The sequence below is a fragment of the Strigops habroptila genome, chromosome 2, assembly GCF_004027225.2.
Source record: "Strigops habroptila isolate Jane chromosome 2, bStrHab1.2.pri, whole genome shotgun sequence".
In the NCBI taxonomy this organism is placed as follows: domain Eukaryota; kingdom Metazoa; phylum Chordata; class Aves; order Psittaciformes; family Psittacidae; genus Strigops; species Strigops habroptila.
Window position 1 is genome coordinate 112,442,862 of NC_044278.2, and position 260,936 is coordinate 112,703,797.

At 41.6% G+C, this 260,936-nt stretch overlaps 7 protein-coding genes, 2 long non-coding RNA genes and 9 other non-coding genes across 26 annotated transcripts in view; 13 read left to right on the top strand and 5 right to left on the bottom strand.

Annotated features, from left to right (window-relative positions):
• The window catches only part of LOC115604459 (high affinity choline transporter 1-like), a 7,491-nt gene extending 6,286 nt beyond the window's left edge, over positions 1 to 1,205 (top strand). Inside the window, exons 7-8 of the mRNA XM_030477583.1 lie at positions 41 to 258; positions 684 to 1,205. Coding sequence (XP_030333443.1) covers positions 41 to 258; positions 684 to 1,205 — 740 coding nt within the window. The remainder of the gene's footprint in view (positions 1 to 40; positions 259 to 683) is intronic.
• Positions 1,206 to 14,247: 13,042 nt separating this feature from the next.
• VSTM5 (V-set and transmembrane domain containing 5) lies at positions 14,248 to 21,722 on the top strand. Its single transcript, XM_030477042.1, has 4 exons — positions 14,248 to 15,629; positions 18,373 to 18,702; positions 18,803 to 18,943; positions 20,534 to 21,722. The coding sequence occupies exons 1-4, from the start codon at positions 15,545 to 15,547 to the stop codon at positions 20,575 to 20,577; spliced, it is 600 nt and encodes a 199-aa protein (XP_030332902.1). The 5' UTR covers positions 14,248 to 15,544; the 3' UTR covers positions 20,578 to 21,722.
• A 2,723-nt stretch (positions 21,723 to 24,445) lies between these two features.
• On the bottom strand, positions 24,446 to 37,699 carry MED17 (mediator complex subunit 17). Its single transcript, XM_030472133.1, has 12 exons — positions 37,398 to 37,699; positions 36,953 to 37,119; positions 36,022 to 36,241; positions 34,472 to 34,608; positions 34,287 to 34,371; positions 33,050 to 33,202; positions 32,020 to 32,150; positions 30,809 to 30,993; positions 30,078 to 30,215; positions 28,956 to 29,073; positions 27,520 to 27,679; positions 24,446 to 25,680 (listed from the first exon to the last, which is right to left on the bottom strand). The coding sequence occupies exons 1-12, from the start codon at positions 37,627 to 37,629 to the stop codon at positions 25,475 to 25,477; spliced, it is 1,932 nt and encodes a 643-aa protein (XP_030327993.1). The 5' UTR covers positions 37,630 to 37,699; the 3' UTR covers positions 24,446 to 25,474.
• A 435-nt stretch (positions 37,700 to 38,134) lies between these two features.
• Positions 38,135 to 49,303, bottom strand: C2H11orf54 (chromosome 2 C11orf54 homolog). Its single transcript, XM_030472144.1, has 9 exons — positions 49,215 to 49,303; positions 46,409 to 46,532; positions 44,220 to 44,318; positions 43,187 to 43,260; positions 42,285 to 42,386; positions 41,171 to 41,347; positions 40,276 to 40,425; positions 39,316 to 39,432; positions 38,135 to 38,407 (listed from the first exon to the last, which is right to left on the bottom strand). The coding sequence occupies exons 2-9, from the start codon at positions 46,464 to 46,466 to the stop codon at positions 38,234 to 38,236; spliced, it is 951 nt and encodes a 316-aa protein (XP_030328004.1). The 5' UTR covers positions 46,467 to 46,532; positions 49,215 to 49,303; the 3' UTR covers positions 38,135 to 38,233.
• Positions 49,304 to 49,399: 96 nt separating this feature from the next.
• On the top strand, positions 49,400 to 64,388 carry TAF1D (TATA-box binding protein associated factor, RNA polymerase I subunit D). 5 transcript variants are annotated; one of them, XM_030472203.1, is made up of 15 exons: positions 49,400 to 49,418; positions 49,837 to 49,906; positions 51,597 to 51,848; positions 51,953 to 52,424; positions 52,655 to 52,830; positions 54,970 to 55,027; positions 55,335 to 55,541; positions 57,421 to 57,472; positions 58,230 to 58,343; positions 58,686 to 58,732; positions 59,793 to 59,830; positions 60,344 to 61,173; positions 62,111 to 62,185; positions 63,154 to 63,212; positions 64,006 to 64,387. In XM_030472203.1, exons 3-7 carry the CDS (start codon positions 51,610 to 51,612, stop codon positions 55,419 to 55,421), a joined length of 1,032 nt encoding a protein of 343 aa, XP_030328063.1. In that variant the 5' UTR covers positions 49,400 to 49,418; positions 49,837 to 49,906; positions 51,597 to 51,609; the 3' UTR covers positions 55,422 to 55,541; positions 57,421 to 57,472; positions 58,230 to 58,343; positions 58,686 to 58,732; positions 59,793 to 59,830; positions 60,344 to 61,173; positions 62,111 to 62,185; positions 63,154 to 63,212; positions 64,006 to 64,387. The 5 variants fall into 5 exon arrangements, with proteins under 5 accessions (XP_030328063.1, XP_030328064.1, XP_030328074.1 ...); XM_030472204.1 differs by lacking the exon at positions 49,400 to 49,418 and having other exon boundaries at positions 49,538 to 49,906; positions 60,344 to 60,421; positions 61,119 to 61,173; positions 64,006 to 64,388; XM_030472214.1 differs by lacking the exon at positions 49,400 to 49,418 and having other exon boundaries at positions 49,538 to 49,906; positions 60,344 to 60,421; positions 64,006 to 64,388.
• Positions 57,214 to 57,285, top strand: LOC115604640. The gene has a single exon (XR_003990363.1). It is a non-coding gene; the product is annotated as a small nucleolar RNA SNORD5 (small nucleolar RNA).
• LOC115604636 lies at positions 57,993 to 58,119 on the top strand. Its single transcript, XR_003990359.1, has one exon. It is a non-coding gene; the product is annotated as a small nucleolar RNA SNORA40 (small nucleolar RNA).
• On the top strand, positions 58,435 to 58,573 carry LOC115604626. The gene has a single exon (XR_003990350.1). It is a non-coding gene; the product is annotated as a small nucleolar RNA SNORA8 (small nucleolar RNA).
• Positions 58,955 to 59,086, top strand: LOC115604630. The gene has a single exon (XR_003990353.1). It is a non-coding gene; the product is annotated as a small nucleolar RNA SNORA1 (small nucleolar RNA).
• LOC115604625 lies at positions 59,987 to 60,059 on the top strand. The gene has a single exon (XR_003990349.1). It is a non-coding gene; the product is annotated as a small nucleolar RNA Z40 (small nucleolar RNA).
• LOC115604633 lies at positions 60,937 to 61,068 on the top strand. Its single transcript, XR_003990356.1, has one exon. It is a non-coding gene; the product is annotated as a small nucleolar RNA SNORA18 (small nucleolar RNA).
• On the top strand, positions 61,861 to 61,997 carry LOC115604627. The gene has a single exon (XR_003990351.1). It is a non-coding gene; the product is annotated as a small nucleolar RNA SNORA8 (small nucleolar RNA).
• Positions 63,253 to 63,382, top strand: LOC115604629. The gene has a single exon (XR_003990352.1). It is a non-coding gene; the product is annotated as a small nucleolar RNA SNORA25 (small nucleolar RNA).
• A 643-nt stretch (positions 64,389 to 65,031) lies between the features above and the next one.
• On the bottom strand, positions 65,032 to 106,624 carry CEP295 (centrosomal protein 295). 5 transcript variants are annotated; one of them, XM_030472167.1, is made up of 29 exons: positions 106,508 to 106,624; positions 104,265 to 104,398; positions 102,312 to 102,512; positions 100,982 to 101,106; positions 100,008 to 100,101; positions 96,572 to 96,685; positions 95,078 to 95,218; positions 94,543 to 94,726; positions 93,498 to 93,647; positions 92,337 to 92,561; positions 90,633 to 90,736; positions 88,845 to 89,057; positions 87,930 to 88,027; positions 86,762 to 87,803; positions 85,597 to 85,768; positions 85,315 to 85,467; positions 83,556 to 83,753; positions 79,854 to 79,960; positions 78,243 to 78,381; positions 76,443 to 76,667; positions 74,954 to 75,108; positions 74,536 to 74,698; positions 71,510 to 72,141; positions 70,577 to 70,750; positions 69,366 to 69,483; positions 67,836 to 68,039; positions 66,763 to 66,871; positions 66,174 to 66,273; positions 65,032 to 65,399 (listed from the first exon to the last, which is right to left on the bottom strand). In XM_030472167.1, exons 2-29 carry the CDS (start codon positions 104,370 to 104,372, stop codon positions 65,352 to 65,354), a joined length of 5,496 nt encoding a protein of 1,831 aa, XP_030328027.1. In that variant the 5' UTR covers positions 104,373 to 104,398; positions 106,508 to 106,624; the 3' UTR covers positions 65,032 to 65,351. The 5 variants fall into 5 exon arrangements, with proteins under 5 accessions (XP_030328027.1, XP_030328018.1, XP_030328024.1 ...); XM_030472158.1 differs by having other exon boundaries at positions 83,556 to 83,762; XM_030472164.1 differs by having other exon boundaries at positions 83,556 to 83,762; positions 104,265 to 104,395; positions 106,508 to 106,555.
• On the top strand, positions 66,989 to 69,142 carry LOC115601813. The gene is made up of 3 exons (XR_003989521.1): positions 66,989 to 67,002; positions 68,089 to 68,090; positions 68,899 to 69,142. It is a non-coding gene; the product is annotated as an uncharacterized LOC115601813 (long non-coding RNA).
• LOC115604635 lies at positions 78,632 to 78,715 on the bottom strand. Its single transcript, XR_003990358.1, has one exon. It is a non-coding gene; the product is annotated as a small nucleolar RNA U2-19 (small nucleolar RNA).
• A 26,891-nt stretch (positions 106,625 to 133,515) lies between the features above and the next one.
• On the top strand, positions 133,516 to 161,489 carry LOC115604362. The gene is made up of 2 exons (XR_003990237.1): positions 133,516 to 133,659; positions 160,405 to 161,489. It is a non-coding gene; the product is annotated as an uncharacterized LOC115604362 (long non-coding RNA).
• A 7,032-nt stretch (positions 161,490 to 168,521) lies between these two features.
• Positions 168,522 to 216,142, bottom strand: DEUP1 (deuterosome assembly protein 1). The gene is made up of 14 exons (XM_030476361.1): positions 216,077 to 216,142; positions 215,131 to 215,195; positions 207,378 to 207,549; positions 205,916 to 206,011; positions 199,810 to 199,944; positions 195,469 to 195,582; positions 192,949 to 193,161; positions 188,290 to 188,426; positions 187,568 to 187,673; positions 185,807 to 186,004; positions 184,714 to 184,782; positions 181,503 to 181,702; positions 174,671 to 174,890; positions 168,522 to 168,730 (listed from the first exon to the last, which is right to left on the bottom strand). The coding sequence occupies exons 2-14, from the start codon at positions 215,172 to 215,174 to the stop codon at positions 168,560 to 168,562; spliced, it is 1,875 nt and encodes a 624-aa protein (XP_030332221.1). The 5' UTR covers positions 215,175 to 215,195; positions 216,077 to 216,142; the 3' UTR covers positions 168,522 to 168,559.
• Between the last annotated feature and the right edge of the window lie 44,794 nt (positions 216,143 to 260,936).

Consider the following 260,936-nt stretch of genomic DNA (forward strand, 5'->3'; position numbering starts at 1 on the left):
CATGAAGGATTTGTTGTGTTTTCCTTGTTCTGTTTTACAGACTGGAACCAGACAAGCTATGGTCTTCCAAGTCCACTTGAGAGAGGGGAATCAGCGATGGTACTGCCACTTGTTTTACACTATCTCTGCCCAGCATACATCTCCATTGTGGGTTTGGGAGCCATCGCTGCTGCTGCAATGTCTTCTGCAGATTCTGCTCTTCTCTCTGCCAGCTCCATGTTTGCTCACAATATCTACAGAAAAATCCTGAGGAAAAAGGTACTTGGTTACAGCATTCAGTAGGTTTGGTGTCGGGAATGATGCCTTGTTACGAGAGTATTATAAATCCAGTCTGTGTGGTCTGCAATTTGAGCCGCTGAAACGAGTACTGGAGCCAGCACTTCAAACATAGGTCAGGGGCGTTCATATCCATGGTAGGGATACAAACACCCACACTGGTGAGCTTTGCTCTTTATAAAAGACTGGTACAAAATTTGGGCTAGGATATTCATGGAGACAGCATAAAAACATGATCCTTGAAATTACAAAGGGCAGCCTTGTCTCCAGGGTGGCTTCTTTGGGTGGCTGCTGGTGGCAAGTGCTGAATGAAAGCAGCAAGGGCTTGGTGAGAATGAGCCCGGAGCTGTGCTAGTTACCCCACCAGTAAACGCCGTGTCTGTAACATTACAATCTTTGTTTTACAGGCTACAGACACGGAGGTCTTATGGGCCATGAGAACTTCCATGCTGGCATTTGGGGCTGGGGCTGCAGGTCTAGCTTTTTACTCCAGCTCTGTCTACGACCTCTGGTTCCTCAGCGGGGAGCTGGTGTATGCCCTGCTCTTCCCCCAGCTCTGCTGTGCCCTCTTCATTCCCAGGACCAACACCTATGGCTCTGCTGCTGGCTTCTTGGTTGGGCTCCTCCTGAGGCTGCTGGCAGGGGAGCCTGCCCTGAGCATCCACCCCATCATCTGCTACCCAGCCTGTGCCCTGGTGAATGGGACCTACAGTCAGCTCTTCCCCTTTAAAACATTCACCATGCTTCTCACCTTGGGGACAATTGTTGCTGTTTCCTACCTGGCTACAGTCTTGTTTCAGAGAAACCTCCTTCCCCGCAAGTGGGATGTTTGCAACATCATGGGGGGAACCAGCAACCTCATCCCCCTGCAGCAGATGGAGAAACAGATGGGTTCACTGGTGGTTGCACTAGAAGAGAATCGGGCTTAAATGTGGGGCCTCGTTTGAAAGCACACAGTGCATTTAGCAATTAGACTATGGCACAAACAGCATCGCTTTTCCCTTTGCTTTTCCAGCAATGAATAATTTAAAGTCCTCAGAGTCATAAAGATGCACTCTGTGCAAGGAGAATGTGTGAGCTTGAAGTCTGCAGTGATTAAAGGTGTGTGCTGATGGAGTACGATCTTGTGGTGGTGACCACGGGGCACCTTGGGCCCCAGCAGTGTTTGCTTTGGGATGCCCCTTGTACCCCACCCAAAAGCAGGACTATAAGTCACTCTCAAACATTTATGGCATTCTCAAGTCACATACTTTGCTCACCACAAAGGAGACAAATTAATGTTTAATAGATTGGGTATTCTTGATTAAAAAACAGTTGAGCAAACCTGTTCCCATTACAACAGCTGGAGTTTTAGCATAATCATCCCTGGGGAGAGCATGAGACCTATGAAAACACAGATTACTGAATGCAGTGCAACCACTACAGCAGTTCAGCAGTAATATCAGTTCTGCACCATTCCTTATATGCTTTACAAAGCTTTCCTTGATACCACAAAAGCTTTTGCATACACCTCTCCCCAGCCATGGTCTCAGGTCACAGAGCCAGTCTGCTGCCACGTGGCTGAGGAGAGGACATCCCCTCTCAGATGACCTGGTAGGGCAAAAATAGATGAACAAGATGAAGCAACAGCCCTTAATTACCAGATAAGAAAGTTTTACATAGCCATTTATATTTATTATAATATTTATAAAAACTCAAACGTTTGCAAAAATGGAGGTGCTAGAGAGACTCCTTAGAATGAGCCTCCTCTAAAACACCTGGTTAAATCACTTGTGTGAAGGTGTTACCCAAGCACAGCTGTGGGATGGAGTGGGGCACATACACAAACCTGGGTGTGAGAACTCAGAGGATGGTGATGACAGAAAGGTGCTGGAAACTGATCCTGAACCTGCCTGCAGGGACATGAAATCCTGAGGGCAAGATCCCAAAGGATTCAATCCACCAGGTCTGTACAGAAAGCCCCTCATACCTTGTGTGCATAAATTCTCAACGAGTCAGAAGCAACCCAGCTAACTAGTGAGTTTGGCCTCTAGCCTGAAGTCTGATGGACCACGACCATTCCACAGTGGGATGGGTCGTTAAGATGAGAGCTGAAATAAAGACTCAGAAGGAAGATGCAGTGATGGCTTATGAATGGCTGTTGTTTAAACATTGTCTCACCAGGGGTCAGTTGCAAGCTACTCAAACAGCAGGAGCCATGCTCTGGGCAGCCCCTCACCACAGAACCTTTACGAAGTGCTTGTGGGAGTTGCTGTGTGTAGAAATAGCTGGCACTGTTGGAGGGAGAATAATTACTGACATATCCAAAATACCGCTCAGCAGAGCAACCCTGACAGCCAGCCGAGCTGCTGATAGTGAAAACAATCTGCTGCTTGGTAAACTGCTTCCAGCATGTGCTGAACACCCACTGTGCATGCACAAGGTGAGAAACTCTGCCAGTGCCACCATGCATGGCCACAGCAAGCTCAGCGAGGAGCCACATGTCACTCTGAACTGTACCAAGGCAGCCCTAAGCTCTAGATATGGCTTTGATGATGCTCCTGTATCTCTAGAGACTGTCATGAATTATTAATTATAACATGTGTTTAGAAAAGGGAAAAAAGTGGTTTTAAAATTAAAAGCATTACCATTAACTATGGCCCTGGGCAGTCACCCACTCAAGTCTTTCACCCCAGTGATTTGAGTGGGAGCATGTGAGGTCGTGCTCAGCTAAGGGAGACACCAAAGCTATCATTACCATAGCACCAGAAGCATACACCCCTGCAAGATTTAGGGATGACCTAGTTTGGGGACCTGTACAGCCCTCTGTGAGGACCAGTCCAAAGCTGACATGCTGCACTTGCACAAGAGCACAGACCCACTGCATGGCCCAGATGAGAGTGAAACTCCAACGTCCTCATGTCGAGGTCAGCATCCCACTCATTGACCATCCCACCCAGCAAATCTGAAAGGCAAATGGCAACATCTGGAGATATCTTTTCTCTACACCGTCATGCCCAACTTCTGCTGTTTCCCTGAAGACTGCCAAAGTTTGACATTAAAGCCCTTCCATGCTTGCACACTTGGCCTGGTGGGCAATAGATTCACAACTTCCTAAGACAGTGCTCTGTGGTAGGACCCTGCAGAAAAGCATCACCACCACCACCATGTCACCACCCAGCATCACCACAGAAAACTCCCTGCGACTTCAAATAGGAAAGTCTTAGCGTTCCAAGGGGTATCTGGCATACTCAGCAGAGACACTTGCCCTTACAAAGCTTCTCTGGATTTCATACCACTAACACATACTCTGCTTTGCGTGGAGAGATGAAAATGGCAAAGACACAATTACTGTAACTCTTTCGAATGTTTACCATTTTCCATCCTTATATGACTCCCTCCTCAGAACATCCCCCAGCAAGCTTAAAAAGAAAACATTCATCAAGGTCAGACAAAGTTTTGAAAGCAATTAGCTGCAAGTAAAATAAATATAAAAGCAATTCTAGCCTATACTTAATGACAAAATGCCTAGTTGTTCCAGTCCAGCACACCCAAAGTCCTTGAGGCATTGCCAGCATGGGGAATAATGACCCAGCTCCCACGAAATCATTCCTCTCACAGGTTACTGCCTCCAGTTCAGTATTCCTTTCTTTTCCTTGCCCCCTCTTTATAAAGAATTCGCTCACTTGAGGGCCCCAATTTACCTCTCCATTTGTGGATTTACCTTCTTTGCCCCTTAGATGTGTCTATGCCAATGACTCTTTACAGTTCCAGTTTTCATTAACTTTTTCTCAGCCTAGGCAGCTGCTACCTGTTTCTGGCATTTTTGAGGTTAATAATACCCTATCTGTCATGTCTAATTAAAAGTAAAAAGAAAAGGTCTGCAATTTGGGAAGCAAATGGTTCGCAGTGAGTTCTCAGCATCTTTGGATGCCTGGTTTATGCACATGAGAAAAAATAGGAACATAACAACTTTGAAGGGAAATCTGCACCTCTTCCCCTTTTCACTTATACTCATTTTAAAGATTTCCTAAGTGTGTCCTCATTGGAATAACACCTGAAGTCCAGCAAGAAAGCAAAGACACACTTCCAGGTTTGCCAGACATTTCTAGCATTGGCAGGAAATATTTCCACATGAGCTATGAGCTGCGTGGGGCCAGGATGATCCTTTCATTGCGTCCATGCAAATACCATGCTCTCTGGCTTTACCCCTCATGCTGCACACCAATCTTCCCTTCCAGTTCTCAGACTTCACTACAACCTCTGCTGGAGAATACATCAGCCCAGCTAGCAGAGCTTTTTCATCTTCTGATAACTTCTCCTGCTCTAGACCACCACTGACTTTTGTGCTCCTATATCAAGGGAATAATCGAATGGCATTAATCCCTCACAGCAGGACATTTGTAAATCCAGGAAAAAAGCCATCTTGCTTTGCTGATCCTTAAAACTTTGAGGCAATCCCTCCTCTCCAGGGATGGGAAGGCTGCTGCATGGCTTTCTCTGCACCACAGTTAGGGGCCAGGATCATCTTTGTGACTGGAATTTGGGCTGACCGTAATAATCAAAAGAAGGAGAATAATGTGAACTGGAGTAATGTTTCCATTATCAGACACAAAAGCATGAACATCACAAATGATGTATAGCTAAAGTTTTCCTTAAGTCTGCTCGGAAATGTCTGTCTTCACCATTAAGCAACCCCAAGAACGGACAGTATTTTGTTTCTGTTCTTTGGCCAAATGGTTGTTTTGTGGGTTTTGATTGTTTTGGTTTTGTGTTTGTTTGTTTGTTTGATTATTTGTTTGTTTAATCTTTTGCCAAGTCTCTTTATGTTATATACGATCTGCCTTGGAAGAGATGTTCATTTTCCTCCTCCCTACCTCAGTTTCCCTCCACCAGCTCTCTTACCTGACCCTGGAGGTGTTGCTGCACAAGTTAGACTTTGCAAACCTACCTTAGGCAACAACTCTGACGCACTCATGCTTCACTTACCCAGTACCCAAAGAGGGACAGCATTTTAGTTGACTCCAGGAAGGATTTTGAGATCTTTGGAAGAATGTTCTGTTATACCTAACATTCTTTTTTCAGGAGTTGAGAAAACTCATGCTAAAGCAGCAAACACCAGCATCTGGACAGCACTCTACTGTTGCCTGGGCTGGCAGTATCCACTGAGATACCCTGAAGCTTCCATTGTCTTGGTTTTCCTCTACATTTTTAGACTTCATCTCCTGTGGAGCATCTGAGATGTATCAGACAGAAATTTGATTAAGAAACAAGAACAATACAAAATCAATGCATGTACATTAGGTGGATTCACAACTGGCTTACTGACAGGTCTTGAAATGTAATTATGAGTAGGAAATTATCATCCAGTCTCTGAATCTCTAATGAGGCTGATTTTTAACATCATGCTATTGAACTGCACTTATCAGTGACTGGGTAGGCAATGAGGAGCAGTCCGCATCGTGTGCTCAGCTAGTCAAATGAGATGCACTTCAGTATGGCCTAATGGACAATCTAACACGCAGGTCTCTATAGACAGATCAGGTGAATCACAGACTAAAAACAACTGTTGGCTGTGCTGTCCTGAAAGGAAGCCCAGAGTGATGTCATGCACTATAGTGTTGAAATTTAGATGAGATGAATCATGCCCTGAGCATGTTCCTGCTGTTTTGATAATGTCTCATTTCTCTCACAGGCTGGGCTATGAAAACATCCAGAAGTCTAAGTTAAAGTTAAAACTAGACAAACTCAGACTATGGAAGAGGCTCAGCATTTTTAATGTAAAGGTCCATTAAACGTTAGAACAATTTGCCAAGGGTTGAGGTGGATTCTTCATCACTGAAAATGCTACAGTGAAACTGGAAGCTTTTCTGGCAGTTCTGTTTTAAGCAGATCATTCAGGGGAGCCCAAGGTGATGTGGTGTCCAGCCCAGAGTTCAGACAGGCAAACTCCCGTGATGTCTTCTGTTCCTTACTTCTCCCAACCCTGCCAGAGGTGGGCAATCAGGTTCCATTCAGGCAACCACTACCACCTTTAGCTTAATGCTGCCAAATACTCATAGCCCTGCTTGTTACCCTTGAGCTCTAACAATGAAGAAGTCAAGACTATAGTGTGACTTGGATTTCCCAATCTAAACTGTGTCCTACATCAGCAAACTCTTTGTACTGGACCCCAGGTTGTCTATGTGAAGACAAAGGAAGAGATGTGATTATTAAAGAAGAGGAAAGCAGAATTCAACAATTAAGCATATTTACAACTCTGGAATTCTTGGTGTGCAACTGCAATCTCTGACACTTGCACTGTATTGCAGCAAGGGCATGATGGGGTTTTCTTTAATACAAACATGGGATTTATTTTCTCCCAGAGTTCAGTTGTGCTCCTAATTCTGGAATAACAGACCTTGAATAATTACAGGATTGGAGAGAAATTTTACGCTATGGGAGTAAACCAAATGGACCAACTTCCCACTTTTCCACAATTGCTACAACTTTGGTGAACAGGGCAATGCTGTGCACATGTGCACACCAGGTAACACACGTCTGGCCACAGCTTTTACACATCTTTTAAGTCTCTCATGTTCTGCCAGTGAGGAGGGACACGGGAAGCTGGGAGGAAGCAGAGACAGGACACTGGACCCAAAGTACCCAAAGGGATATTCCATACCACAGCATGTCATGCCCAGTATAGAAACTGGGGGGAATTAACCAGAAGGGGCCGATCGCTGCTCAGGTTGGGCTGGGTATCGATCAGCGGGTGGTGAGCGACTGTGTTGTGCATCACTGCTGTTTATTGGGGTTTTTGTTTTACCTTTTTCCCTCTTTTGGATACTTCCCTTTTCAGTATCAGTGTTATGTCATGCCTTATTTAAATTATAAAACTGTTCTTAACCAGTGGGTTTTACCATTTTTCTCCTCCCCATCCCACTGGCACGGGAAGGGCTGTGAGGGAACAGCTACGTGGCATTCAGTTGCCAACTGGGGTTAAACCACGACACTGTGAATTTTTATTTGTACTGTATCACTCTAAATATCCCTCTGGTAGGTCAAGCAAGGAGCTTGTCACTGGATAAAACTGGAGGGTCTCCTGTTCTTCAAGTTTTGAGAAAGTACTAAAATGCTAAGACAATTTAAGATTCCTTTTGCTTACACATTGCAGGCCTGGCATGTCCTGTGAGATGTGCCTTATTGGGCATCACTAAGTCCACACGATCACCATTCTTCACAAGATGTTTTAGGGACAAATGTCACCGAACTCCCCATCCCGACACCCAAATTGCAGAGAGGTTTTAAATATTTACTCTCTAGCACCATCTAAGTGCAGCCCCGAGTAACACAAACCAGCGCTTTCCTTTCAGAGCACACCCTTCCCTCGGCCCTGAATGGGGTTCTTCCTGTATCACCAGAAGTGTCCTCACCAGGAGATGCAGCCTGTCACCAAGCACCATCGTCTGCCACTTGTCAGCCAGATATACACCTCCCAACGTGGTCTTTGGCCCTGGCAAGACACCCACAGCCTGTCCCAGGTCATCATGCGCTGGGTGCCTCTGTTAAGGTAGTTGGGAGGTCTGCTGCTGTCAGCGATGGTGCTGCAGGACCTCCTCCACCAGCCACTTACCCACATTACACTTCTGCAAATTGCAGGCAAAAATAAATGAGGTTTCCATCTCTGATATGTTTGGAACGGTTGCTAGGTCCTCTACACACATAGACTAAGGTGGGAAGTGGGGCCAAGGCTGTGATTGATGTTGTGACATCTGTGTTGCTCCAGGTGGAAACCACCCATGTGCTAGGGTCTGAGCTGTGAGTGCCCTGAGTCACCCGTAGTTGTTTCCGTGGGAGACACCGTAATTACTCCAGCATTGCTCAATCACAGTTATTATTTGAAAGGCAACATGCCTGACATGCTTCAGCAGTCATTCCACAGGGCTGGATGGGCTTGACTTGGTTTACTTCGGCGCTGTGTATTCCCAGCTGCCCCGCAGGCACTGTGTCCAGACATGGGAGCAACACGGGCAGTGACGCTGCCTGCAGTGAGGAGACCCAGCCTGGCTCTGGGGAGAGACCCTGTGGGCAGCCCCTGCTCAGCCCTTCTGCAAACCCAGAGCGAGCCTAAATCAGTGGTAGAAAAAGAGGGTTCTGGATTCAGCAGCTCAGTTAGACCATGTGAGGACGTGGCTGCGCTGACAGGGCAGGCCAGAGTAAATTATTTGTACCAAATTTACACCAAATGAAATGGAGAGATGCACAGGTGATCCACATAAAAAGAGCTGTTGAGACTAAAGTGTAGATATTTAAATGGTCCATTTCAACTAGACCAGCTTAATCATGCTTAATTATTACTTTGCTTAATTATTACTTCTGCTTAATTCTATTGAAGTCCTCACCCAATCTGTACATATCACTACTCCTGCATCTTAGGACAGTGACCGCATCGGAGAAGGGAGACAGGCTGAAATGTGTGGAGCAACCCAACATCTGAGACAGCAAAAGCTTGTGCTATTCTGGTAATGGAGCAGATAGAACTGAAACTCACAGGGAAAAAAGGGAAGACACAAGGGTCCCTTTGTATTTGCCCCTTTCTGAGATTGTTTTCATTCTGCACACAGTGGAGAATAGATGTGCCATTTGCTTTGCTGATTTCTGCAATTGAAAATATTCACTCTGCTATGATCAACAGTCAAAAGTACCATGGGTCAGCAAAGTAGGATTAGTGTACCTTGGAAAACAGTCAGATGATTCTTACATGTGATAAAAGCTCCTTTTATATTTTCTTTGTATGGTGTAACACGAACTAAGCCCTTTTCTAGACAATAACTTTGGACACTGATGTAAGGTGAAGGGTTATAAATCTTCTGGTGTCCTGGCAAAACTGGAACATAAATATTTTTATTTAATCAGAAGTGCATTATTATTTTGCTGTTATTTTTGCCACAACATGTTGCAGAAGAAAGAGACTTCAGGGCCTTGGGATGGTTGGTAAAGGAATCTGGAGCACAGGTTATTTTTACCTCTCTTTCCAGTTGCAGACAGCAACATTGGAAGAAACTGACAGACCCAGTTTCTTAACACGTGGGTCCATGTCTTGTGTCACTACCACAATTTTGGGGTTTTCAGTCTACATGGTCCCCCAGTGGTCTGTATTGAGACCAGTAAGTACTGATTAGTATCTTCATCAGTGACATAGACAGTGGGATCAAGTGCACCCTCAGCAAGTTTGCAGAAAATACCAAGCTGAGTGGTGCAGTTGACATCCCTGAGGGAAGAGATGCCATCCAGACAGATCTGGACAAGCTCAAGAAGTGGGCCCATGTGAACTTCACGAGGTTCATCAAGGGAAACTGCAAGCTCCTGCATTTGAGTCAGTGTCAGTACAGGCTGAGGGATGAAGGGCTGGAGAAGAGCCCTGATGACAAGGATTTGGGGCTACTGGTGGATGAAAATCTGGACATGACCTGCCAGTGTGCGCTTGCAGCCCAGAAAGCCAACTGTATCCTGAGCTGTATCCAAAGAAGCATGACCAGTAGGACAAGGGATGTGGTCCTGCCCCTCTACTCCACTCTCTCCACCTGCAGTTGTGCATCCAGCTCTGAGACCTCTGACACAAGAGAGATGTGTACCTGTTGGAGCCAGTCCAAAGGAGTCCACAAAGATGCTCAGAGAGCTGGAGCACCTCTGCTATGGAAACAGGCTGAGAGATTGTTCAGCCTGAAGAAGACAAGGCTCTGGGGAGACCTTAGAGCAGCTTCCAGGGCCTGAAGGGGCTACAAGAAATCTGGAGAGGGGCTTTTTACAAGGGCATGTAGGGACAGGACAAGGGGGGAATGGTCTTAAGCGGAAAGAGGGGAGATTTAAACTACCACAGAACCACAGAATCACTGGGGTTGGAAAAGACCTTTTAGATCATCAAATCCAACCATAAACCCAGCACTGCCAAGTCCACCACTAAGCCATATGAGGAATAAATTTTTTACAGTGAGGGTGATGAAACACTGGCACAACCACCTCAGGTTGCCCAGAGAGGTGGTAGATGCCTCATCCCTGGAAACATTCAATGTAATGGATGGACGGGGCTCTGAGCAACCCGGTCTAGTTGAAGATGTCCCTGCTCATTGCAGGGGGGTTGGACTAGATGATGTTTGAAGGTCCTTTCCAACCCAAACCATTCTATGATTCCATTACTTAGTCTTTGTTTTCTGAAATTAAAGCCTACTTTGTGCTGTGGGGTTAACATTTCAGGTTAAAAGAAATGGGCATCCAGTTATTCTTCTCCATCCCGCCTCCCCAGAAGTGTACGCACTTGACCTGGGTCTCCCATTTCTTGGGTGGAGCGTCTACCCTTGAGCTGTTGAATAGCTGGCAAGAGAAGAAAGACAGTGCACACTTCGGATGGGCTTTTGGATGCTAGCCTGGGAAAAGAATCCTGAAAATATTCAGCAAACAGGATTCAAATTCTTGAGCAGCTTTAGGTGTATCAAAGCAAGTTCTTGATAATAGATTTACCTACTGGGTGATGCCTGGCATTCTTTAAGCCTCTTTAATTTATAGAGCTGGGCTATAAAATCTGAGAAACAAGCCTTCGAGTGACACATCTACAGCTTTCTGGGAGGCCCCTGGAGACACGCACCAACTGTGCCAGGGTGGATATCCCAACCCAGTAGTTGTAGTACATTGAGGCATGGATGCTGCCATTGCCTTCCTTTGGTCTCTGGGAAGGTACTGATGGCATGGTCATACCAGACAGCCTTTGTAGACAACTCCTACAAGATTTACTTCCAATTTTGCAGGATTTAAATATGTTTTCATGGCTGTCACACATGCCCTGACTGGTGCCATAGCTGCTTCTCTAGGTCAAGCTGCTTTTCTTGGCCTTGCTCGTGGTGCAAGAATTTCAGCAAGAACTGCAGCTAGTGTTGATGATCAATGCCCCAATGTCTTAGGCATCATTCACAGGCAGGTGCATTGAGCATGGTAAACTGGACAAAGAAGGAGGAAGGAAGAAAGAGGGACACAAATGCTAGTCAAGAGCTCAATGAATTGCAGTGGTCATACAATGCGTCCTGCTACCACAGTACAAGCCTGCAGCCACTGTCCCTGTGCTGGCTGTGCTCTTGTCACACCATCTGGAAGGGATAAAGGCCACCTCAAAGACTCAAGAAAGAGAGGAATTTTTTGCTCTGTTTTGCCAAAAGCTTCCTAGAAAAAAACTACTTTGTGCTTTGCTTCCTATTGGAAGAAAACAGGGATATTGCACTCTCTGTAAATACCAAAGAAGGAGGTAACATCTTGGAAGAGTTTTAATGCCACATAGCAAAAGCCTGTCTCATTTCTGACACTGAGTGGGAACAGCCAGGTGATTGCATTCACCCACGAGGCAGCTGTGATTTCAGTACCTGCCATTTGATAAAAGATGTTCCCAAATGTCTGCTTTCTACTGAGCATCTCTGCATCCTCTGATATACATTTCTGCATCATCACTTCATCCTAACCCCCAAACCCACAGGCCAAAACCACAAGGAGACTCAGGCAGTCTGGGCAGCTTAGAAAGTGGAGGAATGCTGACAGACCAGGACTGGCCATGGTCTCTCCTCTTACAGCCATTGATTGATTTGGAATAAGAGAAGGGATTTTTGCACTGTGCCTCTGACAAAAAGAAATAAAGGGCAAAAAGAAACCACTGACAAAGTGCAGGTTTGGCCAGGTTCTACTTCAGATGCTGAAAATGATGGAAGGAATGTTTTTACACACTGTGGCCTCCCAGCGCATGCTCTTTTCACTTCCAGAAGACCAGCATAAGGTAAGCCAGGTAAGGTTGGACCACCAACTTCATGTGAAAGAGAGAGGTCTAGCAGGATGGTACCTATTTTCTTCTATCCCTGTGCACATTTCTGTTGCCATTCAGAAGCCTGCAGCATTCTGCTCTCTGCCAGCTGTTTGCCAGCTCACTGCATCAACCAGAAGCCTCTCAAGGTTGTGGTGAGCAGCATCCACAGCCCCCTGACCCTGCAGGTGCAAGTACCTCCAGTCCCTGTTAAAGTTCCTTTGCTGAATATTCTCCCGTGGTTTCTCACAGGATGAAAATGCCTTCAAAGGTCTATTGCAGGTCTGGAATCTCTGTGAATTTTTAACTCTGGTGGTTTTCATCTCTTCTTCAGCAAAAGACAAGGTCAAGCATCTTGTTGAGTCCAAAAAGACATCAAAGGAAAACAGCAAGGGGGAAAAAAAAAGCAAACCCTCTGTGTAAAGCATTTCAGAGTACACATGCAGCATATTAGAGAGCAAAAGGAGCTTTCTGGCTCCTATCTGGCTGTTGTTGCAATTGTTAATGTGGTTTTGTTCCATTATTAATGACACCAGAAAGAGAAATCCGACCTTCCAGGCAAACTTGAGAGACTCTCAGATAGCAACGAGAAGGGAGGGAAAGAAAACAAATTAAAACAATAGAAATAAGCAAAGGGAAGGGGAAGGGAAACTTAATGTACTGAGCAGGCAGCAATAAAAACCTGCAGATGACTATAGCAGTGTAGGGATGGTGAACTGAATCTCTTACAAAGCTTGTAAATCATTCCCAGAGTCTACTACTTTAAGGGCACTTTGTAATTAAGCAAGGAAAAACTGATATCTTACAGCCCGTATTGTATTGCTTGATAAATTCATGTTTCCTAGAACTGCTGTTTGACAAGCAGAGAAAAATAAAACCAGGAAACAGCAGTAATGGATGAAACGTCTGTAGCCCTGAGCAGTGTTATCATTATCTTCATCTGAATGTGGTTGGACAGGATTTCAATAAAAAGCTTTGTTAGGAAAACACATCATGAATACGCCAAGGTAAGGAATCTCGTGGTTAACACTCCAATCCGGCTTTCCTATTAAGTTACCCTGAGTTAGCTTCCAAATCACTATCCCTGCAGAAGAGCCTTTTTGCTGCCACTCAGCAGAAACAGCTCCACTGCTGAAGCCCCGCACCAAGTGCCACAGCTCAGGACCCACCACCAGCAGCATCCTCTTTAAACCGCATCCCAACAGCAGGAGACATCTGTGGAAGCTCATCCCCTGTTGCATCGGGGTGCTGGGAGGCAGGCAGGTGCTGGGGGTACACAGAGGCGCCAAGCATCATGGTTAGATCCAGTTAGACTGGCTGCTAATCAGTAGTACAGCTATCATCAGTACCGCGTGAAGTCAAGTGATTCGCTCTGCAGCCACGTGTTGATGGGGCTGCACTCCATGGTCCTTAACACCGGCCCCTATGGTGCTGCTCCCCACAGCCACACTCCTCCACAGGCTGATAGCACAGAGCCTGCCCCCAAAATCCCCCCCGCTGCTCACTGCCTGCCAAGGGGCTCCCACACTGCCCAAAGCACTCATCCAGTGCTGCCCATTTCATACCCCAGCGCGTTTCTGCTCCAGAGAAATCTCCTCCCTTGCAGAGGAATGTTTGCAGCACAACAGGAGAAAGCTTTGCTTGCAATGGGCTGTCAGGGAAAGAGGAAGCAGCTCCTCTCAGATAAACAGGGTTTGTAAAAATCTAATTAAATGCTTTCCTAATATTGGGTATTTTGTCAGATGTGTCGCTGCATTTCTTGAGGTGCAGATTTTCTATAAAATCAAACAATCCTCTAGACATTTTACAATTTTCCCTTTAAAGAGAAGGAATCTGAAAGTTCTTTGCTGTTAATTATTGATGCTGAAAACAAACACTCATTTCTTATTCCAGGACTGACCATTTGACCTATACTGCAAAGCCAAAACAGCCAATATTTGGGAAGAGCTCCAGACTTGGATTTCAGTTTCATGACTAACATCTGTCTTTCCAATAGGCTGGATTAACTCAGTGCAACCAGTGTGATACATCTGAAATCAGTCAAAGCTCAATTCATTTCATGAGAGCATATACCCCATATGTTTTTCTGCCAAAACAGGTCACTGGGCCAAGAGCTCAAAAACAATCTAAATAAAGGTTGAAAGAAATTTAAAAAGGAAATAACATAAAGTCACATCACTGTAACACCTTTAATGCTTTGAGGAATAAAACTGCCATGAAGTGATGGAATCAGGAAGAAACTTTCCTAGTGGGGATCTCCCCTAGGAGAAGGGCCCCACTGCTTTTTCCTGTAATCTCATGTTCTTCAGGGCCACCCAGGCACCCGATGCAGCAGAGGGTATTTGCCAAGCACAGGATCAGCTTGGATAGATGGGGTAAAGGGGAAGCACTTCATAGGCAGCCTCTGCAGATGAAGTGTAGCCTTGTTTTCAGTCACCCCCAGCACCATGGCAGGCTGCAAAGCCTTCATGAGATCAACTATTTGGGCAGTATGTCCTCACTGACCCCTCTCCCACTGTTTCTTCCCCTGACTCCCATTGCTGAGGCTTCAAGAGATGCCCCAGAAGTCAGAGAAGCTGGAGATTTTATTGCACCCTGAACAAAAGATGGGCCCTGGACTCCAAGCAGATTGCACCCTTTCTTGCCAAGGCCTGACCAAGTCCTAGAAGTCTCCTCTGAGGTGAGAAAGTAGGAAACCCTAATGTGAAGCAGAGGCTTTGACCTGACTGCACATGACAGTGTCACACTTGTAAAGCCCCAGTGCTGAACCCCCAGCAAGCCTAGCCCCTCTTCTGCTGGGCCCCCTGCCCAGGGCCATGCTTCAGCCACCCAGACCCATGTGGGACCCCCCTGTCATCGTCACAGACAGGCAGCACTGAGGGAACCAGCACCACTCCATGCAGGGCAGCAGGAGATGGGGCTCTGGCAGACCCCATCCGTCCCTCCTCACATGGGTCATCGGCTCGTTTTCCAGCGTGGTCATGAGGGATGGCCCCTGGAACCACAGAGCTTCTGCCCATCGCCGCCACCTCGCCCGCAGCATCACCAGACTCCCCGGGGCAATGAAGTCATTTCTAACACCCTGAAGGGACATTTCCCTCGCGGGTGCGTGTTTCCCCAGCAATCACACACAAAAGGGCATCCTCGGCCGAGTGCCCCAGCGCTGGGCTCGTCCCCCGCGGCCGCCCATCCCCGCTCATTTCCTGGCTGGGCGATGGCAGGCGGCCGGGCAGCACTTTCTCTTCCTCAGCCAATTGCATCTTCAATCCATATCGGAGGATCGCGGGGTGTGAGGCGTGGGAGAGCCCGGGGCCGGTGCGGCAGGCACCGGGGAGGAACCGGGAGCAGGAGCAGGAGGAAGAGGAGGGAGAGGAGCGAGGAAGAGGCCTGGGGCGGGCAGCCCCCGGGGTCGGGCCGCGTTGGCCGGCCCAGCCGCTTAAATGCAACCCCTGGGGCACCGGCTTCTGTCTGATGAGACCGCTCCAGGGCTGCCGGGGAAGGGGCGTCGTCGTGGGGACCGTCACCCTCTGCCTGGCCGCCGGGTGGGCTCTGCAGAGTAAGTGTCCATCTCCTGCCCTTTCTCCCCTCCGCTTCCCCCCCCGGCCCTTCCCTCCTCTTCCTCTTCCTCCTCCTCTCCGCGCTACTGCCAGCTCAGCCCCAGCGCTGGCGCGGGGCAGTGCAGAGCCCGGCGAGGTCTCTTCCCACCCCGGCCGGGGGTGCCTGGGAATATCTACTTGGGAAAGGGGATGTGGACGGGATACGGGGTGTCAGCCTGGCAGCGCTGCTCTTCGCATGCTCGAAGTGGTCGGGGAAGGCTCGCTCCTGCTGCTCGGAGGTGCCAGCCCGGAGCCGGGGAGCGGGGCGAGATCCCGGCGGCCGGCCCCGAGCAGCCGCCACCCTCCCGGTTTTCCAAGAGCTGAGTGGATGAGGAATGGAGGAGGAAGCACATCCCGATTAACCAGCCCAAACGGCTTCGGGTGGCGCCGGGAAAGGCGGCGGGGAGGTGGATTTCAACCCTGCACCCCAGGAGGCTGAGCGGGGCCGGGGCAGCTCTCAGAGAGGGCCAGGGGAGGACCGGGGTGGGCAGTGCCACCGGTGGGTCTGGTTTGACAGCGCGTCCCCTTCATCATCAAGGTGACACAGAAGCAGGACACCAAAGGGTGGAGGAACAGTCCCCAGGGTCCCAGAGCTCCATTTTAGCGCTGTCCCCCCATGCTCGGGCTCCTGCACAGAGCTGCCGGCTCTCCCCCCGCGCTCCCCGCAGGCACACGGAGTCGCGCTTCCCGCTCCGGCTCTGCGCCAGGCCGGTGCTCTGGAGCGCAGGAGCAGCGTGCAGAGACTCCAAACTCACCGCGCTCGGAGCGGGTCCGGTACCCGCTTCTCCTCGGTGTGTGATTTACCGGGTGAGATGGGGCTGGTTGTGCAAGCCAGGGCGCTGCCGGGGGGGGTGTTTGCTCTCCAGGCTGTGAAGCTCGGTTTGGATCAGACCGGTTCAGGTGATCCAGGCAGACTGTGTATTAAAAACTTTTTTGAATGGTTAGATATTGCACTGCCTTGTTTGGCTGCGTGTGCTGGAGAAGGGTGGAAGGATTTTCATTTGTACCTTTTTTTGCTTTTACCTTGCGATCACCTGTACAAAACAAAGCCGTGCCTTTATCAAAACACAAAAAGGTCGCTGTGGTGAGACACTCAGCTCTGGCTGGTCAGGAACAGTGCAAAAGGCCTTCAAACAAATACATGGAGCAGAAAACAATTGGAACAGTTTGCAGCGATTACCAGAAGTTCCCATCTGTTCTGTTTCTGTGGCTGGCACAGGCCCTTTGTCAGGGCTTTGGGGAGCCTCTCCTGCACACAGGCAGCTTAGGTGAGGATGCTCTGGGCTTCCTGGAAAGCATCATGTCCCTGCAAGAGGCCTGGGCAGCATGAGCACGACAAGATGCCCATGAAGGGTAAATCCTAGGAGCGTTACCTTGGAAAAAAGCCTAGATCCTCTCCAGTTACAAAAACACAGAGTGGCTGTGGCTTTCTCCTGGACTGGTCCCGTAGGTGAGGACCTGGGAATCAAACTGGCTTCTCCAGCTTCCCTGCCTCGCCTTGACCAGCAGAGCTTCTGAATTCTGCTACAGATCCCAAATAGAGCGAAGTCAGCTTGTAGTTCATGTATCCATCTCTGCCCAGTTGTGGCTGGTTTGGGGTTTTGGACGTGAGGGTGTCTTATTTTTGGATAAGATTTTTAAAAACTATTTCTTCCCATTTGAGATTTTTCTTTCATTGCCTTTTTTAACCATTCTTTTCCCTGAAGACTCTGCAGAATCTCCAGGACCATCCCCAGGGGTCCCTTCAGCACAGCTGAGGATCTCATCCTCTCTCCCCACTGGGTCCCAGACATTTGCATTACTTTCCCAGTTCTGCTCTTGCCATCAGGCAGTCCCCACAGCACAAGAGGAGAGTGAGTGAGCTGCTCCAACACAAACCAGGAAAAGGCATCCAGCACTGAAGCTTACTCTGTGCTTTATCAGCCCTTTGTCTGGTTTGATTTCTGCAGGCAGATAACAGGGGTTCAGTCTCTAGCCAAGTGTCTCAAACAGGCCACTATTTATTAAAAAATATATATATATTCATGCCAATTGGCACTCAGATGTTTGGTGTTGATCCTAATCTTCATGGAGAAATACCCCCACACAGGCAGAAGTTATTGCAGTTACACATTAAACTAAATGGTCAGTTGAGTTTCACAGTGTTATGAATGGCTCCATAATCACATCAGTAGGAACTGGGAAAGAATGAAATATTCTTTCTGACTGGAAATCATCAGGAACCCGAAGTCCTTGACTTCACATGAAATGTGTACCTTTGATTACATGTGATTCATCTGCACTGGTATGTAACTGGCTGCCTTTATGAAGGTTGGTGATTAAACTTTACATTTAGATGCAGGATTTTAAAGGAAAGCCAGTTACTGATAAATACAAAAGCATTGCTCAATTTTCAGAAAATGTTATGTTCCCTTAACCAAAAACATTCTTCCAAACACTTTCTGCTTGGGTATTCAAACACCGGAACACATGCAATTACTTGTCCTGTATAATGGAAACATTTCTCCTGAGTATCACTGATTAAAATCTGTATTTAGTCTTTAATTTAATTATGTATCTTCCTTTTATAGTCAGCAGAAAGGGAATCTGTAACGCATAATCCATCCTCTCTTAAAACAGCCACCAAGATAGGTAGGTCCCATCCTGCCCTGGATGGTTGGTGCAGCATCACCTCCACACTCATCACCCTTCTTTCTCTTTCAGCTCCTGGAGGAGTATCGTTAGTTGTCCCACAACCCAGCATCAACGCAACAGTGGCACAGAACATCCTCCTCTCAGTTGAATACTCTTGCAGAGGTGTTGCCACCATTGAGTGGAAGCATGTGTCAAGCTGGGGCACCACCAAAATTGTTGAGTGGAAAAGTGGGAATTATGTCAACATATCCACGGTCTACAAGGACAGAGTGACTACTTTTGAAAATGGCTCTATACAGCTTCTGAACGTGGGCATGAGAGATGCTGGCTACTATTTTATCACTGTGACAGAGGAGCATGGAGCTAACACCTACGGCACCATCGTAGTCAATGTTTACGGTACAAACTAGATGGGAGTTCTTGACTTTACCCTGTGTTTAAACATTAATCTGCTCGTAATCAATTTTATAATATTACTTTTTTTCTCTCCTCCCTGCAGAGATTATCTATGAAGATTTACATTTTGTAGCAGTTCTCTTTACATTTCTTGCTGCTGTATCTGCCATTTTGGTCTGCTTCATGTGGCTGTGTAATAAATCTCTGCATCTATTTCAGAAGAAGATGACACACAAACTAACAGGTATCTCTCTAAGAATGCAGTCAAGGTATAGGGGTTTGAAGTCTGAATTTTAAGCCTAAAGTTCACTGGTGATTTGAGCCATAAAGGTCCTAAGCAGGGACACTGAGAAACAAGCCTGGAAGGGCTCAGTTCAATCACCCTGCTCAATTCTTTACTAGCTGAGGCAACTGAATTCTAGTATCTAGAATTGCAGAACAATTCTAGTATCTAGTTGCAGAACAACCCACAGGACACCCACCTTATACATTTTACATTAGAAACTATAAAACACTTCCGAATATTACTAGCTGCAAAACTTAGGGAGAGAAGTCCAGAGCTGCAATAACCCCCCATTACAGGGCAGGAGGCAAAGTCAAGAGCATCAGCAGCACTCTCAGGGTCTGCACTGAAGGGTATCTCTAGGCCCTTCGGGGTGGCCCCACCTCACTTCATGGAGGACTGCACCCCTCCCGCTCCTCTCAAACCTCCCCTTTTATCTGTCCTCACGTTTGATCCAGTTGCAGACTCCAACGAGAACTGATTAGTATCAAACCCAGACTCTTTAACGCACACCAAAGACACCAGTCATGAAAAGCAGATCAAGGGAACACAAGGGCTGCGTGGAAAGGAAGATTCACATATTAGGAAGACATTTCCAAGCCGCAACCAGGGATATTTGGCCCAGGCAGCAAGACTAGGTGCCATGCTATGGGCCTGGGCTCAAGCTCTGGGTGCACCCTTGGAACGGGAGGTTTCTTTTACCACTTCAAAACATTTCAGGCGTTCACCTCCCTTCTTTGTAAGTGCAGCTCCACTAGTGGTTTCTTGCCCTGTAGGTAAAAGGTCTGTATTTCTTCTCTAATAAGTGCTGTTTAAGCTGTTACATTACAACAAGCAGCCTAAGCATCAGTATTTTACTGGACCAACGCAGATACTCAAGAGTCTTAAGCCTCATGGCCCAGACTTTGTGTCAACTCTGCAAAGCCTGATCGAGAAGAGATGAATTCGTCTCGAGCTGTCTGTTTCCTTCTGCTGCTCTCTCACAGCTGTAAGGGCTGCTGCTGTTTTCACAGCGCACATGCTGCTCACAAGCTTCTGTAGCTACTGAAAATTTTCCTATCGTGCCAGAATACACCAGCTTTTTTTGGATAAAGCCTCTTCTTCCTCCAGTTTAAAGCCAATGTTCCTACACAGCTCAATCAAATACAGTTATTTGGCAGAGTTCAGGAAAACCACAGTTCTGGAGACTTGCTCTGTCATCTCCCAGAACATAATCTGAAGCAGGGACCCAGCTTTTGCCCCAATTCCACCTTATAAGAGCCCTCCTTTCAGAAGTCATGAAGAGAGGTATAAGGACAGGCCCTATGGACTTTTTCACAGTGCCTTTAGTTTTGTATGAGAAGAAATCAGTGTCACTTTAAAGATTGTGAGGGACTCTTCGTGCAGTTGATATTTTGAAACGATACATTTAAAATCTAATTGGAGATGAGTAAGCTTGAGCTAATATTAAAAAGTTCAAAATGTTTCAGCTCTTAACACAGCGTTGTTAATTTTGGAACGCTGGCCTTCCAATGGATTTGCCAATCAATAATAATATCCTTTTATTTGCAGCAAGTACAACTGAAGAGATTGAATTGGAAACCATTGAGTGTTAGCCAAGGACTGTCTCATAACAAAAATAACAATTCTACCTCAGGAAAAAGCACTGGCAAAGAAAGGGAGAAGAAACCTTAAAGGTAACATGTTTGTGACTGCTGCAGAAACATCCTGACTTGCAAACTAATTAGACTTTAAATCAGCAGCGTCTGATGGAGCTGTTTTGACCTGTTTTGACCTGTTAAGTTTTCAGCTCTGCTAACCAAGGTTGAAGTAAAAAAGAGTATGCTTTCATGCTGAGCACGAACACATTTTTGTGGCTCATTAATAAAATCTACAGCCTCTACCACTCTTAAAACCAACCAACTAAGCCTCTAAGAGCAACCCAGAAAGGAAATGATCATGGTCTTGAAAGACACCTGTATTTTGGCTATAGCAAGTCTCCTATTACAGACAGAGCAGCCATTAGCATCCTTCAACATAATAAATTTAATGTCTAATTACAGTATCATATTAAAAAACTAATTGCAAGGACTGAATCCTGTTTATTGCGCCTCTGCTGCTAGTTTTGGGCGTAAAGAATTTCCTGAAGCTCTAAACACAAACTGCAATTCTTCATGAGATAAAACTGCCTTTGAAACAATGCCGAGCTGGTCAAAGTTCCCCACTTACGTTTCCCAGTGTTTGCACTGCCCCAGGATATTAACACACATTTTATGACATTACTACAGCAGGTTGTTAAACAATGAACCATGCACAGGCACTGAAGAAGACGCTGCCTATAGTAATTAGAGGGGTCAGATAAAATACTGACACATCACACCACAGGGGTGGTAAAACACTAAACAGTTCATTGTGAAAGATGTCAAGTCCTTTGCAAACTTACTAATAGTCTATCTGTGAAGAAAAATTGAAACAGCATTACTCAGAAATCCAGTATTTACAAATACAGTTTGAAGTTGCTCTTGTTGAGAAGCCGCCTTTGCTTTCCTACGTTGTAAGAAAACATGAAGTGATTGAACTAATGTCTTCTTGAACCCGCATATTGCACTTATATTCTCCACCTGCAGATCTGCTGGGTGGAATAACATTTGTTTTTGTGAGTGAGGAAGCACTGACCTGACTGAGCTCCAAATTACCCTGGTTTGCTTTTGTAATGAGAAGAACTTTGCAGTGTGAAATAAACTTTGAAAACTTACTTATATAAGAGACCATGGACTGGTCTGTGTCTGCAGATGGCCAATGGCTTCTTGAGCCAAACTGCTGCTACTGCATGTCACACTTAGCTCACTTGCCTGCAAAAAACCTTCCACAGGGCAGGCTGACACAGCTTCCCCTCTAGGCAGGGACTGTAGTGCAGAGGTGCTACCAGTTAGATATGGAAAACCAGAGAATTTCTCACCAAGTGCATAACGATGCAGAGAGGCACCAAACAGGCTTTTTCCAAAGCACCCTGTACACAATACCTTTAAAAAGTCATCCCTGGATTAACTGGCCTTATGCAGTACAAAGGGCCTCTCACCCGCTCACAAATTCAGGTACCAGATTCAGCTGGTTGCTGCTTCCTGCATTCTTCTTGTTTGAGAACAAGTCACAAAAGATGAGAAAGTAAAGAACAGAAATAAAAATCCTAACTACAGCACAGCTTGGCAAAGTAACAGATTGTTCTAATTCTTCACTTTATGTGTATATTACCAATCTTCTGTATCTTTGAACTCAGCTTTGGCAACACAGAAGTTGCAAGTGCATCTGTTTAAATCACTAAGCTTTAAGTACTTGCAAAGTATCCATGTAGCATATGGAAAACATTAATAGTATTTTTTCTTTTTATGTGGATTTTTTTTCTAAATCACTAAATGTTAGCACTTGAATATGAAGTTATTCATTATGCTGAGGATATAGCAGGTGCTCTGCCAGACTTATTTAGAAAGCATGAGAAGTACAGCTTACATGTAACACCATTACTACGCTAATGCTGAGTTGAATACTGTAATTGCCAAAGGGAAAGTCAGGAAATGTATACGGGCACGAATGACCATTTGAATGTGTTGCTGTAAGTGGAGAGATCACTTTTAATCTACAGAATTTGAAAGCTGGGATCAAAGTAGGAAATGTCCATTTAAAAATCTTCAATTGAAGATGCACTGTAAGAGCAGTGAGAGGTTTCCCACTACCACAGTTGTTCTACCTCTCTCAGCTTAGCTAAGGATACAACTTCAGATATAACTTCAGGTCAGGATACAACTTGGCTATTGACATTGGTGCCAACCTCACTTTTACGTAGTATTACCCTAGATGAACAACGGGCATTTAAGTAATATTCAGTGAGGACATACAGTACAGTTAGCCTATGTACTGCTTTCCTATAGACAATTCCTCACCCACAGATTTTACCCAGAATTTAGATGCTTACTCTATGTACGTAGAGTCACTTATAAAATACTCCCATTTTCTGAAACTGATGTTGGCCAATAAGCATTACTGTCAGTAATATTTAATATACAGAACACGAGGCTAAGCTGACTGTACCAGTTTCTTGCTATGCTGGAGGTAGCTGAAGTATTGAAAATCTTATGGCAAGCTGCTAAAGTGGAAGTTTAGAAACTAACAGCTGTTCTTACTCCAGTTGTAAACTCCATGCAGAACAGCAGCAAATTTAATATTTAGACCATTCCAAGTGATCAAAGGGACTAAGGCATTTTGTTTTTAAACTTTAATTAAAGAGATGTTGAAGTTCACAAGATTGCTTTGGCAATCAATTTTAAAGCTCTTAATCATCCACTAATGTCATTTCATATTCCAAGATGCACTACCAAGAATTTCAAGACTGTCCCTCTGGTAGAAGCCTAATCAGTCCGTTTTCCATTCCAAAATTGGGAATCCCTGTGTACTCAACACTAAAAGACAGGCTCTGCAGGTCCCCAACACTTCTTTTTTTATTACTCATTTATTGTTCACCTAGGCCTGAAAGTCTTGACAATTGTCTTCCCTGTTCATGTTCAGAGCCTGCACTTCTGCAACACAAGTCCTCTTGCATCCATTGCTTCTTTTCAGAAGGGGCCAAATCCTGCAAGTATGAGAACCTAATAGCCCCAGTAATCCTATTACTTGGTAATGAAGAGCTTGTTTGAAGAAAAGTCTATCACTACATGCAGACCTGCCAATTATGTTAAGAACAGTGAAGTGTAAAGACACGTTTAAGTTTCATACGCTCATCTTCTAATTATTAGTAAGAGATATATCGTATTGCCGAGAGTCCAAACAGCCTCATATAATCAGATGCACGAACAGATGCATCAGGCTGTTAGCTGAACTGTTCACCAAGGAACAGAACCCCTCTCCACCTGTAATCATAGGCTAGTCAAGCAATATGAGACCTGGCATCACAGGGGTTGCATAAGATTCACCCATCTTTCAAGATGACGAAGAGACTGTTTTCAACCAGTACGTTTTCATTTTCTGTAAGATGTCTTGGTAAACTCATCAAAACCTGAAAGGAAAACCCTTTCTCTCTCATAGCTCAGTCACACAGAAGCAAGTACTTCAAGGAACTGAAATAATAAGATGCTCCACAGTGGCAAACACCAATAGTAGTACAATAGCTGCTTTGAATACAGACTGAGTAGCAGCTTGCCACAAGCAGTTGCTTAATATATTATTTCCTGCAACTATTCTTTATTGCTCAAGAATACAGCAAAATAACAACTGTCACAAGTATGATGTTCAATACAAACATGTTCTATGTGCAAAACGTTCTCATATATATATATTTACACACACTTCATAACATAATATAGACATAAGTCTGAACCAGCTCATACAGACAGGTTTCGAAAAGACCTTTAGCAATTAATCACGAAACAAAAGAAAACCTTTGTGCAACACCTTACTAGAAGCTTCAAGGCGGCTACATGCACAACCAAGAGAGACAAAAACATGACTACTTTTATTTTTAAAGAACTCAGAAGAGCCTATCTTCAGGATATTATTTTTTCCTTGAATGATAATCAATGACAGCGCAGGAAAAAACCTCAAACAAGCAAAACAACGAACCTGTGGAGATGCAAGGTCTACTGCATGAGTTACCTGCTGCTATCCAGACATGAGGTTACACAAGTCACCCCCAAACTCAAATTGCCAGAATTTTGCAAGCAGAGGAAGACCCTTTCCTCTACATGCTTGCAAAAAACAAGGACAGAAGACACAAGCAAAGAAACCAACAACCACACAGGCTCACCTATAGCCATCAGAAAGGAAAGATGTTTGCCACAAGCTGTGACTTTGTAGCACTCTCAACTTTTAGAATTGCCACCAAATTTCTCTCTCTCAAAAAAAAAAAAAAATGGATCACCCAGAAGCCACATCCATGTACAAACTCCAGCTCAAGAATGTCCCGCAGTGAAGACTGTTCCTTAAGCTTTCTTTAGCTTTAATTCTTGACAAGAGAGCTCTGCTTCTCCTCTGCTGTCCCCCTTCTCATCAAACGAGCACATTAGCTTCCCCCAAGATAGCCAGTCTCCATGGTCTAAGCCACTAAAAGGCTTAGCAATAGCACAATTCCATTCTGGTAATTTTCATCTCTCAGAAATCCTTACAAAGATCTATTGAGAAAAGTAAGAGCATGAGAGGGAAGGGAATGACTCAGCAGACACCTTTCATATAGCAAAGAACTACTGAATTAATTTTATAAAAGAAAAATACATCAGTGACACCCATGCTACTCTAGATAGAGCAAGCTGCAAAGAAACAGCTGAAAGGAACCTTCCCAGAAGTTTATTTTAGATGTTGTTGAAAAAAGTTTTATTAGAAACACAACAATGGACATATCTGTACAGGAAATACATTTGGGTTTGCTTTCTTGCATTGTGTCATAGCTTCCACTTCCCTCTGCTGCTCAGCAGTGATTGTATGCAGCTCAGTGATGATTCCAACCCCCAGGGAGAGGCAGATGGATTATTAACATGGAGTTAGGGCAGCCATGAGGAGTTCCATTTTATAGACAAAGTTCCGCCCTTCCATTTTATTCCACTGTACTTCCTTGAAGGGCCCTCGAAGGTGATTCCACTTGTTGTCCTGCAGCACATCGCCTTTGGGAAGATCCTTGCACTGACTCCGTGGAAACTGAACCATAACTTTGCTGCCACTTTCTGGGCCGTTACGTACTGTGATGAACAGAGATTTTATGAGCATTTTTACACTGTAAGAATTCCCCATATTAAATATCCTTCCTCATGTATGCTATACTTTACTCCTACTCAATTCCAAACATGCTGAAAGCAAATAAGAGATATTACCTTTTTTTTTAAATTATTATTAAGGTTTTCTCTTTGAATTTTCTCTTTCTGCTCTCCCATTTCTCTATGATTTTGCTGCTTTAGCACTGAATGTTCTTGGTTAGAGCACAGCAGAGAAACATTTGACAAAACCCCCCACACATATAGCTTACAAATGCATTTATTTTTCCCTAATGATGCCAGGAAGGGTATTCCCACCATTCTGCTGAAAAACGTGATCAAAAAGATATTGTTTCTAGTGGATTTACATCAAACAGAGAGGAATGGAGTCACTCAGGATAGTTATTGCTTTTAATCACAAAATTCTGCAAGACTGGTGGAGGGTGGTGGTGTTCTCTTGGCTTGGATGGGTTTTTGTGCTGTGATGTTGGGTGGTGGTAGCGTGTGTATGTGTTTGTGGTTTAAATAAGCAGTTAGGGAGATAACCCTTAGCTCTTCCCTCACTTACCAAGCTAGCCTTCCCCAAAGAGATGACTATCAGGCTGACTGAACATAATTTCTCCTTCATAAATCAATGCTGATTACTCCCCATCATCATCATCATCTTCTCCCTAATACGTTTGGAAACTGCTTCTGGGATTGGTTTTTGCCACATCTCCCCAGTAATTGCAGTGAGGCTGACCGGACTAGTTCCCCAGATTCTCCTTCTTGAATACAGGATATGACATTTGCCTTCTTCCAGTCCACGGGAATCCTTCCTGATCACCATGACCTTTCAAACATCATCAAGAGTGGCCTTACAGTGACATCAGTTGGCTCCCTCAGCACTTATGGATACATCCCACCTGGTCCCATGATCTTGTCTCATGTCTTCTTTGCTCCAAAATTTCCCATGGGTCTCAGGGACCTGGGATTCCTGAAGGCCAGTCTTAAGAAGAAAGCAAAGAAGGCACTGTGTACCTCAGCCTTCTCCATGCCCTGTGCCACCAGGTCCTCTCCCCATTTACCAGCAGGCCTATGTTTCCCCTAAACTTCCTTTTGCTGTTGACCTACCTGTTGAAGTTGTTCTTGTTACCCTGAATGTCCCTTACCAGATTCAACTCCAGATGGATTTTAGCTTTCCTATCCCCATCAGTGCATGCTTGGACAGGTCAACTCTCCCAGGCCAACTGGTCCTGCTTATAATCACTTGCAGCTTCCTTTTTATGTCATAAATTTAGTCATGAGCTCCCTGTTCATACACACAGACCTTTGGTCACCTTTGCACAACTTCCTGCACAAAGGAATGGCTATTCTTGAGCGTGAAAGATGTGATAATTAGGAAAAAAAAAAAAAGAACCAACTCTTTTGGACCCCTTTTCTCTCTGTCCCATAGGATGCTATTCCATAGGATTCTTCCAAGAAGATCCCTGAAGAGACCAAAACTTGTTCTCATTAAGCCCACAGTTGTGAAGGTGGTGTTTGCCTTGTTCCCTTCTCTCAGGATCTTGATGGTTTCTGTAATCTAGCTTTTCAATGCTAATTCTAAGGAATAGTTTCAAGCCTTTGTAAACTAGATCAGGTTTATATTACATGGCTTACTGAGCAAAGTATTGATTCTATTTAGGCGTCAACTGCAAACACGGAAGAGATTGTTCCTAGAATATTTTGCTACAAATTTACCTTATTCTATGAAAGTCTGGAGACTATCTCAGAAGGAGACATACAAAACCTGTAGAATTCACTTAATGGTAAGACTTTCCATACGTTTGCAAGAGAAGACACTACCTGAAATGGCATAGTCTCCATTTGGTGACGCTACCGTTATTGCAGATGCATTGCCAATGCTCTCCACCGGCCCCAGACCAACGTGATTACTGAAACTCAGCACGTGCCATCCCATAACTTTTGCAAGCTGCTGAACTGCATGGACTTGGTGCTGCGACATCTGAAAAGTAACAAGAGGTTCATCTTCTGCTCAATATTTGCACACCACAGAAATAATTGCTTCCTGGTTTTACCAGACTTTTCTTCTGCTGTACAGGAGTTATTTATAAAAGTGACTTCGTCCAATAAGTTCTCTAGTTTCAGAGGAACTTTTTTAAACATATATAAGTGTTAGGAGAGCTTTGTGTTACTTGAATTTAGACTAGTTCCCTTGCACACAGAGAAGACCACTGGATTAAGCACACTATGCAGTTAGATGAATCTTTCACAGCTATACGGGCTTCTGCAATTTATTTAAGTGTTGCTTTCAAAAACCTTTACTTAGGTCTCAAGAACTAATTCAAGTGATACAAACAGGATTTGGAAATAATTCTCTCTTTGAATGGAAATGAGACTTCTGCTGGAAAAATACATAAAATCTGTGAGATTATTCTCATAGCAAACTCTGGGGAAAAAAGCTGAGGTTCTCAGGTGCATGATTATTCCCACTAATGCTCAAGTGCAAGCGCTGAGCTTTAACAGCTTGGAAGTTTAAATGCTAATGTTTTTCTGTATCATGACTTAATGCTTGTAACAAAGAAATATCTAGCACTGTTCAGCAGTTCTCTGTGAACAAGTCTGAAAACACTTGACCAAAAAGATACCCTCAGCAGAATCTGTTTCAACTTGTTTTCTCTGTCGTGGAGGTTCATGTAACTGCAACAGGCCAACCACTGTTATTAAAGACATATACTTTGACTATTTATAATGCATAGTAGGGAGACTGTCACTTCTGACTAAAACCAGCAGCTTGCTCTAAGCAATTAAGAAAACACAGTTCATTCAAATATCAGCTGATTTAGTAATGGCTGATGCAAAGTGAACATTAACAAGACAATGTTGAAACAACACTAATTGTGGGCTCATTAAGATCTCTAGACAGGCCTTGGTTGCAGTAAGTTTCATATATTGAGTACCTTATTGTCTGTTATGACTCTCACTGACTTGTTCTGAAGTAAGCAAAAATCTTAGTGTTCCCATGATGAGTAGCATAAAGAAATGTATTTTAAAAGGGAGGGAAAAAATTATTATTACAACTGACCTTAGTAAAAACTGGCATTATATTTTAGTTACAGGTGCTAAAGACACTCTACAAACATACTGAAAAATTCAGTCATTCACCTTCCTACTTCCACTATCTTTAAATAAGTTTTCTAACATTTTCTACACAGATGGGATTCTAACTTACGGTTTGCCAAACATTACAAGAAAGGGAAGAAGAATGTATATGAACCTACCTGAGACAAAAGGAAATCCTGCAGTTCTTGCTCTTGATGGGACAGTGTAATAACTCTTCCATCTCTATGCACAACTCTGATCTGTTCAACGCCAATGTTCAGCTGTAGTTGAATGGATCTTTGAAGACAAGATGCAGGTTTGTTCAAAATGCATTAAGAAAACAGGAAACTAAGAGCACAGAATTCCTCCCATTCACTGACAACAACTCTAAGATGAGGATGGTGCAACGCCTATGGAAAACAAGACAGCAACTCCAAACATTTTAGTTTCACCCCTCACAACAGCTCCCCCTATACTGCAGGGAACATCATCTGTGGCATGTTCTCAGACCTGGTCCACTGCTTGCTCAGGTCAAGGAACCTCCTGAGGTGCCTCACAGCTCCCTGCCTGCACTGTGCCCAAGTTTGCTTGCAGAGGGGCAGAGGAAAATGGTGTGTACTTGGGGCTTGTTCCATCCTACAGCTAAGACTTGGGCAGGACATGTACTCTGGAAGTGAGACTGCAAATTGCACCAATGATCACAGTCTGCTCCACACTGTGGACCCAGTCAGAGAGGACTGCCCAAAATATCAAAACCAGCTTGGTCATCCACTGTGAACACATCAGTTTGTTCACTGCTGGTCAGCATGCAGATATTCGTTTCTGGCATATGAAACCTCTTATTTTGAAGACAATGTGTGTAACTAACAGCATGAATTATGTGAGTTCAACATTTTAGTACCTATGCAATGGAGCCAGGACTGAGCACTGACTAGCTGCCCATGACCAGACTGGAAGTTTAGAATCCAGCACATAGAAAAAGATACTGTACATTCATCTATCTCTATCCAAAGCAACCCCCACCTTAAATGGCCACTTTCACCTTTCAATTCCTTCTTTGAAAGGAAACTGTGCTAGTTAATGACTTACTAAGTTTCTTCATTGAAGTGTAAAGTGGGTGAAGAGCTTTCTTAGGGAGGCTGCTCTCCCTCTACCTCCAACTCAAAACCAAACACACACACAAATAAGGGACTCCCACTTGTCTGCCTGAAGAGAATCTAAACCTGTAGAACATAACTTGAATACACTGCCACTGCTGCATGCTTCTACAACTAGAAAGACACAGGCGCTTTCATACTTACTTGCATATTTGTTCATATCCTTGAGAAGTTATTAGAACTTTAACACTGGATTCATAAACATCATTTATATTGGACCAGTGGGCCTGAATCTGAGGATCCTCAATACGACTGGCCAGACTGTCAATGGTTCGAGCAGTTCTAGAAGATAAAGACATATTCCATCTGCAATAATCTAGACAGCTTGTGCTTTTAGCATGTTTAAAGGAAGTGAGGAGGTTATTAATTTGTTGGGGACTTTCTTCCTTCTTTTGGTGGCACACCAAAAAGAAAAAAAGGTAAATTTAATAAACCATGTGAATCAAAGTTCTATTTCAGCACCATTTTGGTGCTAATGGAGCACTTGTTTACTCTGCACATGTCACATATACTCTGCAGCAGTATTAAAGTGGTATTACTTAGAATGAGCTACTGCACAGGAAAGACTACTAAAAATGATCTATGCAGCTTCAGAAAAGTAGGGACAATTATCAGCAGCCTGTGTCAGAGCTGTCACAGAGATCTCAGAGCTGTCACAGAGATCTCTAAGAAACCCCATTTCTTTTCTTTTTTACTAGCCAACTGCTTATTGCTTCTATTTCCTGGTATGTTATTGGTCCTTAGTACTTAAAAATAGACTATTTTAACAGTGAAAGAAGTAGCTGCTAGTTCTAAGAACACTGAAAAAAGATCAATTGTACTCTACATAATGGTACATTTTATTGTAACTTTACCAAGAACAGCTTGTGACCTACCTGCGCCTCAGGAAGATGTGCTTTGCCTGCTTTATTATCTTTTCCAGAAGGCCTTCATTTGACTGCAAAGAACTGATATCATTTTTATCAAAAGCTTGGGGTCCTGCAAGTCTCATTCTCTTATGGCCAAAAGGTGCACTAGCTGGATGTGGCATCACTGTTGAGCTCAGGGTTTGCTTGTGACACTGCAACAAACAACAGACCTTATAAAAGGAAGTGACAGGACAATGTATGTGCAAGAAGTAACATGTATACTGTAACATGCTGCTTCACATCAGGTGCTTTAAGTCTACATACTTTCCAAAAGTGCAACTTTTTTACTTGATAAGTTTGACAGCACGTTAAAGCAGCTTTCCACTCATACTTTGCCTCCCCTGTTTATGCAGCTCTTTCAAACCTTATGGGAAGTGATTTCTAAAACCATGTGCTAGCTAACAAAGATTTGGTAGTATGGCAGTAGCTCCTACTAGTAAGTCTGCCTCATACACATCTCTGGAGACAGACAGAACGGTCAAACAAAAATAAAGGAAGTATTTTAGAAATAAAGAGGGGTACAAAAAAATTAGCATCTGGTTCAAAGTTAAGAAAGGAAATTCACAGAGCTGGGCACTGGGCTCAGGAAACCCAGTTCAGTGTTTAAAACACTGGACTATTCCACATGACTGCATGACTTGTACCTCTAAGGAGATGAGCACTCACTGGCACATGGTTTCACAACTGATCAGGCATCTAAGATTGTGCTCCCTTCCTGAACAGATGCAAGCTCAACCTCCTACCCCACGTCCTTCTGAATCTAAGACACTGAAGCAGAGAAGTGGACCTCAAAAGAAGTGAAGTTATTATGGTAATTGATTGTTCTTCCTTCATGGAAGTACGGGCTCAACAGATGCTCACTTAAAGTACTCAACAAGCACTAATTAGACACAAAGGAAAAAGGGAAACTGATGAGCTGTACTGGAAAAACCTTGCACAGCTTTTCTGAAGGGAACGCCGGGCCTGAGGTTAAGTAAGGAACTAGCATTCCATGAAAGCATTAACTGGAACTCCCTAACCACCTCTACACACTGAAACCGAACAGAATGTCGCCTCACACCAATGGATAGAAAGCGACTGGCCTCTAGTGGCACTCTATTGTTATAACAGTGCTGCATTCCATGTAAAACACTATAAAAGCCCAAAACCTCTTCAGTACTTGACCATAAATGCATTACCTCTCTGATAAGCTGATGCAAATTATGTTCCAGAACATAAAGATGATCATCTGGATTCTGTTTCTCAGAAGCAGACTTTTGTGACTTTTTGTCATTGGACGAGTGACACAGAGAAATAGACAACTGTAAACCTGTACAAAGCAGATTAAAAAAACACAACACCAATAAGAACACTGACAATTTTCAAGGAGACTACTGAGAACTGCTTTTCTTCACATATTATAGTCAGTATTTTTACAACCAGTATTTACCATATCAGAAAATCAAAGAATGATGTTGGAGAGCACAGCGACAAAGGCAAGTAACACCTGCTACTGACTGAAGTGTTGACAGGCCGACTATTAACTCACTAGGCACATTTCATGCCAATTTCTATGACTCAATCCCAAACAAAAAGAAGAGTCCCCAGGACCCCATTCCTTCCCCAAAGGAGGAATAATTTACCATCTTATAAATTTTAAGCAATCCAGAAACATATTCTTTACATGATATAATCAGTTGTGTACCCCTGGTAAGAACAGAGGATTCACCAGCCAACTCTGAGCCACCTTTGTGCTGTTTACACTAGCCTCACTGAAAAGTGTTGCCCTCTCTTCTTCTAAGACCCATTAACTCAAGTCTTAAATTCTACCTGCACCCAAGCCAGCAGCACTGATTTATGCAGAGCTCCAAACTGCTGGGTGCACATGTTGTGGTTTAAACCCAGCACCACATAGCCACCTGCTCACCCCCTCCACTTGACAGCTTTAAGTGCTACCGACAAAAACCAATCCCAAAGTAAAACAATCCAAACTCCACACAATAAAATGTGAGTGAATTAGAAACCAAGGTGCACTCACTGAATGTTTCTATAATTAGCAAGCAAAATTCCTTAAATTCTGTGAAATTCTGGTTTTTCAAAACCTTTGAAAAATGAGGTTCCTTTTTCTGTTGTCATTAACTACAGAGTGTTTAAAAAGGTCTCATCAATCAGAGTTTCAGTTCATGTTTAAGCAAATAATAGGTTAAGAAGTCTTACAAAGTTTCCTACCTGGGAAAGGCTGGGAGATGATCTGATTTTTCACAACAATGTGAGGAATCTGGGATTTAATTTGAACAGCTTCTCGTGACAGCTGGGCAAAGATTTCTTTACATAAAAGAACGTTCTGTGCAGCCTCCAACTTTGTCTGCCAGTGGGGAGAGCCTGAAAAATACAAACCAATGGTTGCAGAAGGGACGAGTAAGAAAAAGCTACCTTTTTGTTCAGATACCAGACACTGCAGTAGCTATGAGTAATGGCTAAGGTAACGTAGTCAGTATCTTCTGTCCAAATGGAGTAATAAAATGTATTAGTGTTACCTTACATATACGTATCCTGTGAACTGCAGCTCCCAACTGGAACTGCCCATTACATTCCCAGACCTTTTATGAGCTCTGCTTATGAACCTCTGCCTAATTTGCAATTTACTTTCAATGATACTTCTAACTTTATTAAATTCACTCTACAGTGAACCACCAAATAATGGTAAGTGCATGTACGTGCTTTCACAGGAGTTATAGGGCCCAAATTCCTGGAAGATTCTGGTCTGAGTAAGCACATAAGCTCTGTGCTGTACCCTCAATACCATATGAAACATCTATATAGCCCAGCATCCTGTCTATGGTCAAGACAGCACAAGTATTTGTGTCACAGACCATTGTGAAATAAAATCCTGTCAGTTCTTCTTAATCCTAAAGAGTAAAGGATGAAATTTTAATCCCAAAAATGTACAGCTTCACATAAGGGCACACAGCAAATGACTCAATCTACTACCTGCCAGGTGAGCCATTGGTCACGAATGCACACACTGCCAGCAGAGTTTCAGATCCAGAGAAAACAAATGGGGCACGGAAGCAAATTCTACAGTTTGGGCAAAGTTAAGAGTGAACAGTCAGACATTGAGTTCTGCTGAACTAATGGGATGTAACTGGCTGAAACACAATACCGTGGTTTGCTTTTGGTTACATGCTCTAATAGCTAACAAAGGGTGCTCCAGAATACTTAAAATACAATCCTAGTAATTTTGTTTCAGAAACTGAGTAAACACACATGAAAACCTCAAGGAGCATGCTTTGAAAGCTTCGTGTTCCCAAAGCCCAAGCAGCACCTACACAGGAAATTGCAGTTTAAGTACGAATGATCTTGTTCACTGTTCTTTCAAGCTATATGCTAAGATTTTCAAATAAATGTCATACACAAACCCATTTCTTGAGAACATGTTCAAAAAACAACATACAGGCAGTTATACCTGGTTTTGATTTTAGCATGGGTCTTTTAAAGAGGTTGACTGTCCCGAGGTCACCAATGTCTGGAGCTTGCTTTTGAATAGAAACCTAGGTGAAAGAGAATGTTATTTGATGTTTGTTCCTTGTTGCAACCACATAAATACCAAAGCAAACCCCACACTCCATTATTAAAGACTCTCTGGCAAACCTTGATATATGCTGATCCCTCTAAATCACTTGGAATTTGAACATCCAAAGGACAGTAATCCTCAGGTATCTTTTTATCCAGGTCAATGTCAGTGTTCTTTATCACCTCAAACGTGCCATGATGAAGAAAAAGGGAGCCTAAGAAGGAAAGACAAAAACATACATACTATGTATAAAGCATCTTCTGCAAATAATGAAGCTCCTACCTCTGTTTTGGAAGACTACATATTTTCTTTGTCTCCAGAACTCCATAGTTGTGCTTCAGAGACATGGATTTGATGGATGGAGCACTCCATGGATAAAGCTGGATGGTCATACTCGAAAAGAGTTGTGGTCAACAGCTTGATGTCCCAGTGGAGATCAGTGACAAGCAGCATTCTGCAGGGCTTGGTATTGGAACCAGTGCTGTTTAACATCTTTGTTGATGACATGGACAGTTGGATTGAGTGTGCCCTCAGCCTAAGCTGTGTGGTTTGGCTGATACACTGGAGGGAAGGGATGCCATCCAGAGGGACCTCGACAGGCTTGAGAGGTGGGCCAATGCCAGCCTCAGGAAGTTCAACAAGGTAAAGGTCCTGCACCTGGGCTGGAGCAATCCCAAGCACAAACACAGGCTGGGCAGAGAATGGACTGAGAGCAGCCCTGAGGAGGACTTGGGAGCGTTGGTTGACGAGAAGCTCAACACCAGCCGGCAGCGTGTGCTCACAGCCCAGAAAGACAACCACACGCTGGGCTGCATCGTGACCAGCAGGTCCAGGGAAGTGCTTCTACCCCTCTACTCAGTTCATGAGACCCCACCTGCAGCCCTGCATCCTCTGGGGCCCCCAAAATAAGGATGTGGACCTGTTGAAGCAAGTCCAGAGGCCACAAAGATGCTCAGAGGGCTGCAGCATCTGCTCTGGAGACAGGCTGAAGAGAACTGGGCTTGTTCAGCCTGGAGAAGGCTCTGGGGAGACCTTAGAGCAGCTTCCAGTGCCTAAAGGGGACTACAAGAAAGCTGGACTTTTGACAAGGGCCTGTAGGAATAGGATAAGAGGGAATGGTTTTAAAATGAAAGAAGGCAGATTTCAATTACTACCTTCGACAACACACTTTAGTCATATGGTTTAGTCTTAAGTAGTCCCAGCAGAGAATTAGACATGATGATCCTTATGAGTCCCTTCCAACTTGACATATTCTATGATTCTATGATCTTTGTTCAAAGGAAAATGCAACATAACTCATTTCTTTTAAATGTTTTACAAGCCAAATGTAGGTAAAAGCCAGATTACAAGGTCTACCTGTCAACGGATCAACTACATTGTCAATACAGACTTGTTTCTGCAAAGCAATCTTCACTAGAAACCTACAGAGCCTGTGAAATCACCTTCTAGCTTGAGGATGGCATGAGATTTTTCCTGATAATGAAACAAGTTTCCTCCTCTTACAATCTCATCTCATAATTACAATAAACTTGTGTTAAATTATATAATTATTACAGATATTCCATTTCATTTTCCAGTTAAAAAAATCCATTCTGGAGCAAACCAAAAGACCCTTCTGCTTGTTTACCTGCGCTTCTGTAGCTCAGATCACCAAGAATTTTGTCTCCCACTTTCCTCAGCTTCCAGTGTTGTCTCAGTCTCAGCAGCTCAGAGTTGAAGTCTCTTTGTCGCTTATTTTCCTGGTTTTCTGCTACTGATTTGGATAATCTTTCTGCTCCTTTCAACAGGATTTGAGCTGCTCCAGCTAATGACTTCTTTTTTGAAATCAACTGGAGAAACTGAGGATTCTAGTCACAATAAAAAAAACAGGGTGAAAAAGCCATTTGCATCTCAATTCTCAAAAAACTACTGCTACTGAAAGCTCATTGACAGTGACCTCAGAGCAGCCTTCCAGGATCTGAAGGGGGCCTACAAGGATACCAGAGAGGGACTATTCATCAAAGACTATAGTAACAGGACAAGGGGTAACAGGTTCAAACTTCAACAAGGGAGACTTAGGTTAGATATAAGGAAGGAATTCTTTACTATGAGGGTGGTGAGGCACTGGAAAAGGTTGCCCAAGTAGTAGATGCTCCATCCCTGGCAGTGTTCAAGGCCAGGCTGGACAGAGCCTTGAGCAACCTGGTCTAGTGGAAGGTGTCCCTGCCCATGGCAGGGATCTTTAAGGTCCATTCCAACAGAAACCATTCAATGATTCTACGACTAATAACTTTTTTTGCTGGATGTTCAGATACTTATTTAGTTCAGATACTTATTGGGATACTTATTTACTTTCACACCCCCATTATACACCCACAAGTCGCATTCGGACTTATACTTTCAGCAAAGAGGCCTTTGAAATCAGCCTCCCCTCCCATTCTCAGCCTCACCCCGACCCATACAGCACTGTGCCAGCACAACACAGGGAATACTTGACTAAACCGTGTATGCACCATACATGAAAAAACCCGATGAAATAAACCCTTTAGTATCAAGCTATACAACTAGGTACAACATACCTGCTTTGGAGGAAGGGGATCTTGCACAACTGGATCTAGAGTCATGAATTTTTTATCCTTCACAATGCTCAGAACATCATACAACACACACATCTCGGTCAAGGCGCTTCTCAAGTTGTTCCTCACCGAATCCCAAGGCCAGAGGGATGGTTGAAACTTCACCAACCCTGAAAAACAGAAGAAGAGTAAAAAGGCACAGTGCAAAGCTTGTTCTTAGGGGATCATAAGAGAGATCGTGAGGGGATGAAATACAACTTAACAGCACGATACCCGCAGCTGCCCTTTTCTGCTCTACCGCAGTGACTTACTGGGACTCGGTTACGAACACCCTGACCCACGGGCAGACACCAGGCCCAGGGGCCGGCGGGCTGCAGGCCGGGCATCAGCCTCACTCCGGCCGAGCTAAGGCCGCCTGACGGGGAGCCCTGGGCCCGCCGCCCCTCACCTTCCTCATCCTCCGCCTCGCCCGGCTCGGCCCAGGCGCGGCCCGCCGAACCCGGCTCGTCCTCCTCGGAGCCAGAGCCCTGGCTGAAGTCGATGCGCTGCGCCAGGCGCGCCAGGTTCTGGGACATGGAGAGCGGCTGCAGGTAGGTCTCGCTGCCATCCAGCCCCACCTCCTGCACCTGCTTCTCGCACGCCGACTCGATGCTGATGCGCACGGCCGGCACGCCCGCCATCTTGCCGCGACCTCCGACCGCGCCGCCCGCCCGACCCCTGCGACGGCTACGGGTGCCGGGCGGGGGCGGGACGATGAAGGGGCGGGGACAGCGCCGGGAGGGCTCGGCTGCCTCCGGAGAGCGCTCGGGAGGGGACGGGGCCAGCGCCGGGCGGGCTCGGCTGTCTCCGGAGAACGCTCGGGAGGGGACAGGGCCAGCACCGAGTGGGTTCGGCTGTCTCCGGAGACCGCTCGGGACGGGACGACGCCAGCGCCGGGTGGGTTCGGCTGTCTCCGGAGAGCGCTCGGGAGGGGACGGGACCGGCCCCTAGGGGACGGTGGCGATCGGCGCCGGCACCCGCGGAGTCGTGCCGCTCTGTCGAGAGTCATTAACAAGAGCGGCCGCCTTCCCGCCTTCCTCCAGACCCACGGTAACAGGTCCACGTCCTTCTTGTGGCTATAACAGTCATCATTTCAACGACACGTACACTCTGAATTCCTCCCTTTCACCAAATTAAGAAGTCACCTCTTTCCTGCTGTCATTTATTCTTGACTCTGATAAACGTGCATAATTAAAAGCGTTAGAAAAATCAGCATTTTAGCAAGACTCAGTTGTCACCGCAGCTTCAGTCTCTCCCGACGAGGTGGGTCTCCAGGGGCCTGTCGATGCGGAAGAGCAGCTCGGCGGGCAGGAAGTACCCCAGGTACTGCACGCTGTCGGGGCTGGTGTCGTGGTGGTAGTGCCCTCCTTCCCCGTGGTGGCTGAAGCAGTGGGTGTGCTCCACACGCAGGTCAAAGCCCTGTCACCAAAGAAAGGCCCGTGAACGGACATCCATGGGAGCAGTATTGAAAATGTCCTGGGATGCTCTCTCCCAGACGTGGATTTCCACAGTTCTCAGATCCTGCTCCAATTATTAAGCACTGAACGTTTGCAATGCTTGTAAAACTAATGAGACAAAAGAAGAGGAGCTGGACAAAGCTTTACCATAGGACATCAGAGAGAAAAGAATTTAGAAACCCCAACAGTCCCCAACTTTTGGTGTCGATCTTGCGGAGATTTCCTTTTTTCATCATACAATGGTTTGGGTTGGAAGGGTCCTTAAAGCTCATCCAGTTCCAACCCCCTGCCACGGGCAGGGACACCTTCCACCAGAGCAGGTTGCTCCAAGCCACATCCAACCTGGCCTTGAACACTGCCAGGGATGGGGCAGCCACAGCTTCTCTGGGCACCCTGTGCCAGCGCCTCAGCACCCTCACAGGGAAGAACAACTTCTTAATATCTAATCTAAATCTCCCCTCTGTCAGTTTAAAGCCATTCCCCTTTGCCCTATCCCCGTCTGCCCTTGAAAAATGCTGCTCTCCAGCTTTCCTATAGGCTTCCTTTAGGTATTGGGAGACTGCTCTAAGGTCTCCCCAGAGCCTTCTCTTCTCCAGGCTGAACAAGCCCAGCTCTCTCAGCCTGTCTTCATGGCAGTGCTTCAGCCCTCTAGTCCATTTTAATGGCTCTCTCCAGTGACAGAAATGAGAAGCTTTTGTTTCGTTACACCACCTCTGGAAAAGGTGGTATAGACAATATATACAATGGATATATATAATGTGTATACAATATATACACAATATATATACACACTCCTGTTCTTAAAAGGAAAATCATATCCAAGACAAAATTACAAGTCTCAGTTTACACTCAGAAATGAGAAAGACTCACTGGGTCTCTGGAAACTATTACTGGCTGACAAATCAGTGGAGCCTTCATTTCAAAGAATTTGAGCCAGTTGTTCACATCTTCATCAGTATTCAGAGGACAGGCAGAAAATTCTGGAGGCTACAGCAAAATAAAAGTTCATAAGTGAAAGGAAGACACTTGCATCAAGATACCTTTTCTCTAACAACTTTCCTTCACTTTTCTACTCCCCACAATTCTGCTCACATTCATTCTTGTAGAAACACAGACTGGTTTGGGTTGGAAAGGACCTTAAGATCATCCAGTTCCAACCCCCTGCCATGGGCAGGGACCCCACACACTAGATCATGTTGCCCAAGGCTCCGTCCAACGTGGCCTTGAACACTGCCAGGGATGGTGCATTTACCACTTCTTTGTGCAACCTGCGCCAGTGCCTCACCACCCTCACAGTAAAAACTTCTTCCTTATATCCAACCTGAACTTCCCCTGTTCAAGTTCAAACCCATTACTCCTTGTCCTATTGCTACAGTCCCTGATTCTTGACTAAAAGCAGCTCACCAGTGCCTGTTACTGTGTTTCTGCCAGAAAGAGAAGTCACCAGAATATTGCTTCTTTCATTGCACAGGTAGTGGGAGAACTACTGAAGTGAGGATTCTCCTCCTGGTACATTTTAGAAGCTTGGTTACTGTAAAATAAGTCTATTGTTTCTTATAAGTATCATTTCAGTTCGTGTATTTCATTTCAGTTCATTTTACAGTAGTTCTACAGTTCTTTAGGTGCCCACAGATTTCAAAAGAAAAGATGATGGTATTAAGGCTGAGTAATAGTTTTGCAACATCAACTCCTTAATGCACTGCTTTTCCTAACAGTTATGCATCCATTTAAAAATAGAAAACAAAGTCAAGGCACTAAGATGTTATACCCCGATTTACACTTCTGTTTTCTGATGGAGGAAGAAAGTTATCTGAATAGAGAACAACGTACCATAATGTGAATCTTGGCTTTCCCCTTCTGAATGATAAACGTTCCACCCATCCCAACTGGCTTTTCTCCATACTGTTTCTCTAAAATTTGTCTCAGACAAGACACAAAGTTCAGTTCCCCAGTTCTTCCGTTGGCTTTCACTTCGATAACCTGGAAAATAAAGTTAAGTTGTCACTCTGCCTCATGGTGCAACAGTCTGCAAAGGTCTGCGAAAGCTGCTCTGAAATTCTCCCAAGCTTATAAACCAAGGGGACCTGTTGAGAACGTGCTTCCCTGCAAGTGCTGCTCCACTTGCATCCTTCCAGCACCTGACCCACTCTCCTTCCTGTCTGTCTGTTTAATGCTAGCTTTGCCTGTGTTTGAGTAAATGACTTGCTGCCCAGCACCCCTATGTAAGACAATGATATAAGCAATCCCTTTCTGTCCACCAGCTGGCTTCCACTCTGTTCCCGAGTTGTAAAGAAACTTTGGGGAACAGAGAACTCTGCTCAGTTTCCATGCAGCTGCCAGGTTTTTGACTCTCTGCCAACACGTCTTTGCACTAGCTGTGTTGGGGGAAACACTTCTCCAAAAAACTAGACAAGTGCTCAGAGCTGATTTACACAAGTGCATTGTACAACCATTACCTTAAATCATTGCTACTTTGGACTGGATTTGCATGGATGATTTATGATGGAAGAGTTCAGTAAACCAATACTTATAAAAAATTCAAACACCTCTCTGTCTCCACCAATTCTTCCCCTTGTTCACTGACATCGGTTCCTTATATTTGGATATTTCCTTCATGAAATTACTACTTTATTATTATCACAGAAAACCAATAGGCGAACATTGAATCATGAGTTTGCCTTCAGCCACAAAGCTCCACAAAGTCACCTTTGACCCAAGTACGCACCTTACCAGGTTGGCCCTCACTGGCATAAAGGTTGGCCAACAGCCCAAACTCACAGTCAGTGTATTTACTGCTGTACTTCTCAAGCAGGCACCCTTTATCTGCAGGATTTATCTGAGCAACATAGCTCCCATTTACGGCAGGCTTTTTTTCACTCTTAGTTTGAACAATAGGGATAAGCTGGAGAAAAAAAGAGACCATGTAAAAGTAAGTCAATAAGAACACGTAAAGAGCCAGTCAAATGAACAGAACTCACACAAACGCAATGTAAGCTTTGGACCATGATCCCAAGAAATAAGCTCCTTTGTCACCAAGATCTGGCACTCAGGATGAGGTCTGTACTGGTAAGAAAACTGCACTAATATTATAATTGAAAACTCCAGAAAACAGTCTTACCTTTTCTGGACAGTTAAATTTAATGTTATGTGAAGATTAATGGTACTGGTAAAGAAAAGAAAAAAGAAAGCGTAACCATTGAGATGTGAGGCCTGCATGCAAGTATTGGAATTCTATGTAGTACTTTCTCAGTGTACAGTAACAACCACTATTATAATGGCAAATTTAATGCTCAGATGGATTATCTCATCCACCAATAAATGCACCACAAGGAGATCGCAAGACCAGAGGTTTATGTTTGAAAAGACTCTGGCAGCAGGAGTTTCTGTCTCCCACCTCTCCTGCAGGTGACCATTTTCTTTGTAGCATCTTTAAAATTTACAAGGTAGAACAAAGGCATCCAAGAGGGCAAAAATCAGAGAGTTTTTCGAAGGCATTTACTAGCAACTGTGACAAAGCATTTCTAAATCTCGTCTTTAAAACCTCTGGTCAGGTCTTTGTCAATCAGTTTCAAAAAATCATGTTTCTTGCACTTTTCAAAGCAATCACATGCTTCCTGGGGAATTACAAGTTAAAAATTAAGCTTTACTATCTCAATAGTATGCACCTCATTGGATGGCCCTCGTCTAATGGCCTTCCTGCTAATGTGTTTTGTGTGCTTTTGGCATGAATGCTGCTTATTAAATGTTTTGTTGCAGTTGGGAAATACCCATCATGGTACTGCTCTACTATTATGATACTTCCATGAATTCATTGAGAACCATCACACTTATTTACTGACCTCAGCATTTACTCCAAGAATCTTAGATGAAGCAGCTCCAGCCCCCAGAATGAAAGCTCCAGGCAGCTCTATGTCCTTTGCAACTGTATTTAGATCATACACCTGCAAAAGAGAAACACTCCTTTGATTTTGGTGCGGTGTTCTGATTAGGAATTGTCATTCTGTTCACTGTAACCTCTGGATGCATTTCATTCACAAGGCCCTCATTAGTATTTTGGCTAATTAGGTTGAACACAGTTTCTGTTTCTATTCAACTAAAAGAGACAGTTTCTGAACAACACAACATTCGGTAGTAACAAATCAGGTACATGTCCATGTGTTTTCTGAAAGGTGGAGTCTGCCTGTTTGTTCCACTGCCATTTCACCCCAAACCTGAATTATTGTTCTTATGGAAATGTGTATTTGTGTAAAATAAATCAAATGGAAGGCAATATCATACAGAGACAGATGGGATGAGGTGTCAGAAAGGAGACATGATATTCTTGGAAAAGGACAGTAATGTCAGTGTTGGCCTGAAAATGCAAATACAGCCAGTTTTTACAGGGAAGTTTGGCTGTGACTTGAGATCACAGCCATGCAGCAAACCATATGTAAACATGCAGACAAGCCTCTTGTTTAGTAGTTCCTTCCATGGCTCCTGTCACAGGCGGTATATTTCCAAAACCATCTTGTATTTGAGGGCAGGACAAGATGAACCATCAACCACAATATGTTATTTTTGCTATGATGTGTAAGATTTTGTGACAAAGTCTATGTTTAACACACAACAGAATCGATCTCAAACACCATTGAAAAGTAAATCTTATCATACCCATTAGTCCTTAGTTTTGTTTATATTTCAACAAAATATTGCTTTGCTTTTGACAAACGTATTGAACCACACAGCCACAGGAAAAACTCACTTTTTCTTTCCGTACAAGAGGTATGAGGTAAGGAACACCTCCCACATCTGCTATCCTAGGTTTTCCGCAGATTCCTGGAAGGATACTGCCAGTTAGCATGGTGAAAATACTTTTCCTAATGATCTTAAATGAGCATGCAGTCTAACCCACCAAAGAACTGCTTCCTCAGGCTTCTAAAACCCTTTGAGAACACTATTTCCATAGCATGCTTACATAAAGTGTTACACTATTAAGAAGTCCAACGACAGTAAGTCCTAAAATGCTTCACAGTAGGATTCAATTTAATACCTGTTATTAAATTAACCTTCTGTTAAGCACAAAAAAATTATTACAGTGGGCAAAAACTGCTCTTCACCAGTTCTCCATTAAGATGCCCTCACCACACGATGGATATCCCCACTGACACTCCACCTGCAAAACTCCAGCAAAGCTGGATGCCCAAGTCTCGGGACAATTCATCCCACTTATTTGGACGTGTATTTTAAGAAGTGATGAATCACCTTCCGGAGGTGTTTCTTTCAATACATTGGTGACAGAGGGAACTCAGATGAGTAGCACAGATGACATGTCTGTCTTCTAGGCAGCTAATGTCAAAGAAGATGAATTCCACTCAGAACAAGATGGTTTTACTTCATTGACATACATGAATGACAGGGATTTAAAAATGAATGGAAGTGTAACTCCTTAGATTCAGACAGTGATTGGCATGGACCTAAAGAATTTCTCCATCTGGAGGATAACAACTTAATTTCAAAACCTTTTCAGTATGCTAAATAAAGCTTATGAAATCCATGAGTATTGCAATCATAGGTTAAGAAAATAAAATTATGACAAGTAGTTGGTAATGACTTGTCCTTGTTCATACATCAACTAGGAATCAAATCCAGAAATAAAATGTAGCTCTCCTCTCATGCATGTTCTTTACCTGAAAAACAATTTAAGCTCTCCCAACATCTTTAGAAGATCAAAACCAAGTAGGATCAGGTAGAAAGAACTGGAAAAGTCTTTGTGGAAGACAGGAATGCGTGGTTACCTTTGGCAGGAAAGTTGAAGGGTTCCTGAGTCAGATCAGGACAGTCTACAACAGAGACTTGAGCATCGGCAAAGTTTTCTTTGAGCCCTTTCTGCAAAACTATAATAAAGGATAATGGCAAAGTTATTGACAATGAAAAACTACCAAGAGTTTGACAAGTTGCTAACAACAATAAGTAGACCTGTTTAGGGATTATTTCAGCAAGATACATTAAAGGACTTACACTTACCCTAAGTAACCCCATTGATTTAAGTGTTACTGTCCGTAGGCACTTGTTGCCTGAATCAAAGCTTCAGAGAAGAGCAGAAGCTCATTCAGATAATTGTGTAGCTACCACATTAATTCATTTGAAGAATTTTAAAGACCTTTTAATTGAAATACAATAACTGACTACTCCTAGTAGCACTAGGAACACCACAATGTGAAGTAACATGGGTAAATTTAAACCACATTCAGCAGTGGTTTTGCTTCACAGAAGCAGACAATTGTAACCACAGTCAAATATCATGCAAGAGCAAAGGAGGCAGTAAGTTTTAGCTGAAGTGATAATCAGTTCTTTAAATATATTAACTACACTGTTTGCAATAGCTTGTTTGTAATCTCAGGCTGTCTCTGCTGTCTGGAAACTTCTGCTGTCACAGGACCTTGTCAGTCACATTTATGTCCATGTGGAGATTTTCCTGGCAAGTGCCACTGTCTGGACAAGACAGATAACAAATGGTGCTGATGATAACGAACACCTTCAAATCTGAACTTTTGGGTTTGCTTCGTATCAATGTTTTTAGGCTCACAACCTGCAAAGTCACTCAAGCAACACGGAGGATTCTGACTTAGGCAAGTGCACTGTTTGGAAACAACTTCCAAACCTTAGTTGAGTGTGGGATTGCCTTCACATCCACTGCTTCAAACCTCGTGTCAAAAGGACCGAGCTCTTTCATGCCTGAGGGTCTGTTTTGACAGATGTCTCAAACTAAGGAACACAAAATCCAGCCTGTGGTCTCAAATCAGGCAGTTCCTTATTTGCTCAGGACTCTGCTGTGATTTTGATTCCTCTAATCAGAATTTCAGCCATACTTTACTTCTTGGGAGCAGATTTACCCAGTTGTTGACCACAAGGGTCAGTAGAAGGTACTTGGCAGGTCTCTTAAATACACCTCAGTACCTTCTGGTAAGTGAAAAAGGGCAATAAAAGGGCACTCCTCAAATGCTCCTCAGGAGCTGGACAGCAACAAAATTCACAGCTTACAGGAGGTCCTCAGGTCAGACACAGGGCAAAAAAGGAAAATTCTACTTTGTGACTCATTTTTTCCTACTACTGTTTTAAGCTGTTCTACTACAAGTACCTGCTGTTAGCTGCAGAGCCCACAGGTCTATAGCAACCCTGGCCTATTGGCCCAGCCTGATTGCTGCTGGGTGAGAAAAGCACCGAGAACCACCCAGGGTACTGCTGGGACCACACTTTCTCAAAGCATGGAAATGTCAAACTGACACAGAGTTGGGAGAGCGGCACACTGAACTTGAGGACCAATCCTGAAAGAAGAAAATCCTTTAGTACATCCACTACAAGAGACAGACTTCCAGAGGAACAATGCCTTTCTGCTGGGGCAAGGAAAGAAGTTCATGAGCAGGTGGGTTGGACCAAGTGACCTCCAGAGATCCCTTCCAACCTCAACCATTCTATTATTCTGAGCACATTTTGTGAAGGTTTTGGAAAGAAACAAACTGAATAAAATGTTTCGTGCAGCCTGGTTCTAAGGCAATCTGCTAAAGAGGAATCGACTAGGTTCAAGCAAGAGGACCTGCTGTGCTATACTGCATCCTGTCAGCTGTGTTTTGGGTAGTCCTGAAAAAGAAAGAAATACCGGAGGGTAGAGGAGGACAGATGATCCCATAGGTGTAAATAAGTTCAGTCTGTAATTGTTAAACTTCCACAAATCTGCAAACACACAGTTTTAAAGGGTTCGAAACGCTGTTTGTGTGCTTGAAAATCATTTAGGTCTGGGGGAGGAGTCAATGTCTGCTTTAAGGAAATAATAGCATATACAAACATAGTGCTTTTTACACCTCAGTATGCTAAGAGCAGGAACATTCTGCATGTACTAGCTGTGCAGAGGTTTTGATAAGAGCTTTAAGATAAGTTTGAAGAGTACATTAGATGTTTGTTAAAAGTTACACGCTGCATGACTTACCCCCCGCAAGCTCCTCCAGACTTGGAACGTGAAAAGCAAACCTTTCGACTTTGGCCATTTCCTAATGGGTGCTGATTTCTTCAGGAAAGAAATTACAATCTACCACACTGCAGGAGCAGCTGATCTGCAACAAGGATAATAGTTTAATGATTAAAACACGCTGGTTGCAATGTTACTTATTTTTCAGTTTCACACAAGAATAGACAACAATAGAATTGTAGTTCTGCTGCCAAAGGAAAGACAAACAGCTTCAATATTAATGTTAATTTTCTTATGTGCTTTGGAAGAAGAGTGTCAGCTATAGAGCATTACGCATGCTAGCCCTCAAGCTTACAACTGGGCGTAGGCAAAACATAGCTTGTGCTGAATCCAGTTCACAAGACAGGTCAGATTCATCTGTGTCTTTTGCAAGCCTAGAGTCAGTTTGGTTTTGAAAGAAAAACGGGCTTTTGAGAGCACATTGGCTGCCTCCTCAGGTCTTCCCTATGTTAATGTTTACTTTCCCAGCATTGGCTATGGTGAACTTTCAACCTTAGCTGTGCCATGGTCTCCAGTTGGTCCTAGGCATGTTTCTCCCTCTGGAGGGAACAGGCTAGCAGCAAAATAGAAAACAACAGCAGCAAGTTCTGCACTATCAGGCTATGTACAGCTACAGAGCCTGTAACAGAAAGTTTTGTTTGAATATAACTTTAGGAACCTCTTTACAGATGAACTGTATTTCAGTCAGCCTTGCAGCAGTAAAGTCAGCTACTAGGGCAAACCACTAGCTTAGGGCAGAAACAGATGATTATAAGCTACCTATAAACCAGCCACAGCAATCATTAACTCCTTAGGCACATGCTTGCTGCACACAGCAGAAAAATAAAATGGGTCCCACTTATCCAGATCTCAGGCCTCGGAGGAAAAAGCCACAACCCTAATTACAATCCCAGACCTGACAGAGGTTTTGTTAGAAAGGACTGTGACACGAGATAGCTGTTCCTGTATATTTTTAGCTTCTGTTCTAAGAGAAAACCTAGTTAGGTTAGGTAAAAGGAAGAAGTTCTTCACTGTGAGGGTGGTGAGGCACTGGAACAGGCTGCCCAAGGAAGTTGTGAATGCTCCATCCCTGGCAGTGTTCAAGGCCAGGTTGGACAGAGCCTTGGGTGACATGGTTTAGTGCAAGGTGTCCCTGCCCATGGCAGGGGGGCTGGAACTGCCCTGATCTTAAGGTCCTTTCCAACCCAAACCATTCTATGATTCTATGTTATGGCTGTCAAAAATCATAACTGTCCTTATACCATTGGCCTCTCAAGTCTGCATAAAGGACAAAAACCCAGCTGAAAAAAAAGAAACAGAGGTGGGAGATCAGAGCAGTCACTTAAATGAAGTCTTTAAGCGCTAAGTTCAGCCACCCCAGTTACTGCTGTAGCAAGCAGCAGAGAAAGGGAGAAACACAGCTTTCTGTGTATAGTAACTCCCATCTCAGTTGGTCTTATCCATCTCCACAGGTCCCACCCTTCTCTGGCTGTGGAAGAGAAAGTAATAGGCTGGACTGGTGCTTCTGGTAGAAGCCCACCATCAGAAGGAGTGAACCCTACCGAAGACTTGAAGTGTGCACACAAGAACACAAGAAAGGGAGCAATTAGTCAGAGAAAGGAAGTGAGAAGATGGCTTTGGCAGTACTGTTTTAGGTGATCCTCATTCCCTCAATAACTTTTTGCCATGTCTGGAAGGAGGCTGTGCAGGCATTCAAGATACCAGCTGAAAAAGCCTGAAACAGACTGAAATGACAGGCTAGAACTGCTGTGGTGCAACAGGCAGAGGCAAGACTTGAATGCACTTCACATAAGTAGGCTCAGATATAACACCTAGACCATCACCTGCTGTTCAAAGGACAGTAGTAAGCTCACAACAATCAAGAAAGGAGGGAAAGACTGTGGGAAAAGCTTGAAGTACCCTAATAAACCTGATCTGATTGCTAGACATTGGTCCTTACCGGGAAGGACACAGAACAGAAGTGGATCCACCAGTCACCACCACAAGCAAGCATTCACAAGGGAGTTTGTGTGGTGTGGGAGACAGACAACCTGAAAGGAGACAACAACTACGATCCATCTTGGAGGGGTGGAGTGACATTGAATTGCTATATAAAACCTTCATAGAAAGAGCACAAATGATAAATGGACAGTAAGATTATTAGATGGGGGATGGTGCAACAAGAATGGAGAGGACAAGCGTCTAAAAAGACTTTAAAAGTCTATCTTTTTGAGGAAGGAAGAAGACATCAGAGAGGGTAGTCAAGGGCTGGGAAAGCGCAGATGAAATGGGAACCATGATATTAAGGGGGAAAAGGATATCAAAACCTGAATTAAAACTAGTTCGGAGCGTAGAAGCCAGAAAGGAGAAGTCATATTCAGGCTGCAGATGAGTCAAGGTGGGAAGGGAAAGAAACAGCAGGGGAAAATGTGAAGATGACAGTCAATGAGAGAAGGCATCCCGTTCGCGGCAGGACAGTAGGGGTATCAAGCGTCGGGGATCTGGGGAAGGGATGGGTCACGGCAGGGCAAGAACAGGCAAGACCGGGACCCTTGGAGGGTGCGCCCAGGCAGTCAGAGGCAGCACTGGAGCAAGGGAACGCAGCAGCAGCAAGGAAAGGCAGACCAGCGCAGCGGTCCCACCCGAGCGGGAACTGACGGGGAGCCCGGACCCCCCTGGGCTAGGCGGGGAGCTACTGAGCGGGGAGACAACCGGAGCAGCCCCACGCTGCTCAAGCCTGTAAAAGCACAAGCCGAGGATCCCCAGGCCCGCACCCGGTTGCACGTACCTGCCCCGCCGCCCGGGCTGCTCGGTGCCTCTGCCCGCCCCGAGCGGGGGGGACGGACGGACCGCCCGTCCTGCCACCCCCAGCATGGCGGCGCCCCGCCTCCATTCCCTTCCTCCCGCCAGCCCGCGCGGCTCTCGCGAGCGCCCGGCGCTATTTAAGCTGCGGGGCGGCCATTTCGCGCTCTTTGTGGCGGTGGGACGTGAGGTAAGGGGAGGCAGGCCGGGGGTCGTTCAGCATCCGCCGCCATCCGCGGCGCCGGGGCGGCGGGAGCGGGGGATACGGATGTTATGGGTGATGCGGATGAGGGCGAAGAGCGGCTGCAGTGGTATCGAGCCGAGCCCGCTCGCCCACCGCCTCGTCTGCGGGGCCGGGCCGGGCGCGGCCTGCCCCGGCGGGGTTACCGTCGGGAGCGAGCGGTGTGGCGGCTTTGGTGGCGGTGTCCCTGCCCTGTGGTAACCGGGCGGGTGCTCACCTACCAAGTACCTGCTGCGGGCAGCCATGGTGGGCGACGGGGGAAGCGAGCGATGTGGCCAGCGCCTTTCAACCTGAGGTACTGGGGAGGTAATCGGTGGCTCTTTTGGGAGAGAAGTTCGTGTGACATATGTTGTTTTTCTTTGCTAAGGGAGCTGTGTGCTGTGCCAGATGTTAACAGAGCTGCAATAGAGGCGGTGGATGATGCTGAGCTGCTGACTGTAAGTACCTGCCACAGTCTGGGTAACCAGAGTGCTGTTGCTGCTCGTGTACTGCTCTTGCTGCTCGTGTACCTGCTTTGATGTTAAGCTGTTATGTTTCTGGATGTTGTGTTTGTCAGGCCTTGAATGGACCAGTGCTATTAGTTGCCTGTATTTTGTTTAGGTAGGAAAAGACCTTTAAGATCATTGTGTCCTGCTGTTGACTAGTGCCATGCACGAACAGCACTAACAAGTCCACCACTGAACCATGTCCTTAAATGCCCCATCTGCATGTCATAAATACTTCCAGAGGTGATGAATCCATCAATTCCCTGAACAGCCTGTGTCAGTGCTTCACAACCCTTTCAGCGAAGAGATTTTTCCCAATATCCAATCTAAACCTTCCCTGGTGCAACTTGAGGCCTTGCCTCTTGTCCTGTTGCTTGTTACTTGGCAGAAGAGACCTGCCCCTGTGTTGCTGCAACCTCCTTTCAGGTAGCTGTAGAGAGCAATAAAAGCTCCCCAGAGCCTCTTTCTCCAGGCTAAACAGCCCCGACTCCCTCAGCTGTTCCTGGTAAGACTTGTGCTCCAGACCCTTCATCACTTTTGATGCCTTTCTTGCAACATGCTCCAGCAACTCAATACCCCTCTTGTAATGAGGGGCCCAGAACTGAACATCCGAGTGCGGCCTCACCAGTGCTGAGTGCAAGGGGATGATCTCTACCCTGGTCCTGTTGGCCACACTATATCTGATACAGGCCAGGATGCTGTTGGCCGCTTTGGCTACCTGGGCACAAGTTGGCTCATGTTCAGCTGCTGTTGACAAACACCCCAGGTCCTTTTGCACTGAGCAGCTTTCCAGCCACTGTAGCATTGTATGGGGTTGCCGTGACCCAAGGGCAGGACCCAGCACTGAACTGTGCGATCCTTTCTAGAAGAAAATGGGCATGCTTATATGGAAATGGAGTAGGTCCTGTGCAAGAGTCATGTACTTGACAGAAGTCACATAGGCCCGACACTAAAGACACTTGAGGACATGGAATGAGGAAGATAAGCAACGAAGCAAGAACAAAACCAGGATGGACAATTGCGATAAGCAGGAGCTGGGCGGTAATGCAGTATAGCTGGCCAACCAATCATGTGTTAGCTTAGAGCACGTGAATGGCGCGTGGAAAGCAAATGTAACCAATCAGCTGTGCTGAAGGCGTGTGAGAATAGGGCTTAAGGATATATATGGGAGCAGATGATTCAAATAAAGGTCTTCAACTATAACTCTTATAGAGTTGCTTGTAGTCCGATATTGTCCGTCTTGTCACTGAACCTTGTTGAACCTCATACAGTTGGCCTTGGCCCATTGATCCAGCCTGTCCAGATCCCTTTGCAGAGCCTTCCTACCCTCCAGCAGATCAACACTCCCACCCAACTTGGTGTTTCTGCAAACTCACTGAGGGTGCACTCGATCCCCGTATCCAAATCATTGATAAAGATATTAAACAGAACCGGCCCCAGTACTGAGCCCTGGGGAACACCACTTGTGACTGGCCACCAACTGGGTTTAACTCCATTCTCCACCACTCTTTGGGCTCAGCCATCCAGCCAGTTTTTTACCTAGTGAAGAGTGCATCCATCCAAGCCATGGGCAGCCAGTTTCCCTGGGAGAATGTTGTGGGAATGCTATTCTTTAATGTCTTGGGTTTTCCTTGGTTTTTAGGGCAAACTGAAGCATGACTGATACAGATGGATCCCAGACTTCTGGCTCCAATTACTCTGATGCAGAAGAGCTAATCAGCAGTTGGCAGGAAGAACCTCATAAGATACATGCATGTGAACCAAACACACAGATGGAGTGTTCACGTTCAAGGCAAAAGAATGATTCTTCTGAGGAATCTTCAGATGAGCTTAACATATGTAAATCATCAGCTGCTTCAGCTGAGATTTTACTGGACAGCAGTGATTCAGAAATGTGAGTTTTTATCTGTAGTTTACAATTTTTTACATGAAGAACCTGTGTCATAGGTCACAAAAGTATACATTCTAGTGAAACTAAATGTTTTTTCTTCTTCTCAGTGATGTCTCTGCTGCTGGTGGCAGCGGGTACCATCCCAAGGGTTCCACTGCTCCTGCAAAACAAAAAAGGAAATCCGAGTCTTCAAGGCAACAAGCTGAAGCTGTTACAGGAGTGTCTGGCAATGAAAGCTCCTCAGATTCTTCTCTGTCTCCTCAGAGTCCCCCAAAACCGTCAGAAACTTCAAATTCAAAGAGGCCCAAGTCAAAATTCAATTTGAAAGCCATTTTTGACTACCACTTCAGGGGGAAAAAGTTTAAGGCTGCTGCACGCCGAAAATACCTGGATGGCTTAGAGAAGAAGAGGAAGAAGACGAAGTATGTGAGCACACAGATGCCTGTGGGGAGGCCACCACTGACTGCCTCACCTCAAGAGCAAAAGAGGCGGCTTCAGGACAGAGGTGTTCAATTCCCTTTTGTTCAGAAACATTATGGGAAGAAACATATTCCCCTAAAGATGGTTCTTGGCTATGAGGTGAGTCCTCTTTATTTTGTGGGATAAATGTATTATTTCTTTCTTTAGTCTAAAACCAGCAAGTTTAAATTGGCAATCATAGAATCACAAAATGGTTTGGGTTGGAAAGGACCTTAAGATCATGTAGTTCCAAACCCCTGCCGTGGGCAGGGATACCTTCCACCAGACCAACGTGCCCAATAGTGGTATTTTTTGAGATCTTGCCTGATGTGTTTGTTTCTTTTCTTCAGCAAGCAGCTCTAAACGGATATTTCCGGTACATTGAAATGCTTAAATATGAAGAACATCTTAAGAAAGCTTTGAAAGCCCTTCAGGCTAGTGAAGACTTGGAAAGAGAATGTCTGACAGAACGGAAACACAAATACTTGGATGATGAAGGCCCCATTTCCCCTATTCAGGAGACAAAGTAAGTTTAGCTTTATGCTTTAGGTGGTATATAACTTCTGGGGTTTTATACTTAAATGTAAGTCTGTGTGTATACAGGTAGGTGCCTGATGCTCCAGCCCACCCCCTGGATCTTGGTCACCCCCTTTTTGCTGGTGTGGGAGAGGCATCAATACCGCTTTAGTTGCATATCCAGAACGGCACCCTGGAGCTAACTGTCCCACCCAGGCCAGGACAACCCACTGCTACTACTATAGTTGAGGAGTTCAGGAGGTAGTACAGCTGCTTGCAGTAGCATCTGGTTTTGTGACAGTTGTAGGTATATCAAGTTCAGTTCCTACTATGGGAGTTAACTAGGTTGCAAAAGACCTTTAAGATCATCAAGTCCCAGCACTGCCAAGGCCACCACTAAACCATGTCACTGAGGGCCTCATCTACGTGGTTTTTTTGAACACTTCCAGGGATGGTGATTCCAACACTGCCCTGGGCAGCCTGTTCCAATGCCTGAGCACCCTCTCTGTGAAGAAATTGTTCCTCATATCCAATCTAAACCTCCCCTGCTGCAACTTGAGGCCATTTCCTCTCATCCTGTCACCTGTTACCTGGGAGAAGAGACTGGAGACTGACCCCTGCCTCACTACATCCTCCTTTCAGGTAGTTGTAGAGAGCGATAAGGTCCCCCCTGAGCCTCCTTTTCTCCAGACTAGACCTCCTCAGCCGTTCCTCATCGCACGTGTGCTCCAGACCCTTCACCAGCTCTGTTGCCCTTCTCTGGACCTACTCCAGCACCTCAATGTCTCTCTTGCAGTGAGGGCCCCATAACTGAACATGGGATTTGAAGCGTGGCCTGGCTAGTGCAGGGGGATGATCACTTCTCTTGTCCTGCTGGCCACACTATTTCTCATGCAGGCCAGGATGCCGTTGGTTGTCTTAGCCACCTGGGCACAAGCTGGCTCGTGTTCAGCCATGATCAACACTAATCTAAATGTGAATATCTGCTTATGAAAGCAGCATTGATTTTTGCGAACAAAATGCTCTGCACCTTGGGGCTCTGTGCTTGTACATGTGACTTAGAACTTCTCACAGAATGAGCTGGTTTTGATCTGAAGACTATTCATTGTTTCATGTGGTGATTTGTGCTGTCTCATTAAAGTGATGTGGTAGAATTAAAGAAAAAGGATTTCCTGAAATTAGTTCCTCTGTAGTTATCCCAAATAAATAAGTAGAGTGTTTTATGGCAAAGACTAAAGCTTGTTTTTTAACTTCTTTTTTACTTTATTAAGCATTAAGTATCATCTTAGGTCAGTCTTTGTGGTCAAACAGCTCACTTGCATGCAAGTTAAGAACACTTAATATTGTAAAATACACTCAGCACCTTAAAACTAGAAAGCCTAAAACCAGTGTGAAGTACAAAGCTGTCTTTCTTCTATCTTAATCATCACTTAACATTGCTGATTTGTGTGAGTTGGAGTATTGGAGCCTGTAAAATGAGTAACAATAATTAGTTTTCTTCTTACAAAAGAGCAGAGGAAAAGTTCTGTAGAATAAATGCAAATCAGCTCATCGAGACACTGAATTCTTTACATGAGTTCTGGTGAACTGTGTACGTTTTGGAACCAGTCCTTCCTGTGCCACTTGTTGAAACCATTGTACTGAAATGGTTTTATCTCCAGGGACTGCTCTCTATCTTGAGAGAAGCCTGTGCGTGACGGGGGAATTTAATTTCCTTCTTGTTTCATGGCAATACGGAGATAATATTTCTCAGAGGCAATATCATTAAGCTGTGTAGTGGTGTTATGTTAGCTGAGGCCTGTCCTCTTGTTTTCCTGATTGTATTTTGCTTGTTTTCTGGCTTGCTGACTTTCTAGCCTGTTTGCCAGTGCAATCCTAGTATCTCAGTATACTGTGATGTTTGCTACTGACTCTTTGCTGTGCTGCTAAGCACTGCTGCTGTCCTGCCAGTGCTGCTGGTGAGGCTGCAATTCTGCTGCCAGAAACTGTCATTTGAGAACAGTCTTATGTAGAAGTAGTAGTGTTGTATACCTACATGCTGCAGCACTGCCATACACATTAAGAGGAACCAGGGGTTGTGACAGGAAAATAGTTGACAGATTTTAGACCTCTGTGAAAGTCCAGAGCTTGATTTGGATTTTTATTTCAGTGACAATGATGACAGCTTGACTTCTGATAATCAAGAAGACTTCGATGCCAGAGTAGTGGTGAGTAAATATGCCTTCACTTCAGAAACTCTAGCCTTATTTTTCAGAGATTAAAGAACTAGTAGATGATGTTATGAGTACTTAAATCCAGAGTTAACTGTGTGATCCCTCTGAATCTTGATCTGTAATTCAGAAGGAAGTTGTTTTGAGAGCCCACACTCCCTCCTCTTGGAAATAATGCTGGAATGTGTAGGAAATCCAGAATTCTCTGAAGAGTTCTTAAAGTTTGCAAAGTTACTACCAAAATCTTACCTTTTAAGTATCTCAGAACTAGACTTATGAATCCTTCTGTCTTCTGTGTTCCTAGGAGAACAGCTCTTTTATTCTAAGCAGCAAAATTCCCAGTAAGAAAAAAGCAAAGCCAGAAAAGAAACGTGCAAAATTAAGAGATTGAAGTAGAGGAGGAATATGATGGCTCCTGAGAGCGTTGGGCTTCTGCAGGTTCACCTTGGTAACCGGAAGACTAGCAAGTGAGATGGAAGTGGTCACTCAACCCAGTCACATTCAGTTTCAGGTGAGTATATTGGGCTTCTGTCTGAGACAGTTAGAAAACAAATAAAAGCTTAGCAAAAGCCAGGTTATAAGTTTCTTCTGTGCTATCCTGTGTCAAGTGTATAATATCCTTGATTCAGTGGCTGCTGATCTTGCTGAAATGCTTCTGCAACTCAACTTCTGTTAACTGGGGATTCACAGGACTTGTGTACAGGTTGCCCAGAGAAGTGGTGAATGCTCCATCCCTGGCAGTGTTCAAGGCCAGATTGGACAGAGCCTTGGGCGACATGGTCTAGTGTGAGGTGTCCCTGCCCATGGCAGGGGGTTGGAACTGGATGAGTTTAAGGTCCTTTCCAACCCAAACCATTCTGTGATTCTATGAAAAGAAGTTCCAAATATTGTACACAGCAGCAGCACAGTATAGAAAAGTACATTTAAAAAACTGTAGGTGAGGCCCTCAAGTGCCATGGTTCAGTGGTGGTCTTGGCACTCTTGGGGTAATGGCTGGACTTGATGATCTTAAAGGTCTTTTCCAAACTAGTTGATTCTATGGTTCTGTGTTTGCATGCACACATATATTTGCTCAGGTTACAAGGGGCACTTTGGACCCTTTCATAGCTGACTTGTGAGTGGTACTTAAGGTTATTTTTCTGTCTTGAGGAAATGCAGGTTATGCTGTGAAATACTTGAAGAGCTAAGTCAAGGTCGAAGATGAAGCTTAATGCAGGGCAAGTGCCAACAGTAAAAATGCAAAGTGGTTAGTCAATTTGGACAAAAGTCTATTGTAGCATATGGTTCATGCATTCAAATGATGGTAAAATATGGTTGAGGTTGTCTGTTCCATGTGGAATAACTTCTCAGAAAACTGATTCTCTGCTCCCAAATCTAATCCAATAATCTTGAATTACAAGTTGCCTAAAAATACCTGTAGCAGCGCAGTGAATCTTGGATTAGAAGATTCTTCCCCTACCCTCGCCCTCTGTCCTGAATGAGTTCTGATGTGAACATGACTAAGCACAAGATGGAAACTAAAATGACCATACTTAACAAGCATTGCCCCAGTTGCAAATACTCTCTCAGGGGTGTTTTAGATAGTTGGGAACATGACTAGTGAATGTTCAGGAATGTCTGAGGATGGCTGACTGGATGTTGGGAGCAGTGTCAATAAAGTGTTTAAGAAGTTTACTTGTGAATCAGCGAGATTTAAAAACCAAAGCTGATCTGCCTCACTCTGAATAGCAAATCATTGTCAGCAATAAAGCTGTGCAGCAGGTAAAAATAGCCTGTGCCCAACAGGGATGTTGTCAGAAAAACACTTCATATCTACTGGTTTCATTTCCTTCAAAACACAGTTGGCAGTCAGAGGACAGTTACAGTAGGTGCTCAGTGGGATTAGAGCAGGTCAAACTGCATTCCCTGTGTGCTTCAGTTAAGGTCCCAAATCTTTGTAGAGGAAGTTTGGAGTTTTCCAGTTGCAACTTGGTAGCTCTAGGGAGTAAGACTGCAAAAATTTACTCTTCAGTTGTTGAAGATGACATTTCATACTGGTCCAAAATTAATGGCTAAATGTAACTCTTTTAGGGATCTACCTGAGAGATACTCTATGGCTTGAAAGACTCATCCTGGATCTAGGAGAGGGGTTCTTGCAGGGTAAGGTGTAGCGAGGTGTTATGTGGGGTCCTGCTCATTCCCTAGTTCACGTGATGAATTTTTCTGTTCAACTGCTGAGTGACTCAGAAATGAACTAAATTTCAATTCTGATTAGAACTGGATACATCATATGAAAATTGGACTTATCACAGCTGTTACATTGCTTGCTGAAATGCAGCTTTTGGCTTTAGGAATCTTAGTTACTTCACCATATCTGATAGTTCTTATTCCTTTGCTTTGCTTTCTTCTAGTTTATGGTGCTTTTGGAAGAGGAAATGCCACTTGGTTTTCCTGATGTAAAAGGTAAGCTGTTAATTGATTAACAGGGGGACAGCAGAGAGAAGCTCTCAGTCTTGCACTTAAGTATAGCTAAAGCTGTCTAAATGTGTCAAACATCTTCCTGTAGGACATTACCATGTCTGTGTGGCTCCAGGACAGTCTAGGAAATGGCATGGAAGAAAATGCTGTGTAAGGTTTACTGGACAGGAAAACATCTTTAACATGGGAATCCCTGAGCTAAAGCTGGGCAAGGAGTGAAACCTTACAAGAACATTGTATCTTCTTTGGCTGATGCTGTAGTATGGGTGCCGGACTACATAACACACCAGCTTGACACAGCATAAGTTGTTCTTACAATAGAGTATCTGATACAGAACTCCTTGCTACAGTTACCTTGGTCCAAACTGTACCTGTCTCAAAATAGGAAACATGGTAGTGAAAGGTGACAGTTACTAATGGTCTCTGTATAGGAAACTGAGCCATAGCTTCAAATGCTGTTTCCAGAGTAGTGCAAAACTGAAAGCTGCTGTGTTCAATCTGTTCCAGCACGTGTTCAGTTTTTGTCTGTTGCTGTAGACAAAAACCTGGAACCTAGTGCTTAGAAAAAACCCTTCTTTTGCAACCCACAGCTGATGAACGTATTGGTTGTGTTACTTATACGAAGGGACAATATTTGCATGTGTTCAAACAGCAATTCATTCAAATACTGATGAACCCGGGGCATGGGTTCCATGTCACAGATCTGCAGAAATGTAGTGCAGTTACATCTGTTTCTTTCCAGGCTTTGCAGATGAGCACAGCAGCTTTTGAGTGCTTCAGTTATGGCTGTTAGCTGGTTTGTGATGCACAGCTCTGTTACTTGAGTGGACTTCTGTGGAGCACGTTGGTGAAAGAGGTGAGATTTGTGTTTCTGCTGAACTTCAGCATAAGGGTTCAGATTTCTTGAGACAAGTACTATTTCCACAGTGAGTAACCAGACTGACTTGTGCACTGGATGGTATCTGCACCCAGCAGTGTCTCCCTGGTGGGCTGTTCAAAAAGCAGTGCTACAGTATTTCAGCAGCTGGCATCGTTGGTTTCCATGCAGATGTGCTGGTTAAACTTGGTATTTCTGTTGAAACAAATAGATTGAAAGTTTCTTATTGGAAAGCTTGTCAAATGCAACATCAAAGAACTATTATAGGATAAAAGTGTAGTTAAATCATTGATGTTATTCCAAAATACTTCTTTTTAAAAGGGCATTCCTGCGATGTCTGGAACACAGTGGAAAGCTGCTACTTGGGGGTAAGTATTGAGGAAATAGTTGGGTTTTTCCCTAGGTGGAGGTAGTTAGATGAGGATCATAAAAGCTTAAGTCTTAGATTTTGGTTGCCTTTTCAGAAGAAAGCAGGATTTGATTTTGCAACACAAATCCAAGCACCAGAGCTCGTGAGATGTTTCTTCTGAAGTTAACTGGCTGCGCTTCCAAAGCAGAAGCTGCTCTGCAGCCATTGTGAAGAGTTGTTCTGCCACGTTATTCACCAAATAGACACAACTCACTGTGTGTCTGCATTGAAAAACGTGGCTAGAAAAGGAACAGGTTGTGCTTTCCTCACTGTATAGTTCATTGCAGTGGTGACAATGAGACCTGTAACAGGTTCACTTAGTGAGACAGCTATGCAAATGTCACTGAAGATGCAGCTCCTGCAGAATCCCGAGGATAAGCTTGTTTAGATTCTGCATCCTGCCTACTAGAGGAAGTAGAATTAGCAGGTGGAGGAAGAGCACTTGCAGTGCTGAATTCTTGTAGCTGGTTTATTAGAGCATATTTGTAAGCTTTCAAATGTGATGTTATAGGTGTTTTCTTTGTCAGGTATCTCCCTCAGCTGTGCCTCTGTGCCATAGCACTCCAGTTTCTCACATAGCAGATAGATCCTCTTGGCAGTTGTGTTACAGTCTGGGCCGTGGCTCTGATTTCAAAAGAAACTTTGTTTTGGCATCAACATTCAGGCAGCATAAGGGACCACAGTCTGTCTGCTTCATACTGACGGGAAGTTCAGGTTAGATCTAAGAAAGAAGTTCTTTCCTGTGAGGGTGGTGAGGCACTGGAACAGGCTGCCCAGAGGAGTGGTGAATGCTCCATCCCTGGCAGTTTCCAAGGCCAGGTTGCACAGAGCCTTGGGTGACATGGTCTAGCGTGAGGTGTCCCTGCCCATGGCAGGGGGTTGGAACTAGATGATCTTAAGATCCTTTCCAACCCAAACCATTCTGTGAGTCTATGATAGAAGTACTTAAGTCTTAATAAGTTACTAAAATACTGAAGAAACTTGGAACTGTTACTCAGATGCAACAATTTACTTTTTAGGGAGTCCACCTGGTAGTCCAGCCTGAAGTAGCATCTTGGTAAGTTGCTTTTGAACCCTTGCCTGTTGCAGGCTAGCTGGCTGTAACTTGGTGAGCCTGTTAAATTGCTGTTTTCTTCTTACTGAGAAGATGCTGTGTTGCTTTAGAAAAACATAAGACCTTCTCTCCCCCTAAACTTGGGAATGCCATGAGTAAACTTGTTGTGATGATTGGCAAAATGTTCAACTGCTCTGAAGAGAGTGAGTGAGAATGGCCTTTCTGAACAAACCCACCCCATCAGTGTCCTTTTCATGGCACTTGTTCTGGGCATCTTGAGTATTTAACATGCAGCGTTTTGTGTGAGCAAAGATGGTGACTTCATTTAAAATAAACAGAAATGAAGAAGAGCTGTCAGATGAAACAGGATAATATTCAGACATGAAGTGTGATTCCAGATAGAGGCTATCAGGAATGCTTGTGATGGTTAGAACTGCTTGAGTACCAATCCCTGCTCCAGGTTCTCCTGGTTTGTGTGCACATGTGTCAGTTTGTGACCTAATCTTGCCTTTACAGGTGTTTTGTGATTAGAGAAGATGACAGAAGAAATGCAGGATGCCATTTCATGGGAATCTGAAGGCTCTTCTGGGGTTGGTTAGTATGACATCTGAGGTTCTCAGTATTCCTTAATGGTGGAAGGGCTCTGCTTTTCACTGGTGGGAAGTCTGTGTGACTTTTGGGGGGTTTCAGGGACTTGTTTCTACACTGTGTTACTGTGTTGTAATGTAGCATTTACTCTGCTTAGAATCGATTTTAACTTTGATTTGTCCAAAGTCATTCATACAAATGTCTCAGTCAAAAAGGAGGCGATCAGCTCAACTTCTTACACTGATAGCTTTGTTTCTACAAGCAAGTTATGCTTAGCTGGAAAGTTAAAGAGAGGATTCTGTTTGAGTGCAATTTTGTAGTTCATTCCCTTTGTTTGCCTTTCAGGTAACATTAACTTTTAATGCTATGAAGGAGTTACACTAACAAATGGGGAGGATGAAGTATCATTTACCCTCTTCCTTCTCCCAAATGTCTCAAAACAAGACAGTAGGATCTGTATGAGATGATATTTTCAGTCTGCTTGATTTTTACCTGTTGCAATAGGTTACAGTAGCAGGAATGCTGAGGTCTATCCCGATAGGATCTCTGCTGTAGGTTCGTGTCGTTGGAAATGCCTCACAGAATAAACTTGTGGTTTCGCTTTACCCATTGAACTGCCCCTTAGTTCTGTGGGATAAAACTGCAAGACAAATCTTGATGTAGCATCCAGGGAGCTGTAATAACACATCATGTTCTCCTTTAGGTACTGACTTGTGCTTTGATACAAATAGCAAAGATGATTCAAGTGGAAAAGCTTGGTAAGAGTCAAGAGATTGTGTGTTGTGGGTCTTGAGGTGTAACAAACATGCTGAGTTGCATGGGGTTTCTGTGTGGGTACCTGACACTTCTTGTGGTTAGAGTTTTCTGAATGGCTTGGAACAGTCTATTCCCCCTTACATTGTGAAGGCATGAGAATTGTTTTGGTGGCTGGAGGTAGAGGCAGCACTATGGCACCTGTCTGAACTTCAGGTAACTTCATAAACATGCTGCATCCTCCTGCATCAAGAATCACAGAATCAGCTGGGTTGGAAAAGACCTTTAAGATCATCAAGTCCAACCATTACCCCAGGATTGCCAAGACCACCACTAAAACATATCTCTGGTAGTTTCATACTCAGCAGCAATATTTGGGTTGTGTTTTTAAGTTTGGGGTTTAAATTTTGGAGTTAATTTCCAAGCAGCTCAGCCAGTTTACTGTTATGCAGTTAAAATTTGTGGCTTCTGTTTGGTAGAAATCCTTCACAATAGGAAGGATTCTACTTCGATGCTAAAAACTTGGAAGAATTCTGAAGCTGCTCTTTCCATCAGGTGAAATCCACAGTCTGTTTTCCCTCATAGTCGCGTGGCAGCTACATCAGTGTAGTCTGTCAGCAGACACTAACTGGTGCATACAACAAGCTTGACTGTTACACAAGCAGTTGTGGAGGAAGCAGCACTGAGGGTGTTGCACTGAATGGTATCTGCACCCAGCAGCATTCTCTGCTGGGATGTTCAAAGGACAGTGCTACAGGAGGTCAGCGTTGGCATCGTTGGTTTTCATTCTGCTGTGTGTGTTAAACCTGGTATTATTGCTGATACAGTCCTTGTCCTGCTCAGGGATTTGAGTGTGCTCCCTTTCTAGTTGCATGTTCAGTGGGAGAACTGGACCTGGCCTCTGGAACTCTGCAAGTGCGTTCTGTCTCTTCTTTCTAACAGGTGCTTTAGGATACAGAATCAAGTGGCTGTTGCTGCACTGAAGGGATGAGCTGCAGAAGATAACCTGCGTGACAGGTAAGCACCAAGATACTGGTCAGTTCAGATGCTTTCATGCTACTTCACAGTTTGTGTGTTAACTCGTGTGACTCTGGAACATGGAAACCTCAGTAAACTGTTCCTGAGAAGTGTGGAAGTGGTTGTCTCGTAGTAGAGATAACTGGGCAGTCATCAGCCCAGATTTTGGCAGTATTCAGCAGGCTGCTTATCTGCAAGTCATTGTGTGTGCATTACATACTTTAAATGGATGTCACAGTTGTGCAGCAGTTTGTACTTGTTTCTGAATTGGACTGCTGTTGGTTGTGAGGAGTTCCTCTGTACCTGGAGCTTTTAACAGGTTAACACCAGGTTGGATGGGGCTTGGAGCAACCTGCTCTAGTGGAAAGTGTCCCTGCCCGTGGCAGGGGGTTGGAACTGGATGATCTTTAAGGTCCTTTCCAACCCAAACCATCCTGTGATTATAGGCTTGTTGGTACACAACTTGGCTGGCATATTGTCAGGGTTGATTGGTCCTAATGAGAAGGGATGGGTGACTGGAATATTGTAAGCCCCAGATTTAGGTTGGTGATAACCTAACAGCAGTGAGAGGAGAGCATCTGGTCATTACCAAGGCTGCTGGGATGTTGCTGTTTCTGGTGAGCTGTGGACATGACCGTAAAGCAAAGCCATCAGACTCCTGAACTGCCACATGACGTGGCACCGAGTCTGCTGGGAATAAAGCTTTACTAGAGATAACAGACACGCTGCTCCCCTCTGCGGTTAAGATAAGAACAAGTTCCTGCTGAGGTGCAGGTATGTGGCTGTATCCTTGGGCACCTCCAACACTGAAGCTACATAGAAACAAAAGCTCTAGTTAGAAAGGTTGTAACTTGGGCTCCAGAAGCTGCTGGTTGTGCACACAGGAGCAAAACAGCTGCTCCATGCAGTTTATACCCAACTTGTGTTGTAAACTTTTCACTAACCAAATCTAACTCCTTAACCCACAGTGTCCGCATGTGGGAGGCCTGAGAAAGCCCCCCTGAGTGCCACCAAAGTGAGTCTGAAGGTGAGTGCTTAGCAGAATGCTGGTGCTACAGAGAAACTTGAGGTCACTTCAAAGAGGGTTTGCATGGCTGAGAAACCAGCAGCTCTTAACGCGGTGACCGCACATTGAAATCCTCTGCAGGATGCCGTGGACACGTGGTGTGTGCTATGGTCTATTTATGAGGAGATACACCTGATGTAGTTGGACCTCTTGGAGTATAAAAGGATGTTTATCTACTGCCCTTGGGGGTTTTGAGATGTTGATGTAGGAAGAGGCTGATCAGTTTAATTCTGAAACCAGCTGACTTCTGCAGCATGGAAAATTGAAGAAGAGGTTGATGCAGTTGTGGCACGAGCAGTCTTGTAACTTCATTGCTGCTTATGTGTCCATGGAAGGGCAGTGGAGCTGGTGAAGGGTCTGGAGCACAATCTTATGGGGAGTAGCTGAGGGAACTGAGGTTGTTTAGCCTGGAGAAAAGGAGGTTCAGGGGAGACCTTACTGCTCCCTACAACTACCTGAAAGGAGGTTGTAGTGAGGTTCGTGTTGGTCTTTTCTCCCAAGTACCAAGTGATATGCCTCAAGTTGTGCCAGGGGAGGTTTAGATTAGATTTGGATACTGGAAAAAAATTCCTTCCTCAAAAAGGTTATGAAGCATTGGAACAGGCTGCCCAGGGGAGTTCTGGAGCTGCCATCCCTGGAGGTATTTAATAGATGTGGTGCTTTGGGGCATGGTTTAGTGGTGGATTTGGCAGTGCTGGGTTAATACTTGGACTCAGTGATCTGAAAGTGCTGATAGATGCTTTTCCTCTCTCAGGTCCTGGAGGTGTTGCTGCAAGTCCACTACAAAGAACCGTGTGGCTGTTCCACGTGGAGAACCTTATCCAGGGTGTTATTAAACAGTCTGCCTTCACTCGTACCCTGCAGCAGTGTGCAGTGGTTGGAAACCAGCTCAGAAGCACAGGAGCCTTTCTTCTTACCATCCTGTCATGTCTTGCCTGCATTGGCCTTGTGGGAGATGTGAAGCTGCCACCTTGGTGTTGCAGAAGACCCAACTAAGCCGAGTATAGATCAAGTTGTTATTTGACTGGAAAAGGCTTTATCAGCTGCTTTCCCTCTGTTCCCTGTCCTAAACCTCAGGAGAGAATGTGTAGAATGTTAAAGCATTTAAATAAAACTGCTGAGAGAGCTGCTGCCCAGGCTGTTGCCTGTTGCTGTAGTGTAAACAGATGGGGGTATGTGTGAAGAAATCATGGCAGCTGATCCCCAGTGCTTGCAGGTAGCAAAGTGTAGGCTCAGCCTCTTCCCCTGAGAATGGAGCAAGAGGATTTGTGCATGAAAACCTGAGCAGCCTTTTTACAGCACCACTACAGCCAAAATGAGAGACTAGGTACTGTACTGCTAATCTTTGTGCTGCAAACAGCCTCCATGTCTCCTCACCAGGGAATGACAAGCTGGTTTTGGGTTATGCTCTTAAATTGCTTCAGCAACTGCACTGCATGCAACTGCACCAGGGACTGGAAAGCTCAGTGAAAACAAGCCTAAAGTGTAGTTGATGGCTCATCAAAAGTAAGCTCAGGCTGTTCAGTGCTGTATTTTAAACATGCAGTGAAGTGGCCCTGCTTTGTATTTGTCCTCATGATATCGTTACTTGGCTCTGAATGGGAGCTCAGGAGCTGTGGATAGAAAGACTGCACTTGGAAGTAGTAAGGGGGTTATTCTTCCATGTGCTTTAAGATGTACCTCTTGACTGCAGGGGCTCATATGTCCTCATCTTAAATGGCATAGGGCAAAGAACAGATAACTTCAGCTTTACAGAGGAACTGTCTTGCATCCTGAGGAGTCAAGTCATCTTAAAAAGCTTTATTAGAAAATGGTTTATACATGTATATTACAACCGTTAGTAAGCTCGCTCTTTAAAATACAGATGCCCCTCAAGAAACGCTTTTCAGTGTCTGCTCGATCGGAGACAAACCATGGTTACAGCAGTAGTCAGTCTGCTGCTGGAGGGAGCTTGGGAAAAGGTGAGGGGTTGTTGACACACAGTCCTCCTACAGCTTAAAGCTGAGGATTCCTCATGGCTCCACAATGAACTTAATGTAAGTGCAGTACTCAGTAGGCTCCTGGACCATACCAGGACAGCAGTGTTAAGTGTTCAGCCGGTCACGGTGCTTTCCCAGGCTTCTTGGCTCGTAGTTTTTCCAGCATTTTCTGCAAATAAAAGCAAACCATGATAGTACAGTAGTGTAGCTTCAGTGACAGCACTCAAACACGTAACCTGGGCATGAGTAACAGCAGGGCAGTGAGCCCAGCTACTGCTCCAGAACTCCTACGGATGTCGGGGAGAGGGTGTGCTTGTTGCTCTTCTCCCCTGTTAATGACAGAATCTGTAAAACAATATAAAAAGAGCACTGATGTGTTCTCCCACAGAGAAGTTGAGGTGGTCAGTGCCAGAGGCAGGATGTGCGCCTGGAGCCTCAGCCTGTCAGGGCTATAAAGCATTTCCTTCCTCTCCAGCCATGTGAGGCTCAGCAAGGGTACAGTGAGAACCAACAGCTCAAGGCCTCTGGTTCAGTCCCTGGTGTAAGGCAGCTACAGGCAAACCCCGAGGGGATCCTGCAGCCCTTGGCTCAGGTGTGCTCAGCTCAGCCACTCGGAATAGCCAAATCCCCCAAAATTGCCTTTTAATGGAAATTCAGTTGCAGTTGGGCTAATAACCTCCTGTTCTTCTGTCAGATAGGCTTTCTAGCTGCTGGAGGCCCTAACAGCCTTTTTTTGCTCAACCTCAAGCGACCAGCAAACCAGCCTGAGGCTGGTCACAGCACTGACAGGGAAATTCTGAGCTGGGATATCCCTTAAAATCCAGGCTGGTTTGATGGTCACTGTTCTGTACTCCCACCACAGAACCATGTCCAGCTACTCTGATTAGAAGCCTGGTGAAATGAGAACTAACCAGGTGGGCCGATGTTGTACAGACTGTATTACCTTTTGAAACTCTTTAGCCTTTTCTCTGTTCTTAGCATAAGTTTCTTGCCTTGTTTTTTCTTCCTTTCTCATTTTTACTTCTGCAAGTTGATTATAAAGCCTGTGCAAACAGTAGGAAAAAGAACTGGGTTTTGTCAGAAGCAAGTGGCAATGTTAACATGTTTCAAGGTTTATATTGTCTCAGTTGCTAGAAATTAAGAAAGGAAATTCTGACTTCACTCTCCCATAATCCAGAGTCACATCAAATTCCTCTTTGGCTGCACCTAACATACCCCCCATTCAGGCATGCAGTTGCTGCACGCTGCCCTTAGTGCCGAGGTGCAATTGTGACCTTGGCTTCAGCTTTAGCATAGTTCCACACCTGAGCTGCCTCAGCAGGACAGAGGTAGCAGGTTTCTTGGAGCCAGCGCTGCAAGAGGGTTTCCCAGCAGGAAAACACTCGGCCTCACTCCCAGCTGTGGTGTTACACAGCACGGGGCACAACTGGGACATCACAGACCGCCCTGGCTGCGCGGTCACCTTCACAACATGCAGGTGAACCACTGCTGGGTTTTAGTCCAAGCTTCTCCCGCTTGTGTTCATGCAATACCTGGAAGTACGCTGGTGCATTTCAGTTTCTTCAGACTTCCTGTCCCCTGGAGAAGACACTTTCCCTTCTCTTCCTTTCTTCAACTGACTAGCAACTGCACCTTTTTTTCCTACCAAAAAAGCCAAACATAGCTTAAATTTACACCTTTAGTCCAGCTACCTCAAAAGCTGAGTGGTTTTCCAGGGGTTTTAAATGACATTATGAAACAAGAAATAAGCTTGCAGAATGGACCTGCTGGAGGTGGTGTCTTGTGTTAAATATAAACCTTCAGTCTCCCTCATGGGGCTGCTGCCTGCAGTTCAAGCCAGCCGTGCTGCCCACCAGCTGCCTTCCAGCTCCCGCTCACGGAGATGCATCATCGAATCAACGAGGTTCGAAAAAACCTTTAAGATCATCAAGTCCAACCATTACCCCAGCACGGCCAAGGCCACCACTGAACCCCTGAGGGCCTCATCTACATGGTTTGTGAACACTTCCAGGGATGGTGACTCCAGCACTGCCCTGGGCAGCCTGTTCCAATGCTTGAGCACCCTTTTGGGAGGAAATTTTCCCTAATATCCAATCTAAACCTCCCCTGGTGCAGCTTGAGGCTGTTACCTCTCATCCTATCGCTTGTTACTTGGGAAAAGAGACCAACCCCCACCTCACTACAACCTCCTTTCAGGCAGCTGCAGAGCGATAAGGTCCCCCCTGAGCCTTCTATTCTCCAGACTAACCCCCCCCCCAGTCCCTCAGCTGCTCCTCATCACACTTGTGCTCCAGACCCTTCATCAGCTCCATGGCCCATCAGTTCCCTTAAGGTGGTCGTTCTTTGATAAACTGGGATTTCCAGGGACACGGCTACAAACATGCAGGCAGAAGGTGAGAACAGGATGAGGACCCATAAGGGCCTCTGTGATGCTGAGGAGGTGGCCAGGCAGTGGGGAAAAGGCTCCCCCCATCCCTGCGAAAACAAAGCAAAGAACATCCCCGTCTGCAGTAGTAAAGATGCAACAACTGTGAAATCTGTTCTTTGATGCAAAACAGCAACTGAAAGGATACCCAACGCTGCGTTTGTCCCCAGATAAACCTACCAGGGATAGGAGAAGACTCCTTTTGCCTGCTTAACTTCTCAGGTTTCCCTCTTTGGAACCGCCTGGCTTCTGCTTTCTCATTTGTTCTCTCTTTATTTTTGATTCCTTCTACTCTTTTCAGGGATTTCTGGATGAAGCTCTGCTTCCGTTTTAAGAAAGATTCTTGCAGACTTCCAGGTGTAGCCGCAAACTCCAGCACCATCACTGTGAGAGAAAGTGAACAGGCTGAGTGTCCCTCACTTCGAGCCATGAGCAGTATCACCTATAGTAAGTTGTGCAAGTCAATGTATTTCTCCTAAAATGCTGAGCTTGACTACTTTGGTAAATCACACTTGGAGAATCACATTGTTAGTGCTGAGCAGCAGTTCAGGCCTATGGAATCCAATAACCATAAGTGGGTTTATCAGGACAAAAACTGCATTGAAAGCATCAAAACATAATCAAGGATGTGAGAAGTCCCTGACACAGTTAAGTTCTGTCCATTCCTGTCTTTCATGTTACTGCTGTTGATCCGGGACAAAAAGTACTTCAGTGTTTTACTGATGTTCCACACTATCATCAGAAAAGGAAAACTAGACATTCTTTGGCTACGGAGCTTGGGACTGGCAGGAAATAAAAACCAAGTGACAAAATATGACAGCAAGTGACAAAATATGACAGCAACTGACAAAACACAACAGAACTTTTCAAAATTCAGTAGTTACAACACAAAAACCCCAGTGTATTGTAGATGTCATCAACTTTCAAAGACAGCCTGGTGTAGGAAGAGAGGAGTCAATACTTCCTTATCAGTAAGATACATATTAAACCTGGGGCAAATGTACTACAGACCAAGCCTGAGCAGTGAGAGGCACTTGCCTAAGTAAAAGATGCTCCACATTTCCCAAAGGAAAGGTGTAATTTATTATTGCTTTTAATAATATGAAGACCACCTCTATCTCAACTTCAGTGTAGTGAACTATAACAAAGTGTATATTCTGTATATTGAATATACTTCAGATTATTAAGTATATTGTGTTCAGCTTTGGAGCCCCAACACAAGAAGGACGTGGACGTGCTCAAGAGTCCCGAGGAAGCCATGAAGATGCATGCGAGGGCTGGAGCACCTCTCCTATGAGACAGGCTGAGAGAGTTGGGCTTGTTCAGCCTGGAGAAGAGAAGGCTCTGGGGAGACCTTAGAGCAGCTCCCAGTGTCTAAAGGGGCCTGCAAGAAATCCAGAGAGCAGCTTTTGACAAGGGCGTGCAGGGATAGGACAAGGGGGACTGGCTTTAAACTGAAAGGGGGGAGATTTAGATTAGATCTTAGGCAGAAGTTCTTCCCTGCGAGGGTGCTGAGGCGCTGGCACAGGGTGCCCAGAGAAGCTGTGGCTGCCCCATCCCTGGCAGTGTTCAAGGCCAGGTTGGACACAGGAGCTTGGAGCAACCTGCTCTAGTGGAAGGTGTCCCTGCCCGTGGCAGGGGGTTGGAACTGGATGAGCTTTAAGGTCCCTTCCACCCAAACCATTCCATGATTCTATGACTGACACTTACCTGCAGTCTGACGTGATGGGAGGTGACGGTCACCAGGACTTTGGGCTTTGGAAGAACTCTCAGGCCTTGCAAACACCGAATAATCTGCATCTGGAACTAGTGGTACAAATTCTCTCTCCTGTTTCAGAAGGAACCAGTGATGGAAATGTTTAATATACACGACAAATTTGAGTGAAGCAGTAGTGCTGCACCACTAGCACAGACCCGCTGCAGATCAAAGATGTACTCTTTTGCCCTGATAGCAGATGCAAGAACACCAGAAAGGGATCCTGATAGTAAGCATTAAAAAGCTACTTTCTAAAAACATTTTAAAACTTAAAAATAATCCATTAAAGACCCTTTTCCCACCAGATTTCACCAGAACAAGCCCACCTGCTTGTTTTTAACACAGGGCTGTGGAATTCCATCCCAACAGATATGTTTTCCTTCCCTCCTGTTCTCTCCAGGTCTCCCCACCGCTCTCACTGCTCTGTTCCACTGCCCCATTCTCAGCTGACGGAGACTGCCCAAATACAGCCCCCAGGCACCCACCTCCCCCTTGCCCACACTTTGGTTACTTTATAAAATACATATTTGAGCACTTTCAGATCTGTTCTAGATGCCTCCTGCAATTGAAACGTGATTTCATCTGCCAGACGCAGATTACTTGGTTCTATGTTATTGCTTCAGCACCCAAACCACTCTCATTACAAACCAGCCTCACTACAATTTGCTGCCTTTGCTTCACATAAGCACAAGCATGCCACAGGCACATGAAGCATGGCAGGATGATGAGCTGACCATATTTCCCCCATAGACCTCAAACTGCTGTGTGGGCCTGGTTAGCTCCATCCACAGGGAAGGGATTTGTCCTTTTTTCCCCTGTTTAGTTTGTAGCTTTTGTCCCACTCTCACCTCTCATTCAAGCCTTCAACTAATGGGATACAACTTAGTCTTGCCAGCAAGATGGTTCTGTTTCTCAGCAGAAGTCTTCCCAAACTCTAACTGCACTGACATGACAAGGCAGTGATTTTAAGGAATAGCCCAAATTTAAGATCTATTAGATCTGTCTGGAAAACATGGCATCAAACCAAGATGATTTAAGCAATTACTAAGCACAGATAACCCTAACATCAGTTTGCAACAGTGGATTAACTGCTGCAGTGGGGCCTCTCCTTATTAGGATTAAGCCTAAGTTAAACTCATAATTACATTAGATAATAAAGACTCACCTCAGTAAAAACATGAAATTCAGACTGATCCACAGCTGCTGGGCTACTCCTTTCATCCTCCTTAATCTTCCCTCGGTTACTGTGTTCAATGTCTGATTCTGCCATACTGATGTCATTTGAGCTTATCAGAGTGAGCTCAGGCTCTTCCATAATACCACAACCTGACTCAGTCTCCTGGAAAATAAATTATACAAGACATCAGGGTAACAAAAAAAGATATAAAATCACTGTTTCCAGCAACAGCAGCAGCTGTTATCTCATCAGAAAAAGGAGGCTCATTCAACGTGTAGAATGAAGCAAATCTGCCCCCAAGCAGGAAGTGAAATGCAGATAGAGCACTTTGCCTGAGGTTTTGACATGTGCAAACCCTGGAAACTAAGTCCAATGCAAAGCATTTTATAGACCAGTGTTAAAAAAACCCTAAACAAATAACCCAAACAATAACTAAACCTCCCCCTCTCCCCTGCTCACCTCCAGCTTAAATTACTCAGCTCTAGGGCAAACTTCTTATCTTCTTTTAAACCTACATCAAAGCTGTTTCCTTAAGTTTGCTTTGCTCTGACTCTTTACCTCCTTCAGGCTTCTAAATGGGGGTAGGGGCCGCTCAGTGAGGTAACTGTGCCATGCAGTGCAGATACATACGCTGTACAACTGGTGCCAGGAGGAGATGCAGTAGAGATGAAGCTTCCCCAACAATCATGAGACCTCCAGCTCATTTTTGGTACTGCTAATGATTGCAGTGCCATGAGTGAAAGCAGGAGTAGGGCAGAAGTCCAGAAAACACACGGGTCTTAGACTAGAACCATAAAATCAACCTTTGCCAAGCTTTCAGATATTAAAGGTCTAGAATAAGTTGGTGCAACAACACACAAAGAAAAAAGCCAACAAGAAAGCCTGCACAAATTACTGCGTTTGGAAATCTGCTCCACTCACCCAGACCGGGATACAGCAAGAGCTTCTGGGCACAGAATGAGAGCGTTTCTCATGGCTTTCTAGGAGAGAACCACTCTGTTGTATGACAGCCTGGAAATGGATGTCTGAGTCTTCCAAGTTGCTTTCTCTGGGAATCCTCAAACATTTTTGTTCGTCTGGAAAGCTTTGATCCTTTATACTTCTATTGCACTGAGAATCCATCTCCACAGCTTTATTTGCTTCATGTACATGGACTGATCTTTCAGGAAGCTTAACAAACTTCTTATCCAGTGCCTCCACAGGTGATTTTTCAGCAGACACAGTCTCTTTTAGTAAGTGCTGAGGTAAAGCTTCATCCACTGTACCTGGTGTGGTATTTAGCTGGTAAAGTTCTTGCTCTTGCAGTGGATTCAGCCTTTCATTTTGCAGATCCTCCATTGAACACTGGAGGTCAATACATTCCATATTTCTTACCAGCTCTTCGTATTCTCTGGCAGATGAAATACAGTTCTCATTGCCCCGCTTTCTCCTTGCAGGGCTTTGCTCAGAAGATCTCTGTAACGCAGCACTAAGGTCCCCTGGCTGATCAGTGTTCTGACAGTGATTGCTCAGAGTACATTCTAATGGCAGTGGGTGAAAAGATTCCTCAGATCCTGTTTCAAAAATTATCAAGAGTCAAAATTCCAGCCATGACAACAGAATTTCCACTTCAGAAGTCCCTCCCTAGTGTGGCTTTTCAGTAATGTACAATAAAAGTCTAGTAAATAGGAAGAAACACTTTGTTTAAAACCAGTCTGCTTATGTTTCTTCAAACATAACGCTGTTCACATTACATAAAATGATTCCTTCACTGTACACAAAGCAACTTCAAGAAACACTTTCTGCTGCTTCTTAGAGTATGTTTAGATGTTAGGAAGAAGTTGTTCCCTGTGAGGGTGCTGAGGCGCTGGCACAGGGTGCCCAGAGAAGCTGTGGCTGCCCCATCCCTGGCAGTGTTCAAGGCCGGGTTGGACACAGGGGCTTGGAGCAAGCTGCTCTAGTGGAAGGTGTCCCTGCCCATGGCAGGGGTTGGAACTGGATGAGCTTTAAGGTCCCTTCCAAACCAGTCTGTGATTCTATGATTCTGTTTTTAGGGACAAGCTTTGTGATGGTGCTGATGTAATTACATTGAAAGTCGATGGATTTTACAATTTATACTATGTAAATGGAAGTCCTTCGAGTCCTTTTTCTGCCTCCAACAACGTATAAAACAGGAAGAAACCGAACCAAAACACCATTACTTGGGTGGAAACTCTTCAGAGTAGAAGAAAACATCCAAATTGGAACAATGACTGCTGTTCCTACAGATTACAATATTGCACCCTAAATTACCTTCCCTTAGGTTCTGCACGTACAAATTGAGATACTATCTCTATTCCAGAAGAGGCTGGAAAAGAGGAAGACAGGTATCAGCATTTTCATTACTGGGGAGGCATTTCAGCAGTACAGCGTATGCCAAACAACAGGATTGTTTCATAGAATCCCAGACTGGTTTGGGTTGGAAGGGACCTTAAAGCTCATCCAGTTCCAACCCCCTGCCACGGGCAGGGACACCTTCCACTAGAGCAGGTTGCTCCAAGCCCCTGTGTCCAACCTGGCCTTGAACACTGCCAGGGATGGGGCAGCCACAGCTTCTCTGGGCACCCTGTGCCAGCGCCTCAGCACCCTCACAGGGAAGAGCTTCTTTACATGTATTCCTGTCTGCCCCAAGTTTGATCACACTGGTTACACACACTCCAGCACCATACTAGCAATAGGCTTTTTACACACACAGGAATACACCACATGAACCTTTAACAATTTGCTTTAAGGATCTTTTTGCACTCTTTGACACCTTCAAAATACCAAAGTTCTACATATATAAAGAATATTGTCTCCTGATAATAGCTGTTCACAGGGAGCGAGGAATTACACTGCAACATCAGCCATCAAGAGACAATTTTCCCAGTGATGGACCTTGGTATCAACCTACCTTGAACTGACAACCCAAAATGGTTTAGCCTGTTGCTTATGTTATTTTCCACCCTGTTTTGAAGCACAACAATAATTGGTTTGGGATTATAAAACCACTTAAGAGATGGGGAGATATTGCAGTTAAATTTAAAGCACAAAGATTGTTTCTATAAGCAATTTAGAAACAGAATATTTTGAAGTTCTGAATGTTTTGTTCTGAAAAGAGCTTCAGAAATATTCAGATTACTGCTAGCTGCATTTGGAATTTTAGATTGGTTCTTATCTGTAGGATACATAAGGTTAACTTGAATTCAACATTAAAAAGTATTTTTCCTGTTATGAGCTGCAGTTAATGCTGCTGTAGAATCATAAACTTTTAATCTACTAAATAAATTACTACATTGTAATTTAAAAGTCATTTCCTTCCTTTCTCTCCCCCTTTATTTTGTAGATAGTTAAAGCAACTGCATCATCAGACCACGCACCACAGCGTGCAGTACATAATGACTCCTTCTGTGACTTGAGAGTGGAGAAGGAAACGCAGTGGTTTCTTGAAGGATGCAACCGATAAAAGACAAATGAGTCAGGTGATTTTAACACATATTCCTCAGAATTTTAATCAATTTTTGGAACTTCCTTATTTTCCTCAAGCTTGAACAATGATGGATATGCATGAATCAATATTTGGAAAAGTACTTGAACTGACAGTGTCAGCCAGAGTTGATATTTCTTCACTAACATCATAATTACTGCACAAGTAATAAGTAACACAACATCCATTACAGTGACTTGAATACGCAGGTCTGCTTTTGTATTAAAGTCACAACTACTGAGGACGTAAAACTTCACAAGATTTAGGAGTTCTGCCCATTAAAGGTGGTGGAGAAGACAATGTGAGAGAGCAGCAGCAGAGTTGAGACGTTTCAAAGCAGGACTGACAGACAAGTGAAGAGTTCCTTCCCAGTTTCAACACAGCAAACCTACCTCGAGGGTTCTATCTACATACTGGCAACAGGCTGGTTCTGTAAGCACTGATCTGACCCTGCTGCACATACCTGGAGTAATGGTTTCTTCAACAGACTGTTCTTCTGGTGTAATGTTGGTTGGCCTGGTTGTTTCCAGACTAGAAGGCAAACTGCTTCTTTGTGCAGTCAAACTGGAGTTTCTCACTTCCAGAGATGTAGAAGTATCTTGACTTTTAGTTGAAAATTTTGAAGTCTAGTGGCAGGAAAACAAAAATCATCTTGATTTAAGATTAATTTTCTCAGAAATAGGAAAGATGAAAAGCTAAAGGTAGTATTTGATTTTTGGATCACATTTCTGCTACAACCAGCAAAAATGCTTTCAGTTCTACATGTCCCAAAAATCATTGCTGTGTTTCTTCTAAGTAGAAGACAGTATAGGGATTATACATTTAAATCCTACAGAAATCTTAAGATAAAGTATTTCCTCCACAGAGACTTTCTGTAGTACCTTGCTAAATTCTCTCCTGGCTTGTGGAATTCTGTGTTGAGAACAGGATGAGGAAGTATCAAAGTCAAGACTTGGTTCCAAAGGCTGAAAGAACTGGTGATGGAAGTTTGGAAAAGGTCTCTCCATTTCAGGAAAATCAAGTTCAGCTGTTAGAGCTGTAGGAAAAGAGGTTGTTATAAAAACAAGCACACACCAGCACTCCCAACACCCCTCTCAAAAAGCCCATGGACACATCACACCTTGCTTCTATATGCAATAAGCATATAGAATTCTGCAGGTATACGAATAAGCTTGTGGTAAAAATAAATCTTTACAGCACCCAATTCTTTCCCTCTGATACAACACAGGTACAAAAAGCAGCAGAGAAGTGCTACACTGATGCAATTTGTTTTAAAGTGAAAAGCTGAAGTCTGTAAGCTTTCTGTTCAGCACTTGGGAGACTGCAGCAGAAGCGCTATAGGCTTCCCAGTACAAAACCCAGGGTGATGCAGAGGAGCAAGTCCAGTGAGGAGCCACATGGATGATTCCAGAAAGGAAAGATGAAGCAAATGATGTACAAAGAGAAGCTAAAAAATTGAGTTTGTTCAATCTTAAGAAAAGGATTTGGGGTGTGGGGGAAAGGGCAGAGAAATCTCTGCTGTCTTCTACATCCTAAGAGACAGTATAGGGGAGATGCAGTCAGGCTCTTGAACATACTCAGTGAAAGAAGAGAGCTAATGGACACAAGATGGAACACAGGAAATTCTGGCTGGAAGAGAGGGAACAGAGAGGAGGGAGAAAGAAAGTTCTTAAAATACTGCACAGGGTGTGCAGGATCTCTGTCTCCAGAGACATTCAGAACCTGTCTGGGCAAGGCCTTAAGCAACCCGTTCTCAGCTGGCTCTGCTGTGAGCAGGAAGAATTTGGACCACATAAGCAGAAGTCCTTGCTGGTCTAGATTAATCTATCATTTTATGATTCTAGGTATTCAAACATGCCAGGAGGAAGCAGTTCAAATTCAAATACTAGCATTATCTTTGTGATAACCAAGAAAGATGTTCTTATTTTCATGAATTGTCACATTGTTCTAGAGAGCACAGAACTCTCACCTGTCTGATGATCAGTTTCATCAATTCTGTGGCCCTACATGAATAATAAAGTATTAGATATGATTGTCCCTACCTTCCTGAAGGGAAAGTTATGCATAAACAAGTGGTAGGATTGCCACAGGTAACAAACAGCCTGGCCATGGTAGCAGGAAGCTGCACAGAACTAAACTATCTTCAAACAGACACTAATCAGACTACCTTTTGGGTTTTTTCCACCACTACACTATGTGGACATAAAGCAAAGCACAAAGAACATTGAAGTTCTCACATGCAGAATCCTTACGGACTTTAAAAAGTAAGCTGAATAGAAATGCTACAGACTAACACATAACATTGAGTAAACTCCTCCTCATTCTATATGATGAGCGTGCAACACAAAAGTGCTTTACAACGGTGAATACCTTGGAAACGTGTATTGTCCTCTAAGCAGGAGCTCAAGTCTCCAGTAGATTTCTCCAAGATCTGACTTTCTCTATCAGGGTACATCTCTCCTTCAGGCAGCTGAGTTTCAGATGCCCCAGACAAATTCTCTTGCCTGTGCCACAAGGTAAAAGGCACTGAGGGCTTCCATGGGTGCTTTGCTGTTTCTCTCGAAATCCCATCTTCCGTACTATCAGAAGACAATCCTGAAACAGAAAGCTAGATGTTCATGGGTTGCATATAAACCACTTACTTCAGTCATCTGAAAAGACACTGCTTAATATCCTGAAATATTCCTAAGGAGCTCTGGGGTTTTGTTTCTTTAACTGTCTCCTGTCAATGCTGCCATAAACCTTAGCACAGATTTCCACAAATTCAAGCCGACACTATCTAAACAGGTACTAGTCAGCCCAGCTTAGCACTTTTAGGCTATGTAGGCTTAGGGGGTACTGAAACAATAAAATCAGAAAATAATTCATACTGGGTTTTTATGCTAGCTGGCATATTCTTACCTCATATTGCCTATAAATATGATGATATGTAATGTGATCTTCACCATCATTATGGCATCGTGCAGCAGTTTTATTCATGCTTAAATAGAAATTGCCTAATACCAACACAAGAAATTGGAGGGAATCAAGGCAACCAAAATGGTGTTCCTGGTTAGCGCACCCACCTCTCTCTGCCTCTCAAAAGCTGCTCAAAGTTCTCAGGAAAGGTATTGTCAAACACAGGGTGGAGGGTGAAGACACAGCCAGACTTGAAAAATTCATTCATGCAACTGAGTATGAAACCTTTGGTGTTTTAATTCCATAATTAAACAACAACAGAAAAAAACCCCTACAAACAAATGATCTTAGGATTTGCTTTACCTTTCTTATGTCAATAAAGCCCAGATTTGTCATGTGAGTTATGAAGTTCAATACTCAAAATAACACCAGTTTAGAACATAAAGGTTAAGATGAGCTTCTCAAATCTCATGCTGTAAAAACTGTAGTCTTTGAAAATTGATGTATAAACATGCAATAGCACACACACTGTTTATAAGATCAGGTACCTGTCAGATTAACACACTATTAAGCCTTAAAGTAAATAAACTCACAGGTCACTATCATTTTCAAACTCATTTCCCATGTTCACAAGTGATAATGGCAGTATATAGAGGAACTATATATGAGCAACTATGTATATAGAGCAACTATATATGTATTATAAAGGAATTGTTTTTAGTGTTATGAAAAGCTAACAAGATGAAGAGGCAGCCTGCAAGCAAAAGAGGATGTGAACACACATTTCCCAGAAAACCATTACAAGTCAATATGGCATTCAAAGAACATTTTCATGAGTAAGTTATGAAGAATTCCTGCTGTGACAAGCAGATATTGAAACAATTCTCTTGACAGCAAGACAACACTCACAGCTCTGTAACACTGACATATTGATTAGAAAACTTTCATCAGTGTATCATTTGGGGATCAGGTTGTTTAAAAAAGTTGCCACTTCAAAACTGCTGGTGTTACAGTTGCTTCATGAAACCCCAAATATCCTTTGCCAAAGCAGATGTCGTAAGGTGAAGTTATTATAGAAGTGAAAAAATCATGAGCACAGAATGGAACCTTCTAGTTACACTCAACTGGGAGACATATTAACCATTCTTAAGTGAAGCTCCATGTTAGCTTATTTCAGAAGAACTTTTATGCCCAGTGAGTTAGAGCCATTCTGCTCTAAAACAAAGACAACACTTAGATTTCCTTCTAGAAGAACAAAACCCAAATGCTTACCAGGGTCAATAGGGTTTACATCCAACACTTCACTAGTCAAAAAGCTTCCAGTGGAAATGGTTGATGACAAGTCACAGGGTATTTCTTGCAACAATGCCTCTGAACCTAAGTTTGTGGATCCTGCTTTAGAAAGTGTTTCCTAGGATGAACAAACACACCTATTACCAGGAGTTCAGATGTCCATAATCAAAGCTTTTAAACCAGATGTTTTACCCTGAGCTCAGTTCAAGTGTAGAAGCCCTCATGTTTTACGCAGTCAGGCAAATACAGGTTCATCATTGCTCAGTACAAACCATTCACACCCCATGCCCCAGACACATCACTCCCAACAGCCCCCTCCCCTCAACACACACACACACACACACACACACACACACGGTTGTAAAGCCTCTCAGAGCTCCATACAAATCATAACACCTGGAAGATTGTTTTATCTTCTGGTGGTCAGATTTGGCTATTTCTCATCACAGACCCACTTCAGTAGAAGACAGTAGATCTCAGAGGGACAATATGCAATACATGAGAAACTCAAGAGCTTCACATGTACTTGCAATACTGAGCTTTCTGCAGGCAGGAGACTGACTTTAAAATATAATTCTAAGAAAGTAAACTAAAAATATACAAAATATCCTAGAACATTCTCTTCCTCAATTTTGAGGTAAGCTCCACAAAGTCACAGAGAATGAGGGTTAGATGTGAGTAATTCTTCCCAAACTCTGAATTAAAATCTGCACTAACAAAAGACAAAAATCTAAGAAACTCTTCCCCTACATTTTTCATTATATACCACCTTATATAAATATATTTACCATACACATACAAAACATGTACATTTAAAACTAATTTCATATCTATGCAGCATTTTTTAATACTGTTTTTATCTCCTGACAAAACAATGTGATCTCTGGGGGAGGGAAGAGCAAGGGGTATCATTGACATTGATTTTGGCAAGGCTTTTGACACTGTCTCTCACAACATTCTTTTGTCCATTTGGATGTCACAAGCTGGATGGATGGTCAGGCTCAGAGGCCAGTGCGTTACACTCCACCTGGAGGTGGGGAACAAGAGGAGTACCACAGGGCTCTGTCCTAGGACCTGTCCTCTTTGGACATGACCCAGAGAAGGAACAAGCAGCTTTTATCCAGTTTGCAGATAACACTACGTTGGGACGACCATCTGACACACTAAATGGCAGGGATGACATCGAGAAGGACCTCATGAGGCTGGCCCTGCAGGAATGTTCTGAAACCCAGTGAGAGCAATGCAAAGTCCAGCAGCTGGGAAGGAAGAACCCCGTGCATCAGGCCAAGCTGGGGCCTGCCTGGAGAGCAGCCCTTGAAACAGGACCCAGAAATCTTGGCAGACAGCGAGCTCATCATAAGCCCATGGTGTGCCCTGGCAGCAGAGCGGGTAACAGCATCCTGCGCTGTATGAACAGGAATACAGTCGGCAGCAGATCCATTGCAGTCCTCACCTCTCTTCACTTGGTGCTTTCTTATTCTGGCTGCACCTACAATACTGCACCCACTCTTAACTCCCCAATACGAGACAAAGATTTCATCACAAAGTAAGGAGTAAGTTATGTTATATGATTATTTTGATATGACTAACCGTCTTATCAAGTCTGAACGATGGTCCAGAACGTGCTGTAACTCCCTCTCCAACTTCAGCAGCAACAACTGGTGAATCTTGAGTCACTTGAGAATCCTGGGACTGGGCTGAACACAAATGTAACAGAAGCAATAAGGAATGGAAAGTTCATAGTTGGCAATTTTCATTTGAGCACCAGATGGCAGCAATACTCTACTGCCGCTGTCCTCACTACCAGGGCACTGATTTTGCTCATCCTTACCACTTTCTTCTCACCTACAACATACTTCCTGCTCCACCAATTTAATTGGCAACCAGTGGTTCTCCTTGACCAGCCTTCCTAAAATTTCGAACTAGCACGACTGCTCGCTGCAGAGCATGCAGGAAGAGCTAGAAACTGGTGCTTTGGCTTTGCAGAATGAAACACGGCTTTGGTAGTATCACTGCAATCATCTAACTGGGCTGGGGGGAATCTTTTGCCCTTTACCATTACAGTGATTACAAAGAAGAGCAGACATTCTAAGTGCATCAGAAACAATGAACTACTTAACTATAACGTGACTGTGAGGGTGCTGAGGCGCTGGCACAGGGTGCCCAGAGAAGCTGTGGCTGCCCCATCCCTGGCAGTGTTCAAGGCCAGGTTGGACACAGGGGCTTGGAGCAACCTGGTCTAGTGGAAGGTGCCCCTGCCCATGGCAGGGGGTTGGAACTGGGTGAGCTTTAAGGTCCCCTCCAACCCAAACCATCCCATGATTCTATGACACGGATCTGAATCACCTTTGCCATAATGCTCTTACTTTTATGTGTAAGATCAGTATCTCTGTGCAAAAGCAGCACCATACCAGCACCAGAAAAATGGAATTGTTGAAAAATCTAGTTGTGCCATTTTTCCTACTATACACAAAAAGGGGGAGAGTTTTCCTCTGAGACACCACCAGTAGTATCTATCTATATGATGCGATACTTACATATATCAATAAACATGAAACATTTTCAAACTCATTTGGGGTAGGCAAGAGGGGGAAATCTAAGGTTTCCTATAGCCACTATTATCTAGTAGACTTCTAGGAGAAAGTACAAGACATGAAAGGAAACACACCTAAAATATATTAGGATTAAAAGACAAGTTAACTTACTCTTAATTCATTTACTATGTTATTACATTGAATGCTACTGACCTATCTCAAAACAAAGGGTGAAGAAATTCTCAAACAGCTGCTTTTCCTCCCAAGCTCACAATTGCTCTATAAAGCTCTAGCAGGCTTGATGCTGAGAATTTCTGACATTTTGGGCAGTAACCAAACAGAGCTGTTGGCAACAGAATTTGCAAATTATATGAAGAGTGGAAGAATGGTAAAGAAACACAGTAGCACTGCGGCAGTAAAAATCACCTCAACCTCCTGCAAAGCTGTATCTGTTGAACACTGTGGCAGTAGAGGTAGAATTATAAATCTAAGAGCCCAGAATACTTAGACTGTGCTCTCAGATTTATAAGACTACGACTATAGTCTTCAGGTTCACAGGAAAGAACTCTTAAGGTTTAGGTAGAACCAGGTAGCAAGAAGCTCCCTGGCTGGATGCAGCAGTAGTGGCTGAGCCTATACACACTGCAGGTCTGCTCCTCCTCTTTGGAGCAGGATACAGGAGACAGAGGATCCTGAAAATGAGCAAGGTCTTGAAGAAAATGCCTTGAATCAGCATGAAAACTGCCCCCATATCCCCACCTGGTATGTAAATATCTCCACAGGAGACAAGCCACACAGTACAAATGATTTCTAAACTCAAAGTAATAACAAGCAGCAGCAGGTAGAACTGGCTGTCAGACATTTATTTTATAGTTTGATAAAAAACTTAAATGCTGGAACAAGCTTCCAAAGACTCCTGCATTTCCTGATACCTTTCCATCAAGATTAGATATAGTTCTGAAAGAAAAGATATTCTTTTCTAAAGGATATCAGTGTGACAGGTAGTAATTTAGGATACATATATGAGATTCAATCCTCTCTTGTATATAAATTCTGTGGAGAGCCACGCTATGAATGTTTCATTACTACACTGTAATAACCTGCATTGTTCGTGTGATGTTAATATAAGGGATGAACAGGAGCAATTTCATGCTATAAACCAAACTATTTAATTAAAAATACAACATGCTCATATCTCATGACTTTATTACATTAATATCCTTAAAAAGCTGTATTTAGTGGCTCATAAAAGAAGGTTTGTCAATCTTTTCCCTCCAAAATAACAGTGCAAGGCTCTTGTTCCTCCCAGCTTCCTGACATCCACATGGGACTTTCATGTTTTAACCTGCTGGCCACCACACTGTGACAAAGAACTGGTATTTAAGAACTGAGCCTGTAATAACCAGAATGCATTTCTTTTTCCAACAGAAAGTGCAATAAAATAGCAGCAATTATTTTAGGGTGCAATTTGAAAGACAAAAGACTGAACAAACCACTCAGTAAAGATGACATAAAACCAGGGATTAGTCCAAATGCAACCATGCAGACAAACAAAAAGTTGTAGTTTGCTCATTTGGTGATGGGTAAGACAATCTATCAAAATCATGAACTATGGACAAATATTTGGGATTACTAAAAATGAATGGAAATCTTGGGTTAGGTTGGATCACAAAAAATAATAATGCTTGGAATAACATCTCTGTATAGGGCAGCAATGCATGAAGATAATCACATCTGGAACATGGCTCAAGAGCACCACTGAAGATGAATAAAGAGATACAAGCCTGTTGATGTGTAACGAAGGAGACCTGTGAAAGAGATGCATGTCTCAAATCTAGTCACTATTTTCAGGCTGACTTCCTAAGGAAACTAGGTTTATGCCATCAAAGTGCCTGTCTCATCTGGAGGGTTACTCTGCAATTCCATATTAACCGTTTGCATTCTATTAGCCCATTTTAACCAAATTGCATTGAGAGGAATAAATACTGAGTGTCTGAAGTTCCTAACTCATCTTGTCACACATTAGTGGCATGGTAAGAGAGATCAATCAGAGCCTCCCTGGTGGCACTGAGCTGCAGCATCGCTTTAGCACTGGTAATCTCTCAATGCTGAGCATAGGGCTTCATGCTCCCCTAACCAGCAGCAGTATATTTTATGTTCAGACATGCCTGCCTCTAAATTTGAGAGGGTTCAAGTTATTTTTCTTCTAAAAATTGCAACATTTGCAAACCACTTAATAACAAAACCATCTTTTTTCCTTTTGAAACCAAACCAGCTTGGTTTAATTTACAGATTCAGACTTTGTCCCGTATGGACACAGTCTATCCTCAAAGGTGTGACTCTCAGGAGGAAGACACACACGTGGCTTTCCACAGCACTTTGCTCCCTATGCGTGCACGGGATTCTGGTGGTAAGGGCAGAGCAACCAGGTAATATAAAAGAAGTTTTTTAACAGACAATTCTGCAAAGCACGTACGTTGGATGAGAAACTGCTGACCGGCAATAAAGTTTACTGCTGCATGGACTTCTCTTACTACAATAGTAATGGATCACAAAGAAAGGATAAGAACTCAATCATTCTGAGACACGTGCTTATTACACCCATGCTTAAAACACCCTTTTTTGTACTTAAAATTGAACAGTATTTAAATAGCTCTGCATGTTTTTTAACAAGTCATATGCTACAAATAAATAGCAGTAAAATTAGCAGTGCTGAATGGCATTCACATAATTCCTTGAAGAAAGAGGATTTCCTCACCTGAATCATATGAACTTTCAGCATTCAGGAGCAGCACCTCTTGTAATAATCTACTGTGCCTTGGACTTCCACTGGAGATTTGTTCCTCAGAGTTTGTTATGCTCAAAGGTAACCTCCTGCCTTCTTTGTGACTGTAACATTTCACATATGAAAACTCCCCAGTGGTCGAAATGGGAGAAGATTCTCCAGCAAGAGAATCTGTTTTACCTGAATTAAAAACATTTGTAATCGGTTTAGGAATAGAAATGCAGTGGTTTGCACTATGTGAAAAACATTAAGATGCACATTCTATCCTACGAAATAACCTGCTGAATCTGTACCCTGCTCCATTTTAACAGCTGTACCAGCTCAGTAATAACATCTGCATTACAGCCTATGGATTATACGAGTTGAAAGATTACCCAGGTCACAGACCTCCCAAAAATAATTCTGAGCTCAACTAGAATATTTGTTTAAAAAAAAAATACTCAAACTTATTTTTCCACACTGCAAACCCACCAAAACTGAGTGTTTTTCCCAAATCCAGAGGCAACAGAACTCCTCTGCTCTGGCTTCATGATTTCTCCCCAACCTGCCGCACACAACAGCCCTTTTTTGCCACTCAATCCAATAAAAAACTCCAGTTCAACTTTCTAATACCTTCCACAGGAATAAATCACCTGTGGATCATCATGGGATTATCCAGAAAATGAGTATTCCCTTTAGAATTCCACAGGATGTATTTCAGAAAACTTTTTGGGGATGTAGTTTGCTTTTAATCTCTTTTTTAATTAAGGTGTGTAACACTAAGCCAAGTGCTTTTGAGAATATTCTTCAATCAAAACCTTCACCACCAAAACTTGTCTAATCAAGATACCAAGTTGGTCCAACAAGAATTAATGTGTAGAAAGTGATGCTGACCAGCATTAATTACTTTGCTTTAATTAAAAAATCCCCCATATCAGCTGTTCCATTATTTTACTCCAGATGAACGGCAGCCTGACAGGCCTATAATTACTCACATTGTTCTGCTTTGCCCTTTTCAAAACACTGGCACAATATTAAAACTTCTGTAAAATATGCATTAAATTTTAGGTATGAAGAGATTTAAATTCAAATGCTTGCATTTAGAAAGCATCCATTTGCTGGAGCTGTTTAATTAATGTGCCTTACAATGAATTAGAAAGCATTTCATGCAGACCGTAACAAACATACTTACAAAACAACAACTGCTTTGTGTAGCTGCTCTCCAAAACTTTTACAAGGAGCGTTTTGTAATGGGGAAAAAACCTTAAAAAGTTCATCTAAAAATTTCTGTAGAAACTTGATACTAACTCCTTTAAAAGATTTCACACTCACTTTCATAGTACGCTCAAAAGCTAAACCTTTAACCACCGTCCACCAACTCTGATGGTTCTCTGCCCAATTATTGTACAATTGTCTATTAACACACTGTGCACAACAGAGAAATCAAGAGGGAACTTAAGTCATGAAATTACTTTCTGTTCTTGGCAAGATTTTGTTCTGATTATGTTTTTCTAGCCAGACATTAATAGGATGAGCTCTTCTCAGCTATAACTCGCTTTGCTAGTATAAAAATTACACCTTAGAAAAGGCAACAGTATCAGCTATTATTTCATAATCAATCATCTCAATTACTCTTCAGAAAAGAAAATTGCCTCCAAGCTTTATTTGTCAGGAACAGCAGCATTTGTTATATTTATATTATATATTTATTATGTACTTTATGTACCATATTATATACTATTATATATTTTACCTGCAAAAGAAATGCTGCAACTCTTCGGTGTGTCTACTTCTGGTATAACACTAAGTTCATGTGGTTCCAAATCAAGCCCTAACTTGACTGTTGCCACAGGTGGTTTGGAAGATCTCCATTTCTGTTCTTTAAATAGAACTTTTCCGGTCTGTTCTGTAAAACAAAGTTTTGCAAGTTGCAATAATGTATAGATCTCAAATGAACTTGGGGAGAGGGAAGAGAAATCCATCTGAACTGCACAAAATGAGAAGTATTATAATGAATAATACTATCCAGCCTTACCAGTCTGCTCAGCTGGACCGATGTGCTGTGAGATCATTTCACTTCCATGAAATCTACTCCTGCCACAATTCTCTTGCTGGTAGTTTTCTGAGACTTCGACAAAGTCAGTCCTATTCATCCAGTCAGGTTTTTGTGCCTCTGTCATTTCTTCACTCGTGCGGGTATGTCTCACCTTAGAAAGGTACGAAGGGGAAGCAACTGCATATAAGACCATATTTATACTTATTTATCAAACCAACATTTTCTTGTGTGTGCATTCCATGAAGGACAATATTGAGCACTTTGAGAAAGTAGTTCAAGTATGCAAGACACTGGATGGACTTGCTTAGCTTACAAAACCATTTGGACATACAGGTATTTCATTTAGCTCCACAAACCTCAGGTGCTACAACAGAATTATGTACATTTTCAAGGTCTTTGTTAGATTAGATCTGAACAGTCAGCATTTTTAAGAGGAAAAATGCCTGAAAAATCTGCTTTTAGTGTTTCAGCTCCTGAATTCAGGAATTTTAGCTGCTTGGAGGCTGTAAAAGCATGAGACAGGGACTCTGGGCAGCAGCTGTTTTTCTAAGATGGCTTCTGTTTAACCCCCCCCACCCCAAAAAAAACCCAACCCAAAATTAAAACAGGAAGGGAGCAAAAGAAGCTTCTTTAGAGACTCAAAATATATCTGGATTTTATTTCTGTTACCCAGAAACAAGCAAGGTTACAAGTAAAGATTGCAGCTGCCAAACCACTTTCCTAACAGGTACACAGCACAAGAGAAACGTTAAAAAAGCATCTACTCAAAATGCTTCCGGTATCCTTCAAGTTATTATTAAGTATTTTTAATACAAGAGCTGTTTTCCACATAAAGCTGCATTTCTAGAGCTGAAGAAAACTCTACCTGCAGATACTTCAGCCAACATAACCATTTCAACAGGCATTATGTTCAGAGACCAAGCACAGAAGTTCATTCTCTTTCTGTCAGACTGAACAGAATGGCGCTCTGGGGGCTTGCAGAAGAGAACTACTGATTGCAAATTGCAAGTCCTAATTAAAATTTTCATTATGGTAAATCACCTAAAACTGTCAACACTCCATGGGGTACTTTGCTAATTGGTAGCATTCACAAGTTTGATCACCTACTAGATGATTCACCATGCAAAACGTTCATAAAGCTCACCTGCTTGTTCAGTAGTTCTTTCAAAGCCTCTTGCTGTCTCTGCATCTGTTCCTTCAGTTTATCTTGCTTCTGTAAAAGTAGTTGTTCTTGTATTTTCTGTCTCGAAAGAAGAGCTTCTCTTTGTGCATCTAGCTGCTCTTGCAATTCTTTCAAATACTTTTGCTGAGCTTGGATGCTTTCTGATGAGGCCAACACTCTGTCCCTTAAATTCAGGATACCACAATAATTTAACAAAGATGCATCTCCTGGTTTTGATACCAAGAATTCCCCAATACTCTGAGCTTTAGATTTGTCACAAGATAAAGTCATGGGTTCAGAATGACTGAGGGGTTGTTCAAGGCTTGTTCTGATGGTGCTGTCTGCAGATCCCTGCTGATATGCCAAAGAATCAGTTGGGGCTGCCTGAACTACATGAGACTCTCCTCCAGCTTCTGTCTCTGTTTGATGGTCAGACATCTTCTGAGGTGACTCTTTGAAGCGCGCTGCTTCTGAGGGTTCAGAGGAATCTTCTGCAGGCAACATAAATCTAACATGTTGTACTTGTGCTTCTGATTGTGTTCTTACTGCAGTGACATCTTTTATGACTAACTCCGATGGTGACTGGAACTGAGGTGGTTCTCTGACACGACTGTTGGAGGTTTCCAATGTTCCCACTCCTTCTTGTGAAGGACGGCCACAAGGCAAGTGAAACTCTCCATGCTTCAATTTCAATGCTTCTGAAAACTGCACGTGTCTGCCAGGACAAATGTTATGCATTTGCTCTTCATGCTGCTGTGAAGATGAGTTTTCTGACACACACGATGTTCCTGAAAACACAGGTAGCAACCGTGCATGCTCCTGTGCACGAACTTGTTCAGGTGACTGGCACTGTGTGGGTTGCACTCCTTGCCTCTGTAGAAGTGGTTCTGGGACAGGCTTTAAAGGAATTGATTTTGTGTCCACAGAGCATGGAGGTGTTGCAGCAGACAAGTGTCTTTGCTTCAGTTTGTTCTGATACTCCTGTAGATGCTTTCTACCTTCTTCAATGGTCTGTCTGTGCAGCCTGAACAGAACGAAAACATGAATCTTTTTAGAGTGGTGCAAAGATAAACAGCTATTTCAATAATCAAAGCAATTCAGATTATTTTGAAACAGGCAACTCAGACCTCCATTTCCTATAGGAATGTACCTATTTTGCTGCAGAAGGCGTTGTTGGTAATTACGGATCACCTGTAAATGGCTGTCTTCTCCAGCACTCCTGGGTTCTGACACCGAAGTGTTTCCAGTCTAATCAAAATAGAACAATTTTCAGTGCACACATAAAACAACTCACAGAAAACTATTAAAGCAACAACCTTAAGCCGTATGTTCTTTCTCCTAAGTTTACAGAAGTCACTCTGTACAACTCTGATGTCTGTGAGCTTTCAGCCTGAGGCAATGAAGCTAAAGCAGTTTCTGGAACAGATGGCCTTCAGCTACAGTCTCTCTTGGCAAGTGGAGCGTGCACCATCAAAGTCAATGGTGCTTACAGCAGCTTAGCTCAAAGATGGAAATGTACCCAGTAGCAAACTTGGAGCAATGATCCAACAGAGCTGTATTTTCAAGGCAATCAGATTCTCAGATGAGTACAGGTTGTGCAAATGATTCAAGATTTAAAAGCACGATTACTTTCCTTAAACGTCCTCAATAAATTCATCTCCTTTAAGTAGCTGTTTGAGATTTCGACAGACAAAACCACAGAGGTGGGTTTTTTTGTTCTTCTCCCCGTGCCCCCATTATTTTCCTTCTTGAGAAAGGATAGATGGACATGCATCGACATTATATGACTCTAAGCACATTTTACTAACAGGTATTTTAAACAGACACGCTGCCTCTGGGACTATGCAAAGACAATCCAAAATTGAAAGTCCAGTGATACCATGTGAAATAGAAGCTTCTACAGTAAACAAAAGGAAGCTTTTATACGTATGAACTTTTCTGACTCACAGCCCAAGAAATAAAACCTGATTTTCCCAGTTGCTGCAATTTAGAACTGGCAAATGGCTCTTGATTCTTATAATAAGGATAATTAAAAAGCTACACACAATTTTCTGTAATTCTTCACCTCATGTTCTGCTTTGTTCTGCTGCTCTGCAGAAGGAACACTGTGGCTTTGCACCAGCTGACCTTGCTCTTCCTCCTCTTTCTTTTTCTTAGCCTTCTCCAAACAGGTTTGCATTTGGATCTTAAGAAGATCAGCCTCCAAACGTGCTCTCTCTTCTTCAATTTGCTGAAGCAAGGCCAGTTGTTCCTGCTTCTGTTTCTCTATTTGCTCGTTCTATTGAGAAGAAAAAGGAGGGTCAATGTCTAGAATGGAATGACAAAGAAATAAAAGACCCCTCACACACACACACCCCACCACACACAAAACTTTGCTCCAGCTTACAGCAGAAATCCTCTTGCTTATGACAGGCATTTCAGAATTGTCAGAGGCCTTTAAAAGTAGTTCCAAAGTTTACCAGAATAATTTTGTTTTACTGGCTAGATATTGCTGATAGTTCCCGAATCTATTTACCATCACACTATCATCTGTTCTCAAATTAACAGAATGGATAACATCAGAATCTAACTATTCGAGGTACATCATAATTTTCCACAGACTGCAAAAGAAGTCCTCTTCTTAAAGTGAATTCAGAAATCTACTTCGCATTTTATAGAGCTTTTCATCAAGAGTTCAACACATTTAAATGTTAATTCAAGCCTTCCAAAACTCCTGAAACAGCTAATGTACAACCACTCTGAGAGCACTCCGTAAACCTCTGAAGTGGTTTGTTTATTTTTATTCTCTTCCCATGTACCTATCAGCTACAAATCACTTAGACCCATGTGTTGCAACAGCACATATACTTTGAGAATGGAAACAAAGGAAAATGTCCAAGTACTGGCAAAGACAAAGTGGACAACAGCCTTTAATGAGACAGCCTGAATAGGGATGTCAGGAAAAGCAACTAGAGACAAAGCCAAGCTGAGAACAGTTAATGTGGACACAGCAATGCAGAACCCTGGGCAGGTGTGAAGTGGGAGCAGATGAATGAGAAAGAAGGTAACTGCACTTTCACAGAGGATCTGCTGCCTTTATCTTTTTCCTAAAACAATACTGTTTTGTCCAATCTGTATTTCCTGAATTTCTGAACTTTAACTCTACACTTCAAAGCTGCACCAAGACCTGAATTTCAACTTCCTTTTTCTTTTGTTAATTGATAAACCACCACATCAGAGCCCATAGGTCTCTAAGGATACAACAAAACCTGTAAATATCATGAAACACATACTGAAATGACATATACATATAGAAAAATAATACACAAAGTTATTATTTTCTAAATAGATGTAGCATTCACACAGACACAAAAGACTTTGGGTTTCTTAAAATTAACTAGGAAAATGCAGAAACAAAAAACCCCAGCAATAAACCACACAAAATACTCAAGGTTTGTAAACTTCTCCTCTCACTCCAAGCACAATCCCACAGACCCTCCTACGTTATTACACAGGGTTAGTAAAGTTTTCACAGAGTTGTGTACTCTTGACTACATCCTCCCAAAAGCAAAGATATTCATTTACAATTGGGATTCTCATTTAACCATAGGGTGGCATCCCTTGCCCATAGCACTTGTTAGATAGGAAGAAATGTTTCTTTCCACTCTATTCTAAATTCCAGCTACAGCTCTGTCATTTACAAATAGTTAATACACAGAAGATAAGTACAGAAAATGTTACAGTAAAAGTTTTAAGTGTCACAAGCACGTGAAAAGGGTCTACAGCTGCTGTACAGCCTGAAGCATTTTTAGACTTCTGGAAATCACTATTTTTACACCATAACTGACATAGGAGTGAGTACGCACACACTTACCCACTTTTGTCTCTCTTGCATTCTGATTTTAGCTGCTTGTTCTTGAGGATGGATTAGAACTGAATTTTCAGCAGCAACTGTCTTATCCAACGTTTTCACAGAGTCTAAAATACACGTTATTTAACTGTAATTGCAATCAGAAAGGGCCTTGGATCTTCTTTACATCTTGCTTTATGGTTTACCAGCCCCTCTAAACAAAACACAAGCTGCTCTTGAAAAGATTACCACCTCCAACCCACTACTCTGCCTGTCTCCGTAAGCTGGAAAATCAGGTTTTGGTATTATCCAAGCCTTTAATGGCCCTTTATCATGTGGCTTTCTTGAATACACAGTCATGGCCTAGCTCCAAGGGGCTGAAGATTGCTTCTACCCAGATTACTTAATAGCCTAATAGCAACATAGTGAGGAATGAAAAGGCACACATTAACCTCTTTGAACAAAGAGGGTCTAAACCTGCTGCTCTCTGGGCAAATGTTTGGTTATTGCACAAAAAGCAAGTCTGCACCCCATGCTATCAGCTTCAAAATAGCAGCACAAATTGTCTCAGACCTATGTTTTCACTCATGCTTCACTTTCCAATCCCCAGGCATTATGCTGGTGGATCCATGGAAATGACTGAACTAAATCACCTGATCTGTTTAATAAAAGCCCAACAAGCACCCTATGAAAGCAAACAAAAAACCCCAAACAAACAACAAAATGCCACAACTTGATCACTTTAACACTTCAGAAATCCCACTTGCCATAGAGGTTCAACAACTTCAGCACATAACCAAATAGCATGAAGGATAGAAATGGGAAGTAACCTCAAAACGATCTGGCTAGCAAACAAAATAGAACATCTAATTGCTATAAATTCCAGACTTTTCACAATGGTGCCTAGAAGCAGAACCCACCTCCCTGTGATTTCAGACACATCGGCTCATGATTATCTTGTGCATTTCTAGCTGTGAATCTCCAAAGCATCTGGCTTTTCCAGTTCAACAGGTACAGAACTTCAATGACCAATTTCCCCCCCAGAGAATTCTACTCCTGGAGGCAACACCAAGTGTGACAACAATTCAGGTGAGATTTAAAAGACACAAAAGTATTTTGGACATCTTTTCTCCACAAGACCTTACCAGGCAAGTTGGACATAAGAGCAAAACCCTCTCCTGTTTGTGGCTTCAACAAATCCACAATGCATTGTGAGCCAAGACAGAACTGTACTTTCTGGCAACCTAACACCACCACTTCATTAAGCAGTTTTGTTACAGTCCACTCTTCCAAGCATTTTTGCTCCTACACAACAAATTTTGCTGCAAGTCTGTATTACCTTCTCAGCCTGGAGAAGAGAAGGCTGCGTGGAGACCTCATAGCAGCCTTCCAGTATCTGAAGGGGGGCTACAAAGATGCTGGGGAGGGACTCTTCCTTAGGGACTGTAGTGGTAGGACAAGGGGTAATGGGTTCAAACTTCAACAGGGGAAGTTTAGATTAGATATAAGGAGGAAGTTCTTTACAGTGAGGGTGGTGAAGCACTGGAATGGGTTGCCCAGGGAGGTTGTGGATGCTCCATCCCTGGCGGTGTTCAAGGCCACGTTGGACAGAGCCTTGGGTGACATGGTCTAGTGTGAGGTGCCCCTGCCCATGGCAGGGGGGTTGGAACTAGATGACCTTAAGGTCCTTTCCAACCCAAACTATTCTATGATTCTATGATTACCTACCTTTGGCTTCACAAACTATATTTTTCTGTTGCTCAAAGTTCAGTTCTGAATCGCACAGTGGTCTCTCTTCACTAGCAATTGTGCCTGATTCAATAGTCTCAACTTCACTTTGAGTATCTTTCTCACTTTTTGACGTCCACTCCTCTTTTTGGCTTCTAATCTTGTTCAGCAATTTCTTTAAGGCAAGTTTTGACTGAAGTTGGCGAGTTTTTGCTTCTTCATGATCTAGAAAGGATACATACTGGTGAGACCTTTGGGTAATGCATATCTTTACATCATAAAAACAAAAAACCTTTCTTTTTTTTGTTTTTAATTGCTTGCACAATTGGACAAAGAGCTTCATATTATGAAGTTCAAAAGCTTAACAGTGTTTTCTCTTACCTGCAAGAGAGAAGCAGTACTTTGTCTCTGCATGCTATAAAAGGAGGGTTAAGCTAGTTCTAGTGTTCCACAGCCAGACTACTAAACATAGTGTTGCAGAAATAAGTATTACCATTCCCCTGCCCCCACCACCTGGAGCTCGCTGCCCTCTCTATTGTATTGGCACAATGCAACACAGACCAAAAAATGGCCTGGGCCACCAAAGGGATGTGGTAAAAATGCTCGGCCAAGCAGCAAAGTTCACCACCGCATTTTGGGTTCGCATCATGTGACCCTGTACATGTTACAAGGGTTCACACACACATGTACCCGCTGCAGCCTACTCACAACATGGAGCAACTCAACCACAAACCTGGATATAAAGGACATACAATAAACTGACTTGCTTACACAGTCAAGCTTTAACTTTGAAATATTTCAAAGCACAAAATGAAAACTGCTGAAGTTCACACACCATCGTCCAATGATTTACACTAGTTCTATAGGAATAATTCTGGCTAACAGTGTAGTTCTTACAATTAAGTTATTCTCAGTATACTAATAAACTGAAGACTATTTAAAAAACAAGTCACATTAATTTTTAAATTCACAATCATTAAAGCATTATCATCCGTGATAAACACCATAAACCACTGAACACTGAAACACTTCACACGCATCAAGGAATGTGCTAAAGACATGTTAGTTCATATTAAAGTTCATTTACTGGATATATTAAAGTAAATCTCTTCTACTATAAAACCAGAAGTTTAAGTTAAATCTAAAGTTTAAAAGGTTTACCTTCTGATTCACTGGGGACCTTCTCTTCTGGTTGAGCATCACAAGCAGATTCTTGCTCCAAAGAGATATCAAGATCATTATCGTGAGGTCTATCAGAAGGGCCTGGCAGAGGTTGTGGTTCAAACTGCAAAATGAGATCTTCTTTCATTTCTAATGAAAAGATCACAACATAAAACAATCAATTAGAACAAAATGCAAACAACATTGCAAATCCCTACATGTTCAAATAACAGTTAGCTTCTTTCACAACAGATTTAATCCAATTTTTTTCTTTTTTTTTCCAAAATAGAGGATTCCAGATTGTTTAGATCCTTGGCTACCTGTTAATTCACAAATTCTACAGGCTTTTCCACCGGAATATACTACGTCTTTCAAAAGAAAGGCTCTTGTGTTAAAAGGATAATCTTTACACAGAAAGCAGCACACAGGAACAATTACACACAGGAGGATCCCAACAGCTTTGTCAGGGAAAAGGTGCCCCCTGACCTGGCTGCTCACAGGGCTGTTGCAGCGTGGTCTGGGTGTGAAACCCTAAAAGACCAGTCAACAGGAGTTCTCCCATGATCACCTTACTGCCAGAGGGGGTTACTGCCTACAGGGGGTGTGGGACACACGGGAAGATCATCTTGAGATTATATGCTTATTATAAATATTTAGGGGAGGAACCAAAAGCAGGGAAAGGATCAAGTTAGCCTGAGGAGGAACAAGTGTGACGAAAAATATAAGAATAAGGGAATAAAAGGGCCTGGTCAGTACATGTGTCCCTGCACTGTGCCTGACAGTCTGCCCCATCTTCTCACTAAATTCCATTTCTAGCTGTTTGCCAGGGTGAGGAGTCCTCTATTTTCTATGCATATGGATATACAAGGGCCTGTGTGGCCAGCTGGGTGTATGTGTACTGAAAGCCTGTTTGTGTGTGTGCCTACTGTGAATACACACGCAGCCTTGCTCCCAGCTGGGAACCGGCCAGCCTGGGAACTGGCAGCCGCAGCAGCCTCTCCTCTACTGGGCTACTGGATTCAGCAGCCTCTAACAAATTACTCACTCCTGTCTTCACTGTACATATCTTCGAATGCAAACTCCAACTCTCTCTGCCATTCTTCTTTTATTTCCATACGTTTGTATGGAGGCACAAAAAGCTGAGGTGGCATCTGCGCGACAATCTGTCTTCTGCGCATCCGATCCATGTTCTGCAGTTGCTCAAGTTCTTTCAGTAGCCTTTCCCTGTCCTTCAAGTATAAAGATAGCAAACATTCAGTGTTCAGACAGCCATATGTCAGGACTGATAAAACAGATGATCTTCAGGTCCTTTACAACCCCAACTATTCTATGATTACTACCAACTGGCTAATAGCTGGTTAAACATTAAGATAACAAAAATTAAAGCATGTTCTTTCATTCTGCCTCTTTCCAGACAGCCAAACTAAGCAGTTTGATGGGGTTTTTAACACATTCTGAAAACTCCACGTAGCCCATCAATTTTTCTCATGTAATGGTAACTCCTCTACTCATCACCTACATACAGTATACTTCACACTGGTCATTCTGACATCAAAAACAGGCACAACTACTTCACCTACCTGAGCCAAATGGACCTTCTTCAAGGCATGACTCCCTCGGAGATGTGCCTTTTCAAGCTGCTCTCTTCTCTCCCTTTCTGTCTCCCTATGCAGTTCCTCCAAACGTTTTCCTTCTTCTTCAGCAGCTGACCGAGCATCTGGCTGGCAGTCAATCAATAGTTTAGTGCATGAAGGTCTTTGTAGTAGTTTTAAAGCATATGTAACAATAAATAAATGAGTAATTCTGCAACAAAAGCACTTTAAAAAACACACAGAATGTCACAGAAACACTTTGGAAGGTTTGTAGTTCTTGGTTGCAAGCAGGACCAAACTAGCTTTTTCACCTTTGGACACCTATTTACACAAGTGTAGCTGTCAAAGTGCTCTAGTTTCAAGCTGTACTAGGGACAATCATTTGTATGATCTGTTATAGCAGAGTGGTTATTTTTCCTACATTACAAGGTAAAATGAATAAGATGGTTGATATGGTTGATATTACAGATTGGCTACTTCTATCCTCATGGATTTGTTTTAAACAAGGTGGGGAGGGAGCAGGAACCCAGAAGCATTTGAATTCTCTTCTGGGAAACCAGAAACATCTGAAAATTTTTAAATAAGAAAAACCTCACTAACACATGACAATTAAATTTACTTACTAAAAAAAAAAAGTCATTGCACATAAACAAGGCTACAAAAATTAACATTTTAGATTTTTCCATGACAAAGCTGAGCAAACTACAGTGTCTCTTCTTACTCTTTGCAGCTAGTCCTTCAAATGCTAGGTAAACCTAAAACTGCATGAATGCACTGAAGAAAATAATCACAAAACTAAATTTATTGAGAGTGCTGATCCAGAACAGGAACTCAGATTGTGGTCTCACAGCACCAATAAGCCAAACTGTTGCTTGGTTCACTTTTAAATACCATTGTCTTAATTCAAAAATCGCCTCTAAAAGCAAAGCCGTTGCTCCATCTCTTGCTTTTCCAGGTCCTCCCCTTCTTCTGATCTGATTTTGGCCTTTCTTTGAGTCTACTGTAAACTTCAGTAAACTTTCCCACTTGGCATCGTTCTTTTTCCCAAATTAGACTTCTGCCAGTTTGGCAAGCCAAAACCATTAACTGCATGAACAGATGAACACAAATACAGCATAAAACTGGGAGTACATAGCTAAAAAGGGGGAAAGAGAAAAAGCAAGGCTACTGTAGCTATTAATTTAGCCACAAAGCAGAAGATTTAGATGTCCTAATGTTATGCCAGTCTGGTGAACTCTCCTCCTTACAGAGGTCCGTTCATGTGGGACTGTCAGGTGTGATCCCACAAGTGACAGCACACAAAAGGTCTTACAAAGTCTCCCCATCTCAGATGCTGATTAGTAAGTTGTGACAAGGTTGCTTTATACAAGCTCATATTTTTCAACCTGTTCTAGAAGACTGAGCTGCTGGTATCCAGACACTGTGTGCAATATAAAGGTTGATTTATGGAAGCATGTATCACAAGCACTTGGAGTTAATCACCTGCTCTCCATCCACTTCTCTGTCCACATAAGGTTCAGAAATATGGTAACGTGTAACAGAAAAGTTGTCAGCACTATAGAGCTTCACTGCAGGAGCCTTTTTCACTTCAAACTTCTAGGAAGAAAAGTACAAGTACAGCTGTATCAGAGAACAGTATCACTAGCAAAGCAACTAAACACAACATAAAGGATCTGTACCCTTAAATCAGTATTAAAAGAAAGCCACCCCCCCAAAATTCTTTCCTGAATTCTCTCCTGAAAATATTTGTGTTTAAAACTTTACATACATTTAATAACTAACAAAAGAGGACAGCACAAGGCGGATCCAGAGGGCTTAACAACTGAGCATTTAACTGCCTAATGCAAGCTGCTCCACAAAAATTGACATTTGAGAGCTCTATCTTCATGTTTCAAACACATTACCTTCCTTTAAAAGCACTTGTGTTTGATGCACTAATACAAAGCCCACTTACAAGAGCTGTCACTCACCCCAAAGCAGGGCAACCACAGATCCACAATATCATTACACCTAACAGCAAAACAACACTTCTCAAATACTGACTCCCTTTATAAAACTCAGAACCATTCTGTCCAATTTATTAGTTGACCAAAGAAGCATTCCCATAACTTCACCGGAAAGTGTCTCTTCATATAATACAAAGTTTTATTGTATTGGTTTTGTTTGGTTTTTAAAGCTCTGGGTCCACTACCACATTGCAACTCTTGTCCTAAAGAGTTTGAATACTGAGCAACCAGACGCTCCCTCTTGTTTGGCTCAGCCTGAAGCTCTCTGGTGAGGTAGCTGGGTTAGGAAGCAGTGTTCTGTAGGAGCTGCCTTTGTGCTTCTAACATCATTTATTTTCTCTCAACTTCCTCTTCCCTGGACTTTCTCCTAAAAAAGCATTCTTACATTAACTAAACCAGCAAGCTCCACAACCTGAAGGGCTTAAAACCAACGTGACTGTAAACAAATGCACGCATACAAAGAGCGGCATTAAGTCTCAGGAATATCTTAAACTTCTTTCTATGTAAGATGAGACATTCCAAATGTCAGTATTGATTATCTCTGGTTATTTTAGAAAGACTGTAGAGAGTCAAGTCTTTAAATTAAAAATTCTATGACATGCCACTAGTTTTAGCCTTACCAACAGAACATCAGTAGCTTATTTTATGGTTCTTAAGTAAATGCATGTAATTCTAGTGGGAAGGGGAAAAAAAGCTATGCACAAATAAAAGCACGCCATCAAGATTTTAACATCCATTTGTACAAAATGCTGTTTAAGAATTGCTAACTTTCTTAATCAATATATCATAGTCATTGTAACAGATCAACATTAACATAAATGCTTGTAGATACTGATTACAGCTCTGAAAACAGCCAAGTCCCATGCCTAAACCTCATTAGCCAGATCACTGACTGCTTGACCTACACTGTGTTACTTTCAGAAGGTGTAATTAAACCTCAGCCTTCCGAACTATTAAAAAAAAAAGTCACACTAACAGATCAGTAATTAATAATTACATGTAATCAATCACGTCTCCAGAATTCTATTCAAGAGCTGAGAAGATGCAAGAATTACATTGGAGGCTGAAAAAATACTTGTAACCTCAAGTTAATAACCTTGTATTACACCTCATGGCAGAACTACTGCAGTTAAGAAGTCATCCACCCTTCTAGCAAGAGGTTTGTAAGTCTCCCCTCCTCCAAAAGAAGTAAATCATTCTGTGCTGAAATCTGGCAAAACTGGAGCAGCAATGTATCATGAAATGAAAAAACATGAATACTTACGAAGAGTACAGTAACATTTTGGGGTTGCATTTCCAATACATAAAAATGTTATAGATCATCAAAACAGGAAGTTCATAAAAAGTCTGTGACACTTGTCAAGAAATTGGTGTTTACAGTTTAACTTCAATTAAGTAACTTAACAGTTGGTCTAACTAAATGAGGCCTCAATTCCTAAAAGCCATTCTTCTGAGAATGAAACTTATGACAAGATATCTAGAGGAAAAGACTTCTTTTGTAAGGTAACAATAATAGCGGTATCTTCAGCAAATGTTTCTTATGTTGTAAGTAACAACACTGCCTGAGCTCTATTTTATGGAATTTTATTCAATTGTTATTGCAACAGAGCATCAGATTATGATTATAACTATGTTTAATAACCTCTTTATGCAAATCGATTCAAGAAAATAAGCATGCTTATGTAGATGACCTTGTAATTTGCTGTAATTCACAGGATTTAAAGTTAAGCAATTCAAATTCAGTGCCTTTTGAGTCATGCATTTGCAAGACAAAGCCCCAGATTCCGACTCCCTCCCCCCGAAATTGACAGTTAACATCTTTTGTTTTCTCTCTCTATATAGAGCTGGGAATAAGCCACAGCTCTAATCATCTCTGATCTTTCAATTACTTCGCATTTACCCCATGCAGTACATGACACCCAGTTACTCTTCCAAGAAAATAACTTTATTCTTCACCCTGTGCCCTCCCAGCAACATATGCCTATGACAAAAGGATTAAAATCCTTACAGATATGAAAACTAGGAAAAAGGCTCAAAGCCAGCTAGTCTTTTACATGGATCAAACTGACATGCTGTGCTATATTTAAACAATGCGATCTCTTTCCTCAACAAAAATCCAACCTGTCTGCAGAACTGTTGATTCAATTTGCCATTATCAGAGCATGAGTTCATTCAAAGAAAGCAAGCCCAGGTACTGCAGAAAAATCCAGCTGTTTGCAAACTCTGCTAAAACCAGCTAAAATCATGTTTGCTGAGAAGGCGAGGAAAGGACATTTGTTCATGGGTGGAGATGTACATTAAACCGGAGACTTTCAGGAAAGGAAGATAGGATTCTGCAACACTTAAACCAGGTACTGACCCAGACCTGTCATCCAACACAATCACAAATGCACCAGAAGCCGGAGAAACCTGAACAAAGCCTTCTTGCTCGCCCTGCTCAAAAAAAAAAGACTGAGGAGGAAATTCTGCATTTGTAAGATTGAAAGAGAGATGCATGACTGAAGTTGTTAGATGAAAAGTATTATATAGTACTGTGACTTTTTAGCTGTTACATCATCGAGAATGCTGAGGTGGGTATGTCCATGCTGAGAAAGATCATTGTAGAGTTTAGCACTACTGTGGCTATTAAATAAAAATGAAATCATGATAAAGTTTAAACGATGTATTAACAAAAATAGGATCTCGGATGACAAGAAATAAAATCCACACATAACAAGAGACCAGAGGTAAACTAATACCAAAGCTTAATAGTAAGAAGTTTGCTAATACCTAAGTTAGTAATTTTCTTGGGTTTTGCTGAACCACTCATGCATATATACGCAAATAGCAATTCTGGATATCAAAGCAATAAATAATCATTACATTCTATGGTATCCTGAAATTGTGATCACTATGGAATCATGGACACATACCTCAAGAGGATGTGGTGGAGGAGGTGGCAGGCTTGCAATTTTGGCTGCTCTTTGTCTTTCTACTTCGAGAGCATGTTTACGTGCATTTGTTCGTCTTGCAGGGGAAAAAAAATAAGAACACACACATCCCCACCCAAAGAGAGAGAAAAGAGAGAAGGAAAATTATTCAAGCAACAATGACAGCAAAGGACTGTGCAAAATAAAAGGCAAACCTAAAACTAAATAGACTGAGCTGTACTTGAATTAAATGCTTGGGAGATAGGAATGGGCAAGCACACTGGAAAGTCAACAGAACTTGTGCTGAAAGGCAGCACTGGAAAATTAATCTATTGTAGCAATGCAAAAATGCTAATACACACAAGCTTCTAAAGAACAAAGATAAATCCCTGCCTTTCACTGTGGTTTTCAGGAAGCACTGCGGCACTTCGACATATATTAATTATTCAAGTGTGGACAAAATAAAGTATTTAGTCCATAGGTCTCAGCTCTTACTCAAGCAGAACTGTCCCCAAGACTACACAGTTCATTTTCCATGCCAGCACAAGTTTGGTCCAATCTGCTCAAACCCAAGCAAACTAAAAAACCCCAACCTTCCCAAAACTAACCATGCTAAGAAGGAAGACCATGACAAATGCAGTGAGTCCCTTTTTCAGGCAGGTAACTCTGCATCAGGCACTGGCCTGAGAACATTGCATTTTGTATGCCACTGAATAGCTGTCAGCCAACAATCTCGACTGAAAACAGCAACAGAGAGATGAAAGGAGCTCTCTCTGCTCCTTGAGAAGCTGTAAGGCCAGCTTGTTCTTAAAACTAGTTCTTATCAAAATCCACAAGCTTTGGCCACCAGCATTAATTCTCTAACCCATAAAATCTCAAGATTAAAAAAGCTCAAAGCAAGAAGCATTTCTGCCTTTCACCTTGGGACATTGTAAAATGCTCTCTGTGCTTAATCAAACCAGGGAGTTACTGCGTACCGGGCTTGCTCGCGAAGTAAGTTTTCTTTTTGGTACTTCTGCTCTTTCAAGGCTTTCCTATGCCTCTTCTCTGCTCGTTGTTTCCTTTCCTCTGCTTGTTTTGCCAGAGCTTCTAAGTCAGGTTCCTTAACAATAAAATATCACAAACACTTCATACAGGGTTTTACTCCTCATACTATCAGTGTGATATTTCAAAGTTGGTTCTGCTGTAAGAATCACAAGTTCAAAATCACTTTTTACAGTATTAGAGCAAAAATACTCTAAATAATTTTTCCTTCTCTCCCATCTTTATTCTCTTCTCTACCACCAACAGCAGCAAATTTGCCACATTCCTCAGCCAATGTAACCAAATATCAACGTGGAAACCTCAGCTTCTCTCTGCATTTCTAATGAAGAGGGTGATATTAGTACACTTACCCATTTTAGCAAATGCTGCACAAGAGAAAGCATGTTACTACCTTTCAGTCATAAACAACAACAATCATGTCTCAACAGAAAAACATTTCTTTATGATTAGTTCTCTGTTCCTATGGCATTGGTACCACAGTTTTGCACAAACTCATCCCTTCTAGCATCGGAAAGAACTTTTCAAAGAAGTTGATTTAGAGACACTGAGATATGGAAAGGTATAATGCTATTTTACTTGGGTTAGAAGCCTGATTAGTTCAACAAGTGAGCTAGCCTGCAAAATCCATGCAAGAAATCTGCAGTACCGATTTCTATAAACTTGGTTCAGTGTCAAATCCGTGGCAAATTTCTACCTACCAACCTCAATGATCTCTCAAAGACAGCCTACACAAGTTACAGGATTTTAAAGGAAGTGTAAATATCTTATAGGTGCAGAATTAAGAAGTGAACCAGTTGACAGTCCAGGCAAAGGCTGGAAGCCCTTACCAAAGGCTTTCCAAGTCACTTGAGCAGGGAAGAAAAAAAGTGTATTTTCCCAACCACAGAAAAGATACTGTTACATGGTAGAGAAAAAAAGTTACTATATGGCTGGCATGCTTGAGACAATGATTCACCATGTGCAATTTAGTCAAGTACACATATACACTATCATATATGTGTACAATCTAACATACATAAAGTAACTTGAAGAGTTTGCCTAGCAAAAGCCTCTGCACATGGGCCTGCCAGAGCATTTAAATCCTGGTCTTGTGCAATGATATCTGCAAAAAAGAACATAAGCATTTCCAAGAAGTTTCCATTCTTAAAAACTGCTGGTTTGGGTATTCGGGCTGCAAGATAAAGAATATAAAAAACCAGCAATCTTGGTATTTCTAGAACATCCAGAATTTCTCTGACAATAATATCAAGCTGTTTCACTTACGTTCTCCTTGGCTTGTCGGTGACCCTCACCAATTGCTCTTAGGCTTGATAAATAAAATTCTTCTAAGGCTTTCATCTTTTCATCCTGTGCTTTCTGCCACTCAGCTCTCAGTGCCTCCTCTAACCGATGCAGTTGTTCTTCTCTCCTCTGCTTTACCTTCTGTCTTATCTGCAAGGCAATATACTTCTGTTGCTCCCTAACCTGCAGAAGCAGAATTTACGTTTTGTCAGCAACTTAAAGTATATTTTACAGCAAATCTTTACACAACATACTCTGCCTTTCAGCTTTCCATCTCATCTACTATTCCATTGACAATTTGTCCAGAAAATACTTTAAAGTTGCTGTTACCTTTTCCCAAACTATATATTAAATAATACATTTAATCTTTGTTAAATGTTTCAGTCAAAGTCCAAAGAGCAACATACAACTGATAAATATAATGCAAAAACTGCTTGAAATATCCTTCTCCTCAAAAATACAACAAAATAATTTAGTAAGACTTCTATCACAATGCAACATATAAAAAAGCTCAAGAGGAGTGAAAGATTAGTACATAGTGAACACCTTTAAGATGTATCTTTTGAGAACATGAAATCTGAACAGCTTGTGTGGGACAAAGCAGAGGAAGGCTAAGAAAAGAGTAAGACAAATGGAGAAATAGCCCTGGGGCATAACAGCAGGACAGCAGAATAGGAATGGAAGAAAAATGAGATGAAGAACAGGCATGTTCTTCAGAACATAAAGGTACTCTGCTCAGTCATCCTAAAAGTAGCTGCACCTAAAGCATTTTGAGCTATGACATTGAAGCAATTCAGTTCATCTAGAGGAAAGCTCTGAAGTTCTGTATTAGCAGTTGTTGTCTTACTGCTTCTATGTGATCACTGTGAAAACTCCTGGAACACTGTAGGAGGTATGAACCCTTACACAAGTGACACACCGGCAGAAGAGAGACAATTGCATGTTCACAGCCAAATAAAAATGGTGGATACCCAGAAGTTGGCAAGGAAGAAGAAATTCTGGAACATCTGTTCCAGCAAATCTAACAAACAGATGTTCCACGAGCAAAATATGAACTTAATAGTAAATAAACATGATAAAAATGAAAATAATTCACAAACTAAATAGAAACCTAATATACAATATTGGGGGTGGGGCTTGTGGAAGAGTGCCTGGAAAGCTGTCCCAGAGGAAAAGTTCCTGGGGATGTTGGCCAGGTGTGTGCCCAGGCAGCCAAGAAGGCCAAGGGCATCCTGGCTTGTATCAGATATAGTGTGGGCAGCAGGACTAGGGCAGTGATTGTCCCCATGTACTTGGCACTGGTGAGGCTGCACCTTGAATCCTGTGTTCACTTCAGGGTCCCTCACTACAAGAGAAATATTGAAGTGCTGGAGTGGGTCCAGAGAAGGGCAACAGAGCTGGTGAAGGGTCTGGAGCATAAGTGTGATGAGGAGCAGCTGAGGAAACGTGGGTTGTTCAGTCTGGAGAAAAGGAGGTTGGAGGGGACCTTATCGCTCTCTACAGCTACCTGAAAGGAGGTTGTAGTGAAGTAGGGATCAGGTTCTTCTCCCAAGTGACAAGTGATAGCACAAAAGGAAATGGCCTCAGACAGTGCCAGGTGGTTTAGACTGGAGATCAGGAAAAGTTTCTTCACTGAAAGGGTTGTCAAGCATTGGAACAGGCTGCCCAGGGAAGCAGTGGTGTTACCATCCCTGGAGGTATTTAAAAGACATGTAGATGAGGCACTTAGGAACATGATTTAGTGGTGGACTTGGTAGTGCTGGGTTAACGGTTGGACTGGATGATCATAAAGGTCTTTTCCAACCTAAATGATTCCACGATTCTTGAATATTACAGCCCTCAGATGTAGTTTACATGAAATAAAATTTTCAATTCATTTTCCTAAATTATTAGTTAAATCATTAAATGAAACAACATGCAAAAACACAGACACACCTGCTGCAGCCTCAGCTTTCTTCTCCTTTCATATTCTTCTTTCAGCAGCATGGTTTCTTCATTAGGACTAAGTCTCAATTGCCCAGCTTTTACAACTTTCCTCTTCATCTTTGGAAAGGCTGAATAATCAACTTCTGAGAGAACAACATGAAAATCAGAAACTGTATTAATTATATTGTTCTTATATTATTGTATTATTTATTGTTATTATATTATTGTATGAATTGCATAAATTATATAGGTAAACCATGTAAAAAAAACCCCAATATTGCAATCATCTTACAAATCCATCACAGTGTCTAAGAGCGTGAGCTACAACTGTTCAAGTCTGCTTCAAGTGTACTCAACAACACTGGCACTGTCTTTGTCACAGGCACAAATGTACTGCCTTTGATTATTATGCGTTATAGCAAACTGCAACAGCTTTACATTCTCAGTCTACACTGTGGACCTGACAGGTAGAACTGCAAAGTGAACAGTGAACACCATTCCACACCTGGGAAGATTAAACAAAACAAGAAAAAACCCCAACAAAAAGCTGCCGCCCAGGAAAGCAGGCTGGGCACGGAGGGGGTTTGTGCTGAAATGTTCTCATAGCACTTATAAGATACTGTGTTTGTTGACATTTTTGACTGCAGTCCAAGGTTTTCTGCCTTGAAGACTGTGGAACTCCACCAATAGTCTGCATGCCAAGCATTTCACTAGAACACTAAAAACCATAACTGAAGTTTTTTTAAGCAGCTGTTTCAAACATTGTTTCCCTGCAAATTTTGCTGTGGAACCAGGATCTACTGGTTCAAGGAGGAAGAAAAAAGGCTTTTTCAGCCTGATAAGCAGCCTAGGCCAAATTGCCTCCCTTCCCTCAAGAATCTATTTCATGTTTAAATATGCATATCCCTGAAAATACTGTCCCAAAACCAAGCAGCAAAACTTTCAAAAGCCACTGTTCAGCTCTGAAAATCAAAAGCTTATGAACAAAAATGAACAATCCACGTAGCACCAACAATTTAACCAACATGTTACACCTGGAAAGATTTCTCTTCAGTATCATAAATTTAAACAAACAAACAAATCCCACAAACATCAAAACAACATCATTCTAAAGAAATGAGGTCAGTTGTAAAAACAAAATAATTATCACAGAATGGTTTGGGTTGAAGGGACCTTAAAGCTTACCCAGTTCCAACCCCCTGCCACGGGCAGGGACACCTTCCTCTAGACCAGGCTGCTCCAAGCCCCTGTGTCCAACCTGGCCTTGAACACTGCCAGGGATGGGGCAGCCACAGCTTCTCTGGGCACCCTGTGCCAGCGCCTCAGCACCCTCGCAGGGAAGAGCTTCTGCCTAAGAGCTCAGCTCAATCTCCCCTCTGGCAGGTTAAAGTCATTCTCCCTTGTCCTGTCCCTACAGGCCCTTGTCCAAAGCCCCTCTCCAGATTTCTTGTGGCCCCTTCAGGCACTGGAGCTGCTCTAACGTCTCCCCTTAAGGAGCCTTCTCTTCTCCAGGCTGAACAAGCCCAGCTCTCTCAGTCTGTCTCCATAAGAGTGCTCCAGCCCTTGGAGCATCTTCTGATTATCCAGAAGATACTTTTAGTAGAGGATTATAAAGCCAGCGAATCCCAAGTTCATTACAGGATAAACAGGGACAGAAGATCATGTTTCCTACTGGCTTTCCCTTATTTAGCTAATTAGGTAGAAAACAAAAGTTTGTCAATACACAAGGAGCAAGTGACTACCTCCCTCCCCCTTCCCATTAAGAAAGGGACAATTTAGAGGATGAACTATACAAAGCCTAGATTTAACATAGGACAAAAGCAAAAGCAGGTAACACAAACGCCACAGTAAAGCAGCCAACACTTGCACAGATACAGCTGCAGTACAAAGCGATCCGTAACGGCACAACAGGTACCCCCAAGCCAGCCTTTCCCGGGAACTAGAGAAGTTCCTGCGAGCACCCTTAACACCTCTCACATCCCTGCCCAGGCCGGCTCCCCAGAGCCGGGAGAGGCAGCCCCCGCCGGGGCTCAGCCCTGAGGCGGACGCCTCAAGGCTAGTGACCGGGACGGAGCCCCCACGGCCAGCAGGAGGCCCGAGCACCAGGAGCCGCGGCCGCCGGACCAGACCGAGCTGAGGAGGGACTACGCGGAGAGAAGAGAAGGGCAGGTACGGCCTCACCCAGCCCCGGTAGCAGGGCAGGGGAAGGGAAGGGAAGGGAGCGACCGCGCCGCGGACCCGCCCGCACCTACCCGCGCTCCTCACGGCCGCCACCAACGGCCGCCCCCCACCGCCGCCGCGTCACCTGCGGCAGCCAATGGCTGCGGGCGCGGCGGGAAACCGAGCGCCGCGGCGGGACCGGCCTCTGCGCATGCGCAGTGCTCCCCGCCCCACACGCTGAGAGCCACCCGTCCACCAAGCTGAGAGCAGCGCGCGTGCGCGCCACGCCGTCCTTCCCAAGGTGGCCGAGCCCCGCCCCTGCCCTCTGGTGACCAATGGGAACTGGGAAAGCTGACACAGGAGACCAATGGGAACTGGGAGAAGCCCCCACGGGCGGAACGCGGCGGGTATAAAAGGGGCGCTTGTGGGCGCTATGGCGTTTGGACGCAGTCGCCTTCCTGTCAGGATTCTCCTCTTGCTCAGCCGCTAAGTGCTGGTTTAAATGGAGTTAATGTTTTGCACGCTTGATAGGGCAATTTACACATGTGCTTAAAGGGGCTTATCTCTATGAGTTTCTCACTAGTGCATCCACAGCCCTTGGGCAGGGTTTCTAAGTGCCGAAGATTCTATGGCAAGGCTCTGAGCTAAACTGGACATAGTGAGGGAGCAGAATAAAGCTCACCACTGCATTACCTCACTGGTTCTACCTCTGTGCAAGTTCCTTATTCAACATGTCTATGTGCTCTATGAGTGGAAGGAGTAAATTTAGATAAATGAGCGTATCTGTGCTTCTGCCTTAACCTTGTAACCAGTGCTGACGTTTCTTTTATAAACCTCTTTTTTAAACTAATGTCTGCTTCTCTGCTTTATCCTCATGTTTTAGTTTTCTTTCTAAATAGGACCATTTATCATGTGTGCCAGACCTGCACCAGCTGGGGTTTGAAAGTGGGGTCATGGTATCCTTGATTTATGAGGAACATAACGCTGAGCAAAAACTTGCTGTGTTCATGTGGGGAGAAACAATTCTGCCCTTCTGGATGAAGCAACAGAGGCTGTGCTAGATGGTTTCTTTGCATTGAGTATGTTCCCATTTGCTGCTGCAAAATGGAAGAAACACTTGTGACTTGGAATGGGTCAGGCACAAAGGAGATGAGCGGTTGTCTCAAGCAGAAACGTGAGTGTGAAGCATAGCTACTTTCTATGGCAGTTTCTTCTAGAAAAGGGAAAAAAGAATCTTGTACTAGGAGCTAACTGCTGTAGAAACCCACTATATTGTGCCCCAAGGGATGGAAACCAGGAGGGCTGAGATCACTTGGTAAAACTCGGTGGTGTGGCGTATGCGGATGCATCAAATGATAATGAAATACACTGAAAAAACACAGAACTGCAAAATGAAAGACATGAGCGCAGGAAGAAGAGGTAACATAGCAGCTGAATGGGCTTTCTTCCCCGCGTTCCGCATTTTCATGCTAAACTGCTGCCTTATTCACAGACTTATCCTGTCTGTCAAGTGCTTGCAACTTGCTGGTACCAAGTTAATACCAGATTGTACATTAAAGACACCCAGATGTTTCACAGTATGCATGCTGCATAAATTAAACTTGAGCACTGCACTTCCAAATGGGTTTTCCAGTCCCTTTATTGGATTTTTTTGTCCTTCAGCATTTTCATTATGGCAGTGCTCTCCACAATAACGTCTCTTCTAAATAGCTTTATCCTGCAGGTCAACAAGTAAAAACAAACCTGAAGACAGTCTATTAAGAGAGTAATTGAGATTATAGATTTTGAGAATCCTCTACTTATAAAATGTGAAAGAGGTCAAATATATGCTCCTCAATTATACTATTGAAAAAAGGGATGTTACGAAACCTACATGTGCAGAGTAAGAATTTTAAGGGTGTTTACTAGTCAATGTATTGCAGAATTACTTCTGCTACCACTTAATTTACATATACTGAAAAAAAAAAAGAGGATTTAGCAGTCATTTTAATACTGGAATGTTTTCTACTCTTTATGACACCTGTTTGAATTACAGTGTCACAGGCCTGAATTAATTCTTTCCCCTTGTGAAGAAGATGGTATTCCTTTTATAAAAGGTGAATAGCGATGCTGCAGTATCGGTGCATCTAGGCAGGCATATATAAAACTCGAGATAATGGCTCCCCTGCGCTTCAGTTCCCGGTAACATTTCTCCTGGGGGACAAGAATGATACATGGAGGACTTATCTACAAATTCCCAAGAGAGCTGTGGGGAAATCTGAATTTCTTTTCAGGAGCAGAACACTTCCCATACATAAAAAATGGCTTGCAGTGTGAATCTGCGTGAAAACCCAGATTTAAAAGAAAACATTTCCATTTCATGTGTTTGAAGTTGCAGAGGGCTTGTATGACTGTGAAGTCTGCTGCTGAGGTGGCCTGCAGTGTGCTGTCAGGAGCAAAAATCACAGTACCAGCCTTCTGCTGTCCCAGGTAATGGCTTTTCAGAGTGGGACTGTCTGTACTTGCCCATCACACAGGATGTTTATTCTATCAGCTGATGAACCACTAGCAGGAACAGGCACACTGCCTCGGTGTGCTCTGTGGGAATGTTTAGTCTGAGTGTAAGATTAGCAAGACTGGAGTCGCCTTTGTGTGCCCTGAGAGAAAAGATTCCCTGTCTCACAGGCAGGTCGAGTAGACCAGCATATGCAACCTATACCTCTTCCTGCCACTTCTTTCTTCATTAGAAATTCATTCATGTCTCACTCTCACAAGGGAAGGACGACCTTGCAGGCTTTTCTGCATCTTCAGCAGGGAGGCACTGGTTTTATAGGTTTCCTGAGATCCAGTAATGGAACAGTACAACCACCTGACAGCTCAGCCTGGTGCAGGACTTGGCACCCTGTGTGAATTAAGTATTCTCCTTGAAAACCTCTGAAGGGAGAGCTTTAAAGAAAGTGTCATGTTCAGATGCTAAAGCCCCCGCCCCAAGTCCTCTAACATCTCATCAGACACTAAAGCAGTTTTCAGTTTCTTGTCTCCTTCTTGCTGATTACTGACGTAACGAAATGAGAACTTCTCTCAGTTTGAACTGGTCTTTCTCTGCATTCTGTATATTCCTCCACGTCACATACCACATTACCACATGGGCTTAAATTTTTCCCTATGGTTCATTTTGGTTTGATCTGTGATTACTTCTCCCATGCTGTTTTATCTCTTTCAGCACCTGATACCGGATGTCTAATTATTATGACCACTGGGAACTAAGAGGATGTGGTTTTACAAAGGTTTGTAATCCTCCAGTTCATAGAGTCTCAAACCTGCAAAGTGCTTTTGTTAAATAGTTTGCATTAATTAATATTTTGTTAAATAGTTTGCATTTTTTTATGCGTGAGCTTTGCAAACATAGATGGAGTTTCCTAACAAGGAAAAAGGGCTAATCTTTATTTTTGAGACTGACTAATCTACTATGGTCAGCCTGTGCGAGCACAGCCTGTAATACTCTCTGCCTGAGACTGATTTGGAGATAAATTTTCTTGACAGATGTGGAAGGGTATATTATTATACTCTGTGTCATGTAATGGAAATCTATGCCTTCCAGGACCAAAGCGACTGTATCCACAGCTGTGCTTGGATAAATTCTCAATGTACAGATTCTATTCAGAAAAAAAGATGTTACAGTTAAACAAGAAAAATGAAATAAAATACAAGGCATGAAAGGTAAGGAGCTAGTAAAAGGATAATTACATGTAATTAAATTAAATACAAAATCACTGTCATGTAAAGACAAAGAAATAGCTGTAAATTCAGATCTGGTTTAAGATATAAATGGTGGTGTCTTACAGAAAAAAAAAATTGCATGCTTTCTTATTACATTGGTCCAGAAATTGTTATTAGGGAGCCAAGAGCAACCTCAAGCAATGCCCATTCTCTGTCAGGAATGCCCCTGGGACTCCACTCAGTGTTCTTAACCCAGCTTAATGGCTTGGATCTCCGGAAAACAACCAGCCTTGAGATTGAGCAGCACCAAGTGCTTAACAGCTTCTTATGCATTCATGAACCATGGTGCTGCATAAGGTCATTTTAAAATGGGCTCTCAAACTCTCAAACAAATGAACTCCCAAAGCTTAAAGCAACAGAACTGACCTGGGTTTGGGTTTTTACAAACAAAAGGAGCCCTGTATAGCTATAGTGCTGCATGTCCTCAGAACCACTCTGCCTAATTACCCAGTGTATGCACGATTCTACAACACAAACTTCGGGTGTGTACATTCATTTAGTAGAATTCTTGTTCAGCTTTGGAGCCATACATAGAATTTTCTCCAATTGTTGTAATATGCACAGTAACTATGTGCACAGATAGGCCAATTATGCTCAGCCCAGTGAATTTACAGCTGACTTTTGCCAGCTTTTCTGAGCTACTGTGCCATATCTCCTTTGGCTAACCTTGCTTCGTTTCTTCTTGTAATACCTACTTTTATTCAATTTCAGAAACGATACTGAACATTACTTGCTTTATTGCAGGTAGTTTCAAGCAGAAAATAGACTTTTCTGGTGGGTTTTCTGGTATTTCCTTTAAATAACAGATTCTACTCCAGCAAGATCTCTCAAATGGCTTAATATTTCACCGTGTAGAAAAAGACCTCCTTATGTGATTAAAAATGCCTTTTTAGTTTAGTCCTACATTAGCAGTAAGCATCGTGTTTTCAGCATGTGGTACAAATGAAACTGGGAGAAAACAACTGTTTTCCTCGATTTTAAAACGGTTACTTTTTCACCAATCTAAATTGACTTGTTTTGTATTGTTTGCCTCCTTTTGATCGCTTATGTTTATTACATTGTATACGGGAGGTGCTGGGGTTTTCACAAGCTTCAATTTCCCTCAGATGTACATCCAAATGCTGTGCTATAAGCAATAAAATTAATGTAAGAACATCCTGAAGAATAGCTTAGGGCTTTAAGTCTACAAAATTGCCACAGAAGAGGTTAAAGGTTCTGGATGAAATCATAAAGAAGTAGTAAATGGTCAGGTCCTGCCAATCGAATGACCGATTCAATCATAGAATCTCAGAATCCCTTTTGATGTCTTAATAGTTATTTATACATAGAATCATAGAATGGTTAGGGTTGGAAGGGACCTTAAAGATTGTCTCATTCCAGCCTTCCACAAGATTAGGGTGCTCAAAGCCCCATTGAACCTGGCCTTGAAATAAAGAAACTAAAAATGTGTGCTAGGTCCTCCCTTACTGCTTCTGCTGTCTCTGATGACTTCTACAGTGGGGGACATGGAGGGTAAGATACAGATGCAGGTCTCTCGGGAAAGCACGTGTCATTATCCTTGGATATCTGTTATAGTATCTGAATATTGTTTATGAAATGCCAGCAAAATGTTCCCAGTGTAAAAAGAGTGGATCCTGGTTTGATCAAGACCTCCACAGTCTAAATCAAACAGACTGTATGATCAGACAGACCTGTGATATACCTGATTACACTTCTACCACAAATTAACTTTGATGTTTTCTTTAGTAGAAAGAAACTGATTAGATAGATGGAGTCATTAAAAAGCTTTATGGAGGAAATATGTTTCCAAGAGAGCCTTACAAAAGGAACGGATGGTAAAGAAAAATTTACAAGGAAGGAGAATGAATTTGCACCAAAGGGAGGAACTTGGAAAAGCTCCAAAGTGAACAACTGTGTTTAGAAGAAAGCAGTGAACATGGAGCAGTGATATACTGGTTCTTACTGCTCCCATTTTACTCTTTTTAACAGAAACCAGTCTCTCTACAGACCTGGAGATATTTTCTATCAGAATTTTGCTAAATATTATAGAAACTAAGGTGCGGTGAAAAAACCAAAGGGTCTTTAGTGATTAGGGAAGAGGTAAACTGGAGTCAAGCCTGAGAGAAGAAAATGGAAGGGAAGCTGGTCAACAACTTGGTGCTAGTTCGGTAAACGGGAGCCTGAGCTTCAGGTTTTTGCAAGACCATAGATTTTGTGTGTGAGATCTTGGCTTAGTCTCATTGCAACTGATCTGACAAATAGAACTAAGTCCCAGTTCCTGATCCTGAAAAACCTTGCTAAGCTACTAAAGTCTAGAGGAAGTTAGCATTTTTCAATCCTAAGGATCCCTGAGCCTTTAGATTTGCTGGCCTTTCCGTGCTCAAGTTGTTCTATTGTTGACAGGACTGAATGGCTCAGAATCTAAACCTGAACCAAGGTTCAGGAATTACATTTTTTTTAATACATGTCAACATCCAGTGTACTCCAAGTACATCCAACACATCAACTGCACAGGAGAATGCCCAAAACACGCTACTCCTTTCTTTTGTGATTGGAGACAAGAGGCACTTGGAGACCAGAGCTCCTGTTTGCCATTTTTCTGTCTGAACAGCCTGACAGTCATCTGCTCATTCTCTCTGTGGCCAAATGAATAGTGAATTACATTTCACACAGTGGCATGACTTCAGAGGAAGAGGCAGATGATCCCATCTTCCTAGGAAGACTTATACCTGGGGGTTGAATCTGACCCTTTGCTTCAGGTATTAAAGTAATACTGAAGTCAGTAAAGGGGACAGCAGCCATAGTGAAGGAAGACATGGACATCATTTGCCCCAGTAATGTCCTTGGTAATGCAAAAACATTATTTTCCCACTGGCTTGATAAATTTGCCTCCCATCTGCTTCCTTGGGTGATCAACGCTCATCTGGAATTTTATCACTGTCCTTTGTTGAGGATAATTTCATTGTTTCACATTTATATAGAGGCAAGGTAATAAACTCAGATTTACATAGAGCTAATTTCTTTCTTTGTGAGTGGGTTCTACAGGATGTGAGCAATTAAGCTTCTGTGGGAGGATACAGGAAACATGATTAATGGATCAAAGAGACACCAGCTAAGGGAAATGGGTATAATACCAAGGGAGATAATGCTCCATTTCATAATAGTTATGCAAATATGCCAAATGTTGGAGAATTCAATTAATATTTGACAAATGGTTTTGCTGTGATGCAGAGTAAACACATACTGGGGACAAAAAAGAGCTCTACTGCACATTATCTCTTAGCTTCCTCTCACGCAGGCTGGGATGGCTGGTTGGGCATCTCATTCCACTGCAGGTGGCAAAGAACAGCTAGGCACGAATCACTGCCAGACAGTGGTATTGTTGGGATGAAAAAGACTGCCCAAGGTTGAATTCTATGCACGCAAGGCCAGTCAGTGCTCACCAGAGTGCTCAGGTCTATTGCTCAGTCCTATGCTAAATGTTACATTTTATTCCATGTCAATGAAAAGTGGGTTAAGAATAAAGGAGACAGAATTAGACAAGGTTTATGTGTTTGATTTTCTTTTTAATTTCTTTTCTTATCTATAAAAGCAACAGTAGTAGAAAAAATAGTAAGAGCAGAATGCCTGAGCTAGTGGAAGACACTCAAAAAACCTGAGCAGCAGTTACCCAAATATAAACTGAGGTTAATACTAATCGTGTATAAAGGGAATGACTCATTCAGATATTGTAGTGATGGGATTGTACAGGTCTCTAGGTTTACTTGAAAACATATGTTTCTTTTTTGTTTGCTAGCTTTCATACTAGATATGGTATTTTAATCTCTAATACTCGGTTTCTTTACTAAAGATTTAATATGAGGTTTTGTTCTGAGAAATCCTGATCCAGAGAAGGAAGGCATTTGAGCAGCATATTGAAGAGTTTCTGACCATACCGCTTGGGCACTGGGCTGATGAAATGTGGCAAGAGTTACGGAGCTGAAGTTTCAAGTATGAAACGCAGGTTTGTCCTTCAGTTGCTACTGTGCTGTAGCTGGGTATCAGGGCTGTTCCTGTATGCATGCCCAGAACCCTTCAGTCATGAGCTCCCCGGGAGCTCCCCAGCTAGTCATCTACCTCAGTGATTTAGACAGATTTGAAACAATGGACTGACTTGAGACAAGGTGATTGACTGGACTTCCAGCCACCTTCACAGTTAAAATCTGGCTTCCACAGAAGGTCTCCAGGTAGGTATTTTGGCCAGTTCTAGAGATTTCCCCAGACAGCTCCTGCTGTCCCTAAATCAGTTTATATGCCTATGTGTGTTGATTAACATTCTGAGTGGAGAACGTGGTTAAGAGGCTCCCTTACATGGTTCCTGCTGCAGAACTGACCAAACTTTACATAGACATTCGTACACAGGCCGTCGAAACTGTTCTTACACATGCAAAACAAGTCACGTAGGACCTTTGTAATACGACAGTTAGGAGATGTTTTGTATGGAGTTTAAGATTGCCTATAGGAGATGTTTTGTATGGAGTTTAAGATTGCCTTTAGGAATGGATCATATACCAGTGGTCACATAGCACCACTGGCCAATTAGATTATCTAAGAATTGAGCAAAATAGTGGTTTAAGAAGCTGGATCACATGATCCAGTTAAGATGTTGTTGCAAGGACCCCTTGCAATGGTCACTCCATTGCCATCTCAACAACCAACCATTCTGTTTGAGAGAGCTAATTCTCCACGCAAGCATTACCCTGTGCCAAGGTCTCAAGAAACCATTTCTTTTTAGCCAACTCTCTAAGTGTGCAAACACATTCTGGGCTGTTAGCACATTCCATGCCTTGCAGCCAGGAGGAGTTCTAGGGACATTGCTTCATTGCCTAGAGATAACAAGTTGGGAAGGACTTAAGAACTTATTCTTCAAAATCCTGTGTTCCTCAGAAAATCTGCTCTTGGAAACGGCATGCTCCTATTTGACTTGGAAGCTCTCCCAGTGCTCCAAATGAGACTTCTGTTTATTGCTGTTTTCTGTGAGAGTAGGTGCCTTCTCTGTGCAAACAGACGTGCAAGCTGATGCAACCAGAAATGACTGAGCTATAAACTTATATATATATATCACACAAGGACTGTATTTTTCCAGTGTAAAGCATGATAGCCAAGTTACCCTATTTAAAAGTGATACTACTGTTGCTTCTTCGGTGCTGTTGCTTAGTGGTCAAAGCAGTTACCCAGGGCAGTGGAGGCTTGGGGTTGATCCTTAGCCTGCAAATGCCCCGCGTAAGACTAGGAAAGTCTCTTTGAGGCACATCCTGTGCTATCTGGGCTGCTATGCATCCAGGAATGAGACTGGAAGGAAAGCAGACATGGCAGTGCCAGGCTCCAGAGGAAAGGTGGGGCGACCTGGAAGTCAGGCAGAGATTGAATTCTTCTCTGCTGTGCTCTGAACTATCACTAGTATCACTAACACATTTTACATTAGGTAATCATGAGATGAACATCCAAAGCTAATGGGGGAGTCGAGACACCAAGTTAGGCTTGTCCTTCAGCCATTACACTCCTCCAGAAAGAATGAGCCATGCTCGGTTAGGCCACTACAGTGGGGATAAGGCTCTGTGCTGTGTATCCTGAGTGGACAGAAGCTCCAAAGTCCAGGAAAAGAGAAGTGCTCAGACACTTGTTATCCTCAGGATCTCATACTGGCCAGCCACCAAGCCCTTGTGTGGCACTCTCGGCTACCCTGGGAAGTGTCTGATTCTTTTCTTTGAGAACACAGACCTTACACACATAGTTTCAGTTCTTTGATTCACCCTGCTGAGCCCAGGCTCTGTGATGCCTGCAAGTGCATGAACAGGCACTCTGGATCTCATCCTTGCAGCATTTAAGTGTGCATCTTCCCTCTGCTTTTGACTATGAGCCCTATTTTCTACCTGTAAGGCACGTGCTCATTCGTTTTGATTCACTACGGTCAAGTTACAAGATCTTAAGAAAATCCTCATCTCTTCTACAAAGCCATGTATTTAAATCAGAGCTAGTAAGTGTTAATAAACACTGGTATTTTCCAGAGTTTATGATTTCTTTTAACAAGGAATTTTGCTGTGATCTTGAGTTATTGCCTATAATAGATGACTTCCTTGTTGTCAGGGCTGATTCTATCTCAAAATGTATTAATCTAACCCACATGTACACTTTAGTTAAATGTATCTTGGCAGACATCCACCACTGGAATCAGTGTATCTTTCTAATTGGACATAAAATTTATAGGTTTATCATATGATTCTTTGCTGTACAGTGTGTCCAATTAGATTTAATGAGCTCAGTTTCAGGACAAGTTGGCCAAATCAGTGCTACTGCTGATTTACAGAGGCTACCCAAAAAGCCACTTTATTAATTTCCTTCCTAAATCAAAACTTTCCAGGAAATATTGTTGCTTCTTTTCCTTTTAGCATGTGAATATACAAAAGCCTTATTTTGGAACTAAAATGTCTCCCTAGTGTGTAATTTCCAATGACTGTTGTAATATCTTTGTTTTTTCTTGCAAATGTTTTGGCAACAAAGATAAGCCTAGTATATTCTTATATCATGTTAATAAAACCAAGGTAAGTAGCATAATGACTGAGGAGTCAGTAGCAATGTAGCTATCATAGCATGAATTGAACAAGCCAGCTTGAAATCCCATGTAAATACTTGGCAGCTGGTGCCCAAGCTACTCTAGCAACACTGCCAGCTCAAGAGTTCAGTGTAAAAACATTCTTGGTTAATACAGAACTGGTTTAACATGCTTTTCTCTGGAACACAGTCATGCTGGCTAGGACAGAAGGAAGCTTTAACCACTACTATCTGAATGTACTAGACCTTGCAAGCTACACAAACCTGAGCTGGTCCACGCTGGAAAGCTGTGTACTACAGATGTAATTCAACAGAACATAGCTGACCTCCTGGAAAGACTAGAGCAAGGAGAACAACACAGAAGAAGGATTTCATTTGGCCTCCTCATCGCTGCAGCACTAGCAGAGGGGATAACAAAGCAAACTGGTAAATTGTCAGTTAGAGGTGCAATGCAAAATGTCAGTGTTGACACACAGTTGACAAAAGTGGTATTTGGGAAAAAGAAAGGAGATCCAAACACGAGACAGTCATTCACAAGGAAGGGTTCTCTAACAAGCTGAAGCTATTTTACTTGGTATCCTTCTGTTTTCTACCTTTCATCTAATGTCAGTGGATGGCTGACGGGAGGTGGTAGACCAAGGTTCTCTTTCCAATTGCAAGAGCAGGGTTGGGAGCAACTGGAAATGGCAGCCTCACTCCCACCTTCTTCCCTTCGCTCAGCTGCATGACTTCCTTCTACCTTGTCACCTGCTGATGTGTTTAGACAAGGCACTTTTCCTAGTGGGATCACTTTCACAGCTGCAAAATGGGAATAATGAACCCATTTTGGAAAAATGCATTTAGAACTATCACCATAAGCCTCAGGAGCGGAAATTACTGTTATTGCAGTTTTACCAGCCTCTACTTGCTTTGTGATAGTGTCCCACGCCATGATCACTTCATAAATTGCTAGTTCTGATTTACTAAGGATTAAACAGTTACATTCGTGTTTGCATTGGACAGACATGTACCAAGGCTTTCCTGCCTGCTACCCTTGCTGCTTCTTACAGAGACGTTTCTCATTTATATACAGAAATAATGAGACAGAAAAATGTTAAAAGGATTGTTTGAAAGCTGCAGATCACTTCTGCCAATAGTTATTTATCTGTCCACCATTTTGTCTGTGCGTATTTGATTTTCTTTCAGGGCATATGTAACAACAAATTACTTGGCAGAATCAAAGCCGCTCATTTTACACTTGCAATGCTCCCTTTTGACCTGTCCACAAACAGGCAGCATAGTGGAGGACATAGGCGCATTTTACACTTAGTAATCTTTCGGTGTTAATTTATTTACATGCATCTGGTTGCTTTCCTAATAGAACAGACCAGGTTTCCTTACCTAATGAAAGTAGTAATGGGAAAATTGTTTGAGATGTTATAATGAAAGCCAATATATTATGATGAGTCTTTGGCAGAGTGTGTTAAGCATGAGTACCTTGTGTGTTAACTGTTTCTTTCACCTGTACAGAACAAATTTTGGACTAACAATAACAACGCATTAGCATTCTATGGAGTGAAGTCAACATTAACTAAATATTCTTGCCAGATCCCCTGAGAGAGAAGCAGCTCATTAACTTCTTTTACAGATGAGGAAACAACATCGGATTAGCATTGAAACTCCACTGACATCTGTGGAGTTACTCCAGATTTACACCAGACAAAATAAGACTAATATTAGTCCTCAAAAGAATAAGCCATTTGCTCCTGCTTATCCAGTCAAAAAGCTGCACACTCAGGATTAGAAACCGAAGACATCCTCATTTCCTTTGCTGTTATAAGAAGACTTTCTACTGAAATAGCATCTATAAACCTTTAGCTAGGGTAATGTAAAAAAAAATGCCACACCACCACAGAATCTTACATTGTTCTCCCACTTGTGTCTAGGAATAATTGCCCTGTCTAGAAAGGTCTGTATCCAACGGAAATAAATGAATGAGAATAAATTATTTTTATGAACTTCAACTTGTCCAGAAATGTGAATGTTTTTCTGGGTAAAATTTAATAGCAGAAAAGAATAATGAGCTTCCAGAGATTGCCAATGAGCAAAGAATGTGAGTTAAAAGCCCTTTTATATGCAAATTCTTCATTATGTTTGGGGGTTTTCTTCTCTTTTTTTCCTCAATTTTTTTTTTGAATGCAAAAGCACAATGGGACATCAGTTCTTTCAATTTACATATGAATACCCAGAATTCAATTTCCACTTACAATTATTCCAAAGTCCTGGTGGTTCCTGTCAGCATTTAGGGTCTGGAGTAAAGTGGGATTCTGCTGACTTCTCTAGACAGAGAGCTCTGCAGAAATTAGGGGTCTACACTATTTCTGCAAAACAGAAAATCTTCTGCAAGGTATGTGTTCATTCCCAGGTAAGTGGTGGCAACAGCATTATTTCTGAAGCAGTATGACTTGAAAACACAAATACAACTATCATGTGTTGAATGCCTTATGAAATACTCATTGCAGTGATAAAGCTGTGTCAGTTATAAAATACTCATTGCAAGCCTGGCAACTAGAGCTGAAATTTGGCCTTACACAGAGGATCAGTATGAAGTGTCCTGTATAAGCCCCACAACCTCAAACAAGGTTGAAGTCCTACTCAGTAACTCCTTGCTCTGAGTGGCCCTTATGCACTGGCCAGTGTCCCCTTCCCACGGCTGAGCAGTACCCTAAGAATGCAAACTCCTTGAAATCAGGTTAGAAGGTAACTGTAACTAAATCTTGAGTATTCCAGATGAAATAATACCAGATCTGCTGACTGAAAAACTGCTTCCTGGGTCAGAGACCAACACGGAGGCCAAAACTCACGAACCAGTTCGGTGATATCACTGACACTACACAGATGCAAGCTCATACAGAATCTGGTCTGCTGAAATTAAAACTAATATTCCAATGGGGTTTGATAGTCTTCTGAAGATATAAAATACTTAAATATTTAAAATCTGAAAATCTAAATAGGAAATAAAAGATTTATTTCTTCCAAAATTGTTTTTCACATGCAACTCCTTCCAACGCTGAGTGTATAAGAAAACCAATTATGTAAGTCTTTGCAAGACCTATTTTGAGCCAGCAAATTAAACCCATTTGGATGTTAGCAGAACACTGGAGATTGTAGTCCATTTCCAAAAATTTGCAGAGATAAGAATGAGAGATTGAGAAAACCCCACTAAATCAAAGGCAGCATTTTAAAAACTATGGAGATGCCTCAGAGATGCCTCTTTCCTAATACCGTTTATCATCAGGTGGGATTTTTCTCTGTCTCATATGGCAGCACTTGAATGCATGAGAGATGCTGGCAAGTCTAACAGATTTTGTGTGGGAAACTTTTCCTTTGTCAACAGTAATAACAACCTTCCTGTACAATAAATTAGAAAGCCTATGGATTTCCTGGTTCTTGAACTGTATTACCAAACAGCCATGAAGGTGAATTATTTCACTGGCTGATGTTTCATTATTTAAGGCATATATTCACCTTTATTTTTAATTATGTGCACTAGTAAAACATAAAGGGGGTTAGATGCTAAAAGCAGAGATACAGGTAATGAGATACATTCTCTTTAGGGAAAATCTATAATTTACATATGGATCTTCTGTCCTTCTCGGCCTTCTCCCTGACACCGGTCACAGAGCCACAGGGTGACAGAGTGTTCCTTTTCAGGGTCGGTGTATCACCAGATCCACAGCATGAATAACTTACCCCGGGGTTACATTCACCCACATTTAAAGCACTCAGCCTCCTGTTGAGCTTGCTTCCTAGCAGAGGCTTGTCATAATATAAAGTGAGAAGTCAGTCTGGGATATGGCAGGATCAGGACCGTGCTTAACTGAGAGTATAGGCTTCTGATTCCTTCAGAATTGCACTCTCTTAGTTGTATTTGCAGCTCTCAAAAGCACAGACCAGGAACAGAGGAAAATCCATGCTGTCAAGCTGAGCTACTCCCAAGATTTACCTTATGAGTTCCTTACAAAATAGGATGTGAAATGCTGTAAGAGTAGTTTGCACAAGTATTGTAGTAGCAGCTAAATGAATATGCACAGTTCTACCACTGCAAATATGGCCCAAATCTCCTATACCTCATGGTTTAAAAACAAAATTATATTGACAACAAAAGATGGCCAGGAGCCTGAAACACTTCTAGGATAAAGTAATGCTCCCAGTTCAGAAACAAGAATTCTCACATCCCCTCTCCTCAGAGAGTCTTGTGGCTGCTGTGCTCTTCCACAGTCTTGTCTTTTCTTTGGATGTGGACAGATCAAACAAGGACTGCTCCCACTCCTTCTGTAGTCAATAGGAACAGCTCCAGTTGACTTCAGTCACATTGGTTCAGGCCCTTAATCTCCCTGAATGTATTTCCATTCGAACAAGCAGCAGACATTGATATTACCAGAGAAAAGGGGGGTGACATGAATCTATTTCCAAACAAAAGAGATTTACGGGCCAGTTGGAATTACAGCACATCTATTTTGTTTAAAGTTAATGAGCGGCATGATCCAATAATAACTGTATATTATGCTTTTCATAAAGCTCTTAAGGCATTTCATAATCAATTAACAGCTGAAGCACGTCATCATTACAGAACATTTTGCAATAATCCATTAGGAATTAATGTAGAGTGAGCTTTCCATCATCACTAAACAAACTGCTACACAGCTAGGACCCATGCCAAGCAGACAGGCTTTGAATATACTAGTGAAGATTATATATTCCCTGCAAGCATACCATCAGGACTTTGCATTTACCTCCTCCCCACCACCTGCAGGTTTTTTTATGTTCAGCCATTTCTTTGTACTCTGATGACATTAATAAAATCCCGTGTTTCTGTGCTGCATTACCTTAAATTCAGGTATTTAGGACAAGATGGATCACAGAAAAGGCAATATGGAGTAGTTATACTCCTGGATTGAAAATCAGTCCCTAGAATGACTTCATGCATTTCTGAAATCTTTCTTAACAGCTCTGTGAGGAAGACTCACAAATAAACTTTTGTTGCTTCCTCTTAAATCACACACACAGAATCACAGAATGGTTTGGGTTGGAAGGGACCTTTAAACATCGTTTAGTCCAACCCCCAAGGTTCCAAGGGGTTTCCACCACCCACATACTCCACACCCCTGGACTTCCACAGAAATTGTGACAATAAGGATTTTAAATCCCAGTCTAAAATCTTGCTACTCCTCCTGGTTTTTTCCTGTTAATAATTCCGGACATATCCCCGCCTCCTCAGATCAAACACAGCAAAGAGGGAGAGAGCACCTGTGAAGGTTTCTCCGAGCTGTTTTCAGACCTAGCAATTAAGTGCCTGGCTTTCACATGTATTTTAAGGCAGCAGTAATGCTATTAGGCTACTTAGATTCCAGAGATAATGTCTGGATCTAAAATCCAAGCTTGCACCTAAACAGCTCCCTCGCCTGGCAATAGCAGGCTGTTCCCTCTCCACTAAGGTATTTGTGGCTTTCCGCACTCGTCTGCCCAGCAACAGTTTGTTGCTTCCTATCTGCAGCAACAGTTTAATGTAAGCATCTTGCCCTGAGATCAGCAGCAGCAACGTACAGTATGATTTACAAGGGGGGAAAAAAAAGCTGCTTCTTCAAAGATTAAAACTCCTTTAGATGTCTGACATCGGGCCCCCACACTGACAGCATCACACAGGATGTAACTTTTAAGCCGCTTAAGCAAGACATGTTTTTGTTTTACAAAGACAGCACACAGTCTATTATTAATCTTTTGCATGAGAGACATGGCAGTTTCCCCACTGTTATGCCAGACAATATGGTTTGATTGCTTCTGCCTCCTGTCAAGTCTCCAACTGGAAATGTGTAATATGAAATGAAGTGCAGCAAAACAGATAAGGATGTGCTGAGGTAGTTAAAACAGGACTGGGGTAATTAAGGATTGGTATCCATCCTAGAAACAAAATAAGTCCACAGTTGGGATGGTTTGATTAATATTGCAGGATTGTAAGGCTACTGATGACACACACTCTGTACAAAGTGGAAGGAGAAAAATATTCTTAAAATAGGAAAGTTTAACACTAAATGGTGTGCACTGGGAATATTTGTTTCAATATTTTCAGGAAATATTCTCCTCTGAGCAGAAACAGGAGTAGAAAATGGTTCTTGCAGGAGCTCTAGCAGCAAGTTATATAGCAAGAGGCCTCTCTGATCTTTTTGCTAACAGGTACTGCCTTGTTATTATGTGCTTAGAGACCTGTGGCAAACATAGCAGCAACAAAGGAGACTGAATGCCAGTGTCCTAAAAAGCTAGCAGCAACTGACTACATAAAACATGAGGAATTCCTCCTGTGCGAGCCACATATTTTTAAACAAAGCCAAGAGCTACTTCTTTCCCTGCACCAAAAAAATGAAGTACTGCCTAGGAGAGCAGTGCTGAACCATGAATTGCTCTTATTAATGCTATATCAGCCAACTTCAAAAACAACCCGCTTTGCTCCGGAAGGCACCAGAATCCATGCAATGGAGCGAAGCTTACTGCTGGGTATCTGATCCATAACTCCTGATCTTTTGAATCTCTTTTAGAGAGTTCATTTGCCCTCAGTACCCTATATCCTTACTGTGGCCAGCTGCAATTCCTTGACTATCAAAGAGAGTCATTAATTCCTGAGCCTTTAATTCTACATTTACAAAGCAATGATCCCTCTCCTTGGGAGAAGAAATGCAGTCCAAGCATGACTGCGAAGCTGCACCCGTACCTGTGCAGTGTATGTAGGACAGGGTGGAAGTACAGATTCCCATTGGCTTCAAATGGGGTATATGACCAATAAGGGAAATAAAATCTCCTTCAAAAAGATAAAGGAAAAATGAGTGAAACAATTCTCTCCAAAATATATATTGTTTCTCTTTCTTTTCTCATCTGCTAATCATGCCTCATCTTGTATGGAGTCATCATCTCTCTTTTGGATGAGGGAGATATTCATGCAGTGTAGCCTTGCTCAAACTGAGTATATTCCTACTTTATTTCCCCAAGTGAATGTATCCATTGAACCAATTCGTCAACTGGAAATTGCTGTGCGTGAGCCAACCACAGCTTTCTGTGTTGTCAACTGAAGGATGCACATTGCTGACAAGCTCAACAAAACAGGCCATTTCACAGTTGTGAGCTGCAGAGTGATTGAGCCGATGTAGACTTCCAGCAGTATGCTTGCCTAAAGAGCTACTGCTTCGCATTCCCCTCTCAGCACAGCATGTGTTAAGGATGCTTCACCCTCATTCCTTCTGTGTGGAAAGAAAAGATACTGCAGTGATTACTTCTAAATAATGACTAACACCAAAGGAAAGCATATTAATATCAGCAGTGGTCCGGTGCCTAGTGTAATGCTAGGAGGCTGCTTAGCTTATGTTCAAGGCTAAGCTCTGCTGGGCCTGCTGGATGCTCCTGATAAGTGTTTTATCTAACAGCTCACTGATAAGGATCTGAGTTTGAATGCAGCCCAGGACACAAGTGACCCAGTTGCTTCTTTTGCCTTAAGGGTTTGAGCTTGTTTTCTGGTGAAAGTGCCATAATGCCCAAGTTACAGAGCACTCTGAATGTCTCTCTTGACCACCTTTGCTGACGTTGTTCCACCCTGCGTAGAATAATTAATTACCACAGGGTCCTGAGAGAGCATGGCTTGTACCTTAAGGTAGGCACCTGGAGAGGGGATGGGGGTTCTTGACTGTTCTCCAGAGTCTTAATTTGCTAAATATGTGATTGAAAATTCCAGATGAATGCTAGGCAGGCAATGCACAATGACACAGACTTAAATTTGGTCATAACACTACTCAGAGGTGAACTACTGTGGTAAAGGAGTATCTTTACCACCCACTTCTTCAGTGTCAATCACAACTGGATTCTGGTGCCTTCTGAAGTGACTTCCAACTGTGACCAGTGCAACACTCCAGGGTAATCCACAGTTTTATAGGATCAAATCATATGCAACCACACAGCTGTAGTGCAGTGGCGTAACTTCCTCTAACTACAACTAGAGAAGACCCAGGCAGCTACATGCTCCTTGGATGCACAGAAGGTGGTTCGATCATTTAAATCAGTTCCCATTACATTGCTGGGCAACAATGTCAGGATATGGCAAGCTTCAGTAGGTCTCTACGATGAAGTGAAGCCTATTTCCAGTTGTTGTTTTGGGGTTTTTTTTTTTAATGATCTGACACATAACACTTAGCAAAAATGTTTGATTCAATCTTCAGAAAGTAGAAGATTCTCCTTGATTTAGGCGGGTCACAGAAGTTACTCACTCCAAACCACCAGTCTTCACTTTTAAGAGTCAGTGATAATCTAGACCAGTCACACTTTTTAATCTAAATAATTTTCTTTGGAAAGCACCATTTCTATAGAGGTGGGGGTTTATGCAAAGCTATCAATTTTTATTAAGAAATAGTGAAAATCTTCCTCTTTCAGTATTCTTCAAATGAGAAATGTTTAACTTCAATACTGTTCACCATTTAGTGACAAAGCTCATATAAAAGAAATCTAACCTGAAACAAAATATTTGGAACAGATAAGGTACTCATGTAAAATTCAGTCATTTTTATTTAACAATTTATCAGAGACACTTCCCATTCCATTCACCTCCCTGCCCCTCAAAAGGAGAAGCAGAATTTGTCCCACTTGGAATAAGGAAAACTTATGATCCATTAGGAATGAGAAAAGCTTATTTCAAGCTTTCCCCAGACCAAAAAAAATATTTCCCAGCCAACCCTACCCAATAGACTACTGTGTCTCAGAGCTGTAAATACAGTTTGCGGATCTTGCATCTAGTTTTTGTTTACAGTGATGGTTATATATCTGCATAGGTAAGCCAGGTTTTCCATGACAACAGTGTGTACTTCTACATTTCCAGCTTGTGGTGGCTCTTGAAAACACAAGACTAAGAGAATACAGAAAGAAAACCTTACAGCAAAAAAAAAGAGAAGAATCTCAAGAGCCAGAATTAGGTAACGCATAGAGTAGCTGAGCTTGTTCAAGTAGGTAATTGTATTAGTATTGACTCAGTGTAACCATCTCTCTTTCATAAATGAATGCTTTGCATGACTGGTTTTCTGTGAGTATTAAACGCATTGGATTTTTTCTTGTTATTGAATTTGATAGAAAAAAACCCTGCAACTACATAGATGGAAGCAAAGAGAACTAATCCCTAATATTTTATGTGAGAGGAAACATACATAGTAGTGAATCCAAATGTAACTAGAGATTATTGGAATTGCTAGGGTGCATAATCATGCTTATCTCTACTGGAAAAAGATCCAAAACCAGAACTCCAAATCTGAAGCCGTCAGGAATGTACTGTTTCAAATACCCACCACCTCCAACTGTGAGCTTCCATGTGGGCCCAGTTTTGAAACAGAATTTCATGCCCACCTCAATATTATGAGGTTGCTCCTCTAGTCCCTGCTCATGTGCCGAGTAGCACCTACTCATGCAAGTTATTACTGAAGGAGCAGGGGATAAGAGTATCTCCCCCCTTCACTTCTCATAACACTGCAAAAGAAGTGCAATATATATCTTTGCATTATAAATCTAAAGCCTTAGGCGAAAGAAAAGAAAGGTTATGGACTTGGCCTCTGGGATCTACAGGACTGAACTGATAAGAACATCCAGAGATATAATATCAGATATTATATCCACAGATACAACATGGAGAAAGACTTTGGAATTGAGCCCAGAAAGAACTGCTGATACGAGACAGAGTTCCTCACACTTGTCCTAAAATCTTAAAGTCTGGTATTAATATATCAAAAGGGGTTTAGGCCGGAAGTAAACTTGCACAGTTTTATGAGGGACAGGTCTTTACTGCCTAGTTCAATTTGTATGACCATATAACCCTCAGGCTCTGGCCAAGCTTTTGAGAAGTATGGTAGCTGGGAAGGTCTTTACGGTCAAGTTACAAAGCTCTTTTCAGTAGCAGGTAAACAGGAACCAGACTTTCTCCTTTTATCACACTATATATGGAAATGTCTTCTAGTGACATCATTAGTGATATTACTGGATTCAGCCGACATACAGCCAGAATCTACCCCACTCCTCCACCCATGAGTGTAATCCCCTGACACCTCCCTTCTGACATAAACAATTATGTCCACCATACAGCCCAAGCCTGACTGATCTCTCTTCCCAGGCCCAAAGCTGGCTTGTGAACGAGACATCCCAGCTTGCCAGCCTGAAATCTCCACCTTCTCTAGCCACCAGTTCACACAATCCAGCACCTCACATTTGATGGTTTTGGCCCAGGAAAAGATAAATAAACGTACATCTGTCCAGTTCTGCCCAGGCAAGTGAGGAGGCAAGGAAGAGAAAACTTCCTAATCACTTCAGGAAATCATCTGAAGTTCTGAGAGATGAGGTTTAATTACAGACATTAGCCTAATACAGAGCTGCAAGTACTATGAGCAAAGCAAGGACTATGGACACAATTCTGCTTACTACACCATGACCCATGAAGAAAGGAAATCCTTCACAGATTCATAGTTCCTGAGACCAAAAGGAACTGCAATGTCTCCGGCCCATAACCTCAGCACAGGCTGCAAGTTTCTTCCATATGATTAATGTGTATTTTGTCTAAAAGATATTAACTCCTACTTTAAAACCCCCTAAGTTATACTGATGTACCACTGCCTTGTTAAGGCACCCACTGTTTAATTATTCTCACAGACTGCACTATATTTCAAGGTTGAAGCTATCCCACTCTGACTTAAAGCTTTTGGATTTTGCAGTGTCATCAAACGTGAAGACCCATCACGTTTGATTATAGTGACATCTATGTCAAAAACGCACAGGACCCATCTCCCTGCTAAACATGCAAAGCACAAAGTGGGCTAATACTGCTGTGTGATTTTCTAATGTTATCTGGGGATACTGACGCTTTATTTTGCTTCCCCAGTCACAATAAGGTGATCATCAGGGAAGCAGGAGGAAGCAGAAGGCACTGTTATGTGCCAGAAAGAATAAAGAACATGCTGTAAACAATATCTATGTGCCAAATGCTACTGACTCTTTCAACAGATCATTGAGCAGTCAACAGCTCTGGTATGGAATTAGGCTGATTGTTTAGAGAAAAGTCCGTAACTGAATCAGCCATTTGGATATCTGGCTGTTATGGTTTAGGAAAATTATAAAAGAGCTCACAGCATTAGTATCTTTATACTCCTAAGGGAGGCAAATTATCTGCTGAAAGTCATGGAACTGCACATGAACTTTGAGAACTAAAAGCTTTTTGCACTTAAAGTTTCTCCAAAACATTTTGTCCTCTAACACTGAAGATAGCATCAACAGCAACAGAAGTTGATGGCTGGTGTGAGAATCTTAAAGGAAGTGACAGTAAGTGTTTGCCAGTTAAGTATATTTTTATGTCAAGAATAAAAAATAGAATATGTCAAACTATACCTAAAAGTAACTACAAATGTGTAAGCTAATGGAATTAATTTGCATTTGATTCTTTAAAAGTCTCAGCTCTTCCTGTAAGTAGTCCACTTCCTTCAATTCCTAAAAGATCAATAGGACTTGAAAGCATTTAGTAACTTGCAGGAAGTTGCTCAGCACTACAGCATGGTGTTTATAGTGAGATTTTGAAAGCCTGGCTGGTATGACAGGTTCTTCAGAGAGAAAGACATCTTGAAGCAAAGAAAGTCTTTTCTCAAGCGTACATCTTCAGGGAATCACTGTAAGTCACGTAACTATTAATATATTTATGATGATTGAATGTGAAAATGTTATACATAGACATCAACTTTCAGAACAGTTGTGATTTAGAGAGCTGCAGGTGTGGCTTCTGTAAATCTCATATAGCTCACTGCCAAAAGAGGAGACAGCACAAAAAGTTAAAAGCAGATGTACTAAAGCATTTATATCAATAGTCGGTATTGAAGAAACCTTTGTCAATGTCCATGACTTATCTTACCACTTCTGTAAAACATGGTACAGATGTAACTGCCTAATCTGACTTTTAGTCACAATATTTAGCTACCTGAAAGATAAAGAATAATGTAACACTATACATTTATCTTCTTTCATTCTCTCTCAGCTTTGGAACTGTGAGCCTTTGAAAGCAGATGACATATTCAATTATTATCAAGTAAATTTTTTATCTGTTATTTGATCACTTGTGACAGCAAATGAAACACAGAAAGACTAAACGTGCACTACAGAATTAGCCTGAAAAATGTAGCAGTTATTGTAGTGTAGCCAACACACCAAATGTAAAATATCTGTCAGAAGTTTTGAATAACATTTTTATGCTTTTCAGACAAGATCAGCTGAAGTTCTGGTGACAGCATATTTCTATAATATCTTTCAGAATATCACACATCGTGTCCTGCTGAAAGAGGAATTCTCAAGTCCAAGAGTCCTGCTGTTACCTGGAGCTCTAGGGAAAAAGGATAGCATCTTGGTGTGTTTTAGTCTTAGCTTCAAATGTTCATAGATCAGAATGTCTCCTTTTGTAAATCAATGTAATTTCCCTGACAATACCAGCAGATGAATCCAGTCCTTTGTTTTCTATCACAATTCACATTTTCTTCTAAAAGTTATTTTAGGCTCTACACTGACCGAACCGTTGTGACTGTGAAACTGCTACCCAGAGTTCAGGAAAAAATTGTTCTGCAGGATGGTGACAGTGCAAAACACTTCTGTTACCTTGACAATAGGGACTGGCTTTCTGTTTGAGATACTTATTGTTTGTAAAGTCAGAAGAAAGCACTATCATCATTTACTCTGACCTTCTATATATATAGAGGTCATCACAATTTCCGGGCTCAATTCTTGTATGAATTTTTTAAGGAAAGCATCCTGTCTCAATAGAGACATTGCCAGTATTGACACATTTCAAATCAGATCAGATGTATATTACTCCACCAATTTATTTGCTTGCATGTTTTTAATCTCATTCTTTGTGTAAATATGTTGAGCTTTAACCTGGGAGCCTGAAAAGTCTGTTCCTGAAATGTTCTTTCCCACACAGGTACTTCCACTTCACAGCTGACTCACTCCGGAAAGCATCTCTTTCATGCACTTGTTCTACCACAGTTAGATTGAGCTCTGAAGATCTCCTCTCCAGAAGACAAAGAGAACTATAGTCTCTGGGACAGTTCAGTGAGTGACATCTATCATGAAGTCATCTCTGAGAATAAAGATTGAGTCACATTTTTCAGAGGCTACCAAACTACTTTCAGACAGTAATAACTAATGTTCACTTGTGTTCTGAGGTAGCTGCTGAGCTAGAAAAGAAGGCATCGTTATCCATCACCTCAGGTACTATTGTTACCAGGACAAAAAAATTCTGGGCCTTATCTTTCAGTACTGAAATTACTCAGAGTTTGTCTTTGACTTCACTGGCAACAGAGAAGTCTCATAAGACGAGTTCATCTCACCCCACTTTAAACGTCTAACTCTGATTTACTTTTTATGTACTTTTTATAGTCGGTAAAAGATAAATAGACACTTCCATGGCACATTCTCTCCCATCCAAAACTTGACAGAGGAAGGTTACCTAGCTTCAGTATTTTAGGTAACTATATGGGAGATTTCCATGTTAAATCTCTCCATTTAACATGAGAGAAAAGATGACTGTAATGATGCGATTCAGGGGAGATCCCACAGGGGTATGACATGAAGAGAGAATAAGAAAAACAAGAGCCCAGAGTAAATCTGAAAGTGTGGAACCAAAAAGAAATCAAAAGCACAGGAGTTCTTGAGTGGTGTAGACACAGCAAACCCCAGAGGTGGAACTGCACAGAGGCGGGAAGTATTTGCTGTACAAGTGCTGTGGCTCCAGCACCCTTTAGAGAAAAAGAGGTCCAGAACTGCTGGAGTCTGTGAAAAATCAGAAATCCAAAGAGCTTTGGCAAGCAACATTTGTTTCTTACTATCAGGAAATATTTTGACAGTTGGGAATGATACTGTCTGGCAGGTTTTGCCACTGTAGGTTCTTGGGGAAGGAAAAAATTCTCCAGGGAAAGGCCCTTGTAGCATATATGTATTTGCACCCATACGATTACATTTTGTATTTGAACTTGTAACTCCTACCACAGTTACTGCACTTCAATTACTGCTTGTGTGATGTTTTCTCTTTCTCTCCATACACACACACGTAAAAACATCTGTATTCATTAAAAGACTAAGCTGCTACCATCACAAAAGTAGGATATAACAAAAGGAAAAAATATTCAATTCAGTAATAGCATTTCCCATCCTTTTACAGTACTACGTAAAATACCCTATAAATTCTCAGCAGGTTTAGGGGGAGATTACTGCACACTGATAGCTCAACCTAAAAAGACTTTTTTCTAGATTACAAATAAAATAATAATGATTGTAATATAATCCTGGCAGCAGATTTTTACATCTACATCCAAAGGATGTGCAGGATTATTACAGAACAGTGCAATGTCTTAAAATGTGAACCAAACCTTTTTACTGAGCTGTACTGCAGACTCCACTGCTGCAATCAATACTCCAAACAGCCCTATTTTTCTTGGACAAAACTCCTACATATATCTGACATTTGAGGAAGCCAGGTGAAGAAATCAATAGCTAAACAAAAATGCACTTAATCATATCTCCTCTGGACAGATGCAGATTGGAAAATCCTATATGGTGCACACATTGCCTTCTGCTTAAAGCTTAGAAATGAAGCTGTGTTTCCTAAATGGCAATGTCCTGTTGCGAGAGCATTGCCGAAGCTGGAGTGAATACAGCAGCAATTAACTGTGTGCCAGCCCATGTGAGATGATCTATTGCTCAAATATAAGTTTAGGTATAGTTTTTTGTTAGAGCACTTCAGCATAAATACATAACTTAATAACAAAAAATTTATGTACTTTATAAGTGTAGCAGCTTTACTGGAATATATAGCGAAGAGTCACACATTCACTTTAACCTTACGTCTACTGGGCTGCGTTTTCATGCCTTGAGTCAGCCCAAGGAGGAATTTAATATACACACATACTTTATCTTACCTTAATGGCTTTAAGCAGTGAGCATTATTGGACATTTCTCATGGCCTTGCAGGCGATCATTAAACATATGTAACAGCCCTACTATATAGACACTAAATGAGTATAGATAGCTCTAATCCCAAAAATGTCTGTCTTCAAAGGTGCATTTGTGCACAGAACGGCTGCTGTACTTAGAGGTGCTCCTTTACTTGACATTGCTTCATAAAGCCCTTTGAGATAACCACAGCGCGAGAGATGTTTTAGAAAAACACAGTTTTATTTCTTCTCTGCTTTAGCCCTAAAGCGGTTCAGCGTTATTTGAACATCAGCAACAGCACTTCCTTACGACTTCAAAGTCAGATTCTAACCTCAAATTGGCAGTGCACCTCGAGATTAAAAATCTGCCTGGCGCTGTAAGAAATGGATACTTTCAGCAGAAAGCAGAGCAATAGGAGGTAACAACACGACAGTCTAATATCACTCAATTAGAAGGCACATTAAGGTTACACTAAGGTGCCTGACACGAACGCTCTTACAGGAAACACTTTAAGAAAGGCGTGAGGAAAAGGATGACACCATTAAGCTTGGGGTGAGTTTTGTAGCTGTTATTAACCTGGAGGAAGGGTGAGATTCCTCCTAACTGACCTTTTCAGTGAAAACCTCCACGTCAGGCGCTCTGCAACCACACAGCCCAGGTAATGCCTTTTATTTGCAAAACATGCAATCCTGAAAAGAAGAAAATGCAAACAGATGTCTGAGGTGTTTCCTACCTAAACAGCTATTGTCTGTTTAGGAACACAGTGAGAGGTCTCTTCTCAATACGAAAGAAGAGCATCTCTGTGCTGGAGCCAGCCTAAGCCATGGAAACCGGGAAGCAGCTACAGGTGTTTTGGGGTCCTGCTGGTACAGAGATAACAGCAGTTCGGGCAGGGTGCAATGGGGTTCCTCAGTGAATTCAGCCCTCCAACTGTCCCCAGCCAGCCCCTGCTCCTGGAGGAAGTAGACACTACTATCCATTTTTGTTTCAGGCCCATTATAGCAGAGTTTGACCAACTCAACAAGCGCTTCCATCCTACTGACACACAAGAAAGCAACTGCTGTTGTGATTTCACCTAAAGGGGGCTCCAAGAAAGCTGGGGAGGAGCTTTTTACAAGGGCGTGTAGGGATAGGACAAGGGGGAATGGCTTTAAACTGAAAGAGGAGAGATTTAAGATTAGGTATTAGGAAGAAGTTCTTCCCTGAAGCGCTGGCACAGGGTGACCAGAGAAGCTGTGGCTGCCCCATCCCCAGCAGTGTTCAAGGCCAGGTTGGACACAGGGGCTTGGAGCAACCTGCTCTGGTGGAAGGTGTCCCTGCCCATGGCTAGGGGGTTGGAACTGGATGAGCTTTAAGATCCCTTCAGCCCAAACCACTCTATGATTCTATTTGGGCACTCACCAATCAAGTCAACACGGCACGACTCGGAGCAACGCGTTTCCGCATGAGATCCGCTCTCGGGCTGCCAACGCTCCCCACTGACCGCTGCTGCGCGCCCGTCCCGCACAGCCGGCGGGGCCCGGCGGTGACTCACCCCCCTCCCACCCACCGGCGGCTCCCTTCAGGCGGGCGAGGAGCGGCGGCGGCTCATCCCTGCGCTTCCCGCCCCGCCGCGCTCCGCCACAAGAGGCAGCGGCAGCGGCAGCGCAGCCGCGGCTGGCGGGAGCCGTGGCGAGGCCCGGGGGCAGCGGGTCCCTCAGCGGGCGGCAGAGGGCGCCCCGCGTTCCGCCAGCGCGGGGCCGGGAGGAGCCTCCGGGGCGGGCGGGAGCTGCCACGTCTCCTGCGCGGAGCGCCGGGGCAGCCGGCCCCCGCCTCGGCTCCACGTGTGGCGGAGCGGGGAAGTTGCCGGCGGCCAGCTCGGGCTCTGCCCGTCCCTCCGGTGAGCGAAACTCCAAGTAAGGGCGCTCGGCAGCCCGCTGTCCCGGGGGAGGGCGGTGGGGAGCGGGCGGCGTGCTGCAAGGCGTTGGGAAGCGGGTGACGGGGGAAGGAGCCGAGGGGGCCGCGGGCCGAGCCCAGCCCGCGGTGTGCCCGAGGAAGCCGCGGGGCAGAGGGCTCGGCTCCCGGGCGGGCCAACTTCCTGCGGACTTCGGCTCCGAGCGCTCCTTGCCGGGGCGGCGGCAGCGGCCGGGTGCTGCGGGTGAACCGGAAAGTTTGCAAAGCCGGTGCGCGGCGGCGGGGAACGGGGAGGCGAGCGCGGCTCGGCGGGGGGAGCCGCCGCCTCAGCCTCTGTGTGTGTGGGGTGAGGGGGTTCGCAGGGCGCCTCCCGGCTCCGAGCCCTGACACCGACCGCCCCGGGCACGGACCCCGCCGCCGGTACAGACCCCGCCGGGGGCAGCCCGGGCGGTGCTGGCCCCGCTGCCTGGGGGGAGAGCTCAGGTGAGCCGCGGCGAGGGGGGGGGTGACCTGCAGCCCCTGGGCTGAGCGGGGACACACCGAGGACAGGAGCTCCTGAGGAGGCTCGGGGAAGACTTTAAGATTTGGGTTTGTTTTTCCTTCTTAATGTCGGTTCTCCAGTGGCGAGTACGTGGGAGCGACCGAGACCTGTGTTTAAGCAACCGACTGGGAAAAAAGCCTTTCAGGAAAGCGTTAAAATGTGACCCGGGAAAAAAGAGAATCTCTTTTGAAAGTAAAAATGTGGCTTTTCTCTCTTATTTTAAGCACCGTGCCTTAATTTGTGCGTGTTTTGTCCACACAGGCGTGAGTTTGGTTCATAGTTCTTTCGTTCTCCTTATCGCTGCCTACCTATAAAAAAAGAGATTGGTTTGTTTGCTGTTGTTTCTAAACCGGTTACGGTTCAGACCAGTTTTTAAAGCAGCAGGAATTGAATGTTCTCGTGTCACAGAGATTTCCATTCCGGGGTCCCGATCCTGCCTGAGGTTTGTCTGAGTAGATCTGCGGTACTACCCTGTGCTGGGACCTCCGGGGGTTCTGTGTTTCTCTCAACTGTGAAGATTTGATTGTCAGTTATCTTTAGCTTTGTTAAAAAATTTCCTCCTTTAAGTGAACCAGAAGCTTTGTAAGGATTCCCTGATGCCCTGTTAAAAAAAAGCAAGATGATTTTCTCATTAGTACATCTTTAATAACTTTCTCCCCTCTCTCTTAACTGCCTTTAAGTGGCCTATTTATAACATACAGACCTCCTATATTGAAGTTAAGAAGAAAGCTGGTTTTAGACTGTTCTCAACCTTTGTAGACAGAATTTTCACGGATCTTTGTCAGATAAATGAGCTGCTCCTTTTCACAGCAATTTTAGCTGCTGCTTTCCCTCATGCTTTGTGGGAAATGTGCGAGGGGCATACCTATCAACTGGAATTTTGTGTGCAGCTGTCAAATACCCCTTATTGCATGGGAAACTCTAGGAACTGCCTGTTCTTTGGTGCTTCTTCCAGCATGGACTTGCGCAGGATTCTTATTCTGCTCCTCAGGAGGGTTTTGGCAGAGGTGTTGGCCACAAATTCAGGGTGACGCAGGGCAGCATGGACAGCCCTGGCTGGCATACGAAGGTAAAGAAGCCATTTACAGAGCTGGGCATCTTTGGATGCTGCCAGGGTGGACATGGGAAAGCCCTCCTTCTCAGGGGTCCTTAGCATGTTTAACACTCATCAGGGATGTGGTTGGTGTTCACAGACTGATGGGACTGCTCTTTGCTAGACATCAGGTCATTTAGCAGTGGCCACGTACCCACACCTCCTGTCCATGGAGCACCACCTGAGCTTTGAAGCTACACCAGAGCATCAGACTTGGGTGGAAAGTGCCCTGTGTGAGGTGACAACCCTCGGTCATGTTCCCTAGCTGATGGCTGGTTCGTTGCTGCTTGTTTGGAGGTGTGTGCAGTAACAGTGAGGAGTGGACTGTATGCCCACTGGTTGCTGCTGTATCTGTGTGCTAGCAAAATAATCTTGTTTTTTTACTTTGTTATGATTTAATAGTGTTTTTCCATACATTAAATAGACAGTGAAATGCTTTTGCATATATAGGATATACATGATGATTAGATGATAAGAGCTGGCTTATGGAACAGTAGATGGACTATACACTAAATCTTTTGGCTGTGGCACTTAATGTGTAATGTAATGTTGTTTCCGTGTTTGTTTTTGTTACAAATTTCCCTCCTCCACCATCTTTCTCCCTTGCCTGTTACTTTGAAGCCCAGCAAGGCTTGTCTTGATGGTGTGTACGCTACCAAGAAGCAGTGGTGGAGAGGGGCTGAAAGAATTTCTCCATGAAGAGCCCTGGGAGACTTGCCCTGGTTCAGCAGGTAGCACTGCGCTGTCATGGGGACTGCACTCAGACACACTGATCTTTTACAGTGGCATCAGGGTTTGATGGAACTGAGCACCAATTCGCTGTGCTGAATTGGGCTTGGGTTTTGCTTTTACTGTTACAGCTGTGTCCCAGCTACTCCCAAAGCCATCTGAGCCCTTCCAGAATGGATCTGGCATCTCTTGATTCAACTACTTTGGTCCACGTGCTCCAGAATAAAATGATCTCTCTCTCATGCACTGCAAGAAGCACTTATGGGCAGGTTGATGTTCAGTAGCATCCCAATCTGTATTTCTCTATTTTCATATTGATTATGGGACTCCTGTCATGCTTAGAGAAATGCCCTGCGAGGAGATCTTAGCTGTTGTCTTCTCTGGAGATCCCCTAAGGTCGATTGCTGTACAAGGCCACCAGAGCAACGGCAGAGCTGCTCGGTAAGACCACATGTCCTATAACAGGGTGGCATTTTTTTTCCACAAGGTAAGAGATCCTGAGGGGGCCTCCATCATTGTACTGCTCTGTTGCTCCCCTTTTGGTTTTGTTCTTTTAAATTACTGCAGTACCAACTTTCCAGTAAGGGCTCAGTAAAGCTGAGAAGTTACCTTCCTTTCTGCCCATTATGGGAAAGAGTTATGTTGGCAGATGTGGGCTCTCTGAGGATTTGCTGAGTTCTTAATCCTGTTTGTGGCTAATAGGCCATGCTAATGTGGAAGGCCATCTCTTTTAGTACATAAAGGTCTTAACTGCTTGCTACCTTAGGGAAATGTGCTGTTAAAATGCTGGAATTGTCTTAGCAGTAGTGGCAGGCCTTGAGGTTGTCGATGTAAAATGCAACAGCGCAGGCCTCTCCCCCCTACTTTTTTCTTTTCTTGAGAGAGAGATTTTTACTTATAAAGACAAACCCTAAAATAATTGCTGTACATAATAGAGGAATCAGGCTTTTTATATTGAATGTGGCAAACTGCCAGAGATCAGGTATTTGTGAGCCCTTTAGGCACATCTGTATCTTGAGGGGATGAGAATGTGTGATATTCTCTTTGTTGTCTTTTGCCCTACCACTGCTTTAGTTTTGGGTTTGGTTTGGGTTGGTTGTTTTTTTTTTTTGCCTTCTCCATCCTGCTTTGTTTGAATTCTTTTATGCTGATTTTTAGTTGCAAAGAAGTTCGTCTCTTCTTTATCATAGAATCCCAGACTGGTTTGGGTTGGAAGGGACCTTAAAGCTCATCCAGTTCTAACCCCCTGCCACGGGCAGGGACACCTTCCACTAGCGCAGGTTGCTCCAAGCCCCTGTGTCCAACCTGGCCTTGAACACTGCCAGGGATGGGGCAGCCACAGCTTCTCTGGGCACCCTGTGCCAGTGTCTCACCACCCTCATAGTGAAGAACTTCTTCCTTAGGTCTAATCTAAATCTACATTTATTAAGTTTAAAGCCAGTGCCCCATGTTCTGTCACTACATGCCCTTGTAAGAAGTCCCTCTCCAGATTTATCTCTTTAAAATGCAAGCTCTGTGCTTTTAGATGTCTGTGTGCCTCAAAGTTTCTGACCATTTTTGTCATTAGAAATCTCATAGGAATTCCTCAGTGTGTAGGGCATGCCCCAATCAAATTATTCTCTATTAAAGTTCTGAAAGTATAAGCATAATGTTAAATGTATTAACAACTTGACTAGACAGAGAAGTCTGTGCCATCAGTATGCTCCTCAAAACTTAATCTAAGTAAATAGTATGCAGTGGCACGACTTCCCCTGAGGTTTCATAGGAGTGTGGAAAATGCCACTTTTCACCCTGTATCATTAATGTATGCTATTTAGGCAGCTACTTTATTAAAGATAGGGGCTACATTCTTGGGAGCAAAGGAGTTACCTTGCGTAGTTTACTGGTGAGATTCTTTGGGGCTAAAAAGCCTCTGAGCAAAGGAACTGCTTGTCTTCCTGTTTGCTAATATGCAGTATTAATGGCACGTGTGAAGTAGGGACCCTTGTTCCATGTTAACCAAGTGTTTGATGGAGGATGTTGATAAAACCAGAAACTGGAGCTGGGTTTGTAGGTGGAAGATGGAGGGTGATTTGTGATGCTGACTTGGAGTATGCAAGACGCTTGATTTTTGGGTTTTTCTTGAGCAGAGGTTGCTAACAGTGCCAAAATGCTTTTATTTTCACTTCTATATCAAGTACTGTCTATAAGAGCTGCAAGGGAAGGCTGCTGTTGTGACCACAGTGTATTCTCTAATAGGCTTATAAAAATTAGACACAATAATAGGGAAACTCAGTCAAAGTATCAGTCTTGAGGAATGCTTTTTCTTCTTTACACAGGCGATATCAGTAATGCTGGGCTTTTGCAGGTCCTTTGCAGGTGTCTGTGGACTTCTGACGTAAAGGGACTTAGAGAAGGAGGCTGACTGCATGCGTGGTAGGTTCTGCCGCACTCAGGAGGGTATTGACCTTCTGCATTATGGCAGAGGAACGAGTGTACAAGGTTTTGTGAAGTGGCCAGATGTGCGTAGCAGGAATGCTGAAACTCATTATTGGACTCGCCACCAGCTGCGTACCAGGCTAGAGCATGAACTCGCTGGTGCCTTAAGCCTTCGTGCCACCTAGCCTCTTATCTGCTCCCTTTCATGATTCTTATTTTGTCTTGTTTGGATTGCACATGTGTTCATTAGACTTTTTCTAATGATCCTTTTCCTTGCACTATAGTGATCTGTATTTTTCTTTCCTGTTTACTCCCAGCTGTTCTTTGTCAGTTGGTCTGATTTTTTTTCTTTAAATTGCATCATTAGATTTTTCTCCTTCTGTGCATCCCCCCATGTTGTTTACATTTGTTCTTCCTTTATCCATCTTCTTCTATTTTTCCCCTTTTAACTCTTATCCTTAGAGGAACCCGGTTTACTCTTGGAGACCAGCCCTTTCTTATTGATTGCCAGCTGCTTTTATTGAAACTCATTTGCATTCTCTGCTCTTATTGTGCCAGACAGAGGACTAGTGATTTTGAGTAAAGCTCTTTCCCCAAAGGCTTTGCTCAGAAATTGTTTCCGTATTTCACAAAAAGAGTGGGAAATAAAGAGCTGCATCAGTGCAAAAGCTGCTTTTGCCTTAACCAATGTGTTTGCAGCTTTGTCACTTGAAGAGTAGAACTGTGGCCTGCCCTGCTGCAGGCACAAATGACTTCTCCAGGCTGAAATGAGCTGGTGAGGGGAGTGCAGAATGATGTGGCCTTCTATTTACTTGTGTGCGCACCCCTTAGACTCTGGCAGTAATAAACCCAATCCGTTTTGATTGGCGCTGTGTATTGTCTTAGTATGTCTGTTTACAAGCAGTTGTGTGGCTGAGACTTATTGTATTTTTTCTATTTTCTATTGGCCATAGGCAGCTCTAAAAGTGTGTATTAAGTGTAAAGATACACTGTGGTTAAAGAATTGAGGAGCTGTGGCTGTGTGATAGTAAACTTGGAAAAAAGTGAAATCTGAGCAGGTTGCTGGAGGGGCTTTCATGCTCAAGGTACTACCTGCCTTCAGGTAGGCTCTTTGATAAGGGTCTTTACTAAGGCTCCTCGAGTCTTACTAATTGCTAAATACAAAACCTTTTTGCTCGGGCCATGTTGATTTGGGCTCTGTATCGTGCTAGAAGTATGGATAATCAGGATTTGGGTGTACCAAACCTCAGAGTGTGTATCCATCTTCTCAGTCTGCTTTCTGTTTATAAATCGGTCTCTGCTTTTTCACCCAGTGTCAGTTTGGTTTTGTTTGATGCCTTGGCTTTGTGTGTGTATTTGGAAAGGAGTTCTCTGACCACAGTACAGTGCTTGGGATCAGGTCTGAAGAGGAGGTGTGCTGCATAAATCTGTTACTAAAACTCACTTGAAGTGCTTTGCCTCTAAAATGCTTGTTCCTAGTGTGGCTGCTTACTGGTAGTTAGATGTCAGTAGTGTCTTGCACTTTATATAGCATTGTTGTGTTGTGAAAGATCTTGTGCTTGACTTTGACACCCAACTAGAAGGATAACAAAAAGAAGGAATTGTTCAGGGGAAGCTGCAGCATACAGCTTTTAGTTATAGAAGTGCCTTGTCAAACAGAGCTTAGGTACATAGCTGTCATGATACAAATAAGATTCAAGATCCCAGAGCTTTTATTAGGCCTTACTGGTGCCAGTATAAAATGTGGCTCTGAGCCTGGAGCCGTGCCACAAAAAGGCTCAGGGAATTCCCCTGTAATTGTTTGAGTTTGCTTAGAAACTAATACATTTACTGTGCTGGGTCTCACCATCAGCCCAGCACATGCACCATCATGGTGCAGCCTCCTTTGGGTGGGAGTTAAACTCTTAACGTAGTTTAGGACAGGAACTGAAGGATAAACATCTGTCTTAAGTGCAGAACTCAAGTATATTGAATTCCTAACTGTGTAAAGGAGTGTAGTTATACTGCTGTATATTTGAAGGCTTGGAGACCTGGAGGTCCTTGTGGTGAAGGACATTAGCATGGAGGTAAAGGGCTGCATGTCAACTTCTTGCCTAAATGTTAGGGTTTGATACTGTTATTTGGAAGTCTTGATGCTGATTCTTGTTGCCGAATTGAGGTTATTTCAGTCTGCAGAGCAAGCCATAGCCAGCTTCCCTCCATTGTTTAAGGCTTTCCCACAGTGGTAAGAGAAATATTTAACAGGATGGGAAACAGAGCCTGTCAAAGTAAGATTTGCTCTGAAATCTGATTGCCTGAACTGTTTCTAAGTCTTTTATATTTCTACAGGTTGAAGCTGACTTACTTTTGCTTCTTTCTGCTGATAATTTATTTAGCATGTTAGCTCATTGTGCAGTAACCTCCAACAAACATGCTTTGGGTGGTTGTTTTTTTAAAAATGATATTATAAATTGGAGAAGAGAAACAGAACTACTTGTATACAATCATCTTACTGCTTTTTCCATGTCTTCCAGCTATAGCAGCACCTTCCTGAGTGGGAGAAAGTGAGACCTTTCTGTTCTGTGTCCAAATAGAACAAAATGCAGAAGCCAAATTGATTCTCACTCCTATTATTGACTTTTCAAATCCTTGCCTTTGTTAATAACAGGATGGGTTATTACTATTGAACATGATGATTTTTATTTTTTTAAAGAAAGTTATTAATTTTAGTGTGTACTTAAGGGAAGTTCCAAACACCCAAAGAAACCTATAGGAATAAATCTTAGGAGCACAAATGTTCAAGTTGCTCTGTACATCTTAACACTGATCTCCTTTTGGACTAATTATGCCCCTCCTAACACAGATAGGGTGTAGCTGTACAGTGCCTTGCAGCTGACCTGCGCTTCTCTGCCCACACTCTCAAATAATTAGACAGGAGTTGGAGCTTCTCTCTAAGCCTTCTGGCGTTGTTATTTCAGCACTGTGCTCAATTTAAAATGCAGTGCTGAGAAACTGGCCTGTTTTAGTTCAGGTACAGCACCAATCAACTAATCACTGCAGCTTCTGAACTAGAGCTGGTTTGCATCTGATCCTCTGGACAGGAGTGAGGTCTGCCCATTGCATACCACGCTGTCATGACTGGTTGACAGCTGGCTTAGCTGTTTTTTCATGTTCCCTTCCTCATTCATAGAGTCGTAGAATCATAGAATGGTTTGGGTTGGAAAGGACCTTAAGGTATCTAGTTCCAAGCCCCCTGCCATGGGCAGGGACACGTCTCACTAGACCATGTCGCCCAAGGCTCCATCCAGCCTGGCCTTGAACGCTGCCAAGGATGGAGCATTCACCAGTTCTTTGGGCAACCCGTTCCAGTGCCTCACCACCCTCTGTATACGTTCCTGGGGTGCCCAGCTGCCACGGGGAGGTTAGTCTCAACTGCGTGTTGTGACTTTGAAAAACTTCTGTGGGGTCTCTGTGTGTGTGTGGGGTGGGTTTGTTTTTAGTTGGGGGGGGAATTGGTTGGTTTGGGGGTTTTGGGACATTGAGAACAAGGTAGCTGTGCATTCGGTGCTTAAACTTCTGATACCTGGATGTGTTTTCTTGGCAAAGATTGGTTTTCCAATGCCTGTCATAAGAGTGAAAAGAACCCCTGAAGCTTTTCTACTTAATGCACTTCCTTGACCTTTTCAATCACTTTGTGCTTTTGCAAGGATATAAACCTGGATGTTTTACATATCCCATGTTGCTGAACTAAATGACAATTTTGGGGTTATAAGAGGTACAAGCTTTGATATTAAATACATCTATTTTTTTCCCCCTGGATAATTTTAAACTCTGTGCTGGGCACTCCTGAAGGAGAAATTCAGTGTGAAGAGAGTTTTTCTGACAGTTTTAGCTTTAGCAACCCTTAGAAGCACAGGAGAGGGAGAATGAAAGGAAAGAGCTGCCGTGTGCAGAGTCTGAAGAATTAACATCAGTCCCTTTTTCATATAATGTAAGGAAAGAGGTGACTGGAGGAAGAAATCTTCCCTGTGGTACTAGCAGGGAAGCACAGACAATATTTGAAAGCCAGATAAGGCCCCACAAGCAGCAGCATATTACACTGCAGAAGCTTTCTGGGCTGCGATCAGTGTTCTGAAATACAGTTTAAGAAACAGCCAACAAAATAGGTTTTCCAGGGTTTGAAAAGACTTCCAGTTAGTGATTCCTCCTCATCTCCGAGCTTCAAATGTATTTGATAATCCCTCCACCTGCAATTCAAAAGTATTTTTAAGCTTAACCTTATTTTAATTAAAAAGAGGCATCATGGCAAGATACTTCACGTTGCATTTGTGCTGAATAACATATACTATCCGGATAACTGACTGACAGCTTTGCTCTATGGCATTTATTCACTGCTGGGTTTTGTGCCAAATTTTAGTTGTTGCTGGGGTTTTTTTGGTGTGAAATGAAGGGGTATGAGTTTTTCACTGAATATTTTCATTCTGTGAATGTTTCTATTCGTTGTGTGAAAATAATATGATGCTGTGTTACTAAACCCAAGGAAAATTTAGGTTGTAGGCATATCTTGCAGTGTCGTTGTCTTCTGTTTCTTCCTTGTAAGAATTACAGTAGATGCTGAAGGTTTGTTAAGCTTGAGGAGGGATATAGTTGCTTTCCAAAATAAATACTATTTATGAAAGTTTATTTCAAGTTAACTCCAGGAGAGTGAACGTGCAAGGAGGGGGATAGAATGTTTTCTTTGGAACATACCTTTGCTAAATATATTTTTAAAGGTTGCTAAACTGTTTACTGCCTAGGAAACCAAGGAAGTCAAAGAGAGGAGGAGATTATGGACCTATCTGTTACTTCAGTGCTGTGGCGTTTCTATGACTTCCATCTCCTACACAGTTACAAGCTCTGCAGGAAAGGGAAATGCAACTTGTGTTGAAAACTTTGAGGTTTCCTGTTTCTCTGAGGTTTCTGCCTGAGCCACTTTGCTTTTACTCCATATTTTCATGGCCCTGGAAAATGTATGGCCTCCCCTGTTCCTGACCACCCTGGATAGTGATCTTTTCCCTCCAGACTCACAATACCAGCAGTGTAGCAGCATCAGCTATGTGCGAGTCCCTTTGAATTCGCCTATCAGTTGTATTTCTTGTGAATAAAGTGTTGCTGTTACAGAATTCCAGGGAGCCCTGAATATAAACGTATCAATTATGTGTCAACACAACAGCATCTGTCATTGAAATTGGGTATCATTTATTTGGCATCAGCATAGCAAAGATTTGGCTGACAGCCAGGGTAAAATATTCCACCAGAAACTGCTGCAACAGGAGCTGTCTCTGAATTAATCCTCTGAAATTCAGGTGCTCTAACATCATCTTCTAATAAATTCTTAAGACATGAGGGACCTTATGCAAACCCCTTTTCAGGTTCCATGTTCTTGTCTACTTTTATTTCTATTTCATGTCCAATTTGTTGTTGTTCCTGCTCTCCAAAGTGATACATGCAACATTCTGGGATGTATACATCCTGTAATTTAATATCCTTTTTTGGCTTCTCATTTCCTATTCCAACACTTGTTTACATAAAAAATTCCAAATGAATGCAATCAGTGATGGCTTCTGTGGGGAAACTTTAACTGCAAAAGAGGCAATGCTTTCAGAATAGGAAAGTAAGAAATTATATCCCTTCTCTCAGGAAAGATGTGTAGTTAGTTGTTGGGGGGGTTGTTTTTACCTTTTTTTTCCCTGATTAACTTGGTCTCTTCAATCTTCTTCGCTTTTTCTTAAACGTTTTCTAAGTAAATTTCACATTCCCAGAGATGTGAGTGAGTCTAAATAGTGATTTCAGAAAGTCCGGAAAACCTGAGTCCCTAGTATTTGTCATGGGCATGATTGCCATGGTTCAGTAAGTGTTTTGGAGTACTTGTGGGAAATGGAAACTTGGATCACTTTGCTTTTTGAATGATCCTTATCGGACTTGAAAGAGAGAAAGAAGTAACTCCTCTGTTTAATGATGCAGCTTGTAGTAGTCAGCTGGTTGATTCTGGTACCTTTTTAAAACTAGAAATGGGAAGATCAGAGTTGGAAAGCATAAAATATGGTAGGAAGTCTTGCATATCCAAATGTTTTCCTCATGTGTCTTCACCAGGCTCCAAACATTCCCTGTCCCTTCATCAAATTACAATTTTTCACTTGCTTGCGAAAGGAACTCCTTTCTAGGAAAGCGTTAAGAACAATACAGAGATAAAAGTAGTTGGGAGAAAATGTGCATTGGATTTTCAGTGCTGGAAGAAAAGCTTGTAGAATAAAGATGAACTGGGTTTTTCTTTAAGGTTTTTGGTTATGTTGTTGGGTTTTTTTTTTTTTCCCTGAGGTTTGAAGTCTTGTGAAGTTCAGTTTCTCTCAGAGGGGAGAGAACAGTGAAAGGGAGGGATGTCTGTCGTATTGTCTGCATTTTAAATGGGTTGGTTTCTGTTTTGGGTAGAAAAGAAATAATACATTTGGATTAACTCTTAACTTCATCCTCTCAAAAGAAATCACAATTCTGGAGTTAAGTAATGAAACCTCTTCAGGAAAATCAATGCTACCTTTATCCAAGCTCCATTTATTCAAGAGGTCAGCTTTGTCATTGCCCTGGCATAGCTTGAATTTAATGATTAACCTCTTAGTGACTGCTGATGTAACTTGTGGCTTTCCATCTGGTACTTTATATAAGCATAAGCCAAGATGGTAACAGAATGCTGTAGTAGAGCAGAATGTGCTATTTGGGGAAAAATCTCTTTCCAAATCCTATATGCAGTATGCATCAGCCACAGTGAAACTGAGAGAAGCCCATTAAGAAATCTGATTAGCTGCCTCTCTCTAGATGAGTTAAATCTCTGTCCAGTGTGGTGATCAGTGCTGTCTAACTGGGGGCTTATCTGGTAATAGTGCCGTCACCTTTTCTAGAGGTGCTTTCTCTTGCAGCTCAGCCTGGCATGTGTATTCATTTCAGCCACATATAACACTGAGTGTCGAAGGGATACCCCGTAATAAATTTTAAAATCCTCTTCAGTGCTGAACCTGGCCCTGTCTTGTTCTGTTGTGTTGCCCTTCCATTCAGCAGATCTCCTTGTGAGATCTGAAAGTGTCATGTAAGCAGTAGCATACAAGAAGAGGGAGAGTGTGCTTTGTGTGAAAGCTGCACTGAAAAGTGCAGTGTTAGGTTCAAGGTTCAAAGCAAAGTACTGTCAGGTACTAGTCAGTGAGCTTGCTCCAGCCATAACCAGCTCTGTAATTTTCTGCTGGTTAAAAAGAAATCCATAGAATTTTGGGAGGGAAATATGAACAAGATGTCAAAAGTAGCTTTAATGTAATAGCCTGTAAAGTCTAAATTGTTTTCCTGATAAAATGGAGAATGTTGAAGAAGAGCAATTCTAGGCTGTGTGGAGACCTCAGAGCAGCCTTCCAGTATCTGAAGGGGGCCTCCAAGGATGCTGGAGAGGGACTCTTCATCAGGGACTGTAGTGATAGGACAAGGGGCGATGGGTTTAAACTTAAACAGGGGAAGTTCAGGTTGGATATAAGGAAGAAGTTCTTTACTGTGAGGGTGGTGAGGCACTGGAACAGGCTGCCCAAAGAAGCGGTAAATGCTCCATCCCTGGTGGTGTTTAAGGCCAGGCTGGGCAGAGCCTTGGGCGACATGGTCTATTGTGAGGTGTCCCTGCCCATGGCAGGGGAGTTGGAACTGGATGATCTTAAGGTCCTTTCCAACCCAAACCATTCTATGATTTATTTCTGTAAAATGCAGATCCGCTGCCTGTTACATATCCATAGATCTTCGTGTCCATAGAGAGACATGGATGAATCCTGTGGAGCACTGTAATAGCAACTGAAACAAGTAGCCAGATGGGAGCGGAACTTCCCATCAGCTCTTGCAACATGTACATAGTCCTGTATCTTTTGAAGGTACTTTCTGTTGATAATGTTGCTTCCCATCAGTGTTTGTTCATCTTTCATCTTTCCTTTCATTTGAAGGAGGTGAATTTTGACTGCAGCTGTCCTGATGGTTGGGTTTTTTTAAGTGCTGTACACTTCTTGCTCTTGGGTTCCATCAAATTACTGTGATCTTAGCCAGTGCTTTCTACCTTGTTCTGTTCTTCATTCTAAACTTGCTATTCTGAAATACATTAATACTGTATCATTTCTGTTTAGAGGTTTATAAACAATTTGGACCTGTTGCTACCATCCCACTTTAGTGTGCCCTCAAGGAAAGTGAGCTTCTGCATACAGTACAGTACCCAAGATAAAAGGCTATGCTTCTCCTTTTGCCTTTTCTGCTTTGTGATTGTAGTTTTAGTTTCAAGGCTCGGTTAATTGGAGGAAGGGAGAAGATAAATCTCACCTCACTGTTGGGCAGAGGGGTAAGCAATGGTTGATGGCCCCTATCATAGGAGGAGTAAATAGATCTAAGTGTCTTCTGATATCTCTAGCCCTTTGTGGGAAGGATGGTTCTCGCAATCCTGCTGGAGGTGGTGTGTGCTGTCCTCGCCTCCAAATGCACAGAATGTGCTTATAGATTCTCTCAGGTTTTGGATAGCCCATGCTCAAGGGTACGGGTGCATTACACTTGGCTTTATTTAGAATATTCAGGTTCTGGACAGGTTAAGGCTCTGCACTAAGGCTCTCTTAAACCACAGCCTGGTTTTCCATCCAGATACTCGGTTTATTTGCCTCTCTGTGCTGAACCTCCATCCCTTTTCTTAGACTCCCTGCTTCCTTCCAGTTCAAATTAGTGACAGTTTTTGAGGAAAATAACAATTTCCCTTTCCTTTATGCCTGCACCACAAATTCAAAGGGCAAAATGCACCTTTTCACTCTTGGGAGTGAAGTGCTATTTTATAGTACTGTCAGATTAAATATTGGAGTCGCTGAATCTACTTCTGGCACTGCAGCTCTTGTATTGAGGAACAGCCTGTTTGGAGCAGTGTTTGCAAAACCATTTCAGTACATCTCGCTATTACTAAGTCAGTACTGCAACCTTATATAAGCCAGTCTCCATCCATTTAACTGCAGGACAACTTGGATGATTAATATTTATATAAAAGCTTTCATGTTTCCACAGTGAAATTGTCTTGCTTTCAAAAGAAAAGGTGGCTTTTTCCCTGTTGACTCGGTGTGAAAAAGCTTGCAAAGGCTTTCAGCAGCACTGCATCCGAGACAGGCATCAGCAGAAAAACTGAGCTTGTCTTTCGTTCGGTATTTCATTTTGTGAAATTGCTTACTCTGAGAGGAATAAAACATTTACATGTATATTAACCAATGTTTGCCAGCTCTTGGAGTAAAGCCAGTTCTCTCGAGGCCAAACAAACTCTCTGAGTGAATGAGTAATAATCTGCTATTGTCACTCCTAATTTATGGATGAGTAGATAATGTTTGCCATTTTAAGTTGTCCTATTTGCTTGAAAGACTGAAAATCACAATTAGCTATCGGCTTGGGGTATCTATAGCATGTCTGCCCATAGCTGATGTACTCAATGTAGCTGTTGCAAAAGTTCACAACGTCCCCACATAATAAGAAATAATTGTGGAAGAGGATGAGAACTCAGGAAGGTTACAGATGTTTTGGGACAGTTATTTGGAAGCTGCAGACAGAGGCTGAAAAGATAGATGGCATCTCCTCTTTTTAAATGACATGCAAGGTCCCTGTGCCTCGCTTGTTTTGTGACCAAATCTGCATCTCTCTCACGTTAATAGAAAGTTAAAATCTATGAGTTCCCAAGATAATGGCTGTATTGAGCTTCTGTTGTTGATAGATAGGTAAGAGGAGGGCATGATACTGAGTACCTTACAATGATGTTTGCCTGTGTCTTTGAGCCTTTTAATTTGCTTAGCATTTCTGAGCATGCTTTTCCCATCTTGGCAAGGTTGGGCTGAACGATAACAGCAACGAGACTTCCTTTTCTTCAGAAAGATGCCCACTTTTAATGGGAGCACTGAAAATCCTACCCTTGTAAAGCCCATGTTAAATACTGCAGAGAGGTAAATAGCATAGCATCCCTCTGGAGTAGGAGTTTGAGGCATCAAGAGTCACTCTTGAGATGAAATTGACTCAGAATGTCCTGTGAATTCTTCCGTGAGCTCTCCTGGCTGGTTGTGGAGGAGTGTGCTATATCACACCTAAATACATAGGTGGGAGATGGATGAGCAGTATGAACCTCACTTGGCAGCCACTAAAAGTAAATAAACACAGTGCAGAGGTGAGACTGATCATTGCTGTCTGTCTGCTCTGATGGATTGACTCTTCCATCTGCTCGTTTCAGTCTTTATTTCACCTCATGCAGCTTTTCTTCCGTGCACAGGTTTTGCTGCTTTCCATGCACACTGAGGGGGCTCTCCTGCTCTTTCTGCCTGGGCTTCATCATCTCCCTCACCTACTTGCACTGCATCACTATTTATTTATGTTTTTCTTCCCCCCCACTGTATTAAACTTCCCATCTGTGGTGGTGTTAAATGAAATAACAGCAAGAGCAATTGGTGTGGATGTTGTAGGTACCAGGAGTCCATAGCCCAGGGTGCAGCCGTTAATATTCTGTCGGTAAGCTGTGGAAGAGACTCTGAAGAGATGCCTAAGGACGTGATTCCTGAGTCCCTCTGAAAGGTCAGACGTGGGACTTAACTTCTGTACTGTGCAGCCTTAGCTGTCACTTGGTGTTCGCAGGCACTTTGATAAGATTAAAAACTAATATACCCCCCTTTTGAGAGAAGGTCAGATAATACGTGATCCAAACCCTGTGTCTACTACATCATGGGCTGGCGCCTTTAAACACCCATTCCCCGCACACCCGCAGTTCCCAAACCACCCATGGGCCCCAGTGCTGCCTTGACTGACACTGTTATCCATTCAGGGTACAACTTGAAGTGGTTTGATTGTTGGGTGCCTGCTGTTTTGTTGGCATGAGGGATCTACAGAGTATTTGGGGAGACATACTATTGAATGTGGCTGATGTGAACAATGAAGCAAAATGAGCCCTATTTTTAAGAGCTGGTCAGCAGCATCTTAATAAAAATGGAGGTGGGGGAAAAAAACAACCACACCACAAAACCAATGATAAAAATACCCCAAAGATGGAAAATAAAAACCCCAAAGATGAAAAAGAAACCCCTCTAACCAACCCACAGAACAGCTTAGGGCAATGTTTCTTGAAATTGCTCTAAAATGTGAAACTATTAATATTAATCTGAATTAATCTATACAAAGTAAGAAAGATACCTGCGTAGATCTCAGCAGCAGCAGGTGCTTGCAGTATTATAAATAGAAAGCAATACAAATTGAGGTGCTTATTAAATCTGCCTTTATGATGCTTTGAAGAATTGCAGTGGAACAGAGAAGAAAAATTACCAGAAGCTCCGGGTTAGAAGGGTGACTCAAATAGCTGTGCTGCCAAAGGAAAGGGAACAGAAAGCAGAACAAGTGATAGACTTGTTCAGAACACGGTATCTATCAGAGATCTGTCTCTAGCATAGAGAGCTTGGCCAAGAGCTTTGGAGGGATGTGACCAAACAGGGGAGAGCTTAAGTTTTTTGCTCAGTTTTAATACAGTATTGAATCTCAATACGTTTTCCAGCAGATCGCACTGTAATTCTCTCTAGCGCTTATGTTTCCTCAAGTTTCTCCTTGTTGTTTCCCCAGTTGACTGCAGGAAACATTCATGTTTGGGAGATGGACTCGCTCGGAATTTTTGCCGCCTTGTTGGCTGAGGGTCTGGTGAGGCTCCTGTGTGTTGCTTGGCATTTTCTGGAATCCTTGAAACACCACAGGGCCTCTGCAGAGAGGAGCTGAGCTGAGCAGCAAACAAAGTTTTCAAGTCAACCAGATCAGAGCAGCAGGCAAAACTGGCAGAGAGACTATTAAAAATGAATTGAAATCTGCTACGTTTTTTCTTTAACAAGATCCTCAAATTGATGTCATTTGGCAGGGAGCATACCAGGAAATCCTAGTGTGGGAAAATGGGTGCTTTGGGGAGCAGTGAATTGCCCTGTGTGCCAAAAATAGCCAAAGTTTGAATGTAGAGAAGCACAAGCGTGCTTGCTGGTGGAGAGGAGCTCTGCAGTGGCCCTCCTGGCTGGCCCTTCTTGTCTCACAGTCTCTTGCACACAAACAGTGAAGGTGTCTGCATTAGAAATAGAGATAACACACGTGCACACGCAGAACAAGGAGAGTCATTGTCACAGAGTGAAGTGGGGAAGGGAATGCACGTGGACCAACAGGATGCCTGGCATCCATGCCCACATCTCCCTGATGCTGCATGTGTGGGCTTACTGGAGCTTGTATGCCATACTGAGCATTTAATATACTTCACCTGTGGTTAGGAATTCAGTTGCATCCATATCATAGAGTCATGGAATCATTTGGGTTGAAAGGACCTTAAAGCTCCTCTAATTCCAACCCCCTGCTATGGGCAGGGACACCTTCCACTAGAGCAGGTTGCTCCAAGCCCCTGTGTCCAGCCTGGCCTTGAACACTGCTGGGGATGGGGCAGCCACAGCTTCTCTGGGCAGCCAAAAAAAGACAACTTAGGCAGTGCACAAGCATGACTGCCCTTGGAATAGTTTGGATCTGTTCAGCAGGGAATGACACTGATATTTTGCGCGAAGCATATTGGGGTCAATGCATGATTGTGTATCATTGGTGACTGAGAGCACTGTGCATGTAGCAGATTGCTTTAGAAACAAGCCGAGTGGAAAGGAAGGCTGTGCAGGAATAAATGAGAAGGGAGAATATGAATACTGGTATGGAGGGGATGTAATGTTTTTGTCTTGGTAAGTGCTTCAGGAGAAGGTCACTTGCACTTTATGGTGGCTGAACTATGATATTGATCCATAGCTGTTTGCTCAATGTTGTACAGGAACTTCTAAGACATCCTTCTCTGTCTGCCTGAGCTTGCTCATAATGGACTTCGTTAAACACATGGCTCCACAGCATTTGCTTTTGCTTCTGAGCTTTGAGCTGGTGTAAAGTGCAGTAGGATTGTAAATAGGAGCACAATAAATAGCAAGAACCAGTATTGCAGAACTGATTGAGCAAAACAGGCTCGTGTTTAGGAGGTGCTTTTGCTGGGAAACTCTTTGGTTAGACTGTGCAAAACTTTCTGTCTCTGTAATTTTATTAAGTCTTAATTAAACTTTCTGCATTTAAATGAGTTTACATTAATGTCACACTGTTTTATGTGTATATTGACAGGCACTAACAGGGATTTGATCAGCCTAATCCAGCTGTATGTAATTATGTGCTTTCTCCTTAAATAACTGCAAACAGAGCCCATCTATCATGGCAGGAAACCTGCGGCTTTATTATAATGTGGGATTGTTTAGTGAAATGTAATGAGACTTCAGGTTTAAGCTGGGGAGTAAACACAATGAGACTTTAATGAGCCCAGCCATAGGAAGAAAAACCTCCCCACCCATCCTGTGTCGCAAGGCCCAATTCTTATCTTCCTTTCCTCCCCAAAAAAGGTGTCCTGATTGCATTGTTGCCACGCTCATATTGAGCATGTTTCTGTACTTTGAAAGGAATTTGGGAAAGGTGCAGATTTTGTGCTGCCGGAGGAAGAGCTGTAGTTTAAACCTGCAGTGCTGTTGCAGTGTAAGGTGGAGGGGTTTGTTTTGTTCACGCATAACTTGATTATCCAGATCAAACAAGTATCTAGAAGGCAACAGAGTTGGGAATAAAATCTGCCAAATGGCAGCATTGCATAAGCTCTAAAACGCCTTCCCTGTTTGGAAAACAAGTAAGGAAGGGAGTAACACAGGCACCCACTCCAGCGATTGCGTTTGGGTTCATTTCTGTGTGATTTAGTTCCTCTCCAGCGTCCTTCCCTGGCACGTGTACAAGCAGGGAGAGGCAGGCATGGTGCCAGCAGGCTTTCCTCAGCCTCCTACTGGAAAACCAGCCTTGCCAGGAAAAGCTTGAAAAACCAGAACTTCAGACAAGCCCTGAAGGGGGTGAGTTTGAGATCCGAACCCCTCGTTCAGTGTGCTCTAGTGTTGCATCCAGCTCGCTTTAAATCCATGAATACCTCCAAGTTACTTCATAAAATAAAATGGGAGGTGATGCTGTCGGTGCAGTGCTCTCCATTTTCCCCTGCAGGACTATCTCAGGAGGGTTTCAGGACTCCAGTTACACATCTGTCTTGCTTTTCTCCTATGGCAGATAGTTCTGTCTCAAACTAGAAGAGCGAGATTTCACTTTGTGCCTTCTGAGGAAACAACCTGTTTCACAAATAGTTTGAATCCAGCATAATCAGGTTGTCTGGTGGTGGGGAAGTGCACATGTTGTTCCTACATGTTGCCCTGGTATCTTTGAAGCTGTTCTTTCAGTGTTTTCTGTGGGTCAGTCCTATGTACACTGTTCCCTTCTCGGCGCATGCACGCACCCCAGGCTCACCCCTTGCCTTTGTGGATTCTGTGGGTTTAGATTTAACGACCCATTCTTGCTGTGGGCATGGATTTCTCTGCCTGCCAAGCTTTAGCCTGGACTGAATTTTCAGTGCCAGAGTTTTAATGACAGTAGATTTCTAACAAAGAGCAGTGACAGTCTCTCAACTCTTCTGTTTGCATTACAAAACTGTAACACCAAGCTTCAGACCTGCTGCTGTTCTGCTGGGTGTGTGTCTCAGGGATCTGTTTCAAATGTGATGCTGTCTTACAGAGGGACTGTCCCAGTAGTTTGAATGGGAGAAGTAACAACCAGACCCCACACTGGATCATAGGAACGGTGTGTTTCCCATCCAGGTCATCATCAGCTCAGAGGATGAGCACTGCGACCCGCTGGTGATAGTTCAGCTCATGGTGTGAGTTGGCAGCCACAGCTCAGGTCTCAGTGGGCTCGAGACCCACACGCAGCTGCACTGGGAATGGAAATGTTATTTTCACACTGGATTCCTATTGCTGCACCTTCTTGCAGATGCCAGATGCTTGGGGTTGGTCTGGGAAAGCAGCACATTCATTTTGAGGAGCTCTGACACCAGTGACTCCTTTATCTTTATTTATTTATTTAGCACAGCTATTTAGAAACAGACTGAATTTCCGTAATTCACTGGGAAGATGAATGTTTTGTATCCAAAGGACACAAAAGGAGGTGTCTCAGGAACAGCTGAGAAAATTACTTTTTAAGAAAACAGCTGAGCAAACACGTAAGATCTAGTCATATCCTAGGTGGTGTAGTTTACTGCGTTTGTGTGCAAGATCCTCTGTAGCTGTATGGATGGAGAATGGCAAGCTCTTCTCCAGCCTCCCATAGGAACTGAATTCATGCAGTGGCAAAAATTACGTGTTTGTTTTCCTCGTGTTTACAATAAACATTAGTCCTGTTTCTTCACTGGGCTGCCTGTTTGCAGAAGTTGGCTTGATGCTGGTTCTTCACCTGCAAAGAGAAATCCAGGTTACTTATCTACCTGTGTGTGGAGCAGAAGGACTTGCCTTTAATTTATTTCCTTTTAATTGCATTCTGCTGGGTTTCTTTGCTGCATTCAAGGCAGACAGCATTACGCTGCAGTGCTGTATGTGCCAAAACCACTGTCACCTCACCTCTGTTTAACAATGCCTTCCCAGCTGCAGAGATCCGTGGCTTTTTGTTTCTAACACAGATTACTCGCTCTATCCAAGTCCTTAGCATTGTGAAAATCGTATTGAAGTAGCTTTGTGCCGTGGTGGCCTTGCTCTCTCTGACTTTCTGGCAGCATTCAATGCTGGCTTTCATTTTCCAAATGCTCCGAGTAGTTTGGAGACTTTCAAAGCCGCATTTCCAGTAAATGTGATGTTGCAGTAATGATGGGTCATTTCAGATTCAGGTCTGTAATTTGGGGAAGAAAGCCACCACCCCTCACTAAAAAATAATGCTGAACTGACTTCAAACAGAATCTTAATAGTCCCGTATTGTCGTGTGTGTAATTAAAGCTTTTACCCTTGAAAACAGGGTTGTTTTGATTTGCTAATCATAATTCCTTGCTACAGTCAAATAGACTGAGGTAAATTTTCATGATAATAAGAATTGGCCTCATGCTGTAACGTGAAAATCCATTTTTCACAGAGCGAGACATTTTCTCTTAATGCTTTTCTTCATTTTTAGCACACTGAAATCAAGACAGTGTCACTGAAAGAGAAGATCTCAGGTTTAGCATCTCTTCAGGCTTTATCTTCAGCTGTGCACTGGTTCCTCTGTGCAACTTGTGTTGAAAAGGAATGAGCTGGGTGACCCAGAGCATGGGACATGCAGAACCTAGAGTTAGTCGTGTGGCTCTTCTGCATAGCCCTCATTCGCTTGGGTCGCTCTTGTTTCGTTAGGAGCATAGCTTGTACAAAGGATAAGTTTCCTGTTTGAGCGAGTGATAATCATTTTCCCTTGTTAGCGGTGGCACAGAGCTGTGCTTTGGGACCAAAAGGAATCATCCCGCAGCTGGAATATTCACTTTGTCACGAGGCCACTTTTGTGTTGCTGAAAGTGGGTTGGATGGGGAGGTTTGGGGGGAGGGAGGAGGATGTGGTTGGGATTAAAGTGTTCTATTAATCCTCTGGGCAGGAATGCTCATTAGGGTTCAGCTGTCTTAGTCAAATTGGCAAATCCCTGCTGTAGCCATCTTTGTCACCCACACGAGTGATTACCCAGAACGTTTGGTCCTTTAAAGCCTGTCAAATAATGAAGATTTTTTTTTTTTTTTTAAACGATCATTTTATATTTAGTGTTTAAAACTGAGTGTAGCAATTGTGCTTGAATATGATGGAAATAGTGCTGGACAATCACTGCTGCAGTTGCGTAAAAACTGTTACAATCAAGCTTTTCAAAGGAAAACCTCCCTCCTTGGAGCCAAGTTTGTGTCTGACACAAACACAGGAGCAGGTTTAGCTTCTGTGTCAGTGCGGGAGTTGGGTGCAAACTGGTCTGATGCTCCTTGCAAATCCTACACAGGTAGCAGCTCCCTGAGGGGGTAAAGGTGTTCTTCAGAGAGGGCATAAGGATTGTTACTTAGACCTGCCAAAACTAAAACACTAGGAGAAAAACAAGGGACAGAGCTGGGGATGGATGGATGGATGGACGGACAGATGGAAAGGCTCTGTGCAGGACTGAGGTCTCTGGAGACTCCACCAAGAGCTGTGTACACAGCTATTCCTCTTTACGTAAATCTGTCCCAACCTCCTACTGAAATACTTCTTTAAAAGTCCCATTTAGCTGCATTTCTAAGCTGGCCAAATCACCTTAGAAATTGGAGACCTTGCTGATGCTGCTCTAGCAATGGCCGGACCTTGGAGCTGCAGGAAAGAAAATTCCCTGACCAAAATGTGATATTTTACCTCAAGGTAAAATCAGTTCTGGAGTAATGATAAAAAATGTGTTCTGTGGGGTAGCCTAAACCAAGTCTTGTCCTTTATTAAATAGCACCCAGGGTTTGTGTAACAGTATTACAGTTCAGTCATTTATTAAAAAAGCCCAAAACATCTGCATGGTTTCAAAGGCAGGAAATAACCTGTATCTGCTGTTTAGACCCCACTTTAATGAAGGGTAGAAGCAAGAACAATACTACTTCAGCCAACTTGCTGTTCCTGGCTTGTATCTGTTCTGCTGGGACCATGCAAGCAGAGTACCTTGTGCCCGGGGCTGGGGCAGCGCTGCAGGGAACAGTCCTGCTTCACTGACGGAAAGTGTGGTTCTTACCACGAGACCAGGGAGTGCTCCTGTTGTACAGAGCGCTCAGCACGGAGCAGTAATTCCTGCTAACCAGGCTTCCTCCTGCCCCTGGGGTCCCCATCTCTGCCTCTTTCCGTCTCTTGGACTCAGCTCTTCTTGCAGCCTTGCTACAGCAGCTCTGGCTGCAGTTCCCTGAAGCAATCAGCCCAGCAGCAAAAATAGGTAAAAGCTGATGAGCTTGTTCATTTGAGTTCTTGACTGATGCTGGTGTGTCCTGGTGATGGGGAACTGCTGGGTTTAGGGCTGTTTAACACTCAAATAATCTGATAATTGTTGCTGCTTAGGTGTCTTGTGTTCTTTCTCACTGCTGTTGGCAGGCGGTTTGAAGACAGACTGTTCCGATTGTCTGCTGCTTTGTTGTTTGGTTTTGTTTTTAATGTCTCAGTAACATCCATGGCCCTAGGGGGGGGAAATTTAAATGATAAAAATTAATTCTGGTCAGATTGATAGTTTGAATTTCAAGATGTTTTGCTGTTGCGGAAATGTTACAGTGTCAGCAGCAGGATCATGAGGCCAGGTTAATCCAAATTGCCTTGCAAACCCTTGTAATTTGGGATTTGGAGGAAAATTATTCAACTTAACAGCGCTAATTCATGCTGGAAGGCTGGTGATAATAAGTTCTTTAGATGTCTAGACGTGCGATTACACTAAGTGCAGATAAATGAAATCATTTGTGCATGTGTTGCATGTAGAAAGAGATGCAGAATTGCAATACTTTATAGCAGATTGCCAGAAATGCTGTTTGGGGGGTGGTTGATGTGTTTTGAAGGTTATCAGTCCCCAAGTTTCACTACAGCCTTCTGGTACAAAATGATCCCTGCTTAACCATAGTTGACTTGCTTTAAGATGCTGGCAAGTGCCTCAGCATTGGTATGAGTGACTTCAGCAAGTCCACTGATTGATGCTTTTAGGTTTTGAGGTTAGCTCTACGAAAGCGGTTCAGAGTGACTTAACCCAGAAGGTAGAATGAAGAGCACTTTTATATATAGAAAGGAAAGTGGATGATGGGCAAGCAGGGATGTAATTGCTGTAGATGTCAAGCCAGGGTACTAAATTTGTGGATTTTTATTATGTTGAAGAATGATGTGTTTAGGTTTGTCTTCAGTAGATGGAACTTCTTAATGTTCTGCTTGAAACCTTAGCCTTTCAGTGTCAAGCTGGAGCACTGCAGTGCCAGAGAGAAGAGAGAGGCAGGCTCTGCAATATGGATGCTTCAAACGTGTATCAAGTCAACGCTTATTTTCTTGACTTGGCCGTTGGGATGGTTTCTTTCTAGCCAGCAGGTTCCTGCTTTGGGGGGGAAACTTTGCTATAGTGAACTTAATAATAATCTCATCACCCCATGCAATTCTATTACCAAATTTTAAATTGCAAAATTCATAGAAGGAAGGTGAAGCTCCAGTCTCTCGTTAGTGCTAAACTCCTGTCATGCTGTTGTGGACTACAGATACTCCGCTTCTGCTAGAGTCTGTTAATCTCTTCTATTGCTATTCCTGCAAATATCCCAGTGAAGGGAGCTGCTGATTTCCCTAGTTTGATCATGTCCAGCCTTGGCAGATGCTTGGCCCAGGCTTAGCCATTAAGAGAAATGGGAATCAGCCTTAGTAGGATGTGTGCAGTCTATGGCAGTGAGCCCTCTCCTGTTCTGGGAGGCTGGGAGTGGGAAGCTTGTGTTTGAGGAGGAAAGGTGAGTTTCCAGTTCTTCTGCGGTGTGGTTGGCTGGTCAGGAAGGTTAGAGTGTGCACAACATTGAAGTACCTGCTGGGCATCACTTTTTCATTGCCCTTCTGACAGCAGTTTGCTCGGAGATGTTTTTAATGGGCATTGCTGACTCGACTGATGACACCCATCCCAGTGCTATATTATTTCCTTCTCTCTTCACTTGAGTTCAGCCTTCCCAGAGCACAGGTAGGGTGGTTGCTGGCTGGAGGAGAATGTAGCTCAGTAACATAAGATAATTTGTTCTCATGGGCCTTGTACACCACGGGGATGGAGACCCTGACATTGTAACCCCGGCCCTGGGCTGCTTTACTTCATGGATCTGTTTCTTCCTTTCCATAACTGTCAGTAGTCACTTGCCTTCCAGTGAAGTCCATGGGTGGGCCAGTAAGAGCCTTGGCAGCAGAAGGGGATACCTGTGGCACTCTTACTCTGCCTGCACAACATGGGCTGTAGGATTTGCTCTTGTGTAACTGAGCGCTGGATTTTAAGTGCTGTTTCATACCCACATGAACACGGCAGCATGTACAACATCCCAGACCTTTCCTGTGCAGAAGTGTTGTCTCTTGCAGTGACCGTCTAATCCTGGCGGGAGCCTCCGGGCTCCTACCAGCAGCAGGACCCTGGCAGCCGCTTGCAGAGACTCACTGCTTCCATTTCATGGTTCACTTAAGATGAACCCTAAGGCTTCTCTCTCTTAAAACTGGGGGCCAGTTTCTGTGCAAGTCCTTCTCCGCCAGTAGCAAAGCCAAGTAACCCAATCTACTGGAAATGTACTTGGAGGTTGATGCCAGATTCCCAAACTGGAGAGCATCAGCTCGCAGCTCAAGTGGTGCTGACATTTGCAGGAAGGCTTTCTCTTCTAAGCTGTCAGATGTTAGCTAGTGTATGTAATTAACTTGGTATAATTTTGCTTCAGAATGAAATATTCATTCAAAAGAGACTTAAAAAACCACACTGATGTTTTTAATGTCCGGGTAGCAAGTGATGCTGTGTGGAGCAAGGCATACATTTATTGTTGGAGAGATTAATTTTTATGGCAACCCTGTCTGTTACTGTGGTACGCAGAAGTTCCAGAGGCTTTTACTGTCCATCACTTCTTGGGTCTTGTGAGAAATCTGGATACAAAAACCTCCTGACGTACATTAACAGTGGAGACAAAAAACAATATGAAAACACTATAGCCTGAAATGCTCTGGTTATCTGCTTACCCGAAGGGCAAACATCAAACTTTAATTTTGCATAGTAGTTTTTCTAGAGTTTGAAAATAAGGCTCATGACCAGGCAGGAGGAGAGGCAATGGAAAGGGAAGGGGTAAACCAGAGATTTCTTTTGCCTCTGAGGAGATTCAAGTGTTCACTATTAGAAGTGATAAACAACAAAACCAAACCAGAAGCCCACAGCTCACAGAAGGGGGAATACCAAAAAGATTCTGACCTGAATCGGTGAGAGTTGAGGATTTGCGGAGAAGAAACAGTTATGAAAGCTAAGAAATGAAGTGGTCCCATTTGACTAAAAGATGGAATGAGTGGTGTGTGTAGTTACTCCATCCAATTCCCATTTACCTCCCCCTTATGAAGTTCACTGACCTCTTCTGGTCTCTCTAAATCTATGATGTTCTGTGTTTTGATTTTAACATTGCAGCTTGCAGAAGGAATTGGTTCTTTCTAAGACTTAAACTTTATTGTTTCCTCTTTTGAAGATCATCCCACTTTTGTGCTGTATCAAAACCACAATTGCCCCAGAGTACAGGTTGAATTTGCAAAGCTTATAATCCGAAACAACTGCTTGAAAGATGTGTGTGCAGGGAATGCGGAACTGATCAATCCAGCTGAACATCAAGAGAGAAGGCTCCGGGGATACCTTATAGCAGCCTTCCAGTACCTAAAGGGGGACTACAGGAAAGCTGGAGAGGGGCTTTTACAAGGGGGATAGTGGTAGGACAAGAGGGAATGGCTTTAAACTGAAAGAGGTGAGATTTAGATTAGATGTTAGGAAGAAGTTCTTCAGAAGATTTATCAAGTGGAGCTGCAAATGGTTTTAATAGAATCATAGGCTGGTTTGGGTTAGAAGGGGCCTTAAAGATCATCCAGTTCCAACCCCCTGCCATGGGCGGGGACACCTTCCACCAGAGCAGGTTGCTCCAAGCCCCTGTGTCCAACCTGGCCTTGAACACTGCCAGGGATGGGGCAGCCACAGCTTCTCTGGGCACCCTGTGCCAGCGCCTCAGCACCCTCACAGGGAAGAATTTCTTCCTTGTATCTAACCTAAATCTCCCCTCTGTCAGTTTAAAGCCATTCCCCCTTGTCCTGTCATTACATGCCCTTGTAAAAAGCCCCTCTCCAGATTTCTTGTCGGCCCCTTTAGGCACTGGAAGCTGCTCTAAGGTCTCCCCAGAGCCTTCTCTTCCCCAGGCTGAACCACCCCAGCTCTCTCAGCGTGTCTCCAGAGCAGAGGTGCTCCAGTCCCCTGACCATCTTCATGGAATCGAACTCGAATGTGTGTAGATCTTGTTCAAAAGAATTGTTGTTTTTCTTCCCTTGCAGTTTCTTGTGCAGCCAACCACTTGAAGGAGTAGGAACTCTTCAACCTCTTCTTTCAAAAGACTGCGAACTGTTTCCTGCTGTGCAACTCCCTTCACTCCCCCGTTTTGGTGAACAAAAGATCCTAAGAGGAGGATGAGGCAGCTGCGAGGAAAACCCAAAAAAGAGACCTCCAAAGATAAAAAGGAGAGGAAACAGGCAATGCAAGAGGCCCGGCAACAGATCACCACCGTCGTGCTGCCCACGCTGGCGGTTGTAGTACTGCTGATTGTTGTGTTCGTTTATGTAGCCACTCGCCCAAACACGACAGAGTGATGCAGCTCCTCACACTTCCCAGCCTTGGGGTTTTAACTGTTTTACCAAGAGGCAGAAGGAACCCTCTGCTCCTCTCTTAGTGCTTCACAGAGGAATTTGTCAACTTCTCACTCTTTCTCTCATAGGGTTCTGTGGAGTATCTTTAGGAATGTAACATAAAACGTATTTGTGAGCGTGCCGGTACGTTTTATGGTCAGTTCATGTGCCTTTCAGACTTTTAAAATGGTGTTTTTCTGAAATCCATTGGAAGCTCTATATTGTAAAAGGAAATTGTGCTCTGTTATAAATTTGTATAAAAATCAGCTTTCAGCTTTTATCACTGTTACGGATCATGTTGCTCCCATGAGCTCCTGGATGTCTGTTTCAGAACTTCCAAAGAAGTGCATTTCTTCTTTGTACTTACTGTCATATGAAGTGCTTTGATTCAGAAAGGATATATTTATTTTTTGAATAAAAGAGAGAAGTCTTGGAATCTTCGAATTATTTTGCAAAAAATGTGACTTATTGGGAAAGCTGACATTGTGTAATGATTTTTTTCATTAAACACTCTATAGTTCACCCAAAAAGAGTTCCTTTTGCTGTGAGATGCCACCACATCAATTGAATTCTTCAAGATCTGCTGAAAGGAATCTTAGAGAGGTTGGAAATGGCAGTTTCTACCAGTTTATGGCAACGTAACTAAAAATGAGCAATGTGAACAGAGACAGTTGTTTATCTGAATGTTATATATTTAAATCTATGTAAGTGGCAATAAAAGATGATTTTGGATACAACCCTTGATTTGATTTGATTTTTTTATAAAGGAAGGAAAAGTAACACTGGTAGAACTTGAGTCTCTGATGTGTTTGCTGCAGTGAGCTGCTGTCCTGTGACATTCCCCTCTCCCCCTCAGTCCAAGGAGGCTGTGAGCATGGCTTGGGCAGTTTTATTCTAGGAGATCAGGCTGTAACTGCTTCAAGAATCCCATATTCCTCTACAGCCCTTTCTCATCCAAGTGTTTTAAGGTACTTGGTAAGCATTTACCTTCAGCAGACTTGGGGAAGGGAATTTGAGAACCCTTGTCTGCTGCTTAAATACAGGCCAAGCAAGGAAGAGGAATGCTGCGGTGCACTGAACCTTCTTTTCTCTAGGCTGGAGAAACCCAAACTCTCTCAGCCTTTCCTCACACGCAGCTTCCCAGTCCTTGGATCATCGTTCTGGCTGCTCTCTGGACCTTGTCCAGCCTATCCACATTTTTCTGTGTGTGTAGCAGGGACCAAAACTCAACATGGTATTTATTCTAGGTTTGGTCTGACCAGTGTTGAGTAGAGTGGTACAATGACGTCTTTATCTCTGCTGGTGATGCCCTTGTTGGTGTCACCAGCACCCTGTTTGCTTTCTTTGCCACAGCTGCACACTGGTCACTTCTCTCAACCTTGGTGTGAAAACACTCCAGGCAAGCATATGGAGTTCCTTGCAGTGGACTTTGCCCTGAGGCATCGAGTGGGTGAGTCTGTGGCCAGCTCTGAACTAACTGAGTTCAGAACAAGACATATACCTGGTGATGCTGGGATGTGCTCACCAAGCCATGCACTGAGACTGGAAATGGTCTGTGCTTTGGTACAGGAGCCGCTTCCTTCAGCTGGAGAGATCTGAAACGATGCAGCTGTAACAGTAATTGCTTAGTCTGTGTCAGCTCCCAGCTGCTCCTGTTCTCCTGGTACCAAATCCTTTCTGTCCTATTTTCGTTTTATCCTCACTCCGGGATAAAGTGAAACAGAGCTCTGATCATTTGCTCCTTTCTGAAGGGAGGTGTTGAGCTGGAATAAACTGTGCCTGAGGACATGAGCAAAAGCGCGTGTAGTTTAGATAAGCATGTTCTGCAGGGTGCTCACTGCCTTGGGTGTCTAGAAGAGAAGCAAAGTTCCTGCTAACCTCTTCCATAGGCTCCTCATCATCATGCTCGTCTTTGTAGACTTTTAACCAGGGTTTTCCTGTCCCTGCTCATTCTGTGGTGCTGTCCAACAGCTCTGTCAACATCCCTGTGATTGCCCATCTGGGAGCAGCAGGTGTATTTCAGTCCTTTCCACCTCAGGGCTGTTTTTATCAGCCCAAGCAATAATTTGACTTCGGAAAGCCTGTTCAGAGCCCTGAGGTGTTTCCTCCCCCCTTCATTTGCTGCAAGAGCTGAGTCTGTGACGCATAAGAGCAATTAACTGGCTGGTAACAACTGAAGAGGTAGAAGGTCAGTTGGGTTAGGTAGTATTTAAGGTTACTTCTCTAATGAGATGTTTCATTTCTGCTGCTTTCTCCTCTGCACTCCTTTTCTCTCTTGTCATCTGTGAATTCCTCAGGTCACAATAATAATCTTCTTGGAGCAAAATGTTTATTAATATGAACTATAACTTAATGCTAATAAGAGACACTGTTTATTTCAATCCCTGAAATGTGCAATTTTACTGGGTGCTAATTGAGAGGAAAACTGTTACACATTCGGAATTGTTCCTTATGCAGAAGCCAAATTGATTTCACAGTTTGATGCTTAAAAAAAAAGAGGAATATATTTTTCTCTAGTAAACAATGAAGTTGGATTCTGACATTTTCTACCAAATTCCCTTTTGCTAGTGCTGGATGTGAGAATGCACGTTCACAGAAGTGGGGGAGAAGCCTCTCTAGACAGGAGCTGTCAAAAATCTCTGCAAAATAATGGGCAAGTAAATTAATGGCAGTTGCCCAAATGTCAGCTCCTGTGAACCTCGCAGCCCAAAGGTGTAACTGCATCTCTGGTTTTTTAACTGTGTGTATTACTCCAACTGTCGGTTGCCTTCAAAAATGTTTTGGAAATAGGATTTCAGACTTTTCCCCAGCACACAGCAGCTTGTAGGCAAAATGGAATGATTTATTACAGGCATTTTACCAGAAAACACATGCTGAGAGGCTTCTTCTGCAGTGTCTATGGTACCTTTTGCTTTCCATAAGTGCTCATTATCAGGTGATGTCATTAAAACTTGCCATTGCCTTCTGATACATCAAGTTATAGAAGCAATTTTTTACACCCAATTTTTGAAAGCATAAATCAAATCTGAGTAAAATATTTAAAGATCAAGGTTTGAATGGAGTTTTATATAAACATCTTTGAAGTGTTCAGAAAATTGTGTCAGGCATCCTTGCCGTGGGTATCCTTGCCCATCAGTGTCATCCATGCCCCCACTCCTCAAAGCCAAGCGAGAGAAGGCAGCGACAGTGCCCATGGTCTGAAGGATGAAAAACACGTATTTTCAGACCTCAGAGAAATTGGCTCTTGGTCTTCTGCTTCAATCCATCTGCAAGAAAATATTCACATCCTGATGTTCAGAAAACAGCGCTTTTAAATACAGACAGCAGAGAAAATGCACTGTTCTTCTTCCAGACTGTGTATGTTCGGTGCCAGGATGATGGTATGTGCACAGGCCTGGATGCTCCCATAGCTCTGGAAAGTGTGAACTGGAACCTGCACTTGGATTATCTGGATTTGGACCTGCACTACAGAGATGTTTCTTACCAGGAGAAGTTTCTTCCCAAGGCAGGTGGTTCCAGTTCACATGCCGCACGCCAGCAAGGCAAATCCTGCCATCCACATCCCAGCCGAGCATCCTCATCCTTGCTGCCAGCTGCTGTTATCTTCTCTGCACCACCTTTATTTGATTGAAAAGTTTCAACCAAAACATTTCTTGTTACAGGGCTTCCGTGAAATGCCAAGGACTAGGACTTTATAGAATCACAGGCTGGTTTGGGTTGGAAGGGACCTTAAAGCTCATCCAGTTCCAACCCCCTGCCACAGGTAGGGACACCTTCCACTAAAGCAGGTTGCTCCAAGCCCCTGTGTCCAACCTGGCCTTGAGCACTGCCAGGGATGGGGCAGCCACAGCTTCTCTGGGCACCCTGTGCCAGCGCCTCACCACCCTCACAGGGAAGAACTTCTTCCTAATGTCTAGTCTAAATCTATCCTCTTTCAATTTAAAACCATTCCCCCTTGTCCTATCGCTACCTGTGCTTGTCAAAATTCCCTCTCCAGCTTTCTCATAGCCCCATTTAGGTATTGGAAGACTGTTATAAGGTCTCCCTGGAGACTTCTGGAGGATTTCTTGCTCCATCTGGGATTGTACAAGGGTTCGCATCACGTAAATCCTACAGCTGTTGCAGGAATCCAGTGACAGGGTGGTTTAGGGCTGTTATTTGCACTCAAACATGCTCTCATAAGGTAACTGGACAAACATTCTAGATAAATCTGTTTTAAAGCCACTAGCAGTTTGCTGAAAAGTAGATTAGAGGAACAATCTGATGGCTTTGTTGGTTTAGGAAGGAACACTGTAGCGCAGCTTATCGGTGTCCAGGGGTGTTGCTCAATCCACTAGCAGAAATTAGATGCAGTACATTAAATTACAGCTTATTTATGGATTTGAGGGGACCCATGTGATTAAATAGTAACTCTGACACAGTGAACTTTGAGATCCAAACCCTGCAATGAGGAAAAAACAACAGAGTTCTCACATTGCTTTGGCCAATTCAAATGAGCTCTGCTATGACATGTCTTGCACCGAGCGTTTGCTCAGCAGACTGTGGTGTCTGAGAGGAAAAGAAACTTCCCTAGCACAAGGCTGATGGTGCAAAATCTAGTGGATAGTTAGTTTGCATAGAATTACGTGGAAAACTGTGGTTGGGAATGATATAATTGGCTGTTGTAGGTTGTAAAGCCACATGGCAACGTAATCCCAGCATCTGAACAATAAGGCTAAGGACCTTCTGGCCGTGTCCTCGGCCTCCTTCCAGCTGTTTGGTCTCTGGGAGACGCTGGGCAGAAAGCAGCAGGACAGAACAGAGTTCAGCACACACCTGAGCTGGATGTGTAAATAAGTCTTTGATGATTGACACAATATTCCATAGATGTAAAATCACCTGGAGTTCGTCCCATTAGACAGTCTTTGGGAACAACTTCATTCTCATTCCCACTGGTGGTGTTTAGTCTCGTTTTGAATCAGTAGTGGTGGGCTTGACCCTGTGTGCTGCTGTGCCACTGTGAAACCAGGAATTATAACCAGTTACACTGTGATAAAGCCAGAACAGTGGGACTGGAGGGTTTAGGTGCTTTGTGTGAAATTTAGCTCCTAAATTTCCCACACAAAAAGGAAGAGAGTACAAAATGGTGGGAAGAAAATGCACTAAATACCCAACGTTCATGTGAGCCTCTTTCGAATGTTTCTGATCAGTTACCGACAGCCCCATCAGAGTAAGTTTGGGGAAGTTAATTGGGCAGCAGTAGTTTGGCAGCTCCTGTACCACCAAGTATTTCAAAATTATACCTCGATGAAACATGTTGGCAACTGTGTGTACATGACCTCTGGTTTTCCTTCAGCCAAAAAAGCTGGTGGCAGCCTGAACTGTTGGTCTTTTTATTTAAAACAACTCTTTCAACTGGGAGCCAAAAAAATGCTTTTTGGTAAAGCTTTCAAAAATCATAAAAGAAGTCCAGCAGCTCACAAGAGTTTTCCATTGCCTGGCTCTTCACAAAGCAGAATAGAAATTTTCTGTATGTTTTGGGTAATCTGTGGCTCCCGAACATTGCACCTTGTACTGTCAAGTGATTGTATGATTAATCATTCATTTTTATTGGTGCTTTCAGACATTTATAGCCTTGGACCCTCCTGGTTATTCCTTTTTGTACTATATTCACACATCTCCAATCCCTGTTCATAAGGTATATCATTTCTTGGTCTTTAGTATTTCTGGTCTCCATCATTCTTTAAAAAGTTTTCCAAACAACTTGAATCGTGGCACATGTTGTGCAAACTATTTTTGCCATGATGACATCAGGAATATGTATGTGGCTTCAGAAACCTCTCACCAGAGGTCCATACTGTCTCAGCATATTTGTGGCATAATATGTTCTGAGCAGGACATAACAGTAAACCCCAGGTTGGAGAGAGCTTTGAGCAAGCCAGTGTAGTGGAAGGTATCCCTGCCCCTGGCAGGGGGATTGGAACTGGATGATCTTTAAGGTCCTTTCCAAGCCAAACCATTCCATGATTCTACAAAAGGCAGGCTGAAACTAACTGTTATTTCATTAGCCAAAGTTAGTAGTTTGGTGAGATCTTATCAAGGTTGAGAAAACAATCTTACTAATTTTTTGGTAATTTCATTCATTCTGTATCATCACACAAACCTGTATCACGAGATGGATCCTCAGGCCAGGACTGGACTCAGACATGTAGGTTTCTTTGAAGATCTGGAGCATACTGTCTTCTCGTATGTTTAAATCATGCAGTGGCAAAAGAATCTGGCCAACTGCTGATATCCCATACTTTTTTTCCTCTTGCCTCTCTGAAAGACAGCATTTTTCTGTCTTTTTGCTTCTACAGATATTTCCCGGCTTAAAATTTAGCTTCATTTCCAGAGGTTCCTAAATTTCTTCATTAGTTCTTTTGAAACGCCCAGCTGGATCTCCCCTTAGGTCGAGGACACATATATATTTAGTTTGTTCAGATGTCTTTCCATCATCTTTTCATTCAGTCCTCGTTCCTCCAGCTGAGTCTAGTAATTTTCCTGAATTTTCCTGTAAAAGGTTCTTTGATGTCCTCATTTTCATTACTCATTTTATTGCAAACTGAGCCAAACCCGTATTTAAAATCTTGGTATTTTGTTTAAGTGTAATGTAGTGTATTTTGTCTTAATGGGAATAGAGCTTCCAAAAACAATTCACATTTTTTTGCTATGGTCTTGAATATTAATGAGACTTCTTTTACTCACAAACTGGAGCTGTTTGACAGTCTGGTATTATTTTTATCCAGATTTTTCCAGGAAGTTGGCAACAGTATATGCTGGGAGGCAGTTCTTCAGTGTCTCTTTCACTGAAATTGGTGGTTCATCAACACTGTCTGTAATTTCTCTTTCGCTTGCACAGCAACAGAGTTCAGGATGAATTGCAAATAAAAGGAATCTCAACATTATGCAGTTTTTTGGCACATGGAGCTCAGTTAACTCTACTCAGTTTTATAATGGTTTCCTATGTTGTAGAGAACCATAAAGAATTTAGGCCCTTACCGAAGACAGATCACAAGTCGTCTGAAGTTAAAGTATTTCTGCCTGTTCCAATGTAGTCAGACAAGAAGCCAACATAGTATCAAAACATTATTACCAAAACAGGTGATTTTTAAGAAGGATTAAAAAATTGTAAAGAATTAATGTAAAGCATGGAAAGCACCTGAGATCATGCTCTGCCCCAGGTGAAGACTATAGGTCTGGTAAAAGGAGCAACATGGGTGGCTTCAAAATATGTGCTTTGTCTGTTCATGTTCCTCTCACGGACCTGCATTGCTTAGAGGTAAGAAAGAAAGAGCTCAAACTTCTCATTTCAGGAGTCCCAAGGGCTGTTTCTATAGCCAAGAATAACTAGAGCATAGATAAGCTCTTTATGCCAGGAGCTATGACATGGCTAAAGGCCCCTGTTATTCTTGTTCTGTGCAATCTAGAGAATTTCTCTTGGCTGATAGTATTTTCAAGGGAATAATTCCACTTATTATCCCTCCGTACCTCACAGAATTCAAAGTATCTTACTTAATTCACAGTGCTGCACCAGGGTCGCTGCAGCACATAATTTAACTATGCAAAACCAACCTGTATATTTTAGAATATGTTTAAAGTATTTTGTAGTATAGTTGAGTTACAATATACCTAAATCCTAAAATGATTATCTTACTTGAAATCTTGGTGTTAAAAATACATGCTATTGGCAATGGGCCTAAATACATTAAGCAGCTCGTTGCAGATTTTAGTTCTAAGAAACTCATGGGTGATGACTTGGTTTTATTTTCTTAATTGTGTGACTGGCTTAAGTGTGTTTGCTTTGCTGTTCCCTGGCATATCTTTTCAGAGTATCTTCAGAATATCTTTGCAGTTCTTCAAGGTGTAAATTTAAACGTTCTTCAAACTGTCTTGTGTGCTTCTCTTCCTCTTGAAGGAACTTTTCTGCTGTTGCAAGGAAGGACATCTCAGGGGAGGACTGAGCAATGAATAGAAAATGATGGTTAGTAAAAAGCAGAAAGTACTACAACATGTTTGCATTATTAGGTTGGTAGATTTGAAAACCATTTCAACCTAGAGCAGCTAATAATTCTGAAACACTTTATATCTCTCCAAGAGAGCATGAATTTGGTCATATATTTTTAAAGGCATAATGTGAACACGATGTTTGAATACCTGTGATATCCACAGCATTAGGATGTAGATTTGACATTAAAAATTTAAAAATCCCATTAGACAGAATTAAGCTGCTTCAGAACCTCCAAAATCTTTGAACCAGCTACAGGTTATTTTAGTCACTTGTGTAATTTAGCCCAGGACAGAGGACAATAATCTGTTTCTTGGAATTACAGTGTTGGATGTGGCTGAGTGCCTCCTGTAATTTTAGCTCTCTGCTCCTGTGATGTGCTGCTTTCTGAGGAAAGGAGAAAAACCTATGCTCATTTCAGTGCCATCAACTTCAGGCCCTGACATTCTGGAGAGAGTACTAAATTTTATTCGCTGCGAGTAGTTCACTGAAAAATCTTCTTTCCCTTTAATGAGCATTTAGTAGACTGAGACATAAAGCATACCGAAATCAGTCTTCAAATGGTTGTCACGAGATGCAGAGTTGTATAAAGCAAAGGACATGAGTGAGTTTTTGATGGAACAACTTCTAAATTTTTAAGCAGCAATTTTTCTTAGTTCTTTTGCCAATACTTAAGATGCATTCGTTGGAATGTGTTTATCAAAAGAAACGTGAAGCAATTTTTCTTTGCCTAAAGATATTATGCTTGTTTAAATAAATTCAGTGTTTGTTTGTATAGAGAAATACAGTTTTATGACATGAATTTTTAAGTTGACTGAGAAAAAACTTAGCATAGGAGCTGTAATACTGAGAGAGATTATTTTCTGTCTTTTTATGATCATATATTGAGAACGATGTTTGACGTTTATTATCTTAATTAAACCGTATGTAAAATAGTTTTAATAATTGACTGAGTTATAAGTCTAGAATCTCTAGCTTTGTTTCTCTTAGAATTTAAAAAGGAGAGTTTCTCTGTCAGCACATCAAATAGGAATGGATTCAAATGGTTTAAATATTCAAACGCCTTGTGGAAAGGCCAATTCTATGGCACCTGTAAATTTTTATTCTAAGCCTCACTCCATCAGAATGGGCTATTCCCTATTTCCACAGCAACTAGAGTCAGATTTGGTCTTTGCTTTCAGCCAGGTTTAAAACTGCCCTTTAGCAGTTTTTCAGGCCAAAAGATACTAACTAGATAAATGCTTTAAAGCACTATTCTCTCCACACTCTTTGCAGCAGACCTTGAGATGAAATGTAGAGATTTCCCATAAGAAACCCCTTTTCTTTTCAAAGTAGAGCGAGTAAGTGATAGGTGGAAATAAATTCTGAATGTAATACCATCCTTCTAGAGTGAGGCAGACTTTCTGATGTATAGGGCTCCTAAAATGAAATTCATGGATAAAGCAGAATCTTCCTTTTCTCAGTCCCTCCAAATATTTAACAGGGCAGGGAAGAAGAAGTGAGTTAATCTGCCATGTATAAATAAGGAACCCAAAGGTATTGGATCACTCTGTGCCACAACACTCTTCTATCAATCCCTGCACTAGAAGGGATTAGAAAGAATGTTAATCTTCTAATTGAGTTTGAGAAACTCTGGAGGGAGATCACCTGCCTTCTGATTTTCCTTACAAACACATGCATGATGTCCCAGCCATGAATCATCAATGTTTTCATATGAAGAGTTGTTGCTGAGATTTTGAATGCCATGGTTACATGCACATTGATTCTTTCATGGGCTAGATCACAAACCTAACTAACTCCTTGCAACATTTGGATTCAGTGATAGAGTTGGCAGTACTACTATGAAGTGTTGAAGAAGGCTTTCGTATTACGAAGAAGACACTGGATTTGGAGGCTTTACTTAGAGAATCACCATGTGTTTCATTTACTGATACCAGCCCTGAAATCACTGATTCAGCACTGAGCAAATAAAATACTTCCAGTGAGAAGCGTAAGAAACTGGGAAAATGTGAATCTAAAATATGAATTTAATAGGCGTCATCTAGAGAAAAAAAGTCATGTTGGGCTTTTCCATATGGACAGCAGAGTTACATGAACGCTAGTCTTCAGAAATGTTACATCAAGTTATGAGAGATTCTCAGAGATTCATTATAACACTGTTTACAATTGCTGACTTGTCATTAGAAACACGTTGACCTGATGACCAAGCTATCTTCCTAAAAAAACAGTGTCCTTTGCTTCAACTGGTACTTACTTTGGTGTGTTTTTTCTTCAAATACACTGTAAACTCCAAAGGAGATGTTTCTGAATTTCCTCAGAGATCAGAGAAGAATGTTTATCACTTAGAATAAGCAGATCATAGTTCCCTACAGGTCCTTACCCGAGGGTCAGACATGACTGGTTACCATTTTAGATAGGTCCCTAATGCACTGGGGTTTATGCACTTTGAGAGTAGGTTGTATCTAAACGGGTCTAAAAGGCAACATTTCTTGTTAGCAATTAAAGTTTGCTTTCCAAGCCTCTGGTCTGTTCTTTCACTGTGTTCTTTATTGTCTTTACTTTTGGTGCCTGAGGAATTAAAACTGTAAAGAAACTGCTTTAATCCATGTCTCAGCTGAGATTCATGGTCCCTGGTTTTGAATTTCTTTTCCTCAGATAACACTTCTTTATGTCTTTTGGTTTTCTAACTGGAGCTGAATAGAAATGGGTTCATTGGTAAGTTTTCACCCTAACTTGTTTGGGTATGTAGGCAACAAGGACTCTACATATTCATTTCTACAGTCTCAGCTGATCCCATATTTCTTTGCTGCATACCAGGAATGAGAGTCACCTTTTTGCCTCATCATTTGCTGGAAATGAGGGAGTGCACTTGATAGAGATGCGTATTTCCACGTATGAAATATATGCTAAATATGTCTTCTCCTTAAGCAAGAGCTACCCAAGGTGCCTATGAATTAACTGTGGATTGCTGGGGAGAAGCACTGCAGGAAGCTAGGTCTATTCTCTTTCACAGACTGCCTAATTAATTTGCTTAGAGTTAATTTCTTTCTTTCCCCATGAGTTGTTTCAGCATTCTTGGATGCACCTTCAGCAAGGCAGCAAGAAAGCTTTAACCCTTGGGATATTATAACATTTGGTGGTCAAATCAGCAGTGGTCAAATCCCAGAGTGTTAAAGTCTCCTAATGTTTAGCCCCTTCTACTTCCAGGAAAGTTCCTGTAACACCAAGACTAGAAATCGGTCCGGTTCATTTTAGTCTTGGTGTACTACATTTGGGGGCTTTGGGGAGTCGTTTTCTCCAACCCTATGCTGCAATACATCTTAGGCAGCAGGTACAGATGCCTGTCTTCAACGTGCTTCTGCTCATATATAAAAATCAAAATTGAGATGCCTGGGAAATTGCCAAGAAACACAGGAAGGCTTTTAGAGGGCTTAGCTACCTAATCAGCTAGGTAATTGCAATAGCTAAGAGTGAGAGGCATGGACCACAGCATGCCTCAGGGTAGGATCAAGACTGTCAAAATCATTCCTAATAATGTCCAGTGGCAGAATTTCCACAACTTGCTATTGCAATCTATTTATTAAGCAGTTTTCCATCCTCAATATTGGAAAGTTTCCTAATGTCTCATTTAATTTTTCTTTGTTACAGCTTAAGTCTTTCTTGTTTATCCAAGCCTTGGAAGCAAGAACAGATGATGTCTGTCCACCATCTGAAGAGAAACATGAGAAGGTGTTTGTGACTAGAAGTTAAAGATCTAGGTTAGGAAGCACAATGTACACAACTGCTTGCTCTAGCTCTAATGGAGAAATTGCGTAGAAACGCAGTATTCTGAAGCTGCAAATAATCTTTTTGGATATCCTATCTATGTCTGTCTGTCTGTCTATCTATCTATCTGTCTATTTTGTGGAGCTGGACGTTGGACTGTTCTATGGAATAGTCTTCCCAGCAACTGGGAATGGATCAGGCAACCATTTTCTGAAGCTGTTAATTTCAGAGAGAGAGCACAGCCCAAAGTGCTATTCAGAGAAAAAAGTATTTCCCTAGATTTGGAAAGCCTCAACACAAGAAGTTTTGGGGTTATGTGAATTCCCACTGAATCCCAGCTGAGCTTTCTAGTTTACTCTAAGGCAAGAGTGACTTTCTCTTACATATGTAACCTCTAGGTAAGAATGTGAAAGGACAAAGATTACAGAGGAACATTTACTAAGTTTGTCTGAAGATTCTTTACTGGGAAGAGAGATGTTAGTCTTTGCCTAAAGCCCTAAAGACTATTTGCTCTCTTCCCTAGAGACTGACAGAGTAATTTTGGTAGGTATCAAGACATCACCTGCAATGCTGATGTTTTCAGTTGGTGCTACAAATATTCTCCAGAAAAAATGGTCCCTTATAACATCTTTAGAAGTTTTGCACATACTGGAGATTTCACTTAGGTGAAACATCACTCCTGAAAACTCTCTCAGAGAACTCTGTTTACAACATATTGTATGGTTTTTAGCTCTTTCTCCTTGATGCAATGGCTTTCCATTTGAACATGGAACTCTAGAGTAACAGATATGAGTATTCTCTGCACTAATGCTGTGGTATCCAATGTCAGGGTGAGTAATGGTTTAATTCTGGAGATCTTCTGGATTTGTACCTGCTTGAATGCCACTGATTTGGACTTAGTATGAGAAATATACCTAGCTTAATAATTTCATTTTGTACTTTGCCCACACACAAGCTGGAAAGTGTTTTCCTTTAAATCTAGTCAACTGTCTTGGCATCAACCCTGTCCTGGGTGCCAGCTGGGTAGTGGTTTCCCTGCAGCCTGCAAAAGCATCTCAGAATGGACATTTTCCCCAGGCTGGCTGGAAATAGATGCTCTGGGGTCTGTGGTCTGGAGTCTCTGTCTGACACTTCTGACAGAAGAGAGGAGGAGAACTGGTGTCTATCAGACTCTCCTGAGAAAATCCAAACAATTATTTTCATGATTAAGAGTTTAAAGAGAAAAACTCTCAAGCCATAAGGCTCAGCCACACACCTGCAGTTCAGGATTTCCTGGGTACAAAGATGCACATATCACAGCTGGACAGAGAGATGGCTACAGCCTATTCCTATTAATCTCTTAGTTCCATTATTTAATGATGGTGTGGTTGTATGGTTTGAGGTCTGGAAAATAAGTGCTAAGTTTTCAAGTGGAAAACAATAGTGGCCTTTAGTGGAAGCCTCAGGAAGAGTAGAAGATACTAAAGGAGAGGATAAAGCTCAAATTTAAAGATAGATCTGAAGTCAAAGAATTATGGAAAGTTTTTCCTTAGAAGTTGCCCCAGGTAAAGTGAGATTTATCCCACTTGTCATGGAACTTGGTAACCTTCAGCCTTTGAAGACTGAAAGACAAAATGCTGCACTATTACTCTTTCATTTCAAAAAAAATAAAGATTGCAGCAGTTATCATTTCTGTTCCTTTTCAAATACAATAGCTAACACATAGGAAACAGTTGCTGCAATTCCTCTAATTTCATCCATCGATGGAATGCTGTAGAAAACTTGATTTGTCGAACAGCACTTAAGACAGTAAGTTTGCAGGCATTATGGAAATACACTTAAAGCAGAGTGCCCTTACAAACCCCAGTATAAAAGACAATGAGCTAAAATGTAGAAATCTCTCTCACAGTCACATAATGGCAGGTAATTATCACCATCGTTATTAGAACAAAGGTATGGCCCAGCAGGAGATGTTTAATCTCCAGAAAAACTGCTTTTATGTTAAGGTATTTCCATTTTTTGCTGGGCTGGCATTGTATAAATAATAATGACAACAGGAGTGATCTAGTTTTTGGCTCCTTCAGGGCTGCGTTTGGTCCACAGATGGATTTTTGAGAATATATGTGTTACAGGAAAATAATTACTTACTGGTAATTTGATTTCTTCCACACTGTAAGCAGGGCTCAGTAAACTGCCTCTTCTGCCCTCTTCAGGAAACGTCCCACTGAAGCCCAAAGGATACTTCTCACTTTTTGAACCAGTGATACTGCTTTGGCCATATAAAGCAGGACTACGGTTTCTGTGGTATCCTGTGAACACAGCAGTCTGTTGACATTCCACTTCCCATGCATCTTTCTTTTGGGAAGTTCTAAAAGAGAAAAACAAATCAAAGTAAGAAACCCAGTTATAACTCTAAGCTATTACAGCAAAGCCAAGCGTGTTTGTATTTTGTTTGTTTGTGCAATTTTGATTACTTAGCTGTTCAAACTGCTTCATGCAGATTAAAAACTACCAAGCTGCAGCAATTTAGCAACTTTCCACTTAAGTTGCTGTAAACATCTGAGCATGCATTCTCTGTCTGCCTGGGCTGTGGCTTAAATCACACAAATTTAAACCTGTTTGCTGGAGCTTAAGTTGAATAACCTTGCCATATAATTGTGGCAGGACAAGAGCTAAACCACAAACTTGCTTCAGGTAGTGAAAATACCAATACTCCTGAAATGTTTGTTGGCCGTCCTTTGCCAAAGGATATCATCCTGTTTGTTAGCTTTTCAGTGGAAGAAGCTAAGTTAGCACTTCTCAGCCGTGTCTTCATAATTTATAATCTGATAGGAACTAGAATGCATTTAGCCACACGAATAGAGGAAATGAAATATGAAAGTGAGATGAGAAACAAAAACTGTTATTAATGGTTGAATAATTAGCCCAATTTTGATCTAATATAACTTTAAACAACTATGTTCAAATAGCTAGGATTTTGTTGAATAACGAAATAGTACAGGTATCTTTGATCCTGCATTTTTACTGCAATACTAATTTTGCCACTGATTTAATGATAACACACAGAACAAAAGAAAGCTATTTTCTTCCCATTCAAAATATCTTCTTTTCCTGATAGTTAACTGAACAATTCTGAAACCATATTGACAAGACTAGCTTGGCCACATGTCTGCTGAATTAGACTAACTTTCAGTTGCATCTTTACTTGTATTTATTATTATGTATTTACTTCAGCCTGGAGAAGAGAAGCTGCGTGGAGACCTCATAGCAGCCTTCCAGTATCTGAAGGGGGCCTACAAGGATGCTGGGGAGGGACTCTTCATTAGGGACTGTAGCAATAGGACAAGGGGTAACGGGTTCAAACTTAAACAGGGGAAGTTCAGGTTGGATATAAGGAAGAAGTTCTTTACTGTGAGGGTGGGGAGGCACTGGAATGGGTTGCCCAAGGAAGTTGTGGATGCTCCATCCCTGGCAGTGTTCAAGGCCAGGTTGGACAGAGTCTTGGGTGACATGGTCAAGTGTGAGGTGTCCCTGCCCATGGCAGGGGGGTTGGAACTAGATGACCTTAAGGTCCTTTCCAACCCTAAATATTCTATGACTCTATGATTATATAGCAAAACATGAAAAAAAAAAATTTATACATTTCTGTTACGATATTTCTGACCGAGGTAAAGATTTCCATTGTACTGAGGCCTGTGTTTATGATAAAATTGGAATTGTAGTCTTGGGAGGGAACTACTATACTTAAACATGATAGCTGTTTGAAAAGATCCTACCATTGCAGTATCCTAAAACACTTCACTAATTTGAAATGCAGTTATAAAAGCTTTTAAAGAGAAGTTCTCTGACACTAAAGTATAATTATTATAAATATTCAAGAGTATGCAATGCTGCTCAGATCCAAGGAAAACAGCTCTTTTTTTGTTGTTGTTGTTTTAATAAAGAATAAGGATTTGCCCAGCACAGGGAAAGGACGGTATTTCCTGCAGAAAGATCACACCATCATTTTCTAATCTTAATTTCAATATGTGGTGTTGGGAGAGGGTGGCTGTGTGGTCTTAATGAACCCTGCTTGTACTTAATCCCTTGTGCTGGTTTTGGCTGGGGTAGAGTTAATTTTCTTTACAGTAGTTGGTATGGGGATGTTTTGGACTTGTGCTGGAAACAGTGCTGATAACACAGGGATGTTTTAGTTACTGCTGAGCAGTGCTTACACAGAGCCAAGGCCTTTTCTGCTCCTCACACCACCCCACCAGCGAGTAGGCTGGGGTGCACAAGGAGCTGGGAGGGGACACAGCCAGGATAGGTGGCTCCGACTGAGCCAAGGGATATTGTATACCATATGGTGTCATACTTATTCTATAAGCTAGAGGGAAAGCTGGCCGGGGCCACTGCCTGGGCATCGATCAGTGGGTGCTGAACAACTGCACTATGCATCACTTGTTTTGTATATTCTAATTCTATTATTATTATTGTTGTTGTTGTTATCATCATCGTCATCATCTCTTCCTTTTCTGCACCATTAAACTCTATCTCCACCCACAAATCTTACTTTTTTCCCCCCAATTCTCTCCCGATCCCGCTGCAGGAAGGGAAGGGGAGTGAGGAGCCGCTGTGTGATGTTTAGCTACCTGCCAGGTTAAACCCTGACAGCCTTAAACACGAAACTGAGCACTCCATCAATGGACTGTGCAGAACAACTCAGAGAACTAATGAAGAACGTATTTTTCTCTGGCTATAAAAGAAGTAGTGATTAAGATACTCTGAATGCTACAGGAAAGCAAATTATAAGCATGATGCTATAATGTTATTATTACTATAATATTATTATTTTACGTTCTAAAATAAAACTCTCTGAGAACATTCACGCAACCTCCCAGTTTTCTAAATCAGTTACAATGTTTACTTTTATGGGGGCAGAGTTTCCTCCTTTCTTTCATCCTTTTCTTTAAATAAACACACTGCTCTCTAGCCACAGAATACTCTTTTCCTTCCCTTCCCCCTATTTTAAAGTCTATTCCACCTATTGTTTGGATGAAGGGCACAGAAGATAGATGGTATGAATAATAAAATCACAAATATTTTTTTCATCTTGTGTTCTGACCTTTTTGGAAGTAATTTTCTCTGTAAACCCACAGTAAAGTCTGTGATCTGTGTTCTTTTTTATTTTCCCCTAGAACTGCTTCTCTGTGTATTTAATAACAGTTATTACTGTTATGCTATAGCTTGCTTCACTAAGACCAGAGTTTTCAGACTCAGGTGCCTGCAGTTATGGTGGCTTTTAGATAGCAAAATCAGATACTTCCCAAAAAAGGACTGACTTTTTACAGGAACTTCACTTCCTACTGTAATCCATACTGTTGCTGGGGCTGTTTGCTATCTTGGAAAAATATGACACCTACATTTAGGTGCTTTGATACGGATACTATGCCTTCACTTCAAACAGATTTCACAGTTGGGGTTTAAATATCTGCCAGTTTAGTGCAAAATAATATGTAAGAACAGAGTTCTACTTTGAATACAAATGTAAAGGCAGGTAAATACCTGCAATTTGTTCAAAACTGTCCATTTGTTAATACTGGCAGTGCAAATACACTAGAACTGCAGTTGAAAAACTTATGGTTTCAGTGGGTTTATTGTCAGAGAGTATTAAACATATACACATGCTTGACAAAAATAATATCACTGTTGACATGGTGACAAGACATACGGGACAAGAAGTGAAAGAACAATGTCCTCACAAAGGGAATTTATATAGACAGGATCGATTTTTCCAGACTCATATATAAAATCAGCCTGGTCTTTATATGACCAATGACTTCAGTGGTGGAAAACGAATTTCTTACACAGCTTGTGCTGGTTGACATACCTGGTCTTGAGAAAGAAAACAACAGATCTTTATTGACCAGAATGTCTTCAGAATTTGTGTTGTTACTTTTACCTTGCAAGTATAACTGCTGGCTTGGTTTGTAAAAATGGTTAAAAAGTATTTTCCTAAGAAGTTGTTTTCACTGCTTCCAGTTTATCTACTGCAATACCTGGTACAGTTGTGAGCATGACTAAGAGCGTGCTTTTAGTGTACTCCAGAAGGTAGTGAAAACCTCCTCAAGACACATAGTTCACTGTCAAGACAGATCCTTTAAGTGATCTCCAGCTACCTTAGCAGGGATTCAGTCCTGGCCTTTACCCCTCACTTTTGCCACATGATGAAAGGGCACTTTGGCTTGACCAATTACCTATTTTGTGCATATTTTTATGGTAAATAAGTAGCCTTCCACTGGGAACTCACATGCCTGTTTTAATCTTGGAACAAACAGGCTAAACACATCAGCTTCATCAGAGAAAGTCCTCTTCAACCATGCCAAACTTTAAATCAACTGTATGTGGCCGAGGTCTAAATAAAGGATTGGAATCTTGAGGGTGGGGAGAGCTTCTGTAAATGGTGCTTAGAAGTAAGTCAAGTACCATATATGAGAACAGTAGTTAGTTAAAGTGATTGTAGGTAGGATGTGACTACAGTCTTTTTTTAGGAAAGAGATGCCACTCCTGCATATCCTACTCTGTAATATTTAGAAATTCCCCACATACTGAATGAAAGCAGAAATCCAGCCTCTTTCTAAAGCGCTAATAGAACTTCCTGCAATTTCCTGTGTTTTCTCTAGAGGTCTCCTGGCTAATGCCAGTGCCCATGCCTTGGATTCTAGTACTGGTTGGGAGACATAACTGAAAAACACTATAGAATATAGTTGGTTGAAGACTTTACTTTTTGTACTTGTGCAAACCTTTCTAGGTTTCTGAGTGCAAACAGGAAAAACAAAAAGTAAAGCTTCTGAAAATAACTTTGTAAAACACAAACACCCCCCTTGCACAAACACCATGTTTTTTATTTTTTTTACTCCATAAAAAATACTGGTTTTGTCCTTTCTCCAGTGCCATAATTACCATGGAAACAGAACTGCAAATTAAAACAGAAATAACATGGTTTATGCTCACGATAAAATAAAATATACCCAAGAGCTTAACTCAAGCAACATAAATTGCCTGAATTATCTGCATACATTTGATGGTTGAAAATTTAATGTCGGTTTTCTGAGAAAATCTTGAGGTAGTTCCTGTTTGGGAACAGAGAACTGACAGTACAGAGAAGGCCCAGTCTTAAAGAGACTGGCTGGCTGATGTGTATGTACACTACATGTGGAATTTGTGTATGTATTTATTTAGCTAAATAGCTTTTCATTTAGCAGATAAATCACACGTTTCAGATCCTGAAAACCAGGCTCAATAGCTCTGTTCCATCAGATTAATTAGAATTGTAATTTAAACTGTGTTCAGTAGTGTGCTTGTGATTTCTGTCAGAAAGGTTTCCTCTCCCGGTTTTCTCTCTCCCAGTTTTGGTTTAACATTGGTCTTCAATAGCTAAGTAATCAGAATCCTGCAAATTACCTCTATAGTTCTATTGTCTAATATGCTTAAATTCTCATGAGTGAAATTTCACAGTTCCTCATGTACAGAAAGTTTAATTCCTGAGTAAATCTGTCTTTCTCTCTATTAAGGAGAGTGGAAGCATGAGGAGAAAATGCACTGACCAATTTTTGTTGAAATTATGAGACCTGCAGGTACAGAATACTCTGAAACTTGGTTTGTAAATATTTGTTTCAGGAAAACCTTCAACATCAGGTTTCCCAGGGAGGTGGTGGAATCACCATCCCTGCGTGTGTTCAAAAATGTGCAGACAAGGCCCTTAGTGACATGGTTCAGTGATGGACATGGCAGTGCTGGGGTAAAGTTTGGACTTGTTGATCTTCAAGGTCTTTTCCAACCTCGTTGATTCTATGATTCTATCATTTGAAACTTAGGAAAACAGCCATACCTGCCATTTCCATATATTTATGTATGTTATGTATATGCATACATATGTACATGCATACATAGAACACATATGTGTATTTGGATACATATGAATACTACCTAAAACACTAAACTATACATTTAGCAAAATATTTCAAAGGAAGTTTTAAGCAAGAATGTAGCTACATATAACAGGATGCCTTTCTATTTTGCAGAAAGAAAATAACTTTGAATTTTGCCAATGACTAAATATATGAGTTTGAAATAACCTGTGCAATTTTGGCTTCAATGGTTTCACATTAGTGTTACCATATAAGATCTTTTTATAAATGATCAACATATTTAGCTTCCTACTAATTTTTACTCTCCTGTACTGTGAAATATTGTTTTGCAGGGGGCTTAATTTTCTTTTTATTACTGCAATGCCATGACTATAACATGTTTGAAGGTAATTCAGTGCTTCACTGAATACAGGGAAATAAGAAGGAAGTCATCACTACAATGTTTTCTATAGTCTGAGTATTCTTGTCTCATTATTTTTCCCTAACAAGGAGTTTATTGTAGTAATGATTTATTCAGGGCACCTGAAATTATGTTTCATTTAAAAATCAGGTCACTCAAGAACACCAAAACTAGACAAAGCATTAAAATACATTTAAGGAAACTTCCAGCAAATGAAACTGGTGGGACAGAGAACTTTCCAGCAGGGGTTGTAGTTCAAACTGCTTATTAAGATAACCTCCTGCAGAGCAGTTTACCTCGCTTGTTGGTTTTTATGTTCTTTCCTTGTCTTGTTTTTATTTGGCAGTAAAAATACATTCTGTCCTGTTTTGCAAAACCTGGAACTAAGAATAACTTATGCAGCACATATAAAAAGTTTTTACAGTCGTTTTAGGTGAAAAACATTTAAAAAGTGATCAAACATGTCCAGGACTTCATTTATTGCCAAATTCAGTCAGCCACCTAGAAAAAGGTAGGGAATGCTTACAAGTATACTAACTAGGTCTGATATTTATGTTGGTGGGAGTTCTGAATGAGCAGAAACAGAAGAAAAGCTTAACAGTTCAGCCCAATTAGATGCTTCCAAAAAACCTATAGGAAGATTAATGTATGTGTACAATCTAAAAATTACCTCTCTTCCTTTTCGTTCATCTTTGAGTGGGTTTGGTAGCTGTGCTCTGTTTCTCCATATGTATCCATGAGACCCAGCAGCGATGTTTCTGTGTCATTTTGTAGTTTAACAAGACTACTTTGTAATCTTACATTCTTATGTTCTGGTTTGTGAATGGATAATATGAAATTTCCATGTTGTTTGTTAGGTGAATCTATACTCTGTGCAAGGAGATAAAGCCATCATTATATAGTTATCTTTTCCACAATAAATGGATGTTAGTATTTTCAACGGGCAAACACAAAACTATGTTCAATGCTAAAGAAACACCTAGCTACTATATATAATCATGCGGCACTTAGAGCAAACCAAGAGAATTGCCTCCAGAAAAAAACCCACCGTAGATAAATGGAAAAGAAGGAATAACAGCCTCCTTAACACAATAAAACAAATTAAAATTTCTCAACAAGCATGCATTCAAAGTATTATTATTGTAAATTCATCACTTGCTTTGTAAAACTTATGACATAGAAGCAACCAGAACAGCTATAGCTGCAGACCGTACTGCTCCCTCCAGTAGCAATTCCACTACAAATAATAAGAAAACATTATAGAAGTTCATTACTTTACTTGATACAGGGTATGTCTACAGGCACAATTTAATATATGTGTCAAGACACAGTCACCTTCAGTTTCAGAAGCAGTAAAGTAAAGCCACATTAGCACAGCGTGCTCTGTGTTACTAAACCCTGCTTCTCAGTTGGCTTAGCCAATACAAGTCATAATACTGAAAATGCAAGCAACATGTGATCTGCAACTAGGGCCTAAAGTGACCCATCCGCTAGGATATCAAGAGGGGAAGATGGAGATTAGCTCTGGAAGTTGGCTAGCCAGGATACTCCATTCCTTTTTTGTCCTGTCACTTTTTCTATGAAGCCTATGCTGCACACCAGAGCTAGCTAATTTGGAACTACTTCTCTGCAGAATACTGCATTGCATTGTGTAAATGTATTTGCAATAGCAGTATATTGTCATTAACAGAAAAATCTCAAATTATTTCATAGAACCATAGAACAGTTTGGGTTGGAAGGGACCTTAAATATCACCTATTCCAACATCCCTGCCACAGGCAAGGACACCTTCCACTAGACCAGGTTGCAACCTGTGGGAGTGCCTCACCATCTTCATAAAAAACCCAACCAAACAAAACCCTTTCGTATAAACAATCTAAATCTCCCCTCTTTCAGTTTAAAGAAACTCGACCCTTCTCCTGTTACTAGGGGCCCTGATAAAAAGTCTTTTTCCATCTTATAAGCCCTGATCGAGTACTGAGAGGCGCTCCAGTCCTCTGGTCATTTTTGTGGTCTCCTCTGGACTTGCTCCAACAGGTCCATGACCAGATTATACACAAAAGACAAAAACTCAAAACATTCTAGTAAGTTTTGCTTTCATATATTTCTAGATTTTCCTCATTCTTTTGCTCCATCCCTGGCAGTGTTCAAGGCCAGGTTGGACAGAGCCTTGGGCAACATGGTCTAATGTAACGTGTCCCTGCCTATGGCAGGGGAGTTGGAACTAGATGATCTTAAGGTCCTTTCCAACCCAAACCATTCTATGATTCTATGATTCTAAGTTGGTAACTCATGAGTATTAAGGATTTGGTTCTTAGTATACCGCTAGCACAACTGAAAGCTTGTCTGTTCCTTGCACTATCTGGTCTAATGTCATCTCTTCCTGTAACCCTTGCCTCGTTTAGCTAGTTTTAGGGGAAATTTATGAGCCAAGCTGGCATGGAAATGCCAGAAAGTAAAAGGAAATTTAGTATTTATTGCAAGGATGGGGCTCAGACATGTCTCCCAAGTGGGGAGAAGCGGCAGAACACAGGAAGTCTAAGTTACACTACCACTAATAGCTCTAGAATCAGCAGTACAGTTATAATGGCATGAGCCCCAAAACTGAGCTGGCACAGCTGCATTGCTTTTGAAATCTAAACACGTAACCCTGCCTGGTGATGCATTACACCACACTGACTTAAGCTAGCACTAGTTTGGGGAGCCTGTGTAGTGCTCTGCTGTACTATACAAACACATCTGTAAAAATCTCTCCAGTTCCTGCAATCTTAGCATTGAATACCTCACAGTCTTTAATGTTTAGATTTTCACAATACACTAGGAAAGCAGGAAAGACTTATTAAGTCCACAAATGCATTGATATGTGTAGTGACCTTGGTATATCTACTAACTGGATTTTACTGTCAAAACTTAACAGACGTGGTATCTGCAAGGATTCTTGCCAGACAGCTCTTCTCAATCTTCATGAAGAATACCATCGTAGAGAAGAGCTAGACATGCATACACACATCTATCTATGTTTCCACAATAATGTGTCATATATACACATACATATATCCACAATAATGTACACGTATGTGTAGGTAATACATCTCTGATAGCCATATATGCTATTTTAAGGGTGTGGAAAAAAGTGGCATTCTTTCATACGTTTGTCAGTCTACAGTAAGGCAATTAACAGGCTACAAATCCCCCCAAGATGTATTTACAGCAGGATTTACAAGCAACATTTCAGTGTTTTTTCTAGTGATAGATAAAATAACTGCAGATGTTCTGTAAGCAGGAGATGTTTTGAAGCTTTGTGTGGAAGGCAGCATATATAATATTTATTATACGCATTAAAACTACTGTACTACATGATATTATGGCACACTTTTTATGAAGTAAACTTTAAACATCTCCTGTTTGAAGAAAAATAAATGCTGAACTCTGAAAATAAGCTGGGTGGGGGCAAAATATGTCTGTTTTTTACACTCATTTAAATATCACACGTACAAAGGGGAAAAATAGTAAAAACGGGATGTATCTTTGTCTCTGTGAGAATGCTGACTGTTTAAAAATGAATATTTTCTGAAATAAATGATGTAAATTACAAAAAATAGGCTCTAAGAAATTGTTTATTGTCTAGACAGTTACTGAAAAATTTAGCTTACTTCTAGTTTACTACAGTTAAGGTCAAAATTATTCCTAGCTATACCCATCTTCAGGCTAAGTTAAATCCTCTTGGTGTTGATTATGTCTTGCACTTTATTTCTATTAATTTATTTTACTCAAGCCAGAAATCTCTAAATCTGCCATGATCTCAATCTACATTTACAATAAATATAAGTAACTGTTCTGCATACTGAATAGATTAAAGAAAAATACCATGCAAAAAATACCTCATTTTCCACCATCTCTTTTAGATGTGTGTTTTCAGAGCTCCTAACTTTGTATTGGGAATCCAACAACTAGGAAAAGATTAAATTCTCAGGTAAGTACAAGAATATTACTGTTAACTTTAAATAACACTGAGTATAGATATATATGTTTAATTTTACAAAACATACATAAAGAAATATGAAACTAACTATAATATGTTTAAAATACAGCAATACTAAAGCAGAAAGAACTCTTAAACCATCTATAAAAGATACACAGATGCAATGCTTCCGATTTTATTTACCTTTTTTCACTTAGGAAAAATATTTTCACTTAGGAAAATATGGAAGTTCACTTGCAGTTATGAGATACAAAGAGGGACAGATTTTTCAGGCCACTGAAACTGGATGAAATCTTAGTCATGAAGTCTAGGAATGACATCCACTATTTTAGTGATATGATAGGGAATATAGGCGGGTAAAGCCACACAGTAGGTGTCTCTCATTTTCCCAAACACTAACTTTGCCATTGTCAAAAGTGAAGTATTACATGAATTATAACTTTCAATATGCAGTGACCTTCTCAGAAAACCAAGAGATTCCCAGAAGCCTCTAAATATGAAGGTTCTTCTGGTTTACAAAAGTAAGTAATGAAGTTAACACACTTGTTTTTAAAACTGAAAATTGACCTTAAAACACTGGTATCTTACAGTTTTCAGCTTTAAAATCACCAGAATTTTCTAAGCAGACATGTAACATTCTTCAAAAAGCTTTAAAACCCCCCTGAAAAGATGTTCTAGATACTCTAATACAGTTCTAATGATAAAGTGCATATAATAACAACAAACTGCAAGTTTTCAAGATCTTTTGCCTGATAAAATTATAACTACAGTCAATGGTCAGAATGAATTGCAATTTAGATGTACAGTTGACATTTGCCAGTGCTTTCTTGTTCCAGTATCAATTTGGCTGCTCTAGTAATACTTCACAGATATTACAGCACTGCTGTTGAAAACTACAGCAAGAAATGTAATGTCTTTTTTCACAGATAATGTATGTCATTACCAATGGTGTGGAGTAAAATGATCTACACTGGTTTTGCCTGCTTGCATACCTGTTGTTTTGCTAACAATTTGTCTTTTATCTCCAACTCCATTTTTAACTGTCTTTCCAGAAGACTAGCTTTCTCCATGATAGTTGCTATAGTGATCTCCTTCTGATGAAGCTCTTCTGTCAGGTCAGAGATTTCTGTCTTCGTTCTTTCCTGCTCAGAGCGATGGGACTGCTCCTCTCGATAAACATGGTTTCTTATCTGGAGCAAATATGTTTCAAAAAGAAAAAATGGTGTGCACTAAATATGATTGCATCACTTGCTACCTATCAGTGACTTTTTTGCTGTTGCTTCCAAGGTATCAACTCTTTTAACTGAACTAGAGATTTTTGAGATTGCATAATAAAATGTCTTCATGAATCAGTGCTATAGCTTTATTTATTTTTATGGGTGTTTTTTTAACAACCCTTCTGTTGTGCTTGCATTTACCTATTCAGTATTAGAAATGTGCAAAATACAAAGTATTTAAATTGACATTTAAAAAGAATGTACTTAGAATAATGTTAAAAATTGGAATTTATGGCAAAGACTATCCAAGGAAATATCCATTCAATAAACTTAAGTATGATTTAGTTATATTGTTCCTAAGTTAATTTAGGTTTGAAATAAGTTTAATGCAGCCTAAATTAACTTAGGGCAATATAAATAAATCAATCTAGAGACTCTTTGATGAGAAACTGTGTTAGAAATAAAGAGCATATACAGTAAATCACTTTATGAGAATTTTTCCTACCATTACATATATATTTTAAGGTCAAACTTTCTGCACTGTCTCCTGTGTAGAGTTCTCCAAAGAATCAGCACAAAGATTGTTTTCATAATCTTTCTACTATAACCAACAATTCAGCACTGATAGATTTTTTATTGTATAAGAAACAAAACTACAAAACCCAGCAAACAACCTGTGAACCCTATTTTAATAATTCCTTGCAGGACTGTACACAATCAGTAACAGATGGCATTTCATTTTTATTTATGCAAACTACACAGAAATACTAGAATTGTAAACAGATAGATGGAGATGCAAAAAACCCTAAGAGCTAGATCATGACTATCACGCCAAAATTGCTGCATCCGAGTCAGCTGCATGCAATTAGAGATATTCCTGCTTCAATTGCTACTCAGCAAAACCACAACGTGCCTGAAGAGGAGTTCTGAGCATCCTCTACTCCCAAAGTGTTTTGGCCTGCCAAGCCATATGCCATTCCACAGTGCTATGCCGCCACTGCTTGCACACAGCACTTGAGAAATGTGCAATGCAACGCGATGTGTAGTTCAAACTGAAGAGCACTGCCCTAGATTGTGCAGCAGGCGGCTGATTAAGCTTGGCCTTGTGTAGCTACCTGTCCTAGTGATTTGTATCAGTTGATCTGCTGGCATATCTTACATCTGACACCACCCACAAACTACTACTTACCTCCTACAGCCTATTAATTACTCATAGCCTTAGAGGGTTTATTACTTGCATGGTATTACCCAAATCACACTGATGCTTAGGCATGGTCTCTTCCATTACTTCGGTGAAGTAGCTAGCTCTGCACAGAATCAGAATGTCAATTTTACAGCTATACACCTACCTCCAGAAATGCAACCGTATGTGAAAACTTCCTCATATATGAAAACTTCATGCTCTCTTAAAACTACAATTCATCCTCCTGCTCTCTTCTACATATGCACATACCCAAGGTCAGCACTTTGCTCTCTTCTAAAAATATTATAATGCATATATATTAAGACCTGGAAATACCTAATAATATGAAATACCTGATTTTGCTCTTCTCGCTGGCATTCTTGACTTTGTGCTAATAGTAATAACTTGGTGTTTTTATTTTCTAGTCGCTCAGTAAGTTGTACACAAGATGGATGATGCCTTTAAATAAGAAACAAACAAAACATGAAACAAGCAGAGCATTCAATAACCTTACAGCATCCTCTCCACAGTGTAAAACTGTGGAAAACCAGTGTGCTGATGAAAAAGAAAACAACAGTCAAAGATTTGGCCTAAACCAGGTTGGATCTTGTGAGATTTCTAGAGATTAAGGACAATACAAGTGCATGCAGAAAGAATCCTGAAATCTCTTGCAGACTGGTATTTCATATAATCTCAAATAGCTGCAGTAAATTAGATAAACCATAAAAAGATGAATGTTTTACTCAAAGGAGGTTAGGGAGAATCTTAATCACACTAATTCCAAAGTGTTTCAATGCTGAGAAAATGGAAAAGGCTTCTAAACATATAAGCAGAAATAGATGAAATGCATTGACTTGTAAAGAACTAGGCAGCATTAAAGACTTTTTACAGAGCCTGCATCTATTGCTGCAATCTTGTTTATAATTGCCAATGAAAATGTTTATTCTAATATTGTTTAGAATCTGACATTTGAATCCAGAGTATCTTTTAAAGCAGCTTTAATTTATATTAAATGTAAAAAATAAAGTTATTAGCTCAGAAGTACTTATTCATTTAAATATTGTCTTCAACATACATTTCCTGCATATCTTTATACTGTCTGATTTTCTGTAGTTCTGTATGCATCTGTTGGCATTCCAGTTGTATCCTTCTCCAGAGAGCATCCCGCGACTGCAGCTCATTCCTCATTTCTGAAAAGCCTGCCTCCATGTTCTAAAGAAACAAGCAAACACATAAATAGTTAAATATAATTAGACAGCTCTAAAAGGTGTGTGTTAACACATCATGTTCAATACCTATGTAATTTCAGTGAAAGGACATACATGTTTTTAATATGAGTTTTATTTCTGAAAAAGGCACTGCTTTCATGTCAGTTCCCTTCTCCAGAAATGTCATCTAAAAATCACATGCTGAATATTCCTTAGCTTTTGCAATGTTCCAATGCATCTGCTTCTGAAAGCATCATAGGAAACATAGTTCAGAAGTTCTTTATTGTACTTAGTGCATCTAAAATACATAGTTTGCTTGTTTCAGCAGGTTCTCCACCCTAGAACATGCTTCACATGCAAAAATCAGTGCCATAAGTAACTTCCATTTTTTATTTTCCTAACAGCATTTCCAATTTTATAAGCTTGAAAACTACAAGTCATAGAAAGGCAAGATTTGGTGCATGTCTTCATTAAACATGGCCTGGAAACTTGAAGCAGATACATCTAGACATCTATCCTTAGACAAAGTGTGTGCTCAGTCATCTTCAAAACTAGTTCTATCTGCATAGAGCTAATTGCTTATTGAAATGAACATCACAAAATTATCAAACTATCACAAAAAGATTCTTCTTAGGGACTCCACAAATCTTACCTCTATTTTACTTTTAATTTCTGACTGATAACCTGATAGGCAACCTGAAGACCTATGTTACATTAGGCATCATAAAATCTGAATCTCCCAAAAAATCAGAGTTCCCCCCAAATATACTGAGAACATACTGAAGAACTTGGAAATATAACCCACAAATAACAAAAGTAGCAATAATAATAATAATCAGATTATTGCAATAATGATATCCAGAGAATACTTATTTCCTGTCACCTAAGATCCAAAAGTGTCTTCCAGATTAAAAAAAAAAAAAAAAGGATTTTCCAAGGATGTTGATCCTTTGCCTTTAAAGTCATTAGGCTAAACCCATTAGTATTTTTCATAGTTTCTTCATTTTATTTTAATACAGTTTCCATGTTTAAAAGCAAAAATAAAGCTTTTAAACTTTCATAAGACAACTGGAATCCAGAAATGACAATGCAAGCAAGGAACTTCAAAGGTTTGTTTCCCTTAGAGCCTCATATGAGAATGACCTTCCTTCCAAGAAGCCTGTGGTTTTTCTTTGGCTGAAAGGGCTGCTGCAGACAGATATGAAGTGCTTTTACTGCATATATAGGTTCATTCTTTTTATCCTTTGTTAAATTAAGGCTGAGAGAGCTTTTTTAAACTCTGAAATGCAAGTCTGGGCATATTCATGTGAAATAAAGCTTAATGAACTGTTAAAATTCTCTGCAAGACTTGCTTATGATCATCTTCATGACTTCAACATTCAAGAAATAGCCACAATTATTTTATAATACATGAATTTGGGGGAGGGTTACTCCCTGATTTCATTCTGGGGTGGATAAGGGGAATGAATGCTGCACAATTGTGTGGTAGAAGTCATATCTGACTGCAGTCATCATACAGATTTACATAAATTGTATTTTCTTCTGTGAATTGCAATAATAGCAGGAACAACAACAGCCACAGCAGGAGCCACAATAATAATTGAAAGAGAACTTCAGGTCAAGAGTTTCACACATCACTGCAATGTACCACTTATTATTTTAGGGAATATAGAATCATGGAATCATAGAATAGTTAGGGTTGGAAAGGACCTTAAGATCATCTAGTTCCAAACCCTGCTGTGGGCAGGGACACCTCACACTTGACCATGTCACCCAAGGCTCTGTCCAACCTGGCCTTGAACACTGCCAGGGATGGAGCATTCACAACTTCCTTGGGCAACCCATTCCAGTGCCTCCCCACCCTCACTGTAAAGAACTTCTTCCTTATATCTAATCTGAACTTCCTCTGTTTTAAGTTTGAACCCGTTACCCCTTGTCATACACTACAGTCCCTAATGAAGAGTCCCTCCCCAGCATCCTTGTAGGCCCCCTTCAGATACTGGAAGGCTGCTCTGAGGTCTCCATGCAGCTTCTCTTCTCCAGGCTGAACAGCCCCAACTCTCTCAGCCTGTCTTCATACGGGAGGTGCTCCAGCCCCCTTATCATCCTCGTGGCCCTCCTCTGGACTCGCTCCAACAGCTCCATGTCCTTCTTATGTTGAGGACACTAGGACTGTACACAATACTCCAAGTGAGGTCTCACAAGAGCAGAGTAGAGGGGCAGGATCACCTCCTTTGACCCGCTGGTCACGCTTCTTTTGATGCGCCCAGGATACGGTTGGCTTTCTGGGCTGCAAGCGCACACTGCTGGCTCATGTCAAGTTTCTAGCCATCAATCTATTGCATCTAGTTAAAACACCAAAATGAAAAGTAATTTTGAGCCAGAAAACTTTAGGTTTTGTTTAGAAAATATCTAATGAAATGTAAGTTTTTAAAGAGTCTGTTTCAATTAGAAAAACTTTCCAAATCCTCTCTTTTCTTCCCATGTTTGACATCAAAAGGATGTCTAAAAAATTTCCTCACCAGAACCTGTTCTAATAGTATTCAAAGCTGTTTGTGGTGGATTGACCCTGGCTGGACTCCAGGTGCCCAACAAAGATGCTCTATCACTGCCCTCCTCAGCTGGACAGAGGAGAGAAAATATAATGAAAGGCTCATGGGTTGAAATAAGGACAGGGAGAGATCACTCAGCAATTGCTGATATGGGCAAAACAGATTTAACTCAGGGAAATTAATTTATCACCAATCAAATCAGAATAGGATAATGAGAAATAAAACTAAATCTTAAAACACCTTCCCCCTACCCCTCCCTTCTTCCTGCCCTCAACTTCACTCCCAATTTCTCTACTGCCTCCTCCAGAGTGGCACAGAGGGATGGGGAATGGGAGTTATGGTCAATTCATCACACATTGTCTCTGCTGCTCCTTCCTCCTCATGAGGATATATACAAGATATATGAGGCACAATACTAGGCTTGCTGCCATTGCCATCAGCCTTCTCCCCACCTAGATTCCCATCTACCTCTCCCTTCTTTACCCACATCAGGTCCACCTATTTCCATCCTCCACCTAGCGCTCCTTCACACAAACCTTCTTACTTCTTCTGGCTGCCAACAGGCCTTGTGCTTCCTGCTTTCTCACACAGACATTCCTAAAAATATATCTTCTCTGAGCTACACCTTTTCGCCATACATTGACTTTACATCAGTGTTTTCCTTCTGCAGCTATTTGCAAATGTGGCTTTTCTAACACAGCAGTATTCCACACTACCAACACAGTTACTCTGCAACTTTCTGCCCTTTAGCTGACAATGTTATCTACCTCTATCTCCACTTCTACTTAAAATATCTTCAGTGCTTCCTACAGCTCTTGTGTTCTATTCACGTGATTCCAAAAATCCTCTTGCTTGAAGATTTTCTTCAAGGCTACAACACAATAACACCTACTCTCTCTGTTGTACAGCATCTATCCACCTGCTCTGATTGCCATGAGTTGTTCCACTTCATATTCTAATCCCACTACTTTCGATGGCAACCTTTCTAACAGGCCCCAAAACAGAGGTTTTTGGTTGCGTACTGATAACTTGTATACTAATGTGCAGATGAAATGTATAAACATCACATGTGCTAAACTTGGCTGCCCAGACAACACCTGAAATTAACCTCCATCATATATATGTGAATTCCTATGAAGTATATTACATATGCAGTTATAACTCTGCAAGGTTGTCTATAAACAGAAATAGATTATCCTTCTCCAGAAAGAGTTGCAGTTGCTATAGGCCACTCAATATTTTACTGGACCTTAAAGTGCTTCAATGAATAAGTAAAAGCATAATTTATATATGTTACCAGAAGAAAATAGCAACGAGAATCTCATTCCTGATCTGTTTCAAACATAGCTAATAAAAAAGTCTGTAAAGATCTTGTATTATCTCAGGCTTGTCAGAACTCATATATCAAGACCAACAGAAGAGGCACAAATGGCTGTCTTTAGACATCAGTGCTATGTTGAAAAATGATAAGCTAGGGATAAGATAAAAGCTGAGGGTTCTTCACATGGCTGGCAACTTAAAAATTCATTGACTGCAAAATCTTCTCTCAATAATAATAAAGTGTACCACACGCATTTCTATGTACTTATTTACTAGCTCTGTGGCAGGCACAGTGTACAACAAGGTGTAAATCAGATAAAGAGATTTCATAGAAGTCATTTATGCACAAGAAACCAAGTGAACTAGCCTGAGTGCTTGTAGGTGCTATGCATATAGGAAAGTTACAAAACCCCTAGATAAACAGACAAGAATAAAATATAGCACTACATATCAAACATATTTCTGTTTTCTTTTGAAGTGCTACTCAAAAAAGTGCTGTTCACAGCTCAGTCTGTGTTCCTGCAAATCATATACCTCATGTACAGATCTTTTATAAAGGCATCTCAGTACAACTTTTAAAAGTATATTCCTAAGTAATTAATTATCCAACATTAATTCCACAGTCATTGGGGAAAAAAGTAAAACCATCACTACCTGGCACTGGTTTTGGTACATTTTTAGATCCTCCCGGAGTTTCAGATTTTCCTCTTCTAGTTTATTCTTGTTTACTGCTATTTCATTCACAGTTGCCTTTAGTTTTTCAATCATCAATTCATTCGTTTCACTTTTGGGCTGGTCACGGGTAATTACCTCTTCTTGGTCATGTTTCTTATTGCTTATTTGGAATTGATAATTCTGGGTCTGCTTCTACAGAACAAGAAAATCTTTTAAATGAAATTCAATAATTCTATGTAGATTGCTAGGACCAAACCATTCCTATTTAAAACATAAAGCTATTTCCATCATCACCAGGATCTGCTTAGAAAAGATGGCACAATTGAAACAGCTTGCATTACTTCTCTAAAGGATACTTCCTTTTTTTAGTCTCATGTTCCTTGTCCTCAGTTAAAAAAATGTTTCAGAGACTTTGAAGGGCACCGAATATTTTCAAGGATATTTCTCCTCTGCTGTGTTATTTCCCTAGCACTTAATGTTAATTAGCCTCAAATGTGGAAAAGGTGATTCTGATGACCTACACAAGGCAGTTACCTATAAAAAATAATTTGAGAGAAATGTTCTTCTTTGATTCATTGAATCCAGTAGGAGTTGTGTGTGTGTGCACCTCAGGATAGATATTAACCTTTGACTAGAAGGCTAGCATTACATAGTTCATGTATAAACAGCTCAGTTACTACAGGAACTGCACTCTGATATCATTATCCTTAAACTTGGGGAAGATTCATCTGCACGTTCTGCAGAGTCCCACACTCCATTCAGTTTCTTGTACTAATTAAAATCTTAAGACAAAACCTTCAGAAAATTGGTATTGCCAGGATTTGTGAACTCACAGGCCTCGTGAAGAATCATAATTACTATGGTAACTGGTTTTGCTGTTTAAAAACCTATCCACACAGATCGCTTTACTGGGAGATTAACAAGCAGCAGTAATTTTTCAGAAGACTGAGAGTTCACCAAAAAATGACAACAAAACATAACCTGGAAACCATATTTCATATGCAGAGATCAAGTTGAGCAAGAAAATGTGCATTAAAAATAAATAGGGTTACAAATACCATATGTCATTGACAAGGACTGCAAAAAGACATGCTTTAGACAGCTTTTGACGTGATTGATTGTGTACCCATAATTTGTGTTGGCTGAACACCTAAGTAGAACTGACCACTGGCTGCATATCAAATGAAAGCCAAAAGAAATTTGCAGGTAAGTTTCATTTCTGTAGATGACAAATTAAGGTCTCCTTGACATCTAAGTTACAAAATGTCAAAGAATTCTGTGAAAAATACAGTGCAAGATGCCAGCTGGAAATCAAAGACCTCAGAAAAGAGGAATTTCAGACAAAGACACAGGACCAATTCATGTTACCCCAGTTAAGAGGTAACAGTCCATCAGACTTCCATTTAATAAAGGTGTTACGTTACATTTGTGAAGAAAATTGTCTTCAAAGAAAGTTCACTGACATCACTGAAAGCCTCAACAGAAAAATGTGAATGAGCACTGTGTGTACTGTACTTTGACTTGTCTAACTAAATAATCAACATGCATTTGTCAGTAGTTTGGTCTAGTCAAAGTCTTGCTCTTTTAACACATTTGTAAGGAAGTTAAAGAGATGCAATATAACGCTTTCAGCACTGAAACCCAAAACTTCACTGCCATCCTTGGAAACTCTAAGAGTCTCTTAGGAATTAAGAAAGTGTTTCACTAGATTAAGATCCAATGATCTTGGTAACAGTGGAAAAGGGGATTACCAGTCAGCAATGTAATTGGCTTTCCCTTAGTTAATTTTCGAGCTGTCTTGTGGCCCAGTTCACTTGTAAGTTATTTTCTAATATAATTTTAGAGCAGGATAGGTCATCAAGACATCATTAAATCAATTTTCTGTTCTGCATTGGAAGGAATTAAAAAAAATGAAAAGATGCTAGATCAATAAGCTGTCTAAAAAGAGTAATAGAAAATTGGCAAGTATGAAAGAATCAGGAAGTCAGGCAAGAACTGAATGATAACTTAAAAGCTGAAAAGTACGATAAAAAAGGAGTAAGTGATCCAACAAACAACACCAAATTGTGATTTTGAAGTAGCATATAGAAACTATTTTTTGCATAAATGCATAAATGATATTAATATATAGTTATGATCCTGAAAAAAGAGGGCTTTCTTAGATTTGAGGGACCTTTGTATTTGAGTCAAGCTAGTAATGGCATGTACTTCTTACTTGGTAAGATACTTTTCAATAACTTGTCATAGCAATTAATTGCATATTAGTAAATAGCATAAAAGGTAAAATTATATCCAAAGTATATTTAAAAAGTAAAAAAGAACATGCCTTACCTAAAGGCCTGCTTTGCCTAAAGCAATGTATTCACTACCAATATATCCATGTATTGTCAGATTCACTATAAACTTAGTGGTGTTCAGTTTTTTTTAGATTAAGATAAAATAACTGTAGCTGAGCTAACAGCTCATTTTCCTCCTAAAGCAGGAAGATAGGAATTTTACCTGAAATAAATTACATTTCTTGGACAATAATTTTTGTTGAGCATCTAAATAATCAAGATAATTTTGGCAGATTGTCCCCTTCTTATCCCATTCTCTTGATTTTGCCTTAAATTCCTGAAAGACAGCAAAACAAGGCTAGTAAATACAGGGGGAAAAGCTTGATCTAAATAACTTTGCAACTTGTATAGTTCTAAGAAAAATCCAGTTGTTTACTTAACACATAATCTTTCCATTATTTTGGAAAGGAATTCAAAAGAATAATGATATAAACCAGCCAACCAGTTATCCCCACCAGAAAAAATACAGTCTTAAGGATTGTTAATCTGAAAAAAAAAAGGACGTTAAACTTAATCATCGTATAAAAATGATAAAATAGTTTAAATGACTTTCAGTGCTGTAGATCCTGGAATTATGACTATAATACACCCATTTTAGCAGAGGGTATTTCCTGTGACTTTAAAGCTATGTCAGTGTCAAGTAGAGTAATCAGCAGGGAATCAAACCTTTGATGTTCAGGGTTATTTTACCAAATTGGACAGCAGCTACTGTGAATAAGTTTTACTTCTTGCTCTCTTTACAATTGCTGCTTCTGGTTCCAAGTTCACTTAGCTTAAACAAAAACCTGGTTAAGAAATTGTATCAATCATATCAGATTTATTTAATACTGGGTTTGTATTTGCATTTATATTCCTACTTATAGTGTGTTTAAATTTGCTCTTAAATTGTACCAGATCTTATATGTTCACAAATAGACCTTAAAGGCAGTATCATACAAAATACATAGAACTCCAGTTACTAGAGCTGTTGCTTTTTTAGTTTGAAGAATTACTAAATTAACAGTATACTCTTTTATACAGTGAAAACTGTAATACTTATCATCTGTGTTAAGAACTTCCTTCTTCAGAATGGAAATGTTCGTTCCAAAATTATAGATGATTTTTTACAATTGTCCCATACTGGTGTATTTCCCAAATTAAAAAAGATTTTATTTGCTACTGAAACAAAATCAATTGCTTTCCAACATATAGGAGATACCACCTGGAGTACTCAGCTCAACTCTGAAGACCCAACACAGCATGTGGACCTGCTTAAGTGAGTCCAGAGGGGGTCACAAAGATGCTCAGAGGCCTGGAGCACCTCTGCTATGGAAACAGGCTGAGAGCACTGGGGTTGTTCAGCCTGGAGAAGAGAAGGCTCAGGGGAGACCTTAGAGCAGCCTCCAGTGCCTAGAGGGGACCTATAAGAAATCTGGAGAGGGATTTTTTACAAGGGCATGTAGGGATAAGACAAGTGGGAATGGCTTTAAGCTGACAGAGGGAAAATTTAGATCAGATTGTAGGAAGAAATTCTTCATTATGAGGGTGCTGAGGCCCTGGCACAGGTTGCCCAGAGAAGCTGTGGCTGCCCCATCCCTGGCAGTGTTCAAGGCCAGGTTGGACACAGGGGCTTGGAGCAACCTGGTCTAGCGGAAGATGTCCCCTGCCCATGGCAGGAAGGTTGGAACTAAATGATTTTAAACTCCCTTCCAACTCAAACCAATGTATGATTCTATGATATATTAATATAAATCCTCTCTTACAGCTTTCTTCATACCTGCTTTCGCATTTTAAACCAATAAACATCTTCCCTTTTTACAAGATGTGATACAAATGGAGTTTCAGACTACTTAATGAGGACTGCCTGTTCAAGGTCTTACTAAAGCACTGCTGAGTTTAGTAGATTTTCAATATGGTAATTATTTTCTGAATACTAGAATTTGCTGAATATATTCCAAGCACACATTTTTCATACTGCATAATTAATCAAATTACAGCATTGTGTTACATTATTTTCACATCTTAATCTTGACAAAGGTTATTCTCAGCTGGATCAGACAGGTTCACACTAGTGATACATTTAGTCAACGATAGATGTATAATCCATTTATTATTCTTATAGTAGCAGATGTTGGCAGCTGTGCTGTGGTCCAAAGTGTAGTAGCAATTCTGGTGGTAAGGACTCTTCTATGTGGAAGAGACAGCAACGTTATGTAAAGCTAGAATGTGTCTAGGATGTGTCCTGTTATGTAGGCAGTCACACGAAGATTGCAGAGGTTAGTCCTGTATCTTATGGAATAACATAGAAGACAGGCAAGTCCAAAATCAAGATCTTAAAACCCTGTTTAATTGCAGTTTAAGTATAGAAATACTTAAAATCTACTAGATCTTTTTTGTTTTAAAAGTTCTCAAAGTGTCCAAATAATCTACGACATAGATCTACCTACATCTACATAAATCTAGTTAAGTCTGTAAGTCTTTACAATGCTTAGCAGCTAGGCAACTACCTCACACTTTCAACTGGTATTCCTCTGCTTACTCTCCCTACAGGACCCAGTTCAGTAAATGCTCAAAGCACACACTACTTTATTATGATCTTTACAAAGGATGGACAGAGAACATGTAATTTTTTTTGGTGATCCTCTTATGCTTCATTAGACTGGTTGTTAGACTGTTCTTCCCATACATGGAAGACTCAGTTTAGTAATCTTCTTTCCAGGCAGAATCTGAATGAGAATCTTTCCATGTTAATTTTCTTCCTAACGAACATTATTTTTCAATAGGTTCTGGCTTTTGAAGTCATTTCTCTTTGCACAGGATACCAACAGATTTATTGGATAAGTAAAAAAGAAGCAGCAAAATGCACAGCTAGAGATTATATACTCAGTTATAAGCAATGAGACTGAATATCAGTTTCTGCACCAGTGAATGTAGCCAGAAGAGTATTTGAGGAGAAACCACCACTTGGAGGCACACTCTTGATGTGGCAGTTCTCTGTGCTGGCCAACTCTTCTATTGGCCCAGTAAGTATCTGATTACTCCACAGATCATAAAGTAACTCCTAACGCTGAGAAGTCAAGGCCAGGCTTTATGATCAGAAATCAGTACCTTCCTGTATCCAAGAAGAAGTCAGATAAATTCCATTCTGTGTCCAGAAGGATAGGTAATGTGACCAAATCCTGTCTGCCACATCTCATATTACCTAGTCCCCCAGTCAGTATGCTGGATTCTGTGGAATGTATTTTTAAGTGCCTAATCCTTCCTCATGTGTTACCTCGGGAAGCTAGGCACTGATGTCAAGGTTTTGGGTTGCTTCAGGCACATAGATGTTGACAAGATATGGAATCATAGAATCATAGAAGTTTGGGTGGGGAGGGACCTTCAAAGGTCATCTAACCCAACTCCCCTGCAATGAGCAGGGACATCTTCAACTAGATCAGGTTGCCCAAAACTGCATCCAGCCTGACCTTGAATATCTCCAGGGATGGCACATCTACCACCAGTGTGGGCAACCTGTGCCAGTGTTTTACCAACCTCATTGTAAAGAATGTTTTCCTCACATCCAGCCTGAATCTCCTCTCTTTTATTTTAAAACCATCACCCCTCATCCTATCGCAACAGGCCCTGCTAAAAAGTCTCTCCCCATCTTTCTTACAGGCCCCTTTTAAGAACTGAAAGGCTGCAATAAGGTCTCCCAGGAGTCTTCTCCAGGCTGAACAACCCCAACTCTCTCAGCCTTTCCTCATGGAGAGATGCTCCATCCCCCTGATCATTTCTGTGGCCCTCCACTGGACCCTTTCCAACAGGTCCATGTCTTTCCTGTACTGAGGACTCCAGAGCTGGATGCAGCACTCCTGGTGGGGTCTCACCCGAGCAGAGTAAAAGGGCAGGATCACCTCCCTCAACCTTCTGGTCACACTCCTTTGGATGCACCCCAGGATACGGTTGGTCTTCTGGGCTGCAAGAACACACTGCTGGCTCATATCCAATCTTTCATCCACCAGTATGCCCAAGTCCTTCCCCTCTGGGGTACTCTCAATTCCTTCATCCCTCAGCCTGTATTGAGATGTGTGCAACAAACAGTTTTCCAATACTAAATCCTGTTTCTATCTAGCCCTTCATGGTTGAGGTTGTCCTGAGATCTATAAAACTTGAATTAATGGTAGGAATTATGTGAATGTATCCTGCATATGTAAAAGGTCTCATGCTTCAAGAGATTATATTACCCAGTACAGGAAAATATAATCCAGGATAATATATCCAGTAATCAGGAAAAAATAAAATTAATTTATAGTTACACTTATGAAGAAAATTATCTATATTAACTCCTAATATTACTAAAAAATCAAATAAAAGTTGGATAAAAGAACAAAACCTGAATATTAGTTATGCACCTTTTCTTGCCAGAGCAAGAAAATGATATAATTTTTGTACAATTATCAGGAAATGAAAGTTTACAACTGTAAGCCACAAATCAGTTCTAAAGGCACATTTAAACTAGAATATAACAACAAAGTATTCTTACCTCCAGTTTCTTGTATGAATCGCTCAGTTCAGATGGCATCTCTATCCTTTCCTCATGTTTTTCTCTACTTTCAACCTTTTTTTGTTTTAACTGATGTAACCGTAGCTTTTCGTAACTATGTGTCAACTTTGAAAGCTAAAAATGAAAGCAGAGTTGAACATGCAGAATCTATCAAAGATGATCACGTGGCCAAAGTTTTCCTTAAACTACAATCCCCGACTGCAGCTTCAGCATTCTGTATATTTAATCAGTGTAACAAAGAGTTAATCAATAAAGTTAATTTATTAGAGATGAACAACACTAAGCTCTCATATAAATGTTAACTAACTGTTCGCATGGGTTCATCTGGCAGCTGCTTAATTCTGCTGAAGTCCTTTATGGCACTGTTACCCACAGTGTCGTTTCCTCCACGAGGTCTATATGGAATGTTCCATACTTGTTTACTGCCATCTTGTGTTGACATTTTTAAAGGGTGCTTCACTACCCAAGTGAAGGATCAGCATTAATGCATTTTAAACTTGAATGTTTCTTTTTTATCATGAACATGGTTGAAACATTATACATGTGATGATTGCATTCCTCTGGAATCGTTAAGTACCAGAGAGTATCTATGGGAATTAGACACTAAGTTCTGTTCTGCCTATGGATCTTACCATGAAAGCATGGCTTGGGAGTCAGAGGTGAAGGAGTCAGAAGCAGAGAAAGGAGAGGACCAGTAGAAGTACCAGTCTCTTCAGAAGGTACCAGCTTCTTCAGCAAAACAGCCTGTCTGATCAACAGTGAGCTATACTACACAAGCAAAGGGCCTGTGGCCATTAGCAGGTTTGATACAGCAAACTGACATTTACTGGTAGAGATGTGTACAGCTGGGTTTGAAAGAAAAAACAAGAAAATCAAGTATATTGACAAAGGACACACTAAAAATATGGTCTTGAGGGATGCCGAGTGAAAGAACTTTGTGAAGGATGTTGAGAAGAAAAGAAGCTTACAACTGTGAATGCTGATCATGTCTCATGTTGTTCTGTTCCTTCAAATTCAGGTATATATGACTTAAGAATTCTGACTCTAACATGAAGTTCTTTGACTAAGTAAACAAAATCTATAAAATCTCATGTTTTTGTTAACTGCTCCAGTGGACTACTGTCTGGAAAAGAAATTACTTCCAAGGAAGTAGTTGGAAATGGAACAGACCCCCATTACACAGACCAGGAATGAGCAATTGAGATCTGCGCAGATAACAAAGATGGCCAAGCAGTCCAGAAAAGATACAGAGCAGAAACTGGAGTTCAAAAATCGTCTGGAAACTTCCTAGAGACATTTGAGATCATTTTGGGAACTCCTACTCTGGAACAGCAAAAAAGAATTGAAAAGATGACCAGAAGATAGATTGTCCTAGACTACAAAGTTTCATGAAATGGGGAGGCTGGGATAGAGTTAATTTTCTTCCTCGTACTGGTGCAGTGCTGTGTTTTGGATTTAGTCTGAGAATAATGCTGATAACACACCAGTGTTTTAGTTGTTGCTAGGCAAGTGCTTAACTCTAAACCCAGGACTTTTCAGTCTCTCATGCTCTGCCAGTGAGGAGGGGCACAAGAAGCCAGGAGGAAACAGAGACAGGACACCTGACCCAAACTAGCTAAAGGAGTATTTCATACCACAGCACATCATGCCCGGTATTTAAAGTGGGGGGGGCTTACCTGGAAGAGACCAATTGCTGCTCAAGTCAGGCTGGGTATCAGTCAGCAGGTTGTGAGCAACTGTATTGTGCATCATTTGGGTTTCCTGAATTTTATTCCTCTTCCTTGCTTTTTCCTATTATTATTATTATTATAATGTTTTATTTTATGTCAATTATTAAACTGTTCTTATATCAACCTGTGGGTTTTACCTTCTTCCAATTGTCTTCCCTATCCCTCTGGTGTGAGGGGTGGGGAGGAGTGAGCGAGCGGCTGCATGGTGCTGAGTTACCAGCTGGGTTTAATCCATGACACTATGACAGAAGGTCCAGGGACAGATTTGCCCAACTTGGAATTTCTGAATATAAATCCTGTAACATGTACTTACGGACTTGAGGTATCATCTTCAAAACAAAATCAAAAGTCTTGCAGAGAAGCTACCTATATGTGAAATTGACCTTGCCAGACAGCACAGTTACGGTACAATATTTAAAATGGATCAGAGTATCCAAGTTCAAGCAACATGGAACTCAGTGACTTTGGAAGAAAGATATTCTTTTTCAAATAACAGGAGTTTTGCTCTTGAATATTATGGCATGTGTGAACTGCCTGCGAAGAGCAAACTCACATGAAGACAAGTATTAGACTATTCATGTCAAAAGGTAAGGAAATACAGGATCCAACACTTCAGCAAATGAGTCCAAAATGGAGCAGAATAGTCAAAATGAGAATATTCAATTTGAATATTAGATTTAATGAAAGTAGGCTATTTCAGACAGATTATTGTCTGGATGTTATCACAGCCAGAAACCAGACTAAAGCCCAAGAATGCTTTCATTTAATGCTAGATAATTGCTTTAAAAATAACATCCAAGTTGTTCTTTTTGCATGTAGCACAAGTGGCATTTTAGTGAGTTCTGGGGTAGAAGACTTCATCTAAGTTTAGATTTCTGGAAGTTAGACATCCATGCCTGAGTTACTCTGCATTAGAAAAGCTGCCTCCAAAAGCTTAGTCATTTCAGCTACCTGAAATTCTTGTCATAAACTGACATGAATTATATTCTAGGGGTGTCCATTTCCTTGATAGTAAAGGGAGCCTGAGCTAGCTCAGATGTAGCCATCTAGCTTTTAGATGTCTGAGACAATTAGTTGCCAAAGTGCTTAGAGCAAGAATGGATTCTTGTTCTTTTGCTGAGGGATTTCTGTTGCTTTCAAAAGGAGAATAACTGCCAAACACTAATAAAGAAAAAAATTATGGACAAAAGTAATGAATATGAACCCTTAAAGTTTTTGCTATTTAATTATGACGAAGTGGTGTACATTTGAATTAGTGCAGCAATGTGACCTAAGAACTTCAGGTTACATATCAGGAGTTGCTTCCCCAATACAAGAAAAACACAGGTTTTTCTGCATTCAAGAGGCACACAATCAATTCAGTGGGAATGTTGGTCATTGAACAGCTGCTTTTATCAGGAGCAAGGTTAAAAAGCACAGAGGACCACAGAAGCAGGAGTATATCAGAGAAATTTGTTCTGAATAGACCAGCATTCTGAGAGCAAGAAAAAGCCATCCTATTTCTACCAAGATTAGGAAGGAACAAAAATTGGGAAGGATTTGAAGAATACATCTGCAGAGAAAAATACAATGTTACCGGTAAATAGTAACACCCCCCTTGTGCAAAACTAAAGTGTAGCTGTTAAGATTTTACAGCATAGAAGGAGGTCTAACTTTCAAGTGAGGGGAAGAACCAAAGGAGACAAAGGAGATAAGGCAAAGGTTGGTATTGTCAGGGAAGCTCCAGACTTTCGGTACGAGTTTGTGCAGCTCAGAGTCAAGGAAACTGAAGTAATTCTATTGCAGACACCACAGCACTGTAATTTAAGACAGAAACTCAATGAGGAGGTGTGGCAAAAGCTGGAGGAGCAGAGCGGGATAGACCTACTGTCTGTCATAGGAATTTTTCTGGAATGAATTGGAATTATTGTGACAGGCAAGCTTTCTGTTTATCACATAGAGAATCTAGGCAGGCCTCCTAGCTTAGGCACTCTACTGGATGGATATTTCATGAAGAAATATGGTATGGTGAAAGGAGAAGAATGGGAATTGGAAATAAAATGCAAATGGCACCAGTGCTGGAACCTTTGGTGAAATAAATAGAATGACTGAGAGAAAGGAAATGTTTGGAGGCATAGATTGGGAAAGTGATGTATGTTCGTAAGAGCTAGAAATCCAAACTTGTTGCATAAAGATAAATGAAGAAGTGATCAGGACACTCGAAGAAAGGTTGGGTGGTCTGAGTGGTGAGTAAAAAGGAGAAGCCTGGCAAGAAGTATAACCAGGTTTACAGAGAGAACCATGTGGGTTAGGAGAGATAAGATTGTTTACAAAAAACACAGAGAAAACAGATTGTATTGACCCAAGAAAATGACTTAGAGGTAATGAACAACTTCCAAACCAACATTTTGAAAGTTTCAATTTCAAAATGTTCCCTTTCAGTGAAGTAATTATCAACAACAGGTAACATAAACCCATTTTTAGCATATGATAAATAAAACTTCGATGAAAAATGTTGCAGCAAATGTGAAAAAGGAGGAGAAAAGAGATCTGTTGTATTTTGGAAGGTAGTTCTGCACTGCTAAAAGTACCTTACAACTTCTATGTAAAAAGCCATGCTGTTTTTCATTGTATGATGTTTATCGTCTCAGTAATCATGTTAAGATATGGTTTCTTTTCCTGTAATTTGTGTCAATTATAAAATAGCTTTTATTTCTAGCTACTTTCCAAAATGATTTCAACTGTTAATTACATAACAACCAAAACATTCATTGCTTACACACAGAGCTGTTTGCCAACCAAATTTCCATATATAAAAGAAAAAATAAAGAGAACATGAACTTAAAAGTAAGTTATACATTTATTCATTTGATGGGTTTGGGTGATGTTATCACCACTAAATGAATACAATATGATAAATATATTTATATATATAAATATATATTTTATATATATTATATATAAATAATGATATACAATTTATGCAACCGGATGATTCCATGGTAAGTGTGATGACTGAGAATTTTTAATTGTAACACTAAATCTCTGGTAGGAGAATCCAGTGAAGGAAACAGAAAAACAAAAAAAACCAATGCAGAATTGTGTATGTTAACTTGTTAAAATCTGAGAAACAGAATAGACTGAAGTTTGATAAGAATTTAGATTCATTATTAAAGTTGAAAATAATGAAGAAACAAAAAGACAGACACAGAGCAAACACAGCCAAATACAATCATAGAATCATAGAACCATAGAGTGGTTTGGGTTGGAAGGGACATTTAAACATTGCCTATTCCAACCTCCCTGCCATGGGCAGGGACACCTTCCTCTAGACCAGGTTGCTCCAAGCCCCTGTGTCCAACCTGGCCTTGAACACTGCCAGGGGTGGGGCTGCCACAGCTTCTCTGGGCACCCTGTGCCAGCGCCTCAGCACCCTCATTAGGAAAAAAAGCAAATATCCTTCCTTAGGTACAATCTAAGTCTACCCTCTTTCTGTTTAAAACCCTTGCTCATTCTGTTACTACAGGCCATGGTAAAAAGTCTTTCCCCATCTTTCTTATAAGCCCTCATTAAGTACTGAAAGCCTGCAATAAGGTCTTCCCAGAGCCTTCTCCAGGCTAAACAACCCCAACTGTCTCAGCCTTTCCTCATAGGAGAGATGCGCCAACCCCCGATCATCTCTGTGGCCCTCCTCTGGACCTGCTCTAACAGGTTCATGTCTTTCCTGTGGTAAGGATCCCAGAGCTAAACACAGCACTCCAGGTGGGGTCTCGTAAGAGTGGAATAGAGGGGGAGAATCACCTCCCTTGACCTGCTGGCCACGTATCTTCTGATGGAGCTCAGAATATAGTTGCCCTTCTGGGCTGCAAGTGCATTCTGAAATAAATAAAGCCAAACCAAATTCCCAGCGTTAATAATCCAAGTTACTCTAGTTTTGATACTATGTTCCCTCAGGGAAAGCTATCAGACCACTTCAATAATCCCTGTAAAACAGGCAAACTAAACCCAGAAAAACTTGTGGCAAACACATGATGAGAACAGTTTAAGTCTAAATATTCCTAATATGCATCAGAATCTTATTGACCTGAATCTAATTATGTATTTTATTCATTCACCAAGGTTTTGGTTTATTAGTCCAAAGTCAGGACATCAAGTATCTGTCTTCATAACAGATGTTGCAATCACATCAAAATCCATCAAAAGAATTTGGACATGTCACTACAGAAATGATACTGGAGCCTGGTAAGAAGCTGAAGTCATTATCATTTGTATGACAAGATTCATCTTTCCCAAACCCATAAAGGTACATCTATACCATTAGGCATTAGGCTCTTTATAGCGCAATAATAAAATAATGAAACTGACAGGTTTCTTACCTCAGATTTCAGTGCTTGAAGCTGAATTTCATAATTCTGAGCCATTTCATATTTAGTTTTCTGTAAGTCTTCCAGTTTCTGTTGAAGTAGTCCCACCTACAGTTACAATAAGTATTCAAACTTACCTTTTCTGAAATGTTCCTAAATATGCCGGTTTTGGATTAGTAATTTGAAACTTTGAAAGCAGATGCATGCTTAAAAGATAGATGCTAAAAATATATACTCATTCAGTAACTTACTAATAAAACTGGATACCACAAACCCAGATTGTGTCAAAATCAAGTTAGGGATTTTATAGTAAAAAGCCTCACTGTATGCTTATGTTATGATTTAATGATAATACTGTATAAGTCTGTCATGAAAGACTATTTAATGCAGGTTTTCTGACCCAGCTATATGAAGGAACTGCCATGCTCCATTAAGAAAGTTTTGCTTGAATGGCTTACACAATCCTATTAATGACTTCCAACTAGTTATGTCCAAATTATTGGGAGATACTGTAGTCTTATTTCAGCTCCCTAAGTACCGTGCCAAACTGGTGTCTTGAAGATATCTTGAATTACCTGAGTTGCACAGAGATCAGAGAAATATGACAAAGAGCATGCATGACATCTATATTTTTCAGGTAGGAGCAGCTAGAAGATAGGTAGAATATGCTGAAGTATTTCAGGTAACATCTCTGTAGAGGCAAATAAATTGATGCTTTAAGGATTGGATTAGCTGAATTATTCTCTTGGCTCCTCTGACTGCAGTGACTAAGGGCAAGTTCCCAATTGCTCATTAGGGAGAGTTATTTCATTTTCAAAACTCCCTCTGGCAGTTCAGACACTTAGCTCACACAATGATGCCCAACTGTAAACATCTAACCTCAGATGTCTTGAACTAGAACTGAATGCTATGCTAGGATTTACTGATGCTTCCGAATGAATATGCAGCAGACAAGGCTATGAAGTACGGGCAGCATCAGGTACACTGGGGCTTTCAGTTTGATAAGCAAGTCTAAGTGGTGATACAATTTGAATCTTCACTATTAATAATAAAATTATCATACAAAGTATATCATGTAAAATGATAAAAATCAGGTATAAACAGGAAATCCAAAGATGTAATTTTGTGAAACTTTGTGAACTGTACATTTCTATTTAAAATTTCTGATGAAACTGGAAGTGTTGGCATTTAGAAAAAACATCACATTATCTTTTTACAGGTAAACTGAGGATATTTGATTTAGTCTTTAGGGAAATAGAAGGAATATGAGACTTTCAATGACATTTTTACAATCACTTTTCGAACAGAAGCACACTGTAAGGCAAAACACTAAGGATAATTAGTGACCTTTAGAGGGTGTTTGGTATTTTTACATGCTAGAACAAACACGTCTTCTTATAGAGCATTTAAAGCGTACTATTAACTAACTACCAGAATAAATACTTTCTTTATAGAATGTGATATTCTTAAATACCTCTTGACCTTTTTGATCCAGTTCGCTTTGGGCACTTGCTAATTCTTGATTCTGGATATCCATCTTTGCTTCTAAAGCTTTCATCTTCCTTTCCCATTCCACTTTCTTGCTGTTTACCACGATGTCAATTTGATGCACTAGCTCCGGAAGTTCAGTTTCACATGCAGAAGTTCTAATAATGTAAAAAAAAGAGATTTTTTTTTTTTTTTTTTAAATAGAGAATAAGGGAGAAAACAATTTTTTAGTTACATTGCTAAGATTTTATTTTCATTCTGATGGAAATAACCAATATTCAACATCAGGAAGAAAGAAATGGGAACATCAAATGATGCCTTCAAATGCAGGTAGAATCTCACTTCATCTGAAGTTTGCCTGAAGTCAAAATCAGAGTATTTAGCATATTCTGGACTATTTACCTATCTCAAATGCTTTTTGATACCCTCTTACTCCTTCAGGGACGAACTGTGAAATAAGCAGAAGTTGAGTTGAAAGTATCCACGCCCAAACCTCAATGGACAAGTATAGGAGAAGCTGAATATAAAGTTGCTAATGGGCACGGGACTTCCCACTAAGAGTACATAAGGATGGAAGCAGTTTGTTGGAGGAAGTTATCAAACAGCCAGCTTTAGTGAACCGCAATTCTTAACTGCTAGTTCAACTTTTACACTCTGGTTTTCCCATTCTGTTTGTGGAAAATGGACTTAAATAACAAGATGACTCGTATAATAATAGTAAGATCTTATTCTACTACAAAGCACAGAAGTGAGTGCATTTTGAAAAAGAACTTCTCTTTGGTGTGGTGGATTTCATAGAGATTTGTACAATATCTACAACATAAACATTAGATTTTTTTTCCCCAAAGTTCTGAGGTTTAATTTGGAATACATCCCCTGCATTACACCTTCATTGTCAGTAATAGACAATGTCTTATTCTGTTGCTTTAGGAATATGATGTGTCCTAAGTAACAAAATAATGACATATGGTGAATTTATGCTATATTAGGAACTGCCTTTGTCTGGACAGTGTGAAGCAATGCTTAAATCAGCTGATGCAAACCGTTTAGCACATATATACAAAGTATCTGAACTTTAGTGTGGAGATTTCTTTACACCAAATCCATTCCATACCAACTTTGTGTTTGATGATGAATATAAAAAACCCTGAAATTGATGCACATTATAGAAAATCTGGCTCTGGATGCTTTTTTATGCAAGAGATTGCATAATTCTTGCTACACTCTAGAGCTTTTTATTTGTAGAAAATTACTATTTTGCATCAAAATGATACAGTCTTTCTAGGGTATATGAGATTTCTTTACTGAGGTTTATTGCCCAGTTAACCTGAACTGCTTTATGAGCTGGTAGCTTCTCTCAATGTGTACATTTACAGCTGGCATTTTAGAGTTGCAATGATTTACTTAAAAGTCAGAATCATTCTAGAACTCACGGATCTGTTCATCTTCCAGTGAAAAATTCCAGTTTGTTTTTTCTCTTTTTATGTCACAATTAAATAAAACTGTTTATTGAAATGTTCCTGGACATTTTATTTTCCTGATTTACTGCTTCTTATCAAATTAACCTGGGATTCTAGAGTTTTGGAAAAATGATAAATGAGACAATGTACACTCCTGCCCAATTCTTCACCATAAAATAAAGAAGGGGAATTTTATTCCATTAACATTCAGAGGTGCTATTGGACTGCCACAAAGAAGACTTAGCTATTGAACAAATTGCTTAACTATGTATAGGAACCCATAAATTTTCTATAAAACTTAATTTCCATTGAGTTATATGGAAAAAAAAAATCAAGTCTATTTTGTATCACTGTGATTAATTACACACCACCAAACCCAATCTCTTATTTCTCAGTCACTGAAGACTTCAATTTAATCTCAGTTTACTTAAATTGAGATGCTAATTCTAGATCAGAATTCGTTCAGACAGTGCTTCTGATAAAAGCCTTTAGCAGACTTCCTACTGTATCACTTGCTTTGTGCCATTTATCAACTTCATTTGTTTTTTGAAAATTCATACACAGAATGTTGGCTGTAGATATTTTTATACTAAGGGGCACGTATCTCACTGGAGTGAAAGAAAATTTTCCCTGACTCTTTCTAACCAGGGGATTAATGTCTTGAGTTTTTAAACTTTTGACGGGTAGCATCTCTTTCATTTCACTTTCTGTAAACATTTACTTCCCACACACCTGTTTTAGTGGCATCTCTTACCTGCATATCCTGTTCTCACATGAGTTAACTGTTCATAAACATTTCAACTTCTTTCTCGTTTCTTTTTGAGAGCTTTTCTAGTACCTTTCTTCTTACCTGTTCTAATTTTAATTGCTTTACTTCTTTATTCTAAATAAGAGATTCTATTTATGTTACCCTAATATACAGCTTTATTAATTTCTGTGGAAGACACACTTTCATCTTATCTTTATCACATATTCTTTAGTAATTGCAACCACCTCTTGGCCATGAAACAGAATGTTCTCATTTAAAATCTTAAAATTATTCTTATCAATGGTATGATCTGATCATTGTGTGAATTTCTGCATTTTTCCCTCTGTGGCAATTTAGAGGTTTCTGTATCCAATTACTGCCATACCTAAATGAAGGTACAAATATAATCAGTGTTCTTTCTCCACTGTCAACTCTCTCACCCTTATCTCAACCAGTTACACGGTTAGTAAACTGTTAGTGGTACTTCTGCTTTCTCTTCACTTTTTGCATTTGTCATAGTGTATTCACAGAATCACAGAATCATGAGGGTTGAAAGGGACCTTTGGGGATCATCCAGTCCAACCCCCATGCCAAGGCAGGGCCACCTAGAGCAGGTTCCACAGGATTCGTTTTACAACTGAAGTTTAATCTACATTTCTAGTTCCTCATGCTGTTGCATAATTTTCAAGTCTCTTCTTTCTCTTTTTTTTTGGTTTTGATTAGAAGCCTCTATTGAATTCCCCGTTGATAAAACCAACAATTGTATTCTTTTGTAAATTTATTAACTATCCCTCCTGGTATCTAAACTGGTGCAAAAAATGTATTGTAACCTATTACTTTTCATGATAATAAATTTAGCCTTCTGTTAAATGAATTTCTTCACTTAAAATAATCTCGGAATGCTGTGACATCATTTTGAGTTATGACATGCTCCATTTTCCTTTTAATAATATTACTTATCTCACTGGCATTTTCCCCCAAAGTAAAAGTGATGGCCACTGGTTATAATTAAATTGGTTCTTTCATTTATAAAAACTTAAATGCTATGTATTCTCTTGACTGCTGACAGTACACACCTCTGTGCACCTCTGTGTGCACATAAAGTGCCTTTCTGATAGCTAATCAGTTTGCAGCCATTCTAATATCTCTATGGCACAATGGTTCATTAAAATGAGCATAGCTATTTCCTTAAAATGAGAATAGCTATTATTTTATGAAATAATTGCCATAGAGACAGTCACACAGAGACAAAAGACCATGCAGCATGTGAATAATGAAGCAGGAACCTAGAAAAGGGTTAATGATAAAAAGCACAGCAGTGTGCCTGTATCTGCTCCATCCTAGGAAGTGTTGGAGAGGCTTTCAGTACCCAAAATTAGCAGAGAATGTCATTTTGTGTCACGAACATCGCAAACTCGCATATGTTTTTGGGGGACAAAAGAGAATGTGCCAAGCAATTAGGAGCTCTACTTTAGCAGAACTGCACTTAACCAAACACAAACTGAGCCATGTGCGCAGAGGCAATATCCCTCTTGCCAGTGAGCCTTCAACTGCTGAGGATGCTGCCAGCACAGTGCTGAAGAACATGTGAGGCAGCTAACGTGCTCCTCATTGTAAGCGACTGTGCAAACCAAGACTTCATGTAAGCAGATGCTTTTACTCCTCGTAGTTGATGTCACCACCTTGTGTGAATGCTAGCATGAAAATGCTTCCTTTCTTTTCTGGTAATGTTTCACATTGCAGCTGTGAAGCCAGCTCTCCAGATGTCTGTCCTCCCCGTGCCCATGTTGAAGTCCCCTGTCTGTAGGTTGTGCTCTGGATCAAGCACTGGTCCCACACACTGTGCGTTTCATATCCTGCATGCTCAACTTCTGACTGCACTACACTAAAAAAAGAGTTCCTTAACATGGGTAGGTGTCTATTGAATATACGTTTTTTGTTCTTAAATGGTGCATATACCTTGTTTTGATAATTACTACAGGGAAATGGAGGAAATTTGTTACATTTACAATATCATCATTAAAACTCAACGTGATTTTTTATGGTAAAATTCTTTAAAACTTTTTTATCAACAAAGTCTTAAAACTTCACCATTATGCTAAGCTTGCAAAGGCTTTTTAAATGCAAACATCAATCTTAATGTCTTTTTAATGTTAAAACTGTTAGCAATGCCATCTTAAAAATTTAGTATGAGTCATAGAATGATAATAACCAAAGTGCAAGCAAGCAGTACACTGTGATGTATGGATCACAAAACAAAAATACCCCCCTTCGAGTGCCTGAAACTCATCTCAAAATAGCATTAATGATGCAGTAAGCTTTGATTCCCTCTGGGTGGAATATAAAATGGGATTTTAAAAACAGAAGATGAAGTGACAATGGATCAGGACTACCTTTTCTTTGATACTGCTCTAAGGATGTGCCCTTCCAGCCTCATGTAATGCCAGGTGGCAACACTTTGGTGAACCACTAGCAATGACTCAGCTATCTGATTTTAGTCTTCAGAAACGGGCACCTCATTATGTGCCACATGGATCACCTAAAGGTTGTTACGCAAGTGCAAATGCAACCTCAAGCCTGGATCATTGGGTTATCCTTTCAGATCCACCATGGCTGACATCTTTCCCTCTTCAGTTTCACCTGTCTCCTTGAGATCATCCCGCAGAAAGCAAGTCCTGCAGCTGTGGCTAGAGAATTTTCTCCCAACAGCTCTTGCATGCTGCTTTAAATGTAGAACCACCAATATATAAAAGGGAGTGCTGAAGAAAGAATCCCTTCTGAAATAGCTTCTCAGTCTATCTTCACCTTCTCTGTCTAATTCCTTACTTAGATCCTCTAGGTACAGCTGCAGCTGAAAAAGGAAAGCTGTACCTTAAGCTGCAGATTACTGCTGCTGTTCTGCTGCCAGAACTACTCTGTATAATGGTTATGGTGTTACAAACAGATCTGCATAAGGATGTGTTTGGTAGTTATCCCCACCTACTAGCATAGAGGTATTACTGGCTGCTGTAATTCTTATTTTAGTCCATTCAGTGTTTCGAAAAGTGCTAATTATCCCCCTCAGAATATGGCCAATCATGTGGTATCACAATTGTGAGAATTTATTTTGATCTCTTATGAAGACAGGCTGAGAGAGTTGGGGTTGTTGAGCCTGGAGAAGAGAAGGATCTGGGGAGACCTCAGGGCAGCTTCCAGTGCCCAAAGGGGCTGACAAGAAACCTGGAGGAGGGCTTTTTACAAGGACATGTAGGGACAGGACAAGGCAGAATGGCTCTAAAATGGCAGAGGGGAGATTGGGATCAGACATTAGGAAAAAAATTCTTCCCTGTAAGGGTGGTGAGGCGCTGGCACAGGTTGCCCAGAGAAACTGTGGCTGCCCCATCCCTAGCAGTGTTCAAGGCCAGGTGGGACGGGGCTTGGAGCAACCTGGCCTAGTGGAAGGTGTCCCTGCCTGTGGCAGAGATGTTGGAATAGATGATCTTTAAGGTCCCTTCCAAATTTAGACAACCCAAAATCCAGATAATAAGTTTTACCATCTCTGAGCCTTTATCACGAATGATTTTTGTACTAGTTAGTCCTTTCTAACTCTATCTATCTGTCCTTTGCTTTGGAGTTCTGCACAGTTCTGTATTTTTCTGACTGTTTCTTAATAGACATAGAAAGATTATTATTGTCCATACACTTTAGAATAAAGTTGTAATTTAGAAACTGACAATTTAAGAAACGTTTGGTTCATGCTGTCAGTCTCACTTCCATATCTTCCTCCCTTATTACTCAGGTTTGCTGACAAATAGGAAAATATGTATGTCCATACTTAGGCTAAACAAGCGAAACTTATGCAGAACAATGTTAACAAATATTTCCACCTTACATAGTACATTCACTTGGTTTTGATCCTTAACCCAGCTTCTAGAGCCAATATTGATTCATTTTGTCTTCTTTAAACTTGCTTTAAAAATAGGAAATGTATAAACCTGTTGTGATACAATAGTCCTTTAGAATCTTCTATCCCCAAATTCCATTACATGAACTAAACTGAATTTATTTAACAATTTTCAGCCATACAGAATCACACACAGCTGTGGATGGATAATTTGTGACTTATGAGTACTCGCAGCTGGGATGTAATTGTCATGATTTCCACCACCATTATTCAACCATCTTCCCAAAGTTTAAAGCTCTCTGCATTATCTCTGGAATACTCTCAGCATAGACTGAAACGAATATCTCCTGTCATTAGATGTGTATTTCAAACTGCTCTTCCAGATTCATTTTATAGCTCATGGAAATAAATAGCTACTGAGAATACCTGATTTATGATGGGACAAATCACTTTCTAGATTCATCTGCAATGGCCTGAAATTTCCCATGTGTTGATTACCACAAAGGCAAGGCAGAATCTGAACTCTTGAAATAGGCTTCTGACGTGTTGAAGTAGTACTCAAAGAGTAGTGATATTTTGATTATTTTTAAAATTCAAGTTTTTATATGACTGTATTTACCAATCATATCACTAACAAAAAGAATGTCCCTTCAAGCCATAAAAAGGGACACATTTTTTGGAATACAATATTTTACTGCAACAATTTTTTCCTGTCATGCAAAGTGCACACATTGTTCTTCAGTACAAAAGAGAGCACTTTCAAATCCTATTAAAACTTTCTTAGTCCAGAATAAGATGCGATAGAACATGTTTTTCTGCCATTTTATGAAATACTTTTACACTTAATATATGTCATATTGTCATATTACCTTGGACTGCTTCTTGGTAATAATGATAGATTAAAGTATTTTATATGAAAAATAGGTAATTTACAAAAAAATTTAAAAAATAGTTTATTTACAAATTATGATCGATAAATATTTTATTTATATGACGAATTACTTTTTATATTGTCATGTTCCTTGATCAGTCTGGATGGAATGAGGTCCTATATCATATCTCACCCATTTTTATACTTTAGAAAGATTTTGTGCTGTACTAAGGTTTTTTTAGATTAACACTAAAACAAGTAAACCTGGATTATGTCAAAAGCGATGATCGTGTTGTGATGAAAAGTACACAATAATCAGGGAGAAATTTTGTGGTTCTTACCTGTGCAAAATAAGACTAAGGCTTTAGCAATAATAGCCTTAGTTTTAAGATTTTTGAATGTTTAGGAGCTGTGATCTGGAAGTTTGTACTGCTGTAGCCCAGCAACTTCAGCTATTTTTTAAAAACAGTTTCAAAAGACATTTCTTAACGTCTTAATAAAACCCCACATAGCTTTCATTTTCCCCCTTTTCTTCAGGTATGAATATTTAAAAAAAATAAATAACCAACAGTCAGTAGATTATTGCCTAAAGCAGTAAGGTTTGTTGTCTTAATTATCACTAATCTCTCTAGTTCGCATAGAAAGCACCAGAAGAAATTGAAATATAATCACGTTTGCTTCTAAAATCAGTAATATTTTATGTTTCACATTTTTAATAAACCCTCATAACTCAATCTCATTGTATATTCAACTCCCAGACACTAAGTCATTACTTACTTAGTGACAGCTTGTTCCTGAAACGCTTCTAAATCCTGCTCCATATTATTCTTCGTTGTTTTAACCTGTTGAAATAACAAAACTTACAGAATTCAGATTCCTAAATGCATGCATTTACACAGCCAAGTGGTGCATATTGGGTAGTTCTATGCTTTCCTTTCAGTTTCTGTGATTCTTCCACTGCAAACAGGAGGGGAATGTAGCTCTAATTACAGGCTGGAATTGGCAAGATAAAAACTTCTGAAGTATGCTCAGCTTTGTGTCTTGCACTCAGTGCAGCACTGAGATACTAGAGGTATCTCTCCCATCCAGGGCAGTTTGCTTTGGGTCATGCCCTGTTGCGTGATGTCAGTGATTTGCCAAGACACCCTACAACACATAAACGTAAATATGTCATAGATCTATGGCTGCATTCATCAACACACCCCAATTAACCTATACCCAGGCTATAGTTGCTCTCAAACACAGTTTTGGACCCCTGGTGATGATTCATTCCCTTGCTCAGCAGATGCAACACTGAGACACGCAGTTACCTTGGCAGAAAGATCAGAACAACACTGTTGCTGGGACCAGCCCAGTACTGTGGGTCCAGCTGGACACAAGGACATGGGGCAAGCCCGGCATGCAAGAACAGGAACCAGCAACATCACAGACCTAATTCCTCGTGGTGGTAAGCAGAGGGGCTCTCAAAGTCATGGATACCACTACATATAGATGTGCGGACACTGCCACATGGCGCTGCAGCCTTGGTTCCACAGGGCACCAGCACCTGAGGTGACACTGCCACAGGGGCAGTCATGGCTCTAAGGGGACCAGCACCTGAGGTGACACTGCCACAGGACTCAGGAACCGGGGCAGCCCTGGCTGTGTCGGGCATCTGAGGAGACCGGGGCACTCACGGCACGTCCCGGACCCTGCGGCCGCCCATCCCCTTCCCTCCCGTTACCTGCCGCGCTCCCCCCGTCGCTCTTTCCGCCCTCGATGTCGCTACTGCCGCGGCATGGGCTCCGCAGCCCGGTCTGCCCCGCTGCCCCATCCCGCCCCGGCTCCCGCCCATTGCCGCCCCGGCCCGCCGCCGCTGCCGGCGGCCGTTGTGGATGCTGCCGGCCGGCTTCTCCCGTCGCCGCGGTAACGCAAAGGGCGGCCGAGCGAGGCGGGAAGGCGGGAGGGCGGCTGGGGCGGGACGGAACGGCTGAGGGGAGGGCGGCGGGGCTGAGGCAGGGCCCGGTGAGGCAGGGCTGTAGGAGGAAAGGAGGGTGCGAGGAGACCCCGCGGGGCCGCAGGGAGCTGCCGCGGGCACCCCGGTGTCACTCGTGTCCTTTGGAGGGCCCTGCGTCCATGCAGTACCCAGCTGCCCATGGCTTTGAAGGAAGCTGAAGTGAATTTCACCTCAGGAAATAGCACCCAGGGTAAAGAACATGTACTTTTGCTTTAGTATTAAGCTTTCTTTTTGCTGTTGGAGCAAGTTCAGAGGAGGGCCAAGAGGATGATAATGGGGTAGAGTGCCTCTCATTAGAGTCAGGCTGAGAATATTGGGGCTGTTCAGCCTGGAGAAGAGAAGCTGCTTGGAGACCTCAGAGCAGCCTTCCAGTAACTGAAAGGGGCTACAAGGATGCTGGAGAGGGACTCCTCATCAGGGACTGTAGTGACAGAACAAGGGGTAATGGGTTCAAACTTAAACAGGGGAAGTTCAGGTTGGATATAAGGAAGAAGTTCTTTACTGTGAGGGTGGTGAGGCACTGGAACAGGCTGCCCAAAGAAGTGGTGAATGCTCCATCCCTGGCAGTGTTCAAGGCCAGGCTGGACGGAGCCTTGGGTGACATGGTCTAGTGTGAGGTGTCCCTGCCCATGGCAGGGGGGTTGGAACTGGATGATCTTAAGATCCTTTCCAATCCAAACCATTCGATAACATAATGTAAGGAAATCAGTAGGCAGGGTGTTCTGGTTGGGGTTTTTTTGCAGGCAGTAGATTTTTTTCCTACTTTTTTTTCTTTTTCTTTTAAAGCGCTATTATTACTAGAAAGGGCTGAACATAACCTTTTCTTCCTGCATGACTAGCTATGCTGCTGTAAAATGGTTTCAAATGATTTCCAGATTATTGTGCAAACGACCTAGGTTTGGATGACACTTCTCTTTACACTTTTGTGGGCTTCAGTCCGTCTTACTCAACAACAGAACACTTTTAAGAATCACGGCTATTTCAACTTTTATGCAGTAATAATTTGTGCTTCCAAACTTAGGGTTTATAGATGTCTTCAAACACCAGGGAATTTTTCTGCCAGGACAGTACAATTCATTCTGTATTTATTGTCCTGAAATTGCATGTGGCATTTTTGGGAGCTGCTAGTCTATTTATACACACTAAATTTCGAGCTTTTGGTTTGTTTTGCTTGGACTGTTTACTTATATTACCCAAGTGAGCTGCATTTTTAATACCAGTTCTAAGGCATAATCTATTTCATCTGGTTCCTACCTGCTGTGCTAAGGCAGATGGTTTTCATGTCAGCAGAAATCCTGTTTCAAGCTATGAATTATGAAAAAACATTTTTTTTTTTTTAAACGAAAGAGTAAAATAAAATTACATGCAGAGTTTTGGGAAAGTTCCTGGTAAAGTTTGCTTACTCTTGAAAATAACTGACAATTTTCCCTTGTAGTTTTCTTAAAGATCACTAAAATTGTTTTTATTTTTGCTTTACACTGTATTTTCCTGGCTTTATTTCATTTCAGGAATATCCCAGGGACTCTTTAGATTTTTATTAGTCAGGAGCAGCTGCAGGGTGAGGGCAGGCGAGCCCTGTGCTGATGGTAATGGTGAGGTGTACAGCAGTGCTCTCCCTGGCGCAGCGCAGTCCCACAGCACCCAGCCAGAGACGGGGGATGGTGACCAGCGTCCACCACAGCCCGTGGTGATGGGCAGGTCTGAGGTGACTCTGGAAGGCAAGCCAGCAAAAGTAGGAGCAGCGAGGTGCAGTGCTGAGCACAGGCGCAGCTACAGCATTGCTCAGATGGGGCCCAGGGGAACAGCCCCAAGCAGAAATGCTGCTCCTGACCCGAGGGCATCTCACACACAGGGTCTCACTGCTCTGTCTTGTAGCAGCCTTGACCCCAGGTTATGGCTACATCATGTCAGAGCTGGCCTTGAGGACAGGCAGCCAAACCCTTAGGGAAGAGCAAAGGAAATTGCAGGACCTCTTTGCTGCTCTCAGCGCCCTGAAAACATTTTCTTCATTACGTTTCGGTAATTACACTTTTCTTCATTATTTAACTACTGTAATAGAAATAAGGTGAAGAAATCTCACTGAAACGTTTGATTTTTCATAATCTGAAATATTCCAAATAGAATTTCTTCTACTCTACTGTTTTAAGATATTAAAAAAATGAAATTTAGATTGTTTTTCTTAAACACTTAAATTTACGTTGATTTAAAGTGTTATGCACGAGAGATAATTTTTAATGTAACTGCCAGCAGATTTCCATTTGTTCATCTGCAGCAACTGAGGTGAACTTTTCAGCCATATTCCCAGTGCATATATTTTAATTTCTTTCTTGTCTCATCGTCTCTCAGTGGTAATCAGTTATTCAGTAATTTAACTTCCATCTGTCAGGCCCAAATAGAAATGGGGAGGTGGGCAACTTAAAAAAAAATACAGAAAAAATTGCATATCAACATTTCCAAAGCTTTTTAGAAGGACATACCCACTGCCATTAGCCAGAGGTGTGTTTCTAATGCCCTGATGTGTCTTTAAATATGTCATTCACTGTATTAAAAAAATCTCATATCAAAATGTTGACATTTTCTATTTGCTTTTGCTCATCCACATCATCTCTTGACTAGAGCTCGTCTTACGAGATGCAAAACCTTTACTTGTTAGCCTTAAAGAACATGCTTTATACATGCTTTACAAATTATGATAGCCAGCAAAAAACCCAGGAAAATACTGTAAAACCAGCATATAGATTAAAATTAATGGAAAGCTATAAGCACATTTCTGCAGAAAAAAAGGAGGTAGATCCGGGCAGGGACACAACGGTGTGTGAACAAATGTCAAACGAGACAAGGTACAACATTGATATTTGTATAAAAACAAGAGGAATTATCTAGGAAGATGCCTTGCAGAGGGATCTAGATAGATTGAAGCATTGGGCTATGGTTAATGGGATGAAATTTAAGAACCTGAAATGCTGGATTCTGCACCTAGGACTGAGTAACAGTGAGCATGAGTATAAATTGGGAGAGGAAAGGCTGGAGAGCAGCCCTGCAGAAAGGCGTCTGGGGGTGCTGATTGACAGCAGGTTCAGTGCAAGTCAGCATATGCCCTGGTAGCCAAGAGGGCAAAATGCATCCTGGGTGCATCAAACACAGCATAGCCAGCCAGTCAAAAGAGGTGATTATCTGATGTGTTACTTTTGTAGTTTAATATGTAATGGTAGGTAAAAGCTAAGTGCATTTGTGTGTTTAAATACAGTTTTTATTTAGAGGATATATTCATACCTTACCTTGCAATCTCAGATGACTGATTTGACTGAATACCTTCTTGCAGTAGGCTCAGTGTAGCTCTTATAAGAAATACAATCATTCCGTCAGCATAGAAATCTTACGGGTTTAATGATATTTATGTGATGGATTCGTAGCAGCTCTATAATAGTTTAATAATTAAATTCTGTGTGTTAGTTTGGATGTTTATGAGCATACCAACTTAATTTACAGAAGCTCTGTTGGAAGCGACAGGCAGAAAGGAAAGGGAAGAGCTCAGCATAAACCATCCATCAACAAATATGCAGAAGTCACTGAGAGACAATAAAACCTACAAAAAAATCCCTAAGAAATAAGCAATAAGAGAAGAATGACATTTCAAAAGGAACCTTTGCAAGAGGGATTTCTGTTTCTGAAAATTAGGCATGCATAAAATCTGCCTGAGGATTCTGAAGGTGCCTAACTAATTTACCGGCAGGAGGTGACAAATCCTGACATAATACAGACATAGAGGCAGAGAGATGTTTCTAAATGTTTTGTTTCTAGTTTAAACTGAAAACTACTCTTTTCATAAGCAGCTTATGAGATCACTGACGGGAAGGAGAGAAAGATCTTGGATTTAATTGGATTTGCCAGGTAAACTGATTGATAAGTCGTACTGTAGGTTGGGACCTTGCCTAAAAGTGGAGAATTGTAAGAATTTATCCTGTAACAGGAAAGGTGAAAATTAATGGTATTGACCTGAGAGAATGCAGAAAGGGGATAAAGGTGCCATTAGGTCTGTTTCTTTGACAAGTTAATTTTTCTGTGTCAGTCTTTAATGATGCCAAAAATTAATCATAGAATCATAGGATCATTTAGGTTGGAAAAGACTTTTAAGATCATCGAGTCCAACTAACGCTGCCAAGTCCACCACTAAACAACGTCTCTACGTGCCACATCTATATGTCTTCTAAATATCTCCAGGGATGGTAACTCATGTCCCTGGACATTCTGTTCTAATGCTTGACAACCCTTATGGTGAAGACATTTTTCCTAATACCCAGCATAAAACTCCCCTGGCACAGCTTGAGGCCGTTTCCTCTCATCCTATCACTTGTTACTTGGGATAAGAGACCAGCACCCACATCACTACAACCTCCTTTCAGGTAGTTGTAGAGTGCGATAAGGTTCCTCCCTGAGCCTTCTCTTCTCCAGACTAAACACCTCCAGTTCCCTCAGATGTTCCTCATTAGACTTGTGCTCCAGGCCCTTCACCAGCTCCATTGCCCTTCTCTGGACCCGCTCCAGAACCTCAATATGTCTCTTGTAGTGAGGGGCCCTGAACTGAACATAGGATTCCAGGTGCAGCCTCACCAATGCCAAGTACAGGGAGATTATCACTGCCCTGGCCCTGCTGCCCACACTGTTGCTGATACAGGCGAGGATGCCCTTGGCCTTCTTGGCTGCCCGGGTACAAGCTGGCTCATGTTCAGCGGCCATCAATCAGCACCCCCAGGTCCTTTTGCACTGAGCAGCTTTCCAGCCAACTCGTCTCCAAGCCTGTAGCATTGCATGGGGTTGTTGTGGCCCAGGTGCAGGACCCAGCACCGACTCTTGTTGGATCTCATCTATCTAATGCTAGATAATATATGCACAGAAGAAAAATCTCTTTTTTAAAGCTTTCTGCATTTTCTAGAAACTCATAATAATGCTTAGCATTATAAAACGTCTTTTAGAACGGCATAGTCTTTCCTTTGTGGCTATTGCTACTGCAGCATAAAAATTCTACTTTATGGTTTAGCAGTATGGGGATGGTTTCTAGTGCTCTATAGACAATATTTCTTGGTTAGCTTGTTTTTACTTATAAAATGAAGTAGCTTCTTGTCTGTGATCCTGTATGCAATTAAAAAAGAGAAAAGACTGTTAAACTTCATATTGTGCACTTCATCTGTTGCTGTATATCGTGCCACAAGTTGCTTCCCTTGCTGTATTGTGCCACACTGACATAAGGATTTATTAAAAATCATTCTACTTAAAATAGGCAAGTTAAAGAAAAATATAAGCTCTCTAAAGCATATATTTGAGTTTGTACTGTCTGAAGGGGTGACAGGAAACAAATTGTGCATTTTGTTTCATGTTAAATTTAAATTGGTTTATATCTCTATAATTTTAGTTTTCAATGGCATTTCAAATGTGATAAGGATTGTAGAAGCTACTTTTGGCCACATTTGAGCTTGACAGCTGAAAGGTGGATAATTGGAACTTTTGTAATCTCGCACAGATATAAGATTTACTTTTTTGACTCAAGCACATTAAGTGAATATTCTGTTAAAAGAACTCGTAGAGAAATAATTAACAGTGCTGACATTTAAGTTGTCATTCAGGGTTTCGGAGTTAGCACTTGGGGGGATGACGTGGGAGTTCACATTACTCGCTTGCATAAGAATGTATTCATATAGAATGCAACACTATGTTGATTATATTGAGATGGTATTTTCAGGTTATGCTTTGATGCTCATGTACTCTGCCATAATTAATTTTATGTCTTTTATCTTTGGGTTCGTCATTTAGTTTTCTAATGATTTGAATATTGTTATTTTTAGAATTAGTATTGGGGTACCGTGGTAGAACAATTAAAATGTACTGCTATGGTGCCTTCTACCAAAGTTCATTAAGAGGCCTGAGGTATTTGGCTTGTCTGGCAAAGAGAAGCCCCCGTTTGGCTTGATTGTAGGAGGGTATTTGGTCAGTCGGATTAGGGACTCAGAGACAGGCAGATTGCGTACTAGCTATGTCACTCTCTTGCTTTTCTTTAGAAACAGAAAACTGCTTTTGAACAATCTCACATCTAAATTCAACCTTCTGACCTCGAGAGTCCTCTTTCTATTTAGAGTGCAAATAACAGTAACACAACATTTGCTTACTTTTTTGCCCTCTGCAGGCTCTTGATTATTTACATGCTGAAGGTTGAGTTTGGGCAGAGCAAATACTGCACCTACTTGAACATCAAGTTCTGCTTAACAGTTGGTAATTCACAGTGATGAAACTTCGGTTAGTATGAGTGCTTCAGATATATAACAGCAACAGCAGCAATTAAAACTTTGCTTCAACTTTCTGGAAAAAGTAAAAGCAAGCAAGGCTTTCCTATAAAATTTGAGATAACAGGAATACTGTACATTTTCTAAAAGCTGGAAATGAGGGTTGGAATGCTCTCCCACTCTCCAGCAGAGGAACCAAGATCCTGTTCTGGTTTTGGCTGGGTAGAGTTAAGTTTCTTTCTAGCTGAGCTTTAACCCTTGACTTTCCCTCCCAGCCTAGGCAACACTACCTCATGAGACCCCGTTACAACTTTATTGAAGGCATCACTAGTTATTCTATTGTGAGCACTATGCTGTTATCCAAAAGACTAACGCGTCAGATATAAGCCACAGTCAATTTAGTTTTTTTTGAGAGTAGCTGGTCACATTAGAGGGGAAAAAGTCTAGGACCCATGGGGAAACATGCAGACACACATGTATGGAAACACACTCAAACACAAATGTGCACTCTGAATCTTACACTTGTTCTGGGTGATTGACTAGCTAGGGCAAAAAATTCTTGGAGGGATATAGCTCTTGAAGCATCCAATCTCCCAGCTCGGTTTGCATGGCAAGAAAAGCGCTACAGCTGACTCTGACCTCTGCCTTTTCATAGCTTTGGGGTTGCTGACCAAGTTGCTGCTGGATGTTTCTGGGCCATTGGGCAAAGTTCTCCCAAAAGCAGCTGCTCTGGCTGACCTCCCTGCCCGAACTTGGCTGAGCACTCTTGGTTTGGGGGCTGTGTTCTCCCTCACTAGTACATTCAAAGCCTGCTGCCTTCTACTACTTGCTGGTTACAGCCTGACCTTGACCAGGTCTCAAGGCAAAGCAATGAAGATACCAACAGAAAAGACAGCGTATATCCAGGGAATGGTTTCCTGATGCTACAGATATCAAAGGCTGATTTTACCTAGACGTTGTCAAATTTTATGTTTTTCTTGTGAATAACTGGCCATGTTTGAGTCGGTTTTTCAACTGCATGAGAAGGAACATCATTGTTGAATTTCAAGAACTTCAACCTCTGATTAGTCACCTTTTCCATTGCCCTTCCTATGAAACAGCAATTAGGTCTGTTTTTCTTTTGTGTGCATACTATAGAAACTGGTACTGTTACAGTAAAGTAGGAAAGAAATCAGCCCTGGTTTTATTTCTATCTCTGGCCTTTGAGCAAAGGGATTTATTTTCTGCTTCCTTCTTTGTATCTGAAACACAAGAGTTGAGAAAGAAGATGGTCCTGTAGCAGCCCTCAAAGACATCAGCATAGTGTGTCAAAACCACCAGGATTAAGGGAAGAGCTGAGAAAGACTGAGGAAGGACTAGGTAGATGAAAGAATAAGGGGAATGGGAGCAGACAGGGTGGGTACAGAGCACACGTGTGAAAGGAGTTGGCAGAACAGTAGTTTGCTGTCAAGTAAGAGGAATGAGATTCTGCCTGTACAGACCAAAATCACCTTTGTATATTTGGGGCTGGCTAGTTGCTAGCTAGCACACTGGTGCTGGGCAAATGAGCATTCAAAGGACAAACTGTATCAGTAATACAACATTTTATGGTATTTGGTCCAGTTTCATGTTGTACCTGGGTTGTGTAATTGTCAAGTCCATCATGCATGCAAGCACACTGCCTTTCATAGCTCCATTGCTGCTGGAGCAGGGAAGCATTACAGCTCAGCTGAAGCAGGACTGAACAAATACGAAAAGGAGAATCAATCCTCCTTTCAAACTTTTGTTACAGGTGTGAAGGAGAAATTCTGAATGGTGAATACAGTTTTATTTCCAGAACTTCATTAGCTATTCTGATAACATTCCATTAAAACCAGATGCATGGTGGACATAGGTCTGCAGAGAAGATCTTAGTTCAGTAAGGACTTAATTGGTTCCTAAATAACTAAACAACATGGTTATTTAGTAACATGAAAGCTACCATGGAATTGTTTTATAGTGACCTTTTCACAATCTTGAATATTCTTCCTCTGCCCTAAAACAATTCTAGTTCCCTATCAATATATCTTCCATATCAATTCTTTACAACAATCTCACACATTCTTCTTTTGGAACATCCAGATAAAAAATTACCCTTTCCTAGAAATGCTGTGTTCCTCTACCATCTTCTACCACCCCAGGAAAGGCTCCACTTTTCTTCCCTTTCTGGTGCCACTTACTTTTCATATCCAACTGTAGGGTAATTAAGTTATTGACTTTTAGGTTTGTCTAAACAAGCCCTGTAAACACAGGGGTTTGCATATGACACTGGTGTCCTTGTATAAGCTCTTGTTCTAACTGGTTTTGTATTCCTGACTAATATCTGATTGCTGTAATCTATAATTGAGTGAATATGCTTTCCCTTATGAATAACTTGTTGATGCCCTAGGATGCTCTGGGACAAAGGCAGCTACATACATATAAGGTGATATTAGTATTTTCCATCTTATCAGAAAAAGTCCACAGCTGGGGAGATATTAAAGCAATATTTTCAGCTTTCCACATTCCCAGTAGTTTAAATTGAAAACTCAAATACAAAATTGCTGACTAAAAATAGCTTTCTCCCCTTGATTCATATTATTATGAAGAACCTCCTGCATTACTTTTCTCAAGGCCATAATGATCTTTAAAGGCCAATTCTAATGATCTTCATACCCAGGCTATATTTTATTGGCTGAAACAGCGGCTCTCTTCTGGAGATTTTCTTTGACAGGCAGATAGAGCTTACTGGCTAAGTATTTGTTTGGTCTTTGTCCAAGTTTTTCCTTTACTTAGTTTCACTTCTGCCACCCAAAAAATTCCCTTTGCTAAATAATGTATAGATCAGTGAGATGGGGGCAGCTACACCTATTTTTCTGCAATTTTCCTGAAGCATTTCATGCTTCATGCCAAAATCATGCACTTAAGTCAATGGAACTTAATTCAGTAGGATAACTGATCACCCAAAGTGTCAGAGGATGCCTGAAAGCAGTCAGTCTGTGTGGATTTTAGGACTTCTTACATATGGTTACTGCAGAAAAAGGAACTATGATGGCCAAATGTATAGTCATGACCTTTAGCAAATAAAGAGGGAGGGTGGTTCTGTGAACTTGTGAGTTCTGGACTTAACTCTGAACTTTGTCATAGGCTTCATGTATTTTTCAGCAAACCATTTGGATTAATTTCCCGATATGGAAAATTGATGTAATTAATTATATTCTCATTTGTCTATCTATCTCTTATCTTTGGCTCTTGCAGCAATGACCATTCCATGTTTATTGTACATGCAATATTTAGGAAACAGAGCCTTGGCTTGGTTAGCAAGGTCCCATTACATCCAATAATTCTCTTGGCTGGGATTCAATAACTCAGCGGCCATGACATTAATTATTCATGTACATTCTTCATTCACAGATTGTTCTTCTTACTCACTTCAGCAAAATTAGTTTAATGAAATTTCATCTTGCCTGATAGGGAAAGATAAATCTAAGCCAAACTAACATTTCTGTTAATAGGCTGTAATGAAAAGGCATTCTGCATTCTCATCCTGTTTTCCAGTGCAGTTCAACACATATCATTGATCATTTTACAAAATGACTGTTAGAGGTGTTTTGAAACCAGAGGGATTGCATTCAGATTAGTAGAATCAGTGCGATACTGGAATTTCTTATATGGCTTTTCAACATTTCCACATCTAGAAATTAGGTTTCTAATATACTTTTCAATTTATTTCTTTAAATAATAGTGTATTTGTGTAGAAACATTGTGAACGTCTTCGTTGCAGTTTAGCATCTTTGACCATTTAAGATGAAGCTGCTTTGATGATTCTTGTTACACAGTGTAAAGGGTTTTTCTCACAGAGTTTTCTGTTGGATAAAATCCACAGATCAAAGCATCAACTGACATGCTGATAAATATTTTTTTTATGTCCTCCTTGCATTCTTTCAAACCTTGGCAAAAAAGCTTGCTTTCTTTTGAGTATTGAATTCTTTATCAGTGCATAGAGACTAACCATATTTGCAAATTTACGGAGTGCTTTCCGAAAAGATCCACAACATTGCTCTCCTTTCCTTTAGTTTTGGAAAGTGAATGTGACTCCCAAGCCACATGGTTAGTCATCTGTTACTGCCACATGGAGCCAAATCTGCAAACATTTCTATTCCTGCCTCCTGCATCTTTTCAGGTTCTAGTAGGTTATTTTTTCATAGTTCTAAAACTTGACATGTGCTGTTGTACAAATGGTGGACTTGGAGATATCTTCTATCACTTTTAGTGTGTACTCAAGCTTACAATTCCGCATCCGTCTCACTGCCTGGAAAGCCATTTATTGTTGGTATATGTTAGGTATATGTGTAGTTTGGTAAATTACAGTGTGCATAGTTCGTGTAACACAAAGTAAAGTGGCCTAAGGTGAAATCTTTGAATCAATAAGAGGGTTTTTCTCAACTGTATTTGAAAAAAAGGAATCACTAGTCAACTGTTAATACATTATTTCCTTACTGAGCAGTTCCCTGTTGAAACTCCTTTTTTATTATCTTTCATCTTGCACATACAACCCCCATACTATCAGCTTCTGTAGACACAGATTGCCCGTTGCTACTAAAGGTTTTATCCAGGGCTTATCGTCCTTTGTACCTCAGTAATCCTTTGCAATGAGATACATGTAATAATTTTGTAGCTATTTAACTTCTACAAGGCCAAACATAGATTTTAGAACTATTCCGTAGTTCTTTGGAGCCAACTGTGTGACCATTTTTGATTTGTATTCCATTAAATATATTTTTTATAGCAGTAGGTTCAGGGTGCCAAGTGGTGTTCTAGACACTTTCGCAAGTTACTGTCTAGCAGCTGCTTCATAATAATTTAACATTTTTGTGGTCTTGATATGCAACAAATGGGAATAAATTGAGAGACAAGTCAAAACAGTTTGTGTTGGAAGGGACCTTTAAAATTCACCTAATCCACACCCCCCCGACCCCTGAAATGAGTAGGGACTTCTTCAGTTAGACAAGGATGAAGAACAAAGGAGGAAAAAAAGAGATTGCAGAGATAATAGGCTTGCTGTATACTCCATGATTTTTCAACTGGCTTTTTGAACCCAAGATAAATAATGTGTAGGAAGTAAAGAATAATACAGACAAACTGTGCACAATATTTTCATTTATATCAATTTTGTAATAGATGCATTTCATAAAAATAGATTTCTTACATATGTGTGTTTAAGGTACCTATGCCTTTAAAGCTACAATTAACATAAATACCTAGATGTCCTGTAGGCATGCAACAGACTCCTCAAGATCTGGTTAAAAATACTGCTTCTTTTCTATAATTCTAGGTCAAATGAAGTTAAACAAAGCCTCAAGACCATAGAGGTCTATGTAGCAGTTGTCTACAGCTGAAATTTCTGACTTCATCCCTTGACAGTCCATGAGAAGAGACAAGCATTTCTCAGCCCAATTCATCTCTTCCTAATGTATGTATCTAAAACGAGGCTGATGAGACTCGCTTTTTAGAGTTCCTATTTCTGTCCAATAATTATAAAGGGAAGTTAGGATACCTAGTTCACATATAAAACTGTATGTTATATGTCTAAAGCTAAGCAAACTGAATCTTAAACTCAGATAACACTTTTCACATCAATATGATACTTCCCACCATCTTAAGTAATTAGAATAGCAGCAAATACTGCACAGGCAGTTTGAATACAGAGCCCTACTACTTAATGTGACATTACTTTCTTTAAAAATGCTGCTGCTAATGAAATGATACAGGGAAGCTTGTCAAAACAATGTCTCGGGAAGTGAAAAATGTGATTTAATAGAATTTTGATTCCTTGACTTGCTGTCTTTTTTTTTTTTTTTTTTTTGAAAGACTGCTTTTGAATACAGTTTTGAATGCAGGAGAACAGGAAGCAATAAGTACTTAATCCCATCTTGAAAAGTGACCTTGTGACATTTCTAAGAGTAAGGTATTCAAGTATTGGTTTTTTGGTTTAACTGTAGAGGACTGTAACCTCTCACAGGAACTCCAAAGCCAGTTGATTATTGAAATTTGATTTCTACACATTTCATTTTGAGATCCAAGGCTTTATATTGGGGTGTTTGTAAAGAGCAGACAATGAAAGAGAAGTTTCCCCACTTACAAGTGTTTTTTTAGGTGCATTACACATAACTAATTCTGATTAAGACTGCATTGCAATTAGGTTTATGTGAGTATTTTTACATTCTGTCATTTTCACACTCTTTTCTGATACTTTTGGAAATTATTGCTAGTTAGATGTGGAGTGTTTGGCAAACTTGGTATTGGTTGCTATGGGTAGTGTAGATCACATTCAGACATGAGTGTTTCCAGAATACCATTTATCCTCAGAGAATAGTGGTTTGTGAGTGGGACAGTGAGCTCTATCTACCTGTTGAAGTTTTTTGTTCTCTCTGAGGCATGCATTCTCAATAAGTAAAATATAACTTTCAGGTTTTTATCCATTATACTTCACTTTGGAAGCTGAAGGTTTTCTTCTGATTTCTGTAATTTTGGAATACTTCTAATAAAGGAAACTATTGAAACAAACCCATCAGAGTTCTACAGTTCATTGCTCTCTGTATGTCCTTACTTGTGGATTTTTAATAACAACTTTGCTGGTAGGATCACTAAGTGACTCTCTTTCTGTTGTATTATTGGCAGGTCTTTTGCCAAGGTTGCAGATATACCAGTAATTAATTGCTTAGATAATTCTGCCCAAATGCATAGGTTCTTTTTCTAAAATTCATGTACTATGTGACTATATTATTCTAACATCGAACAATCATTAGCTTCTACAATATTATGGATTAGCTTTTACTTCTGGCACAAAATTAATATGAGCCCATGCTGCTTTCTTAGATGATTATTCCTCTGTGACTGCACTGCTTATCGAAATCTAAGGAGCTTTGTGGGTTTTTTTTTCTTTTGAAGCTCTGTAAGTACCAATAATGCAATAGCATGAACCTAGATGTGTTCCTCTGCCCATGGTTATTTTCCTCTACGTTTGATATATGCTAGCAGGTATCTCCATTACCTTATGGTGTCTATGGTACCATATATATGGTACCATATACTATAGGCAACTAAACCCTCCCTTTTTTTTCCTGCTTGTCCTCAGCAGACAGAACCAATTGATTTTTGCTCTTTTGGAAATGGGATAAAAAAATCACATTGGCCTTCAGTATTATGGTCTCTACTGCTCTATGGTTTACCTAGATGGTCCAGCATGCTATCGCTCCCTTGAAGCTCATGCACCACCCTTCCATTCCTTTTCTTTTTGCATCCGGACTATGCCTTATAACACCCTTTCCTCGAGGCAAGAGTGATAGAAGAGAAAGCTGTGCCCCTCTGCTCTCATGAGACTGCGCTTGGAGTACTGTGTTCAGTTCTGGTGTCCTCAATGTAAGAGGGACATGGAGCTGTTGGAGCAAGCCCAGAGGAGGCCACAAGGATGATGAGGGGGCTGGAGCACCTCTTGTATGAAGACAGGCTGAGAAAGTTGGGGCTGTTCAGCCTGGAGAAGAGAAGCTGCGTGGAGACCTCAGAGCAGCTTCCGCTACCTGAACGGAGCCTACAAGGGTGCTGGGGAGGGACTCTTCATTAGGGACTGTAGTGATAGAACAAGGGGGAATAGGTTTAAACTTAAACAGGGAAAGTTCAGGTTGGATATAAGAAAGAAGTTCTTTACTGTAAGGGTGATGAGGCACTGGAATGGGTTGCCCAAGGAAGCTGTGAATGCTCCATCCCTGGCGGTGTTCAAGGCCAGGTTGGACAGAGCCTTGGACGTCATGGTTTAGTGTGAGGTGTCCCTGCCCATGGCAAGGGGTTGGAACTAGATGTTCTTTAGGTCCTTTCCAACCCAAACCATTCTATGATTCTCTGATTCTAATTGTCTTAGATATGTAGTATTTTTCGATATTTTTTCCTGAAATTTATTTTAACACAAAAGGTCTGTGATTATCTTACATCAATTTTATTTCTACTACTTATTTTCTTCTATCTCTTTTTCACCTTGTCACCTCCACATTATACTTATTTGCACTGTAGTGACTCCTACGGGTACACACAGGACCTGAAGCCTCATTTATCAGACATTATACAGAGAACCTGCTCTAAAACTTAAATCAAGAAGCAGAGAAAACAGAATCAGAAGGAATGGACTTTATTCCTTGTTGAAAATTCAGATTTCTTTTTACTTTGCTTATCTATGGCAAACATCACAGGAGGTATGATATATTAAAAATGTATACTTCAGCAGTGTTCAACCTGACCATCTTCATTTGGCAGTTCTCTTAGATGTCTTTCACTTCAATAATAATACTTTTTGTAAGCTTTGAATTTTCCTAAGGCTTTCTTAAATGAGAAAGCAGGCCTTTAAAACAAAGCAGAATTTTTATTTCCTTTGATTTAGCAGTCTCTTATCTTTCCTTGCGAGAATATGTTCTAGTGTGATTCAAGATGACTGAAACTCATAATTCTACAAGGGATTTTGGTTTCCAGAGCTACATAGTGTTTCTGTAGAAACATTGTGCTTTTATTTCAGTCTTTTGTGACACTAGGTTTTCTGTAAGACCAAATTGCTACTTTATTTCCTGAGAATGAGGCATGCAGCAGGTTTTACTATGTCTTAATTCATGAACGCTGTCACTTTTGGAGAAATTAGTTGATTTTTCATTGCTCTTTTATCATAGAATCACAGATCATTTCGATTAGAAAGAACCTCTTTAGATCATCAAGTCCAATTCTCCTGCTCAAGCAGAGTGAGTGAGAGCAGATGGAATTTAATATTTTTTAATTTGTGCCCATTATCTCTTGTCTTCTCAGCCTCTGTAATTCACTCTAAGGCGTCTGGCTGCCTCTTCTTCATTCCCATCACCACGTATTTATAAACACTGATGAGATCACCCTGAGCCATCTCTTCTACAGGCTGAACAGTCACATCTTTTTTAGCCTCTCCTCGTATGAAAAACGTTCCAGTCCCTTAACTGTCCTTGTGGCCCTGCGCTGCAGTAAGTTCGTATCTGTCTTATACTGGGGAGCACTGGAGTCAGTGCTCCAGATGTGGTCTCACCAGTCCTGAGTAGACTGTCAACCTGCTGTCAGCACTCTTCTTAATTGCAGCCCAGGAAGATGCCGACATTTTTTGCTATGATTTCCTGGCTTATGGTCAGCCTTGTTATCCACCAGGACGCCCAAGTCCTTGTCTGCCAAGCCACTTTTCAGCCAGTCAGCCCTCAGCATGTACTGGTGCCTGGAGTTATTCCTCCCCAAGGGTAGAACTTTGCATTTCCTTCTTTTGAACTTCATGAGATTACTGTTATCTGATGTCTCCAACTTGTCCTAGTCCATGTCAGTGACAGCACATCAATCTGGTCTATTAGCCACTCCTCCCAGTTTTGTGTTGTTTGTGAACTTGTTGAAGGTGCACTTTGTTCCATCATCCAGGTCATTAATAAAGAGGCCCGAGTATCAACTCCTGGAGCACAGCACTGATGACTTGTTTCCAACTGCACGTTTTGCAGCTGATCACAACCCTCCGGACCTGGCTGTTTAGCCAGTTGTCAATCCATCTTGCTGTCCACTTACCTAACCTGTACTTTGTCAACTTGTCGATGAGGATGTCATGGAGACAGTCAGTGTCAAAAGTCTTAATTAAGTTGAGCTAAACAACATCCATTCCTTTCAGTTGCAGTCCCAGTCAATTTCTGGTCCTTCATGGGTTTGGAAATGTTTTACAAGATTATTTGCTCCATCACCTTTCCAGGGACTGAGGTGAGCCTGGCTGGCCTATAGTTCCCCGGATCTTTCTCCTTGCCATTCTTGAAGACAGGAATGACATTTGCTCTTACAGTCTTTAGGAACCTCTCCCAGCTGCCATAACCTTTCAGAGATAGATAATCAAGAGTGGTTGTGCAGTGACATTAGCTAGCTCCCTCAGCACTTGTGAGTGCAACCCATCAGGCCCCATGGACTTCTGCATGTCGGGTTTGTTTTAAGTGCTGCCTCACCTGGTCCTCTTCCTCTGAAGGTATGTCTCCATCTCATCTCAGACTTTGGTCTCAGAGGTCTGGGATTCCTGAATGCCAGGCTTAACAGTAAAGACTGAGGTAAAGAAGTCATTGAGAACCTCATCCTTCCTCATGTCATTTGCCAATAGTTCTCCTGCCCCACTCAGCTGTGAGTCCCTGTTTTTCCTAGTTTTCCTTTTTCTGCTAACATATTTGTGGAAACCTTTCTTGTTGGCCTTCACATCCCTCACCAGATTCAGCTCCAGGTTGGCCTTGGTTTTCCTAACCCATCCCTGCTTCCACCTCGTGTATGCTTCTTTTTATGTCTAAAGTTCAGTTGCAAGCTCCTTCCCCACCTCTTCAGGCCTCCTGCCACCTTTGCTTGATTTCCAGCTTCTTGGGATGGATCTTGCTTGAACTTTGACATGGTGATCCCTGAATATCAACCAGCTTGCTCGACCCCTCTTCTCTCCAGGGCCATACCCCATTGTCATATCTTTGTGTTCAATGGCTGCCACATTTTTGCTACATTTTGAAGCTTTTGATTATAGTTTATTGTCTCCTATTTCTGATGGAAGAAATTCTATGTACAAAAAGACTGATACAATGATTAGAGGATTTTAGAAGTATTTTAAAATCATCACAGTTTATTTAATGTTGCTATTATTCTCCTGTCTTCACTGCCAGAAGTATTAACATGAAAATTCTCTCAAACTGCTCCTTTACGTTACACTGACAGTCTTCTGCATATCACATTGAAGGGCCCAACTGGAGAAAGCAATAAGAAACAATATGCAGAGCTGTATTTGAGCTGGAACCTGACTTTACCAGAGTGTGTGTCTATTTTATGCCTGATTCCTATACCTTTCAGGAATCAGAGAGCCAAATGTTGGACTTTAACAGTAATGGTGTGAGATATTTCTTGCACACAACCTTGTGTTGAGGAAGTCTTAGAAAAAAAACAAATTTGCAAAACTGGTCTTACCCTTCCAAAGCCCAGAGGATCTCTGGTAGGGTGTAATTTCTATCAGTTTTACTGGAGCTTGATCAAGCTACTGTGTGTAGAAGAATTCAAGATTAATGAGGCCAGAGGAGAAAACAGAGAGTTGTATTCTGGTGAGCAGAGGACGTACTCGGATGAGAGGAAAGGAGTTTTGCATCCTGGTCCTTGCTGCCTGTCTTCATATATTTTATATAACTTGAAGACTAAATGACTTCCAAAAACCTTCTTATCATTGGATTACAGAGCCTGGAATATAAGTATACCCACAGAAAGAAGAGATGGTCTAATGGTACAGTGCAGTCTGAATAGGTGGGTTAGACAAAAGCTTGAAAGAAAATTACAGCTAATTAGTATCATGGTTACCTGGTGCCTGCTGGTTTTAGCTCCTGTTTCATCCACTTTTGTACCAACTTTTTTATTTCTAAAAGGGCTGTCTGGATTTCTTCATGTTACTTGGTGAAGGTGGAAAAAAGGAGAGGTAAATGTGTTTGAACGTGTGGGGAATATTCCTTCATTACGAGTCATTAGTCTCTCTAGTCTATATTGCCACCCAGCTGTGATCAGAGAAACTAAGATATTACAGGCCTTAAATATTTTGCTTTTACTTCTGTTCAAGAAACAGATTACAGGGTATTCTTTATTTGCAGTAGGAAAGAGTATAAACAGACTACAACACAAAGGATGGAACCAGGGTGTTCGTAGCATTTGTAGTCACAGTCTGAACTTGTAAAGAAAGAGAATTCTCTCAAGGGAGCCCAGGGATCTGTGGGGATTCTTATCCTGTAGGACATCATTGTATTTGAACATGACAGCTGTCTTCTGCTGCCTGTGATCACTCCTCTTTTCTCCCCTTTCCTTTGAAACATCTAAGCTTAAGCCCATAACCTTAGTATGCATTTACCTTTTCCTTTCACTAAGTCCAAAAAGCATCAAAATATCCAAGTGCTTTATTCACTGTGGTTTATAGTGGACCAAACTGTGTACCAGTACATCAGATCTGTGTTCAGCACTAAAGTAGGACTGAAAGGAAAAAATGAACATATTGAGCACATGATGAAAGGCATACTAATCACTGTACAAACAAGAATGTTGTAAAACTTGGATACGGTTTCCAGGTTTATGAACATACATGCTTAGAGGATACAGACGAAAAAATCATTATCCATACTTGATGAGTAGATAAAGTGAGGAATACAAAATAAAGACAATTATGCATCCATATTTTACTTACTTTTTTCCTTCTCACTTTTTTAGTTTTGTTGAAGCTACAAAGATTTTACCACAGCTGCAGAATAGAAATTGTCTTGCCACACAGGTATGTAGCTGTAGTACCTATGTAAAGGTAGCCAAATTACAGAAGTGTATTTGCTACCTTGCTAGCTGCATTATTTTGTCATGCATTGAACCAACTATCTTCCACTATGATAAACCTAAAAAAATAACACAGTCCTTGTGACATCCAATTCCATGAATTTAAACACCAGTGCTAGTGACTCATCTTTGCACAGCTTCTTTCAGATCAGCTGCACTCTTCAATCAATCAAGTGCTTTTTTTCTATTTGTTCTTTCAGTTTCTCTTTATCCACACCTCATGCTAAGTTTGTTGTATGGCAAGCTGATTTCCATTTCCAAATTAACTGCATATTGACACTGAGATTAGTAGCTCTTGTGTTGTGATATGCCAGGATGTCTAGCACAGGAAAATGAGTCACGCTGGTTCAGAATGTGTCCAATGCAATATAAAGAGTAATTTGTCAAGGAGCTGCAAAGTTTGAAAGTGGATGCAAATGGCAACCATAGCCGAGTTTTTCCAGAGGAACATTGACTCTTTTATTTACATTCATGACAATCTCACCTAAAAAATCATTTATATTTTGCAGGAAGTATGTGTGGTAGATTTCTAGATCACATAATTTTGAGCCTTTCTCAAGTTTAATTTCTTAAATTAATACAAGTTTATAATTAACAAAGGGTTGAAACTAATCTTTCTGTTTCTGGTGATCTGCTTTTCAATGTGAATATTAGAGCATTGTGCCCTCAGCAGACTGAACGCATCTGTGTCAAGGACACAAAGTCAGAAAAGTGGACAAAATAAAATGGTTACAGTTGTGTGAATTCAGAAGTACAACATACAGGAACCGTGCTGAGTGTTTCATAGCATTTCTGGACACGTAAGATTGATAAAAGTACTTTCACTCATACTTCTGCGAGCGCTGCACAGCAAGAGGCATTCCATTCCTTTACCAGCACTGATAAATGAGTTGAATTATTAGGACTGAAGACATCAGAAACAGAAAGAACTTGGCATGATTATCAAATCAATCTGCAGCAAGTTTTAGGACAAATAACACTGTGGCCTTTCAAATATGCCAAAGTAAACAGCTTGCATTAGAGGCAGCAAGGAGACAATAAAAGGTTGCATCCATACAGTGCCATCTGAGGATTCTTTTCAGAATATTAGTTTTCAGAATATTCCTGCCCTTTAAGCATTCTGACCATACTCACAATTTGGAGGTGAACTGTGAATGTACCAGAAGGCAGATGATACTGCATATGAAAAGAAATGTGAAATCCTGAAAGAAGTAAAGCCAGTGAAGTTTTATTTCAGCAGGGACTTTTAGGGATTCAAAGGTCTGTTTGTGCCCTTAAGGAGATCATGGTGTCCAAATACCAAGGAACTGGAAGTGCGTGGACATCTGATAATTAAAGTCACAATGTAAGGTAGAAGGAATCTAGAAATGTGTTGGAGGCTGTGTGCCTGCTTTCCTGTAAGCCCTCCTGCCTGCAGAAGGCAAAGAGGATTCGCACTCTCCCTTTGCTCCAGGATGCACTGCCTTTTCCAGACTGCCTTGTTCATATTTTGAAAAAGAGAGCATCTTGTTTGTAATTACATGTACTGAGCAGTTCATCTACGTGTCACCAGAATGACATTCGTTGTCTCTGTTTTCCCTCTGTAACAAATTTGGCACAGAATATTTCCTATGATTAGTTTGCATTTCCTCTCATTTATTTGTCATATCCACAGTTTCCCCCTTTTTCTTGTCTTGAGAACAGGTTCAATTATTTGCTGTGTGTTGCTGGAGTACGTAACAAGATAAAGCCCTGCAGTGTTTCTGCACTACAACTAATGAGTAATAATCATCCTGGTAATAATAGAAGGACTGGTTTGTTTAACAAATTTAAAAGGGAACTGGTACAGCTGACCTGGAGCGGAGTGAATGCTGCCTGACATTTTCCAGGGAGATGTTATTAATCATGCTGTCTTCCTAGAAAAAGTAAGCAAAATAAGAAAATAATAATAATAAAAAAGAACTACAGACTAGCTAGTGCCCTTGGGGCAGGGAGGATATATAGCTCCTACTGTGAAAAGCTACAGGAGACCAGTGCACAGAGATGTTAAATGGCTATTAGATATTAGAGGCTGTCACAACAATGAACTGTTGTGGGCACCTCAATATCAAAAATAGGTCGTGAAGAATTCAGAAATGAAATAGCTAACACCATTATGTGCTTAAAGATATAAATTTTTTGGAAAAATGTCACAGAGCTAGCTCACTTCTTTGATTTGTTACATTTTCTTTTGCAAAGAAATATATGGATCCAATTTACTAACAATGGGTTTCTGTTGAAAACTTCACTTAAGCAAGGTTAAGGCATTTGAGATCTATTTGCTTAACTATCTCAAGTGGACCTCTGAGAAGCAGTGCAGAGATGCCCAGGTGAGCACTCAGCGAAAGCCACTGATCTAATAATACAACTTTATACAGCCACTTACATTAATTAATGTCAGCAGTGGCAAAGCAGAGGTGGAAAAAACCTACTGCATATGTTCTGCTATGTGGACAAAAAGCATTCATTTGGGGAACCAGGGTCTGTTCTCATCTGCAGTTATCTGAAAAGGCTTAATGTATAGGGTGAAGCAGAAGCATTCAGTACCAGCAAGACACATAAGGCACAGGGAGGTGATTTGAGACTGGCAGCATGGCTTCACCAAGGCCAAGTCTTGCCTGATCTAGTGGCCTTTGAGTTTCAGGGAATTGGATGCTCTGGAAGCTTGACATGATCAGCCACTATTATGAAACACCAATTCTGCATGTTAAAATTGAGACAAAGGGCAAATGACAGCAGAAATGCAAATGCCACACTTGATGGACATTATCATGGTTAGAGAGGAAGCGCTATCTTGTGAATAGAAATTAAGAATTATTTAATTTGCTTTAGTGATAGCTCCTTTTTTTTCTCCATGATCTCAAGAAAACGACTTAGTCTCTGCCATTCTATTTTCTTGTGTTTTAAATAGGTTACACTAATAACTTTGCTACCTTGTTGGATTGTTGTGGGGATAATTAAAGTTTTTCAAGCACTTTGATACCTTCAGGTAAAAGGAGTAAATAAATGTAATTACATGATTTTTCTAAGTTAGATTGAGAAGAGGAGATGCAATGGGCAGGAGTTTCGGTGACTGGCATAATGAGCCCTTTACATCAAAGTCTTGTAATGCAGCTGGTTATGTGAAACTTATGATTGAGTGAATAAATTAGATCTCAATGTCTTAAAAGAGACTGGATTAGTGTTGATCAAAAAGAGATTGATTCTTTTTTTTTTTTTTAATTGAATAAGAATGATGGGATAATTCCTCTAGGATGTGGGAAATTCTGCATTCTGGATTCATTATGATGAAATATACACTTGAAGGGTATGGAAAAAGCAGCTGTAAATCACCAGTTAATTTCTACTTTTCTGCCTTCTTGCTCTTTTCACTTTCTACAAATCAAAGAATCTAAGTAGTTATTCAGATCTACAGTTGAATGCCATATATTTTGTTACCAATCATGTTAAAAATCCCCTCTATAGAAGTCCCCTTTTTCCCTAACACACAATCAGTGGTAGGAATCATGAGGGACAGGTCAAAGGGCTATTATAAAAACATATCAAATTGCATTTACTAATATCCAACCTCAATGATCCTTCCTGCAGCTTAATCCTGTGACTTCTCATACTGTCCATCACAGGAATGCAGAACAAGTAAGTCCTTTCTTGGTTTTGGCAATATTTTATACAAAAGAATACAAACATTCTCTTTTTTCTTTCATTTAGGCTAAACAATCTTGATTCTTTCAACTTCTTATGGCAGGCCATATTTTCTGAGTCTCTTACCATTGCTGTTTCTCTGTTTCTGAGTGATTCTGCTAGATTGACTCCTTTGGGAGTACTGACTGGGGTTCCAGTCTTTCCTGCGAAGAGTATGTGTCTCAGGAGGGGGATAAAGGGACTGCCAGCAACATAAGAAAAACTGTCTCACAAACCAAATTCTACTCTGAAGCCCCAAATTACACTGATTAACAAAGAATAAATGAGAATATAATCATATAATGATATAATGAGAATATAAAAAGACCCCCAGTGATGCAAGTATAGCCTTTTTGTATCCTTCATGTTAGTTCAGCACTGCTAAATCCTAATACTTCCAATAAGTATGATTTTGGATAAAAAATCCTACAGATTTAATGGATCTTTTTCTTAGCTGTTTGGCATGCTGTTTTTATTTTAGCTCTAGGGATTAGAAACTTAATTTGGCTTCCAATGAAGCCTGGAATTACTACATTATTACTGTATCCAAAGAATCTGGAACTACAAGAAAAGCACTAAATACATATTAAAAAATGATTAATTTTAGAAAATTGGTAACATTATTTTCCTGAATAAGATAAATCTGATATTCTATTTGTATAGAAGTCTATTTCTATATAATGGCTGGTAATCTACAGGAACTCAACTAAAAATAGCTTTCTCTCATGCAGTTTAAGACAGCAACTATTTCTTTGTCTTTTTCATTTCATTCAAAATTTGTAACTTTCCCACTTGCTTTCAGGCTGCTGTGTTTCAAGTTGAAATAGCCTGTATATAAAATGCAGGAAACAGGAGATGAAACATGACGACTGTTCATTTCTGCGTGCAGATTCCCCTGCATATGTGGTTTCACATGTCAGAAATATAACTTCCTTAGGGTAGTTTTCCAACTGTACAAGATCTAAACCAATGAAGGAGGATTGAGATTTCTTTTTGTAGTATTATTTATTTACTATTAATCTGTTTATGCTTCGGAAAGATTTGCTTCAAAGTCTATTAAAATAAGTGGCAGACTTCCACAGGCTTTGGATCCAGCCTTAAATAACTAATAACACTAATGTATTTTCACTTGAAAGCAGAAGGTTGGCATAGTATTTTTTGTTTCTCATATGGGCGAAGCTGTTGACTGAGAACTGCAGTTTGCCTAAGCCAGCTCGATTTTAATAGAAAAATTAAATTTATGACCTACAGCTCCTCCAAGGCTGGTTTGTTTCTGTTGTTCAGCACTAGCAAAGATCTTTCTTGATTTACAATTTCAGTAAAATACCAAGATTTTACCATGCTTATGTCAAGGCAGAATTTGGCCCAATATCCTAAAGTTTATTTATGTGCGTTCTCAAAGACCAGTTTCCATTCAGGTATGAAAACCCAAACCAGTGCTAATCTGCTAATAATTTGTCAATAATTTTGCATTTTAAATAACTTCAAGGCTCTAAAGCACAACCTTAGAACATCAATAATTCTCACAGTATATAGAGACTATAAACAAATCTAATCCAGGGAGCATTGTTCTCTGTTGCAGAGTATTTGCCAGTGAAGCAATAATAATTTCACAAATGTTTGTTTTCAACATGCAGAAGCACAACATATATTGTGCAAATGTACTTCTGTACATTTTATGTTACTTCTCTGTTAAAAGCATACTTGAAATCAGTGGAATTAGATGTCTATAGGACTTTTTGAAAATCCTGTTAAGTACCCTAGCTGCAATTTTGTACATCTAAAATGCCTGAAAATCTTGCAGCATAGCATCAAACAAACATAATAACTCTAGTGGGCTGTGAGATGTCTACTGAGATGTATAATAACATCTGTTCATTTGCAGCTTGCTGAAAAAGCAAATTCTGCATCTGTGAAAATAGTTTTGACAACGGGGATGAGAAGTTAATGCCCCAGGTATTTTAATGGAGCCAAAAATCTCAATATTTAGCTGCAGATACACTCCAGGGATTAGAGGGCTCCTGTTCCACAATATCCTGCTTGGTGGCCTGTTAGAGTCTGATTGCTTTGGGGTTGGAGATCCAAAAAGCTTTCTTGTCTGGGACGCGATGAAGCTCTTTAGAACCTGAATGTAGAAGTAATGACTCAAGTGTATTCTCTTTCATTAATCAGCCAGCAGTTTTCTGAAGAAACAGTGAATTTAGCTGTCATGTTTAATCCTCTATAGTCACAGAGCTCAAAAGGTGAGGAATGTGAAGCTTGTTCGGGTCTCTTGGTGGTTGCTGAGGAAGCAGGCAAGCTGGCAGGAAACCAGGCAAGCAACCATCAAAAAAGTAATGTGACTAAAAGACTCCAGTGCAACAATTTATCATGGAAAATTGCTGATGAGATCTGGTGTAATTTACAGATTCTTGGTATGAATGAAAAGCACAAGCAAAAATAATCTGCCTGTACTGATGTATAAAATTCTTAGGCAGTAGAAATGTAGTTACTCCAATTAGGTCATGAAAGAGAACACAGAAATAATATTTCTGGTCCATCTCATACTGCTATCTAAGGTATTATACTTACGTGATAATGAAGAAAACCATGTTCTGCTGCTCTCCAAGCATAGAGTGTGGTAATTCTGAAAACTAAAGACTCTCACAAGTCAATATCTTCAAGGTGTTTGGTAATGTTTCAAGCTACTTGAATTATTTTCATGGTGTTCGAGCAGTGTGTAATTGAAATTATTTGCAGTTACATTTAAACACTTTGAAAAGATCAGACATCAATAAGAGTTTCTTGGTAATGCATGATATTACAGACAAGTGGTAGCTGGAAGCTAGGGCAAAGGGCCTGACAAAAAAAATAGGGAAACAGATGAATTAATAATTTAATCTGAGCAAGCCATGCTAATTCCTAATCTAATGTTTAGAAGTCTTGGGGTTGATCTTCTTTTATGAGATTGAATTTTGGCACACACTACGAAAAGTCTTCTGCACCTACTTAAGAGGTAGTTATCTTTGACGTCTATTTTTAAGATGGGAGGAATTGCTCTTCATTGTCCATAGAGCCACAAGAGACATACATGTGTATAATAGATTGGTAAAGTTACATGAAATTCATTCTATCTTTAAGAAAGAACAATTTAAAACAAGATTGTAGTTGGGTTTTATTCAATTTATGAATATATTTCATTACAGGTTCTTGAACGAGTAGTAGGTCTGTTTTCTGTCAGTTGCGTGTACATATATATATATTTATATACACACCCAATCAATTACTTTAAAATCACCTTAAATTGAGGTGCAAACAACAAGTAATTGGAGAGTTTTTCTTCTCTAAAGCCACATACTGATCTTCATTTTTCCAGCGTGGACAAATGTTTTAAATGAACCTCATGTCATCTAAGTTAAACCAGCAGATGTTAAGCATAGCTCCAGTTATCAAAGAAACATGTAGATGTTGGTGAGTAACCAGTTCCTAGGTGTGTTTCTCCAAAGACCTGTCCATCAGAGCACTTTGGTATTATCAGGAAATAATGGCTGAAATTTATGACACAGCTACATTTCCATCTGCACTCAAACTGAGTGTCTATCCATGTGCCATTTCATAATAAGCTGGAGTTTAGAACCATAAATCATTCTGTTGCCGTGGTAGTGACAGGTGCAGGATAACAGATGCAGTCTCCAATATATTAAGAGAATGCCATGATTTATTTATGTTAAGGAGGTCTGGGGTTAGCAATCTGCTTGAAAGTAGATAACCATATGGTGCATGGCTGCTAGGTGAGAATATTTTCCTGTAATAATGCACTGTATTAAAATGCAAGCTCCAATATTTAGCCTTGGGAAGTGTCTCTTGTCACCTATGTCAGCTCCTTGAGATGCCTGAAGACTACATTATGTGAGCTGAAGTGCAGAATGTCACTAATCTTGTGACAGCAAGCTTGGCGGCTGGGTGCAAGTGTCCAACAGAGTGAAGTGTTTAAACATGTGAGTTTTTCTGCTGGCCTCTAAGTTAGGCATAGAATCATAGAATCAACTAGGTTGGAAAACACCTTTAAGATCATCAAGTCCAACCATTACCCCAGGACTGCCAAGACCACCATTAAACCATCTCACTGAGGGCCTCATCTACATGCTTTTTGAACACTTTTGAACACAGCCAGTTTCCAACCCAGCGAAGAATCCACCTATCCAGACCATGAGCAGCCAATTTGCCCAGGAGAATGCTGTGGGAGACAGTGCCAAATGCTTTACTGAAGTCCAAATAGACAATGTCCACAGCTTTTCCCTCATCAACCAGGCAGGTCACCTTATTGTAGCAGGAGATCAGGTTGGTCAAGCAGGACCTGCCCATGCTGACTGGGCCTGATTCACCTGTTTTCCCACATGTGCTTTATGATCTCACTTAGGATCATCTGCTCCATGACCTTCCCTTTTGCTGAGGTCAGGCTGCCAGGCCTGGATGTTCTGGGGTTCTTTTCTGCCCTTTTTGCAGAGAGGCATCACATTGGCCAACCTCCAATCCCCTGGGACCTGCCCACTAGACCAGGACTGCTGATAGATGATGGAGAGTGGTTTAGCAAGCTTCTCTGACAGCTCCTTCAGCTCTCTTGGATGTAACCCATCCAGCCCCATAGACTTGTGTACATCTAAGTGGAGCAGGAGGTCACTAACTATTTCTTCCTGAACTATGGGGACTTCAATCAGCTCCCCATCTCTGCCATCCAACTCAGGGAACTGAGTACCCTGGTGTGACTATTAAAGACTCAGGCAAAGGCAGCATTAAGTACCTCAGCCTTTTCCTCATCCTCAGCCACTAGGTTTCCCCTAGTATCCTGTACAGGATGGAGGTTCTCCTTGGCCCTCCTTTTATTGCTAATATATTTGTAAAAGTATTTTTTATTACCTTTTATGGCAGGTCACCTCTGAAGCCTGCTGGGCTACTGGATTCTTTCCATTTGCACTGACTGCAGAGAGCTGCCATCTCCTGGGCAAGGCCTGGCAAGGACTTGGGGCTCCCTTTGTGGCTACTGCTGTTCAGGATTGAGACTCCTGGATGCTGTGTTTTCCCCACACTCCGGTGCTGAAGGTGTCCTCTCTGGACACACTCACCTCGGCATGTACCTATGTCGTGGTTTGAGCCCAGCCGGTAACTCGGAACCACGCAGCCGCTCGCTCGCTCCCCCCTCTTCTTCCTCCCCCCACTCCCAGAGGGATGGGGAGGAGAATCAAAAGAATGTAACTCCCACAGGTTGAGATGAGAGCAGTCCCACAACTAAGGTATAACACAAAACCACTACTGCTACCACCAGTGATAATAATGATTAGTGAAATAACAAGGGGAGAGGATACAATTGCTCACCACCTGCCGACCGATACCCAGCCCGACCCGAGCAGTGATCTCGGCCTTCCGGGTAAAACTCCCCCCTGTTTATATACTGGGCATGACATGCCATGGTATGGAATACCCCTTCGGCTAGTTTGGGTCAGGTGTCCTGTCTCTGCTTCCTCCCGGCTTCCCCTCCTCCCTGGCAAAGCATGAGACTGAGAAAGTCCTTGGTTGGAATAAACATTACTTAGCAACAACTAAAAGCATCGGTGTTATCAGCGTTGCTCCCAGGCTGAAAGTCAAAACCACAGCACTGCACCAGCTACTAAGAAGGAGAAAAATGACTGCTATAGCTGAACTCAGGACAACGTAACAGCCCAACTGGATGAGGATCTACAGAAGGAAGTTTTCTGATGAAGCATTAATTGTTGTTGTACTTCTCAGTTGTTACCAAAGACGACGATGCTGAACATATGGGCAAAGGCAGGACAACTCTGTGATTAAGAATATAGAAATAAATCTTAGAGGTGCACGCAAAAACGTCAGAGAGATTGATGAGTTCAGGTCAGGGAGGGGCTGTTATCTCCATTACAGAGACATCTGTAAAGAGACCTGAGAATACACAAAGCTATTGGTCTAATAGCAGTACTTCCAACACAGAGCTCAAGCCAGGGGAAGCATGAAAATGCAGCGGTGTTATTTAAGCATGGTTAAAAGTGTTATTTATATAACTACAGGCCTGTTATTCTGATCTCAAAGGTATGAGAGGTTTAAGAACGCATTGTCAGGGTACAGCCAGGGCTGGCGGTTCCTGGAGGAGCTGGAAGAGATGGCTGGAGGTCTCAGGCAAAGCTGCTCAGGGCAGTTAAGGCCTATTAGTGCCCTCAGGGCCCTGATTTTGATGGAAAAAGAAACCAGAGACAGTGAAAAAATGAAGAATGAGGTAAATTGCAGCTTGGGTTTGCTGAATGTGTATCGCATTTAAATAGCCTGACATCCTTCTTTGCTAACTCATTTTCTAGACAAAAGAAATGCCATTGATGTTATCAGTCTGGACTACCATGCCATATGGGAAATTGGAGAAGATGCAAATTAGTGGAAGAAATTTCAGGTGAATAAGGAATGAGTTAGAGGAGAGACAGCAGTAGGTGCTTTTGAAGGGGAATGTACTGTGCGGAAGAAAGTCAGGAGTGGAGTTCCTCAAGGAGTAGCCTAGTGACTGATTTCTTAAATATTTTCACATTATTTTAGGATTAAATGTCAAAACATGCTGACAAAAATTGCTTATGGCATTGTCTTATGGGAACTGATTAGTATAGAAGAGGTTCAGGCTATCTCACAAGAAATAAATAGATGATCTTTAGATTCGAAGTAGTGGAAATGGGAAAAAAAATCAACAGCATAAAATGTCAAATTATGAATTTAAGAATAGTGGAATGAATTTCTGCAGTCACCCAAGAGGACGTCTCTTGAAAACAACTGGGAAGAAGGGTTTCAGCAGACTACTTTTTCACAAAAAGATTGTAAGCAACCAAAGAAATGCAGCTACAAGCCTGTACATCTAACGCTAGGATGTTGCAGTTACAGTATGCTTAGTAGATAAGCAGATACCAGATAAAGATGCCGTTGTGCAGGGTAGAATCCTAACAGCTGCATGGACTGCTCTTCAAGGAATCTGTCTCCCTCTCAACTATAGCAGGAAATTAGATGTCTGAATTAGACTCCTATTTTTCAGATGGGTAAAACAGGCGGAATAAGTATGCTTCCAATTAGCTGTGAATCCAGAATGTTTCATTTGCACTGATTGTATTAAAGAACATTAGTAGAACCTGACCAAGCACCTTTTTATGTATTTTCGAGCAGCTTTCCTCCTATCACCAGGTTCCTATGTTTGGTGAAATGAAATAAGCTGACCTCTAATTTTAGGACCTATTTGTTCATAAAGGTTTAATTTTCAACAAGCTGGATCTAACAGAAAATGCTCATACCTATCTAAATCCCTTCTCATACCTAGAGTCAAAGTACTTTGCAGATAACAGTAAGAACCTGGTATCAATGCTCTCTTTACTACAGATAAAGAAACTAAGACACGGGTGTGTAATAACTTGCCAAAAATCACAGAAAAGCGAATCAGACAGGGATAGACCCAGCAGTCTTCACTGCCTTGTCTACTGGTGCATGCTGCCTCCCACAGACAGGCAATAAAACAGGTTGCAGGGATGACCGGTAGCACTCTTAACACAGTAACTATCCAGTAGGTGTTCCAGGCTGTTAGATGAAAGCAAGAGGAGCAGAGAGGACAGTTTTTTGACAGAAGAAATGTTTGCTTCATTTTGTGTATGAGAGTTTTTAAATGCAAAAAGAACAGACAAGAAGCAGCAAGACGTTTTAGGCTTATTAGACATTAATTCAGATGAAATCGTTACAAATTCAGATGTAATTGTACAAACCTAAAAGTTGAAACCCTGGGCACCCTAGGCACCAGCAATTAATCACTGAAGTGACTGATTACCCAGCTGTTTTATCCAACAATGGATGTTTTATAGAGTGTGTCTGGATATGGCTGATATGAAGAACTGAGGGATATCAGCTCTGGTGGGAATGGCCATTTTCAAGGAAAGACTAAAGAACCCACAGATTTAAGAAAGGGGAAAAGAGAAAAGGGAAAAGGAAATAGGAAAGGAAAAAAGGAAGGTGCAAAAAGGGATATGAGGAAGAAAAAAGGGAAAGAGAAAAGCAAAGTTTCCATGGCAGCTTAGCTGGGAGGTGAAGCAGTGGTGGTGCTGGTGGTGGTGGTCAGCATTGCCAGTCTTCTTCTCCAGTGCAGAGGGTGATCCCCCACAGATATGCTTCCTACAGTATCTATATGGTTTCACTGATGCACTCCACCTCTTTATTAGTCACCCTTACTTATTGTGCTAATCATACTGCTCAGAGTACAAGCATTGCTCATGCTAACTGGCCCTCAGCTTTTTCCTGAGACAATGCTGCTTGGGTACCTAAACCCCTTCTATCTCCTATTAGGAGCTACTAGGCACTACATGCTCCCTAACACAATGTTATACACGAAAAGCCACAAAACAAAGGGTGAAGAGGGAAAGCCAAAAAGGGTGGTTCACACAGTGGTAGCAAGTGCTTCTCACAGGAAATCCAATGCAACAGCCATCACTGTGGTCCAGAGCAGGGAGTACAAAGCTGGGAGGATGACAGCATTTTGGATAGAGGGGTACAAAACTCTGCCCCAGCACCCTGGTGGTATGAAGGTGCACAGCTGCACAGGAAAGTGACTGTCAGACTGAAGTGTTGTAAGGGGAAAGCAGCAGAGGTGCAAATGGAAAGCCCTTGGTGCTGCACAAATTGCAGACTCCTCTGATCGGGGCTGCAGCAGTGCAATAAACCCCCTCTGGCTCTCCAGTGCTTTCTGCAGTCAGGAAGAGATGTGGGATGCTTTTTCTAACACCGATGCTTGACAGAGGACTTCCCAACAACCTCCCCTCTCTCTGCCTGTCACCCTTCCCATCCATCTTGGCTTTTGGAAAACCATTCCCTCTCCTACATCCTCCCTAAGAGGCACTTATATTTTGCTCCCTACCTCATGGAAGATCTTTTCATGTTACTATGTGCTCAAAGCTTTATGACTAGGGAATTGTTTCATTTGAAGATGCTCTTGCCTTCTTCTGTGTCTTGTGATGGGAGTAAAACCAGGGCTCACATTCTGCAGTCACTGTTGCTGTTTCTGTCCTGACAGAGCTTTGAGAGCTACAGGATTTACATGAAATCCATAGTTTATAAAGAAGGATTTGGTAAAAATAAAAGAACCCTGACCTAGTCGTATTCCCCCTTTTATCATGAGCTAATAGCAGCATAGCTGCAATTCTGTGCACGTATCCCAGGTTCACAGCTTCCAAGTAGGTCATCCAGAGGGTAGCAACAACTCACAAAGTCTCTGGCATATGATTACAAACTCTTTTAAGATGTGCAAGTGGGCAGGTAGAGAAGAACATTGTCCTTTTAATACTTCAGAAAACATAAAGAAGATCATGGTATGAATGACAAGCAGTTGGCTTTGCACAGGTGTTGTCTGGTATTCATAGATTCACAGAGTTTAAGGCCAGAAAGAGCTCTTAAATCATTTTTATTGACTCACTGCCTTTTGGAGGTTAATATGTTTCACCCAGAGAAGTGAGCAATTTCTTCTTTCAGGCTACAACGAATGCCATTGAAATACCTTTGCCCTCTATAGTTTCAGGTGCTGCTAAAGCTATTTTCCTTGTGCCAAGTTTCTCGGCGATCCTTCTGTTTATAATTCTTACAGGAAACTAAAAGCAACAGTGAAATATGCTTGACCTTTTGATCCTTTGGCCAGCTGGGCTTTTTTTCAGCTCTCACAACTGTTCCACCTTCTCTTGTTAGGACGATTTTTTCAACACAGATTTCTCCCATTGCACTAACACAGTGTTCATTAAATTTCCGTTATTGTTTTTAATTAGACCACAGGAATGAGTTACTGGCTTTGACTTTACATACAGCGGGATTCTACATTTGTATCTCAGTGGCATCCCATTAGCCATCATCATTTTGGATCGGCTTAATTGTGGTCAACTTCAGAGACAGAATATAAAAGTGATCATCAACTATTCTTCTGCCTCCAGTCAAGCTGAGTAATGAGGGACTCCTTTGCTGTCCATTTATTTTACAGTTACTGCTGACCCCAGATGGCTCTTTCATTGCTGCATAGCATCGCACAAAGTGCCAGGCTTTGGAGACGGTCCAGTTTCTCTGAAATAATGATGAGCAGCAGAGAATTAGCATTCACTGTCTTTTTTCTAAGTCATCTTCTTTTCTTTCAACATCTCTGCTAATGATTGTCATCCTCTTGTGTTCCTGTGCCATGTGAACCTGCATTTTTTTCTGTCCCACAGCATTCTCACGATCATCACATTAATAAGACAACTTACTTTATGGTAAGGACATTTTTTAGGATTCGGCTTACTTTGTCTCCTAGGAGAACACAAATTCCTATATGCACCTTTGTTACACAAGACTTTTGATATTCCTTATAGAGGACTCTGTACAGAAAAATGAGTAAGACAGGCATGATTCAAGTTAGGGCACCATGATCTGGATAAGGGTAAAACTAAATGAGTAAAACTGGTTGCATGATTGGGCTTCAAGGGTCACTTTTAATGGGTCAAACGCTACCTTGGAGGCCATTAACAAGTGGGATGCTGCATGGGTCTGTCCTGGGACCTGTCCCGTGTAGCATCCTTACCAACAATCTGGAGGAAGCAACAGAGTGCCTTCTTGTTAAATCTGTAGAGGATTCCCCACCAAACTGTGGGGAAATGTTGAAGGAAAACACTTTTAAAGAGAAATACGGTACAGGAGAACATAATTGAGGTTCTATTGAAACTCTGAAATACTCTCAATTAGAGAGACACAGGCAAATGAGATATAATGAGATAGGTATATATGAGATATACCTATATGTGGTGAGATATAACGAGATTATAGGGGTGAGATACATATATATAGAGAGAGACAGGTAGGGATGTGTTCATATGTGTACAAGTGCATGCACATGTGTGTGTGTTTGTGTATGTACACATGTAAGAAAAATGTAGATGGATTCATCAGCCCTACCGTGGTACTTGTGAACTACCTAGTGCACAAAGCTATAATGAAGCAACCAGTGATTTCAACACCTGATATACTTACTGAGATTCAAATCTCCAAATTATTTGATAGTATCCTAACAAAAAGATACTTTCAAAAAAGCGGATCTCACCATATGCAAAGCCTTGCTGCATATTTCAGATCAATTAAGGAGTGAATGCTCTATCGTTAAGTGATCTGAGAACTCTCTGATGTGTGGTACCCAGTCAGAAGTAAATGAATGTTATTAAAATTGCAAGTCTAGCACTAAAAAATGAAACACTGCATAATCCTAGGTCAGACTTCTTGTCCAGCTGCATTATTACATAGTTTTTAATTATCACATGCATTATCAAATGCTTTTTCTTTCTCTGCAGGACCTCTTTTATCATAGAATCATAGAATCGTAAGGGTTGGAAAGGACCTTAAGATCATCTAGTTCCAAACCCCCTGCCATGGGCAGGGACACCTTGCCCTAAACCACGTGGTCCAAGGCTCTGTCCTACCTGGCCTTGAACACCGCCAGGGATGGAGCATCCACAACCTCCCTGGGCAACCCGTTCCAGTGCTTCACCACCCTCACTGTAAAGAACTTCTTCCTTATATCTAATCTAAACTTCCCCTGTTGAAGTTTGAACCATTACCTCTTGTCCTACCACTACAGTCCCTAAGGAAGAGTCCCTCCCCAGCATCCTTGTAGACCCCCTTCAGATACTGGAAGGCTGCTCTGAGGTCTCCACGCAGCTTCTCTTCTCCAGGCTGAACAGCCCCAGCTCTCTCAGCCTGTCTTCATACGGGAGGTGTTCCAGCCCTCTTATCATCCTCGTGGCCCTCCTCTGGACTCGCTCCAACAGCTCCAGCTTTTCCCTCATTCAGTGAATGAACCCCATTCCTTATTGCAGTAAAACTTTAAAAACTTTCTCTGAAAACAAAAAATATTAATTTCTTTTTGAGATTTTCCACGTGGCTTTTCATACCACTTCATTCATCCAGTCATTTCAGAATATCCAGGCATGTATTTACTGCCACAAAATCCTTTAAGATAGAGGGGAGCTATTCTCATTTTATAGAATGAGAACTGAGGAACATAGATGAAACAAGGGACCTTCATCCGATGAAATAAGAGACCCAGGTGGGACTTTCTGAATACCCAGCTAGAAGCTACTGCTGCATCAGTATGACCCTCCATTTCAGAGTAAACTAGCAGGATCAGCTTCCCAGTTGCTGCTCCACCACCTGACTTACTTTAGACTCTTCTTTAGGATGAAAGTGTATCCCAGCCTTACTAGGAGATGTCCAGTTGAAGTGACTGGCACTGCATGGGAGCAGTAGGGTAGAGGCAAGGGTAGGCTGCTGCAGGGCAGGGCAGTGGTGGGCTTCCTTCATCTTGAGGCCACCTTTTCTTGTGGCCACCAGCCGCCCCTCTGTGGCAGTGTGCTTCCTTGCTTCCTTCTCTTCCACCACACCAGACCTTTATTTCCCAGCTCTGCTTAAGTGATAACCATCAGTGGCAGTAGTAATGGGTTCATCTTGGTTGTGATGGCCAATTCAGGGGAGACAGATGACAACACATAGCCAAGGGCTAATCTGAACAACATGGACCACACCTCCCAACTATAGTACTGTCCAGGTCCAACTCAAACCAGGTTTCTGTAGTTGGTATGCAAATATGACTATAAGTCAATCATCTTGCTCCATAAGTAGCGGACAGCCCAGGGCCTGTTGAGCTCTCCCGCATGGCAGCAGGCTGCACGCCAGGATCTCCCCTTGAGTATGGACACCTCTCACGGTTACTCCTCAAGGCTGAGAGATTTCTCGTCACAGCAGATTCTAAGTGATTAATAGCATGCTAAACTTTGAAATCTTAGCTAAGTGATAAAAGAGAAAAGATTGATCGTGCACATATAATCCTTTTGACATAAACCATCAACCAACTATGGGACTAAGTCTGGATCCAGCTGTGCCTAGACTCCTCTCTGAGAAGGAGTTCAGAGAGCAAGGGGGCCCTTTCTGAACCTCATGACTCAATGGGAGGGTCTCCTTAACAGTATCTGACCCTGTCCTCTATGCAGTAAATACTCAAGTGCACCTCTCCATCGAATCTTGTTAAACCACTGTCACATTCACTAACAAACTTTGTTAAATCGCTGATTTACATCACTAAACCTAATTGCTACTTCTCTCTTACAAGGGAAGTGTGTCACTCCATCTGTGACATGCCTTCCCTGGCACCTTCCTATAAACAGTGGCCACTTCTTTCTTTATACCTACCTGCCTCTTACTATTCCTCTAACAGGAGGAATAATTGTGCCATCCCTGGAGACATTCAAGGCCAGGCTGGATGTGGTTCTGAGCAACCTGATCTAGTTGAAGATGTCCCTGCTCACTGCAGGGAGTTTGGACTGGGTGACCTTTGAAGGTCCCTTCCAACCAAAACTATTCTATGATTCTATGATTCTATACCAGTAGCGTCTTTCTGTGGCATAAATGTTTATGCTGCATGTTGTTCTCCACTGGTTTTCTCCACCCTGATTTTTCTTCCTTATTTTCCCTCCCTTTATACAGCATCAAGCACTGAGTTGAAGAACTATGCCTAAGTACTTCAGCAGTGTGTTTTGTGTCTCACTGGGCACATTTCTAAGTGTTTTGTAGCTATAATCAGGGCCACAAATTTAACTGAGCTCAGTAGCTCTCATTGAGACACTTCATGTCCTGATTAATATTTAATTAACATGGTCCTTAAGCAACGAGTCATTACATAATGTTTCTTTTGCAAATTTACCCCACTTTTTGGTGTGATTCCTATAATCTTTTGTGAACTCTGTCAACCCCTTTACCATCATGGACAATCAACTCCCAATTATAGCACTGCACCATTCCAGTAACAAAATCAGCAGCTGTTGACAGAGAAAATAATATTTTGACAATATTGAACGTTTCCAGTTTTTCATCAAGAACTGTAGCAATAGAACAAGGGGGAATGGGTTTAAATTGAAACAAGGGAAGTTCAGGTTGGATATAAGGAAGAAGTTCTTTACTTTGAGGGTGGTAAGGCACTGGAACAGGTTGTCCAAAGAAGTGGTAAATGCTCCATCCCTAGTAGTGTCCAAGGCCAGGCTGGACAGAGCCTTGGGCAACATGGTCTAGTGTGAGGCGCCCCTGCCCATGACAGGGGGTTGGAACAAGATGATCTTAAGGTCCTTTCCAACCCAAACCATTCTATGATTCTATGATTCTAAAAATTATTATTCTTTCGGGTAACAACTAATGAAAAAGCTGTTACAAGTGTTACAAAACCAGAGATTTCCTCTCCTTAGCTTCATTCTTCTTGCAGTGATCCACGCACTGGCTCTTTGACTCCACTGACTGTGAGTTCCGCATGGTGCTTACGTATCACAGAACAGATTTTCAAGTACTTTTTCAAGGCTACATATTCAAGTGAGACCAATAGCTGTCACATTACCATGATGCTTAAGAACCCAACTAAAGGACTGAGGCTTCAAAAAAAACCAGTTTAATCAGTTTAATTTTCTCTCTGCTCGTTTTAAAAGAGAAAACAGAAGAATGCTGCCAGCCCTTTCTGTAATGGATGCAATGAAATCAGCATTGAGAGCGGAGAGCTGGGTTTGAGGAGTAGCTTCACCCCCTGTGCTGTGCTAAATGTTTATGCAGAATGAAGGGAAATATAAAGCATTGGTTTCTGATGAGCTCAAAGCTATGGAGTTAACATCTAAATGAAGTTATGTTGTTTTTTCCCTTTTCCACTTCTTTTCTTTTGCTTTAAGATCTTAGCAGTTTGCCTTCTGCTTATTTATTGACACTGCTGTTTTCAACAGATCTGAATCCCTATGTATGACAAGAAGAAATAAAGTGGACTAGTACAGTACAGTAAACAGTTTGATAGAATAAGATACCATCAGCTTACCAATAGGGAAATAAAACCGATAATATCTGTGTTGTTTAAGCCTCTCGGAAGGGCAGCTGCTCAGTTTTCAATAGGAGCTCAGAAGAGCATTGAAGACATCAAATGTGACATTTTTAATAGGGTTTGTACCACTGAAACACAGCTGTGCTCAACAGGCAGAGTGGCCAAGCTTGGTTCTCATTAATTCTATTTCTTTGCGTTATTTGCACTGACGCGCTTCAGAACAGACGGGTGGGTCAGACCAAGGGTCTGTCTAGCTCAGTATCCTTCCAGAAGTGTATCTGCAGGGAGCAGAGAGAACAGACAACAATTGTTTGTCAAAATATTCTTCTAGCCTTCCACAGTCTGCAGCTTGGGGACTTCGTGAGCCAGAGGTGATGTCTGTGTTTTCAGTCATCCTCTAACATTTCTTCTCCATAAATTTATCCCTCCAGCCCATGTAATTTTTAGTTTCCATCATATTCTGCACTAAGGAATTCTACAGTGAAACTAATTTTTTTTAACCTGCTATCTGCCACCTACATTTGATGTTTCTTAGCTCTTGTATTGGGAGAAGCAGGTAACAACTGAGTTCTGTTCACCATCTCCATTTTACTGGTCATTTTGCTGATACTGTTATCGACCAACTTTTTTCCCAGGATGAAGCATAAGATGAGGCAGATCCAGTAGGTAGACATGGACCATTTTGTTTTCTGAGGATTAGTAACTTTGCCCAAACCGGACATTTCAGTTAACAAACTGTGAGGTCATGTTGAATATGACAGATAGTTAAGACTGCAAAAAAGGAGGATAAATTGTAAACATCTAAAAACATTTCATTCTGTCATTTTCACAATGAAGTATTCTGTGTTGCTGAAATGTTTGTTTTGACATCTTCTATCTGAAATCTACAAAGTTCTGAATTCTTACATGACATTTAAACGAGACCTCTTTTCTAACGAAGAAAGGGGAGTGCAAGGCCTACAAGAAGACCACATATTCAGAAAGACAACCAAATTAAGTACTTCATTTAAAATTGAATAAAAGATTTCCACTTAAATCAAAATTATTCATCCCAGATTACTTCATAGAAACATTTGAATAGAAATGTTGTTCTGTTTTGATTCAGACCAAATTACTGCTGTGATTTTTCAGCATGGCTATGGAACAAAGACATCTGTCATGTTCCCATCCCTGCTTACAGGGATCTGAGTGGCTTCCTTTTCCCCAATATTTTTGGTTTTTATTTTCAATTGCCATTCTTTACTTAGTCATACACATCTGTGCAATGGAAGGCAAGTACATGCTGATTCTATACTATTAATGCAGAAAGATGTGGCAAGACTTCGGCTTGTTTAACCTTCCAAGCCAAAGATTAGCAAGTAATATAGCTGCTCCCTATAAATACATCAGGACAGACATGCCAGGGAAAGGAGAAAGTATTCACTGAGTGAAGATGATTTAAACTGAAAGACAAAATTGAGAAAAAATCCCAAACCACCTCCTGTGAAACAATTCAGTTATGAAATCGGTAACGTCCTAACTATCTGAGAAGCAAATTTATAGAGACTAAAGGGAATAGAAAAGAGTATGTTTAGGATGGAACCTGATCTGTTTATGAAAGACACATGTGATATAATAGCCTGAAATAAAAAGCAGAACTTTGCGACTGTTTTGTGCCTTACACACACACTTTATGGAAGTATAAGGGTCCTGTTCTCTTATTTGCTACAAGTCCACATTAAATGCGTCAAAGGATCACAGCACTACTGCCACGCATCATTTCAATACCAGCACGGATGAACATTTTGCTGAAATTTTTCAGTATGCTGGACTGAATCCTTGATGGATGAATCCTGGGTGAACATGAACTGGAAAAGCTGTAGTCACATTCCTAAGAAAGTTGAGCTTTTCAATATGAATTGTCAACGCTAAACTGAAAACAAACTACCTCTTCGTGGGCAACATTAATCCTAAACTTCTGGAATTCTAGTTTGGTCTGCAGATGTGGTTTCCTAAATTGGCTTAGGAAGAAAAACCCCTAGATGCTGCCTTGTGCCTGGTGTCAAAATGGAAATAGGGTTGCTCCTGTGTTAATGCCTGTTTGCTGCCTTCCTTGCATTCATTGGATGATGCCTACAAGAGATTTTTACACCATTTTCAGTCTTTGAAAACATGTCCCATCCTTAGCAGTGGCTATTTGCAATACATATGAGCACAGTCCACAAGGCAGTAATTATTTTACTGATTTGGTTTTTAGCATATTTTCTTACTGACATCTGTGGGGTGAATCTAACTCTAAATGTTGTAGCACACAGAAGCCAGCCAGGTAAATCTCTACATACTGTGAATGGATACAAACAGAAGTCACTCTATGCACCAAAAAGATGCACAAGAAATGTGTGTGCGCAGAGGGAGAGGAAGCAAAAGGGGAGCACTGGTAGTCTGGGTGCACACTTTGCTGCAAAGCAGCTCAGCTGCAACAACAGTGATGGGAAGGCATCACTGGGACCAGCCTATACTTGCACTGTTTTCTTGGGTTGGCGGGACATGTGAGCTCAGATCCCACCAGACTGAAACGTGCTCATTGCTGTGTGCTGGTCTGGCCACCCCTGGGCTGTGGCTGACCCCAGTTCCCATCCCTTTCCTTGCTGTGCTCTTCTGGCAGGGCACTGTGGGACATCACTGTGTTGGGAAGGGCACTGCCATTGCCCTCACCATCACTCTTGGCCTCCATCTCTCCTGCCCTTACCCCACCACTGCCTGACACTCTGGAGGGACAGCTCAATCTACATAATATATAGATAGATACATTATAGACATATGTATGTGTGTAGGAAATGACCTTGCTGGTCTTACAAAACTGCAACAAGGATGCTCATTTCTCAAACAGAATGGCCTTGCGTGACTCTTCACTGATTGCCCTGAGGCACAGACCTCGGTGCAACATTTTGGAGGAGCTGGCTTTGCCATCAGCGACTAAGCGCAGCTGCAGGCTATGCTCTGCTGCGAGTTGTCCATCCCCATGGCCTCTGGGCGATAACTGAGGCATTAATACGCCAGCACCTCCGGGTTTATGAGATAGGGTCTAGTGTTTGTGCTGGTTTCCACTTGGTGGCAGCAGAGCCCACGGCAACGTGGCGCAGGCAGGTCTGTGAGCAGTTTTCTGTTCATTATTGATGGGCTGTTGCAGGCAATGAGCGCTCACAGCAATAAGCTGGCTCTTAAGAATAATATTCAGTATATTTTGGATTGTGAATGTAATGATGATGGAGTCCTCCTGCCTGTTTCCCAATCTGAGAGGCACAAATACAGTGCCTTTTGCAGGAGATTAAATCTGCCGCTGAAACTATGTTTGAGACCAGATTTACTCCAGCTGAAGTCCATGTTCTTAAAAAAACCCAGTAGCTTGGGAAAATATTTCAGATTTCAGGTTTGTTTTATCTGCTTTCAGTACAAATGGTTCGTTCTGAATTCCTGTGTGCTGTGCAAATAGAGAACAGCCAGAAATCCATAACTTCTGAGGCCGAGCAAGTTTTCATCATCAACTTTACAATTGTTTTCAGGGAAGTGTCTGCAGAAGAAACTAGATGAGAAGAATTTCAGAGAATAAACAGAGAAGCAGAAGAAAGGACATATAGTTACTGAAAGAACATTTTCTGCAAGACAACCAGCTGCTCTGCAGGCAAGTCAGTGTTTTAATTAGGTCCGTATTTGCAGATGTTTAGGTGTTTCCTAACACCTAATGTGCAGATGATCTGCACCTAATGCGCAGATGATTAGGTGTTTCCTAAAAGCCTAATCAGCTTTTGGGGAAAGCATTCTTTACTGTAAAGTAGAAGTGCTTGAACTTCTCTCAGCTTTACCTCCAGGTCGGGACCCACATGTCACCTGGCAGCTGCTTCATTTACCATGGTGCTGGTTGAAGTATATTGGCACATTGCAAGGTCTGGAATGGAGGTTGCTCTTCTAATTGTTCTTTGTTCGAAGGTTACGCTAACAGAAACAGCCAATGTATTTTTCAAATCACATCAGAAATGAGTATAAAAACGAGACTTAAACTCATTCTTCTCTTCTTGGAAATGTTTGCCATTGCAATTATTGCTCTCCATTTTCCTGCCAGCATAAATAGTTTTTAAAAGACTGACTTATTTCTCATTGTAAAGATATGTATTCTGTAAACTGAAGGGAAGAGCCAAAATGACAGCTGCATTGGACATCTCTGTTTTGTGGGTTCTGGTGGCATGTTCAGCCTGGTGCTCGGAGAGCAGGGCAGAAAACTTGTAATAGAGAAAATCAGAAGTTCACAGAAAGCCCATCTAGCACTTTCCCTGACAAGTCTGTTTTTGAAAAAGTTTGCTTTTTGTGAAGTTAGATACGATATGTTACTCCACCATCTTGTGTCCCTTTGAAAGCACATAAAAACCAAAGCCATGATAAACAGGACTTTCCTACAAAAATTGAAGTAAACAGATGGGCATATAATCACTTGTCCAATCTTAGCTCTTTATTGCAGGAAATCTGGCGTTTCACATACTGCAGGGGCCACAGGGGTTAGCAGGAATAGCAGTGATATTCAAGACTGTGAATTACTGATTTTCAGGTTCTTCATCTGTTTTTCATGAGAAAGGCTCAGGGAAATGAAGTAAGACTGAATAAGTGAACATCTCACTCCAGCTTCTCCTTTTGTTTGTGTTTCTTTCTGCTTCAAGCCCTCCATAGGACTAACTTCATGGAGACTTTGAGAGCTTATGGGATGTGAGGTGGGATAGTGGTCAAAGGAGTTGCCAGAGGCACTGGACTGAGGCACAGAGAACGATGCTCACTTTCTTTCTCTGAACCTCTTTAAAGTTACTGCTTCCAATGATGTTTTCCTACTTTTTTAATTTACTGAAGCATATATTTGTGGTTTAGTGACTTCTGCACTCTACGGGTATCCCTTGCGCTAGTCAACATTAACTCAACTGCTTATTCACTTCGAGACAGGGTTATGAATAGTGGTGTCTGTGTGAGAAATTCTGTCCATCATCTACATTGACACACACTGTTTTTTGGCCTAAAAAGATTCTATGACTGCAGTGCATGACAAAACTCCATAATTCCATGAATCATGATTTGTTTTCATCTTTGGGCAATGTGGGAAATAAGTTACAAGGCCCTGACACGACTATCACAGCCAGGAATGTCAAAGTTTTAAGCTTGCCTATGTCTTCAGATTCTGTTCATGGAGGGTTTATTAAAGGGTTAATACATTATTAATCATTACCAATATATTACAGTTGTAAATCAAGCACAGGCACATCAGAAGTGTTTATAACCTGTGGTCATGGACAAGCTGTTCCCCTACTGGAGTCACACAAAAAAATCTATATTGGCTGAAATAACTATTTATTAGGACATTTATTACACCTGAAGTAATATTTACAGCCCTCCTTTGCAGGCAACTTTGATCAGTATTTAGTTTTTCAAGTCTGAACTTTCTTGGTAACGATTTCTGTGAAACTTCTCAAGAGATTCACACAGTGTGAGCACTAGATCCCAGAACGGGGTGCTCATCAGGCAGCTGCTGTTGGTTGTACAGCAACTGAGTTTCCCAGCAAACACACAACACTATTGCAGTGAGACGAGCAGATCTAAAGGAAAGTTGGTGGCATGTTCCAAAGAGTAACAACCAGCAAAAGCATTTTCTTTTTCTCTGCTCTATTGCCAGACTAGTTTGTCATGTATAAATAATTTAATGCTGCTGGCAATAGTAAATTGCTGCTTTCACCTAAATATTTATTGCTTCTTAGTGAATATCAATCTATTGTTGTATGTTTAATTACACATTAAGGCATTTAGTGTTTTCCTAGGTGTCATTTGATTGTTAATCAAGTCAAAAGAATTACATAATAAAACTTTCCTTTGTCACATAGTATAGTCTGCTTTAAACATATTTCTCCATGGATAACATTATAATCTTTAATTTAATTAGACACTTTCATATCTTCATTTAGGCATCTATTTGATCTTTGATATTAATTATATGCTAACAGCTAGTACCATGGGCAGATTTCAATTACTCTTAGTCACAAAGGTTTGAAATCGTGGCATGAACTGGAAAGCGATCTGCAAAGGCATTTAAGTTAGATGCTTCTTTTCTAGTAGATAAAGAAAGCTAATATTAATACCCAAAGAACCATGCAGCTTTTTTTCCACATTAAATCCTCAGGTCTTTTGACGCCCCTATGATTCTTTATGTGCTTGACATTGGTGAAAATATGTCAAGAGATTTGGAGATTTATTTTTTTGTTCTAATTCAGCAGAGAAATAAAGAAGTTCAGGAACTGTGAAAGGATTTTCTGGATCAGTGGATCCAGGTTCTCATGGTACAGAAAGCCATCATACATCATCCTTTTGTTGCTGGCAAAACTTAAAACTAGTTTTCCTTCCCTTATTAATCCTCCTTGAAGCTTTTCCCAACCTCAGTCAGAGTTGAAAAACATTCTTCCAATCTGAAGACTAAAACTTATTTATAACCAGTTACAACTACATGTTCTTTCTTTACCTTAAATATTTCTTCTGCTCACTGTTTATCTTCTAAGGCAGCTATGCCTCAGCTCTTGTTTTGCTAGACTAAGCAAGCCTAGCTCTGAGCTTTCCTCCCAAAACAGGTTTTCCCTGCTTCTGGCTGAAATAACCATCCTTCAATGTACCTGTTTCAGCTCAATTTATCCATCTAGGCCTGGGGTGTATGGAGCTCTAGAGAAGTTTTCAGATCAGAGCTCACTGTGATTTCTGCAGTGTCATTACCACCTTTCTTTCCTTGCTGCTTGTTTCACCTAATGCTAAAGTGGAACAACAATGGGAGAGCGAAACCTGCCAAGCGGAGGTTGCCTGTGACAAGGCAAAGGCAAGGACTTTCGACAAGACCTTTTTCATGAATCCACATGAGATGGATGTGGGTTCCTCCACTGAGAGAAGAGTAATTCTGCTCGCAGAGACCCCTCTCAATGACAAGTCATCTTTTGGAGATAGATTTTTCCACCTTATTTTCTGAAGCAAATAATCCAGAGTGCCACAACTGGGACATTTTACCTGGGAAACGAGTTTCAGATATTGTTGGCTTCTTTTGAGACCTGTGATGGGGACTGGGCCACCTGCATTTTGCTTTCTCTCTGACTCTGGTTTGGCAGGAAGTGTCCCAGGTATTCCCTGGGGAATGACACAGCCTTGCCCACAGTGAAGCATAAAGCCTAACGAGAATGGGGAATGATGATGCTTTGGCACAACTTCTCAGCATCTTCTCTTGTCTCTTTGTGTCACATGCAGAAGTAAAGACTCTCCAGGTATTTGT

Excerpts from the sequence above, each read along its gene's own strand:
- DEUP1 (XM_030476361.1), bottom strand. The coding sequence starts at position 215,174 with ATGGAGCAGGATTTAGAAGCGTTTCAGGAACAAGCTGTCACTAA. Across the intron at positions 195,583-199,809 it reads ATTCATACAAGAAACTGGAG|GAATTTAAGGCAAAATCAAG; the intron begins GTAAGAATACTT and ends GCTGTCTTTCAG. Across the intron at positions 181,703-184,713 it reads AAGAGATGGTGGAAAATGAG|AGTATAGATTCACCTAACAA; the intron begins GTATTTTTTGCA and ends CTCCTTGCACAG.
- VSTM5 (XM_030477042.1), top strand. The coding sequence starts at position 15,545 with ATGAGACCGCTCCAGGGCTGCCGGGGAAGGGGCGTCGTCGTGGGGACC. Across the intron at positions 18,703-18,802 it reads CATCGTAGTCAATGTTTACG|AGATTATCTATGAAGATTTA; the intron begins GTACAAACTAGA and ends TCCTCCCTGCAG. Across the intron at positions 18,944-20,533 it reads GATGACACACAAACTAACAG|CAAGTACAACTGAAGAGATT; the intron begins GTATCTCTCTAA and ends TTTTATTTGCAG.
- CEP295 (XM_030472158.1), bottom strand. The coding sequence starts at position 104,372 with ATGAAGAGGAAAGTTGTAAAAGCTGGGCAATTGAGACTTAGTCCTAAT. Across the intron at positions 83,763-85,314 it reads TTGCAGCATTTCTTTTGCAG|GTAAAACAGATTCTCTTGCT; the intron begins GTAAAATATATA and ends TTTTTAATTCAG. Across the intron at positions 79,961-83,555 it reads TGAAAGTTCATATGATTCAG|CCCAGTCCCAGGATTCTCAA; the intron begins GTGAGGAAATCC and ends ATTTGTGTTCAG.
- MED17 (XM_030472133.1), bottom strand. The coding sequence starts at position 37,629 with ATGGCGGGCGTGCCGGCCGTGCGCATCAGCATCGAGTCGGCGTGCGAG. Across the intron at positions 32,151-33,049 it reads CATCTCCCAGCCTTTCCCAG|GTTTACAGTTGTCTATTTCT; the intron begins GTAGGAAACTTT and ends TGCTTTGTACAG. Across the intron at positions 29,074-30,077 it reads GGATATGAACAAATATGCAA|ATCCATTCAACTACAGCTGA; the intron begins GTAAGTATGAAA and ends TTGTCTTCAAAG.
- C2H11orf54 (XM_030472144.1), bottom strand. The coding sequence starts at position 46,466 with ATGGCCAAAGTCGAAAGGTTTGCTTTTCACGTTCCAAGTCTGGAGGAG. Across the intron at positions 42,387-43,186 it reads CTCTTGTACGGAAAGAAAAA|GTGTATGATCTAAATACAGT; the intron begins GTGAGTTTTTCC and ends TCTCTTTTGCAG. Across the intron at positions 39,433-40,275 it reads AAGCCAAGATTCACATTATG|CCTCCAGAATTTTCTGCCTG; the intron begins GTACGTTGTTCT and ends ATTTTGCTGTAG.
- TAF1D (XM_030472203.1), top strand. The coding sequence starts at position 51,610 with ATGACTGATACAGATGGATCCCAGACTTCTGGCTCCAATTACTCTGAT. Across the intron at positions 51,849-51,952 it reads GACAGCAGTGATTCAGAAAT|TGATGTCTCTGCTGCTGGTG; the intron begins GTGAGTTTTTAT and ends TCTTCTTCTCAG. Across the intron at positions 52,831-54,969 it reads TCCCCTATTCAGGAGACAAA|TGACAATGATGACAGCTTGA; the intron begins GTAAGTTTAGCT and ends TTTTTATTTCAG.